This window comes from Miniopterus natalensis, chromosome 6 (assembly GCF_054644295.1).
Source record: "Miniopterus natalensis isolate mMinNat1 chromosome 6, mMinNat1.hap1, whole genome shotgun sequence".
In the NCBI taxonomy this organism is placed as follows: domain Eukaryota; kingdom Metazoa; phylum Chordata; class Mammalia; order Chiroptera; family Miniopteridae; genus Miniopterus; species Miniopterus natalensis.
Genome location: NC_142086.1, coordinates 37,479,520 through 37,767,877, shown reverse-complemented (window position 1 = coordinate 37,767,877; position 288,358 = coordinate 37,479,520). Strand labels below are relative to the sequence as shown.

Here is a 288,358-nt window from a genome sequence, read left to right as displayed (position 1 = left end):
TAACACCTCACCATTTACTTCAATTGCATATTTTTAAATTGAATTTATTGAGGTGATACTGGTTAACTTCAATTGCGTATTTTAACTCCAAAATATTTTTCGTAGTCATTAAAAATTAAACTGCATTCTAATATTTAAACGCCTTTTTATTTAGCATCTGGGTTCCTTGTTACCTAATGATTTAGAAAAGCAAAATAAAAAGGTTAAATTGCTTTTCATAAAAGTCTTCCATTTAAATAAGGCATATAATTGGGTAGTTAAGGGGAAAGGCTTTTAGTAAAATAGATTTAAAGTCTGGCTCCAGGGTTCACCAGCTATATGATTGTTTGCAAGTTTCTTTTATGCTTCTCATCTGCTTCTTTACCTGGAAAAAAGAGGAATAATAACAAAAGTAACTCTTTCTTAGAGATGTTGCCAGGTTTAAAGAATACATGATAGGTTTCCATTTCCAGTTCTGGTAGTAAGGTGGGCCACATAACTGGATGAACCTTCCTACTAAGTATAACTCAAAAAGCATATTTTTCAAAAATCTTCTGTAAATCATCAGACAGCTAACAAGATAGTAAGAATTACCAGGCCAATGTCTAAGGAACCCAGAAAAAAATGAAGTAGTGAAGCTGTTTTTGCTCTGAATCTGGCCAAACCCTAAGGTTTTATTTTCAAGGTCTGGTGAGGAGAATGACAAGACAAAATCCCAATGGGAAAGTCTAATGGGAAACCACCTTCCCGTTAAGCTGGTAGTGAACTTGAAGAAAACCCATCCCACAGTCTCACCTGCAAGAGATTAGAAGGTGGGTTGAGGAGCACATACCTGAAAAATTGTAATTATAAATCAATCATACTTCTTTGCGGACCATACTCACACTACCTAGGGGTTCCAAAGACACTTCAAGCTACGAATTTAAAGCCATCCTGGAAGTCCTTTTTATAGAAGAATCCTCACTAATAAATACAGAAGAAATGAAAACACCCAATTAGAGCAACAAAAAGAGAAAAGAATTTTTAAAAATGAGGATAGTTGAAAGGACTTTTGGGACAACATGAAACGTAACAACATCCGCATCATAGGAGAACCAGGAGGAGAGCGCGAGCAGGGGATTGAGAACCTATTTGAAGAAATGACTGAAAACTTCCCTAACCTGGTGAAGGAAAAAGACACGGAAGTACAAACAAGAGCTCAAACAGAACCCACACCAAGACTCATCATAATTAAATCTGCAACAGTTAAAGACAAAGTGAGGATATTAAAAGCAGCAAGAGAAAGACCGTTAGTTACCAACAATGGAGCTTCCATAAGACTGTCTATTGACTTCTCAACAGAAACATTTCAGCCCAGAAGGAATTGGCACAAAATTCAACGTGATGAAAAGCAAGGACCTAGAACCAAGACTACTTTCCCTGACAAGGCTACCATTTAAAATTCACAGATATTACAATTGCAAAAGGAATTTTTATTTTCCCATTTCTTGCACCCCTATGCTCATTACAGCATTATTCAGTTGTCAAGACATGGAAACCACAGAAGTGTCCTTTGACAGATGATTGGATAAAGCAGCACATGTAGGGGGCGTGCAGGAGGCAGCCGGTCAATGACTCTCTCATCATTGATGCTTCTCTCTCTCTCCCTCTCCCTGCCTCTCTCTGAAAACATTACCAAACCAGTATTACAAGAAATGTTATAAACAATAAAATGGCAATAAATATGTACCTATCAATAATCACTTTAGCCCTGGCTGGGTGGATCAGTTGGTTGGAGTGCTGTCCAGTACACCAAAAAGGTTGTGGGTTCAATTTCCAGTCAAGGCACATACCTAGGTTGCCGGTTCCGTACCAGGTAGGGGCGTGTACAGGAGGCAACTGGGGTGTGTAACAGGAGGCAACTGATTGATGTTTCTCTCTCACATCAATGTTTCTCTCTCTCCCCGTTCCTCTCTAAAACAATAAAAACATATTTTTTAAATCTCTTTAAAAAGAGATGCTCTTAAAAAAAACAAAAAACTATTTTCAAACAATGTCCTGATCCTTTTAGAGGGTGCTTCCTTATTTTGCACAATGGCTTTTCAGTTACTAATTGAATGATGTCTCCCCACCCCTCACCCGTCTTTGCTTCTTAAGGAGCCTGAAGCACTTGCTAGTAGCACCCTGTATAAATCACCTTGGCTGTGACTACCATCTCAGTGCACACCAGTTTGCACCCATTTGCAGAGGGTTTTCTGTAGCTACCAGTGCCTGACCTACTTATGTGCATGTGCTGGGCATTGATTCTCCTTGTCTTTGTGGGGACAGCCTTCCATGGATGATTGACAGGAGCTGGCTGTCAATGACTGATGGAAGTACTCTAGCTCCCTTGCACCCCAGGTGGGATAACTAAGGTGCATATTCTTCACTTGCTCCTAGAACTCCATGGCAGGATTGTACTCAATAGTCCAAAGTACTGACTTGCTTGATAATGAACACTTTTATTGGCTTCCTTCAATTCTGTTGTAATTCTCCCCTACTCTACTGGTATTTCCTATGGTCACCTCCCAAATAAACCGCCTGCACTCAAATACTTACTGTTTTAGAGTCAACTTCTGGGGAAACTCAAACTACGAGGGAGCCCTTAGAATAACTTCAGAGGCATTTTATCACACCCCACTTGGGGAAGTTGGCTCCCTTCTTTGTGCTTATATTGTAGCAATACATTAAAACTAAGAAGATATTGGGATATTACCAAATGGACTAAAAATTACCCAAACATTCTGTAATAAGCTTTCCCATGAATTTTAAAATATTTTTCTACATGAACTTGGCATTCAATAGTAATAGAATTGTTCATTCCACACTTCATTTCCTTGGAAATTGTTAAAGATACATGTAAGAAAATAAAATATGTGCCAAGTAACATGTTGCTAGACTGAATTGTAATTTGGGTTGCAAAATCTGAATTACAAGGCTTTAGTTCACTTTACCAAAAACGAGTACCACTGATCTCTTTTAATTTACAAGTGTACTTTTACAAACCATTTACTTGTTCAATTTAAAACAATATTCAGAATGGTATAAGATTCTGTGTACTACATTTCCAAATCATAGTGTATGATTATAGGACTTTTTGCAATCTATAGTGAGGGCCCCAATTCGATAAGAGAGAAATAAAAAATTAAAAGTCATACTGAAAACGTCAAGTCAAAATATAAGGTGGCATGTTTTCTAGCAGATCTTGCCCCCCCCACACATACATTAAAAAATGTTAATTTAAATCCACTTTTTATTCTTTCATAGATTTTAACAATTATACACAACTTTTCACATAAAGAGAGTGAAATCTCAAGGATGAGAAGGCAATATATATGTTCTCTTCTATGCATTCTTTAGGATGGAAGGAAATTTCCAAAGGGTACAATTTGTGAGACTTAACACTGGAAAAACACATATGAAACTTATTTAACTGGCTCCACTTAGGACCAGGCACAGCACAATAAATACAGAATTGCATCATTTTTAAAAAACTGTTGCAAGTTTAAGGAAATATGATCAGTGACCAATCTGAAATTCTGTAACATATAGGTGAAGGGACACTTAAAATAAATATCTGAGCATAGTTTCTCTAGCATTTTTACACCCATACATCAACATTCTTAAAAAGGAGTATTTAGAACTACAAAAAACAAACTTGGTCAATCTTTCTTCATCATACCATTCATAACCATCACAATCCTGGTTTGCTGGTAAATTTAAAGTAGAAATAGAAAGCTTTTGAAATTCTTTTAATTTCCACTGGTCGTAGGGCTTCTGGGTAGGAGGCCACATTGGAAGCCAACTGATTAAGCAGCACCATTAAGTCCACATCTCAACAAATCATTGCAAAATTTTTATGTTTCAGTATTCTGAAAGGTTACAAAAAGTTGTATGGAAGAATACCTCTCCTGAACTGTTAAGAACTGCAATCTGCAAGGATTTAAACAAACTACAGCTGAATTCTCTACTGACTACACCTTTCCGTATCAGACCAGAAGAAATACATTACCTAAAAATTTAAATAACATATTAAGGCATAAAATAAATACTTTATTTATGCTTATTACATCTGGGTATTTGAGACTGTTAGACATGTTCACATGCCCTTTCCTCTCCTAAAGAGAAAGCAATGGTGCCAGCACTATTGGTCAGAGTTAATGGGAAACTGTTGCTCTCAGAGCTGTTCTGTGGTGTGCCTTATTGTACAAAAACAGAAACCATTATTTTATAACAAATACTTAAAAGACAGGAAGAAATGATCTTTTTCACATGACCTAGATTCTGCTATCGGCAGATATGAAAACCAATTTCATCCCTATTAAACTGAATGGAAATTATTATGCTGCTATGGCTATAGATATTCTGAGAACTCTTTTGAGCTAATGAATCAAAACTCACACGAAAGAATTATTTTCTATAATTAGTAAACTGTTCAAAACTTCAATAAGCAAACAAACATGCAAACACGTGACATGTCATTTTCTTATAAAAACATAATGCCACTCTGGTCCCAAGAATCACTACAGCCCAGCTGGTCCTTAAATGTGCAAACAGCCTTTAACTACTACTACATATCTTCTTTGTGACATTTTACTGCCCATCACACTGCCACATGATTCTTAGCAGCTCAGCCTTCTAAGATATTTGAGGAAAAGAAAGAGGGTGTGATATGGATCAAGTTCTCAGTGATTGTTCTAAATGTGATTTTAAAAAGAATTTTCTAGTAATGCAGAATAGTTCTTGATACTAAATTTTTCCTAGTGAAACCAAATAAGCTTTAACAAAACGATGTTAATCTCAATTTGACCATCTGGCTCCTTCTTCGCTTTTTAGAGGGTACTGATTCATATATTATGCTGAAGCCCTACAAGTGCCTATTTTAAAAACAGTATAGTTCCCAACAGTTTCCCACAAATATTCCTGATTTATGCTGGGGAAGCAATGCATAATTGAAACATTAATCATTCATATGTTATTAAAAAAGCAAGTATTTCCAGCAAAGAAGTTATTTAGCAAAATGCTAAGCTACAAATAACCTTGCCATGTAGATAGATATCAAGTCATTTCACAAAGTACCTGTCAAATGTATAGAAATCTGGCCTTTCATCCCAAATCCACTGCAAAGACAGCACATGCAGTAGTCCTATTTAAATTTAATGGTAATGAGGAAAGGGCAAACCTAGGACAAGGAGAGACGTCAGCCTACATACAAATATACAGTAGTGTAGCCATTGTATATCATAGTTACTACATTCACCACTTTGGAGAAAGGATCAGGGAGGTCTTTTGAACACTGGAACAAAGGAATGTTTGTTTTGTATAATACCTACCAAATAAACAGGGAAACAACACGCATAGGCACTAGTCTCAAAGCCGCACAATAAAGAAGCAAGGGGTTTGAGATGGGAAATTTAGGAAAATATACACATATGAGAGCTTGCTGAGAAAAAGGAGGGAAGATATCACAGTTCTAATCTTCAAGGCTACGGAATGCATTCTGCATGTCTTCAAGAAGTTGTGCATAGTCAGCCTTGATCTTTGCCTCACCGTCTTTCACTGGATCCTGTAAAGAGACATTACAGAATTCAATTTACCTTTGGAAAATAATTTTTAGAACATGTAGTAAGTTACTTATGTTTAATGTATTTTTAGTATTAAATTAATTGAAGTACACTGGTAAACAACAGGAAGGAGTGAAAATTATCTTTATTTCCCTTTTTTCCTTTAAGGGTAGAAATGTATAAATGGTGTGATACCTGAACCAAACAGAAAGACAAAATTTCAATATTGTATTTGACCTACTAACTATATTCAATGACCAATGGCTTTACCCTCAACAGAAGGCAAAATACTGGAAAATTATGCAGCATCACATATTAGATACATTTCACTGCATGTATATGATAGTTGGATTAACTAAGTCAAATTAGAATTTACTATTCAACATCTGAGAGTATCACATTGAGACAGGAAAGTAAAATTTCTAAAATAATCTTCAAATGCACCACATTAAAATCCCTATGGAAAGCAACTTAATTGAGGAACATGTATAAAAGACACCTTAAAATGTTTAAGCTCTCTGACACAATCATTCCACTCCTGGGAATCTATACTAGGAAAATTAACAAAACCAACTATATGGACAAAGCTGTCCATACCACAACTGGAAATTTCCTAAGTGCCTAAAAACAGTAATTACTCTCCAGCAACAAAACAATGCTTCAGAAGGCATTTAATGATATTAAAAAACAACTGTGAGCCCCCTGTGATGTGGCCCTGGCTGGTGGGGCTCAGTTGGCTGGGCAGTATGCCATACACCGAAAAGGTCACTGGTTCAATTCCTGGTCAGGGCACATGCCCAGGCTGAGGTTCAGTCTCTGGTCAGGGTGCATACGGAAGGCAACCGACCGATGTTTCTCTCGCTCTCCCTTCCTCTCTCTCTAAAAATCAAAAACATATATTTTTTTTAAAAAGCAACTGTGATGTCAATTTGATACAATATGCATGTAAACAGAAAAAAGATATCACCTTTAATCACACTACCAGAAATCACTGCTATTACATATTTTTTATCCTATTCCTAAAAATATTTTGAAAGTAAAAATTGAATCCAATTACATATAGAATTTCTTTACAACCTGATTTCCCCCCTCATTATACCATAAGCATTTCCCCATGTCTTTGAATATTCTTGGGGAAAAAGCTATTAATGCCTTCATAATATTCTTGTCATGATGCATACACCATGTTGTACTATTCACTCTTTGGTGACATTTAAGAAGTTTAACAAACAACCTTTACAAACACTGCCTTTACAATTATTCAAAGTGTGTGTATACTTTTTTGGGATACCCTGTATACATAAAACACACATTCAGAGAACCATCAATTTTTTAATAGGTGATTAGTAAATATACTTGAATATTATGACTTAGAAATAAATAAATATAATCCAACTAAAAAAAATATTTAAAAACAATATTGAGTCTCTACTGATAATTTCATTTAATTATCTATTTATGTCTGTGTACTTCCAAAGGAATTACAGTCCACTTGAAAGTTTAAAATATTATGTAATAGGACACTTAAAAGAAGTAAACAGCAGGAGTCATTTCAAATGAGCATAAGGGTTGGATGTTAATAGGCAGGTGAGGTAAGGTAATTGCTGCTCAGCAATTTTAGCACTAAATTGCCTGGCAGTTAAGACAAACGGGAGATGTACTGGCATTTATTTTAGACATGACAGTATAATTTTTAGCACTAGAATTCCTATTTGAACGTAACTTTGAGGTCTGTCCTGGTTTTCCATAACCTGAGCATGTGTGAAAATACTAAATGTAAGTTTCATACACCAAGTTTGGGACCCAAATAGTTAAAAAATTAAAAAGAAACATTTCCTTCTAAAAAAAGTTACAGCAGAAACTAAATATACCTTAAATTTCATGGAGGAAAGTTTATAGAGGATCTCCCCCATGTGCTCACGGATAATGGACCATGTGATTTTACTGTCACTCTGGGCAGTGGTTTCAACAGCTCTACGGGCCATATCATAAAATGCAATCATGTTGGACAGCATCCCTACTGTCTTATAGAAGGGGCAGAACCTAGGGTAAAAAAAGCCAAAACAATTAACAAAAACAAAATCCAAGGCAGGGTCATACTTAATATAAAACTTTATAAAATATGACAGCATTAGCTTCTTTATTTAAATATGCAGACTACTTGTATTTATTGGATGATATATAAGGAATGAAAAAAGAATAGTGGAAAAGACCAGTTTTTCGACAAAGATGTCTCAGAATATGGAATGGATAGTAGATGAAGAAATATATTCTTTTCTTATATTAAGGGTGATGTTTATTTTTCAAGAACAATAAAACAGTACTACTATAATCTAATCTCTTTGAGGATCTGGTTTTGTACAGTGCCGTTAAAAGGGTAACCCAAACGGTAAAATAACTGAGTTGTAAAGATTCCCTGGTGATAGAGAGCAGGTTCAAGTACAATGAATAAGAGAACAGGAAACAGCAATTTCCTGAAGTTAATACTAAGCCCTTTTCCACATTAAGGAGTTCATTTTCATTTACCCACATGCTGTAATATGAAGATATGCAAGCAAATATTCAACTGTGTTCACACATATTCTTATCAACTTTCTGACACATTAAAACACATTGGCATATATAATTTCATGCATACTCTCCACCACACTCTTTCCAAAGAGTTTCCCCCTTGTTGAGTTATCTTTGTGTGGATAATTGCTTAAGTTTCTGCTATACAGTAGATTGTTGAGCCTTACAGATTATATTGTCACATTTTCTGCTTGTCCTACATTTTGGAAATCCTTCTATTTGTTCAGTTCCCTCTCCAGTCTTATATAAGGCCAAATATAATTTGAGGGGGAAAAGCCAGCCTATGGTGAATGGACCAAATTATCAAAGTTTAAAGAAAATGGAAACTTTAAATAAGCCATGTTAATAGCAGATACAAAAATTTTTAAAAAAAGCACCGAGAAGTAGTACCAGGGGCTGGCAGGGCACCTATCAGGGACTTTGGTAGAAAGAAAAGAATAGACTCTTGTGAAATAAGGCAGGAAAGTAGAACATTCTTTAGGAAAAGAGTGGAGGAGACATGGGCAGTGCTAAGATGTAGTGGGAAAAGTTTCTGAAAGAGGCAATGATCCTCAGGATCTGCATACTAAGCTACAACTTAATCTAATTAAAGATGGTTAGGTAATGAGTTTTTTGCTTACTTGTTATAACTGGACAAGTGAGCAAAATCCAGACAAGGGGACATATTAGATTATTAGATGTCTGTCATGAAAATAAAAATGATTTTTAATGTACGCAGCTCCTCCTTCAAAACTCAATAGAGCCCTGCCAAGGTTGCAGGCTCGATCCCCAGTCAGGGCACACACAAGAATCAACCAATGAATGCATAAATAAGTGGAACAACAAATTGATGTTTCTCTTTCTTTCTCTCTCAAATCAATAAATAAAATTAAAAAAAAAAAATCAAAATTAAAACTTTTTTAAAAACCTCGATAGAAAATCCTCAAATAAAAAAGCAATAGCGGTACAGCATAGGGAATACAGTCAATATTATTGTACTAATTATGTATGGTGTCAGATGGGTACTAGAATTATCAAGGTGATCACTTTGTAAGCCATAAAAATGTCTAATCACTGGCTGTATATTTGAAGCTAATATAATATTGTATGTCAACCGTAATTGAAAAATAAAAAATAATTTAATAAAAAGGAATAGCAGGATAGGTTACCTGTCATAAGGAGTATATCCATTTTGTTGTAGGAAATCATCTTTGATAAGTTTGGCTACCTCCAAAGTGATTTTATCTGTTTCTGCTAGAGAAGCCTAGAAGAAAAAAATATACATAATTTTAGAAATTTACTTCCATAATGTGGGACCACGGTAGTAATCAACAAGCAAGCAGAAGTTATCTAACACACACAATCACCCACCATTTATAAATTCACTTCATAACTATTTTTTGATTGATGTTCTTTTTTATTGTAGTAAAAAACATAATGTAAACTTTATCATCACCATTTTTAAGTGTAGTTCAGTGGCATTGTGAAACAGATTTTCTTAACTTTTCACCTTGCAAATCCGAAACTCTACACCCATTAAACAACAACTCTCTCTTTTTCCTCCCCCCGCAGCCTCCGGTAACCACCATTCTACTTTCTTCTTGCTACAAATTTCACTACTTTAGATACCTTATATAAGCGGAATCATTCAGTATGTCTTTTTGTGACAAATACTTGTGTATAAAAAGGGGATATGTACATGCTCAGTGATCAAAAGTAACCTCACAGGGTAATCTGATAATAGATTTCTATGGGCAGGTCATGGTGGGTAGAATCCAATCCTCTTAGCCTTAGTGCTCCTGAAAAAATGTATTTTAATAGATCCTACCTCTACCCCCTCTAATTTGGTTGGTGACAGGTACAGTCTATTTCAAGAAATAAAAGTAAAATCAAGCCCTGGCCGGGTGGCTCAGGTGGCTGTAGTATTGTCACGCACACCAAAAGGTTGTGGTTCAATTCCCAGTCAGGGCATATATCTAAGTTGCAGGTTAAATCCCTGGTTGGGGAGCATATGGGAGGGAAGCAATCAATGCTTCTCCCTCAAATCAATAAACATATCCTTGGGAAGGATTAAAAAAAAAAAGTAAATCAAGAGTTTCTTTCTCACCTACAGTAAAGCCAGGACCATATTAAGTGGTTGAAAAGAATATAAAGGCCCTAACAATTTAGTTACTTCTTTTAACTGACCACTCTGAAGTGAATATGGGCAAGCTCTGTAACTACTCTGACCAAAGCAATAAGACAGAAATGATATTATACTAGTTTTGGGGCCCTGGCTTAAGAGGCTGGTGGCTTCTACTTTCTTTCTTTTTTTTATACTCATTTTGAGAGCCCTGAACTGCCATGTGGACATGCCACATAGAGGGAGAAATGCCCAGCCAACTCTTAGCTGTTCCAGCCATCCCAGACCAGGTACCAGACATGTGAAGGAAGAAACTTTCAAATAACTCCAGTCTAAGCCATTATATGACTGCAACTGTAGGTGGATCCCAAACAAGAATGCCCAACTGAGCCCATCAAACCCAAAACCATGAGCACTAAAACACTTTTAAGCCACTGTCAGTGATTTGCTAGTCAATAGAAAATAAAAACAATAATCACCTTTTTACCTTTCACAACATAAAATAGGTCTCTCAAATATCTGCTAGATAAAGAAATAACTTATAATTCTATTAGTTTAAATATATTTAATAAGTACACATTTTGTTTGGCAGAATCTGCATATCCAAGGTTCTATTTGTCCTACAACACTCCAGTGGGATTTTACAACTCACCTTTCCCACAAGCTGTACAATTTCTGCCAGATCTTCTTCCTCTTGCAGAATCTCCTTAGCTTTGGTCCTCAGAGGAACAAACTCTGTGAAGTGTTTGTCATAGTACTCGTCCAAGGCACGCATATACTTGCTGTAGCTGATTAGCCAGTTGACAGAGGGGAAATGTTTACGTTGAGCTAGTTTCTTATCTAAGCCCCAGAACACCTGATTTTAAAACAAAACAAAGAAACAAGCAAACAACAATAATTTTTCTTTAAAAATAAAAATTTTTTAAAAGTATCAAGGTATATTTGTTGTCCTAAATACGCAACTCTATATATTTTTTTGGTCAAATAATATATCTTTTTAGTACATACCAAGTATAACTGAAATAGAATAAAACTTGCAATTAAAAAATATATTCCTCCCTGCCAGTGTTGCTCAGTGGTTGAGCACTGACTTAGGAACCAAGAAGTCACGATTCAATTCCTGGTCAGAGCACATGCCTGGGTTGCAGGCTCAATCCCCAGTAGGGGGTGTGCAGGAGGCAGCCGATCGATGATGTTTCTCATCAATGTTTCTATTTCTCCATCCCTCTCCTTTCCTCTCTCTCTAAAAATCAATAAAAACATTATATATATGTGTGTATATATATATATCTATATCTATCTATATATATTTCTTTCAATTTCAGGATAGACAGTATCTACAAATCAAATTCAAAATTTATCTGAATTTCCTTGTGTGTCAAATTGGATAGCAAAAAGAAAAATTGTTTTGAAGATTATTATGGTACAATACAAACAGAAGAAACAGAAAATGCCTACTGAGAGAGAATAGACACTTAATTTTGATTTTTAAAAAATCCTCTAAATGTTCTGACTAAATTCAGTTCCCTATCACAAAGGTCTAATCCAGTAAGACCTGACAGTTATTTTTCTGAGGCTAAACATTCACATTTTATATATCCCTAACTTTACCCCCTTTTTCCTACAATTTAAAACTCAAAGTTTTAGCAAAAGTTAAAGACCTTGAGAGTTATACATTTAGCCTCTGCCATTTCTTTCAATATGATGCTGACAAAAACATAAGCAAATGTTTTCCCCCCACATGAATACATATACTTATTAATGTATCTATTTTTTATTTTATTCTTTTTACCATAGTCCTATTTGTACACATCTTTCATTTAGGCTTCTTTTAATGGCTAAGTTGGCTAGCTATCCACTAACATTCAAGTCTTGTCACTAGGAAGCAGCTGCCTAGGCAGAAACTACATTTTTCCAGCTCTGCTTTCATCTGATTTGGCCAACAGAATGAGTGGAGTACAGGGTCTGAGCCAAAGGTTTAGAAAGTAGGTGTGCCTTCTCCAGTTTCCCTTTGTGCCAGCCAGATGCAGGCTAGGAGGCAGCAGAGCCACAAGATGAAAGGAGGCATGAATTACTACTGGATGGAAAAGAGCTGCCCTCTGATAGGATCATCTGCCTTGGACCAAACCATGAGGAGAAAAAAACTGCTACTGAGTTTTAATCATTACACATCTTTGGGCCCATTTGTTTCTACACCTGAAGTTACTCTAACTTTAAGGGTACTATTACTCTAATAAAACTTTGCTACCCCAGATATATTTCCTACTTATAGATACTGTTTATTATAAACCTCAGGTAAAGAGCTAAGAAAGAACAAATAGCATTAAAGGCTCTCAGTGATAAGAATGTTCATAAAACACTAAAACAGACTTTATCATTCCCTACTCTTTATAACTAAATTAAATACTTCATGATGGATTTGGATAACATTAGAACAGGTGGGGATGAGGGGAAGGTGGCAAACTCCGAAGTTGGCTACACTAGAAAAGATATACCTGAACAATACCAAGAGTAGCAGATGTAACTGGGTCAGAAAAATCACCACCAGGTGGAGAAACACTAAAATTAAAAGATAAAAATAGTTGTTAGAAATGCTTTAAAAAAAGAAATGCTTATAAAAAATAACTTGTATATGAAAGTCAATTTTAATGTGAATGACTTTTTAATATAACTTTAGTAATGGCCTTTGGAAAGAAAATTTTACATAAAAATCTTAAATAGAAACCAGGACTAATTATCAAATAAGAATGATAACAATTAAATACCTTCTAGTATGAGAAATGAGACAGACATTTATTATAAGCAGTTTCAGTAATCAAACAGATTAAGCAGGAAGGAAAGAAAAGGTCTGAGAACAAAGTATGGCTTTATGTAGTGATCATGAATCTGCACATTGTTTTTATCATGATAAAACCTTACCTTAAGGTGCTATAATTTTCTAAGTTATTCCTAGGATATTGTGACTTAAATGTAAAAAAATCAGTCAAGTCACATTTGTGGAACCAGAACATACAGAAATGACCTAAAGAGCTCCTTGGGTGACTCTGATGTGCAACTTGGGTAAGAATCACTGCCCTCAGAGGGGACTAAATATTTTCTCTTTAAAATACATGACCCCTTTTCCCTTGAAAAGTAAACAATTTAGGTGCTTACGCTCCTACAATGCTGACACTCCCTTCTCTTTCAGGATTTCCAAGACATTTCACCCTGCCTGCTCGCTCATAGAAAGAGGCCAGACGGGCACCAAGATATGCAGGATATCCACTATCTGAAAAATGAAAAAAAATGAAAAAAGAGGTTCTAGGGCAGCCCCCCAAAATCTATCAGTTTTGTTTACATAATAAGTAGTATAAAGACTTACCTGCAGGCATTTCAGCTAAGCGACCAGAGATTTCTCTAAGGGCCTCAGCCCATCTAGAGGTAGAGTCAGCCATCATACTGACATTGTAGCCCATGTCACGGAAATATTCTGACAGTGTAATTCCTAAATTGGGAAGAATACTATAAGTTATAATGCTATAGTGTATAACCCTGATTTTTTCACCCTTGAGAAAACTTTAAAGCAATAAGTACATGAGACAGACTGCTGTTTCACCAAAATCTGTTCTTTTGGGCACACAGCTGAATTCTATTTCCTAGCTTCCTCTGCATTTAGATATGGCCATGTAACTGACCTCTAGCTAATGAAATATAAGTCAAAGTAATGTGTTCCACTGCTAGGCAAGCCATACAACCTTCCATGTTCTCTCTTTTTTCTGGCTTACCAAGAGGGAGAGGGCTCTCAGGAGATCTGGAGGGCATGTGCTGAAATGAAAGTTATTTTCAGCCTCGGTCCACCCAGAGTGACAGAGTAAAGAGTCCCCTGACCACCTTAAATAAACATCTATTATTACTGAGTAACTGTATTTGGATTTATTTGTTGCCATAGCCTAGTCTACCTTAATATGATACACATTCTAAAGGGTAGAAAAAGCCCAGCTGGTGTGGCTCAGAGGTTAAGCATTGACCTATGATCCAAGAAACCGAGATTTGATTCCTAGTCAGGGCACATGCTCAGGTTGCGGGCTCTACCCCTAGCAGGGGGTATGCAGGAGGCAGGCAATCAATGACTCTCATCATTGATGTTTCTCTCTCTTCCTTCCTTTCTCTGAAATCAATAAAAACATATTTTTTAAAAAATAAAATAAAGGGTAGAAAAAGACTTTTTTCTCTGTTCTTACCCCTATTAATATAATTAAGTTTGAAATTAATTTCCAATATAGCTTTTGTCTATATATTACACACATATGCACCAAAAAAACCCTCAACAAATTAGCTTGTTTGGTTATTTTTCAAAAGTAGCATATGTTATTAACATGAGTAATGTCTTAATTATCCAGATCATTCTGCTACGCAGATCAAGTCCTGGCCCACCAATAAAATCACATATATAGTAAACCACTTAGAAGAAGCTAATATACAGAAAAGTGCTGGATTCTAGTTCCTGTACTGTCATTAACCTTAGCTAAGTAACTTCATTTCCCAGTGAAGTTTCCTAACATGTTAAAATAATAAAACTCTTGCCCTATCTACCTATATGCACTAGATTAAGTGACACACATAAATACCCTCTGAAAAGTACAAAGAACTATGGAACTCTAAGATATTAGAAATGTACCATTGTTGCTACATTATAAGAGTCTCAAAATCTATGGCTCTAATTCCTTTATTTTACTAGGAAAAAAACCAGAGATTTATAGTAGGTAAAACAAAATAGTTGCTGGAAAATTCAGCACTTAACTATTATCATAGTACTTATTTCAGAATAAAAAGTACTGATTTCCAAAAAATAGTTCCATTAACTAAATCTTTAAGAAATATTACTTATCATTATTAAGGCTTAAAAAACACAATAATTATTACATATTTCAATCTGATGATAGGATCAAATTCTGTCTTATACAAGCATGGCTATGTTTATGTTTCCATGATGGCATTCATTAACACTTGTGTGTATATATTAGAAAGACTTGGTAGAAGAGACAGATAAACATGAGTAAACCTCAAAGAAGTTTCGTAGACCTAAAGATCAGTGCCTACACGAGGAAAAAAAAAGAAAAACCTCATACAAAGCCAAAAAATGAACAAACTGGGAAAACATTTGCAACTCATGACAGATAAGACTAACTTCAAAGAGCTTTTACAAATCAGTCTGAAAAACAACTACTATCCAAAAGGAAAAGAGACAGAAGGTGGTTTTCAAATGATTAATATACACAGGAAGGGCAACAGATAATTCACCGTTAAGAAAAACCGACTAAATAGGCATTTAATAAAGCAATTTCATTTTCTAATCTACGTGTGCTGGGTACATGGGTGTTCACTGTAAGATTCTTTCAACTTTTCTATATGTTTGATAACTGTTATAAGAAAACACTGAAAAATTAGCATTGGTGAGATGTGGTGAAACAGAACTCTGGTCCATTGTTACTCCTTTTTGAAGGGCTATCAGAATCTAAAATCTGCATTAACAGTTGTATTTTAGCAATTTTGCTCCTAAGAACTTACCTTACAAAATGTACCAAGAAATGCACACACAAAACATGCAAAGAAATGTTGTAAAAAATATGCGTAAGAATGTTTTAGTGAGAGCATTTAAGATCTTACTTCCTGACATTGTCATCAATTTGGCTCAAATAAAGTCTTACATAAGTTTAACAAAAAGAAAAAAAGAAAAAGAATGTTTTAGTGATGTAAATTTTGTGATAGCAAAATAAATAAATAAAATAAAAAACTACCAATAATCCAAGAATCTACCAAAACGATGCTGGTTAAATAGATTCTGATATATCCATACAAAGGGATACTGTGGAGCCATGTATAGACTTCTTGTCTTAAAATAATAGATGAATGTCACTTTCTCCTTCTTCTCATAAAAGTAACCACTAAACAAGAACAAGGATATAGAAAAACAAACTCCATCATCAAAAATTAGGGGTCATATTTAGCTCCACACCAAAATAATGAGGAAAGCCATCTAATGAGGTAAAGAAACAAAAAAAAGATGTGGGAAGACACAAAGAATTTACCTGAGGCTGCACATCTCAGATTAAATTTCTGCAAACCAAGAGAGACCTCCTGAGGGGCAAAACCAAGAATCCTTTGTCTGAGACACTGCAAAAGGGATTAAGGAGTAGTGGTAGGTGTTCCTTGGACCCAACAGGCATCAAGGAGAAGGAAGATGGGGACAATGAAACACAGGTAGGCACTCCTACTTTTCAGTAAGTAAAAGGTGGGTGTGAGCAGGGTTGAAAGGAAAGAAATCACTGTAAGTGACCTTGTAGCTGCAAACTTCATTGGAAGGAGAGGAAAAGAGAAAAATAACTTAAACAATTCCATGCTATAACAAACTTCACAGATTACCATAAGGAATTCCTGCTATCTAGACCATAGCAAAAGCCACCCCCTCCCATCTCCTGCAAAGATAAATAATAGTATTAATAAACATCAGTATAAGAATCCCCTCCCAAAAAAATACAAGAAGAAAATAGAAGAGCAAAATACAATGATGGCAAAGGAACAGTTTTTAAACTGTGACTGCAATTAATTAATGAAAGAGAATCTTTTTTTTTTTAAAAATATATCTTTATTGATTTCAGAGAGAGGAATAGAGAGGGAGAGAGAGAGATACAAACATCAATGATGAGAGAAAGTCGTTGACTGGCTGCCTCCTGCATGCCCCAACTGGGGATTGAGCCTGCAACCCAGGCATGTGCCCTGACCAGGAATCGAACCCCGATTGCCTGGATCCTAGGTTGACGCTCAACCACTGAGCCACGCCTGGCCAGGCTAAAAGAAAATCTTAACGCATCCTGCCGCAAAGTAAAATCTCAAGGAATATATAGTAAGATCAGAAAAGATGTTTCATAAACCAGCAGAACTCAACAAAGAGGTGGAAGAAAACGAAGGTTTCATTAGAAGCAACATAAAAAATAAATGCCATTACCTTGTGAACTTATGGACAAAAGGCTAAATAAAAAGGATTGGAGAGGAAATGATACACGTGGAAAGAGATAAAGGAGATTCAGTATGTCTAGTTTGAAGAAGATAACCATAATGGAAGAGAAGTTTCAGAAACAATTCTCAAAAATTTACCAAAATTAAAAACATATTCATAGATGAAAAGGTATACTCTCTCAGGAAAAATTTATCCCAAAATTTTATACTCAAACAAACTATTGTTAAAATATAAAGACAGCAGAAAAAAAAAACAACTTATAAAGAAACGAGAATTCAGGAAATATACTTTCCATAGCCTTTCTTGAAGCAACTTCCAAAAATTTTAGCCAACCACAAAACAGATGAAGAAATTATAGCCAAAGGACTGCAGTGAACACTGACTCCATTTTGCTATAGGTCTAAGATTAATACAGATATTGGATTTATGGTCACAGAATAGAAGGTAAATATTATAAATCCTGAAAATGTAGAAATAAAAGTCCCAAAAGCTGGGATAGAAGTGGGAGCAAAGATCGAAGGTATTATATAAACACACTGATATTCTTATCTTTCATATCCAGGAGTAAAAATATAATAATTCAAAGCTGATGATTCAAATTTTAGAGATAAAGGCATATTCAGAAACAGATTGATGGTCAAAAGTATAAGGAAAAAGCACAGTAATAGAACATACATAATTTTATAGTCATTAAAAAGGTTGGGGCAGCTTATAAAAATGTCTTATACTGACATATTCTCAAGATGTAATAAGTTGCCCGGCTGGTGCTGCTCAGTGGTTAAGCATCCACCCATGCACTAAGAAGACGCTGTTTCGACTCCCAGGCAGGGCACATGGCCAAGTTGTAGGCCCCATCCCGTAGGGGGTGTGCAGGAGGCAGCCAATTGATGTGATGTTTCTCTCTCTCCCTCTCCCTTCCTCTCTCTAAAATCAGTAAGAACATTTTTTTTTTTTAAAGTTGGAAAAAAAGATATAATAAATAAAATATTTTTTTAAAAATTAGGGATATGGTTATAGGTACAGAGTATTTTAGAATGAAAGAAAAGTTCTTGGGAAAAGAAAAAGTTTGGTGCTAGTTCTAAACTGAAGAACCAATTTTAATTGCTTTTATTCCAATTCAATATACTCACCAGTATAAATAGAGGCTTCTCTGGCAGCTACAGGCATGTTGGAGGTATTGGCTACCAAAGCTGTCCTCTTCATAATTGATTCTACCTTACCATCAACTTCCATTGTAAGCTAGAGGTAAAACAATCTATTAGTGATCCTCTTCATTTCTAAATAGAACATTTGTCTCTTTTTTACAACCTGTCTATATTTAATCTCTCTTTTAATCAGTGTTGCCAAAGTAATACTCCTCATCATTCCAACCTCATCTCCCTGTCCCAACTGTGCCATAAAAATGATAGCCATTATTTCCATTTCAAAAGTGAAATCCACTATTTTATGGAAAAAGGAATATTACTACAGTAACCTAGAAAATCACATAAAGCCTATTGTCTACTTTACATTTCTCGCAATAACTGAAAACCACCAGACCACAAAAAGAAACTTTCAAGTGTCTGGCTGAGCAATTCAAATTCCTTTCTTTAAATATACAGATTGAATCATATGTATAATTAGAAAGCTCCTTAAAAGATCCTTGACAAATGAGAGCAATGCTCCAGATCTAACACAAAGCTTTATTAACTGCTAGTGAAAGTTGATTAGTATTTTCTCTAAAATATTATTTGAAACTTTATAGATACAGACCTCTGGGAAGTCACGGAGGACTTCAGACATCTCATTTCCTCTTTCACCACATCCTACATAGATGATTACATCGCTGTTGGAATACTTAGACAGAGACTGGGATATCACTGTCTTTCCACAGCCAAAAGCCCCAGGGATTGCAGTAGTTCCTCCCTGTACACATCTAAACAAGGAAAACAAAGTGTGAATTACTTTACTTGCTAATAAATACTAGTAAGTAAAATAGGTGTGAGTTAAAAAAAGCACTTTGAAATATTTTCATGTGATCTATGTACACACACACAAAGATAGACATAATTGACTGCTTCCCTAGTTTGTACTTATAATAATGTTGTTTTTTAAATCATTGATCATCTCTATCATCTTTAATAGCTAAAAAGTGAAAGTATATTCCACAAGGTACCTTAGGAAAAGGGATACACACACAAAAAAGATAAACAAAACAGAACTAATGATATTCTGAATACTTATCAAAATTAATTCATGAAAGGACAATATGTGAATTAAAGCTAAAATAAAAACATAAACAACTTTTGAAAGTTGTCTCCTGAGGCAAAAAATAAGACCTTAAATTCCTATCTTGCTGTCAACGAACAGAGACTTTTGCTAAGGTGCTAAGTCAATCTTGGATAAAACATCCAAGAACTATTTACAAAGTACTTCCTAGGCATTAATAACTGTGCTTGGAGATGCTAGAAAGACAACAGTAAATAAGATAACCATGTCTGCCCTGGCTGGGTGGCTCAGTTGGTTGAAGCATCATTCCATACACCAAAATGTTGTGGGTCCGATTTCTGTTCAGGGCACATAACTAAATTGTAGGTTCAATCCACGTTTGGGGGTGCATATGGGAGGCAACCAATCGATGTTTCTCTCTCACATTGATGTTTCTCTCTCTTCCTTCCCCTGTCTTTAAAAATCAATAAAAAACATATCCTTAGATGAAGATTAAAAAAAAAAGATAACCATGTTTCTGTATTCAGAGTGCTCACATTCAGCGGGGTTAACTGCAGTCATTTGGTGATTACAGTACTATTTAGCAGTCACTTTCAAACTTTCCCTAAAATGTGGCAGTGGAGAGTGAAATAATCTTAAGGGCAGAGGAAAGTGAATGCTGCGGTACGTGTGTGTGTGCTCACACACTGAATGTGGGTATGGGGTGGGAGGGTCTAGGCAGGAGAAATGAGATGTAACACTAAAGGAAATTTCTTTGTAATAAAATTCACTAAAACATTGCATCCTTAAAAATAATGGACCTTTTTTTCAACATAAAACTAACATGTATTAAAATCTTTCCTCTTCCAAACCTTCCAGTGACTGATAAATTCAGAAAGCATGCCCATTTTTCCTATGGCTTTATATACATCTTTCAAATCACTATTAACCTGGGGAGGCTGGCTGGGTGTGCCCCAGTTTGCAACCCAATGTGAAAAGTGCTATCACAGAAAACAACCAAGGCTTGTGGGAGTAGACAGGAAGGGGTGACAAAGTTAATGTTGGGTTGGAGTAGGGTTAGGAAAGTCTCCCTGAAAGAAGTTAAGACCTGAAAGGAAACAGAAATTAGCCAGATAAAGGAAGTAACATTTTCAGCAGAGGGAACAGCATGGCTAACGATCCAAGAGGGAGCACTGTAAGAAATTAACAGTCCTTGGTATGCCTGGAAGGTGGTATATAAGGAAGCAGTTGGGCAGTTAAGTGGCTGAGACAATACTGAAAGGTAAGCAATGGCCAGATCATGGGTGGATCTGTAAGGAGTTAAGGAGTGTGTATTTATTTTAAAAGCAATGAAGAGCACTGAAGGGTTTAAATGGATCACTATGTAATATGGACAACCATTTTGAAAGAAGGCAAGACTGGAGAGAGCAAGTCTGATTAAGTGAGGTTATTGCAGGAATTAGGGTTAAGAGCCTTAATTAGGGTCATGGAGTAGGGATGAAAGATGTAGATAAGAAATATATAGGAAAAAGAATAAAAGCACTTGTTCAGTAATGAGATGTGGTAGGGTAAGAATAATCCTTGAGAGAAGTAACAGATTTTAGATTAGGCATTCACTGGATGGACAATGATGACATTTGTTGAGAGAAGTAACAAAGAAAAATGAGAAAGTTTTAAAGGAAGTGGTAATTAAGATGATTACTTTAGCCCAGTCAGCGTGGCTCAGCGGTTGAGCATTGACCTATGATCAAGGAGATTGCAGTTCAATTCCCAGTCATGGCACATGCCCAGGTTGTGGGCTCAATCCCCAGTGGGGGCGTGCAGGAGGCAGTCAATCGATGATTCTCATCATTGTTCTATCTCTCTCTCCCTCTCCTTTCCTCTCTCTGAAGTCAATAAAAATATATTTTAAAAATAATAATAAAATAAAATAAAAAATTAAAAAAGAGGTGATTACTTTAGTTTTGAACATACTGACTTTGAGGCACCTGTAGGACATTCAAAAGGAGAGGTATATAAGCCTGGAACTCAGAAGAAATTTTGGATGAAGAAACAGATTTTGGAGTGTGTGTGTGTGTGTGTGTGTGTATGTGTGTGTATGAATATTTAAGTCATGAGAGTGGATGAGGTCATCCAGAGGGCAAGATATATAATGATGAGAAAAAAGGTCCTAGAAGAAGAAAAACTCTAAGAAACATCAAAATTTAGGGAAAATAAACCTGCAATGGAGAATAAGAACTTGTGGAGAGAAGCTAATAGGAAGAACAAAGAAAGAAGGTATTTCAAAGAGGAAGAACTGGATAGAAATATCTAAAGTTATAGGAATTAAGAAAATACGGTGGTACCTTGGTTTTTTAATGTAATCTGTTCCAGAAGACCGTTTGAGTTCTGAAAAGTTTGAAAAACTGAGGGATCAACAGCTGAGAGCTAGGCCTCAGGATCTTGCCCTCAGCAGAAGCCATGTGGCATGTTCGACTTTCTGAAGCGTGTTTGAAAACCGAAGCATTTACTTCTGGGTTTAGGCATTTGAAAATCGAAATGTTCTCGTCAACGGAGACGTTTGAAAACGGAGGTACCATTGTACTAAAACTGATCGATTGAATTATTGGTACGGGAGTTACTGATTATGTTAGTGAGACTAGTTTCCGCCGAGTGTTGGAGCCAAGGGCAGAGTAGTATGGTGAATTAGAGTGGGAAAAGTGGAAACAACTATACATTCTTTCCAGAGGTGTGGCTGTGAAAATGAGAACAGTGGAGGGTAGAAAGGGGAAAAGAGTAAGATGGCAGATGTTTTTTTCATTAGATGAGAGATAAAGGAAAGATAACTGATAGAGGGAGGTCTCAGAGGAAACAGGAGGTGGGATAAGCTCCAGAAAGAGAAAAAGAAGGGATAAACAGGAATGTCTGTTAGGTCAGCCTACTGGCAGGAAACTGAAGGAATTCCAAATCTGATGGCCTCTAACTTCTCTGTGAAGGATCTAGTACGGTCATTTGTTTAGAATGAAGGAGAAAGAAGAGTGGAACTGAAGATCTGAGGCAAGTGGAGAGGTTTCAAACAGGGGAGCAGGGGAATGATGATTAGGGAACTGCAGAAGGATTGCTACACAGTAATGAGAGACCAACTTGCACTGATTATTTTATTTTCTTAGCAGCCTGTGTGCAGACTTAGGAGGAGATAATTGAACTGATTCATGGTTGGAATTTTGCCAGGTAGGTGTGACAGAAGACAAAGGAACAAGAACATTTAGTATACTAGCAAATATTTGTAGAAGTGAAAGGCTATTAAATTTAAGCTGAATAGTGAAGGATGTAGAAATAGGAGGTGCTGACTAATAAGAATGAGAGAATTATAGAACAATTCCAAGAGCAGGTTTGAGTAAGAGGTTGAAGGGTAAGTGGGTCGTATATAGGTTTGGTGCTCAGGGGTTGAGGGAGTTACTCTATCACAGCTTGTCTTGTCTGTGAATTAAATGAAATCATTTGTTGAAAGTAAAGCAAGGTATGGTAAAGGCTGAGATTCAATGAGAAAGGAGATTTTTGTTTTTTTAAATAATTTTTTCATTAACCCATCCCCTTCCCTCTGGCAACCACCACACTGCTGTTTGTGTCCACGAGTTCCAGTTTTATATCCCACATATGAGTGAAGTCATATGGTTCTTTAGCTTTTTTTGACTGATTTACTTCACTTAGCATATTCTCAAGGTCCATCCATGTTGTTGCAAATGGCAGTATTTCATCCAGAAAGGAGTTTTTTGAGTAGTTGATTAAGAAAATGGCAAAGAGCAGACTACAAATTAAGAAAGATTGCTGGGGAGCATAGAGAGGCCAGTTTATTTTGGAAATCATCAATTTATAGTGATACCAATCTACTAATTTTAGGATAACTCAAAAAAAAAAAATAGTTATATTGTTTTGGCAAAGATTTTCTTCTGGTAATTTTTTCCCCCTGGAAGTTTTAGAAATAATGTTTTTCTTTTGCAACTGTAGAAAAAAAAGGTTGTCTTCAATGGTTTAATTCTGTAATAAACATTGGAACTATATGAACATACTTAATTAGTTCACTATTATATCTCAGGATAAAATTTATAGGATTAGCACGTAAAATCTTTATTTATGAAATGTGAAACAATAAGCACATATAATAACTCTGAGAGAAAACTGTGACACAGCTCAAACTTACGGAAAAAGGGCATCAAGGACTCTCTGGCCAGTCAACAAAGGATGATTAGCTGGCAACTTCTCAGTGACAGGCCGAACTTGACGTACAGGCCATACCTGGACCATGCTGAACTTCTCCTTTATCCCTTCAAATTCAAGCTCCAAGACAACATCCTATAAAAATACATCAGGATTTGAAGTACAAATTTATGAACATTTATTCCTATGAAATCAAAATAATCCCAGATTCTTCTTGGGGGTAGGGAGGTGTTCTGTGGAAGTGGGGAGGGAGGTTTATACTTTTTATTATAAATCTTTATATTCAGTTCTAATTTTGAAAATCAGGTGTGCTTATTATTGTTTTTATGATTTAAAAATAGCTTAGGAGTTTTTGAGAAAGAGATTATCTCAAGTAATAGAGGAATGGTTAAATGAATATGGATATACATAGGGAGAAGTCTTGAAGGATACAGAAGATACTCCTGGGACTGAGGGAGAGGAAAAATCGATGTTTCATAAATTGCTTTCCATTCTTTTTTTTATTTACTTTATTATAATGCTCCTATATTGCTTTAATGAAAAACACATCTATTAAAGAACCCTAAAATATTTAATAAGGTTAAATATTTTAAAACATTTACGAAAGCAAAAAAATGAGTAATACTCTAACATTTATGAATGAATATTGACATGATTCAGCTATTCACAAACAATCCCAAAGTCCATAGATCTATAGAAATCCATAATTCTGTTGATACATGAACCACTTCAGGGTGGTTCTTCCACATAAGAGTGAATGAGTAGCTAAGCTAGTGAGTTAAGGCTGGCTGAGTGCCCAAAATCCCAACCTTAACTCTTGTTCTCTACATCACAGATTTATTCTTGTGAAATAATTAGAAATTTATCTTTTATCACATTTGATTAGGGAAAATATGGTATGTTACAATGGTCCTCTCAACAGTTATTTTCATACCAAAAAAGACTATGGATCTAATGTATTTGATATGACGCGACTACGAAGAACATTAAAGTACTAAGGTTTATTTTGTTTTTTTAAAAATATATCTTTATTGATTTCAGAGACAGGAAAGGAGAGGGAGAGAGACAGAAACATCAGTGATGAGAGAGTCATTGATCAGCTGCCTCCTGCACGCCCCCAAAGGGGGATCGAGCCCGCAACCTGGGCATGTGCCCTGACTAGGAATCAAACCCTGATCGCCTGGATCCCAGGTCGACGCTCAACCGCTGAGCCACACCGGGCCAGGCTAAAGTACTAAGTTTTAAATGGATGACCCAAGAATTCATATAATCCATTATGTGACTATAGATTGACAATTAAAATCAAAGTTTAATCTATGTCTAAAGAATCAGGGCTTTAAATAATGTAGCATAAGTTAACAAGGTAGGGAAATGTTATACTGGATATTTCTCTCTCCAAAAAAACACTATATTCTCTTATTACCTTCACCTAATAAGCACCTGATGTAACATACAGCACAGGGAATATATCAATAAAATAATTTTGCACAATGGCAGACAATTACTAGGCTTACTGTGGTGATCACATCATAAAGTACATAAATGTCAAATCACTATGTTGTTCACCTGAACCTCATATAATACTGTATGCCAACTATACTTTAACAAAAATTTTTTTAAAAACTTAGTTTTGTATTCCCAAGCCCAAGTGAAAAAAATTTAAAAATTCAATTAAAAATTTATTATGGGAATTACTTAAACCTACACATTAAATAACAATTCTATAACTGTTTAGGGCACTAAAACTGGGCAACTCGCATATGTAAGTAGGGTCACTCTGTGAGATCAAGTTTATATAATACTTACAGAGGTATCATAATTTCCAGGTGGAGCGATGTAAGTTACAGTTCCTCTGTTTCGTGGGGGTAACATGATTTTGTGTTTGATGAGTGAATTCTCATTGACAATTCCATAAATATCTCCACCAGTGATGTGACTACCAACCTAGAGAACAAATACATTTCCTGTTTAATGTTCAAATAAACATCCAAGTAGACTCACCCTTGTTGTTATTTAAATCATTTGTCTTACTTGTCAATAAAACAAATTAGTTCTATAATCCTAGTGGATTTAAAGAAAAATGAAATCTGTGCTTCTGTGGTCTATTTTTATTTGAACTAAGAGCACAAAATATTTCACTAAATATCCATTTCACATTCTTTCACCAACTTTACAAATCCTGGTTTCAAAGACATACCCGTAGGTTTTTGCAAGGCGTAAAATCCCATTTGATGTCTCTGCTAAGAGCGGACACATTTACTCCTCGAGGAATGTAGATACTTTGGGTCTGAGTGCTGATATCCGACAAAGGTCTTTGAATACCATCAAAAATGGCTCCCATAATGCCAGGACCAAGCTCTACAGAGAGGGGTTTACCAGTGCGGAGTACAGGATCTCCAACGGACACACCAGCTAGAAACAGTAGTTAAGGAAAACTCACTATGAAAGTTTAGAAATACTATAAAAAGGAAATACCACAGTTTAACAGGAAATGATACTTAGCTAAAACAGGCTCAACCTTTCTGTTTACAACACCCTTAGTGTTTTAGTAACCTTTTCACAGAGACCTATGATAAAACTCGTATCTCGTAATTCCATTTATTAAATAGCTATGTCCAAACAACTTAATAAATATATATGTCCAAACAACTTAGTAGCACTTTGAAAGAAAAATATACATAAATAGGAAAAAATATATTTTAATTTCATTCTTAAATAACCTCAGTTCTTACAAATGGGATACATGTGCCTATCAGGCATTTTACAATTTTCAAACCTTGGAATCAGAACTGAATACCTGACCCATATTCATCTGCATGTAATACTTGCTTTTTAGCTCAGCAATCACCAAAAACTCAGCTTCGTGAATACATGACATCATCAACAAGAATATAGTGCAGCCAAGTAATGAAACTGTTTAATCCCAAGCTACTAGGTCACATGGTGTCTGACAAGATAACATTCTTATGTTAACCTCAAACATTTAAAATATCCAGGAACACCACATGGGTTTGTTAGAGTCGCCCAGAGTGCCTTGGTGCAGTTTGAGAAACCGAAGAACTAAGAACAGAGAAAAAAGCCTCTCCTTAATACACTGTTTCAACTATACTACTGAAGAACATTAGTCCCTTAAAAAGGAATTAGTACCTAACAAAAAATTAAAATCTTAAGAATTAAGTGGTTTTAAAAAGGAAAGGAATAAAATCTGCAAATAAGCACACTGACTCCTCCTTGCTCTCATTTACTTGTTCATAGGCGTAAAATAAGTATGGCTTTTATTGACAGCAATTCAGCAATATCTATCAAAATTAAAATGCATAAACCTTGACTCCCAAATGTATAGTTGCATTGTATATAATACTGTTTATAACAGTAAATAACTAGAAACAACTATGATAAAATTCTATGTAGCTGTAAAAAAGGAATAGGAGCTTCTATGAATTGCTCTAGAAAGATCTCCAAAATATATTTTCATTTCTAATATCTGACTATGAAAAATTTTAAACCTATATAGCAAGTTGAATTTTACAGTGAATTCCATCCACTATCTCTACCGGCTAGATTCTACCATTAACATTTTACTATATTCACCCTATATCTATCTATCTTACACAATACATTTATTTTTAAATGCATATAATATGCTATCTTTTAGTAAAAAAAAAGGGAAGAAAAATACATATTTACATTGGTTCATATATGCAATTAACAAACTAGAAGGAAATACAATAATAAAAGGAACTAATAAAAATGGCTACATGCAGTCTGGCCGGGCATGGCTCAGCGGTTGAGAGTCGACCTGGGATCCAGGCGATCAGTGTTCGATTCCGCGTCAGGGCACATGCCCGGGTTGCAGGCTTGATCAATGACTCGCTCATCATTGATGTTTCTATCTCTCTTTCTCCCTCTCCTTTCCTCTCTCTGAAATCAATAAAGATATATTTAAAAAAAAAAAAAAATGGCTACATGCATGTGTGTGTCTGTGTGTTCTGAAAACTTAGCCAGATACAGATTACAAAAGTGGGGAGAACTGTCATCATATACATGTTCATTTGTTTATTTTAAATCTGCAAACTATGTAAAATTGTAAATAAAAGATAATGGTAACAACAGAAAAAATCATTTGAATAGTCATGATTTCATAGCTACAAAGATTTCTCATTTTATTTAAAATTTTCAGATAACTTTGAATTAACACTCTAGTACTCACACAGACAGAATAGTAACTGGCAAGTATGTATTTTAGCATGGCAAAAGAGTTATACCAAATAAATCTTAACAGCCAAAGAATTAATGCTGATCCTGAGAACCAGTCTAAGTAAAATACACAAATGAAGCAAAAAAAAAAAAGAGAGAGAAAGAAAAAATGGTTTCTCTTCACAAGGCTTAACCCTTTATCTCTTTATTTTTTATAGAAAATTAAAAATAAATTCTATGTTTAAAAGCCAAAATTATGGTAACCAATAGTAAAGATTCCCCAGTGCTAAAGCTATAATGTAACACATCACCCAACACTATTTATTAGAATAAAGATAGAGTGGTGACTGATTTATTTATGGATTTACCATTACCAACAGAAATGATTGGAAAATTTTAACCATATAAATTGATGATGTTATTCTGTTTATGGTTTCTTCTACAATATGTCTCCCTCTAATTGACTCCCCCTAAAGTTTGTGAACTATTGAAATGTTAAGAGTAATCAAAGTTCAGAAGATAACACTATAACACTAATTTCTTAAGAAGAGCACTAATACCTAGTACCTTTCTTCAATATACTCCTGTATAAATCAGATTTCTAACACCAACATTTCATACTTCTGACACCACTGTTGCTGCTTCTACCTTTGCAATAAATCCTTAAAATATGACTTGTAGAAAGTGGCAAGAAACTGAACCAAAAAGGATACAGGTTTCTTCATACACCTGGATAGTAGCCATGTCACCTTCCAATCGGATAATCTCTCCAACCAACTCGCTGTGGCCCACTCTCACCAGCTCATACATGGCTGCACCTGCCATGTCACAGGCTGTAACCACTGAAAAGAACAAATGAATATTTTGATGACTTAAGACTCTGTGAATAGTTATAATTAAAATATCCAGTAAATCCAATAAGACAACTTTCTCATATATTCATAAAAGAAATAAAACATCCACTATGGAACATAAAAGAGTTTCACAAAAGGATGCATTTTTAGCATATGACATAGAGAAAAACAAAATAAATTTGTTAGGCTAAAGATTATCCATTTACATAATATACTCATAAAAATCCACAATAACCCATAATATAAATATAGGTTTTGATCAACCCAGTTGCTATAATACAAGAAATGATGGGTTTGGGGACAATAAAAAAAAAAACTATAGAACTAAAATTGTTATAGGAGTTTTAGCTAGTAGCAATGGTGTGAGAATGCCACACAATTATCAGTTTGCTGTGCTGTCACCATTCCTTTGAAAGATAATATCTGAAACAGCACCTTTACTCTCAAACACTTAATACCAGTGGTTCTTAAAACTTTTCTGGGACACAGACCCTTTTCATAAACGAATGATAGCTCATATACGCATCTACAAATTTTTTTTCATAGACCGCAGGGATGTTTTTAATCAGTTACCAACAGTGGGTAAAGCCCTGACTAGGAATTTCTAATTCTTATAAATACTGAACCAGAATTTGTACTTACTATTTTGAGTACAAAATAGTTTTGTTGTCTAGTAAGCAAAAATTACTTTTCTGGCAGGTTGGGAAGGTTGTACATTTTCGTAGGTATAAGAATCAATCTATTTTAACATTTAGCCTTCTGATAAAATTGGTAAGATCTATGAATTAGGGGATATTCAAGTAAAAACTATTAAAGTATTAAAATTTCATTAACTTTGTTAGAACAATGAAGATTTACTAATGTCATAAATATTTATCTCTGTAGCTACTATATAAGAATTAAGGTGCATTGAAATACCACAGATAACTAAAATTTGTAATATTTCATAAACTAAATGTATGCTATTTTCTTTATCTTATTAAGTACTTAAGAATTATAAACAGGATGACGCTCAACCAAGTGAGCCAATTGCAGGAATTTACTACAAGTTTCAGAAAAATATTTTTACCTAAACTGTTTTGATGATATTCTTTTGTCTTTTCCCTAAAAGTTCTTGTGTGTAAGACTGTCTTTCCTAAAAACCCTTATGATCATCAAGGGGAAACTGTTTCTCTGAATAGCAAAAGAGGCTGAAAACAGTGAAATTTGATTGTCTGCCAGTGAGTTAAAGCTCAAACACCAAGTGCCAGTGAGTTAAAGCTTCAACCACCAAGTGACTGAAGCTTCCTAGGAAAAAATAAGAGGCACAGTGATGGACAGTCTTTATTTGCATAAACAACAAAAAACATCATCACCTCCATTATTAGAACAACAAAAAGGCTATAGGATAAGGTTTACAAAAAGATACAAGAAAAAATGGATTTATAATCCATTAAGGATTATAAATCAATGACCAGGTTTACCTATGGAAACTGGGAATCATGGTTTGCAGCAGGGGTGTGGAATAGCAAAGTGAATACTACAATGAGATTAAAATACAGCAGTACCCCAAGTTTTGGCAAAATGAGCATAAACTTTAAAACTGCTTTCTAGCCCGGCTGGCATAGCTCAGTGGTTGAGCATTGACCTATGACCCAGGAGATCATGGTTTGATTCCTGGTCAGGGCATATGCCAGGACTGTGGGCTCAATCCCTGGGGGGGGGGGCAGGAGGCAGCTGATCAATGACTCTCTCTCTCTCTCTCTCATCATTGATGTTTCTCTCTCTCTCTCCCTCTCCCTTCCTCTTTCTGAAATCAATAAAAATATATTTAAAAAAAAACAAAATTGCTTTCCATTATCAGTGTCATGGCATAAGACTTTTTTTTTCACAGCTATCTGGTTATGTGATATCTGAAACACCCATTCAGAAGGATTTATATATGTAAAGAGCTAAGGTTGATATTGCTGAGAAATGCTCTGAAAACATTATTAAAGCTCAAACCAAATTAACGTATTTACTGAATGCTTATAATTTGCAAGTATTACATACTAAAAGCCATAAACTTTATAGCTTTTTAACCTCAGATTTAACCAAAAAAAATAGATAAAACTCTGAACAGTGATTATACATTCACACAATAAACATGACATCACAAATTAGTACCTCAATAATTATCAAATTTAGATAATGAATGCTAAATGAGCCTTTATCATGAAGGTATTACCTCAGTCTTACAGCAGTTATAAAATCTTTTGACGACAAAATTTATGTAGGTGAAGAGAAACTTGTGTGGTTTCTATCTAAAACACCTTGAAAAGACATTAATTGAAGTTGGGAATCTTGACCATTGAGATTATTATGTATTACTTACCAGGTCCTGAGACCCCATGCACATAACCAAATGAGCTTTCTTTATCTTCATCGAGTATTTTTGGTAGCTTCGAGAAATCCATGATGTTAATTTACCTATGGTAAAAAATTAAGTTATAATTACAAACCCTAAAGCAAAAGAACCAATATAGACAGTCAACTCTCATCTTTGGTGTCTTTTTTATTACCACTTCTTCGAAGTAAAATATAAAATGTGATTAAAAGTACCTCATTCCTGGATGTTCTATAATTATTAAAATTCAGAATTATATAGCCCTATGAAAAGTTTTCCATAAAAAAATACTAAGGAGTATAACAATGTGAAGTCTTCCCAATGACTTATCCAGTCCTACATCTTGCCTTCTCCCCCATTACCTTTCTGACCTTATCTCCAATTACTTATCCCCTTAATCATTCTGCATATACAAGGGTTGGCAAAATTAGGTTTACAGTTGTAATACAAATAAATAATACAATAATTAATAAATAATACAATAATAAACTCTGTATTTTGTGTACTCACAACTGTAAACCTATTTTTTGCCTACCCCTGTATACAGTGAACTCTGCCATTTCTCAAAAATACATACACATTCTGCTTCAGGGTCTTTGTAAACATGTTGTTCCCTCTGCCTGGAGTACTCTTCTCCCAGATATCTCCTATACCTCCTTCAGGTCTTTACTCAACTGTCCCCTACTCCGAGAGGCTTCTCTGCCCATCTTTTAAATCACAACATACCTCCTTTATTTTTCACCATCTAACAAATTATATCTTACATTTAATTTTTTAAATGTATTATCCATCTTTAAAATTTTTCTGAAAGCATTTTTCCTTTTCTTTTTTTTAGAACACAGAACAGTTTAAGCAACTCAGTTCAACCTCTTTTCTTTATAGATGTGCAAACTGAAAAACCTAAAGAATGAACTATCCAAATAGAAAATTGGTGGCAGATCTGAAAGTAGAAAGTTTATTTTTATTTACTTATTTGTTTGTTTTTTGAGAGAAACATCGATGTGACAGAGAAACATCAATCAGTTGCCTTCTGTATGCTCTTCGACTGGGGATCAAACCCACAACCCAGGTATGTGCCCTGACCGGAAATCGAACTGGCAACGTTTTGACGCACAGGGTGATGCTCAACCAAGTGAGCCACTCTGGCCAGGCAGAGAAAGTTTATTTTTGATCACTGGTCTAACTTAATAATTACTGATGTTTAATAATGGAGATAAAATCATGTACATATAAAAAGCTAAATAATGTCCCCCAAACAACCATAAAATAAGGGTCACAGATCAGTAAGTAATAAAGTGTCGAATAATATAACTTATCTACTAAAAGTTCAAAGTTCTGAATGTTTGGGGAACACATGTTGAAGGTCAGGTAGAATTTGGATAAAACAGAAAAAAAGGGTAGCAAAAGCATTCCGGTTGGGGAAATAACAAGAACAAAAGAATGGAGAGAAAATCTACAAGAAGTTAACAGATCGGCCTGACCAGAATGAAAGGATTATATTAGGGCAACAGTGAAAAATGAAGATGCAAAGATAGAGAGACTTATTTGTGGGTCTTGAAATGAATGCCAAGTAGACTTGATCCTACAAACAATAGGAAATAACCTAACCGCAGATTGAGGGAAAACTTTTATGGGGAAAATGATGTTTAGGGAAAATTAAAAAGCTCTAGAAATAGTTTCAACTTGAGTGTCAATGTAATTCAATTTAATAAATGTTTATTGAGCTCCTACCAAGAAAAAGGAACTGTGTTAAATGTAGGGAATAAAGATTGTGAATAAAAGGAGGCTTCACTGGCTTTAAACAACTATACATACAAATCACAGTGACTTAAGTGGTCAAAATGACCACACACTGAAAGCCGAGGAAAAACTGAATTGGATGTGGGAGAAGTGTTAACCAATGTGGATAAAGCAGTGGGAACAGGTAGCTGAAAAGTAAGTTTTGAGGCTGACTGAGTTGAGTCCAGATACAAAGAATACAAATGAGAGGAAAACCAAACTCTGAGCCTTGAGGATTAATTCCAGTGGAATGAGGATTGTTTTTCAGTCTTCCGAGAGCTACTGAAGGATCATCAGGAGAACCATATATTCCAGGGAACACAATTTGTAATCCATTAATCAAGATATCAAGGAATTGGTGAGGAAAGTAAAACAATGAAGTCATTAACAGAGGAGTTACAGTTTGATATACTAGTGTCATCAGGAGGTAGGTGGTGGACAGGGCTAGAATGGAGTGACTGAAGAAATAGGCAAGAGTGAAAACAAAGATTAAAACATATAGAGATATGGGAGACATTACTAGTGAGTTAGATATGACCTAAGGAGCAGGAAAAGTACCAAGAACTTGAAAATGACACTGATGATAAAACAGACTATCATCAAGTTGGTAGTTTACCGATAAAGATGAAGGCAGGGTGTAAGTAATCAGAAATAATGGAATTGAACTAGAAAGAAAAAATAAACCAGATATTACAGACACAAATATCACAATAAAGGTCACAAGGATTTGGGGGTTGGCAGTAGGAAAATTAACTGGAAGAAGGGCATTTGAGGGTGGAAATAAGGAAAAGGGAAACTGGTTTACCAGGATTCTCAGCTTCCTAAAGAAGGGGCTATTGATTAAGCAGGTATGGGACTGCAAAGACTGGAATATAAAGAGATGGTACAAGTTTTTCTAGAAACTACTTAGATAATGGGGGGGAAAACAAAGTTTACGGACAAACACTTACTTGGGTAATGGGTTGGGCAAAGTTTTCAAATAAGTAGTGAACAGGCAAATGAGGTCAAATTTTAAAATCAAAGATTTTCAAAGTAAAAGGAGAACTTGATAATCATAGTTTAACTTCCTCCCCAAACACGGGTTTTCCTCCAAGGCATTCATGATTCATAGTCATCTGTCTATTAAAGTGGAAATGGCACATCTTGAATTAGCGGACTCAGGACACAGGCTGATTCGGCCAGTGACATGCTACAAATCAAAATCTCTTAATATGTTCATTTGTAAAATAGGAATAATGCTACCACCCACCCCAAAGTTGCAAGTAAATTACAAATTGTTAAAGTGTTCCTTATGAAATGTAAAATGCTTATAAAAATTTCATTATTAATACTACTAATTAAACAGGGCCTCAATTTTGGGGGAAAACACACACCATTCTGTTTTTAGAAATCTCCTTTTAGAGAACTGTCTTGTATCTAATCTAAATCACCTTCCCCAGAACTTCTATCCTCTGACCCTGTTTCTTCCAAGTACTGTAACCACAGAGTAAATATGTTCTATCGCCAAGCAAATTCTCTTTAGTGCCTTCAACTGTTCCTCAAACGATAATCTTTTTTTCAGATCTTTACTCCCAAGGCTATCCTTTTCTGAAAGTATTTCATGATGTTAATGATTCTTTTAAATCAGAGCAAAGAAAATAAAAACAGTATTCTAGATGTTGTATGAGTAAGTACTGAAAAGTACCACTTCATTTGTTCTGGATGCTTCTTTATATTGAGAAACAGAGACCAAGGCTTTGAATCAGACAGACTTGAGTTTGAATTTAAAAGTTGTGTCCTTGGTCAATCAAATTTTTTCAACTTTATGAGCCTCAGTTTCACCTGTAAAATCTAATGGGGTTGTTGTTAGGCACATAACAGTAAGTCTAGTAGAAAAGTAATACTGATGAACACTAACGTTATTCTGTTAATGCAAACTAATATTGCCTAATTTCTAAAAAGTTCCTAATGTAGTCTTATCATCTTGTTATTTGAACCAAATCTAATCGTGTGGCTATTTTTTTCTTAGTTATCATGTATATTTTTACCATAACTTTATTTTCTAAAACTAAGTACATTTTTTAAAGCAGCAATGATATGCCAGGTGCTATATTATAGGCTGAAAATATAATGAAGTAAGACAATCTCACCCAAAGAACTTCTGGCCTGGTGGGCTAAAAAGACAAACATGGTAGTTACAATAAGGTGACATATGTGCTCTCATAGGAGCAGTGCAGGCTGCTTTAGAAGAGCATAAAGCAGAGGCATCTAACCCAGACTTAGGCAGGACAGGAGTGACTTAGAGGAGGCTAAGCTGAGACTTGCAAGACAAACAAGAAGGTAGTAGAGTATACAGTAGAGCTTCCTTACAAATGGTTCAAATCTCCTAGGGTTCATAAATGTGCTAGAGGGTTCATGAGGCAACAATGTTGTCTTTTCTGTTTTTTAATATAAGTATTTACATACCTTCCTTTTAAACCAACAGTGAGTACCTTCAAATGTATGAGCAATAGTTAGCAATGAGCAATGGAAATCAAATGGGTTTGTTCAGGATTCAGCTGCCTTGTGGGTTTATCACCAGCTGGATTATCCTAGTCATCATGGAAACTTATGATTCTAAAGTTTTTAACTTTTTGTTTTTAGGAATATATTGTTTAATTTATGTCAAAGACAGCAGGCATTAGGAACAGTGACATCAAACTAATAAGAGAATCAAGAACTTAAGTGATAATTCTACAGATTTAGAACTTAGAGATACTTTTCATCAGATCCACAAATTTGCATTTATCTGATTAATATACAGTTGACACTTGAACAACATGAGATGTCAGGCCCCCACACAGTTGAATATCTACATATAACTTTTGACTCCCCCAAAACTTAACTACTACTAGCCTACTACTGCCTGGAAGTATTACCGATAACATAGTCTATTAACACATATTTTGTATATTATACATAGTACATACTATTTTCTTACAATAAAGTAAGCTACAGAAAAGAAAATATTAAGAAAATCATAAGGAAGAGAAAATACATTCATATTACCTATATGTTTACTGAAAAAAATCCACATATAAATGGATGCACAGTTCAAACCTGTTCTGTTCCAGGGTCAAATGCATAAGTATATTTAATTAATGCCGAACAATTACTGTCTGTATTGCTCCATAGAATTTAAGTTTCATGAGGTGCAAAGAAAACAAGTACTCAGTGAACAGTTACTGAATAACTTCGGTTGTCCCTAAAACACTTCCGTTTAACAAACAGGGAACCTATAAGAATGGCAATTTAGGTAACCTGAACCAAGATCACAAAAGTAGCAAGCAGAAAAGGTGGGATTTGAACCCAGGCAGTCTGACTCCAGAGTCTGTAACTAGGCTGCTTTCTCTTCTCTGTACCTAAACAATTCCATAAAATACAGGGGATAACAGTCTCTGCCTCAAGGCAGAAGTTTTATCAGATTAGACATGGAGATACAGCATCCATATTCCCAGTCCTGGAAGGAAAAGGAACTATGGTCACAGGATAGCCAAGGTCAGCTGTCAGCCCTTCAGAGTAGGCTTCAGAGGCAAAGAGCTGCCTAGCCTATATTCGTACCCTTCAGAGGGCAACCTGCACCTGGTGACTGAGCAAAGTGAAGGTATAAAGGCCCAGTCATGTCAGCCCGATGTGGTATACCGTCGCAAGCAACACTTCATTCCAGGTTTCCCTACCAGTTTGGCTGAGGTTCTGTTGGACTTACATTGCATTTCAACTTTTTCCTCTGCCAACTCTGCTTTCATATAGGTTGATCCTTAACAAATATCTTATACGTCAAATTCTTTCTTGCCATATGCTTCCAGAGAACCCAAAATACTCAAATAATAAAATACTAAACAATTACTCCCAGGACAAGTGAAACTTAAGACTTACACTTAAACCACTACAATTTTTGGCCTGTTTTCTGTCTTATCTTGTAGTAATTAGTTATTTTGTAAAATGGGAAAAGAAATACAGAAGTGGGTTTAGAAAGCAAGGCATTTAGGGCGATGTTCAGGCTAAATCAAACAACTGACACAGAGGTTAAGCCTCAAAAACCAAAGCCACAGTTTCTACAAGGAACTTGCTCCTAGTCCTTCAATTCTTAGATGGAGCCTCATCACCATTAGTTACAGGAAAAGAAGTCCCAACTCATAAGAGTTTATTAAACTTCTGAAGTACTATATTCTGATAGAATTGGGAACTATGTTTTCCTAGGTCCAGCAGTTTCAGGCTACAACCTCTTAACAGTTAAAAACACTTAGAAAACAGCCCAAGGATTGGTCCTATTACAGGCCCTCAGAATATTAAAACCTGCAATTGCCACAGCACTAAAATAAGGGTTCCTATTGTACTTCTAAAGCTTTTTCACCAAAGCACCCCAATTACAGAAAATCAAGTAAGCACTGAAATGAATAAATAAACTCTCTCTACCTTTTTCCTCCCCAGAATCTTGACTGAGAATAGGATGTCATAGCAGTCTACTGTACGCAGGGAAATTTCTTTGTATGCTCTTGCATTTTTTTTTAAAGCAAAATGTAAATTTTAGTAAGTACTAGCTTTTTCTCCTACTGCCAGTGTTTCAACAGCATTCCACTGAACAAGCATTGCTTTTGGTATGTTTTGTGCTTGCCTGCATATGCTCCACTTCATCATATAATGCCTGCTTTACAAGAAAAATATGAAAGTGCCTCCTCCCCACAAATAAAATAAAAACTATTCATATTATGCTGACTTCACTACTGAATTGGGCTAAGCATACAGCAGTTTGATAAGCATAGTCATACCACATAAAAGTGAAAATAAAAATAACCCACTAAAATCTTCTGCTTCACTCTTAAATGCTTATGCCTCTATGTCAGCGATTTTCAACCTTTTCCATCTCATGGCACACATAAGCTAATTACTAAAATTCTGTAGCACACCAAAAAATATACTTTTTGCTGATCTGACAAAAAAAATAGGTATTATAATTTTGATTAATTCACACTGGACAGGTATTGTTTTTGGCTGTTGTCATTTTTTTATTTGACAAGCTAAGGGAAAAGAGGTCAGTGCCCCTGACTAAGTAGTCAGGTATTGTATGTTTTAAAATTCTAGCAGCACAACAGTTAAACATCGCTGCTGTATGTGAAAAAGCAAAGGCTTTGAAAGATATTAAGGAAGTAATTCCCAAAACATTTTAACTTGCAATGAGCAAATTATACTGGTTAGATAACATCGAAAGTTAATCTTATCCTAAATCTCCATAAGGTCTAAACTATCATGATATGATTTAATGCTAAAGTTTTACATACTATTTAATTATTCCTTCCCAATGTAATACTCAGCTATTCTTGTTGCTCTCAATCATTTAAAAAAATACAAGCATGATACCTACTTTAAAAACAGTTGCTTTCATGAAAACAGTGGGGAATACTATACTCATAGAGAAATCAACTCAATGATTACATAAAAAAAATCTGCCTTAGTTGGATTCTTACTTTGATAAAAAGTAATTCTAATTTACAACTAAGATTCCTACAGTCACAAATTGTAGGGTTCTCACCCTCATATTTGTGAAAGATTAAAAAAACACAAAAAACCCTACTGTAGAAGGGGGGAAATCCAGAAGGTTAGCACAGGCAACCATCTGATCTAATGAGTCATCAGTCTCCCCCCACACACTGCAGAACACTGCAGAACACTGCAGTGGCAAATCACAACACCACAGGCCCACTTTTATTCCTTCCATTTTACAAGGTTCACTCCAAATTGCTATTGGTTAATGCACTATACCTGGTAATCTCATCCCAGAAATAATTCTTTTTAATACCACTCTTGGACGATACGGCTGTTGGGGGCAAGAGTGAGGGTTTATATAAAAGCTAAATACCAAGGTTCTACGACAAAATTTATTTACATGCAAATTCCTGGGCACTTCATTGACACTGAAGTACTGTTTTAAGGTAACACTTGAAAAAGTACATTCTGTCCAATTGATTAAGGACTACTTTTGGAAAGAATAGCTAAAATATGAAGAAAAATCTAGTTATTACAATCAAATACTTATTTGCATACACAGTTTACCTTCTTAGAGAAAGGCATTATGAATCTGTTTAATATTCTTATGCTTGGTCAAAAAGTTATAGAATAAGTAGAATTCCAGCTAATAACATTATCGTATATATACAGAGTATAGTATTAAATCATTTTGTGAAGCACTTTTCTACTCATTTCATTTTACCTACCTACCTAAGTAACCCCATTAGACAGGTTTATGTGGCAGATTACTGACTATACAGAACTAGTTCTCCATTTTTTCCTTGTCAACAAAACCCTAACTTGGTTCAATTTTGATAAGCCCATTAAAGTAATTCCAATTCCCTTGCCAATGATTAGTCTGGAAATGAGAATAACGTTTAGACCAATAAGAGGTAAGGCAAAGTCTGTTGGGGAGCTTCTGGAAATGGTTTCTTTGCTCTCGTAAAAGATATAGGCCATGAGAAACACTCTTTCTCCCTTCAATATGGTCACCTGCATGGGATATGCAGCTATCTTGGAAGGAGCCAATCTAAGCAGACAGGTCACCTTGCTAAAGACGGCAAAACAGAAAGGAAGCATCTAGATTCCCCTGTTGCCTTTATTGGTCCACTGGATTGACCAACATAACACGAAAGGAGAGTGTTTCAAGAATAAATATTTTTATATGTATACATATTTCATACTGCTATTAAAAAAAGAATGAGCCCTGGCCAGGTGGCTCAGTTGGTTGGAGCACCACACTGTACACCAAAAAGTCATGGGTTTAATTCCCAGTCAGGGCACATACCTAGATTTTGGGTTCAATCCCCAGAGTAACCAAATACTGTATGCAGGGTAAAAGTTCTACATTATGAATTTATAGGCTAGGAGCCTGCGAGCAACGGTAAAACTGTTACATGTACAGATTCCAGTCCTCTGCCTTCAAGAAGCATATTTATCATTTTCTTAGCCCCTCGACATAGCATAGTGCTTTGCACAAGCAGTAACTCAATAAAATGTTCTAAATTAAAAATAAATAATATCAACTACTATCTGTTAAGCACATAACACACTCCAGGCATTATGTAAAAAAATAGACATATTCAATTTAACCCTTAACAAAAGTCCTATGAGGTAGATGTTGTTTGATTAGGAAAAGGTTTTGAGACTTAAGCAGCCCACTCATGACAGAGCTACACAGTGATGAAGTCCAGATTTAGTCTTATTTTAACATGTAGGTATTTAATAACAAATAATTCAAAAGACCCTATTTTAGTCAGAAGCTTTAATCTTTAATCTTTATTATCCCCTTTTAAAACAAATAAACAAACAAACAAACAACAAAGCAAGGGATGCCTCTTTTCCATTATTAACTGACTCAATGCTAGAATGACAAAGGACACTGTGTAGGCAAAAGAGAGGAGATAAAAAAAAAAAAAAGGGTGACATAACAGATCACTCACAAACTAAAGAGTAAGTAGTGGAACAACCAAGAGTTGACTATTTCTGACATAGCCACCTCCTAAAGAACTAAGACTTTTAAAGAACAATGAATAATGCTGTATTTTATTAATGCACAAACATAAATTATTATAATAAAAAAAGAAAAGAGAAATGTCAATGTAACTGCAAAGTAAATGGACATGTTTGGAACTAATACGAATATTAATGAAAACAGACCCAATACAATTTTGCTACAGGAAATAATATTGGAAAATTTCTGGCTAATAGACTGAAAAATTTGGAACAATGAAGCTACCTAAAACAGTGCCTGAATGAGAAATTCCTCTTATTTTTCTTATTCCTTAGATAAAACAATAAACTTAAGAGTAAACGTTATAGTAAAGCTAACATTAATAACCTACAAGACTTCTGAGTGAATTTTTAGAATATTTTCTTGATGTCAGGTTATAAAGAAAAAATGAGTCACTGATTTATATCTTAACTTACAAGGATATAAATAGTCAAAAAGATAGCCAAAAGATACAAACAGTAAAGAAAATAAGTATTTGTTACATACTTTTTCTTAAAATTTATTTTCAGAAGGAATATGCTTGTAATTTTAAAATACCCAAAGGAAAGTTTCACCACTTCAATATTACCGACTGTTATTATTTCCTCACAACCTATTTTTTTACATAGTTGCAACTGATAACTATAACTTATACATATTTTTTCTCATATGCATCTCCTTCAACTGTAAAATATTCCATTAATTGGATAACATTTAATAACTTTCTTTACTGGACACCTAGATGGCTTCCCATTTTTTTACACTTTGCTAGTGTACCTTTCATTCATTTTAAGTTACTGACTAGATAAAGCCAAGGTAAGGCAAACAACTAAGGAGCTATAAGGATACTCTATGCTGATGTTTCACAAGAGCAACACTTACACACATGCACACATGCACACACACACACACACACTTACTTGTACCTAGAATACCATATTTCACCTAATCTAAGATACCATCAATTATAACATACTCCTTTAATTGATGTACTACTAAGGAAAAAACCCCAAGGAATTAAACTACTGCACTCCAGAAACTGCAGGACAAACACTAATTTCAAAGCTGTTAAAATGTGAAAAAAAGTATGTCCTAGAAACAATAACATATGCTATTAGAACTAAATATAGCACAATAATTTATACACAAGTACTTATTAACCTTCATTAGAATAAAGACTTAATTAAATAAAAGAAAGAAGAAAACAAAAGATCTCTGACCCAATGAAATGATAGTCGCAGAGTTTGTGCACATTGTCAGAGACCTTTATATAGTCTTATTGACTCAAGTTGTGCACAATTAAACATTATTATCTAATATTTTAGAACATTGCAGATTTAAAGCAACAAGTCATTAGAGAGCTTATACTCTAAGAATAAACAGAAATTAAAGAAAGTGGTTATGAATTGATCAATGGTCATAAGAATGACCTATAAATTATCAAGGAAAGGTCAATTTGGGTTTATTATTTTGTAAAAAACATGGGAAGCAATTTAGCAATACACAACAAGGTCCTTAAAAATGTTCAAACCCTTTGACCTGTAAATTGTACTTCTGAAAATGAATGCTTAAGTCCAAAGACTTTTATATGGATGTTCATAACGCCTTTAGTCATAATAGCCAAAGAGTGGAAACACAACCCCAATATCCATCAACAAGTAAATGGATAAACAAATCATGGTATATCCATACAATGGAATAATACTCAGTAATAAAAATAAATCATTGAAACATGTAACAACCTGGAGTCATCTCAAAATTATTATGCTAAGTAAAAAGCAGACTGAAAAAAAAAGGTTCCATTTACATAAAATTCTAGAAAATGCAAACTAACCTGTAGTGATGAAAAACAAATCAGTGGTTGCTTGGGGATGGCCAGTGGGATGGTATGGAAGGGATTACAAAGAGGCACAAGGAAACTTCTTTTGGGGTGATGGATATGTTCACTAAATTGATTGTAGCAATGGTTTCACAGGTGTATACATATATCAAAACATCAAACTGTACACTTTAAATACGTGCATGTTAATTATACCTCAATAAACCTTTTCTGAAAAAGTGCAAAATACTGACAATACGATTCCTGAAGGGGCATAATGCTTACACAAAATACATCATATTCACTTTTGTTTTTACTTGTCAACTAACAGTTACAAGACTACATAGCTTATGAGGCTGATAAAAAGAAACTCAACCCTAGAATCATCATAGGGGAAACAGTCGAAAACAACCAAATGAGTTTGTCTGTCCAGAATGAATTTATGTGTGTTTTTTTTTAAAATCCTCATCTGAGGATATTTTTTCATTGCTTTTCAGAGAGAGTGGAAGGGTGAGAGAAACATCGATGTGAGAGAGAGACATCTATTGGTTGCTTCCCACACCTGCCCTGACCAGAGCCAGGATAAAGTTTGCAACCTAGGTATGTGCCCTTGGCTACAATTGAACCCAGGACCACTGAACTAAACCGGCTAGGGCAATTTATGTGGCTCTTGATAAGGTTATGTGGGTAACTTCTTGTCCAGTCAAGTTCAGCAAGTCCTGGGAATTTCCACAGTCCCTTAACAGCTCCAGAGTGTATGAGTCAGATATGCATTTAAAGTACTTACTCATCTATGTTTTCACAACAGGCTTAATGGCAATATCCTGGCTGAGGATTTAGGAAAACCTTAACCCTATCTTGAATAAACTTTTGAGCAACAAGGCATAGAAGAGTTTGTCTTCCAAGACTCAGGCTAATATTTTGGATATCGAAGTTGGAGTTCAATGATTCGTTTGGAGGGTGGAGGTAGTGTGAGAGTTATTATCTGCTGTTGTATATATACTGCTTTAATTTTGAGGTAGAAATAGTTCACAATAAAGCATTGATAGTCTGTTTATCTCTGCCTATTCATAGGTACTTTCTCCACCCTCCTTACTCAACAATATCTCTGGATAAGGATGAGATCATATTTAAAACATACACATACCCCACTGAACAATAGCAGGTACTATCGATCTACATTCAAGAGCTGTAGGTACACCAAGCTGGGATCTGAGCAAATTTCTGTATTTTAAGTGTCTGCTTTGGATCACATTAAAGAGGTTGGTATCAATCAGCCTGCTTTGTGGTTTAACAATAAGATATATTTTTTTCCTTTCTTCAAACAAATGAAATAGAGGACACTGAACAGAAAAACGTTATATTCAAAGGAATTTGTGGACATTATAACTCATCTGAATAAAGCCCCTCGCTGTCTAATTCTGTATTACCTAAGACTAGGACCTAGAGATGACTGAAAACCCATTTATCACAAGAAAAGATACAGTTATGCCTACATTTAGCTAGTTATCACACTCTCAATGTTTATAGTAATTGGCAATCTGATTCCCTACTTAACTGTTTAAAAGGTCTTACATAATTGTTTTGGTACATAAAATCAACAACTTTCACAATTACTAACAATTGTAGCATTTTACTCTTAATAATATACATGCATTCAAACTTCAATGGATAGAACACTTCAATGTATAAATCACAGAAAGAGCATTTCAAGTCATATAAAGAATGCTTGCCATTATTTGAAAGTAACAAGAACAAGATCTTGTTCTTATACTGACATTGTTACACTGATTAGATATGATGGTAGATCACACATAATATAGGGGTGCTAGAAATGTTAAAGGCATTCAGCTATTCGGCTTCCCAATGACTCAAGCTAAATGACAGATTTCAGCAAAACACTGGGGACAAACCTGAACCTCAGGGCATCTATAAATTAAAGAGTAATTTGGCAATATCCACCAAAATTCAAAATGTACATATCCTTTGCCCCGTACTTCCACTGGAATTTACTTTATGTGTACAAAATGTCCTCTTAATATTTATTATAGAACTGTTTCTTATAGCAAAAGACTGGAATGTCCATTAATATGGAGGCTAGTTAAATAACTTGTGGCAATATGAGAGGCTATATGCTTAGTAGCATTAAGATAGCAATTCTCTGGAAAGAGACTACCTGGGTTCAAATCCCAAAGTCCTATTACTAAATGAGCTGTGTGACTTTGTTGGACATTTAACCAACCCATGCCTAATTTGCCTCATTTGTTAAATGGAAATAAAAATAATATCTATCTCATAAGGTTGTTGCGAGGCTTCCATAAGTTAACACAACTAAAGTATTAAGCAAAGTGCCTGAATCTTTCAATAAACTCTCAATAAATGTTACATATGATGATGACAGCGCATTAGTACAACTGAATACTCAACTATTATTAAAAAGAATAAAGCATGCAGCTTTAACTGCATCAATGTGGAAAGATCTCCAAGATAACGCTGGTAAGTGAAAAATGTAAGGTCCACAACAATAGGAAGAGGTGCTACCTTTGTGAACAAATTCCCAGTGGGGCAGGGGAAAGGATAGAGAGGGAGGGAGAAAACATACATGTGTAAATATATAATTTTTACTGTATTTCTATATTATCCATTCAAATTAATTAAAAATATTGTCGAATGGTTCAATGAGTGCTAAAATAATTAAGCCAAGTAATAAAACTACTATATATACCTAGTTAACCGAGCAAAGAGCATCATAACTAAATAATGGCAAATATTTAAATAGCTCTTATGTGTGTCAGTTAATATTCTAACCACTTTTCTTGTATGATTCACTTAAACTTCACAACACTTAATGAAGTAAATACTCTTATTATACTTATTTTAAAGATGAGAAAAATGAAATACAGAAAGAAAAGTGACTTTGCCAAAGTCAAACTGCTAGGAAGTGGCAGAGCCAGGATTTGATCCAGATAGTCTGACTCCACTACTTTTGCCCTAAACCTCCTTGTTATTTTGCCTCTCAATATCCCTCTAAAATTACTTTTTATCTACATATATCCCAACTCTTTCCAAAAAGAATTTGTACAGTTTACAATAAAGAAAAAATATATAAGTTAATAAAATTGGTAGTGAAAAGGGGAAAACAAAAAATATGAACATGAGGAACAAATACAGATGCTTGAAATATGCAACAAGTCTAGCTCTAAAGCATCTGCCATTTTCTATTATGGCTTTGACTGATGTATTAACTTCAGACTCTTAAAAGGACTGAAAGCAAGTATTAAATAATTATAAACTTAATCTTGCTTCTTAACATTTTTATTTGAAGCTTTCTCAAGGAAAGTTAATCTTCTTACAGCAATTTATTTTTGTTAATCGAAACCCAAATGTGAACTTTTCCTTATAAAGTACTTTCTGTGATATGATTGTCAGGTGACAGACCCCAAACAGCATATTGTGCAATATGCTCTGTATCTCCAAGAAAGAAAGAAGTCCCAGAGGATTTAACATCCATACCAAAATAAAATGTATATTTGTAACTTTATCTGGTAATGTCTATAATTCTCCTGTATATTTTTAATGACAAATTCTTATTGGGTGCTCAAAGGTTATCATATACACAAAATTAAGGAGAATTTATGGAGTTAGGATAATTTATACACTTTCTTCTCATATACCTGAGTAACTGGGACAAAATAATTCAGACAATTGCCATTCCCGACCATTTCAAATGGTATTTTTCCTTTTGTTAATTCCTTTTTTGCCCTATCTTATTTTTTTTAAATGTAAATAGTTTGCTTTATTACAGAAACACTACATGTTGACTGTAAAAATAAAGACATGTAATATAGGACAGAGAAAAGAAGAAAGTAAAAAATTACCTATCATGCCCATCCAACCTCTCTGAGATAACCAGTAAACATTTTGGTGACTATCCTTTCCTGAAACACATTTTGTACATATGTAGTTTTACATTCATGCTATTGCAAATACCCTGCAACAACATGGATGAACCTAGAGTGAAATTAGTCAGACAGAGAAAAACAAATGTCATATAATTTCACTTACATGTGGACTCTAACAAACAAAATAAACGAAAAAGCAGAATAGAAACAGAGAACATAAAGATATAGAGAACACTTTGATGGTTGCCAGATGAATGGGGATTGAGAGGATGGGTGAAAAAGGTGAAGGGATTAAGAAATACAAATTGGTAATTAGAGAATAATCATAGGGATGTAATGTACAGCATAAGGAATATAGCCAATAGTAATGTAATAACTATGTTTGGTGTGAGATGGGTACTAGACTTATCGGGGTGAACACTTCATAAGTTATATAATGTCTAATCACTGGGTTGTACACCTGAAACTAATCTAATATTGTATGCCAACTGTAATTGAAAAATAAAAAATTATTTTTAAAAAAAGAACACATCACTGTCTATGGCACACTCTTGCCAAAAACTAGAACCTGAATATGATCAAGTCTCTAGATCAAACTATCAGTTTTGAAGACTATAGAGAACCAAGGAATGTGTTAAATGACACCTAAGGGGTGCAATTAATAAAATCCAAATTGTAAAAAACCCCATAGAACAAATTATCTGATTTAATAAATAAATTGAAACAAATTATGAGACAATCAGAGAAATGTGAACTGACTGGATGAATATTTGATAATTTTAAGGAATTATTAAAATTTTGATGTTTCTGTATAATGACAAAAACATTCCTTTATATGCTGGAGTTTATTTCTGCTTTTTAAAATTCTGCTGCACTTGCATAAACCTAAAAATATATCTGCATCTATAAAATTAAAAAACTTATTTAGTTATCTGGATAAGTCAACACATTTTCACTTAAGATATCCACGTAATTAAGAAGAAATCTTTATGTAAATGTCCTAATTTTCCATATCAAATTAAAGTTTTTCTTCTGCCCAAAGCAATGACTATTGAAGGTAGAAAATCAAATATATGCAAGGTATAGTAATAAATTTTGAATTTTTTAAATTTCCTAATCTAGAGATAATTCCTGATTTTGATGCATTTCCTTCCATCTTTTTCAATGTGTATATATACTGGATCGTAGGTCAATGCTCAACCACTGAGCTACACCCGGCTGGGCTCCATTTTACTTTTAAATAAACTCTTAAAAAAGTTAAACTAAGGAGTAACTAAAACAAAGAGTGTTTGCTTTTCATTGTTAAAGCACATCTTCTGCATCACACCATGCACTACCTATTGTATTTTCAATTAAGTAAGTTTAATTATTTTTCAGAAATGGAGCGAACCGTGGCATATTGTAGGTGTAATTTTTAAAAAGGTTTACCACCAAAAAAACAACGGTTAAGATTCAAAAGTGAAAATGTGATTGTAGTAAGCTAGGTAAATATTGATACAAAAAAACAGCAACAAAAAATATCATAGGTTAAATCTGAAAATACCTATGAAATACCATCGATTTTTAAAACTAATGGCAACTGTGAAATTAAATAGAGCAGACTTATTAAATTTGAACAAATATAAAGGGGAGTGTCAAATCAATTAAAGTAATCATTCAGTAATTTTATTCACAATAGTGACTAATTTTAAAGATGGCTTTAATAGTTTCTGGTAAAAAAGATTACCATGAAAATATACATCTACTTCAGCTATCTTTATAAATATACATGATATATATGTTTACTATGTCCAAAATATATCTGCTGTATATGTAAGAGAATACACTTATTAAACCAAAGTCACTTTCATTTCACAATATAAAAAAAAAATAGTAAAACTTTAAAAGTTTTACTAATAATCTTTTAATGAAATTTTTCCTGAAAACAAATGAGTAATGATATTTTTCAGGAGTAAAGTGAAACATAAACTCATGATAGCTATACTTCAATTATTGTTTAATTTACTGATATTTTCCAATACAAAACGACTAATCCCTGTGAATCATTTCAAGCTAGGAAGGGAAAAATTTGATTCTAGTTCATGTCTCCATTCTAGTTCAAGCTAGGAAGGGAAAAATTTGATTCTAGTTCATGTCTCCATTATGTTCTCTACATGCCTATGTCTACTTCATATGAGGATAAAGATAAGATTTAAAATAAAAGGCAAAAATTTTAATTAACATAAGCATGAAATCAAAAGTTCCTGTTCTATAGGTCTGTAAAATTTTAATGTATTTCTATAATCCGCTGTAGGGATAATAATTTAGAAATAGAAGAACTACCTCCTTAAATTGATTCCAGATACTAATGATCATATGCTTTGGAAAATCTTTTTATAGAAAATATTGCTCGACCAACTATGATCCAGGAGATCAGCATTTCGATTCCTGGTCAGGGCACATGCCTGGGCTTTGGGCTCCATCCCCAGCAGGGGGCGTGCAGAACGCAGTTGATCAATGACTCTCATCAATGTTTCTCTCCTCCCTTCCTCTCTCTGAAATCAATCAAAACATATTTTTTTAAAAGAAAAGAAAATATTAAGTCACTGGAGTTGCCAAAATAATGGGCTTTATGTTATATTTCTCAGCTCCTATTAATAAATCTGCTTTAGAATATTTGCTAAAACTACATTTTTTTCTCCTCTATTTCTTTGAATAGCCTCATTACAAATTCTAGTTTTCCTCAATACTGCCAACCTCATTTCAAATTCTACTCCTTTCTCCATACCTCAAACCTGTCACTCAATTTTATAAAATGTCTTAAGTCTTCTTTACAAAGTCTAGGGTGGGGCAAAAGTAGGTTTACAGTTATTCATATGGAAATTAATACAATCATTAATAAATAATACAAGAATAAACTGTTTCCCATACTTACAACTGTAAGTTTCCCCGAACCCTGTATGTACTGTGCCCTCTGCATTCATTATCTAATTTAATAGTACCTATGGGATAGATTTACACATGAGGAAATTTAAGCTTAGATTAAGTAAACTGTCCAAGGTCACAAAGCTTAAGTAGGGGATATAACTTGAACCCAGGTCTATGACTGGGAAATCTATTCAAGTCTGTACTATATTGCTTTATATTTAAATACCAATTAGGCATTTAATACTTTCACATAGGTTAACTACAGTTTAATCTCACTTAAACTCACAGTAACCTTGACGGGAAGGTTCCTAAGTATAAAAACCTTAATCCACCACCCCCTCCGATTTTACTTAAAAGAGCATGTAACTGAAGGGGCAGAGCTGGATGACGATCCTCTGATTTCTAGTCTACTGCTATATGATTTGTTGCCTGTACAAGCCAGTTTTTCATTAAGTACAACTCACTCCTCTTCCTTTCAACTATTATCCAAATGTGTCGGGAAAATAAACTGGTCACTGCATTAATAAAGTCCACCTGAGGTTTGTCTCTATTGTATTAACCATGACTCAGATGGTTATTATTACCGATTTATATTTGAAAGCTAATAGTGCACAACCTTATAAGGAGCTATGATCTGCAAGAGCTTTCAAAGTAGTTTAATTTCCTCATCCAGTTGTCAAACACTCATTCAATAAACAATTTACTGAGTACCTACCAGGTATATCAGCATCCTGGTGCTGAAGACACAACAATAGAGACACTGTCCTTCAACTGCTAGGAGCTTTATGGCTTACTAAGTAACAGCCCAGAAAATAGTACTTACACAATGTGCTAGAAGTGAAAATAGAGGAATAGAAAATATTGTGTAGTAGTATGTAGTTTATAGGCTCTCTGTCCACAGGGAAAGAAGCATTCTTGATGGTGGTGATAATCTATAAAAGCAATGAAATATAAAACCTCAGAGTAAGCACACAAGAGGTATCAGGGACCCTAACACAAAAATCCTTGTGTGCCATTTAATACTAGACTACAACACAATTCCCTAATACTGTATATGTTAAGATTTCTACATGTAATATTCATAAACTGATAAAGCTAATGACTTCAAAGCTTCAAATTACCTGTTTGTGTGCGTGAACTGTGTATTAAATCAAAGGTCTTTTTAAAATTCTACTTTAATAGCAATTTAGTTACTAATTCCTGCTGCTAGTTTTTCAGATTTCATTAGTGGTCTAAGTTAATTGCTTTCATAAGTTCCCTAAAATTGGGGGAATTGTGAAGTAAAACTGCAGAGTCATTCAACCTAGTACTCATTGCTTTTTAGCTGGTTTTCTCTTTCCCATTTTGGTCTTACCCAGACAGGACTGGTTTGAACCTCTAGGACACAAGGAATTTATCTAATTTGGTGGAATGTCACTGCAGGAGGGGAAGTCTTGTTAAATTGCTATTACTCTAGAATTTAACTTTTTGTTTTCCTTTACAAAATAAGACCAGTTAATTGTCAAGAATTTGTAAGATACAAAAAAAAGTAATGTCAGTCACACCCACCCCTCAACAGATGATTCCATCTTTCTCATTTTTCAGCTCTTTTTAATGGATTCTTCAATTATATTGGTTAGAAAACTAAAAGGTTTAACTGCGAATATGATTTTTCAGATTAAAAATTTACATTTTAAAATCAAAATTGTAATTTCTGTCAGGCGCTTCAACTGAAAAGAACCATGGGACTTTCTAAGTTTGCAGTATAAACAAAAGAGTTTAAACCCCAAACTGAAAAACACTCTTCCCTAAAGCACACTGTTTGAGGCCAAAACACTGGCAACTACATTGCAAATGAAATGGGAGTACACCGGGTTGGTCAAAAACCTAAGCAAAATAATTTCTGTATTTTCACAAAATACTATTCATCAAAACCTGAAGAGGTCACCTGGAGTTTTACAATGGGGAAAGCTAAGGAGGGGCACAAGTGCTACTTAAAATGAGTTTACTGCTGGTCAAGGAATTGGGAGTGGGAAGTAAGTGCGATTATTAGGGAGAAATGGCAAAAGAAAATGTCAAAGGCATAAAATACGAAGTCAGCAATATCTCGACTTAACCTTTTCTTTAAGTTTACGGGGAAAACACATTTGGTTCAATTATATTCCAGCCCAATTCGTTTCTGAAGAATTAGTTCCCTTTTAATGAAACCTAATCACTTTCCCATAAGCTAGCCAGTCTCCGCAGATCACTACACCGAAACACCATCTCTCAACGCCTCCCCATTCAATCGAGACTGTCGTATTTACCTCTCCTGTTCTGAAGCTAGCACATCTTTATTCTTGCAACTATCCTCTCCCTACTGCACCATAAAATCACAGAACAGAAAGGTAAAAGGCTTGCTGTTACCCTTCCAGTCCCATGCAAAGCATATGAACACCTATAGAACGCCTCTTGCAAGGCTATCAGCTAAAAACAGAATTACTGAGAAAGCACGTTCAGAAGCAGGCTTTACAGTCACTCCGCAGTGAGGGCCACATCAGTGTCATTCCCTCCCAAGCCAGTCTCACCGGAGACGCCTCTGCCTCCAGGGTTTTTCTTACTTCCCCGCTCCCCAGCCGCAGGTTGAAGGTAAAGACCGTGCAGGGCCTCTGACAAATAAATGGGCTTTGGGGATTGGAACCTAGAGGCTACTGCAGAGCCCCCGAGAGTGGCTGAACCAATCCCACTACCCGAAGCCCCAAAGACTCCGAATAGGGAACCATAATATTAGGCCGCACTCACTCCCAACGCCGAGAAAACTGGACGTCTCAACCCCTAGGTTACGGGGGCGAAAACAGTGGAGGAGCGGGGTCAGGAGAACTGGAGAAAGGAGCTGCTCGCCGGTGCAGGATGACAGCGGGAAGGAAGCCCCGAACAGCGGAGGTCGCCGTTCACACTCTCCCTTCCCTTCTTCCTCCCACCCCTTCTCCGAACCCCATCTGCTGCCGGTTACACGTAGCCGCTCACCTGACTGGGCGCGAGGTGCAGAAGCAGCACAGACCGCGGACCCAAAGGCTCGGTCACTGAGAGAGGGGAAGTCTCCAGCTGCAGAGGGTGGGGAGTAGGGGTGGGGGGGCCGGGTCTAGACAGTCACGTGACCTGAGCTCCGCCCTGCCGCCGCCTGCCGGGTGCCTTACATCCTAGGGACCTGTATTTTTTAAAGATTGTTTGAACATTAATTTTGCGATTACATTTTAAGAAAGGTCTAAAAACTTTCATAAAGATTATGCTGTAAAGTTCAACGTAGAAGGCGCGGGTGGAATGAGTGAAAGCCCATTGCTAAGGAAGTGACGTTAGCGTCAGGATCTACAGCCCGGAAATGGCGATGGAGTTCCGTCTCTGGGGCGCCTGACTGCAAAATCCCAGGCTCGAGAGTTAGGGCAGTCACGTGGTCTCAAAGCTTGAAACGTGCTGGACGGAAGCCAAGTTATCCGATCAATTGTTAATTACTTTTATTTGCCTATAAAAAAAACCCTCATTATACTTGAGTTTCCCACACACTTCTTTACATTTAGAAGAAACTATGAAATATTACGAGAAAGCGTTTGAAGGTCATCAGGGAGACTACCAACTGGGAAGAACAGGATGGGGGAAGACCGAGCTTACTGAAGTGGGAAAAATGAAGGTGGGGCGGAAAAATCCGGATTTTACCGCCAGGGCTCACGGGGCAAGCCTCACAGGTCGTGTCGCAAGGGATGGGAGGAGGAAGCTGACGCCGGAGGGCACAGCCCACTAGGAAGATGGAGGTCCTAAAGTGGAGGGGGAAGGGTACCCGAAGGCCAGCAGTGCGGCTGCGCGGGAGGCGGCCTACGCGCCGACGCGCCGAGGGGGCGGGGTGAAAGGTCACAACGCGGCGGCGGGTCTCGCTGGCGGCGGCGGCGGCGGGCGGGAGCTGAGCGCCCTGTGTGCACGTGTGGAGAAGCGGCGGCACCAGTGCGGTGGCGGGAGGCACTCCGCCCCCTCCCGGGACGCAGGGCTGTGCTCCACTCTCGTGGCCTCCGTCACCCGCTCAGCTCCCTGCCCTGGGCGGGGAGGCCGGCTTGTGGGGTTGAGTGGCCCGAGCTGAGGGCGCTGGGAGCTCAGGTCGGCGACGACGACGGCGTTGATATCGGTGGTAACAACGGCCTCAGCAGGCGGGGAAGATGAAAGGGTGAGGAAGGGGAGCCCGGCAGGGCTGGGCAGGCGGGGGAGGATTGCGAAGGAGAGGAGAGACTAGGCGAAGACCCGGCGGAGGGAGATTTCTCGGCCGGTCTGCTTACGGAGGGGGCGGAGGCTCGGCTCGGCTGGGCTCGGGCTGTTGGCGCGCTGAAGGGCCAACAGAGGCGAGACGCGCGCAGCCCAGGATTCCGGCCCAGAGGACGAGTGTGTTAACTGGAGAATAGCTACTGAGTGTGGGTGGTAACAGGGTAAAGCTCTCGTGAGGTGCCTGGGGTCTCCTCCCCGGAAACGGAGGGCCGAGACTCCCCCAGCCCGCCACTCCAAGTGGAGTGGTCTGGTTGTCCTCTTCGTACCTAGGCTCCACACCGGGAACCTTGGTGTTTGTCATCGTTCAGTTTTATTCGCACTTCAGAGCTTTGCGGGACCTTCTGGAGGAAGAAGGAATTGGAATAAAGAGCAGCGAGATGAGTATTAAGAGCTAGTGACTCAACTGGATTTGGGTTGGGTCAGACCGGGTGGAGGAGGGGGGAGAGAGCGTGAGCACTGTTGACTTGGGGTGCCAAAATGTTTAAGGAAGTGTTGTTGACCAGTAGGTGGAGCTGTTGCTCCAGTAGTTTAGTACTGCCCCTGTACTGTGGGGGTCCTTAGTTACTACGAAGCTTTCTTCAGGTAATTTGCAAAGTTAGTATTCTTTCATAGTTTTCCTCTTGGATAAAATTAGGGATTATTTTGGTACGACTATTTCCAAATTTAGATAAGGTGTCACCTTACTATTAAATTACATACTGTTAAAATTTTAATTACATAACACGGTGTTTTAAAATATTGGCCATTTGAGAGCTTGCCTTTACCCTCCTCAGAGGAAAAAATGGAATCTTACCAATGTTAAAAGCATTCTGAGATACCTGAGTTTTTTCTTTCTTTTTCATTAATGATTCTTTAAAAGCATAATTTTTATTGGTGTAATTTTTCTATTAATTAGAAAAATTATTTTTCTATTAATAGTTTCTATACATCAAACTATTTTCAATTTATTTAATCATGACTTTGTTATTGGACATGTGGATAGTTTTCCAGATATTCACTATATTCTTGTAAATGTATCTAAATATGTCTCTAATGATTTTCTTTTTTAACTTCAATTTTTTATTGACACTATTGCAGATGTCCCCCATTCCCCCCTACACCCTTAGCCCTCCTCCACCCCGGCCGGGGCTCGGCCCCCCCGCCACACTATTGTCTATATCCAATTCTCGCCACCCTAGCCCCTTAGACAGCTTTCGGTCAGTTCCATGTATCCCGTTCCTGGGTTTATTTTGTTCATTAGATTCCACATATTAGTGAGATCATAGGGTATTTGTCTTTCTCTGACTGGCATAATGATTGATCTCCAGGTCCATCTATGCTGTTGCAAAGGGTAAGAGTTCCTTCTTTTTCACTGCCTGAGTTTTTTCTATTATAGCAAGTCAGTTAAAGAATTGTAGCTATGTTTTTAGTTAGTGAAACCTTTCCAACTATTCAGCAACCCTTTTGAGGGTGAACGAAAAGTCAGTCTTCTAAGTAATCTCATACTGCCAAAAACAAGGGTCTAAATACTATCTTGTGTTTATGTATTTGAGGTCACAGAAGAGGTCCAAAAGTTTAATTTGGCTTCAGCTCTGTAACTTGATTCCTTACTCCGATTTTGCTTTTAATATTAGAGATTCTTTCTAATGTTAAATCGTATGTCTTGTAATTAAAATTTTGAAGTCATGAAGAAATTTTTGCTTTATTTCACATGAGATTCTAAAGAGTTCCAAATAGGATACCAATCAACTATGAGAAGTATTTGCTGTACTTTCGAATTATAATCTAGGAGGTTTGGCTATTTTATATATAATCACGTGTAATTCGGCAAGATTTTTCTTTTTTCTTGAGCATAGGTGCTGTTTTTTTAATTTATTTTTGTATTCTCTTGGGCATTCAATACCTATGTGTCTTGTTCTGTTAAAGTAATAAAAATGATGCTAAAGAAGATTTGCCATTGTTGAGACTGTGCATGGGTTTATAAAGGAGGGCCTCCAGGAAATTCTATATTTTTGGATCCAAAATCTTTGGTTTAGTACAGTCTCACTAGGGTGTAATGTTCTGGTACCTAACTTGGCAATAGAAATGGGTCAAACAGTGGTATTAAATCACAGCCTACCTTCAGTTAATATACTTACGAGGCAGTGATCTCTTACGTGTATCAACCTGATGGAGGCAAATCCCCAGAAATGAGTAAAACTTAGAGGAACTGGCTAAATTTAGAGGAAATTTTTAGTTATTGAGTCTGTACCTTATACCATCACCTATGCCTGAAATGTAGAGTCCTTAAGTCTAGTTCCTATTACTTATGATTGCTAGCTTAAAATTGTGTTCTTAAAGGTAAAGTTTTAAGATGATTTCAGCCCTAGCCAGTTTGGCTCAGTGGTTAGAGCATCGGGTGCATGGACTGAAGGGTCTGGGTTCAGTTCCTGGTCAAGGGCAGGTACCTCGGTTGCAGGCTCCATCACCAGGAGGCAACCAATCGATGTATCTCTCTCATATCGATGTTTCTATTTCTGTGTCTGTCCTCTTCCCTTCCACACTCTCTAAGAAACCAATGGGAAAAAGATGGTTTCATAGGAATAGTCCCTTTAAGTTCACACATGAACTAACTCCCAGGTAAGATGGGACTTTACTTTTTTTTCCCATTTCTGAGTCTTGTATTTAAGACACTGAACAAAGAAAGGCAGTAGACATTATTTAAAAGATATTAAGGTTCTTGAGTTCAAAGACTTCTGTCAACATGCACAATGTGATTAGTGTTAAAAGGCCTGTGATGGTTCTTGTATGAAGTTTTATTTGCTTAACTGTTTTATTGTATACTGAAGCTAGCTGATCCATAAGTTGAATAGAAATATCTAAAACTAGAAACAAATGCAGAACTTCTACTCTTAAGTCAACCTACTATTTAAATATTTTACATCATTGCCTATATTGCCTATCATTTTAAAACTTTTTAGTTACTATTTTACCTGCTTTTTCTTCCTATTTTACTTAGTTTTTATTATTAGCAGGACATTCCATTATATTGGCATGTGTTTATCTTTTATCCATAGTAGATAAATTTGCAATTAATTACTGCATTTATTTATTTAAATATTTTTTTTTTATTATTGCTATTTGGAGAGAAACATCGACGTTAGAGCAAAACATCGATTAGCTGCCTCCTGCACACCCCCTGTGGGAGATAGAACCTACAACCCAGGCATGTGTCCTAGCTGGTGTGGCTCAGTTTGTTGAGCATTGTCTTGTGAACCAAAGGGTTTATACTCTGGTTTCTCTTCAGATCTATAAATCTTTCACCTTCTACTGCCTGTATTTATATATATAGTCTAGAAATTTGAAGTATGTTAGATGCCACTTTCTTTTGTACTGAGGTTGCTTATTGTTATGAACCAGGAATGTGGTATATTGAATTCGTGGTTGGTAAGCTGATTTTTTTTTTTAATCTGTTGTTCCTCTTAGGGAAGGTGATATTCAAGCATGAAGGTATGCCATGCACAGCCATGACTGAGATGCCAATGTAATTAGTCAACATAATAGAAAATAAAACGGAATCATTTTATCTTTTATTTGTAGTAAAGAGTTGTAGTAAAAATTAGTTCTAATAAAAATGTCTAACAAGATGTGGCCCAGCTGGGCATGGCTCAGTGGTTGAGCATCTACCTGGGATCCGTGAGATCTCACTCAGTTTGATTTCCGGTCAGGGGCATGCAGGAGGCAGCCAGCTGATCGATGACCACTCTCCCATCATTGATGTTTCTGTCTCTCCCCCTCTCCCTTCCTCTATCTGAAATCAATAAAGATATATTTTTTAAAAAGAAAAGATGTGAATACATGTGCACAAAGTAAACATGGAAAAGTAAACAGCAATAATGTAAATATATATAGAACAGTGTAGCTTACTAATTGAAATGTTGAAATATAAGATTCTGAAGTCAGAAACAAATCTGTGTTGAAGAACTCAGTATAATGGTTACCTCTGTCAGCTTATTGGCTGGGAAGGGGCACGATGGAGTTTTTGAAGAGCTATAAATATTCTGTATCTTTACCTTGGATGTTATTACATAGGTATATACATACATAAAAACAGATCGGTAAGCAATAAATAAGATATACTTCAATAAAACAGTTTTTGAAAGGTTTTATTGATAATTTTGTGAGAGAAAAACACAAAGTCAGCCAGGCTGAAGTAGAATTCAGGAACTTTTATAAACGTGCAATTCATATTTCTTGCTTCTATGAAGCTGATAATTTGTGGACTGTTGATTGAGATAATTGGATTTTAACAAATACTTTGTGATATCCCCTTGCTATGTAGAAATAAATTCATATAAAATATAATCACCTGTACCACAATTTTTTTAAGTCAGTATAACGTCCTAACTAATATAAAGTGAAAGTGAACTATATTTCCATCTAAATGATCAGGTACAAGTATACCATAAATCATAAAATCAGATGTTTGCATCTGTCTGTAAATAGAATCATTGTGTAATTTGCAAAGTATATCTGCTACCAGTATAGATGTGTACATTGGTGACGGATGCTGTTTTCTTGACAGTGTTACGGTTTCTTTCCAAAATTGTAGACAACTGTTGATAAAGTTCTGAATAATCAAAATTTTCATGTTGGATTTTTTTTTTTTTAATCCTCACTGGAGGATATTTTCCCATTGGTTTTTAGAGAGAAGAGAAGAGAGAGAGGGAAACATTGATGTGAGAGACACATCAATTGGTTGCCTCCTGTACACGCCCCAATTGGGGCTGGGGATAGAGCCTGCAACCAAGGTTTGTGCCCTTGACTGGGAATCAAACCTGCAACCCTTTGGTGCCCCAGCTGACGCTCTAACCACTGAACAATACCAACAAGGGATGGAAAATATTTTTGATAGCCATTCATATGAAGCATTATTTTTCAAAGCTAGTGCTTTTGCCAGACCAAACTAATATCTATATTAAATTTCACTTTGCTGCATCCTCTATATTGATTGGCCTGTTGGAAATCCTTCTGACTCCTCATTTTCTCTCCCAGGTATGAGCTATGGCTTTCAGCTTTGTACCATCTGAAAGATACACCTTCTCAATTATATATATATTTTTAAAGCACAGCCTACAGAAACCATTAGAATACTAGTAGAGACCAACAGAAACTTCCTTTCCATCATAACAATGAGAATTGTATGGATTATAGTTTAATAACTACAAAATTATATAATTGCTCTGTCATGGAACACTGCTTTCTCTTGCTTGACCTGTTCTCTTCCATCATCTATTTACATTCACTCGGTGCGTAACTTATTGGCACAATGTTAGTCCTCTCCTGTGCAATACAGTAGTGACTAGTTATAATTGAGCAGTTGAAATGTGGCTTCTGTTACTGAGAAACTGGATTTTAAGTTTTAATAACTGATACTCAAAGTTGATTGTTGGGCAATTTTTAAGTATGTTTGAAACAACTTGGATATGTGGATCTACTGTAAATTTTGTGAAATGTAAATACAGATCAACTATTTCCAATGAAAATTAACGTGTGAATTGAGAGGAGCTAGAAATGAAATAGCTATTGGATTTTAAGACTTGTATGGAAAAAAGATTTAAGAAAACGTAAAATAGTCATTAATAATTGTTATTTTGATTACATGTTGAAATGATTTCACCTTTGTCTTTTTAGTTAATGTAGAACTAGTAAATTATAAATTATATATGAGACTCAAATTATATTTCTATTGGACAGTACTGTGCTAGACTCTGAAAAACAAATTTGTGTGAAACATGATCTCTTCCCTTAGGATCTAGTTCCCAGATGGTAAATGTTTCTAAATATTTCCACTGTGGGCCAAAAGATAGTATGTGGCTGTTTATACCTCTGTGGTGAAGGATTCTGAGGCCATTCCTGGTTTTAGATTAAAATATTGTCAGCCAGTCACTTTCTCTGTTGTGGATGGGGAAAGGATAATGGAAATATGTATTTGTCTTTCCTGATCTAGTAAAACCTATATTTCTGCCTCTGTCGTTGCTGAAGCTAATCTTGGGGAGGAGAGGCAGAGGGGTGGAAGAACAGCCCTGTTTTCAAAGTCCAAAGGCTTCTCAGTTCTCAGTAGTCCTCGATAGTGGTGAAGTGAATGCTTGTTTTTAAAACTGCTTGACACACATCCTTAATTATTTCTTTTGGATAATTCCCTGGAAATGAATTTTTTGGATCAAAAGGTGCTGGCATTTTTAAATTTCTGATATTTGTTGCCAAGTTAACTTCAGAAAGATAGTAGCAATTTATACTGCCAGAATGTATGAGAGTGCCCTTCTCTTAAGAGCTGATGGAGAAGTTGAGAGATACTTGGAAAAACAAAGACATGGAGGAAGACATTGTGGCTGCCATTTCAGCCATGGGTGGTATAAAATACCCTTATCTGGGATGAGTGGCATACATTGAGCATTTTTAAAATAATAGAAATAACTTTTTTTACTAATAGTTTCTTTACAAGTTGGTTTTGAGGACATATTCACATAAAGCCTTAACTCTAGTTTTGCTTTGCTGTTTAGGTGATAAATGTTATGTATGCATGCATGTATGTCTCGTTAAGTTGGACATTTCCCACTCGTACTCGCCATTTTTTTACCTTTTCGACTTGCCTGTTACTTGTAGAACTTAACCAGTTTTTAATTTGGATATTGATTGCTTTTTTACATCAAATTACAAAACAGAGATAATGTTCTTAAGAAAATGGGTTGAGATGTTCAAATTAGTAAATATTGTCAGAGTGGTGCCAGTTTATGACCCAGATCATTAGAAAGAAAGTTTTTTGAAAAAAATTTATTATTGAAAGTATTACAGGTGTCCCCTTCCACCCTGCTCCCGCCTCCTCCCCACACTACTTGTCCACGGGCTTTGCAAATATGCATATAAGTTCATTGGTTAATCTCTTCCTGTCTCCACCCCTTTCCCTCTGAAATACATCAGTCTGTTTCATGCTTTAGTGTCTAAATCTTTTTCGTTCGTTCATTTTTATTTTGTTCATTAGATTCCATATAAGTGAGACCTTGTGATACTTTTATTTCTCTGACTGGCTTATTTCGCTTAGCATAATACTCTCCAGGTCCCTCCATGCTGTCTCAAAGAGTAAGAGATTTTCTTTTTTTTCTTTTTTCCTTTTTTAACAGCTGCATAGTATTCCATTGTGTAAATGTACCATAGTTTTTTAACCCATTCATCTACTGATGGGCACTTGAGCTGTTTCCAGGTCTTAGCTATTGTAAATAATGCCACTCGGAACATAGGAGTGTATATAGTCAGAAAAAAAATTTTTTACAGGTAAGCAAGAAAAATATTTTGTACTTAGGAGCATTTTAAACATTAATTATTTCTCTTTCCAGAAAACTAAAGTATACTTAAAGATATATTTAGAGCCCTGGCTGGTGTGGCTCAGTTGGTTGGAGCGTCGTCCCATGCACCAAGAGGTGCACCAAGAGGTTTCCGGTTGGATTCCTGGTCAGAGCACATGCCTGGGTTGTGGGTTTGATCCCCAGCATGGGGCATGCAGAAGGCAGCTAATTGTTCTCATCCATGTTTCTCTCTCCCTTCCTCTTTCTCTCTCTTTAAAAAAAATCAATAAAAAACTTTTAAGTAACTGAAAAATATATATATATATATATATTTGGATTTTCTCCTCTCTAGTCTGTATAGTTTATTACTTGTAGCATCATTTATTTTCATAAAGGAGACTTACTATAATGCAAAAAGCATTAAACTAAAAGTAACCACATTTTGTAGTTCAATGTGGCACTAATCACTAATGATAGTTCACAGTGGGGTCACTAGTAAGTTTTTTGACCTTGACCTTGGTTTCTTTGTCTTTAAAGAGAGTAGTTTGAACCTGAACAAGAATGGCCAAACATTCTATTTCATGTGATAGTTCTAATCTATTGGTAGTATCTTATCAGCATTTAATATGTCAGTAGCTTTGATAAGTTCTCACATTGCCCCCACCAAAAAGTGATATTATTAATAACTACTGTGACTGCTGTGACATGTATGTCACGTGTTTGCCATCCCTGGTCTCTCATCTCTAACTTTCTATGATACCAAGAAACAGAACTTTGGAATCATATTTGAATTGTTATTTTTTAAGCTGCTTTCTTTATCTTGCTCATGTCTTTTTGAGATATGTTCTCCCATACCTCCCCCTCGTGGCACTTTTCCTTTTTTTAAATTGATTTTTAGAGAGAAAGAAACATCAGTTTGTTGTTCCACTCATCCATGCACCTGTTGATTCTTGTATGTGCCTTGACCAGGGATAGAACATGAAACCGTGGTGTATTGGGACAGTGCTCCAACCAACTGAGCTACTCGGCCAGGGTCATAGCTGTTGAAAATTTTTAAGCAGAGAAGTAAAGTGATTGGATTTGTGTTTTAGAAAGATGATTCTGACTGCTTGTGATGGCTTTGTCTCCTAGCCTCTAGTCTTATTCCCCTTCATTAGGCTGTAGATTTTAGATTCAAATCATGGCCTGACCCATACTGCTAAAAAGGTGTAGGAAAGGGTTATGAAGATATTTGGCAAGCAGAATTAACAGATTAAAATGGGACATAGCAGTACATCTAAAACTAAATTTTTGTATTTGATGAATGGTGGGGCTATTAATAAAGATAGCAAATAAAGGTAGGTGTTTTAATTTCCTATAGAGAGGTAGATGTTTTAATTTCCTGTAGAGAATGATGCATTCAGTTTTCAATGTGTTGAATTTGAGATTCTATAGAGATTCCTGGTAAGCAGTTAGAAATATGTTTGGATTCAGATTTCGAATTAAAAATATCATCATTCAGGTAGTAATAAGGAAAAAGAGCTGGTAAGGAGCTCTCCTAATTGAACATATGGATAGCCATGGAAATTTTTCAAAGAATTTTATTCTTTTTAGGTTATAACCTTAAGTAGATTGTGTCCTTGTGTGTTTTAGCACTTTTAGTACCCAGCCAAATAATTGCTAGTTTTACACCCTGATATAGTCACACAGCTTGGAGAGTTGATGCCTGCTAAACCTCTCTAGAACAGTGACTCTCAAGCAGGGGCACACCTCCTACTCCACCCCAGAAATCTGGGTGGTGTCTGGAGACGTTTTTTGGTTGTCACAGTGTGGTGGGATGGATAGAGGCTAGAGATGCTGCTTAATATCCTACAGTGCTCTGGAAAGCCCCTCACCCTCACAATAAAGAATTATCCAGCCCAAAATATCAATAGTACCAAGATTGGGAAGCTGCTGGTTCACATGAGCAAGAGCCCATCAGTTTTATTATGGGTCTAAGGAGTAAAGATCACTCCTCTGAGGGAAGTCATATGGTGTAGCTGACCTTGCACTATAGTGGGAATTTGTAGACATAGGCTGATCAAACACTTTGCACAAGAAGTGACCAGTTAAAATTTTGTGCCAAGGAGCCGTTAATACCTATCTAAAATATAAACAGTTAGGCTTTAACAGCTTTCTTTGTATTTCATTTTCTCTTTTTGCTATGTTACTTTAAAAGTCAGAATTTGTAGAGAAGGGCCCACATTTGTGTAGTCATATCTCCATCTTGTGGCTTTGCAGGATATTGCCGCTGAATTCTGTTTTTACAGTTATGGGCATAATTGGCATTACCTTTAATAAAAGCTAAAATTTTGAATGCTTATTATCTGATGTTGGTGTACTAAATACTTAACATGAATTATCTCATTTTATCACACTGCTCTTTTATAAGCCGAGAGTATAATCCTCCTACTACCATATTCTAAGCTCAAAGATTATATATTTGACTGAATAACAGACTTATCTTGTGCTGGCACAAAATAATACTTAATTAGTTCTATAAAGTAGGAGGCAAGTAGCTGTGTTTTCCAGATCTAAGTACTTGGTACAGAATTCTCTTTTTTTTAATCCTCACTTGAGGATATGTTTTTATTGAGTTAAGAGAGAGAGGAACATCGGTGTGAGAAACATTGATCAGTTGCCTCCTGTATGTTCCCTGATCAGGGATCGAGCCCGAAACCCGAGCATGTGCCCTGACTGGGAATCAAACTTTAGATCCTTCAGTGTATGGGACTACGCTCCAACCAGCTGAGCCATACTGACCAGGGCTTGATACACATTTCTGTGAGCACTTCTGTTGCATCAGTCTGTCTTCCCTTTTAGATCCTTAGTCTAAAAACGTTGGTATGAAAATGCATTGGGGTTTGTTAATGAATTTGAAAAACAAAAAAATGTCCTATAAATTTACTTGAGCTAAGAGAATAATTTTGTGTCTTTAATAACTACTGTCCTCAGGTTTTTATAGTTATGGTTATAAACTCTAATGCCAACAGGAACCCAGGACTGGACAGATAAGGTAAATGAGTAAAACAAGAGAAGAAATGTAAGCTTTGTATAAAATCTTATGATTTATATATTAGCTAACCAACTTAATTTTTTTTTTTTAAATGTTGAGTCAATTAGATATGACCACATGGCTGATTTAACTTTTAGGCCAAGAATTAACAGGGTTGCCTACAGCATAGAGGTCTTAAACTGATAAAATAGTCAACATTATTAAATTATATTGAAATCGTTTTCTGAAGTAAGCAGTCAGTACAGTGATTAACCTAGGTTTTGAGTCGTGGTGGTTTGAGTTTGAGTCACAGCTCCAATACTAGCCATGTCACACACATTAAAGTTATAGTATAACATACTATACTACTAATAGAGGAAATGATTAACACTTTATGTGAAATCCATTCTAATATAGCGTATTTTTTCCAATGACCTACTCCACTTCTCCATCTAAGTTTAATTATGAAAGTAAAGATTCTAAGGTGGGATGTGAGAATCTGAAGTTTTAACTGGCAGGGTGATTCTGGTGTATAGTTGGGTTTGGAATCCATTCTTAGATTTTGTGACACTGCTTCTCCAGATACTTCCCTACTCTTGTGAAAATTATTTCTCAGATATATTTATAGGTTCCCGTTCTTTTTACTCCTGAAATACAAGTGTTCCTTTTGGTAATTCTGTGTTTAGATTTTCTTCTCACTATAGACATTTCTTGGTAATATGATCTTTTCCCATAATAAGAGGATATATATTATGCATTTTTCATATTCCAGGAAAAAACTCTTAAAGTGATGGGTTACAAAAGGGAATTCTTTTCTAATGAATTAAATTAATGTAAAAGTCTAGGTACATTTCTTCAACTATCTAATTGTTTTTATGTATTTTACATTCACGTTGCTTCCAACATTAGGTAGCATTTAAAAGTCAGGACATTTAGCCATTTACACCAAAGGCAAACAGTAGGCTATCGTGAAACTGCTGAATTTAGAAGGGGAGGTCTGTACCAGAATGGAAGGCTCGTTCTCATCCAGCTCTCATTCACCTCTTCTACAAACTGAGGGTTTGGTACAGCTGGAAATTGAGAAGATGTGGTGGTTTGTTAAAGGTTTGAAGTTGTCACATCCTTTTACTTTTTCAAATAGTGAAGAATAAATGAGGCATCAGGTATTATCTACCATGAGTTTTACTACCAAAAATAACATCTTTGTTCTTTCCTAGCCAAAGTTGCTGTAAAAGTTAACATAACTTCAAAATACTCCAGCTTGTAGCGCCTTATGTAATGAGTAATATTTGCTTGTTTTGCTTTTTGTTATGAAAATTTTTAAAGATATAGAAAAGTAAATTACAGTGAGCCCCTTCATGCATCTAATTCTAGTAAGACTTCCCATGTTATTTTATCTTTGCCTGACCCATTTGTTTCTGTTTTCCCTTTTTGCTGGAGTACCTCTAAGGAAATCTTTGATATTCAGGCATACTTGGTTTTACTGTGCTTCGCAGATACTGCATTTTTACAAATTAAAGGGTTATTGCATTTTTACAAATTAAAGGTTGTGGCAACCGTGGTTGAGCAAGTCCATCAGTGCCATTTTTCCAATAGCACGTGCCCACTTTGTGTCTCTGAGTCAAATTTTTTCATTGTTATATTTGTTATGCTTTATCAGTGATCTTTTATGTTACTATTGTAATTGTTTTCGGGTGCCCTGAACTACACCACTGTAAGATGGCGAATCTAATGTTATATGCTCTGACTGCTCCACTGACTTGCCAGCCCTGTCTCTCCCCTTCTTCTCCCGCTTCCCTATTTCTTGAGACACAATATTGAAAGTAGGCTAGTGAATAACCCTACAAGGTCCTGTAAGTGTTCAAGTGAAAGGAAGATTGCATGTCTCACTCTAAATCAAAAGCTAGAAATGATTAAGCTTAGTGAGGAAGGCATGTCAAAAGCCGAGATAGGACAAAAGTTAGGCCTCTTGCACCAAGCAATTAGCCAAGTTGTGAATGAATGCAAAGGAAAAGTTCTAGAAAGAAATTAAAAGTGCTATTCTACTGAACACAGGATAAGAAAGCGGAACAGCCTTATTGCTGATAAGGGAAAATTTTAGTGATCTGGATTAAAAGAAGAGCCACAACATTTCCTTAAGCCAAAGCCTAATCCAGAGCAAGGCACTAACTCTTTAATTGTATGAAGGCTGAGAGAGGTGAGGAAGTTGCAGAAGGAAAGTTTTAAGCTAGCAGAGGTTGGTTCATGCAGTTTAAGAAAAGAAACCTCCATAACATAAAAGTGCAAAGTGAAACAGCAAATTATCCAGAAGTTCTAGTTAAGATAATAAATGAAGGTGGCTACACTGTAAACAGATTTTCAATGTAGATGAAAAAGCCTTATATTGAAAGAAGATACCATACTTTCATAGCTAGAGAGAAGTCAATTCCTGACTTCAAAGGACAGGCTGACTCTTGTTAGATGACTTGCAGTTGATGCCAGTGCTCATCTGCTATTCTGAAAACCTTAGGGCCCTTAAGAATTTTGCTAAATCTAGCCTGCCTATGCTCTATAAATGGAACAACAAAACCTGGATGACAGCACATCTGTTTGCAACATGCTTTACTGAATATTTTAAGCCCACTGTTGAGACCTACTGCTCAAAGATTTTTAAAATACTGTTCATGGACAATGCACCTGGTCACCCAAGAGCTCTGGTGGAGATGTACAACAAGATTAATGTTTTTATGCCTGCTAACACTATCCATTCTGCAGCCTGTTGATCAAGGAGTAATTTGGACATTTGAGTCTTACTATTTAAGAAATACATTTCGTAAGGCTATAGCTGCCATATAGTGATTTCTCTGATAAATCTGGGCAAAGTAAATTGAAAACCTTCTGGAAAGAATTCACCATTCTAGATGTCATTAAGAACATTTGTGATTCATGGGAATAGGTCCAAAAAAATCAACATTAACAGGAGTTTGGGGGAAGTTGATTCCAACCCTCATGGGTGACTTTGAGGGACTCAAAGACTTTTCAGTAGAGGAAGTAACTGCAGATGTGATGGAAATAGCAAGAGAACTTTGCTTATGGTTAAGCAAAGAAAGTGGTTTCTTGAGATGGAATCTATTTCTGGTTAAAATGCTGTGAAGATTTTTGTTGAAAAACAACATAGGATTTAGATTATTACATAAACTCAGTTGAGAAAGCAGCTGAAGAGTTTGAGAGAATTGACTCCAATTTTGAAAGAAGTACTACTATGTGTAAAATCCTATTGTACAGCATTGCATGCTACAAAGTAATAGTGAAAGGAAAAGTCATTCAATGCAGCAAACTTCATTGTCTCGAGAAATTGCCACAGCAACCCCGACCTTCAGCAACCACCATCCTGATCATTCAGCCACCATTAACATCAAGGCAAGACCCTCCACCAGCAAAAATCATATGTCTCAGCTCTCTGAAGGCTCAGATGATAGTTTGCATTTTTAGTAGTACTTTTTAATTCGCATATGTACATTTTTTAAGACATAACGTTATTACACACTTACTAGACTACTTATAGTGGAAACTAATATGGGAACTGTACCTCCTCCTCTAAAAACAAAACAAAACACAGGAAAAACTTTAGGATGGTTTTAAATTTAGTTTTAGAATAGTTTTAGTTACAGTTTTAGATTTACATTTGTGAAGATGATACAGAGAGGTCCCAATTTTCCCTATTAGTAAGAGCTTACATTAGTATGGTATACTGTTAAGAAAATGAAAGGCCACAAGTTAGGAGAAAGTAGTTACAGATTATACATATAAAAGTTAAATTACATGTATCCAGAATATATAAAGAATTCTTACAACTCAGTAAGAAACAATCTAATTTTAAAATGGGAATTATTTTCTTATGAATTAATGTAAAAATTACAGGTTTGTTTACAGGCCTAGACCATGGACAAAAGATTTAAATAGCCATTTCACCAGATAAAATGTACAAATGGTGAATAACCATACACAAAAATACTTGGCATCATTAAATCATTAGAGAAATGCAAATCTAATGAGATTATGACTTCACACCAGTTTTTTAGCCATAAGCAAAAAGACATTAAAAAGTGTTGGAAAGGATGTGCGGAAACTGGATTCCTAATATGTTACACATGGAAATACACCACAATTTTTTATCTAGTCATCTGATCGGCATTTGGGCTGTTTCCAGATCTTAGCTATTGTAAATAATGCTGCTATGAACATAGGGATGCATATATTCTTTCTGATTGGTGTTTGGAGATTCTTAGGATATATTCCCAGAAGTAGAATCACTGGCTCAAAGGGCAATTCCATTTTTAATTTTTTGAGGAACGTCCATATTGTTTTCCACAATGCCTGCACCAGTCTGCGTTTGCATCAGCAGTGTATTGGGGTTCTGTTTTCTCCACATCTTCACCAGCACTTGTTTGTTGATTTATTGATGGTATACATTCGGCAGGTGTAAGGTGATACCTCATTGTAGTTTTTCTTTGCATCTCTGATGATTAGTGCTGTGGAGCATTTTTTCGTATGTCTCTTGGCCATCTGTATGTCCTCTATGGAGAAGTATCTACTCAGGTCCTTTGCCCATTTTTTTTTTTTTTTTAATATATTTTTATTGATTTCAGAGAGAGGAGGGAGAGGGAGATAGAAACATCAGTGATGAGAGAGTCATTGATCAGCTGCCTCCTGTTGGGGATTGAGTCCGCAACCTGGGCATGTGCCCTGACTGGGAATTGAACGGCGATCTCCTAGATCATAGGTTGATGCTCAACTGCTGACCCACACCGGCTGGACCTTTGCCCATTTTTAGCTGGATTTTTTGTCTTCCTGTGTTGAGTTGTATTACTTCTGTAAATTTTTTTGGAAATTAACTCCTTATCAGATGTATCATTGGCAAATAAGCTCTCCCATACAGTGGGCTCCCTTTTAACTTTGTTGGTGGTTTATTTTGCAGTGTAGAAGATTTTTGGTTTGATGTAGTCCCATTTGTTTATTTTTCCTTTGTTTCTCTTGCCCTAGGAGATGTATCTGCAAAAATACCATTATGTGAGATTTCTGGGATTTTACTGCCTATGTTTTATTCTAGAATTTTTGTGGGTTTGCATCTTACCTTTAAGCCTTTTATCCATTTTGAGTTTATTCTTGTATATGGTGTAAGTTGGTGGTCTACTTTCTTTGGGGGGGCATGTACCTGTCCAATTTGCCCAACACCATTTATTGAAGAGAGTGTCTTTATTCCATTGTATGCTGTTACTTTCTTTGTCAAATAATTATTTGACTATAATGGTGTGGGTTGATTTCTGAGGTCTCCGTGTTGGTCTATATGCCTGTTCTTGTGCCACTTTCAGGCTGTTTTGATGACAATGGCTTTGTAGTATAGTTTGCTGTTTAGTATTGTGGTCCCTCCAACTTTGTTCTTCTTAAGATTTCTGAGGCTATTCGAGGTCTTCTTTGGTTCTGTATAAATTTTTGGAATAGTTGTTTTAGATCTGTGAAGTATGCCATTGGTATTTTAATAGGGAATGCATTACATTTATAGATTGCTTTGGTTAGTATGAACATTTTAATGATGTCAATCCTTCCAATCCATGAACATGGTATATACTTCCTGTTTATATTTTCCTCTGTTTCCTTTTTCAGTGTCCTATAGTTTTCTGAGTACAGATCTCACTTTCTTGGTTAAGTTTATTCCTAGGCGTCTTATTTTTGTTGTTGCAGTGGTAAATGGGACTATTTTTTTAATTTCTCTTTCTGAGAGTTCATTATTGGTGTATAAAAGTGCCATCGATTTCTGGATACTAATTATGTGTCCTGCTATTTTGCCAAATTCATTGATTAAATCTAGCAGTTTTTTGGTAGAGTCTTTAGGGGTTTTTTTATGTACAGTGTCATGTCATCTGCAAATAATGGCACTTTTTCTTCCTTCTTTCCAATTTGGATACACTAACTGAAAGAATAATTTACAGGGAATCATCAGTAGAGTAGATGAAGCCAAGAATCAGTACAGCAATTTGGAATATAAGGATGCAAAAACCACCCAATTAAAACTGCAAAAAAAAAAAAAAATGGAACCAAAAAAATGAAGATTGTGTATGGAGCCTTTGGGACACCTTCAGGTATACCAGCATTCTTGTCCTAGGGATGCCAGGAGAAGAGAGAGAGCACAAAATTTGAAAACTATTTTAAAAAATAATGACAGAAAACTTCCCTAACCTGTTGAAGGAAATAGATGTACAAGTTCAGGAAGCACAGAGAATCTCAAAGAAGATGAACCCAGACCAGCCGGCGTGGCTTAGTGGTTGAGCATTGACCTATTATCCAGGAGATTGAGGTTCTATTCCCGGTCAGGGCACATACCTGGGTTGTGGGCTCCAGTCCCAGTGGGGGGCATGCAGGAGGCAGCCGATCAATGACTCTCATCATTGGTGTCTCTATCTCTCCCTTCCTCTCTCTGAAATCAATAAGAACTTATTTAAAAAAAAAAAAAAAAAAAGATGAACCCATAGAGACCCACACCAAGACACAGCATAATTAAACTGCAAAAGGTTACAGCAAAGAGAGAACCTTAAAAGCAGCAAGAAAAAAGCAGTTAGTTACCTACAAGGGAGCTCCCATTAGACCGTCAGCTGATTTTCTCAACAGAAGCTTTGTAGGCCAGAAGGGATTGACAAGAAATACTGAAAATGATGAATAGCAGGGACCTATAACCAAGATTACCCAGCAAAGCTATCATTTAGACTGGAAGGACAAAAAAAGCTAAAGGATTTCATCACCACCAAACCTGTATTACATGAAAAATGAAAGGGTCTTCTTTAAGAAGAAAAAAATCTGAACAGTAAAATGGCAATAACTATATATCTGTCAACAATTTAATCTAAAAAAACAAAAGGAATAAGTACCAAAACAGACTCATAGATACAGAGAACGTTTTGATGTTGCCAGATGGGAGGGGAGTTGGGGTGTGTGTGAAAAGGTAAAGGGATTAAAATGTACAAATTGGTAGTAATAGGGATGTAAAGTACATCATAGGGAATATAGTCAGTAATAATTTAATAACTATATATGGTGTCAGATGGGTGTGAGATCAGGATGGTCATTTAGTAAGTTATAAGGACTAATACAGCAAAAAGTTATAAAATGATAAAAGTATCAACTTATAACAATTCTAATATTTATGCTTTTAATAACTTGAAAATACATGAAGCAAACACTGTCAGAACTAAAGAGCAAAAAGAAACACTTCTAAACTTTCTTTGAGGTAAACATAACCCTGATTGATAAGAAAGCCTATCAAGACTATTATAAGGATAGAAAAACAGGTGTGTCAGAGTATCCTTTCCTGAGTTATCATTTGAACAAAAAGACTTGAGGTTAAGGGAGTAACCTACAGCCAAGGATGCAGAGGCCTGGTAGGGAAAGCTGCAGGTCAGACATATTTCGGGGAAAGGTCAAATCTAGTTTTGCATATATTTTATGTAAGGTGTCTACTAGAGATGCTTTGGAGCTTAGGAGTTTTCTTCTAGGCTAGGGACAGAAATATTAAAATTGGCAGCATTAAAGCCATAACGCTATGAGATTGAGATCAAGATAAGTATAAATAGAAAAGACAACCAAGTACTATCTCCCCCTCCCCCAAGTACTAGCTTACAAAATTACAAAAGTATTAGCTTACAGGATTACAAAAGTATTCCATGTGCAAGGCCCTCATAAATTGGTTCTCCTTCTTCTCCAACCCATATCCACATTTATACAAAGCACACTTTGTCTTACCGTATTACATTGCTATAGTTCTGGGAATTCATTGCTATTTTGTTCATGTTCTACCCTCTCCTTAGAATGCATTTCTTGCCCTCCCACTAAACAAATTCCTAGGCATCCTTCATAACCTTTCCCAGGATCAATTCTATTTAATATTATTTTCGTACTTTGTGAGCATATGCTATTACTAGCACATGTTTGTATATACCTGTATTTCCTACTAAGTTTAAATTCCTTTGCATTCTAGGTATTAGCACATAGGTGTTTGTATATTGAAATAATTGCTTTATGCTTTGAATGAGCAACTTTGATGTTCGTGAGAACTCTAAAAAATTTTAGATCCACAAGTAGAATACTTTAAAACTCTATTCTTCAGTTTTGTAATGGAGATAGAGTTTTTTAACTTTTAATTTAGAAGTTCTTTTAACTTCTAAAAGCTTTTTGATTGTTTACAGTCAAGTGATTTCTACGTAGCCCTCTTATGTTTATGCCTTTGATACTACATGTACTTTGCTAAATCATGTTTAAAAGTTGATGATATTACTCTGATATATTTAGAATATCCACTTCTTAAAATAATTCAGAGCTAAGTGATCAGGATTCCAAAAGTATTCCATTTCAGTCAGACATGTAATGTTCACCGAGAGTTAAACTATTTGAAGGTCAATTTTGCTGGTAGTTACATTTAATAGCCACTTTAAAATTCTGTTTATAGCATATCCTGACAATCTATTAATAATCGAACTTGCTTAATTCCTTTCTTAAATAGCGATCAAACAATTTTATAGTATCCCAATTCTGGAATTTAAAATGTGTAGGTGTCTGTCTGTTTGTCCATAGAAAAATATTGAAAGATTCTGTATATCAAAGTTATTTCTGGGTGTAGTCTTAAAGGATATTTTCACTTCCTAAGTCATTTCTATGGTGATGGACTAGGTTTTTTTTCTGTTTTTGTTTTTTAATCAAGACATGTATATTTTAAAATTTTGCAAGGAAAGACTAACTTGCCTATTTCCTAATGATTCAGTATTGTGTTCTATAGTTAGACTTGATCTGTCTACCCTAATGTAAACTTTTTTTAGTAGTTAATTTCTAATAGATTCAGTCTAGCACCCTGCACTATAATCACCTTTTCCTTCTGTGTGAAGGTAAGAAATACCTGGTTTTTATCATTTTAAAAATTTTAAATATACTTGAATCCTGATAATTACCTAGAAATTATTCTTAAAATTTTTTAAATTCAAGTTCACTCACTTATAATTTAGAAGCTTGACTTCTGAGTTTTTAAGTTTTTCTTTGTTGTTGTTTAGTATTAGACTTCATAATATAATTTTTCAATCACTCTTGTGTTGTTGATCCTCACCTGAGGATATTTTTTCATTGATTTTTAGAGAAAGTGGAAGGGAAGGAGGGGTGGGAAAAGAGAGAGAAAGAAAAACATCAATGTGAGAGAGAGAGACATTGATTGGTTGCCTCCCCCACATGGCCCAGTCAGTATTGAGCATGCAACCCAGGTACATGGATTGACACTCTAAGCACTGAACCACACCGGCCAGGGCTCAGTCACTTTTAAAATACAGAGACTAACTTTTTTTTTTTTAATCCTCACCCAAGGATATGTTTTTATTGATTTTTAGAGAGAGAGGGAGGGAGGGAAATATTGATCGGTTACCTCCTGTACGCACACTGACTGAGGATTGAACCTGCCACCTATTGATGTATGGGACAATGCTCCAACCAATTGAGCCACTGGCCAGGGCCAGAGACCAAATTTTTTTTAAGTGCAATGGAGTGATTTTTAGGTAATTTGCTCTAAATATAATTAATAAAACTATATTATAAAAAAGAAATTAGTGCACCCAGTTTGTGGTGCTATACTAAGTTAAAGAGTAGCATTATGTTGCATGGTATCACTTACATATGGAATCTTAAGAAAAATCTCAGAAATAATAGAAAAGTGGTTGCCAGGGTGGGGAAATAGGGAGAGATTGGTAAAAGGGCACAAACTTTCAACTTCAAAATGAATACGGTCTGAGGCTCTAAGGTAGAAAACACTGTATTATATAACTGAAATTTGCTAAGAGAGGAGAACTTAAATGTTCCCACACACCAAGAACGGTAATTACATGAGGTGATGGGTGTGTTAATTAAATGGGAGGAATTCTTTAAAAAAATAATAGATATTTATGTAAGATGGGATCCTGTATTTTAAGGGATCCTGTATTTTATAGCTTAACAATCAGTATCTGCCAATAGAAAACCTATGAGTGATAAATGGTGGGTATGTGATGAGCCCACTAAATTTTAATCATGAAAAGGTTTTGGATAAAATGTTCAGATTTTAAGAAGACATACAAAATGTTCAAGGGTAGTTGGTCACAATTAAATAATAAAAAACAGTAGCATAAAAATGAAATAATTGAGGCAGGAAGGCTAAAGTTCCAAATGAACATAACTGTCTGTAATGGGGTGGGGGGTGTTTTTTAAGAGCTGTGATACATTCTGTTGTTTTCCAGTACCTAAATTTTAACATTTCAGAGGATACCGTTTTAAAAATTACCTACAATTTTGACCACATTCTTTAGAATATGCTTTTAATTTTTTTAATTTATTGATTGATATTAGGAAGAGAGAGAAATATCTATTTTTTCTACTTGTCTATGTATTCATTAGTTGCTGCTTGTATGTGCCTGGAGATCGAACCTGAAACCTTGGCTTGTCAGGATGATGCTCTAACCTATTGAGCTACCTAGCCAGGGCCTTTTGGAATATGCTTTTAAACGATTTTTGTATGTAATAACAGAAGTTGAATCATAATTTTTATATATATATGTAGTTGGAATATGCTTTCCGCCCCACAAAACAATATATCAACACTGCTTTTCTGTGCTAATATATATAAATATATCATGCTTTATTTAATTAGTTCCTTCTTGGTGGACACTCGGACTTTTTTCTCTTTTTTGCAGTTATAAAAGTATGTTGATTAACATTCTTGTTTAGCCATTTCTTTAACAGTTTTAAAAACCGATGTGCCTAGGCTCTGGCCAGGTAGCTCAGTTGGTTAGAATGTCGTCCTGATACGCCAGGGTTGCAGGTTCCATCCCTGGTCAGGGCACATACAAGAATCAACCAATGAATGTATAAATCAGTGCAACAACAAATCAGTATTCTCTCTCTCCCTCTCATCAATGAATAAAAATTAAAAAAAAACACACACCTGTGTTCCTATATTGCAAATGACTAATTAGGGTGTATTGTTCGTATTTCCTGCTGTTAACCAATGCCATTGTGATCTGGAACTAGCACTGAAAGAGTAGGACTTACTCTTTGTAGCTGTTTTGTTGGCATCAGATTGTTTCATTTTTGAACTCATTTTTATTTGATGTTTTCTTTTAATGTTTTTATCACCTGCTATACCCCATTGTTAAGATTTTTAAGAAGACAGTGTATAGTCCTAGCCAGTTTGGCTCAGTGGCAGAGCATGGGCCTGAGGACCGAAGGGTCTCTGGTTCAGTTCCAGCCAAGGGCATGTACCTCAGTTATAGGCTCAGTCCCCAGCTCCGATGAGGGTGCATGCAGGAGGCAGCCTGTGTGTGTCTCTCACATCAGTGTTCCTCTCTCCCTCCCCTTCCACTCTCTCTGAAAAGCAATGGAAAAAATATCTTCCAGTGAGGATTGAAAAAAAGGCAATGTATATAAGCAGCTCAACTAATGATAGTGCTATAGTGATAGTAGGCAGAAAAGATTATGTAGATGCTATTCAGATTTGTCATATTTAATCAGCCTTTATGGTAGTAAAATTGATGAGCTATTAAAAAATTTTTTTTGTTGACAGCTCTGTTGGCAAAATAGCTTTGTTACTATGAATCTGAAACTTTTTAGCTTTAATCCCTTTTCCCATGGAACAGTAGTTTTAATTACATACAGTTTCTTAGCAGGTAGTTTTCAAACTGAGGTATTTTGTTTATTTCAAAATGCGGGTTCTCTTGTTCCATTTCCAGAGATTCTGCTTCTGAAGGTGTGGGGTGGGGTCCAGGAATCTAGGTTTTGAATACCACCCCATGTGACTCTGTAGGTGGCTCCTGGCTCAATGAATAGAATTTGCATAATTTTGCATATTTGGATTATATTCTTAGAATAAATCTCTAGAGTAGAATTACTTGGACAAAGGAAATGCACTTTTTAGGCTTTTTGATACATGGTTCTAGATTGTCTTCTAAAGATACATCCATTGACATTCCCACCAGCAGAGTGTAAGGATCCCATTTGCTACCGCCTTACAAGTATAAGTATCATCATTTGTTTTGATCAATAAGAGATGTTTTTAAATTTTTTGAACTGTAGATGACAAGGAAAATGTTGGCATTTATATAGCATGTATTATTCTGGACTTCTTAGTAATTGTTTACTGTATTTATCTCTAAATGTATACAAGTCTGGGTGTAATGACTGGCAAAATCTGCTTATGAATAGATAGTAATCTTCATAAGGATATGAAGTTACTGTGGAAAGATAGGATTTTTTAATCATGTAAAAAAGATTTGGTACTCTTTCAATATGTTCATTTTAACAAATGCAGCTAATTATATTTTATTGAGTACATTTTGGTTTGTTCCAGTAGCCGGATCGAGCTGGGAGATGTAACACCACACAATATTAAGCAGCTGAAGAGATTAAACCAGGTCATCTTTCCTGTCAGCTACAATGACAAGTTCTACAAGGATGTGCTGGAGGTTGGCGAGCTAGCAAAACTTGGTATAATATGTTGTTTTTCTTCATTTGTTCATGTTCTTGACCCCTAGTTTTTAATAGTAGAACAGAAAGAGTTAACCAGTTTAATCTCCTTATTTTACAAGTGAAGAAATGGGGACGATCCAGGTTCTGAGAAAAATCTCAGAGAAATTAAGACAAAATATTTGAAATTTAAAAGGAAATGCTGCAACTTTTATTTATTGTTATGCCTGTGTGTTTTCACATATTTAGCTTTAATCTAGATGAGAATTAAATTTCTAAGAAAGTGTAGGAGGTTTTTAAAGCTGTCAGAATTCAGAGTAGCTGATAAAATTTAATACTGAAAGCAAGTTTAATCATCATAGATGGTGTTGGAAAGATTTAATGAAATGTGTTATTCTGACTGTTGAATGTTACATCTTTATGTTTTCCATGGCAGCCTATTTCAATGACATTGCAGTCGGTGCCGTATGCTGTAGGGTGGATCATTCACAGAATCAGAAGAGACTTTACATCATGACACTAGGATGTCTGGCACCATACCGAAGGCTAGGAATAGGTAAAATTATTTGTGTGTTCTTTATTTCTTCAGAGACGCATAAACACATTGTTATTGTTCCTGACCCAGTAAGTCAAAGTGTTTCTTTTAGGAATACTGGAGAATGGTTACTGAATTATATGAGATAAGGTGAAAACTACTTATTTATTAGCATAATTCAATTGGAAGTCCTATATAGATTTGTTATCCATGTCCCTTTTGCTTTTTCTGTTTTCCTTCTACCTGGAATGTTTTGTATATAAAGGTTGCTTTTCTGCTAGCATTTTTACACATGAATAGTATAGAGAGAGAACAAATATTTGGAAAATCAGGAGTTCTAGTATTTGCTTCAAATTCTGTAAGGACTCATTAAGTGTTAGGATGGTCATTAGATGTGTAATTTAAAGGTTGATCTTTATGAGATTACTAATTTGTTTGTCTTATTAATAGGAACTAAAATGTTAAATCATGTCTTAAACATCTGTGAAAAAGATGGCACTTTTGACAACATCTATCTGTAAGTAAAATTGTATTTAATACAGTTATCTAAAGAGTTTAGTAAATTGGCAATAGAAATCTTTATAGAAACTTTAAAATCTGATCACTTATTTCATTGTCTTTTTTAAAAATATATATTTCTATTGATTTCACAGATAGTAGGAAGAGAGAGGGAGAGCGAGGTAGAAACATCAATGATGAGAGAGTCATTGATTGGCTGCTTCCTCTAGGCCCTGTCCTGGGGATTGAGCCCACAATCCAGGCATGTGCCCTGACTGGGAATCGAACTGTGACCTCCTGGTTCATACGTCCACACTCAACCACTGAGCCATGCCAACTGGGCTCATTGTCTTTTGGAAACACCATGGTCGAGGGTGGTTATTAATAGTACTTTTCTTTGCCCTCAGTTTGCACTCTGCGTTTTGTTCAAGTGTCTTCCTTATGTGCTCATTAGTAGTAGTGTTTAATTATCAAAATCAGAGAGTACCTGGCAGGTATTATACTTGGATCATAAGACACCTCGGATTAAGAGCCAAGGATAGGTCGTAACAATGGATTGTTTATGATATAGATTTTATTCTCATTTTTACTTTGACAGTGGGAGAGATTAAGTTATATAATGCTATTTGAGGAGTAATTAAGAAAGCTCAAATAATTTATTTTCAAAATATAGCATGTTTTTATATCAATCACAAAGAGGATATATTCAGGCATTTGAGACTCTGGTTTTTAAATTTTTTTTTCCTGCATGTGTTAATATGGTCTTTGAATCATGCCTATGATTACTTACCCATTATTAATTACAGGAATCTTTTCTCTCCTTGCAATAGAAAATGTTATGATAGCTAGCCCTTTGTTGATTTTAAGAATAAACACTATTCCTTGTGTTGCCTAATCTTAGCCAACTGCCTTGTAAATGTAAAAGTTAGGTTAAAAGTGTAAATCTGTCATCAGAAGGTATTCTGAAATGAATACTTAATCTTTGTTTATTACTAATAATTGTAAAGAAAATCTTTAACAGATGTCTGCAGTATTCCACCTTCAACCAATTTGAAGCTATCTGTGGGAACACGTAAAAGCTAATGAGATCTTAATTTTTTTATTTTTTTTTTCCCTGATACCCTGTTTTATATCTCAGGCATGTCCAGATCAGCAATGAGTCAGCAATTGACTTCTACAGGAAGTTTGGCTTTGAGATAATTGAGACCAAGAAGAACTACTACAAGAGAATAGAGCCCGCAGATGCTCATGTGCTGCAGAAAAACCTCAAAGTCCCTTCTGGCCAGAATGCAGATGTGCAAAAGACAGACAACTGAACAAATTACACATGAACTTTCTTGCACTTGCTTGTCGCCAAATAAAAGAAAGGCCCATTGATTTTTTTCCCCCTTTTCTTTTAAGACTTTTCCCACTCCTTGTTCTTGTTTTTCCTCCTTTCTTTCCTTCCCTTTCCTCTAAAAGTTTTAATACTTTCAAAATTAATCATGTTTGGGTTGTTTTTGTTTTCTTATTTTGTGAGGTGAGGTGATTGTAGTAAGGAGAGGTATAGATCTGTTTATTTCACAGTTACGATATATGGTCCCGAAAATTTGGATGTCAGTTTCAATTTAGTTTTAGCTTTTTTTATGTCCTGCTTTCACATTGAAGGGCAGAGCCTACAAAATATTATATATTTCAAAAGACAAAGAAGCAGCAGCAATATCTTGTTCTCTAAATAGACAAGTTTAGTGTGTTTGTGGTACTTTGGGTTTTTCAAGACTGTTTGTGGGATACTAATCCCTAGACATTGCCTTCAACTCCACCTTTATACTTCTAAGTACTATCTCAGGAGTTGGACCATTGTTATCCTTGTAAAAAATACTAAGCTTATTTTGTTATTTTAAGCAATTGTTTCTTCCTTCCTCATTGGTGGCTGAGGGTGGGTGGGATAGTTTGGGTAGGTAGTGTTAGACTTGGGTCTCAATATTTGAGTTAAACTGCTTTTTAATAATGAGTTGGTTGGTTGTTAGCAGGTATATTTTTCCTGCTGTTGATTGTTATTAGTGGCATTAACTTTTAGAGTGTGAGCTGGTGAGATTGATTTTTTTAAAATATCCCAGCTAGAGATATGGCCTTTAACACTGACCTAAAGAGGTTTGTTGTGATTTTTTTTTTTCCCCTCCCTTTTCTTTGGTAAACTCACAGTAGTTAGTCTAACCTTCAAAATGGAGTTGATGTCCTTATAGGTCAATACCCCTAAAGAATCCTGAAGCAGGTGTTGTCTCTTGGACATACTAAAACATACCTAAAAGTAAGTTTAGATGGACTTGTGGCACAATAAATGCATTGAATGTCAGCTAATGCAGGCTGTTAAAAGTGTGGCCACTGAGCATTTGATTATATAGGAAAGAATATCTAGACAGTATTTTTGAGAACGACGTAGCTGTGCTATTGCTTATCTGTTGGAGAACATCCCAGATTTGCTTACATTCTGTGCCTATGATACTGAGTTTAAGGATTTGGGGGAGGGAGAATTGTTAAACATTGCTTCTATTCTTGGAAAAGTAAAAGTCTAGAAGTGTCACTAATGCAAATGTCACTGTGACCTCCTCTACTGACAGGACTGGTTTATGCCAGATCATTTTCTGGTGTATAAGGAATGGTTTTGACGGGTTGATAACTTTTTGTAAGATAGGAGACATCTGAAATTTCTTGTTTTCCTCCATAGACCCATCTCCAATATTTAAATTTTTATGATTGCCAGTATTGGTGGCCCAACAAATGATCTCATTAGACTTTAAAACAGTGCACAGAGTTTGAAGATTCTGTCGTTTGACTTTCAAAGGAAGGTTGGTTCACAATATTTATCCTCTTATGTAAATTCTGCTATGAAAGTCTCATCTCTCCAAATATGTTACATGACAAAATTATTTTACACAATGTTTATGCACACTTTATAATCTTAAGTTCTTATTTGAGAATGTGAAAGTACAGAGTACAATAGACTTCAGCAGTCTTAACTGAGTGCCAAGAATAATACAGAAAAGGAAGATAGTTGATGGATGAGTTTATATATGGTTCTAATCTTAAGATAGTAAAAATGTAGAAAGACACCATGCTTGTTTCTTGAGTATCAGTTACTTCAGCAGTCGAAATCTAAGCTTAGAATAAAAGTTTAGCATTAAGCACCTTTACCTTCATGGATAAGCTTCTGCTTGCTCTTGCCAAGAGAAGAGTGCTTGAGTTACAGAAGGCATAATTAGTTTGAAGAATTCAGCCTTTTTGTAAACTTCCAGATATCAAAATAGATTTTGATATATAAATGAGTTTTCTGAGATGACACTGCCTCTATTTCTATAACCATTTCACCTGGACTATCTAATCAGTCCTATGAATGTATCCCTAAATGTGGTTATTGAAAACCGAATAGCTGCCTCATGACAAGTACATGTTATTTAAGGAGGAAAAAATATTAAATTTTGAATTGAGTGTGTAGGCTCCCTATCATTATAGTGTTTCTTTTCCACACTAGTCCGTGACTTTACCCTAAATTGTAAATGTTTGTAAAGGGTTAATTGTCCTACATCAGACTTGTGTTAAATAATTCCATCCACTTGCGGAGGAGGACACAGGAGAGGTGGAAGCTGGGCGCTAGTTCTTACGCTTATGAGTCAGTAAAAACAAAATAATGCCCCCTGTTGAGTCGGTTATTTTGAAATGTGATGAAAACTATTATTGAAGTAAAACAATTCTATTAACTGGACAGGTGGTTTTTACTGTGGGGCAAATAGGTAAAAATTATACTGTATGGCAGTTGCATTTGGGTTCTAAAGAAAAGAATCTGCAGAGAAATCTATGCAATATATAATTTGTCCAGATTAGTTTTTATATGGGGAAAGAAGTTCTGAAATATCCCCAAAGCAGTTTACTCATCAATTGAAAGTCCTCCAAAAACAGAACTATTGGGAAACCGTGGTATGTGGGATGGAAAAGAAAAGCTCCCTCAGTTTTTTGGAGGGAATAACTTTAAAAATACTTAAATGGCTAAGTTTACTTGGTGCAGTTAAGAATTAAACTTGTTGATTTTACATTGCTGTTACATCTGAAATAAACTTATGTGATGTTCTGGTAGTAATCTGTGACGTGTTATAAATGTCAACAAAAAATCTTTGTTTTAAATTCTGAGATCAGATATAAGTAGTTATTGTTCACTGTTGCCCAGTTTGATTTTCAAATACTTTTACATATCTTTAAGATCTTACTTAAAACTAATTAAAACAGCCAAAGTCTAATCAAGAGCCTCCTAATTCAGACCTTTTGGAACTTGCTAGAAACGTTACCCAGTATCTGCAGTTCAGTCTCAATGAGAGAAAAAGATGTAAGGAGTCTTTTTCTGCTGTTATGTTTTGAATGTAATTGTTAAAGACACCTCACACTTTAGGTGTAAGATCCCACCTTACACTGTGATCTCATTAGCGGTGTGTGTTCACTATAGGTAATGTATAATGTATTCAGTTTTGCTTTGTTTTGTTAGCTGTGAGAAAGGCGTGAGTTGGGAATTGCTTTTTAAGTATTTTTACTATCAAATATGGGTTTAAATTTTTCTCTTTAACAAAATTAACTCGGTATTTAATATCTTAGTCGAAAGTGTTAGAATTTTGCTTATTCCATTCAGGAAACTGGGTGATCTTTGCCTAATGTCTTAGTTATCACTGTGTAGCACACTACCCTGCAGTTTAGCAGTTTAAAACTTGTATTATCACCCACAATTTTTGAGTCAGGAATCCAGGAGCAGCTCAGCTGGGTGGTTCTGGCTTGAGGTCACAATGAAACTGTCAGCCAGGGTGGCATCATCTTGAAAGCTTGACAGGCTGGAGGAACCATTTCAAAGATGGCTCACACATTCACTTGGCTGTTGGAGGGATTTAGTTTCTTCCTATGCTGGTGTCTCCACAAGGCTGCCTGAGCGCCAAGTGGCATCTGGCTTTCCCCAGAGCAAGTGATCCAAGAAAGCAGGAGCCATACTATCTTTAGAAGTGATACACTAGTTAACTTTGCCGTATTCCACTGGTCACAGAGACCAACCATTGTATCAACTTGGTACGATGGAGAATACACAAGGATATTAATACTGGGAGGTGGAGATCAGTGGATGTGGCTCCATACTGTGCATGGAGAAAATGTTAGGCTTTGTTGACAACCAAGGCAGGATTGGAAAGATTCTGTGACCTTTTGGAGGAGTTAGTTTCCAACATGAGGGTTAGAAAGCACTGCACTTTGTTATTCAGAGTGTAAAAGAAGTAGGGAGTGGGTCTAAAAGTTTTGTTCTTAAGAGTTTTTTGCCTGGGTGGGGATATATAGTAATCTCTCTCCCAAATAGGTGCATTTCTAGTTGTGTGAACTGAATATTCCTGGGACATTGGGTACTGTAGTAAGTATGAGTGGTGACCCTAATAATTTTTCAGGGAATAAATCATGGCAGAGGGTCCCAAATTGGATTTCCCTTATAAGGCTGTACCACAGGAATTTAGTCCTAGTTGATGATACAACCAAATAACATTGCCATATGAAAAAGAGGACTTGAGTCAGATTTTTAAATGTAGATATAGTTATCTTGATAGAACATCAAGAAATGTGAAGTCACTTTCAACAATACAGATAAAAATATATCCAAAAAAAATGTGAAGTCAGAATAATCTATTACTGGGGCAGAAATTCTCAACCTTTCCAATTCTAAATTTAGAACACTTGATTTCTTAGGTAAAATTGTTTATCTAGAATCAAAGTCTGCTCCAGAAATAGTTGGGAGCATAAAGTTAATATAAAGCAATTACTACTTAGCCTACAATTTAAAGCTCTTGAATTATGGCTTGTTTTATAATTGTGATGAAAGCTTAAATCCAGCATTTGGGAAGGTATCCTATTGGGGAATATTTTGGAATTTTTGAACTTTGAATTAGATATTTCTGATATGCTGCATAGCTGAATTTCATCTGTTTTACTCTATTTACTGTCCTGGAAACACTCAAGACATCTGCATTTATAAAGGACCTAAGTAGTATAAATTAAATCCACATGTTAAATGGCTGCAGCTTCAACAGAATATCTGACTATAAGGTTTTTCTTTGTTTCCTTGACCAAACTTCTGGAACTAATCTTAGTTCATCTTTTAGAAGTTGTATTGGCAATATCAAAAGTTCTCTATAAAGATTTGAACAATCTTAAATTCTGTTTGTCACTAGCAATCTCTTACACCAGTGATTTTCAACCGGAGTGCCGTGGTACAGTTGTGTGCCACAAGAATTTTTAAAATATGCAAGACCTGACCAGTCAGGGACAGTGACCTCTTTTCCCTTAGAATGTCAAATTAAAAATGACAACAGCAACACAATAGACGTCCCACGTGACTGAATCAAAATAAACATTTATGTTTATTTTTTTAATCCTCACCCAAGGATATTTTTTCCATTGCCTTTCAGAGTGGAAGAGAGAGAAACATCAATGTGAGAGAGACATTGCCTCCCTCACGCGCCCCAACTGGGGCCTGGGGATGGACCCTGCAACCAAGGTACATGCCCTTGTCTGGAATCGCACCCAGAACCCTTCAGTCCTTGGGCTGATGCGTTTACCACTGGTTTGAGCACCTACTGTTCATGAGCTCTAAGGATATGTCATCTAGGCAAATGTGAAACGTGGCCTTGTTTTTAAATGTGTTTTTTTTTATTTTTAGGGGGGGAGAGAGACATCAATGTGAGAATGAAACATCCATCAGCTGCCTCCTACAGGCCCTCTACTGGGGATCAAGCCTGAAATCCAGGCATGTGCCCTGACGGAACTGGCAACCTTTTGGTACACGGGACAACGCCCAACCAACTGAGCCACACCAAGCCAGGGCAATCATGACCTCTAAAGGGAAGTAAAATTCTAATTTACATAGAATGAATTCATGTCTAAGTAGAAGCCTGCTGCTTTACTAAAATAACAGCCAGAGCCTCCAAGAAACTTTAAAAATATTTTTGTGGCCTGGCCAGCGTGGCTCGGTGGTTGAGCATCAACTTATGATCCAGGAGGTTGCGGTTTGGTTCCAGGACAGAGCACATGTCCAGGTTGTGGCTCCATCCCCAGTAGGGGGTGTACAGGAAGCAGCTGATCAATGACTCATCATTGATGTTTCTCTCTCTCTCCCTCTCCCCTCCCTCTCTGAAACCAATAAAAATATATTTAAGAAATTTATTTTTTAGAGAGGAAGGGAAAGGGAGACACTGATGCAAGAGCACAAGATGGATCGGCTGCCTCCTGCATGCCCCCTACTAAGGATCAAGCCTGCAGCCTGGGCATGTGCCCTGCCGGAATCAGCCAGCATCCTTTCAGTGCAGAGAATGACAACCACCAGCTGAGCCACACCGGCCAGGGCGAGCCTCCAGGAATTTGGACTTTACTTTGGAAGGGACTTGGTGGAGAAGAATATTCTCTACACTGACTGGCTTTCTCTTAACTGGCATTTTAGCTGAAGATCATACTATCAGCCAAATTAGGAGTGACTTTCCATACAATTTGACCTTTTGCATCAGAATCCAAAGAGTATGCCTGTCTACCTCCCTAGATCTTTTCTTTCATCATTTAGTTTCTGATCTCTGACACATACTTCTTCCCCAGGTGACTGATGCTAGAAATGACCACCTGTTAGGTACTTGATTCAGTTCATTTATTTTACATAAAAGGAAATCTGTATGACCTTTGCTTACACTTATCTGTGCAGTCTTCCTCATACTTTGTCTTAATTACTTGGTTGTGGTTAAAACACTGTTAACTCCTGAAATTGTAACTAACACATTACCCCATACTAACTTCTCCTCCTCTTATCACACCCTCTCCCTACATAAAATTGTCTAGGGTCTCTTAACTTCAAACCGAAATTCACCTAATACTAAGTAACCTGGAACGGATTTAGAGTGTGATTCCTGCTTAATTGTCAGTCCTTAAAGTTAAAAAAAGAAGTGTTCCTTGTAACCTGTAGGTACACTGCCTTATATGAGATTTGGTCAAGGAGTATGCCCACGATGGGACTGGCACTAACAATACAGCAGTGAAAAAAATGGGCATGGTCTCCCCCTGATGATCCTTAACAGCCTGGTAGGAAACATTACTTCAGTTGCCATGAGGTACCATGTTGGAATGGGAGGCATAATAAATTTTACAGAATTTTGGAGAAAACATTTAAATCAATTTTAACTTTGGTTATGAATACAAAGTGAATAATTACTGTTAATATTGTGTTTCTAAAAATATTTTATTGATTTTAGAGAGAGGAAGGGAAAGGAAGAGAAACAGTGCGAGAGAAACATCAATCGGTTGCCCCCCCCCCCCCCCCAACCAGGGATCAAACCCACAACTCAGGCATGTGCCCTGACTGGGAATGAAAACAGTGGCCTCTCTTCGGTGCACAGGATGACACTCAACCAACTGAGCCACTCTAGCCAGGACAATATTGTTCTTTTTATACCTAATTGTGAAAATATGGGAGAGAATTACTAATAAGACCTTAAAATTGAAAAACCCAAGATACATCAGCAGTATTTCGATACAGAACCAAATAAGTTTCATAAAAGCTAGATACAAGTTATCAGGAACATTATGTCAGCACTCACCAGCTGGAAAATGGAAAACTAACCCATTCACACATTCTAAAGGAGGGAGTAATTTATTGAAAGAATGAGTATGCAAAGTAGCAAGTTCTTTCGGAACTTGGTGAATTAACAGAGCTAGTGATATACCACATTCATGAATGTAAAGAATATTAAATTTCTATAAAAATGTCTACAAAACTGAAATTTGACAATTCAAACATACATCCTCCAGGAAAGTTGTAAAAATCAAAAAGTTTTTAAAAGGTCTGATTTAACAAAATTAAAAATATATCTTAAAAGGGACTTCAAAAATTTTGCATTAAGAACTTAAAGCTACTCTTAAAGAGCTCATATCTAAGGGAAACAATGAAGTCTTTTGATAATTAAAGGAAAAAAATCACAAAAAAACAATGATGGGGAAAACTCTAATAAGTAGGCAATTTATAAAACTGGCTTTATTTTTGCCTAATGAGAATTTGAAAATATAAATTGAATTTTTCAATTGAAAAATTGAAAGTTTACCCCCTGTGTCAGGTACTGTGGTAGATGCTCTATACAAGTTATTTAATTCCCACAACAATCTCGTGGTAGGAACTTTGATTAGTTCTATTTTAGTTTCAGAAACAGGCTTAAAGAATGTTTCTCAAGGTCACAACTACTTAAAAGGCAGAGTTGGGACTGGTATACATGTTCTGTGACTCCAGTGCCCAAACTATAACCACTAACTACTTTGGTTTGGAAAAACAAATCCTACTAATATAATCCAAGTTGGGGAAGCCACTTATACTGTTCATAATAAATAACTGGAAGCAACCAAATGCAGAATAATGAGGGGGAGCTTAAAATACAGTGTCAATATTACCCAACTTTATTATTGTTGACAGTATTACAGATGTCTCCCATTTTCTCCCTTTTTGCCCCCCTCCCAATCCCCTCACACCAGACCTTCCCCAGCTTTCAAAAATAAACAATATAGCCCAGCCGGTTGTGGCTTAGCAGTTGAGCATAGACCTAGGATCCAGGAGATCGAGGTTCAATTCCTGGTCAGGACACATGCCGGTGTTTCAAGCTCGGTCCCTAGCAGGGGGCGTGCAGGAGGCAACTGATCAGTGACGACTCTCATCATTGATGTTCCTCCCTCTCTCTCCCCTCTCTCTGAAATCAATAAAGATATATTTTTTAAATTAAATTAAAAATAAACTAAAGTGAAAGAGGCAAGATACAAAATTGTATATAGTATATAGTAAAGGATAGATGGGACAAATAAAACACAAACAGCAAGATAGAACCTTGTCTACCATACTGATCATAAAGTTGATAGTCTAAACACACCAATTAAAAGGCAGAGGTTTTTCATACTGGATATTTTAAAGCATGCTACCTCTAAGAAACCCACCTTATGTGTAAGTGAATCAGTAGTTAAAAGAAGAAGAGTGGAAAAGAAATGCATCAAAGGAAAGCTTAATAGTCAATTCACCAAGAGAACAATCTTAAATGTATATGAATCTAATAACAGCTTCAAAATACATAAAGTGAAAACTGACAGGAGAAACAGACAATTCCACAATTGGGTGTTTTAAATTATTGGTAAATGGTAAGTAGGTAGAAAATAAGTAAGGGTATAGAAGATACAACATTTTTTTGGCCTAATAAACATGTAGAACATATCACCCACCAACATAAGACATTCTTTTCAAGTGTGTGAAGATTATTCTCCAGAGTAAACCATATCTTGGGCCGTAAATAAGTCACAATAATGTTTAAGAGAACTGATACCATGCAAATCATGTTTTTCAATCACACCAGAGCTAAATAAATTAAAACTATATAGAAAATCCCCCAAATATTTGGAAATTTAAAAACATGCTTCTAAATAACACATGTCTAAGAAGAAATCACAAGAGAAATTAGAAAAAATTGTTCTTAATTGTTTCTTAATTAGGAAAAGAACAATGTATCAGCTGTTTCTTAATTAGGAAAAGAACAATGTATCAGCTGTGGAATTAAACTGAAGTGCTTAAAGTATAGTTTATAGCATTAAATGGACACATGAGAAAAATTTTTGAATCAAGTATCTAACCTTAAGAAATTACAGAAGAGTCCATTAAACCTAAAGGAAGCTTAAAAGAAGGAAATAATAGAGCAAAATCCATAAAGTTGAAAACAATAAAAAAATCAACCAAAAGCTACTTTTGGGAAAGAATAAAATCGATAAAGCTCTCAGACCAAAAAACACATACCCCCATAAAACCACATAAACACAACAAAAAATACAAATTACCAATATCACTAATGAAAGGTGACATCACTACAGAACTTAGAATAAAATGATAATAAGGGAGTATTGCAAAAAACTTTATTCAATATTTCAACAACAGATGACATGGACACATTTTTGAAAGACAAGTCACTCAAGTTACTCAAGAAGAAATAGTCTGGCAGTTCTGCAAAAGGTTAAACCCAGTCACCTCAGACTCAGTAATTCCACTTCTAGGTATTTAGTCAAGAGAATTGAAAACACAAAAACTTATATATGAATGTTCACAGCAGTGTTATTATTCAAAAGGTGGGTATAACCCAAATGTCCATTAACTGATGAATAGATACACAAAATGTTTCATATCCATACAGTGCAATATTATTCAGCCATAACGGGTGAACTGTATGCTGTTAACCTAAAAATCGAACGCCAAAGTGAGAGGCAATAGTGTTTTGAGGGGAATCAAAAAGAATTGCAATGCAGATAACACAGATTTCAAGCAGAAACCCAAGTATTGTGCCCATTACAGGATGAGGGCAAGGGGTTTTGTTTTGTTTTATGAGAAAAGGAAGGAAATACATGAATAGAAGAAAGAAGTTTCTATTTGTTAAGCTGACTTTATATATGTCTGGTTACTGATTCTGTCTTCAGAAAGAGAGTCATAATCATCAGGCCTTGTGGCCAGGAAGTCTGCTTTCTTGTTAGTTTTGCGAACAGCTGTTCATAAGGCAGTGTTGGTTTGAGCCAGTCCAAAGGCTGTTTTGCCCAGTTCAAATATTACAAGGAGCAAGATGTACAAGGCAGTTCCTCTGGAATGGCAGCTCTATCTCCATTTTTAAATGGCTCCAGTTATGTCAACTTTTCACAATGGTATGTGAATTATATCTCAATAAAACAGCTACCCCCCCAAAAAAATCAAATATTGAAAATAAAGAATAGGTAACTTGAACAGCCTTATATTATGAAAGATATTGAATCTGTAGTTAAAATCCTTCCCATAAAGAAAATTGCAAGCCCAAATGGAAATAATAACCAATTCTATATTCTTCAAGAAAATAGTAAAGAATATTGCCTAAGTTACTTAAATGAGAATAGCGTTATACTGATACCAAAATGAGACAAAAACATTGCAAGAAAACTATAAACTGATAGCTCTCACAAAGAGAGGAAAATCCTTAAGAAAGTATTAGCAATTCAAATCCAGAAAATTTATTAAAAGGGTATATCATGCCCTGGCTGGGTGGCTCAGATTGTTGGAGTGTCGTCCTGTACACCGAAAAGGTGGTGAGTTCCATTCAGGATCAGGGCACATACCTAGTTTGCGGGTTCAATCCCTGGTCAGGGCACGTATGGGAAGCGACCGATCAATGCACTCGCTCGCTCTCTCTCTCTCTCTCTCTCCTTCCCCCCCTCCTCTCTAAAATAAATTAAAAATAACAAACATATCCTCGGGTGAGGATTTTTAAAAAAAAGAGATATATCAAGATAAAATGGGATTAGCCCCAGGATTAAAAAGTTAAATTAACCATTGAAAATTAGTTTATGGCTTGGTTGGAGCATCGGCCATGCACCAAAGGGTCTGCGGTTCATCTCCAGTCCCCACGCGTACCTAGGTTGTGGGTTGGTCCCCGGTGGTCAGAGCATGTGGGAGAGGCAGCTGATGGATGTTTCTCACATCAATGTTTCTCACTCTCCCTTCCTCTCTCTAGGATCAATAAATATGTCCTCGGTTAAGGATTAAAAAAGGGGAAAAGAAGAAACAAATCAGTTTGTGGAATTCATCATACTAGCAACAAAAGCTAATTATTAGTACACACAAAAAAGTGGATGAATATAAAAAATATATATATGCTGGATGAAATAAGATAGACCAAAAATTTTAAAAAGTACTGTATATACTGAAATATTTCATTTATATAAAATTCTAGAAAATGAAAATGAAAGTGTAGTGAAAGCAGATTAGTGGTTGCCTGGAGAACAGAATGAAGGCAGGAGGAAGGAATTAATAAGGAGCATCTGGAAATCTGAGGGCAGGATGGACATGTTCATTTTTTATTGTAGAGTATGATTTCACAGGTGTATACATATGTCAAAACTTACCACGTACATTTCAAGTATGTTCACTTTATCGTAGGTCAATCATACCTCAGGAAAGCTATTTTGATTTTGTTTTTTGACGATACAGACTGGGTGAAAACGTTTGCACAGCATATATGCGAGAAAGACCTTTTATGACTCAGTAAGACAAGCATCCTAATTTTATTTTATTTTTTAAAAATATTTTTTTATTGATTTCAGAGAGGAGAGGGAGAGAGAGAGGAACATCAATGATGAGAATCACCCATCAGCCGCCTCCTGCACGCCCCCTGCTGGGGATGGGGCCTGCGACTGGGCTTGTGTGCCGTCGGGAATCCACCCGCGACCTCCTGGTTCATGGGCCCAGGCTCAACCAAGAGCCACACCTCCAGGGGAACATTCTGATTTTAAAATGGCCAGAGATTAGGACAAACTTTACCAAAGAAGCTATGCAACTGGCCAATAAACATATGAAAATATGCTCAACACCGCTAGTAATTAGAGAAATGAAAATTACGAGATCCACTTCACACCCACTAGAAGGGCTAGAACGAAAAACACTGACAACATCAAGTTCTGACGATGATGTGGAGTATCTGGCATCCACAGATACCGCTGTGGAAAATGCGAGACATCACAACTACTTTGGAAAACTGGGAAGTTTCTCCGAGGGAGATATGTAGATTTTCAAAACGTGATCATTCGCTCGTATCGCTTCCATTCATTTCTGAAAGCTTCTAAAACCAAAACGCACTGCTGCGCCCCGCGCTCATCTTGGGGCCGGGGCTCTGTTCCGGGCCTGGCACCAGGGGGCGCGGGGCGCCCAGACGTCGGGCAGGAGCGGGGCGCCCGCAGCGCCCGCGCTCCCACCTACCTCACCAGGTTCCCTCGCACTGGTCCGCACGGAGGAGGCGTACTTTGCACAACCCTGGCCTCTAGGAGCAGGGAGCGGGTAGGTGGAGCAGAGCCCAGAGCTGCCCCACTGGTGCCATCCCCGCAACCCCGGGCCCCAGCCCAGCCCCCTTTTGTTAGCAGCTCCCCCGTCCTTGTTACCCACCCCCAGAAGAAGGAAAAAAGAGATGTCACGAAATGAAACTGGGGGTGCAAGCAAGGGGCTTGTAAGTTACGGAAAGAGTCTTTTAGAGCCATTGAAGGGTCTTAAGTATGTGAGTGACAATCAGATTCACTAGAGCCCGTGAAAAATGGACTTGGCCTGGAGGCAAGGAGACAGGTTTCACTTGGCCACCGTATTTTATCATCAGTATAAGCAGGCGCCAGTTAGCGCGAAAATGGGCCTGCAGCGATTATTGGCTGTCATCCTCTCAGATCTGTGATGCAGTTGAATGGGCATTGGGATTTGGGCTTCAGTCAGAAATGAGCATTAACGAGCTAACATTCAAACCTTTCATCAAATAAAATTTGTCTTATTCAACACTTCTAAATTGTGCCAGAAAGGTACTAATGCGTATTTAAGGGTGGTCCAAAGAAACGTTCAAGCGCTAGCCGGTTTTCTCAGTGGTTAGAGCTCCTCTCTGCAGACTGAATGGTCTCCAGGTTCCGTTCCAACCAAGGGTGCGCCTGGGTTGCAGGCTCTGCCCCATGCCCTGGTGGGGGCGCTGTGCGTGCTGGAGACAACTAATTGATGTGGGGTGTTTGTCTCTCTCTCTTTCCCTTCCACGCGCTCTCTCCGAAAAGTAATGGAAAAAACATCTTTGGGTATGGATTTAAAGAAAAAAAATCTTAAATAATCTTTTCTGAGTCATCAAAACTACTTGTGTTATTTTACTTCAGATTCCACAGAACGCAGTTGCTTAGAAAATCATTCATGACCCTAGATATGGTATTTATTAACCAGAATAGCTTTAAAACTAGAATACCTTATATTTTGATCACAATGGAATTTATTTCCTACAACTGGTCATACTATGTACTATACAATTTCTTGGAGGTGCTATTAGCATTACTATTAGACTCTGAATCCTAGGGTCTTACTCATCTGCAGCTTTGATTTGGATGTGCCAAGTTCATTCAGAGGCTAATTAGAACTTCATATGTCGAGATGCAAGAGTTAAAGAAAATTTCCAGACTGTTTATAGTGCCATAATTTATAAGCATCTTTGCAGGCCTCTGTTTTATCATAGCTTTTCATTTTTAAAAATTGATTTTAGAGAGAGCAAGAGAAACAACCACTTGTTGTTCCACTTATGCATTCATTGATTGATTCTTTTATGTGCCCTAAATTTATTAACTTCATATGGAAATGAGAGACTGCTTAAACCTATGTGTGGAATCCCACTTACAGGGATTGAACCTGCAACCTTGGCGTTATCAGGTAGGTGCTCTAACCAACGGAGCTACCCACAAGGGCTTATCGAAGCTTTTAAACTGCTGTACACACATATGGTGTGGTTACTGTTTAACTTGACACTTTTTCTCAATATAAAGTCAGCTTCCTCTGTACACAGGCTTAAGTAATTCCCTTATGCTATGCCCTGTGCGCACCTTCTGGAAGTTACCTGGTCTAGCCCATGGCCATCTAAGATCTGGGAGATTCCAAACCCGGTTGTGGAAGCACTTGGAACTCCCTGACCACCACCACCAGGCGGAGGACACCTGTTTCAGGAGGCGAGGGGTTATGAAATAAGAAGTGAAACCAGGAAACTGGTTGCGACCAAGGTTCCAGGGCTTCAAACCCATTTTGGAATTAGGAGACCTTCAGATCTTCGTTTCTATCACCCGCGGCTCTGCACCTCCTATATCTAGGTCTCTAGGACCCCAAGCTTGAGGTTCCAAACCCCATCCCCCAACGCCACACATTCGCTTCTCCCAGCACGACCCCCCCCCCCCGCGACATTTCTGAACTCGGTCGTCTCCAGTTCGCAGGAATCTGTGCTTTGTTGCAAATGAAGGATGACACGACCGCAGCCGACAGATTCGAGCAGCGTCAGGTCCGCAATGATCTTCCTGGGAAAGGGCGGGCGGTCGGAGACGTCCGGGTTCTCTTCCTTCTTTCTCACCTCCTGTTTCAGAGGTATCACCCTTCCTTCCTACCCTCTAGGCTAAGAGGAGCTCTCTAATCATTCTTGAAGCCTTCCAGGCCCTCTTACTTTTCAGTTTTTCCACTTACAAACTCCTATAGAAAGACGTGGAAAGTATAGCAGAGAACAGGATACAAAGAAGTTTCTTAAAACACCTTCTTTTAGAGGTTCTCAAGGCGGCCCCTTTAAGGAAGCAGGCCCACCTCTTTCCCATTCATCTAATGGCTTTCCTTCCTGCCCATCACTCTACCTTTAAGAATATTTCCTGTTCCTTCAACCCAACTTGCACACCTCCGCCCCACGGCCTTCCTCATTGGGCCGCCTGAGGCCCGTTCGCTCTTCGGTTTTCCCTTCACCTCCTCCCGCCCTCTACCCTAGCACAACGGCGTCCGGGGTCCTGATTGGCTAGCTTGGCAGCCTCCCCGGGGCCGGATTGGTGGGATGAGGGGCAGGGGCGGGAGAGCGGCGCACCCAGGGTAGGCTGTTTGCGTGCTGAGCGGCGGCCGCGGAGGGGCGGGGAGGGGCGCGGGGAGGGGCGGGGGGGAGGGGGGGTTGGGAAAGTTGAGGCCGCGCTCCCGCCGGGTCTCCTGCCTTGAGGGCTCGGGCTCGCGGCGGCTGCGGTGGCCGCAAGAAGAGGCGGCGGGGGCGGGGGGAGAGGAGGGCCTGGGCCCGCGCTCCCCCAGCCCCAGAGGAGCAGGCGGCGGCCGGGGAGGGAGAGATTCGCCGGGGCGGTCGGACATCCCTGCCCTACCCGCCTGGGATCATGACCCAGGCGGGGGTAGCCGCTGCCGCCGCCGCCGCGGCCGAGACCGCGCAGCCCGCTGGTGAGTGAGTGCGGGAGGGGGCCGCTGACAGCCGGAGCGGGGGGCGGGGGCCGGGGCTGCGAGGGCGGCTCCGGGGGGCGGCTCCGGGCTCTGCTCCACCCACCCCCTCCCCGTTCCCGGAGGCGAGGGCTGCGCAAAGTCTGCCTCTTTCGTGGGGACCCCTGCTCGCGGAGCCTAGTGGGGTGCGAGCGCCGGCGGTGCTCTCACCCCTCTTCTGCCCGACCTCCGGGCGCCCCGCGCCCCCTGGTGCCAGGCCCGTGGGGGGCTCCCGCTGCTCCCGGGCCTCCAGATGCGCGCGGGGTGAGAGGGGCTCCACGCTGCCCTGGGCGCATAAAGAGCTGGGCATCCAGGTCCACACCGGATGGCCTTTGCCCGCCTGCTGTACCTTTTCCTGTCTCTTTCATTCCCTCTTCTTCCCTTGCTCTCTGAATTTCCTTGGGACCCGCTGGTCAGACTCACGTGACTTGCTTTTTAACTCTCACCCCGATGTCGGAGAGTTAGGCGTGCGTGTTCTTTTCAGAAGCCATTCTTTTCCTTTCTGAGAAGGAGCGATCGATGCTAATGGCCAACTCCTGGAATCTTGTTCCATATTTCCGGAAAAATATTTCAGGACTCTTGTTCATGTTTAACATTGTGATTGTTGGGTTCTCCCATACTTACTGCCCCCTTTCCACTTTTCCCACTTACCCCCTAAGGTTGTACCGGGGGTATGGTCCCTTGAATTTATTAACTTCATATGGAAATGAGAGACTGCTTAAACCTATGTGTGGAATCCCACTTATAGGCTTCCAACTTACGTTCTCATACCATTTTTACCATTCAGTAGATATAGCGACCTAACCATACAAAACAAGACAGTTGTGGCTAACTTAAGTTTGCGTAAAGACGACAGTTGCTTACCTGTAAACAAAGTATTCTTAAATAAGCCCTTCAGTGAATAACATGGAACCTGAAGCATATTCATATCTAAGCTTTTTATTAAAAACAAACAACCCCTCCCCCCCAACCAAACAAACCAACCTGCTTTTTGAGGGTTCAACAGGCTGTCATATCTCTAATCACCTTGACGACTTTTTCCTCCCACACAGGACACTTGTTTAATGTAGTACAGAGTTGCTGTATGGGATACATTTGTTGTTTCCCTTTTTTTGTGAAGTACCCTGAAAGTAGTTGTTGCAAAATACTTTGTAATTATTGCACTGCTGAAACCAGGAACAGTGCAGTATACTGTCTCCAGGTACTACAAGAATGAATACTCAATCTTACATTTTGCTTTAGTCCAAGCAGTGTGACTTTTGTATACATAGATATAACATTCTCTCTATATTTAAAAGAGCAGTTTTATAAAATCCCAACATGGATGCAGCCTAGGACATTCTTTAATATAAAAGCACTTCATTGCAGGGATCTAAGGGCATTTTAGGATTGAAATAATTATTTTCTAAGTTAGTTGTCTATGGGACATCATGGAAATAAAATTCAAAAGTTGCAGACTGTGCAGTCAGTGAAACAGTCATGTAAGAGAAATTCATAGGTTATTTTTCTGTTTTCAGAGCTTAGCATTGTCAACAAGGAAAAAGACTCTAAAACTGAGGTCATTTTACTCAGGTTAGAAGATAAGCTTCACCCGATAACTCAAAATTGTTGCTTATAAACAGGGACTGAAATCAAGCTTGGATCTTAATCGTACCTGTCATGCATTACCTACCTACCCTTTCTATAGCCCAGTGGTTCTCAATTCAGACTACATTAGAATTAACCTGTGTACTTTTACATTTCAATGCTCAGGCCATGCCTCCCCCCCCATTCTCCTACTTTTGATATGGGGTGAGTCTCACCCATAGGTATATGTTTAAAGCTTCCCAAGTGTTTCTATTCAACAGTCAGGGTTGAAAACTACTGTGAGTCTAGAACAGTGATTTTTAACCTCTCTCACCTCTTGGCACATATAAACTAATTACTGAAATTCTACAGCATGCCAAAAAATATATTGTTGGCTGATCTGACCAAAAAAAGGTATAATTTTGATTCATTCACACCAGATGGCTATTGTTGTGTTGGCTGTTGTTTTTTAAATATTTTATTTTGCTCTTTTCCATAACTATGTTGTCATTTTTTAATTTGTTAATCTAAGGGAAAAGAGGTCAGTGCTCCTGACTAAATAGTCAGGTGTTGCATGTTTTAAAAATTCTTGCAGAACACCAGTGTGCCTCTTGTGGGACACCAGTTGAAAATCCCTGGTCTAGAGCAGTGTTCAATCTGATAGGCTTGTGTTCCAGGCTCTTCTGAATCAGACCTTCACTCATGTGTCCAACTTGCCCCCCAGTGCTTCCCAACAGGAATCTTAGGACCTCCTGTGGTCCCACAGATAGGCAGTTCAGATCCCTGCTTTTCTTAACAACATTGGTCTTTCTCAGCATACCAGCGCCCCTCCTTCTGCTCCCTCTCCCTACCAGTACTTCTAACTCTTCTTTTATGAAGGTTTTCCTGACAGCTCTCTAACTCCTAGTGATTGGCTGGCTCTCTTTGAACTTTGATGCCACCTATTGTTTAAAAGACAATATGCTTCTACCTCACGGTAGTTTAGATTCTTTTGAATATGTGTTTCATTATTCTCAAACTTAACAGCAAGGATTACTTTATTTTATTTTATTTTGGGGCCCTTCTGCAACAGTTTGCTTTGAGTTGATTGGTTTGCTTTGGAACCCTACCAACTCTGCTTACAACCATAGTTTTAGGTTTGATTCCATCCCAGATGGTTCTGTCTTGGTAGCTTCCTCACACCTTAACTCGCATCAGATTCATGTATGGATGTCAGCTTCTTTCATATCTTTTCCTGATTTCTTTAGTAGGTTGACTGTTTTCCCTTTTTTTCTTTATTGTTGAAAGTATTACAGATGTCCCGCTTTCCTCCCCATTGAGCCCCTCCACCAGGCATCCATCGCATCTGGTGTGGCCCCATAACAGCTTGTACTTATTATTTCTGTGTTAACACTGATCACACTACCTGCAGTATGTGTTTATTCACCTTCTGCATCAGAGTGCTAGCCCCATAGCATACATGTTGAGCAACTCCAGGAGATATGATTTACATTGTATCCTTAAATACTGTTGCAAATGGGAGAGCTAGAACCCCACCAACATAGGAACTGTGTTGTCTTCATCTTTGTTTTCCTGGGCCCTAATAGCACTTGTCATTAGTAGGCTCTTAATGTTTGTTGTATGAGTAAACAACTGTTGTGTTATATATTGTGCAAAGATAACCATATACATCTTTAAGATAGACTAATTTGGTGTTAATTAATTTTGCTATTAAATATTCTTATGGCTTTTACTCCTATTATGGATTTGTTAAAGGTTAGTGGAATTTAAGTAATTATGGTTGTGACAGACCCTGTAAACATGTCATCTTCCTTGCAATATGCACAGGGATGTATACCTTGAGTTTTTTCCTCTGAGCTCAAGAGGTTGACTCTTTTATCTTTAAAATATTTGTGGAATTCTTGCTAAGAGAAAAGCTGTTATCTGTCCAATTGGATACTTTTTCTTTTTCTCATTAAATTTTCCGTATGGGTACAATTGCACTACTTTAGAAGGCCAGATCTTTTAATTAGATCGGTAGGGCATGATAAGTTGCTCCTATTAATGTGCTAATACTGTGTTTTTAATTCAGTTCATCAAGTATTTATTGAGTACTTACCATGTGCCTAACACTATTAGGTGCTAAAGAGAATACAGAACTAGTAAATGGTGTGGACTCAGCTCTTAAGATTTTAGACTTATTGGGAGAATTGGGAAACACCATATCAGATAATTAAGGAACTGGACACAGTATTTATTAGATGCTAATTTAAACATAAGTACCCCAAATCTAGGATGCATTGGCCAATACCACAGAAAATTAAGAAAGACCAGATATTCTTTCAGTAGACATTTCTTACTCCCATACTGAGTACTAATTGTTGAGGATACAAATATGAAAGTTATAGTTTGTACCATTTAGAAGCTTATAGTCTCTTGGGAAAAACCAGTAAGTATATAGAGTGTATTTCATGTTAAGACATTGTAAAGTATTATGTCAGGATATTTGGGACCAGCCTCTAGGGATCAGAGAAAGTTTTAAAGAGGATAATTAGGCGTTCCGAGTTGGAAAGTTGAGAAGTAGCATTCCAGACAAAGTAACAGATACAAGGGCAGGGAAATGAGAGAGGGAATTTCTTGATTAAGGAGCTGCAAGCAGATTGATATTAGTAGAAAGTAGTATGTTAAAGAGCATGAACTCTGGACCCAGACACATGTGGTTTGCTGACTTTTATTCCTGAGAGGTCTGAGATTTTGCAGATTTTGCCTGTGTAGGGTAGCAGTAGCCTACTGGTAACTTCCCATCTAGTGTTAATACAAAGAGGTGCTCCAGGAGCCTCGCAATTCCCATCTGTGCTTCTTGTAACTTCTCTTTTATCTGTTGTCTGGTTGCGTGAGGAGCCCCTGATAGTCATACCTTCCAATTAATTAATTCATTATCGGGTCCCCCGGCAAAAGCATTCTCCCCTTAGCCACTGTAATTTCTTAAACAGCAGAAGCTACAGTAAAGGGGACAGGGAGAAGAAATTTGTAGTGTAACCATGAGAGCTATCACTTCTATCTCTACTTGCAGGACCTATTTCTCTTTGGTTATAAGCAACAGAAACTGTCTTTGGCAAATTTAAGCAGAAAAGGGGGATTTACAGATAGATGCTGGGTAAGCTTGTAGAAGCAAAGGAAGATAAAGAGTAATGAAGCCTTGGGAAGACCAGGGCACAGCAGCTTCTAGGATCACATGGGTCCATAAGACTAAATTAGTCTCAGCCAGTTTTCCTTCTTGGGCAGAGTCTTATTGGTCAGCCCTTTGCCCACCCCAGAGGTGAAGCCATGTTTTATGGTCCCATCAAACTTCTAGAATGAGGCAGAGAAGCTCCAAAGAACAAGTGAGGTGGTGTTGCCAGAAGCCCAAACACAAGATATTTCCTACAAAGTACATTGGATTTGGCAGTGTGGAGATCTTTTGGTGAGTTTGATGTAAGCAGTTTTAGGAATAAAAACTAGGTAACAGCGAGATGAAGAGGGAATGGGAAGTGAGACAGATAGGACAGTGAAGGAGCCTGATGGTTGGGAGGGAGAAAGAATGGAAACATCTAGAAGCTGTGGCAAGGTGAGAGAGAAAACATTTTTGCCTTTTTAATGGAAACAAAATAAGGATATATTTAATAGAAAAGCATTAATAGGGAAGGAGAGATTAATAATACATGAGAGAAAAATATATTTTGTAACAAGATTACTGAGAAGTAGGAGAGCTAGAGTCCAGAACAAAGGTAAAGGGTATATAGTGTTAGCTAGAAATATTAAGGAAGGTTTTATAGAGGAAGACAGACTTGCACTGGGCTTTAAAAAGTAAGTAGGATTTAGATAAGCAGAGCAGCGGGGAAAGGTCATTACAGTGAAAAAGTAGCATAGATTTTAGCCCAAAAAATGCACTAGCTGATAAGTAGCCCAGGGAAGAGCCTGTCTGAATCCGAGAGGAGGACGGAGTAGGTGACATGATTCGTTACATTACCCTGTTCCTTTGTGTATTGTACTAGGTGTAAGTGGATGGGTGAGACTGGCCAGTGAAGAAGGCAGTGTTAGGTAGAGCCATGAAAGGTAGGACCTAAAACTTTGGGTTTGAAACAATCGACGTTGGAAAACAGTACTGTGGAGTTTGGAGCAGAAGAGGTGCATGATAAAGCACAGTAAATTGGCTACATTTCTGAGACGTAGGAATATAAAACCATTGAAGAATAGGGAAAAGACTGGGAACAAAAGAGTATTAAGAGCCAGACGGGTAAGATGGGGCCTAATCTAAGGTGGTAGTGAGGAGCAGGAGAAAAAGATTGTGAAAATAACTGATAGGATTTGGTGAGAAGATTTGATTATTTTGGGGTTTAGAGCTAGGTGAAAGTTTTGATGTTATTGATAAAATGGAGAAAATATAAGTAGGGCTCTTAAGAAGCAAGGCAGATTAACATGTTGCAAACAGATTTGTTAACTGGCTTTGAAATGAAATGTTCTGAAGAGAGCTTTGCCTAACCAAAGATTTGGAGCAAGATCAGTGTTGAAAGGTAGCTTTATTTTAAAAACATAATGACTTTTACACAGAAACAATTTGAAACTTTGTTGGGAGAAAGCAAACAGAAAAAAGCATTGAGTTTGGAAGTAAACGGGAGAGAAAGACAAGGGTTCATGTTAGAGAAAGATGATGCATAATTGGGAAGAGAGAAAGACAACCTGGGAGAGAGAACTTCCAGAAAAGGGAGAGTTCAGCAGCCTCAAGTTTTGCAGAGAGAAGGAAGACCAAAGAAAAGCCCTTTGATTTGGTGAAAAATAGTCCCTGACCTCTTAGAAAGCAGTTTCTGTTGGCAGAACAAACAGAAGGCATGCTGCCATGGGCTTAGGAGGGACTGGCCAATGAAAGAAAGGCGAGAAGTTTCACAGGAATAGTAGGAGAGGAACGAATGATAGACAGAAAAAGCAGTAAATTCTTGCTTAATATGAGGAAACTTTTTATATTTTGGAAACAAAAGAAGTGGTTAAGGAGGAAATAAAGAGCTAAAGAGGAAAGAATCAAGTGGAGAGTCCCTCTCCTCCGATGGTGGAGTTAGTTTTAGGATGTTCGGGTGGGCTGAAGGGTATGGTAAATGTAGGATCCAGTGAAGGAACTCGTACCAGGTGACCTCCATTTTCCCAGTGACTTTGGGGGGAAATGGAAAAAGACGACTACGTTCATTGAACTCTTGCTATGTACCAGACACTTTGCTTGATCCATTAAATGTATTATCATGTGGCCCTGGCAGATGTGGCTCAGCAGTTAGAGCATCGGCTCGGTGCGCCAAACGGTTGCAGGTTCGATTCCCTGTCGGGCAGATACCTGGGTTGCTGGTTCATCCCTGGCCCCAGTCAAGGCTAATGCAGGAGGCAACCAATTTTTGTGTCTCTCTCACATCGATGTTTCTCCCCCCCAACTCTCTCTCTAAAAAAAGAAATGGAAACAATATCCTCCAGTGAGGGTTCACAACAACAAAAAAATGTATTATCATGTAAACTCATAACAGTCCTCTGAAGGGCTGGTGATAATCTCCCAATTTCTAAATGTGAGGATGCCAAGACTTAAAGGAATACTTATTTTTAAACCAAGTAGCTAGTAAATGTCAGCTTTGAGATTTGACCTTAGGTCTGATATCAAAGGCTGTTCCCATTCCACCACACCACTAACTCATTAATGTGAGGAAGGGATATGTAGGGACTTGAGAGGCTCTGTCAGTGATTACAGTGGCTGTGCTTCACAATCGCTATAGGAGCTTTCAAAGAATCTTGCACCCTACCCCAGTCATTCATTCCTTCATCAGCATCCTCACTGGTTCCTCACTGCGTTAGTCAGGGTTCTTCAGAAACAGCCAATAGGATATATATCACAAGATGGGCCTGGAGCATCTTATAGGGCCAAAAAGTAAGAAAGTACAAAAAAACGGGTGGGAAGGAGAAGTGGGGCCATGTCAAAAGGACAGGGAGCTAACCTGAAAGAGTGTCCAGTAGCCAAAGCTTGAACAGTTTGAATAATAAAGTAACTATAGCATTAAATCTTGACCCCAAGAATAAAATAAATATACATGAGTCCATACCAATAGAAATAAGTGATTAAATAAATGGGAAGAAGAGACAAATCTTTAAGAATTCTAAAAACTATATTTAGATATGCTCTTCTCCAAGAGATGGAGATTAATTCTTCTTGAGTGTGACCCAGACTTCCTTATCATTTACAAAGAATAGAGTATGAAATTGTAATAGCAGTAGTTATTTGAGTAGAGTTAACAGCAAATTTGAGAAAGAAAATTGGTGGGGAAGACTACTTTTTTTACAGCTTAAATCCTTCTGCATGAGCTGAGTTGTTTAATGTAAGAATGTTTATTTGTTTAATGAGAAAAACCTAGTTAAGGAACAAAAAAATAGGAAAATAACACATTTTTATTAGTGTTGAAAAGCTGGGAAGGGTGTCATTAAAAGATAAAAAACATTGAGGAACCTATGAAAAGTGCAAAGTGTATGGGGTCAAATTGATGATAAAACCTACAGTGTGGAGAAAACTGCAACCCTCAATACAGGCTTAAAGGGAAGATGCTAGTTTTTCTAACACAATTCTGAAAACCCCAAAGCTCAGAGACTTTGAAAAGTAGGAAGAGGTTGAGGTTGGCGCCTTAGTCCGTTTGGGCCACTGTAACTAAATAGCATTGACTGGGTGGCTTATAAACCACAGAAGTTTATTTCTTACAGTCTAGAAGCTGGAAGTCCAAGGTGCTAGCATGCTTGGATTCTGATGAAGACCACCCCCTGGGTTTGCAGGCTGCCAACCTCTTGTATCCTTACATGGTGGAAGGGGCAAGCAAGCAAGCTCTCTGAGCCCTTTTTTTATAATAGCACTAATCTCATTCAGATCCTAGCAATGGTCAAAAGGTAATTAATTACTAGACTTCAGAACAACTGTTCCAGGACCATTTAGAATAGCTCACAGGATAAGCTGCTAGAACATATTTATATAAGTTGGAGGTATCTCTATCATGGGCTTTAGGGCCAGAATGAGAATCAGGGTGATCATGTATTTGACCCCCTTTACCCTTTAAAGCATGGAGTTCTCTTTGAATTTAGTTATACTATCTGAGCCAGAGTATTTATAATTGGCACTGGAGAGAGCAAGGAAAAGGTCTCACAAATGCCAAACTGTTCACAGTGATTATTCCTGAAGAGTGTAGTTGAAAAGCTAAGGAACTTTTCCATTTAAATTTAAATATTTCTGTAGTTTTCAAAAATATATTTAAAATAATACTGTACTGTATATTTGAAAGTTACTAAAGAAAGTAGATGTTAAAAGTTTTCATTATAGGAAAAAAAAACTGTGCCCTGGCCACTTTTGCTCAGTGGTTAGAGCGTCGGCCTGTAGACTGAAAGGTCCCGGTTTCAGTTCCAGCCAAGGGCGAGTACCTCGGTTGCAGGCTCTATCCCCAGCCCTGGTCAGGGTGGGTGTGGGAGGCAGCCAGTCGATGTGTCTCTCTCACATTGATGTTTCTCTCTCTCTCTCTCTCCTCCTCCCTCCTGCCCCTCCCTTCCCCCTTCCCCTCCCTCTCCCCCTCCCTCTCCCTTCCACGCTCTCTGAAAAGTAATGGAAAAAATATCCTTGGGTGAGGATTAAAAAAAAACAAAACAAAAAAATTGTAGCTGTGTGGTGACGGGTGTTTAACTAGACTTTGTGGTGATCCTTTCACAGTATGTACAAATATCGAATCATTATGTTGTGCACCTGAAACTAATATAATGTATGTCAATTATGTCTCAAAAATAATTTTTTATACAAACAGGTTACTTATGTAGTTTAAAAATAAAAATTTTAACTGTATTCAGGAAATTATGCTTTTGGCTTATTTCCTATTCTTGAGATATAGTTAGACTCAGCTTCATAGTGGAAGCTCCGGTAGCAGGATTTCATTATTTCATATTCTTACATGTGTCATAGTATTTGACGGTTGGCATTACGAACCTCCATGACATTGTGCCAAGCATAAAAGGTGACATATTGACAGGAAGGAACCAACAGACATTGTTAAAGGATGTAAGATTTCTTTAATGGCAAAAGAGATTAGAACTGATAGCAGTTACACAAAATAGAACTGACAGCACAGCGTGCTCATAATCAACTCCTCAGGTTCCCACCAAGGTGGAAAGCAGCTGCTGAAACCACATACACAGAGGAAGGATTCCTTTGGGTGCTAAAAGCACCCCATGCCATCCCTGCATTATAGTACAGGTATGTCAAGATTTAATGAGTTGAACCTGGTAGGCCAGGTAATAGGACATTCTAGGTAGAGGATTATTAACTTAAAATGCTGGAGAAGAAAATGCAAATAACAGCTCCTATATCAAAATACAGAGAGCAAAGATGCCTAAAGCACGAAATAAGATGATAGAAATTAGTATATATATAGATCTGTGTATATATGTGATATTAAAACATAAATGCTGTAATCACAGTTTTGAATATTTAATGACATGGAGAAATGCACACCTTTAGTAAAAAGCAAAATACAATGCTGCTTATGGTCTAACATTTGTAAAAAATCAGGTGTGTGTAGAAAAAAATCCACAAGGAAATCCATAAAAATGTTAACATTGATTCTTGTGTACTCTAGTGCAGTGGTATGATTGAAAGTAGTTTTCATTTTTTCTTTATGCCTTCCTTTGTTTTCTAGGCCTATGTTACTTTTATTGTAAGGAAAAAACTGTTAAAGCAAGGTGATCAAAATAAGTAGAGATCTTTTTGTTACAGAGTGTAAAATGGACTGGTGGTATATCTGTAACCCAGACCAGGGATTTAAGCTTAGTTGTGTTATAATGACTGTGGACCATATTCTAGTTTAGTAGGTAAATCATTTTGATTGGAGAGGACTAAGGCTTTACTAGGGACCTCATATAAAGAGAGAGAACACATTCAAAAACTGGTCAGCGTGGCTCAGTTGGTTGAGTGTCGTCCCATGCACTTAAAGGTCAGTGGTTCAATTCCCTGTCAGGGCACATACCCAGGTTGCAGGGTCCATCCCCCGTTAGGGTGTGTGCAGGAGGCAGCCGATCAATGTTTCTCTCTCACATTGATGTTTCTCTTCCTGTTCCTTCCTCCCTTTTGTAGTCATTTCATAGAACATTTATTTATTTATTTATTTTTTTAATTTTATTTTTGATTAAAATATCACAGATGTCCCTTTTTCTCCCCAGTGACTCATTCCATCCCATCCCACCCCCGTCCCCAGTCCCTCTCCCCACCATTGTCCGTGTCCTTGGGTTGTGCATATATGCATATAAATTCTTTGGTTACTCTCATAGAACATTTTAAATAATTGTAAAATACATTGGAATATATTAAACAGCAGCCAAATAGAATTAAATATAGAGGTTGAAAAGATCTTCCTCAAACCATGGACAAAAAGTTTCTTAAGCAATGTGTCAAAAAATATTTTCAATTAAGATACTTTAATTCGCCCGGCCGGGCGTGGCTCAGTGGTTGTCGACCTAGGATCCAGGTGATCAGGGTTCGATTCCCAGTCAGGGCACATGCCCAGGTTGCAGGCTCGATCAATGACTCCCTCATCATTGATGTCTCTCTCTTTCTCTCTCCCCCTCCTTTCCTCTCTCTGAAATCAATAAAGATATGTTAAAAAAAAAAAAGATACTTTAATTCTAACTTGAAAATTTTATGATAAGGTTTAGGTTTTTCATTGTATCTAAAGATACTATTTAAATTAACCTTTACCACTAATATGCTTCCTGGTGAGAAGAAAACACAATTTACCACTGAGCAGTTAGTGTTTTACCCTAAATAAATGCCAGTGCTTATTTTTGGTGGCTTCACATTTTCTCTGTATTAGGGAAATTGGGGATGGTTGGTAACTAAATAAAAATTTGAAATTGTATGCTGAAAGAAAGCAGATGTGTAAACCGATGAAAACATGAGTGAGTAGAGAATTTCAGCTTACCCACTGAGACTTCTATCAAAGGTTTCTGTGGGCTTTTTTTAGCAGCCTGTTTGAGATATAATTCATAAACCATAATGTTTACCCATTTAAAATGTAAATCAGTGGTTTTTAGTATATTTGGGGAGTTGTGCCACCATCATCATAATCTAATTTTAGAATATTTCATCATCCCCCAAAGAACTACATGCTCTCTTCCCCACCATTAGCAGTCAGTCCCCATTCTCCTCAGCCCCAGGTAACCACTAACCTACTTTCTGCCTCTATGGATTAGCCTGTTCTAGACATTTCATATAAATGGAATAATATAATATGTGACCTTTTGTGTCAGGCTTCTTTCACTTAGCATAATATTTCCAAGGATTATCCATTCTGTGGCATGTAGCAGTATTTCATTTCTTCTTATTGCTGAATAGTATTCCATTGTGTGGATATACCACATTTTATTTTTCATTCATCATTGGATAGAAATTTGGCTTGCTTCAACTCTCTGGCTATTATTATTGATGTTACAAACACTCACATACAAGTTTTCATGTAAACATGTGTTTTCAGTTATCTTGGGTGTATATCTAGGTGGAACTGCTGGATCATAATAACTCTGTTTAACATTTTGAGGAACTGCCGAACTGTTTTCCAAAGTGACACAGCATTTTCCATTCCTCCCAGCCGTGTATGATGTAGTCACATGCTTTTGAATAGTACATATTTTTTCCAGCTATATTGAGGTATGATTGACAAATAAAAATTGTATATATTTGCCCTAGCTGGTTTGGCTCAGTGTTGGGCCGTGGACTGAAGAGTCCCAGGTTCAGTTCTGGCCAACCGCATGTGCCTCGGTTGCAGGCTGAATCTGGCCCCATCAGGGCTCATGTGGGAGGCAACCAGTTGATTGATGTGTCTCTCTCACATTGATGTTTCTCCCCCCCCCCCCCCCCCCCACTCTCTGAAAAACAATGGAAAAAATATCCTTGGGTGAGGATTTAAGAAAAAAAAATTGAATATGTTTAAGGTTACAACATGATGATTTAATATAAGTATATATGGTGAAATGCTTACCACAATCAATCTAATTAACTCATCCATCACTTCACACAATTACCTTCTATGGTGAGAACACTTAAGATCTCTCTTAGCAAGTTTCAAATATACAATACCTTATTATTATCTGTAGTCACCATGTTCTAATTAGATCTTCAGCACTTATCTTATAACCGAACATTTGTACCCTTTGGCCAGCCTTGTCCCATTCCTCCCAGTCCCTATCCCTGGTAACCACCATTCCAACCTCTGTTGCTATGAGCTTGAATTTTTCATTTTCCAAATACAGTATAAGCGAGATCATAAAGTATTTGTTTTTCTGCATTCTGACTTTGTCACTGAGCATCATGTCCTCTAGCCTGATCCATATTGTCACAAATTCCTTTTTTTTTAAAACAACAACATATCTTTATTGATTTCAGAGAGAGGACAGGAGAGGGAGAGAGAGAGAGAGAGAAACACCAATTACGAGAGTCATTGATCGAGCCTGCAACCCAGGCATGTGCCCTGACCAGGAATCGAACCCCGATTGCCTGGATCCTAGGTCGACGCTCAACTGCTGAGCCACACCTAGCAGGGCACAAATTCCTTTTTTTTTTTAATCCTCGCCAGAGGATATGTTTTCCATTGCTTTTCAGAGAAAGTGGAAGGGAGAGAGAGAGTGACATCGATGTGAGAGAGACATGTAGACTGGTTGCTTCCCACACACACCCCGACCAGGGCCGGGGATCAAGCCTGCAACTGAGGTATGGGCCCTTGAGAGGAACTGAACCTGGGACCCTTCAGTCCACAGGCCGACATTCTACTGAGCCAAACTGGCCAGGGCACAATTTCCTTTTTTAAAAGGCTTAATAATATCTCATATTTTTATCCACTTATGTAGAATATATTTTTTTATCCATATATCTGTCAATGGACACTTAGGTTATTTCTATATCTTGGCTACTGTGAATAATGCTGCAATGATGGGAGTACAGATATCTCTTTGAGATAGTGATTTTATTTCCTTTGGGTATATACCCAGAAGTGTGATTGCTAGATCATATGGTAGTTCTATTTTTTAAAATTAATTAATCAAAAAATATCTTTATTGATTTCAGAGAGAGGAAGGGAGAGGGAGAGAGAAACATCAATGATGAGAGAGTCATCATTGATCTGCTGCCTTCTGCATACACCCTGCTGGGGATTGAGCCCATATCCTGGGCATGTGCCCTGACCCAGAATCGAACTGTGACCTCCTGGATCCTAGGTCAGTGCTCAACCCCTGAGCTACACCTGACCGAGCACTGGTGACATCTTATATAGCTGTAGGACAGTATCAAAACCAGGAAGCTGGCATTCATGAACTAATTTTTTAATTCATTTTTTACTTATTTTTTCCATTCCCGTGCTCTCTAATACAGCAGCCACATGTATCAATTTAATTTAAATTACTTAAAATTATATAAAATTAAAAATTTAATTACATGGCCTCACTAGCCACATTTCAAGCACTTAAATATTACTAGTGGTGACCATGTGGATAGAACAGATACAGAGTATTTCCATTTCTCCAAGTTCCTTTGTATCGCCCTGATCTAGACTGCATTCTTCTTGAGGGCAGACCTGCCTTATTTATCTTTAGTTTTTCATCTTTTCTTTTGTTTAAAATATGTCTTTATTGTTTTTTAGAGGAAGAGGGGGAGGAGAGGGAGAGAGAGAGACATCTATGTGAGAGAGGAACTTTGATTGGTTACCTCCTGCATGCAGCCCTGGGCATGTGCCCTGACCGGGAATCAAACTGGTGACCTTTTGGTACACAGGATGGTGACACTCAGCCAACTGAGCCACACTGACTAGGACTGCCTTATTCATCTTTATATTTACCTTTCCTGGGCAGTGTGGGTACTCAATCCATGCTTGAATGATTGACTAGTCCTACTTCCTTGTTTTACATGTGCTAAAACTTAGACCCTAAGTTATAGTAAATAAAATATCTAGCTATTGAGTAGTGAAGCTAGAAAAAGAGCTCAGGTTTTTTAATTCCAAGTTCACTGCTCTGATATGGACCTTAATTTTGTGAACTCATCAATTTGTGTCAGTTTTAGAAGAAGGAGTATTAAACTAATAATACCTTTCAAACTTTAGGGTCATATGAATCAACTAGGAAGCCTGTTAGAACTTCATATTCCTGGACCTTTCCCTCCCATGAATCTTACTCAGTAGGTCTGCGGTGGGGTGTAGGAATCTATATTTTAAATATATACTTAATCAAGACTGTGTGGTAGTAGTGTAAGGATAGATCAAAAGAGAGCAACAGAATAGTGAATCTAGAAATGGAACCACACTTATGGCCATTTGATTTTACACAAAGATGCTATTAAGGAAAGGAAATCTTTTCAACCATTGGTGTTGGAACAACTAAATATCCATATGGGAAAAAAAGTACTCTGACTCCTACCTCACACCATAAGTAATATGGATTATTGACCTAAATATGATAATTATTAATTAATTATACACTTTCTAGAATATCTTTCATAGGAGAATGTCTTGGGCATGGGTAAGGTTTTTTGGATAGGACACCAAAGGGAATAATAAGAGAAAAAATTGATGTTAAGCTTTATCAAGAACTTTTGCTCACTAAAAGACACAATTAAGAAAATGCATAGGCAGGCCATATAATTGGAGAAAATATTTGCAAAATATATTTGAGACAAAGGATAGGAATCCAGAAGATATAAATAACTCAATATATAAAGACTTTCTGTAAATCAACAATAAAAAGATGAGCAATCTAATTTAAAAATTGACAAAAGTTATGAGCGGACAAAAGAAGATCTACAAATGGACTTAATAAGCACATAAAAATGTAGTATTATTAGTCATCAAGAAATTAAAATTAAACTGTACATTATATACCCACCAGAATGGCTAAAATTAATAGTCTGACAAAACCCAGTGTTAATGAGGCTATGGAGCAAACAGAAATCTACATTGTGGGTGGGAGTGTGTGTTAAATGTTCTTGTATAAGTCTTTTTGTGGATATAGTCTTTCATTTCTCTTGGGTAAATACCAAGGGGTGGAACTGCAGGGCGTGTGATAAGCAATTCTACTCCCAGATATTTGGCCAAGAGAAGTGAAAGACTATATCCACAAAAAGACTTATACAAGAATGTTCATGGATAGTAGCTTCCTTCAGAATAGCCAAAACATGGAAATAGTACATCAACAGAAAAATGCATAAACAAACTTTTAAGTTCACACAATGTTACATATTCCTACTCAGCAATAAGAAAGTTACAAACTATCAGGTGAATTTTAAAAATGTTATGCCCAGTGAGACCTTGACAAAATACAATTTTCAATTAATACATTCTGAAGTTCTACGTTTAAAAAAAGCAATGAGAACACTGGTTACCTCTGTGGGAGGAGGGGAAGGAAAGGATTAGGAAGTCATGAGAGAACTTTTCTCTGGTGATATACTTTGATAGGGTTGGATTACACAGGTGTGTGCATTTGTCAGAACACTTTAGATTTATGCATTTTATTATGTGTAAGCTTTACCTCAAGAGGAAAAAAAGTTTTAAAGATGTGATTTTAGGCCCTGGCTGGGTAGCTCAGTTGGTTAGAGCGTTGTCCTGGTATGCCAAGGTTTCAGGTTGTATCCTGGGTAGGGCATATACAAGAAACAAACTATGAATGCATAAATAAATGGAAAAACAAAATTGTCCCCCCCCCCCTTCTCCCTCTCCCTCTTCCTTCCTCCCTCCCCCTCACTCTCTCTAAAATAAATAAAATAAAGACCACACTTTGAGAACCATTGGGTATGACTAATTTTCAGAAATAATCCTTTCTTACCATGAAAAAGAATTCATGGATTACTAATGTAACATTTTGAAGTCTTTCTTTAAAAATTCATGACACTGTCAATGTAAGAATGTCCAAACCTGCAGAGAATTTTTATGAGGTCATTTGATCCACACTGAGGACATGCCAGGAAGCAAGATCACAAACACTGGATATTGATAGTTTTGCAGTTTCTTTTATATATTTGGGATTAAGGAGGGAACATCAGAACATTATGTGAAGGTGGGAAAAAGCAAGGCAGGGAACCTCTGATAAGATTACTTTATAGTGAACAGATTATGTGCTCCCTTTAGGGTGGTTACTTTTCAGAGGGGTCTGGAAGAGAGGATTGCTCATGGCATTCCCAAGGTGTGTTACTCTAGATTCCCAAGAGCAACGGACAGGCTTTGTTTAAGGCAAAGGTAAACCTTTTATAGGCCTGGGCTGTGATTGCCCACATGACCTGCACAGTTAGGAATTTATAATGAGATCACCCTGTGAAGTTCCTTTTTGTTGATTGAGTACAGAGCCCCCCCTTTGTCCACAGCACTTTAAATATTAAAAAAGAATTTTTTTTTTAATCTTTACTGGAGAATATTTTTTCCATTGCTTTTCAGAAAGAGTAGAAGGGAGAGAGAGACAGACATCCATGTGAGAGAGACACATTGATTGGTTGCCTCCCGCACACCCCTGAAAGGGGGAAGGCAGGATTGAGCCAGCAACCAAGGTACGTGCCCTTGACTGGAATTGAACCCAAGACACTTCAGTCTGTGGGCTGACTCTCTAACCACTGAGCAAAACTAGGTAGGGCTTTACCTATTTTAAAGGATATATTTTTATATAGTTATATAAATACTGTATGAAAAGTGTCACTTCCTTATTAGAAGATTAATAAGTGGACAAAGGTTTGTGACAATATTATATAGTTCCTTATGCCAACAAGTATTTTTTGCTTTTTTAAGGTGAAAGATTTATACGATCTGAAGAGAAACCAGAGTATTTTTTTTTTTTTTAAATATATCTTTATTGATTTCAGAGAGAGGAAGGGAGGGAGAGAGAGAGATAGAAACATCAATGATGAGAGAGTCATTGATCAGCTGCCTCCTGCACTGCCCGGACTGGGAATCGAACTTTGATCTCCTGGATCCCAGGTCAATGCTCAACCGCTGAGCCATGCCCGGCTGGGCCAAATGTTCTTATTTAACGTCAGGAATCCAATTTTAATATCAGTAGGATTTGGACTTGGAAATTAGTTTGTATTGAATGAGATGTAATTGAATTGGTTAAAATATTGGTTCGAGATGGATATTTATAGTAATGTTTAGTAAACTGGATGTTTTTAATTTGCAGTTATATACCTTTTTCAGCTGAGCTGCTGGCTTTCACCATAGTGCAATGAATGCGTTTAACTTATATGATAGGCCTTTAGTGTCATTTGCGTTAAATGACACTAGGTGTTTAGAAAATTAGAACTTGTACTTCATGTTTCTTAATTGTAGCATGAATCTGCAAATTTTTAAAAATGCTACTGGAGAGCAACTGGAACTTGATACTAATGATTAAATGTTGACTCACGGGTATGAGGCAAATCTGACCTTACTGGTTTGTAGATAAAATTACGTGGTCAGCTGTCGGGCCGCATTCCAAATAATCTCTCCTACAATAGGATATTAGTCAGATGCCTGAAATTTCACCAATTAAAAATATTTGCCTGTTTCTAAGTTTTATTGATGAGAATCATTTGGAGCACTTATTAAATTTTGGGAACCCCCCTCTTAGAGATTGGAATTCTTGCTTACAGACTGGTTCAGTGGGTCTGGGATGGGCTGAGAATTTATTTGTATTTTTAATGAGTACCTTCTGATAATTCTTATCAAGAATGTTTAGGAAGCATTGCCCTAGAGCTAAGTTTCTCAAACATTTTTGTTTAAAAAAAAAAATGAAGGGGCTGGGGGGAAGGAAAAAAAGAAAAAGAAAAACCACCTAGAGACCTGGTTGAAAATACAGATTCTTGGGCTCTACTCAGTGCTTCTCATTCATCTGGGATGAGCCCCCAAATCGACACGTTTTTAGAGTCGTGTTTCCTGAGAGGAAAGGTTATGTGATATGAACCTCGAGAAGGGATTGATCTGCTGAGATGGACTCCCCAGTGTCTACTGAGGGCCCAGATTTTATGAAAATAAGAGTCTAATAGCCATGAGTGAGACCTGCCCTGTTCAATCAGAACTGCACAATTTGGATACTTCATTTACATAAAATGGACCTAATGGAAACCTGGGTGGGAACTTTCGCTATAAAAAAAAACACCACGGCCTTTCCTTTATATTGGTGGTCACAATTTAGGTTGCTACCTGAATCTGTCTTCTGGGTGGCAGCTCTTTTTGCTTAAATAAATGCTTGTAATTATTTATTACAGCCCAAAATTAATTTTGGTTTACAGAGCTCATGCAATGCACAGGTCTGAGTGTGGTCTTGCTGTCTTCCTGTCTTCCTAGTGTCACTCCCTTAGTGGAAGGTCCTTGAGTAAATTTTGAGTCACTCTGACCAGAGAGAAGGGGGGATTGAAGGAAAGATAATTAAGGACAGGCCTTAGTGTAAGAGCTAGGTGGAGGACAAGGAGAACCTGGGGGATAGTGAGCATGCCTACGGGAAAGGAGAGAATCACCTGGGCTCCCACCGTCCAGTAGCTGCAGTACTACCCTCTCTGTGTGGGTGGAGCATGGGTAAGCCATAGGAAAGTGACTTTTGAAAGCAACTACATTTATTACCTTGCAAGTGAAAATCTGCCTGCATGCCATAGATCGCCAGTTCTTGTTTTACGTGCTGCTATAAACATTTATTGATTTTTCTCTTGTGTAGTAAGAAGAAAACATAACTTATAGACCATCTTCTGGCAGAAGATGATAGATTTGGATCATAAACGGGAGGCGTTAGAAGCCAGGAATCAAAAGTGAAGAAATTCTGCAAGCCCTTGCATGAGAAAGGTGACGGATTTATTTTCTCACGTGTCCCACATTATCATTATATGGTCATCTAATGTGAGTGTGTTGCTTTTAGGCGGATATGTACCTTCACAAGTGTTACGGAGAGGTGGAATAAGCTGCTGAAAGTGGGTCTTAAGCACACATTTCTCCCCATACTGCTTCTGTCAGCATTCCTGTCATCACCTTCTCTGCATTTACTTCTGCTTATTTCCCAGGACCCTTCGCCTCCTTCCCGGGCTAAGGCCTTCACCTGAAATACCTCATTAATGTTCATAGCTAACATTTATTGAATTCTTACTGCTAGGCACCTGTGCTGTTGTCCTCTCCCTGCATTCTTTCCTTCCTTTCTTGAAATGACCCAGTGATCTAGATACTGTGATTATGATCCATTTTGTAGATGAAACATGTCGAGATTACAAGAGGTTATATAACTTGCTTAGGACCCCACAGCTAGGAAATGGCAGAACCAGATTTTATGGTTGTGCTGACTTCTGAGTCCATACTTGCTGCCTTCTTTCTCTCTTAGAAAACTGGTGAACCACGCTTGTGTGTTCTCCAGTGTCCCAGAACAGGTAGGCCAACATGACAGACGACCTCTTTTGAAAGGTTGTCCATTCCTGAGATTTAAAAGCAGTTAGGTTTTCATTACAGAATATTTGAAAATCAGAAAAGAGAGAGAAATCACCTCATATTGCTGGCCTTATATGACTATGATTAATATTTTAATGTATTTGCTTTCAGGCTTTTTTTGGCACATGTGTATATTTTCTTACAGTATATACATTCTTTACTATCTTGACATTTTAAATATAAATAGAATTTTCATATTCATACTCAGAGTTTAGTGACTCTCAAATGATAACATAAGACTTCTAGTGGTTTGAAATGAAAGAAGCCTAGTAAATGAGTGAATGAATGCTTGCTTCCATGTATGGAATATTACATGCTTATCTGCTTGTCACTTTGTTTATTCTGTGTTCAGAGAGGGGGGGGGTCCATTGTTCTAGTTTAAATTTTGTGTCACAAACAAACAGTATCGTGAACAAAGAACATACTCTCCTAACTCAAGTATATTTTACCTGTCTTTCTAGGTCTTGCTCAAATCCACATCCCCTTTAAGCTTTTCTTGATTTCCAGGCCCTTAGTGGTATTTCTCTCTGCCAGACTTCTCGAGCACTTTCTGGCTACACCTCACATTTGATGTTCATCTTATTCTCTATCTGCTAGATATGATATCTTTGTCCCTTTTTCTATCCCCAACACTTAAACCAGTGCTTTTTTCATGATGTCATTTATTTTTTTAGCATTTGGTATTTGAGCCAAGTTGCTATATATATATATATTTTTTTAATATGTCTTTATTGATTTTAGAGAGAGGAAGGGAGAGAGATAGATAGAAACGTCAACAATGAGTTATTGATCGCCTGCCTCCCACATGCCCCCCACTGGGGATCAAGCCCACAACCTGGGCATGTGCCCTGACCAGGAATTATACCGCGGTCTTCTGGATCATAGGTCGATGCTCAGCCACTGAGCCATGCCAGCCGGGCTGAACCAAGTTGCTATTAATCAGTTTCCCTGAGATACTAGAATGATTTTAAACTTACTGTGTCTTTCCATGCCTTGTAGGCTCCTGTCATTGTAACCATGCCAGAAATGACAGAGAATGAGACTCCTACAAAACGGCAGCACAGGTATGTAGCCACAGTTCAAAAATAATATAGTTTCAGAAGATAAGCAGAATTAGTCCCCGCTTTGTTAAATAAGTAGTCATTACTCTTCTAAAATATGTGGATAAATAGAAAAAGGTTTATGGAAAGGGGTACATAGTTAAAATTTACCTGCCCTCATTCTATCAGCAGTGTGAAAAGTATAATACCAAATCTATTCTAAATGTTTAATTTCTCCTGAAAATTTTACTTCTATACAGGATTAGTCTTTGTAGATCCTGAGTTCACTGAGGCTGAAGTCAGTCTGAATACACAGTTTGTGACATTAGAAACCATTAATGCCAATATGCATAGCAGTTCAATATTATTTCTAGTTCTTTATATACCCCCCTTCTGGATTTCTAGCATTTTGTCCAGTGTTTCTGCTTGGAATTACATGGTCAATGCTTCCATTAGTATTAAAATCACAATTATCTTTTCTTATCCAGTAACTGTTAGAGAATGTTAATGTATTGAGAAATGGTACCTGAAAGGGAAAATCAGTGTTTTTAGTAGATTAGGTTTTAAGAAAATTTAAGCAAAAGATGACTGAAATGCCAATTGTCAGTGCAGTTGCTGGTGGCTGCCATACTTCCCTCGCTGGGGATTTCCTGGCTCCTCTCTACTGTTGCTTTACACACTCACCTCAACCTCAGCCTGGGTGCCAGGGCAAGAAGTCACCTACTTGGCACATCACTTTGAGAGTTGACTAGCTCCTTAATTACATTTTTCAAATAATTTTCAGTGATTTATTTACTTCCTGACCAGTGGCTTGTGGGTATGGAAGAATAAAGAATGGTAGTTACTTAAAAAAATTGTGGGTTCTAAATTTATATTGATGTATCTGCAGTTAAGTTTTCATACCGTAATACAGTGATACCTCAGTTTTCAAATGTCTCTGTTGACAAACATTTCAGTTTACGAACACCATAAACCTGGAAGTAAGTGCTTCGGTTTTCAAACACACCTCGGAAGTCGAACATGTCACACAGCTTCCGCTGAGTGCAAGATCTGAGGTCTAGCTGTCGGCTGTTGACCCCTCGGTTTTCCAATGTTTCAGAACTCGAATGGTCTTCTGGAACGGATTGCATTAGAAAACCGAGGTACCACTGTATATATTAAGAAAATTTTTCTTCAGATAGTTCTTATTGATACAACAAATGCAAATTCATAAAATTTATTTTTATGGTTCTCAAAATATAAATTGGTGAAAATGTTTTTCTATTATTTTCATGTTCCTTTTATCTCCACTTTTTGTTTCAGAAAGAAAAACCGGGAGACACACAATGCAGGTAGAAACAATTTAAATTTTATTTGTTAAAATTTTTGCATTCAAAATGAGATTATATTGCAGTTTATTATAATATTTTATGCTATAAGTATAAAATCATTATTCATTCATTGTAGGAAAGTATTTCTGTATTGATTGTAATTGACCAAACACCCCTGCAGCTCATGAAGATGGCTTATCATCTTCTGATTTATTGTCTATTTAGATAATTTAAGGATTACTATACCCCTGGAGCCAGTGTTTTAAGTGATTTCACTCACTCAGTGATTTTAGTATTTTGAGTGATTCTAGATATACTTTTCCCAAATAGAACAGAGAGTGTATGACTTTGCAGAAATTCCAGAGGGTCCTGGCTGCCTAGAGGAACGGGGAAGAGATGAGCAGCAGGCAGTAGATCTTAAAGCTATTTGAAATGTGAACAGTCTTTTTTTTTTTTAAATATATCTTTATTGATTTCAGAGAGAGGAAAGGAGAGAGAGAGAGAGATAGAAACATCAATGATGAGAGAGTCATTGATCGGCTGCAGCCCATAACCCGGGCATGTGCCCTGACCGGGAATCGAACCCTAATCGCCTGGATCCTAGGTCGATGCTCAACCGCTGAGCCACGCCCAGCCTGGCTGAAATGTGAACAGTCTTAAGTCAAGTTGTGGAGTCCTCAATTATAGGAAGAAGTGTAGAAAATAAATATTAAATTTTATCTCAAACATTAAAATTATAGGCCAAAGCCAGATAAACATTTATAGAAGAAATTGTGCATATATGTATAATTTTGTACATCTTATAACATTTATTTTCCATCATGGACTTCACTGAGATCTAAGAAGAATTTTTAAGTTAATCTCTATTACCTATATTATAAATGATATATTCCTTTCCTTAAGGACCCTGGGGAAAATTTTATCTATGGAGAGATGTGTTGAAAACTGGTGGAATATTGCAGTTCCCCATAAGGAAGTTGACCACCTTTGAATTCCCCTTTATCACTGTGGATAGAGTCTTACTGTTTTGGGTTTTTTTTTTACCTCTACGCATTAAAAATTCCACTCCTAGGTAACAAAAAATACTATTGTTAGAGAATTCAGAAGAAAGGTGAACTATACTTTATTGCTTTGTTTTTTGTGGGCTTTTTTTTTTTGGCCATATGAATTAAATCTAATCTGTTTTGGCTATCTGACCTAAATGTTTTAGTGGAGTTAGCTGTCACATGGTACTATAAATATGTTCTGATAGCAGTTTATTGAGAGTGATAAGATGTCATTGAAAAGGGTGTCCTTATAGTTAGATTATGAAGCAAAAAGTATATATTTTTCAAAACAAGACCTACCTATGCTACAATCTGAAAGATCATTCTTTTAGAAGCACTGGAATCTTTTGTTAGACAGGAAGGTTTTAGAAAACTTTCTAACAGTAAGTAAGCCAGACTAATGTTTCTACTAATAGTATCTTAAAGATCATCTCTTGTATCCTCTTGACCTTTCTATACAACTTTTAAAGTTGTAGCACATAAACCTGGAACATTTCTTAGTTCATTGAGAAGTTGTCAGTTACTAAGTCTCTTGGATGGGAATAATCTTATGGGCCAAAGTGAACAGCCCAGACCCCATAGAAAAGACCAAACCATTGCCATTTCTTGTCTATTTTAAGTTATAACTAATAGCTCTTTTTGTTCCACAGATGTCGTCTAGTCATCCTAAAAGGTGTTTTAAGGTTCTTTAATCTGTTTAGGAAGGTTTCATTTGTCCATCTGCTATAAAGAGGCAACTTTCTAGTAATGTAGCTTATTAGTGGTTTCTTGAAATTTGGTTATGAAAATCTCTAGTAATTACCTGAAATACAATACGATAATTGCCTAACAGTAATGTAATATTAGCAATTTCTGTTTATAATTTGAATTTAGTTATTATAGATTTCATTCTTTAAAGTGCTAATAAAAGTATTGCCTATATCAGTTTTCATAACACTAGACTTAATATATGACATTCTTAGAAATCTTATTATAGTTAGTCTCAGTAGATACTATTTGATAATATTTTCTTAGGTTTTTCTTTGCCTAAAATTTCTTTACCTAGGGAGAATGAAGCAATTTGGCTGTAGGTTTGATAAATGGATTTTTTCCCCTCTCTAGTGGAGAGGCATAGGAAGAAAAAAATCAATGCTGGGATTAACAGAATAGGAGAGCTGATCCCATGTTCCCCTGCGCTGAAGCAGGTAAGAAGTCCACTCATTTTTATTCATAACTTGTGAACAGATAATTCCCTGTTGTTTCTGTGCTCACAATGATTATTTTTGTTGCCTGTCATGAATAGTTTTTTGGAGTTAATAATTGCCTCATAATTTTTAATTTGCTTTTTTTCTGTATAGCTATGCTTAATTCTTCCCATACTCCCAACAGTCTTCTGGTATAGTTTTCTATATGATCAAATGGATCATATCATTTCTGGAGCTTTAGGATCTCAAATTACTCAGTCCCATGATTACATTTATATGTGTGCAGCTGTATTTACAAGGCATTTATTTTCTGCCAATCATGTTCTTTACTATCTTAAATTCTTACTTAGAATCTTCTAAGGATCTCTTCTTTATTTTGTTCTCAACGTCCTATCAACCTCCACTTAAATCTCAGTTTACTAAAACTGACAGTTTTCCCTAAGGAAGATAGTTTTTTGTTTCTTCTGGTAATGAGCATAAAGTATGCTCGCTGAAAACAAAACAAATTAATAGAAATGGAAACAATATGGAAAGCATAAAAAAGTTTAAAAAATAAATTGACATCCCACTCCCAAAGTTATAATCACTATTAAAAGTGTTGTTCTACACCTTTTTAGACATTGCTTTGTGAATATATCTGTGTAGCTTTATAACCTGCTTTGTATTTTCACTCAGTGGTACACAGTAGACTTGGTTGTAGATACCTCCTCATGTGTTCTCCTAACATTTTAATAGTTATATAGTATTGAAACCAGACATAGTGGGTCCGGGCTGCCTATCGCTACTTCAGCCAGTTAAGTAGAGACAAGGTTGAATCATTTGAGCATTTATTCCAATATTGCCTGCAAAATGGGAGAGCAGAGGGATTCGTTCACATAAAATCTGCTCTACCCTCCTTCCCCCATGAGCCAATTCCTTATATTGGGTAGAAGGGCAAAGATTACATGGGGAAGTGGGCAAAAAGGAGTAAGAATGGATATAATGGTTAACAAGTTATAGGAAATGCAGGCTGGAGGTTACAAAAGGTTGGGGCGCCTGCAGGTGGAGGCGATGCAGGCTGGGGGTGTGCAAAAATGGTGGAGCACCTCTGGGACCCCTATATTTCTGCAACAAGGTTGTTAATCTTTCCATAATGATAGGCAGTTAAGGAGAATGGATCACATTCCAAATGATTAATATTTCTTATAACTATAGCTAACAGTCATGATCAACGGAGCATGATCAACATTTCTGCCCCCAACAGTATTCCATTGTAATGGGATATCATAATTTGTGTTAGCCTTGTTTTTAATCTTTATTTTTATTATTGACACTATTACAGATGTCCCCGTTCCCTCCTCCCAGCCCTGTGTTAATGTTTTTTAATTTTAAAAAAAAATATATCTTGCCAGGCTGGGCGTGGCTCAGCGGTTGAGCATTGACCTAGGATCCAGGAGGTCAGGGTTCGATTCCGGGTCAGGGCACATGCCCGGGTTGTAGGCTCGATCCCCAGTCCAGGGCGTGCCGGAGGCAGCCAGTCAATGACTCTCATCACTGATGTTTCTATCTCTTTCTCTCTCCCTTCCTCTCTCTGAAATCAATAAAGAGATATTTAAAATAAAAATAAAAAATATATCTTTATTGATTTCGGAGAGAGGAGGGGAGAGGGAGAGAGAGACAGAAACATCAATGACAAGAGAGTCATCGACTGGCTGCCTCCTGCATGCCCCCCCGCTGGGAATCGAGCCCACAGCCCAGGCATGTGCCCTGATTGGGAGCCAAACCTTGACCTCCTGGATCATAGATCGATGCTCAACCACTGAGCCATGCTGTCTGGGGCCGTGTTATTAATCTTTTTAAGTTAATTTTTTTTGGTATTGCAGTATCTCATGGTTTTTATTAGCATTTCCCTGAATCTAAAGATGTTTGAAACTAGTTTGAAAAACCATTATTGTTTTATGTGTTAATTAAGTATTTTTATGTTCCCTTTTCATGTAGTACCTAGTTTTTGACCCATTTTTCTAGTGAGTTTTCTTTCTTAAAAAAATTTTTTATTGAATTTATTGGGGTGACATTGGTTAATACAATTGTATTTTTAATCAAATTGATATATGCAAAAATTAATATATACACACAGCAAATAGCACTAAAAAGCTGAAAACAACAAACATTAGTCTCCTGTCTACTGCTTCTCAATTCTAATGTAGCTCCTTAGAGACAATTATTCTCAGCTGCTTCTGGTATTTACCTTTCTATTTCAAAATAACAAGCTTATATTATTATATCTTATTTTCTGTTTTACATATATCTATTGATTTCCTATTATGCTTCTCCTTTGGCTCCCCCTTCTCTAATCCTCCCAATATAATTCTGCAGCTTTTTTTAATCTTTACCCGATGATAGGTGTATTGATTTGAGAGAGAGAGAGAGAGAAACATGGATGTGAGAGAGAAACATAGATCAGTTGCCTCCTGTACACACCCCGACCTGGGATGGACTCTGAAACCTAGGTATATGACCTGACCTGGAATGGAACCTGAAACCTTTTGGTGTGAGATGACACTCTAATCAACTAAGCCACCCAGCCAGGGCTCTACTACTACTTTTGATTAAATTGGCATTCATTTTTTATATTATTAAGATCATCTAAGTATTGTTTATAGTTGAGCCAAGAAGTGCACTATATTATGTTTCATTTTATATGTAACTTTTGTTTTTTTGGAGTCAATAATTGCCTCATTGTTTTACATTTGCTTAATTTTCTATATACCTCTCTTTAATTTTTTCCACACTACTAACAGTCTCTTAGTACAGTTTCTACATGGTCAAATGTACCATATAGTTTCCATTTTCCCTTTTTTTCCTTTGAAACACTACTTCTGGAACCCTCTCCCCTTCCTTTTCAATTTCAATTGGTGGTCTCCTCCAACTTTTCTGTTTTTAATTTCAGCTCTCATATTTTTAATTTCCAACAGTCTTTTTTCTTACTCTCTTTGCTTCTTTTCATGCCACATGTTTCATGGAGGCAATTTCATCTGATCTCTGAGAATGTTACAGGATTTTTTTAAAAAGTTTTCTTCTGTGTTCTGTGTTGATTTTTTCTTCTGATCTGCACCCCCCCCCCCCCGCCCCTTTGTCTTGATGTTTTGTCTTTTTGGAGACTTTCCTGAAATGTTTAGTAATCCTTAGTTGTTTTTCATATTTGAGAATGAGACATTAAAAAGCTGATCTACTAGGCTTGTCTGTTGGTGGCCCTGATTGTTGAGTGATTAGTTGGTGAACTAGTGTTGTTGTGAAACTCAAAAATATCAGTATTTGTAGCTTTTTTTTGTTTTGGGGGTAGCTATTAATTTTTTCATTTCCCAGAGCAGAATCCTTTAGCCCTATACCTAGATGTGGGAAGAGTATGAGGCTAGTTGCCATTGTTCTGGAAGCTGGGTCAGGGAAGTGAACCATCGAGGGTCCATGCTTTAGGAGGCAGAGTTTTACTTTACCCCCATTTTCACTCAGGAGCCTCATCGTGTTCACTTCCGTGCCAAGTATCCCTGTGGCTGAAATTCTCTGGTTACATATCACAGAAAACAAACTTGTCTCCTGTGGTTGAGGCAGAAAGAGAAGTCATCCAGCTGCATAGAATGCATGGGGGTTGGTTCTTTCTGCTGCATAAGAAGAATCTTCCCACCAGTCCCCTCATTTTTAACCTCATACCTCTCACCCCACCTCCTGTGGCAGCTGAAGAGCTTCCCAGTCCTGAACCTTCCGAGGCTTTCGGAGGCAGGGCCAGATCAACTTGCTCGCTTCTCAACACTGCCTCCCTTGGGAAGTCTTACACTTCAGTTTCTTTTCATTCTCCCCTACAACGTGGTACTTAGTCTTGCATAAATGTTTTTTAGACTTTTTAAAAGAGTACATTCTGTTTCTTTAACACAATAGCAAGCTTAAGGGCAGATACTATGTCCTCTGACTGTTTTCTTCCTCCGTATCTTAATGTACAGTAGCTGCTCAGTAAATATTTGTGTTTGCCTAGTAAAATCTTATTTTCCTGCTCTTGGCTTTCATTCCTATGAGTATCTCTGAAAGGAAACCATAATCCTTTTGCTTCCTTGGTGTCTTAGAATGTGCAATGGAAGTCAGTATTTGACTCCCAGAAGCTGAATAGATTAAGATTTTCTTTACTATTGCTACACATCCCCACCCGCATCTGTAGTAGAGAGGCAGTAAGTGGGCACAGTCAAGTTCTGCCTTTGTCTCGACTCTTGAGTTAAGAAAGGACAATATCAGTTTTCTCTCTCTAAAGTGTTTACTAGGTTACTTTGGGTCTTTTTTGCGACTCAGTCTAAGGAACCCAGAATTGTAACTTGGTGAACCAAAGCCCTAAGTCACTGGTTCCTGCGTGAAAATAATTTATGGCCTGGCCAGGTGTGGTTCAGTGGTTGAGCATCGATCTAGGATCCAGGAGATCGAGGTTCGATTCCCAGTCAGGGCACATGCCTGGGTTGTGGACTTGATCCCCAGTAGGGAGCATGCAGGAGGCAGCCAATCAATGACTCTCTCATCATTGATGCTTCTCTGTCTCTCCTTCCCTTTCCCTTTCTCTCTCTGAAATCAATAAAGACATATTTTTAAAAATATATAATTTATGTTTTTCAATTGCAGTTGGCACTGCAACATTTAGAAAAAAATTTTTTTTTAAATATATCTTGATTGATTTCAGAGAGAGGAAAGGAGAGGGAGAGAGAGATAGAAACATCAATGATGAGAGAGTCATTGATCGAGCCTGCAACCCAAGCATGTGCCCTGACCGGGAATCGAACCCCGATTGCCTGGATCCCAGGTTGACTCTAAACCACTGAGCCACGCCCAGCTGGGCAAGCAGTGCAACATTTTTAATAGCCGAAGAATAAAAAACCAAAATGCCTCTTATACAGCTTAAATGTTTATCAGTAATAGGTAAATAAAATAAATACAGCCTTTAGAAGATATGACATAGATAAAGATATCTAAACGCTGTATAGAAGTATCTCCAAGATATATTTTTTTAAAAACAGTAACTTACTTTTTATAGTATCCTATCTGGATTTAAAAGATACACACATTGGCATAGAATATTCTGGAAGGGCACACAGGTAACTTTACATTGGTTGCCTCTGGAAAGGGGTCTGGAAGGTTAAAGCCCAAAGGAATATTAGTTTTCATTATATATCCCTTCAGATTATTTATTCTTTTGCCATATGCATATATTATGTTTTCAATTTTTAAAATTATTAATTAAGAATAAAGAATAAAACAACACTTTGACATAAAATACAATCTTTTTGAAAAGCCTAGGAATGACATATACTGGGAGCATGACATGTTTTCTCAACCAATTCTTTGGAATAATTTGTAGTTTGGTTGACAGAGTAAAGAATAATACTAAAATCTAAAATCTTTAAATGGTCTTGAAGACCCTCACTGTGCCTCTTCTTTTACCTCTTCTCTTATATAATTTAGTCAGCTCACCCCCTTACTTTCCTCCAACAAGCCAAACAGGGCCCTGCCTGAGGGCCTTTACTCTTGCTGATTCTGCTACCTGAACCTTCTTCCTCCAGGTGGATACCTCCAAGGCATATACACTTCTTTGTAACTCCTTCAGGGTTGTGCATAAATGTTGCCTTACAGAGAGGCCTTCCTCAGTATCCCTAAACAAAATAGATTATAACAGAGTGTCTTAGAAATTTTGGGCTGCTATAAGACAAATAGCATAGACTGGGTGGTTTAAACAACCAAAGTTTATTTCTCACAGTTCTGGAGGCTGGGAAGTCCAAGGTCAAGGTGCTAGCCAGTTCATTTCCTGGTGTGGCCTCTCTTCCTGGTTATGTCCTCACATAACAGCGAGAGAGAGCAGTCACCTCTCTCATGTCTTTTCTTCTAAGGGCAACTCAGTTATGAGGGATCTACCCTCATGACCTAAGTATCTCCCAAAATCCCAACCTCCAGATACTATCATAGCAGGGATTAGAGTTTCAACATGAATTGTAGGGGGATACAAACATTCAGTCTATACACAAAGTAACTTCTGCCATCTCTCTGGCCCCTCCTTACTCTTCTTTATTTTTCTTCACAGTACTTACCACTTGCTTATTTACATATATATATAAAATTCCTCAAGGTCAGGAACTTTTCCTGTTTTATTATATCCCTAGTGCCTAGGACAGAGCCTGACACATAGTAGATGCTCAGTAAATACTCAGCAAATGAAAGATGAACAGTAGAAGCATTTGAATATGGTGCATTTAAAAATATTTTAAAGATACGTATCACATATGTATGATAAAACCAACACTTTAAGTTTCTTCTGACAGGTTCTTACCTTTTAGCGAAACTTTTAAATGGTTAATTTTCTTTGGCAGAGCAAGAATATGATCCTGGACCAAGCCTTTAAATATATAACAGAATTAAAAAGGCAAAACGATGAACTCCTGCTTAATGGAGGAAACAATGAACAAGGTAAATACTTTATCTTACTTTTTTTTATTTGTTGTTTTTCCCCCCCCAATGTTCAGGCCTTTGTGTCACAATGCAACTGACATTAAGATACAGAAGGCTTTTTTTCCTCCAAACATTAAGGCCATGTATTCTGTGGGTCCGGGAGAATAGTGCTGCAGATAAATTAATCTTAGTTTACCTCTTTCCCCCTTCTGTGAGCAATTCTAATCTTGCAGGCATGCATAACTTTGACTTTGGACTTTTGTGTTTTTCATGTTTGCCTAACTCATGATATAAATAATGCTGGGTCTCCTTTATTCTACATGAGGGGGGGGGATTCTGCTTAGTGTAACCTAAAAACAAGATAAAGATATGCCTTTGCCAAGACTTAACTGTGAATTTACTCAAAGGCCAAACACTCAGTTCATGAGTGTTTATATTACATGTAATATGTGCATCGGACTGCCTGATCATTTAATGATATTTGATCTTTAGATAGAGGTGAGTCTTTTTATGTTATCAAATGAGTTCCCTTTTTCCATTTGCACTGGACAATGGGTTTCCTTATAACAGCTGAAAAGAAAAATATCACAGGCAAGTATAAAGCTCAGAGTGGTAGGCCAGTGTGAATTGTCCTTTACTTGTGGCTCTGACAAGAGCAGAGAGAGAAGTTCCTGTGACAACTCAGAAGGTCACACTGCCTGGAGAGAAACAAAGGCAGAATTTGTGGAGGTGGAAACAATGCTGGGCTGTGCTTATAAGAAGCGGGAAGGATATTGGGAAGCATATCGGAAGGTCAGCCTTCAGAATTTCAGTTAGATAACAACTTATCCCCTCACCTAGGTCAGTTGTCTTTTATGGTCCAGGCCCTGTTTATGATGCTGTCAGGTAGTTAGATACGTAATGCATGTTTGGTAACCATTTTGAGGCACCCCATAAAAGGGATTCTAAGACTAGAATGATGTGTAGATTCTTCTAGTGGGAGCTTCTTTGGTTTCACAGCCAAGAGGCTGAGGCAGTCAAGTTACCTTAGGGAAAAGGGACAATATTGAAAAAAATACAAGTTGCATGGGGCTCAGGAAAAGCCGAACAACCAGGCCAGGGGTCGGAGCAGCAAAGGAGGCAGCTTCAGTGTGACTACGTGGTCATCTCTGTCAACATCCTTTCTTTGGTTCTTTTTTGTGCATTTGCTCTCTTCATTTCCCAAAAGTTTCCTCCGCATACTCACCTTCCATGTGATGGTCTAGAACAGTGGTCAGAGCAATGGCCTTGGGAGTTTGTGTCTTGGCTTCATTTATCACTCAGTACCTCTTGCCAGTTACTTCATCTCTCCAAGTCTCAGTTTCCTTGTCTTTAAGTGAGGATAATCACAGCATCTATCTGGTTGACTTTAGACAAATTATATAACTACTTTGAGCCTGTTTCTCACATCTGAAAATGGCAATGACAATAGGTAGTTCCCATCTCATGGTTGTTATGAAGATTAAAAGAGAGAACTCTGGTAAAGCACTTAAAGTCTTGGACATAGTAAATGTTTGGTAAATGTCTGTTATGATTATTGTTATTATTAAATGAGATAATGAATAAAAAGTTCCAGGCATATAGTAAGTGTACAATAAGCGAGAACAACCATTATTATTTGGTCCATAATTATTTTTAAATTTCTGATGTCCATGGCACGTTGGCATCTTTTTTCTGTGTCTCTTAGTTTAAATATCTGAGGAAGATAATCTGCAAGTCTCAGTTCATCCTTGTCAGAACAGAACTTTTCGTTTCAGGCTACCTCTTAGGGCACTGCCTTGAGGATTGACTATCTTTGGCAGAGGAAGTAGGGAGAGCACCTACCCCTATGGCAAGGCAGGTAGGGATGTATGGGGTCTCAGAGCATAAACAGCAGTAGCCCAGACTGCCCCATTAGTAGGATCCATGGGTGAGGCTGTCTCCCTTAGAAAGGAATAGAGGTGTGACAGATGTCTTCATTACTCAGTAGCATGCATACATTGGCCCTGCCAAAGAAAATGCAAGTTCCCTTGTTGATGCTTTCCTCCCTCCTCTACCACTTAACATGCTTTACTTGGTCTCTGTAGTTTCAAAGGGTAAATTAGAAACTAGGTTAAGGCCATTTATGAAAGAGACTGTCTATTACCACCATAAGTAATGTTAGCTGTTGTAGCATTTAAGTTCTGTTATATTGATAGTCAATGTTATTTTCCTAGCATGTTACCATGATATCAGTATGTCTCCCCTTGCTTTACCTTTGTAGCCACCCTATTGGGAGATTTGGAATTGGGGATATTAAGGTTTCCACATGATGAGTAATTTTTGATCTTTGAATTGTTGTTGACCTTTAAAGGTATATAGTTTTAAAATATGGGATAGAGGTTTGAGACATCATTCTAAAAAGAAGAACTTGTATTAGGAAATAGCTGAAGATTCTCAATTGAGGTATTTAGAATGCTAGAATTAGCATTTCAATAGTTTATTTATTTATTTATTTATTTATTTATTTATTTATTTTTAAAATATATCTTTATTGATTTCAGAAAGGGGAAGGGAGAGGGAGAGATAGAAACATTAGTGATGAGACAGCCATTGATAGGTTGCCTCATGCATGCCCCCCGCTGGGGGTCGAGCGCGCAACAGAGGCATGTGCCCTGACCAGGAATCAAACATCTCCTGGATCATAGGTCAATGCTCAACCACTGAGCCACACTGGCTGGGCTAGATTTTCAGTAGATTTAGTAGTTTAGTTCTTTCTTAAGTCATTGTAAATACTGATGTTTATAGGTAACTTTTTCATTTTTATTTTTAATATTTTAGCTGAAGAAATTAAGAAGCTACGTAAACAACTGGAAGAAATTCAAAAAGAAAATGGCCGATATATTGAATTACTGAAAGCGAACGACATATGCTTATATGATGATCCCACAATCCACTGGAAAGGAAATCTTAAAAACTCAAAGGTCTCTGTGGTTATTCCCAGTGACCAGGTTCAAAAAAATATTATTGTTTATTCCAATGGGAGTCAGACTGGTGGCAACAGCCAGGGAACAGCTGTTCAGGGGATAACCTTTAACGTTGGCCATAATTTACAAAAGCAAACGGCCAATGTGGTGCCAGTCCAGAGGACTTGCAATCTTGTGACTCCTGTGTCTATTTCTGGAGTTTACCCTTCTGAAAACAAGCCATGGCATCAGACCACAGTCTCGGCTCTGGCTGCCAACCAGCCTGTTCCTCTTTGTCTTCCCGCTACCATTCCTGCTCAAAATATTCTCGAGCTTGCCACCTCCGAAAGCGAACCAAGTGTTCTTGGTGCCACTAGTGGCTCCCTGGTTGCTGTTCCCATTGGGCCTGAGCCTCACCAACATCGTCCCTTGCACACAAGCCTAAATGATCCAAATTCTTCTGAAAATAAGAATGGGCAAGAGAACCCCAAATTATTGAAGAAAACGGTCCCTTGTGCCACAAGCGTGCCCTCCAGCTCTTCAGCAACTGCCACTAAAGTGAACCATGGAGGCAAGTCCTGCCCGAGCACACAGGATTTCAGAAGTGATTTTCAAACCACCTTTGTTGTTTCAGTTACCACCGCGGTCTGCTCCCAGCCTCCCAGATCTGCAGGTGATTCTTGTCCAGTGAGCATTAGCAAGGGTGCAGACTCAACAAGTGCGACTGCAGTGGTGGCCCCACCTGCCCCCGGAGGAGGGAAGACCACCACTCCTGTAAGCAGTCTTTCTGCAAACCCTGTGGATAATGGTTGGACTCTTTCTTGTTCTTTGCCTTCTTCAGCTGTTAGTGCTTCAGATTTGAAAAACATTAATAGCCTTACCCGAATTTCTGCAGCTGGAAACACGCAGACAACATGGACTACTTTGCAACTGGCAGGGAACACTATCCAGCCCTTAAGCCAGACACCATCTTCTGCTGCGACTCCAGTGTTAAGTGAGTCTGGTACCGGTCCCAGCACAACCAAGCACAGTAGACACGTGGCTACAGGCATCAACTTGAATAGTTCCTTTCCAGCAGATGGGCAGCCAGTTGAGCAAGTAGTTGTAACCTTGCCTTCTTGTCCATCATTACCTATGCAGCCACTAATTGCCCAGCCACAAGTTAAATCTCAGCCCCCCCAAAATATCCTTCCATTGAATTCAGCAATGCAAGTGATTCAGATGGCTCAGCCAGTTGGGACAGCTGTTAATGCAGCTCCAGCTAATCAAAATGTTATCATTCTTCAGCCACCCAGCACCACTCCATGCCCAACAGTGGTGAGGGCAGAGGTTCCCAACCAAACTGTAGGTCAACAGATAGTAATCATACAGGCAGCTAATCAGAATCCTTTGCCACTCCTCTCGGCTCCACCTCCTGGTTCTGTTCGACTCCCTGTCAATGGCGCTAGTGCTATAATAGGGTCTAATTCAGTGCAAAATGTTTCCACCCCACAAACTTTTGGTGGAAAGCATCTTGTCCACATATTACCAAGACCTTCGTCTTTATCAACATCTAATTCGACACAGACTTTTTCTGTTACCATGTCGAACCAACAACAGCCTCAAACCATTTCTTTAAATGGACAGCTCTTTGCTTTGCAGCCTGTGATGTCTTCATCAGGAACTACAAACCAAAACCCTATGCAAATTATTCAACCCACCACCAGCGAAGATCCAAATACCAATGTTGCCCTGAATACATTTGGCGCTTTGGCCAGCCTCAATCAAAGCATATCACAGATGGCTGGGCAAAGCTGTGTACAATTGTCTATTAGCCAGCCTGCCAATCCTCAAACTGCTGCAAATAGTCAAACCACCCCAGCTAACTGTGTTTCATTAACAGCAACTGTAGCATCTCCCATGACAACAGATAATTCAGCCACACTACCCAGTATTTATAATCTAGTGACTACGCCTTCAGTGAACACTGTAGCTTGTTTGCCTAACGTGAAGTCAAAAAGGTTGAGTAAGAAGCCAAGTGTCAAAAAACACGTAGCAGCTAACAAGTCAGCATGCCCCCTGAATCCAGTCAGGGAGGTGAATAAGGTGAACTGCCCCAGCACCGAAGGTGTAGCAGAGCCACTGTGTAATGATGGACTGCTGGAAAGCCCCCCTCTTGTGTTGCCATCTGTCGCTACTTCCCAGGCAAACAGTACTGTGAGTTTTTCTGGTTCACATTCTTTGGATGTTCTGAATTCAGAATCAGTGATACCTGAGACGGTACCCAAATCTAAGTCAGCAGAAGAGTCTAACTCACCCTCGCAGGAATCTGTAACAAGTGAACATTTTGCAATGGCCCCAGCAAAATCCAAAGATTCTGCCCCCGTGGTGCAACGAGAGACATCTCAGGATAAGCCACCAACTGTTTTGGCATTGTCAGATGCTGCCAAGTCCTGTACTTCAGCCAACGTGTTGATTCCATCTCCAAATGATCCCCACATCTTGGTTTCTCAGGTTTCTGGTTTGTCATCTACTGCGAGCACTACAAGTACTGACTGTGTTTCCGAGGTAGAAATCATTGCTGATCCTTGCAGAGTTGAGCAAGATTCATCAGATAGAATGCAAACCACAGGTCTCTTAAAGGAGCAAGGTTTAACTGCATTGCTGTCTGGGCTTGCTAAAGAAAAAGACCCCCAGAAATCATCTCTTTCAGTCCAGGTGGACCATCCTGACTTTCCTTCAGAAAATTCTAAAGTAGTTGATTCAAGTGTAGATTTACATCCCAAACAAGAGCTGTTACTGATGAACAGTGATGATAGAGATTCAGGACAGCATCATTCCTGCATCCCTGACCAGGAGGTTATTCATGGTTCTCTGCTCACCAGTAGGCAGGCTGACTCTCCCATGTCAACCAGCTCTGGCAGTAGTCGTAGTTTCTCAGTTGCATCCATGCTTCCTGAAACAACTAGAGAGGATGTCACCAGCAATGTAACAGCTAATACGTGTGACAGCTGTACCTTTGTAGAGCAAACTGATATAGTTGCTCTTGCAGCAAGAGCTATTTTTGACCAGGAGAACCTTGAGAAGGCAAGAGCTGGCACCCAGGGTGATATAAGGGAAGTCACTTCAAAGCCTTCCGAAGCATCGTCTCTAGAGGGAGACCAACCTTTCAAAACACAGATCTCTAAAGAGAATGGCCCAGGTCAGGCAGAAGCAACACCAAATGAATTTCATTCTCAGGATTCGGTCGAAACAACTGTGGATAGGCCGCTTGAAAAACCAAGTTGTTCTGTAGGAATTAAAACATCAACTGCCTCTTTGCAGGTTTCGACTTCTCAGCCACCAAGCATTACCAGTTTAAGTGTGAATAATCTTATCCATCAGAGCAGCATCAGCCATCCTCTTGTCAGCTGTGCTGGATTATCCCAAACTTCAGAGACAACAACTGTTTCTGCTACAGTTAATCTGACTGTTTCATCTAGTTCCTATGGCAGTCAGCCTCCTGGACCATCTCTGATGACTGAATATTCCCAAGAACAACTGAACACTATGACTGGTACTATACCAACTCCACAGATTCAAGAGCCACTCTTAAAGCCAAGTCACGAAAGCCGTAAAGACTCTGCTAAGCGTGCTGTCCAAGACGACCTTCTGCTGTCTTCAGCTAAACGTCAAAAGCATTGTCAGCCAGCCCCTGTCAGGCTCGATGGTATGTCCCTGATGAGCCAAACTCCAGACAGCATTTCTGATCAAACTCAAATGATGGTTAGTCAGATCCCTCCCAACTCTTCAAACTCAGTTGTGCCTATTAGCAACCCAGTACATGGAGATGGCCTTACGCGATTATTTCCACCTAGTAACAACTTTGTGGCCCCAACATTGAGGCAAACTGAAGTTCAGTGTAGTTCTCAGCCTTCAGTTGCTGAGCAGCAGCAAACCCAGGCCAGTCAACATCTGCAGGCCCTGCAACAGCATGTTCCAGCTCAAGGGGTATCTCACCTGCATAGTAACCATCTCTACTTAAAGCAGCAGCAGCAGCAAGCAGGACAGTTAAGAGAGAGACATCACTTATATCAACTGCAGCATCACATACCTCATGCAGAGAGCTCGGTCCACCCTCAGCCCCATAATGTCCATCAACAGAGAACTCTGCAACAGGAAGTTCAGATGCAGAAAAAGAGGAATCTTGTTCAGGGCACTCAGGCCTCTCAGCTTTCCTTACAACCGAAGCACCATGGGACTGACCAATCCCGACCCAAAAGTGGTCAGCCGCATCCCCACCATCAGCAGATACAGCAACAGATGCAGCAACACTTTGGAAGCTCCCAGTCAGAGAAGAGTTGTGAAAACCCTTCTACCAGCCGGAACCACCATAACCATCCCCAGAACCATCTCAATCAAGATATCATGCACCAGCAGCAGGAGGTTGGAAGCAGGCAGCAAGGCTCAGGGGTATCTTCTGAACATGTGTCTGGGCATAACCCAATGCAGAGGCTCTTGACATCAAGAGGCATAGAGCAACAGATGGTATCCCAACCAAGTATTGTGACTAGACCTTCAGACATGACCTGTACTCCTCACAGACCAGAGAGAAATAGAGTTTCAAGTTATTCTGCCGAGGCACTCATTGGAAAGACATCCTCTAACTCAGAGCAGAGAATGGGTATATCAATTCAGGGTTCTAGAGTCTCAGATCAGCTTGAAATGAGAAGTTATCTCGATGTGCCCAGAAATAAGATTTTGGCCATTCATAATATGCAGGGTCGCGTGGACCATACTGTTGCCTCAGATATCCGCCTTTCTGATTGTCAGACATTTAAACCAACTGGAACTATTCAACAGCCTCAGAGTAATTTTGAAGTACAGTCTTCAAGAAATAATGAAATAGGTAACTCTGTATCATCATTAAGGAGTATGCAGTCTCAGGCTTTTCGAATTAGTCAAAACCCTGGTCCACCACCAATTGACCGCCAAAAGAGATTACCTTATCCACCAGTTCAGAGCATCCCAACAGGAAATGCTATCCCACCAAGGGACAGTGAAAATACATGTCATCAGAGTTTCATGCAGAGTTTGCTTGCCCCTCACCTTAGTGATCAGGTCATTGGGAGCCAGAGATCACTCTCAGAACATCAGAGGAATACACAGTGTGGTCCATCCCCTGCAATTGAATACAATTGTCCCCCAACTCATGAAAGTGTCCATATTAGAAGAGAGAATGAAAATCAGAATAGGGAAAGTTGTGACATGTCCCTAGGTGCAATTAACTCCAGGAACAGCACCTTGAATATTCCTTTTTCGAGTTCTTCTTCCTCAGGAGATATTCAAGGTCGAAACACAAGTCCCAATGTTTCTGTACAGAAGTCCAACCCTATGAGGATTACTGATAGTCATGGGACCAAGGGCCACATGAACCCTCCGGTCACAACCAATATGCACGGGGTTGCAAGGCCAGCTTTGCCACATCCACCTGTGTCTCACGGAAATGCTGATCCAGGGCCTCCTGTACGTCAAACTAATTCTTCAGTTCCCCAGCGATCAAGGCACCCCTTGCAAGATGGCAGTTCCAAAATTCGTCAGCCCGAACGGAATCGTTCTGGAAACCAAAGGCATAGTAATGTCTTTGATCCAAGTCTTCCCCATCTTCCTCTGTCTGCTAGTGGCAGTATGATTCTTGGACGCCAACAACCTGCTACAGAGAAGAGAGGAAGTATTGTTCGTTTCATGCCTGATAGCCCGCAAGTACCTAATGATAATTCAGCACCTGACCAGCATACACTATCACAAAATTTTGGGTTTCCCTTTATTCCTGAGGGTGGCATGAACCCACCAATAAATGCTAATACTTCTTTCATTCCACAGGTTACTCAGCCTAGTGCCACTCGAACTCCAGCTCTCATCCCTGTAGATCCCCAAAATACTCTACCTTCCTTCTATCCCCCGTACTCTCCTGCTCACCCTACACTGTCCAATGATATCTCAATCCCCTATTTTTCAAATCAAATGTTCTCAAATCCTAGCACAGAGAAGGTAAATAGTGGAAGTTTAAATAACCGGTTTGGATCAATTTTATCTCCTCCAAGACCTGTTGGTTTTGCTCAACCAAGTTTTCCTCTTCTCCCTGATATGCCACCAATGCACATGACCAACTCGCACTTATCCAATTTTAATATGACATCTTTGTTTCCAGAAATAGCTACAGCCCTTCCTGATGGCTCAGCAATGTCACCTTTACTTACAATTGCAAACTCCGCTGCCTCTGACTCTTCCAAGCAGCCCTCAAACCGACCTGCCCACAACATAAGCCATATTTTAGGTCATGACTGCAGTTCAGCTGTTTAAATGCTGGTAGACTAAACGTAAATGTAACAGGTGAGATTACAAGTGTTTTTGTGTGTGCATGCACACATACTTGCACACGAAGAGAGAGTTTGCGCGTGTGTGTGTCTGTATAATCAACCTTCAGTTTTCTTCTGAAGATAGGGAAGCTGTGTCAGAGATGATGCAGATACCAGGTTGTCAAAAAACAAATTACTTTTCATTTTTAATTGCATGATGTGCTTTTTAAATTTTCCCAGCAGATTTGCATTTTCAAGTTTGATTTGTAATATTAATCAGCTGGAAGTTGGGGAAGATCATCTTGGCATGTGTTGGGTAGTAGGAAAGAATCTAGATTTTGAACTTGATTGTTGGAAATTCATAAATTAGTTGAAATAGTTGAGTTCTCCAAAAGTACAGACAGTTGACTATGACACAATGGCTCATAACCAAATGCTGGTTGACGTCAGCATCTAGAACAGTTTCTTACCCATGGCAGGTGTTGAATTAATATAGAATGAATGTCCACGGTTGAAGTCAAGCAGTTAGCAAACAAATGAGTTGTGGATCAGCCTTTATTCCCAAGATTTGGTTTAGGTAGAGGCTTCTTTCTTAATTATAACAATTAATAAATTATCTGAATTTCCTGTTCTTCAAATTGGGGAGCCATGTTACCCTTTAACATGCCACAATCCTTTAAAGCAAAGGTCTTCCTTAAACAGTGAGCCTTAAAATGGAAAGCTACAAAGAAAAGTACAGAGATAGTCTCCACTCTGTACTTGCATTTTTCGTCAGACCCTAAGGATAAGAGCAGCTGTATTGTGGAGTTTTGCATGTGTTCGGTTAAAGAGCGTTGTTCCATCGGTTGAGTTTTGCTTTCATGTTCTCTCTCCAATTTATTTATTGACCTTGAAATAAATTCTTTTACATTTGTTTACTCAGTAGGGACTGATCAGTAAATGGTCCATTTGGAATCTACACAATTATTTGAGCCTTACTTTTTAAATACTTCTTTGCAAAGTCTTAAGCTCTGTCCTTTTTTTCACTGACTGACATTTATATTTAAAATATAACATTGTATATTGCATTATTACCCTTCATAGTAGAATTATAAGAAGATGATGAATTTGTTTGTTATTTTTCCCAATGGTCGCTGTGAAATGGTGCTTCAAAAATTGTCTTTATATATGTCCATGTGTATGTGTGAGTATGTGTGTACACATAGATTTAAAAATATTAATTGGTCATTTAAAAATAGGACTGCCATCTGAAAATGGGAAATTGAGACCCAAGACCTGCTGAAGTATAGAAAAACTTGATGTAGGGGTTTGAAAAAGCCCCACTGAAGTGAGTAATAAATCAAAAAAATATATATGTATATACTCGTATATTGAATTTGAAACTCAAGCTAAGTCAACAACAATATATGCTCATATTCTCAAACTCACTACTTTCTCTTGTTATATTCTGCCAAAAATGGGATGGAGTGGGAGAGATGCATATAAGTTCTGTCTGCTCTGTTAACAAAGTGAACCCGAGGACCAGCATTCTTTTTTTCCTCCTTAAAAAAGCCTTCCAGGGCTTGGTTAGAGCAGTGAACTCCAGTGAATACCTCTTCTAAAGACTCAGCAAAAGGGTCAGCTGTGCCTCTTCAACTTTCTTACCAAACTTTCCCGTCCACTCCTGCTGCCAACTGAAGCAGCCTCCTGGGGGCAAGGAATATTGTAAAGGAGAAAAGCTTTTGTATTTTCTCTCTTCAAGATTGTCTGGGAGGAATAAGAGAGCTTCATGAATAAGTTATTCAACAATTCCACATATAAACTTAGTAGTTAAAACTGTTCATTGAGAAAAAATGTGAGATCTATGACTTTTTTTTTATCTTAACTGAGTTTTAAGCTTTAACATTCAAGTCTTTCTTTGTACTTGAAAGGCCCAATCTGCCAGTTTCAAGGAGGACAGTTTTCACTGTTTGTCTATTTATTCTCTGTCTCTGTCTCTCTGTCTCACACACACACACACACACACACACACACACTGGCTAGTGAGTTCTGAAGAACTGGGGACTCTGAGATATAATTGGAACTAAGGTAACAAGCTAAGGAGAAACTCAGTTTGAACGTTGCAATGGAGAGGCCTCAAAGCCAGGAACTTTCAGATACTTCTCAGTTGCATTGATTGTATTTTCCTGCTCAGCTCTGTTCAGAGGTAGCATTTACATTTCTCAGCTTTCATTCCAGGCATGTATCACTTTGATCCCGAATGAGTCTTTACCCCTAAGTGAGGCTTAATTGACAACCTGAAGAAGGATGTGGCCATCTGCAAGTAATCTGGGTCTTGCTTACATGTAGCTCTAATTATCTTACAGAAATGTGCATATGTATGTAAGAGGTCATTTTACATATAAACTCAGTTCTGAAAGTGTTCAGAGCATAGTAATCTTACTTGATCTAAAAGCACAAGTGTATGTGATTTACCAGCAGTATTAAGTATTTGATAATTAGAGCTACATGATTTTGGGGTGGAATTTATTTTAATATCTAGTGATCTCTGGATGTAATTTTTGCCAAAGGATTGGCAGGGAACAGTCAATTTTGGTTATTGTAAATTTAATGTTATTCTTGGCTTGCTTAATATATGACTATAGAATATAAAACCATTTCCACAAACAAATTTTTAAAAATATATATCTTTGTTGATTTTGGAGAGAGGAAGGGAGAGGGAGAGAGAGAGATAGAAACATCAATGATACGAGAGTTGTCATTGATCGGCTGCCTCCTGCACACCCCCCTGACGGGATCGAGCCCGCAACCCGGGCATGTGCCCTGACTGGGAATCGAACCACGATCTCTTGGATCCTAGATCAATGCTCAACCTGAGCCATGCCTGGCTGGGTACAAACAATTTTTTTAAAATGTTTTTATTGATTTCAGAAGAGAGGACGGAGAGGAAGAGAGGGATAGAAACATCAATCATGAGAAAGAATCGTCAGTCGGCTGCATCCTGCACGCCCTCTACTGGAGATCGAGCCCATAACCCAGGCATGTGGGGATCGAACCGTGACCTCCTGGTTCATGGGTTGACACTCAACCACTGAGCCATACTGGCCAGGCCAATTTTTTAATTTCTGGAAATATACAAACTTAATGTATGAGTTGTGATTGAGTCATTGATTAAATCATTTTTTTTCTTTTAGTGTTACTAATCACATGGAATTGGTTACAGAAAGTGGTTGATTCCTCTAAACATTTAACACAGTAATTTCTAATGAGGTGAAAAATTTTAGATTTCTAATCTTGTATAAACTTTTAATGTGTCAATCGTGGATAAAACAAATCAAGTTTGATGTAACTTTTTTTTCTCTTTTAGTACGAACAGGTTGTTTTGAGATGTTTTATACCTCTTCAGGAAATTTTTGTTTTTATTGTAAGACCCTTTGTGGGTACCGGAGATGGCCTCCCTTTTTCTAAGTAAGGACTGAGAATTCCAGAGTGATCATGCTGTATAAAATTCTACATATCAGAACTGTGGCGAGAGAAAAATGAGGGAATGTTCTTTTGCAGCAGTTTCAGTCAAGTGTTGGCGAACTTCAGTGAGGGTCAACTTTTAAAATCAGCCTTTTAAAATACAAAATTATTTAAAATTATTTTAAAGATAATTAATTTGCCTTGCTCTTTCCTTCCAACATTAGCCATTTCCTGGAGAGGCTGAAAGTTATACTCCAAAAAAATGCAGGAAGACATTTTAACGAGAATAAAGTTTTAAAAATTTGAGAAAGGGTCAAGCCTTACAGATATGCATCTTCTTAGCTGTATCCTTCCTTTGAGACATAGGCATTTAGGCTCTTATTTTCTTCCATCTGCTCCATGTCAGACCGGTGGCAGGGAATCTGGTCATTTTCCTTAGCACAATGATTACTCCTTTGCCTTGAAACATTTATTGGCACACCATCTATTGGGTAGTGCATGTGACAGGAGGTCACACTCCCAAATCAGTGATTCCCAGTTCCTGGTTTGGGAACCAGTGTCTCCCACTGTATTAAGTGACAATAAGAATTTCTTGAAACGAAAGTAAATCAGATTTGATGTAAAATATTTAATGTGCCATATAGCTCTGTTCCTTGTTTTAATGAGCTTCCCCTCCTCACCCCCTAGCCCAACCCCCCGCAATGAGGAGTGAAGAAAGGGCAGAGTTCCCAAAAGACAGCTTTGGGCTCCTGTCCTTAGGAGCCGGGAAGTCACTGTAATTCTGTTGTCTGTGTGAGCCCTGCCCTTGCCTGGAGATAATGGCCTTGCCTGTACACCCAGAGGGCAGTAGGAATAGCCAGGGAAACTAGTGTGATGTTCATCTGTCAGTGATGATTTTATGATACCTATGTGCACATTAAAGGCCAGAAAATAGTTTTTTGAGATACTTTTTGGGCTACCGCTTCTCCTTCAACAGAGTTCAACAGAAAAAGGTCCTTTTTTGGACTTAACCATATTTTCCCCTGCATTCTAGGCTTCCTGTGTGAGCCTGAGAGCGTTTCTGTAGAGCCTGGGGGGCATCAGGTGTAGAGTGAGGCAGCCCAGATGTGCCCGTGAGAAGTGTTGAGGACCCTCTTGGACACAGTTGATTTCTAGTTCCGCTCACATGCCTCTTCCCTGGCACTGCACTTTACCTGAAACTGTGCCTCTGGTCCCAGGACCAGCCATTGGAACATGTTACTCACCCGCTGCTCTGTTACAGCAAAGGACCAGCCAGGTTGGCACATGTCAACTAATCAGACGCCTGGAAGACAAGTACAGCTGATGTTTCTCACTGTTGCCTTATCATTCTCTGAGCCATCTTTGATTCCAATCTTGTAAAAACCTTACTAGGTAGAAGCAAAACTCCTTTTAAACTCAGAGCTTGTATGTGATGGTCATCCAACATCCTTATTTCTAGATTTGTGCTAACCCTATCAACCGTAATCTTTTTTTGTCTCATGTGTGTATTCAGATGCTACATAAACCTGAGCCACTTGCATTGAAAATATTGGGCATAATATCCAAATTGGTATTATTTTGGATGACTGCATAATATTCATTAGAGATTTCATGAGAAATAGAGATAACTCTTTGTTTGCAAATAAACCTTTAAAAATATTTTGGGGGGCTCAGTTGTGTGTTCGGTTATACGTCACACTGTGTCATAGGAACTTAATGTTTACTCCATCTAGACCCCCCTCTTCACTTTTCTGGATCTCTGTTCCCCATCCCCTAAGTCTTAAATCCATTTTTCACCTGTGAGGTCATTGAGGCACTGGACTTGACTATATTGGTAACCTTTAAGGGGAGTCGAACTGTTGATCTTCCAAGGAGAAAGGGACCAGACAGTGTTGCTTAAAATGCTGCAGTTGTGTTACTGTGAAGAAAAGATTTGCTTCCACTTTTAGCAGGCCATATATATATTCATTTTGGTAAAAGTAGGTGGAAAAATCTGAGAACACAATTACCTTCACAAATTATTTATAGATACACTGGCGAGAAGCTTACTGTAGGGCAGTCACCAGAAAAAAACCTAACTAGTGCTTTCAATAGTGTAATATTTGTATCTATTTCCATGCCAGCAACGTCCGCTGTGCACTGTGTCCTATTACTGTAAATCACCTGGTTTATAATTCTAATGGGAGCTAACTTGTTTTGTAATGGAATCCAGAGCAGATATGTATAATATAATCAGGATTGTCCTACAGTTGTAAATAAGAATAGGTCCTGTTTATTTTGACATCTTTTTACAAATGCATTGTATTAGGGTGTGAATATTCTGAACCATGCTCTTGTTTAAAGTTTTGAAATTTTTATTGGTAAATGTAACATTTTAATGGTTGTAATAATTATTTGTATAGATATGAATATAGTATTTTATTTAAGAAAATAAACTTTGCATTTTTGCATTGTGAATTCTTTCTTTTCTGATCATTCCATGTGCCTCTTCAAGCCTGGTGTCAAAATGCCTTCTCTTGCAAACTAAAGTCTTATATTCAAGTAATCTTTAAATTTTGCCCAAGTGTCTGAAAATGTGACACATTTCCCCTGGGGAGTATGTTCCTAATCAAAGAGTCAACTTCAGATAAATCATAATTATGATCAGCACTACATCCTTAGAGCAAACTGTACACCTCTGTGCTTATTGTACAATGTAAAATTAGAATTTCAGATCTGGAAGAATATTGAGAGATGACTCAGTTTACATTCTCCTCCTTGCCTGTAGTGGAGGGAACTGAAGCCCAGCACTTTGGGATAAGAGTTGGGTCTTCATTACAGCCGCACCTGCTTGGTCCCATCTCACCAGCATCAAGTTTGAGGGGAAAACATGCTGCAGAGGAACTTGTACAGGATAAAGCTATATAAAGCTGAAATGCCTGTAAATCAAACTATTGTTTTCAGGGATAGCCTACAGATGTGGTAAAAAATTATAACTTAAGGAAATGATAAAGTTCAGGAGGACAGATACTTCTTAGGAGGGGGGGAGATAGTATCAAGGAGGGTACTTCAAGAATGTTGGTAAGTTCTATTCAGTTGGATAGCAGATACTTGGGTGTTCATTTCATTTACACCTGAAGTTTTTGTCTTATGAATGTATAAAATATATCCCAAAATTAAAACAGGTAAAACAAGGACCTTAGGGATCATTTATTCTCACATGTGCTACAGGAAATTAATACAGTATTTTCCTTTTCCCAGCTTCTTGGGACATTAAAACTAGGTATTCTGACTATCAAGTATTTAGCGTTTTTTCTATTGCACACTGCCTCTCATACAGAGGTCGTGGATGTATTATATATTTTGATGACATGGGGAACCCTAATGTGCCCTTAAAGGGTATACAACCCATAAAAATGCAACCACTATGCATATATTCAACCTCCCTAAGATGAATGTGCAAGTTACAACAGCTACATAAAGTTTTGTTGGCTTCCAGTTTAGTTAAATGTTTGAGGGAAAATGATTTTAGTTACATATCTCTTTAAAAAGCCATGTAGGGGATTTTCACTGTTAGGCAGGATGTAGGAGGAGCTAGTGGCAGATCATCAGTCCCACTGCAACAACTAGAACAAAAAGGTAAGTTAGAATAATCATATTTTAGGAGATACTAAAACCCATCAACTATAGGCTAGACCAATGGATTTTAACATGACGAAACATGAAAAGTTCACTGATGTATCAAATTCCACATTGCAGCCTCGGAAACTGTCACTTGTTGAGTTCTGATATAGTATCAAGCAAGAATAGCTACTATTATCTGGAAAGTCTACTCCCTTTTCCAACTACATATCTCTATAAGGCTAGATTTTCTTCATATACTTCAAGCAAAATGCATACTGCAGCAGAGTGAAGGCAGAAACTGATCTGAAAATCCAGCTGTCTTCTATTAAGCCAGATGTTAAATAGATTTACAAAAATGTAAAACACTGCCACTGTTCTCACAATTATTTTGTTTGGAGAGATACAATTTACATAAAAAAAATCTTTGAGGTTCTCAGTAATATTTAGGAGTATAAGTGGATCCTGAGATCAAACAATTTGAGAACTAGTGTTCTAGAAAATACTACCTTAGCATAACCATAAAAGAAGAAATTGTTATATTAGACTTCATTAAAATTAAGAATCTCTTTTCAAGTCACAGACTGGCAAAGATTAAATATATCAAACAGAAAAAGACTCATAAGCTGATTTTTTAAAAACAGGCAAAGAACTTGAAAAAAATTCTTTATATAAATGGCCAAGAAGTCTATGAAAAGGTGCTCAACATCAGTAGTTGTCAGAGGAAGGCAAAATAAAATGAAATAAGATACTGTTACACTCTCACCCAGAAAGGCTAAAATGGGAACTGACAGGTGCCAAGTGTTGTCAAAGATGTGGAATGACTAGAACTCTCCTCGGTGATTGTGGAAACTTTGGAAACTTGTTGGCAGTTTCTTTAAAAAAGACTTGCACCCGGCCAGGCCTGGCTCAGCGCTTGAGCATCGACCTAAGAGCCAGGGGATCGAGGTTCGATCCTGGGTCCGGGCACATGCCCGGGTTGCGGGCTTGGTCCCCGGCGGGGGCGTGCAGGAGGCGGCCGGTGGATGACGATTCTCTCATCACTGATGTTTCTCTCTCTCCCTCTCCCTTCCGCTCTCTGAAATCAAGAAAAAGATATATTTAAAAAACAATAAAACAACAACAAAACCCCTAAAGACTTGCCCTGGCTGGCTTGGCTCAGTGGTTAGAGCATTGGCCCATGGACGTCCGGGTCCCGGGTTCGATTCTGGCCAAGGGCACATATCTGCGTGGCAGGCTCAGTCCCGGGGCCGGGTGTGTGCTCGAGCGGGAGGCAGCCGATCGACGTGTCTCACATGGATGTTCCTATCTCTCCCTCTCCCTCTTCCCCTCCCGCTCTCTCTGAAAAGCTATGGAAAAAGTATCCTCCGGTGAGAATTCAAAAAGGAAACAATTTTAAAACCGAAGACTTACCTACCCTGTAACTGAGCAATTCCTTAGGGCACCGTGTTTTACCCAGGAAAGGATGTTTGTATAAGTTCACTGAAAGATATGTGTCAGAATGTTCCTAGGAGCTTTCCTTACAGTAGCCCCGCACTGGGGCCACCCAAACATCAGCAGGAGAGTAAAGGAAAGGCCACACTCGCAAGACGAGGCTGCTGACGCGCACACAGGTGACTCTCGCAGACACCTCCCCAGTGAAAGGTGCCAGACAAGGAGTGCACCCTGTGAGTCCATGTGTGTGAAGGTCAAGAGCAGGCCAAGTTCATCGGAGGAGAAAAGTCGGAATAGTGGTGACCGTGGGCCAGGGGTTACCGTGGAACCGACACCAGGATGCTAGACATGTTTGTCTCTTAACGCGCGAGGGGGTTAAATTCACCAATCTATATAAACTGAAGTTAGTGCACATGCTGTACATTACTGAGTATATTTTATACTTAAGTAAAAAGGTTAAGAAAAACTATCTATGGAAGCCTGAACTGATGTTGGCTTTCTCTTGATACTTTATTTATTTTTAAATATATCTTTATTGATTTCAGAGAGAGGAAGGGAAAAGCAGAGAGAGATATAGAAACATCAATGATGAGAGAGTCTTTGATCGGCTGCAGCCCGCAACCCAGGCATGTGCCCTGACCGGGAATCGAACCCCGATCGCCTGGTTCCTAGGTCGATGCTCAACCGCTGAGCCATGCCCGGCCGGGCGATACTTTTTTTGTTGTTTAATCTCACCCAAGGATATTTTTTCCATTGATTTTTAGAGAGAGTGGAGGGAAAGGAGAGAGAGAGAGAGAGAAACATCGATGTGAGAGGGGCACATGGACTGGTTGCCTCCTGAATGCACCCTGACCGGGACTGGGGATTGAACCTGCAACCCAGGTACGTGCCCTTGACCAGGAATCGAACCCGAGACCCTTCAGTGCAAGGGGTGACGCTCTAATCACTGAGCCACAGTGGCCAGGGCGATCCATTCCTGAGGCAGCCAGATCTCAAAGTTATTTTGCCGTCACTCTGAGAAGAAGAAAGAGCCCGGCATCCTCTGTGCCAGGCTGCGTGGCTTGGCTGCGAGCGCGCAGGCCGCGTAACTTCTTTGCATCTCAGTCTCTCGGTTGGTACATTCTCTGTCCTTGCTCCCTTACAGGGTCGTTATGAAGGACAAAGAGGTTTTACATCGGAAGTGTTTTCACACAGCTGCAAGGGAATATTGAAATGTCAGGCGGCAATTCTTTCCCACCGCCCCACGTGAGGCTGAAAGGCAGGGCTCCGCTGGGACACCGTCTGTTGGTCGGCGTCAGCAGCTCCTCTGACCCACTTTTCTTCCTGTGAGAAACTAAGGGGATAACTGTTAATTCGCTGCCTACGTAAGTTCAGAAGTGGGGAGGTTGGTTACTGGTATTGACGTGCCGCCTGATTTTTCACAGGGGCAAGTAAGCTACGGAGCTTGGGGGCGATATGAACCCCGGCTCTTGGCTACGCCTGTGCGGCGCCCTTCTCGCTTGGTGGGGTTTTCTTACGAGGTTTAATCACATTCAGAGCTGTGGTTTGGAAAGAGGCTGGAGCCAAATTGTAGCGGCGGAGGACTGACCGCCTCAGGGAAGTTTTCTGGGAATTCACGATCCAATTAGGTTAAATCCCATTTTTTAAAATGTTGCTGAGTGGTGAACTGGCAAATTCACGTTAAATATTTTTTAAAAAGCATTAGAGACAGCTAAGGAGAAGAAAACTGGTTAGTACGTTACTGTTTCAAGCCAAGTCACATTGATTTTTTGTGTTACCTCTGGACAAATTTAGACACACTTATCACCATTATTATTGTGCCCAAATGAAGAATGATGACCTCCCAGTTCAGCGCAGGCCAGTTTCTCTGCCTCAGTTTGGCGGATGAAGCCACTCCTTCATCGGAGGGGAGGCCTGGGCCCAGCCCCATGAACAGAAGTGGGTCAGCCACCAATTGGAGGCGCAGATTCTGCCTGATCCATGGGGTCAGCGTGAATTAGTTTGGAGGCAGCTTTGGAGGACTTTTTAATCCTTGACAGTTTTTTGGTTTTTTTTTGGGTTTTTTTGGTCTCTGAATGTTTTGTAGGAAGAAAATACCCCTGCATTCCTGTGCTTTCGCTCCATTGTTAATTTTCTTTCGGAACCAACGGGTTCTCAGTGGAAACCTGACACCTTATGCAACATGTATTTTAATTTAAAATGAATCTTTGGATCTACAGCCCTTTGCCAAGTGCAATCATTGAATTTATATAAAGGACTTTGGTCTTAGCTTTACAAGCCTAGAAATTGAAGCAGCAGTCCTCATATGCATCCAGCTGTTCCAGTTTGGAGAGCCGAAATGATCCAAAGCCGTAGTTTCATCGGTTGGCTCTCCTAAAAGAGCAGTAGGTTTCCCTGTTACTCAGGTTTATATAACAGACACATATCTTCTGAATTTTGGAGAAACCTTCTCTTTTTGTTAATATGTTCAATAGTTATGTAATTTTAGGCTGTGTGTTTTACATATATAGATACATGCACAGATAGAAGTTGAATCATCACTGGACCACAATCTGTCTTTCTTTTCTCTGGTCTCGATACTTAAGCTACTAATTTTGGACTGCTAACTAGTCCAGGTTTCTGCACTATTTGCTTCATCTAGGGAACAGTGACTTTCTCTAAGTTTCAGTTTCTCCACCTGGGAAATGGGGATACTAGTAATAATACCGACTTCATGGGGGAGGTGTTTCAGGATTACACGTGGTAATGTATGTAAAACCCTTGGCAGCAGGCCTGGTGACAGGTATTGACTGTTTTAGTGATCAGTTCTGCCAACTTGAATCTTCTAGGGGTTGGAGACAGGAACTGAGGGCAACAATTTTCTACAGTAAGATTCCACTAAAAGGGCAGACCCAGCGCCTCGGTGCCACGCGTGCCCTCCAGCAGTGAGTGTGTGGGGGGGGAAGGGGAGGTTTGCAATTCCTCAGAATTAGGGAGATGGAGCCATTCTCTTCTTGCAGCTCTTTGCCCATTTGTAATGAACAAATTATAATGATTTGTTTCATGTACATCTTTCTTTTGGCCAGTAGACCCCATGATGGAAGAAACTGTGTTTTTCCCATTGCTGTGTCCAGCTCCTTACAGGGCCTGCCCAAATATTTCTTGATTGACAATTGACCGAAGCAGTATTTCTGATTCCATGTAAGTGAACATAGAAGGAGCAAGGAAGGACAGAGGGAACACAGACTCCCTAAAGAGCAGGTTACCTTACACAGTTTCCATGTTAAAAGAGCAGCCAGTGGACCCCAAGCCTGGATTTGTCCTGTTACCTGAAGGGGCCTAACCTAGAACCAGGTAGTGAGCCTTGTGAAGGCTCAGATAAGCAACGTAATAAAAATCATAAAAAGCAAATCAACTGTTTTCTCTGATGGCAATGTTATAGCACCCTAAAATATAAAGCTTTTGAATTATTTTGGATAATCTCCCATTTAAAGGACGTAAGAGTCCTTAAAAAATGCCAAGAGTTAGAGGAAATTAGGGGCCCAGGAGCTAGGCATCATGGGATTGTATGTCAGATTTCTCCCGTCCTCAGGGAGAAATCTTTCAGTGTTTAAGCCTCTTGTTTTCTAAATCATAACTACAGCGCAAGGATAAGAGATGGGACACCCAGACTTTATTTAGCACTTACTGAAATGTGATAGGACTTAAAGGCCATTCTGTGTTAAAATACGGTGATCAGCTATTCTTGATCTCCAGTGACAGGGAATTTGAGGCAATAACAAAGCAAAACAAAACAAAAAAATGTAGACTAGAGCCAAGGAATTTTTAAAAATTTAGTTTGGGGATAATTATGAAATCTAACCTAGAGATAGGTAGGAAGAGGGCAGAGCTCCATTTCCCTAGGATTTGGGGGAGTAAAGGATAATTCTATTCTGTGTGAATGATGGGAACCACGTAGTCTTCTTTGTATTTCCGTAAGAATAGAAAACCATACGAGGAGTTCCAGCCCCTTCTTGGAGCTCAGAGTAGAGGCCCCTTTGCAGGGGAGCCCTGTCCAAGTGAAAACTCTATCCCTATGGCCCTTTAGACACTCGGTGGTGAAGGCTGACCCGTGACTCCTGCCAAGCTTATTAGAATTCATTTGTGTTAAGACCTAAGGTTTAGCAGGTGTTTAACGTTGCTGACAGGGGTGCCTTAATATAGGGGAGATACTAAAACTGAGCCACACTGGTATATCTTCTCCAAACCGCATTAAAAACAAACAAAACACACACCCTACTTTTAACCGGGCAGAATTGTGGTAAGCAAGGGTTTATATCGGTCCAGGCAGGGGCAAACGGTATCTCACTTATGCTTTTCCTAATTTTCACCAGGGGACGCCAGAGTCATTTCAGAACACGAGTGACCTCCCCATGCTTCCTCTTTCTGGGACCTGTTGCCCGCAGGCTGGAGCCCTCCTTCACACAGCTGGGCACCCCGGCTTCCCCTACAGGGCGGGAAGGGCGGGGGACGTGCCCAGGCCACTCCCTGAACCTCAGCGGCAGAGAGGGTCTCTCCTCCTAGCTACCGGAGAGAGATCCAGGGAGAGGAGGCCGCGGTGAAGTGAGACGTCACGCCCAGCCCGACCTCCTACTTTTCACTTGAGTTGGAATAAGAACACTGAGGGCCAGAGGCAGTAAAATGCAGCGATCAGGGGCAAGGAGGGGGCCGGGGCTGGGAGGGTGGGGAGCTCTGGGCAGGATCTCTGAAGGTGAGGCGGCCTCGCACCCACTGCGGGCCTCCTGGAACTGAGGCCCGGGAGCAGAACAGCTGGCTGGGTGGAGGCCCCTGCAGGAGGGATCCGCTCTGGCCCTGCCTCCCGGCGCTTTGGAGCGAGGTGGTTCTGTGTCCACACTGCTCCCGTGCTCTGCCCACCTCCACCTTCGTCACCCACAGGTGGTGCCACGCAGATGGGGAAGGTGAGAGTCAGAGAGTTCCAGCAACTCGCCAAAGGTCACAGGGCGAACATATCTGGACTAAAGTCCGACTCAAGAATCCTGCCCCGACTCCTGCTCATTTATTTTTGTTTCTCCCTTTCCCCCAAGTTTTACAGGGAGACAGCTCCCAGAATGAGAAACATTTGGGCATTGTCGGATTCACTGACACATGCATTTTGCGGCCCCACGTAACATCCTGGGGGCCGCGTGGAGCTCCCGAAGCAGCAGCTGCCACTTGCTCTGCCCCAGGAGGCGGCTCGGTGACGCTCGGGCACGGAAATCCCTCAGGTAGCCTCCGCTTTCCCACCGGCGCCCGCTGCGGCGAAAGTAACCCGGCCTGAGCCCGCAACCATCCTGCACCAGCAGGCGGGGTGGCCTCGGCGGCCGTGGGAGGCGTGACGAGCTGCTTTTTCATGTGCAGTTTTGCCCCCGGCCGCCCCATCGCAGTCCTGCCCCAGCGGGGCCCTCCGCCAAGGGCCTCCTCGCAGTGGCTGTTTTTCTCCAGTTACCCTGCTGAACGCGGCCCTCCCTTCCCTTTGTAAGAGCGGAGTCGGGGAGCACAGACATCGACACGTACATGGCCCAGGGCCTCGGCGCGGAAAGGCTCCGGCGGCCCCTCGCCCGCCCGCCCGAGCACCAAGGGCCCTGAGAACAAACTGATGGAGCGGCGGCTGGGAGTTTAATCCTGCTGAGGGCAACTGCCCTCAGCACGTGAGTTTATCCACGAGGCAGGCATCAGAACACGGTCAGAAACACAGCAGCACAATGCATCCGTTTCCACAGGGCCCTCCCCGTGGCCATGGACATGCTTCCTGAGCAGCTACTGCACAGGTCACAGGTCTTACAGCTTATTCACCGCAGGCACAGGGCTGCCTGAATAGGCTTTGTTCACATTTTCCTAGTGGATCTTTTTTTGGATTTCAAACCATTAGTGCCTTAACAGAATTAGTTTGAATCAGCCATCCGATTTGATGTTAGACTAACACAACCATTTAATAGGTGGCCTTCACGTGGCCTATGGCAGCCAACAATATATATATTTTTACATTTGCACATGAGTTTTTATTGTATAGGACACTGTCACCAGTATTAACTTATTTGATCACAGCACGATCATGTCAATGAGGCAAGGATTTTGTATTCAGGGTGGGATGCCAACAATTTTTAAGGAATAAAGAGTAATAGAAGACCAGTTACAAAATGGGGGCATTTTTTTGGGGGGGGGAGTCACAAAATATTAAAAGCATCTTTGTGTTTTTAAAACCAGGGAAAGTCTGCTATTCAAACGTCCAAAAACAAGATGTTTTTGAACATTTTGCAGATATTTTAGAGAAAGGAAAATAGGTGTGTGTGTTTTTAAAGAATAGCTGATCCATTTTTTTAATGAATGATCAGGAAAGCAGAGATGAGAGGTGACTTCAGTTTCACAGGCAAATATATTTATGTGTGCACATGCGTGTGCATATTTTCTGATTACATCATACTGAGGTAACAAGGAGCCTGGTCAAAATAGGACTTTCATGGGAAGAGCTGCTGTGTGGAGGGAAGTGGGATCCTGAGCTTTCAACACCTTACCAGGGAGACAATGAGAATCAGGTGCCACCAAGGCAATCCTAAACCACCTGCGCTCTTAGCAACTGAGAGCGAGAGTAAAATGCATTCGCTCTGAGAGCTACTCCTAGAGAACTCCAGGGAGAAAGTCTGCAGGCCTTGACCTGCATAAAGTGACAGATAAGGGGCTGGGCAGTGGTAGAGGACCCTGGTGCAGTGTCCCTGGTTAAACACAGATTTCTTCCCCAAAAGTGATGTGACCACAGAATTGCACTGTTTGAACCGGAGGCACGAGGAGGTCTTTTGCCTTGACTGAATTTGCTCCAGGAGCCCAAGTCCGAAGGGTGACGACTGTTTTCTTGATGCTGATGTCACCTGTCTCTTAGCACTGTCAGTCATTTCTCTTACTCTTCTCCTGCTAGGAAAGTTTTGTCCTTTCCCCTTCCACCTGGGAGCTGGTCTGTGGACTAACGGGGCCTTCTCAAGAAGGCAGAGCCTGAGTTATGGGGTCAGCACACAGCAGTGAGATGCAGACACTGAGGAATAGGGAAGCACCCAAGCCCTGGTCCCAGGGAACTGATAGGAGGAGTGAGTGACCAGGCCCGATCCAGAGTCTCTCTAAGGAGGCCAGGAACCTGGGAAAACATACAGCATTCCTTCTGAGGAGGTGACCAGCTGGTGCTGATAAAACGTCCATCCCAGAGGTGTAGGGCATTGGGTGCACCCCTCTACCAGACTCTGAGGAGCCACGTCACTCCAGCACCTGGAGAAGCGAGCAGCAGACGCTGCAGAAGTGCAAAGGGGGCCCACCTAAAGTTTCTGGGTGTGGGGTCCACGCTGCTGGTGGGCATGGAGGCAGCTGGAGGGAAGAGTGCAACATCATTCTGCAAGTCCCAGGTGAGGGTGGGAGGGCTCTCAAGAGTTGCAACATAAGCGGGTGCAGCCTTCTCCACTCCTCAGGGCTTGCCCCTGTCCACAGCTGTGGGTCCCCTTCGGCCTCCCTTCTTGCAGGTTGGAATCTCCCCAGCTCCTCTCCTCCCCGTGTGAATGTGTACAGAGCTGACGCCACAGCCGGTGAGTGGAGCATTTGGCAGTGGTTACTTTGCTGCAGGCCCTGTATTTTTCATGGAACAGCACCAAGATCGATCACTCCCCCTCTCCCCTCTTAATGCTGGAGGCTCAGAAGACAGGGATCTTGTCCCTCGGAACCACATCCAGGTCATCATCCAGCGTTAACAAAACCTGAAAGGAGAGGGGCAGAGAAATGAAATGAACGCACAGTCACAGCACAGTAAGACATTATTTTCTCTCTGAGACTCATGCAGACCGAAACTACAAGTGCCCTTACTCGTACTCGTTTTCATGTCTTCTGCAGCTTTCTACAAGGCTGTGCTCTTAACAGGCACTTAATATAATTACACAGCTCATTTATTAATTAGTTCAAATATTTTTCAAGGCTCTATCATGTGCTTGCTAATCCAGGTGCAGGAGAGACAGCTTGCAATGACAGAGACAAAAAATCCCTACCCTCCTAGAGCTTACGTTCGAGAGAGGGCTTTGGACATGAAGCAAATACATGAGTGAAATATACATAGTATGTGAGAGAGAAATGTGTGCTAAGCATAGTATGCTAGATGGTAATATGTACTAAGGATAAAAAGTAAACTATGGAGAGAACATGGGAAGTACGGAGTGGGGAGAGGTAAAATAATATTTTGAGAGGGTGGCTGGGGAAGTCATTACTTAGAAGAGACCATTTAGGTCAAGACCTAAAGGAAATGAAGTCTTATTGCATAAAGTGTTACTATACAGAAAGTGTACCCTCCTCCTCCATATTTAGGTCCCTCTACCATCGCTCTCTCCACATGGAACCCTTCACTACACTTTTGTTGTCTCCCCCTTTCTAATGAAAGTGGGGTCAATGGGGAAAGGGGGGGCATATGTAATACTTTCAACAATAAAGATAAATTAAAAAAATAGAAGTAAAAGCCTAAGTAAGAATGATTATGCAGATTAAATTTCTGAAACTGGCCACTAGGGGGTAGCCCTGCTCCACTCGCCGGCAGAGACTTCTTAAAGCGGGCAGTGTTGGGAATCCTGGAGACCTTCTCCTATTATTTGTCAAATGAACCTGTATAGATTCCATGGACTTTTAATTTAATTTGGAAAGTCAAAATTAATATGAAAGGATGCCAGGAGTTATCATCTAAGGCTGTTATAATACACCTGGCTTCCGGAAAGGTGTTTGAGTAAAATGTGGAGGGACTACATGAAAGATCTGGATGGAACCCACTGGTTAGAAGGCAACAGAGGCCCGGATGCTATCCTGAGCTACTCCAGGAATTTGTAAATGATTTAAAAATATATATATATATCTTTATTGATTTTAGAGAGAAGAAAGAAGAGGGAGAGAGAGAGATAGAAACATTAATGATGAGTCATTGATCGAGCCCGCAACCTGGGCATGTGCCCTGACTGGGAACCGAACCCTGATCGCCTGGATCCCAGGTCGATGCTCAACCGCTGAGCCACGCTCGGCCGGGCTGTAAATGATTTTTAAGCTCTTCACTGAGACTGAAATAAGAGGAGGAATGTGAGTATAGCATAAGGAGGAATAACCTAATGCTATCAAAATTTTAGTGGATGCTAAAAGCGGTGCCTGGGGGGATTCTGGGCCTGTGAGTTCTGATAACCAATTCAGTCCAAACGTTGTGCAGCTTAAGGAAAATCATTTTGCCACTCTGTATCTTAAAATATTGAAGAGCAAATAAAAATAAAAATAAAACTCTAACCAAAAGATACAATGTGAAAAAAAAAAGAGACAATCTGTACATTGAATTACAATGAGGAACTGGAAAAGGAAATTAGAGAATACAAAAGAGGGTGAAGGAAGAGGGGGTGAGGGAAAAAGAGAGTACAGGAAGAGAGGAGAAATTAACAAAAAGGTGTTATAAACTCACCAAGAATGAGAAAAACAGGGCAGTGGCAGACAGGAAGTGCCAGATGTCATGTTCATCAAAGAAATCCAGCAGGACACATTCCCGGTTCTTCTCCCGGGACTTGGCCGGGGTTTCCTGGAGGAAGGTGAGGCAGACGTGGGCGAGCAGTCCCACAGTTCACCGGTTTAGAGCGGTTTGTGTAGCATTCAGAAAGCTACACAAATGCTACCAGATGCCAGGCTCAAAAAGTTAGCTTCCAAGAAAACATATGTTCACAAAAAAGCTTGTATATAAATGTTCACAGCAGCATCATTTGAAAGAACCCCAAAGTGGAAACAACGCAAAAGTCCACCAACTGATGAGTGACTAGATAAAATGTAGTATATCCACACAACGGAATATTATTCAGCAATAAAAGGACCTGAAGTACTGATACATGCCATAGCGTGGGTGAACCTAGGAAACATTATGCTGAGCGAAGGAAGTCAGACTCAAAAGCCACACAGTATATGATTTCACTTCTGTGAAATGTCCAGAATGCGCAGATCTATAGAGACGAAAGAGATTAGTGGCTGCCCAGGGCTAAGGGTTCAGGAGAAACGGGGAGTTTATTTCTGGAGTGATAAAATGTTCTAAAACTGACTGTGAAGATGGAGAGTGGAGACCTCCCTGTTCTGTGCGTCAGCAATACGTATTACTAATTCCCTAGGCCTCAGCTTTCCAATCTACGAAATGGATTTATAAACATCTGAGCCTGGATATTTGTTTATGGATGATGATTATGATGAGAAAGGAGGAAAAGATACACTAACCAAGGTTTCTGATTCACATTAAACATTCATTAGGAACAGGACCGGAACACAATACACAAGGAAGGTAAACGTGCAGGGTCTGGAGGGCTTACGCATTTATGAGTGCTACTCTGACAATGAGGACAACTGGACGTTCAGCGAGCATTTGTGTGTGGATATTAAAAGTTTTAGAGAAAGCTTTTGTTTTAGAGAATATATATATGTATATATATATATATATATACACACACATACATATATACATATATATACACACACATATAAACAGCAACTAGCACAGGGAGAGAGGGAGGCAGGAAGGTCAAAAGGCAGGATGGAGGGAGACGAACACCTTGGAAAAGAAAGCTGTTCTCTTACCTCCCAGCTGCTGAGATTCTGGAAGAAAAAATACAGCGAGGCAACCCACATCACAGCGGTGGCGACGATGCAGAAGAGCGGGATGGGGAGGACCCTCTCGGCGCTGCGGAGCTGCGGGTGAGAGGCGGAGGCTGCCGGGCTGCCTGCCCGCCGCCCCGAGGGCCCAGGGCCGACGGCGGGGGGCGGGGGGCGGGGGGCCGAGGCTGTGCAGCTCGGGGCGCCCCCCTTACCTTCATGATGATGTAAAAGGCCAGGTAGAGCAGCAGGTTGCCTATGAAGATGCCCAGCATGTAGGAGGCGAAGTCCCTGGGTCGGTAGATGAGCCCGAAGAGGGCGCTGAGCACATGGGGAGGAATTAGTTTCCAGCCTCGAAGGTGGATTTGTGACATTACTGACTTTTTCACTTCCTCACTCCCATGTTTGCAAGGAGGGGAATTTTAAAAATCCTCTTTAACATATTACAAGTAACTTTTAACTGGTATCTCCTTCAGCATATTCATTTTTAATGTTTGTGAGGTTCCCACAAGTGGCTGCACCGTAAAGAATCAATTTTCCTCTCTGGTTGAAATGAAGAGTTTTCCCTTCGCCCTTCAGCTTTTCACAGTTACTGAGGACGCCGCAACGAACGAGTGAATCCCTTCGGACACACTGTGCTCTTTTTCACTGAAGACTAAGTCATTAGACTAGGTTACTAGAAGTAGGATTATCTCAACAATTGGTTTGACATACATGGTCCATTTTGGATAGCTGTCTATGGTTTTAAAATTAATAATCAAATTTATTACCCTGTCTTCCAGAGTCACCAGGTCTCTGGGGTCTGCCCTAAAAGGGGGGCCCAAGAGAGCACTGCCGGCGAACACTGCCAAGAATCGCCCATCTCGACTTGCCCCCATGTAAAGCAGGGCCCTTCACGGCTATGAACCTTAACCTGAGGTCATCCCTGGGTGACAACGCTATGGGGAGTTTCTTCCAGAAGCATGTGGCACCCCAAGAAGATTCAAATTATCTTGAGTAGATTTGTCTTCCCTTGAAGATTCTTCTCTTTCTTCATTCCTTTTTTGTCTTAAAGGGCAGCAGAAGTAGAGACTCATCTTTCTATCAAAGGTCACTGCCCCAGAGGTGCTCATCAGCTAAGAACCGCAGCTAAACTTACCTATTTTTGAGGGATTAAAAATATCTCACTCATTCACATATTTTTAAAATCCTCATCTGAGGGTATGTTTGTATTGATTTTAGAGAGGGGGATGGGGTGGGAAACATCGATGTGAGAGAGAGAAACATCGACTGGTTGCCTCTGGTATGCTCCCCGACTGGGGATCAAACCCCCAATCTAGGGGATGTGCCCTGACCGGGGAATTGAACCTGCAACCCTTTTGGTGTACAGGACGACACTCCAATCAACTGAGCCACCCGGCCAGGGCTCATTCACATTGTTGAGAATAGGTTGCATAAAATAGTTACAGCTAGAAAAAATATAGGATGTCCCCTCAAAATGTACACACACACTTCAAATAATTATAAAGGCAGTGCTTATTGAAATACATTACATTTTCAAAATTGAGCTATCCGCTATTGAAGTGTGTCTACATTTTTTCAAGACACCCTGTATTCCTCTGTTGTACTGTTCTATTTTGAGGTCATTTGAGGAAAAGAAGGCCAAGGTGATAATAAGGGGAACAAAGAAGAATGGTATAGGTGGAGTAGGAAGAATGAGACCTAGAAGGAAAAAAATAAATAGGAAAGAGACGTTTACACACACACACACACACACACCCTACTGGGTAGCCTTTATGGAAAGTTCTACAAAGAAATTGAAAACTATGTTGCATTTTTGCAACTAAAGGCATAATTATCTATCTACCTATCATCCATCCATCATCTATTATTATCTATCACCTATCTATCTATCTATCTATCTATCTATCTATCTATCTATCTATCTATCATCTATCTATCTATCAACATCTATCATCTATCATCTATCGATCATCTATCTAACCTATCCAATTCGATGTTTGTCTTGTTGAGCAAATGAACTCAGTGCATTGAACTCAACGACTTAAGAGGATCCACTGTTGGTACACAAGAGCTTCCTGGTGCATTCATTGCAGGAGAAAAAATTCCTTTCTCTCAAGTCTCTAGGATGAGCTTAGTCCTACGCTCTACTTAACTTCAGATTTCTTTGTAAAAATGTTAGCCAAGGAAAGCTAAACCACAGTGTTACAGACATTAATAAAGAGAAAAAAGTGTCTTCCTAAGGTTACTTACAAGAACCAGTTAACCAGATTCCCCACGATGAGCAACACCATTCTGTCCTGAAGAGGAGGAAAGAAAACATTGAAAAACCCTCAGTTCCAATTCCCTCAATTTTCAGTGCCTACTGATCCTGTCCAAGCTCGAGGAGGCTAAGAGGTTCCCACATTCCTTTTTGTAAAAAACCCTTCTGCTTACAAACCATTAGCAGGTGCTTAGTGAGCTCCTGGGTGCCCGGCCCAAACAGCATCACTAGTCTGACCACCGCTCCGTGTAAAGGCTCAGGGGAGGTGTGTAGCTTTCTCAAGGTCACCGGCCAGTGAGCCAAGACATAGCTATGACCAGGGCTCTGATTCCTCTGCTCAGGGTAGAAATGTATAACATACCAAAAACTAAAATGGAGAAATTTTTAAAGTTGTAGTTCAACCATTAAGCAATAACCACAGTTTTGAAAAAATATCCTTGTTTATGGTAAAACAACAACAACAATGTATAAAAATCAAACAAACGTAGAATGTGGACAGTCTAAGTTCCTAATGAAAGTGATTGGAGTGGCCACAGGTCCCAGTTTGCTTGGGACAGTCTGGTTTATGCCTGCCGTCTTGGTGCAGTTATTAATTGTGCCTCCTTTCATGCAGGCAAGTGAAATAATCTTACTTCCCTCGATGATTATTTATAGGGACACTCCCACAGCAATGATCACTGTTTAAGAGTTTTATACACACACACACACACACACACACACACACACACACACACACACACTTTCTTCATATACTACAGTCTTTCATGTACAAAAATGGGACCACCCCAGCTCGTTTTTTATGAACAAGAAGAACATGTAACATGCTTCTTCCCCTTGCCTGGACCTCGGCCACCCGGGCCACGTGGCCTCTGGGCTGGAGGCTGAGGGGCCGCGGGCCTGCCCCGGCCGCTCCCCCGGGAGGCCAGGGGGTGCGGGCGCGCACGTACCATGTACAGAGGCCGGCTGCACTGCCGGATGAAGTCCGTGTAGAGCACCATCGCGGCCCGCCGGAAAATCCCCAGATCTGCCGGTGACACAGCGACGGGAGGGGCTCAGTCAGGGACAATGCAAAAGGCTCCCTTAGGGCCCAAGCTTTTGGGGCCAGGGCGATGATGCCTTCACCTCATAAAAACGGTGCTTTGTGCCTAATAGGTGCGCGATGAACGTTTGCTTTAAACAATGGCACCCTCACCGCCTGTGCTTTCATGGACGGTGTGACACATCCGTGGGTCATACTGCGGACAGGCGAGGGAGATGGACACGCGGAACCAGCAATCACAAATAACATGGGTGTCTGGCCAGTCCTGCTATGGTCTCCTTCAGCTAAGTTTCCCTTTGTTTACAATTTACTCCAGTGGTGTTTCCTTTATAGCAGAGGCTAAGGGGCCCCTCAAACCCCCCTTAAAACATCTGTTCTCGCTAGAGCAGGGGTGGGGAACATCCAGCCCACAAAATCATTTGGTCTGGCCCTGCCAAGGCAACCGCAGGGGGACTCGAAATTCAATAAATCTAGGAGATTTTTTTCATAACTAATTTTTAAGTTGATAATTTTGCATGGCCCACAAATAATGTTATAAATATCCAAATGGCCCTTGGCAGAAAAAAGGTTCCCCACCTCTGCTCTAGAAGATGGGAAATCTTAGCTTGTCAAAGTTCTAATCTGTACTTCTCAATGTGGTTATGAGTCAGTAAGAATTGAACCAAGGGATACTGGAGCTTACTGAGAGCATGCAGAAAGCCTAAACCTGTACTGAAATAATCATCAAAGGAATTTAGTTAGGATGGAGAGAAAAAGACAGGAAAGATTTTAAAAAATGCAATCCTTCAAAAGGATGGTACGAAACACAGTGAGTGTGTGCATGTTATAACTGTTACAGGAACAGAGTCGGGGTCACAGGTGGGCTGTCTTTTTCTGAGCCGTCCGCACTGTAGACATCACATGCAAGGCTGGGCAAGCATTCAGTGAGGGTGGGTCCCAGCTCTGTTGTGAATGCTACCCCTGGGGTCAATTCAACCAGCCTTGGCTGGACTCTTAGACCCACAGAAGGAGGAAGGGGACCAGGGCATATCCATGCAATAGCCCAGAAGAGGTGTGCAGGCTGGGCTGGAGTGGCCCTTGCCTCTGAGCCTCTCTCTGGCTCCCCCTCCCACCGAGCCTGCTCAACCTGGAAGGAGGTGTTCAGGGAGCAGAGCTGGCAGGACAACCAGGAGGGTGGCTTTGTTAGGAAAAGAATCTAGAACCCTGCAAAGGGCTGCTGAACATTACCTGTGTCAGACACATCTGAATCAGTGGAAAGCAGAGCAGAAATGAGGGAAAAAAAAAGATTTGTAAGAAGGTAGCCAAACAGGTAAATTACTGGTCATTTTATTTTTCCCTCTAAATGGATGACTTGAAAGTTATTTTCTGATTATAAAAGTAATGTTTGCTCATCATAAAGAACAGAGTTTTGCTGCCTGTCTCAAGCACTCAGAAGCTCACTATTCCTCCAGGAGGGAATCAGACTTCTCTGTCTGTCTCCTGTGCACCGCTTACAATTTGTAATCCACCCCCCCTCACGATCTGCGGCTCCGGCGGCACGTTGGAGGGATGCTGGCTGTGCCAATGCCAGGGCTAAATCTACTGGCCACGCCCAACGGGAGGCCTAAACTGCCAAAATAAGAAAACGTGTTTTAAAATTGATTTTATTTTAGAGAGAGAGGAAGGGAGAGGGATAGAGAGATAGAAACATTGATGAGAGAGAAAGGTCATTGATCAGGATCGAGATTGAAACCCAGGCATGTGCCCTGACCAGGAATCGATGCTCAACCACTGAGCCACACCAGCCTGACAAGAAATGTTTTATTCGGTTTTCTCTTAAATAAGCCACTTGTTTATGTAGAATTACTCCTAGACCTGGGCAAGAGAGGGTCTCCTGTTTTAGAGGCCCTCGTTCCCCACTGAGTGCGAGCCTGCAGGGCAAGGGGACTCCTCCTTCTAGACCACATTCTGAATTCCTGAACCCCAGAATTCCCTGCCCAGATGGCCTTGAGCCTGCTCTTGGAGTCTGCAGAGCCCCATTGCCTGGTCTATCTTCCTGAGGGCGGATGGCACCATTACTTTTAGGGGCAAGGAGTGGACGTTTGGACATTGAACGAGGGTGTCCATATGCATACCTGTGAGACCCCTTAAGATGAAGGACAGAGACAGAGGTGGGGAGAAAAGAGAGGCAGGGCCTGGGGACAGCTCTCCTATGTTCTGAGGAACCGAGAATTCTAAATTTGAACCTGGACCATCTAGGTTATAATGAAGGCATATTCTATTTATCAGTTTGTTGGTCTTCCTGTTTTCCTTTCCTTTCCTTCCTTCCATGTATTTAATGGTTTTTTAGTGTGCTTTATCACTTTAAAATCTTTATACGTATGGGCTTTTATTTGCAATCTTTGCCTTGGGCTCTGCAAATATTTGGAGTGGTCCTATGTTTATATATAATGTTTTTTCTTGACATGGACAAAAGAATATTTAAGTCTGACTTCATGGACCTTAAAAAGGCTGGTGAAATTTAAATGCTCTAAGATGAGTCGAATCTGCTCCCATCTGTGATGACTGACCAACAGCAGACCAGAAGCTGATTTCTCTGGAACACTTAAGTGCTCTATGTTCACATTGTCAGAGGGAGTCCAGTAGGTGTCCCACCGCTAAGATTGGCAAGCTGGTCTCAAAAAGTTCCAGTCCCAGAATTTGAAAATAATATATAATTCATTCTTGATAACCACTTATCGTGCATGGTTAAAGAAATGCTCCTTTGCCCTGGTCAGGGGATTCGGTCGGAGCATCGTCCCGTACACCAAAAGGCTGCAGGTTTGATTCCTGGTCAGGGCACATCCCTAGGTTGTGGGTTTGATCCTTGGTCGGGGAGCTTAAGGGAGGCAACTGATCAATATGTCTCTCTTATATCGGTGTTCCATTCTCTCTCTCTCTCCCATCCTCTCTCTCTCTCTAAAACCAATAAAAACATATACTCGGGTGAGGATTTAAAAAAAGAAAAGAAATGCTCCTTTTAAATGCTACAAACCGAAAATCATCCCCTGCGTAGAACTAGTGGTATGACACTCATACTGTTCTGTGAATGCACTTTCAAAGTTTGGTGGATTGCAAAGTGTGTGGGACCTGGAGCTGGAGGTACGCCTGAGCTCTCAGGTATGGCAAAGTTAGTTTCTCAGGACTAGAACTAGTGATGATAGTTCACTGCAACCCAGTAAAGGAGAGGAAGCATTGGAGAGAATATATGATATTAAACACAACACAGAATTCAGAGCACGTATTCACGTGAGCAGCAACACTTCCATTTAGAATCAGTGAAAACAATGTTTTCTCAGTGTGTTCAGTAAAGGGTAAGAGACGACTCACCTATCTTGAAACGACCCATGTAGTAGATCTGGGTGCTGAGGGCCAGAGAGGCCAGTATGTGGATCGCAGAGAAGATGACCCAGAACCACACATAATTTTCCCCAAACACCTAGAAATAGATAGAAGTTACCTTCATCTGGGATTTCCCCAGAGAACTTTCTAAAATCAGCGCTCTCTCATATCTGCATAAGGAACCCAAAACCGAGCTGTGCACGCACTTCGGTTTTTTCCCGCTTCTCTGACCTCACAGGGGTCCGTCTTACTACACTCAGGGCAGGAAAAAGAATGGCTACCTGGCCAAATGAAAACGGGTGAGGGAGGAATGGGCGAGGCAGCTGAACGGCAACGGTGAAGTGGTGATAGGTTTAAAGTTGAGCTCCTGCCCTTCAAATACCTGCAGACAGCTAAGGCCTGTCCACGCACAGTTAGGAAGTGGTGTCTAAGGGTTTCTGAGTGTCTCCAGTCTTGTACATCCCTGTTTCAGTCTCACAGGACTCAAGCCCCAGCTTTCTGAGGGGGGCCGAAGGCTGCGGGGAGGGGCTCACCACTCCGAGGACGGTGAGCGAGATGACCAAGGCGAAGGAGGCGTAGGCGGCGTAGGCGCTGGCGTTGATGTCCGGGTGCCGGGTCTGATAGAGCTTCAGCATGCAGAGGCCGGCGATCATGTACATGAAGGAGGTGTCTGAGGGCGCAGAGGAGCCGAGGCCGTCAGGATCCAGCAGGGAACAGATTTCTCCTGCGCCCAGGAAAGCCCCCTCCCCTCGGCCTGTGTGGAGACCTCCAGCATGCCCGCCTCCAGGCACGTTCTCCGGGCAAGCCACACATACTCCACTTCTGAGCCCCTTCAGAGCCGTTTCAAGTTCACAAGACTATCCGATGATATGGTAAATCATTGACTATTCCTGCTTGCAGGGGTATTTGGGTTTAAATGCTGGTGTTCAACAACAATAAAAAAGCAGCCCTAATGGTGACAGTTAAGGCACTGTGACAATAAACTGAATCCTAGGTGGACGTGGGAGGTCTTCCTCAGCATGCTGAGGAAGCTGAGGATTTGGAAAGCAGTTCAGAAAAGGACTTCAACTTTACACAATATTTTATTTCTTAAAAAGTAGATTTAAGGCAAATATTTTAAATATTGGCATTTGTTCATTCTGAGTGGTGAATGATATTGTTCTCTATAGCCACACTGATGACTGCCCCTGTTTAGCTTTATAGCCTAGAGGTGGAAAACAGCTAGAAATTAAATGTGGCTTAGCTGCATAAGAGTTATGGAAATGCATATTAAAACAATAATGCAGTATTCTGTGTTACTCAAAAACCTAATAAAGAATTTAACTATCTGACAATAACACACTAGCTAGTGATGATGTGGGGGAAATGGGAACTCTCACACTGCTAGCAGGAGTGGGAATTAACGCTCTGGAGAGAAACTTGGCAGTTTTTGGTAAAACGGAAGATGCATATCGTTTATTGCAGGTGACCCCAAAATTCTACTTCTGGGTACCCCAGAGAACCTCTCTCACATGTACACAGAGCTGAACATAGGGGTGTTCATTGTAGCACTGTCTATAACAGCAAAACACTGGTAACCTCTGAAGGTTGTTTGATAGAGGAATTGATAAATGTGGTACATTTTTAGTGCAGAATATGACAATCCTTAAAAATGAAAGAACTAGTTATCCTTGATTCAATATTGATAGATCTTGAAAACATATTGTTGGATGAAAAAAGAGGGCTGCAGAACAATGTGTGGTAAATTAATGTCAATTTACTATAAATGTAGTAAAACTATAAAAACCAACTGGAAGAATAACTACCAGAGTATCACAGTTGTTGCCTCTGGGGAAGGAAAGAGGAGGATTTGGAAAGCAGTTCAGAAAAGGACTTCAACTTTACACAATATTTTATTTCTTAAAAAGTAGATTTAAGGCAAATATTTTAAATATTGGCATTTGTTCATTCTGAGTGGTGAATGATATTGTTCTCTATCGTTTACCCTCCTAAAAATGTTTTCTAATTTTAAAAAATGAAAATGTGACAGAATTTCTGTGGTGTTCTAAGTTAACAGCCAGAAGCTGGAGCACAAACATAAAAACGACTGCTTTAAAAATCCTTACTCTTGAGTGTGGATGACATTGTTAATTGCATCAGCTCTTCCCTCCTCCTTCCTGGCTGCATCTCAGTTCTCACTCATTTTTCTTAGACCCATTTTCAATTCAAAAATGCGTACCCTTCCAGCCAATTTGCTTCAGAAAGGCTAACCCCACCCCTGCTCCCAGGGTCGGGCCTCCTTTGCCGTGGTGATTAGTGTGGCAACCCAGGCATGAGCTAACCAGCACTTAGAGAACGATCCTGGAATGGGCTCATGACTCTCTAAGCTATTGAGGTGTGAGAGGGCGTTATCTGGGGGGTTTTAGAAAGGAAGTTTCCTTGCTCTTAAATGTAGGCTCCTGAAGCCAGCTTGCTGTACCCTCCAGATATCGTGGGGTGGAGACAGGAAGCCAGAACCTGCTGTAGTTACATTTGCCACTATGAGTTCCCTGATAGATTGAGAATAAAAGCAACCTGTGAGAAGTGGAGCCAGAGCCATTAGCCCTCTCCACGTTTGGAGTTTCAAATGGTGACTGATAAATGTCTTTATTATTCAACTCAATTTGAATTGGCTTTTCTATTACGTTCACCCCAAAGCAGCCTAACTGCTAAATTAGGCCAAGTTAGACTGAAGGACCTTTCCAGACACTTGTTGGTGAGTTCTACCTGACCTGCTGCCTAATGCTTAGCCCACTCCCCACCTGCAGATCTGGCCATGGGATCAACATTCAGTGCTGAGAGTTTTCTAGTCTAAAAGGTGGTCAGAGAGAAAAAAATGGTACAATATGTGGAAACCATGCCCTGTGGTGAGGTGCCCTCAGAACATTTTAGCTCATGTGAAATGTCATTTAATGCTTGCAAGTTTGGGGAGGGTCCCAGGATAAGATTCCAATAACTCAAATCTGTGTAGTTATGTAAATTCTAATTACCAAATTGGAAGTTGGAGTAATTAGGGCAGATGTGGTAACAAGCACTGAGCACTCCTTCCATCATCAATGCGATGCCCATAGCATAGAAGAGACCAAAGTGTTTGGGAATCCCATACTCCTGAAAACGGAGAAAGATACCAGTGAGTGACATAGCCATAGGATCTGGAAGCCCGAGGTTCTGGCCTCAAGCATCAGAATCCATCATCACCACCCAGTCAGATGTCCTTCCTCTTTGCAGATCCTGTTTGAAATCATAACCCTTCTTGGCTCCCACTTCCGATGTACCCACCCTCTTCTCACCATGGCAAAAATGTCCTTGGCTTCCAGGGCTTTTCGATGGAGAACGTCCCGGCGCAAGACTATCAGCAGGAAGAGGAAGCCCAGGAGCACATGCCCCAAGTTACTGAGAATATTGTTGAAGGCACTAAAGGGATGAGAGAGAAACCGTGAGAGAGTCAGGCAATCAAAGAGACTTAGAGAAGGAATGCAAGAATTAGCCAGGGAACTCGGCATTCGTGTTTTCCACCGCTAACCCTTCCATAACATTCCAGGACTGGAAAATCATCAGAGATCATCTTTAACTTTTTATTTTAGGATGCTTAGCCTGTAAAATATGTCCGTTTTTTTGTGTTTTTTTTTTCAGGGGTGCCCACTCTGCTTTCCTCACACCTTCCCAATCCTCTCTGGTCCCAATGTCATTGGTATGGAATGAATCCTGGGAAAGAGAGATGCTCCAAAGGTGGACAGCCTGGCCAAGTGTTTTGGCTGCACTGTAAGAGGGAATTCTCATAGATGGACCCACGTTATGTGTCAACTCCCAGCTCTGTAGATGTGAATTTCAGGATAAGTGTTAGTTGGTCACAACTAGTGGCTTTAATTCAGAAAACTGAGGCTAGCTCTCAATTCCCAGGTTTAGTCTCTTTCCACTTCTGGATGCTACAGCATGGTCTTGGAGGCAGCAAGTGTGGGTTCAAGCTCCTATATCACTAACAGCTAAGGGGCCTTCAGCAAGTCTTTACCTTTCTAAGCCTTAGCACCTTCATCTAAAAAGGATGATGATGATACTAACACGGTCTTTCTCATGAGGTTCTTTAATGCATTGAATGTACTAGCAGCTCATGCCCATGGAAGTGTGTCATCACAGCTAGGGACCTGATGTCTTCAAAAACATCCCTGCCCTGGCCTCAGCAGATCATTCTTAAGAATGTTTCCTGAGGCCTCATACAGGAATAAGAGAAGCATATTGGTCTCAACTTCTTTATTTCATTCTTCTTTATCCATGACTGGGGGTAGTTTTCTGCAGATGTTTTTAGTACTTTTATTTTTATTTATTTATTTTTTAATCCTCACCAGAGGATATTTTTTCCATTGCTTTTCAGAGAGAGTGGAAGGGAGGGAGAGAGAGAAGCATCGATGTGAGAGAGAGACATCAATTGGTTGCCTCCCACCCCAACCAGGGCTGGAGATTGAGCCTGCAACAGAGGTATGTGCACTTGGCTGGAATTGAACCCGGGACTCTTAAGTCCGTGGGCCAATGCTCTAACCACTGAGCCAAACTGTTCAGGGCTGTTTTTAGTATTTCTAAAAACTGAGATCACAACATTACATAGAAAGGCATTTCTGAAAACCTCATGGGCAACCAGTGGACTGGGCTTACCTCAGGAAACCCAAAGGGTGAGCACAGAGGAAGTTGTAGTAACAGATGTCCTGGTTTCCAGTGATATTTACCACCTGCAAAATCAAGAGCGAGAAGAGGAGATGCAGTTTTTCTGGGTCCCCCGAGCCAAGCCTGAAATCACAAAAAGCAGGCTCTGCTCACAGTGATGCACTTTCAGTGACTCGAAGTGTAACCAGTGCTCCTTCTCATCAGGGCTGGGTCATGATCTGCCACCTTTACATCTTTATACAGCACAGGCACGTTTCCTTTAAATGCTACCATCTTACTTGGAATTAGTAAAATTTCCTGTCTTCCCCATTATACGGCCTCAAGGTGGAATTCAACTGAGTATGCTTCCTTTGTTCTCATGATAAAAGGAGTATTAAAGGAGGCTAACATTGGGACACTCCTATGAGGACTGCCATGGTACATCCTAGTTTCTAGAGGAACGCTGGGAGGATACGAAGCTGTCCCATCCCCTGAAAATAACCACACTGCAGGTAGACGTGAGGACATGGATGTTGGGTTTTCCATATTTATCACTATCGCTATCATCAAGAACCTTCCCAGACCACAGCACATCTGTCTTCTAAACAGGGCCCCAAAGTATTCAGAGAATATTTAGTTTATAAACTGTGGTATTCAAACCTCATAAAGTCCTTGTCCTCATCATGTAGTAAGTACAAAATCGGCTAAATATCATTAGACCATTGGCTCTCAAAACACACTGGCATCACTGGGAGTTTAATCAATGCTGATGCCTAGTTCCACCTTGAGAGACTCTAATCAAATTGCTGTGGGATACAGCTTGGACACGAGGATGTTTAAAAGTTCCCCAGAGGATTTTAATACACAACAAAAGTTTGAGAGCCATTGTGTTAGAAACACGTTCAGCCTCATGCTATTCTGAACAGCCTTTCTCATGTAGAATAAATCCTAGAGAAGATCATTCAAGTGACCTGGACCCTTGGGTTTTATGAAGGAGTGGTAGGGATTCTCAAGTTTTAATTATTATTTTAGTTTTTATTTTGTTTTCTTTTAATATTTTATTAGTTTGATGAAGCTGTTTTTACTTTTACAAAAAAAAAAAAAAAAAAATTCCCCTTAGTGAGAGGGCACAGGCTAAATGGAGACATCAGGTTTCTCTGTTTTGGTCTGGAACTTTATTCACTCATTATTTCATGATGGTCAAAAGTTCAGACTGGTAAATCATAGACACAATTGATAGACACTGTGACTAAATGAGTGCAAGGTAATAACTGCGGATTGGTAGACAAAATAATACAAGTGGTCCCAGGTCCCCTGTGATAAAACAATTGGGAATTAGATTTAAAGGCCAGTCAAAGATGAAGCATTGGAGAAGTCCAATTAGAACCCTAATGGGAAATTAAGTTTTGGACTGATCCCAAGTTAAACCTTTCTCTGTATATCACAGCAAAGCTCCCTCCCTGCAGTATGAAAGCTTGGGTTCCAGGGTTCAGGACAGCACTTACTGTCTGGTAGGTGACGACCAGCTGGATCACAGGTAGTACATAGAACACAGCGATAGTGACGATATTCCTATGCGGGCAGAAAGAACCGGAAATAGCTACTTCCAAATTAACAATGGAATCTTTGTTCAATTTTTTTTAAAAAGAATGCTTTCACCCCATAACTCCCTAGTCAACTCACAAAAGCAATTAGAAACTGATAATGTGGCTCTCATTTCTCCAGTCATTTGTAAAACTGTAAATAATACTTGCTTCTGGTTTTACCAAATTACTAAGGTGAACCTCTCTCTCAAGGATGTTGTTAGAGGGCAAGTGGTCAGAATGTAAGTCATGGGAGATGGATCACACGAAGGGATGTGGCCCTCTTAGATTCCTCTTAGTTCCAAAATGAAAGTCCCACTATATGAAATTCCATGTGGCTCCCATTGTCCTTTGTTTTCCTCTAATATCTGTATACAATTAAAGGGAAAATAATTGGGAAGGAAAGGAATGGGAAGATCCGTCACAGTGTCAGCCTGGGGTTTCTGAGGGGAGGAGTCCCTGCCAGGCAGCTCAGCCTCTCATCTTGGGAGGCTGCATCTGTGTGTTTGGCCATCACAGAGCTAGTTTTCCTTGGCTGGTATCATCTCCTCCCAGGGTAGTTTCCAGCTACTCTGAGATGCTCTAGGCATCTAGTCCCTGAAACCCTTGGTTCATCCAAGAGCAAGGCCTGGTGAAAAGAAGGGATGGCTGCAGCTTAGCATGTCTCATGCAAGGTAGTGACATTAATGTTAGTGTTACATCAGCCTTCTCGAAGAGGATTTAGTGTGCTCCCTACACATATGGGAATCTACTACCATTCTTATTTTTCCTTTGTATTTATTTAATTTAGGGCTGGTTGCCTTTTGTAGTTTATTTTTGTTTTTTTCTTGTGGAATGTGGCATGGATCCTCGAAACACTTGTATCTGTGCCCCATTAAACCTGTGATATAAGTGACTGTACCTTATACAAAGAAAACTTAAATTTTAGTAAAGGTAACGATGGTCCTCCTGGTCATCTACTCACCAAAAATAAATCTTATATTTTTTGCTGATGATTCTCCGGTCCTTCCTGGACAGATCTGACAGGTAAAGGAACATCTGGGAAGCCAAATAAAAAGAGAACACATTACTGTACTTGTTTTTTTGTGTGTTTTTTTTTTGCACAAGATACAATGTAGAGCTTTACAAATTTCAGTTCAATTCTTTACTAGGGACTTCAAATGATCTAACAAGATTTTTCTTTTAATTTTGTTTATACCAGAATACCTTGATAAAAATCATAGTTTTTCTCCTGGAATATTAAGAATTGGCTGATGTGGGAAAACTATTGGGAGTCAAATGTTTCTTATATCTCAAGAATTGATTTCCCAGTTTTCCGAGATTTTCAGTGTGGTCCTTGAATTGTAGGATTGAAACTGTGCAATTCATCTTCATATCCCTTCCTGGATACAACACAATATAATAAATATATACCAGAGGGAAGTGAGCGTTACTCCTGGAGGATGATATGTACAGAACCAGGGAGTTTCCAGCTACACCCCTCAATGAACCTGCTCTTCCATCTGGTTTGGTCCCTTCTTCCTTTATCTCCCACAAGTTGTCCTTCAGACCCTGGGGGTGTTTTAATGCTCTATTCTCTTTAATGTTCTCATTTCCTTCCTCCAGAAAGAAGTGCTAATTAGAGTATTGCTTTTAATCTATAGTTACATTTTATCTAAAAAGCCCTCTGGGAAATTTGATTTCTCCTGAAAGGGAAAAATAAAGGAAACTAAGGCATTGCTGAAGTTGTACTCAATTGCTCTCTCAGAGAGGACAGCCAGGCAGAGGTACCTTGGTCCGGATGACGTTCTTATCACTCTCAATGTCTGGCATGGTGTCAAAGTCGCTTTCCTCCACGGAGCTGTCCGAGTCTGAGTGGCATGGCTGTGGGCCATCAGAGGAGGACTCCTGCCTGTGGGGACTGGAGCTGGACTCATCTGAAACAGAGAGTGCTCACCTGCCTTCCAAAGCCCAGAACCACCCAGGGAGCCCATTCTCTGCAGAAAGCACAGTGCTGACTCATTCTTGAAAATGTTAGTCAAAACTAACACCTTACCCATGACACATGATCTTTCCTTTCAATTCCTTTTCAACGAATTTTTAATTTTCCTCTTTTCCTATTTTTATGTTTAAATTGTCTATTTCTAGGGTTGAATACATATTAAGAGTATAAAGACATCTGCTCTTTTAACTACTGGATGCAAAGTTAATATGCTACATTTCATGTTTCATATTTAAAATATGAACATAAATATATAAACATACACATGCACAGTTATGTGTAGCATCTACCACTCACATGTGAGCACACACATATCCAGCAGCTATACATGGCTTGCGCATCAAGTATTTGCACACAGGCCCCCACGTGCCGCATCTAGGGTTACATAACCTAAACAACGTTCTCAGGGAGAAGAATCCTTGTGTCCCTGTGCGCGTTTCCCAGAGCAGATGGGAATTTGTGCAGCTTGATGAACACATGAGCCGAGCAGCCTACCTTCTGCTTTATTTTTTCTGTTCAGATGGTTAAAAAAAGCCTGTTCCGGCAGAGCCAGAAATAAGTTGCCTGTGCTGAGCCCACACGCTTCTCAAAGTTACAGAACAATAGGGCAGGAATGCAGGATCCCAGTCTCTCCACACTGACATTTGCACCATTCATAGGCCCATGAGAGTCATGGAAGTGCATGGAAGCACTGAAGCACTCCTACTCCAAGACAGGGCTAGGGACTCTGTTTCTTTCAGGCCACTTAATGAACACTGGGGGTTGCCATGTAAATGACTGGGTGACAGTGAGCAGGTTTAGTTATGAAGTTAGCCTAAATGAAAGACTTAGGCTTCAGCCATGTTCACCTACAGCTCAGCCTTAGTCTTCTGATCACCCTTCCTCCACTGAAACCTGAGAATGAAACAACTGGTCAGTTGAGGTCGGGCTCCCTAATGTCAGACTCTGATCTTTCAAGTCTTAAAGTCAGACTGGGTATGAAAAATTCCTCATGGGGGCCTTGGGAGTTGATGGCAACCATTGTAGGGAATTCTGCTCAAGTGTGGCTAGCAGATCTAAGAACCAGAATAATAGAACTGGAGAAAGAACTGGAGGGAACCTTCCAGATCATCCAACCACTTCATCTTATAAAGACAATACAGTTTTATGGGATGACTGCATTTGACACTCTCATAGTCATTAGTGGCTGGAGGACCTTTGGAGAGTTAGGAAACACTTTCATGAGTGGACTAGAAGGAAATACCTATTGCCCCATAGTTGCTCCCTTCTGGGGTGCTGGCAGCAATGGGATGTGACACCGCCATACTTCCAGAGCCTATTAAAAAGAAAAGCAAAGAGGCAAACACTTTATGTCCAGTTGCTAAAACAAAAGGACATGACACAATTCTAAATAGTCTGAATTCTCAGGACACAATATTTGATATTCTTTTCACGCTAATACAGGAGTCACCAAACTATGGCCTGCAGGCCAAATCTAGCCTGCCACCTGTTTTTGTATGGCTCTTGAGCTAAGAATGATTTTTAAATTACTGGAGGGAAACATCAAAAGAAAAATAATATTTCATGACAAGTAAAAATTTTAGGAAATTAAAATTTCAGTATTCATATATAAAGTTTAATTGAGATATAGTCACACTCATTTGGGTATGTCCGTGGCTGGTTTTGGCTACAATGGCAGAGTTGAGCAGTTGCGACAGAGGCTATGTGGCTGGCCAAACTGAAAATAGCTACTATTTGGTGCTTTACAGAAAAGTTGCTGATTATCGCCTGACTATTGCAGAATCACAAGGACAAAGGAACGTGGGTCCTGAAATCACTGTGAGGAAGGCCAAAAACATCAGGAATAAACATCTGTGATTAAGGCACTGTGTTTGGAGGTTTCCTTGTTATAGCGGTTAGCGGTACCCTCGCGATAGGCAGAAAAAGCCCAGATAGGAAAAGAAATTGCTGCATTCCTTGGAGCAGTAAACGATGGCAACATGAACTAAGGATGTGGCTGAACATCAGTTATTTTGAGGGATATTTAGGAGGTAGAATGGGCATATCTATTGCCAAGTGGTTGTTGTCAGTGAGAGAAAAATAAATAAATGCTTCTTGAACTTTTCCAGTAAAGTACTTCTTGCAAGAAGGAAAGTGAACTCACTTCTCTGAGTGTCGATGGTCATCTGGAGCCATCTCACCCCAAGCATCTGAGAAAAATATCTCCCAACTTTTGCGTTGGTTATTAGGCAAGATACTATCCCACTGAGTTTACCAGAGTTAGTTGGAGCTGAACAAAGAATAGAAACTGTATCTAAGCAGCTATCTTGGCAGTTTCTGACTCTGACTTAGTGCCCCGACGTTTCCAGGAGTCACACTCATCTGTGGAGATGCATAAGAATGTTTCTTCCCTGCCTCCCGAGCTTTGCCAAGGCTCTGGGATATTGTCAGGCTGGTGGGGATTTCTTACTGAAATCTCCTTTTTGAGAGATCAGATTGCTTGTGTCACAATACAGGCAAAGGAGTCTCTGGGTAACTTGTTAGTCTCTTGTATTATTCAAGGGAAATATATTTTCAGTGCAGACAAGTGAGAATATTCTTTCATATCCTCACTGTAAATACATTTCCATTTCTTCATTGAAAACATGGTTCATTATAGTTTACATTAATGCTACAGAGTGTAACACATGTAAAAGGACCAAAAGCTTCAAATAATTCATCATCATTTGTCATAGTCAACTCTTCATGCAGCTCTCAAACTTCATTTCCACGGGTAGGCAGGAAAAATAGTTTTGTAAGCCAATTTGGTAGGCTTTAAACTTTTTTTACTCTGTGTGTGCCCATTCATTTCCTCCATGAAGAAAAACAATTAAATCCCAAGTTCAAAATATTTAGCCAGATTGATGAGAGACAAATCTGATGGCCTTGGACACCCAATTTCCTTCCTCACTCTGATGGCTCAGCAGCCAGACAGCAACATCTTGGGGCTAATGCAGCATTCCTGCAGGCAAGGCTGTTCCCAGGGCCCCCAGAATGCAGACTCCCTGGCACTCTTCCTGGGCTTGGCGGTCCCTTGATATATTATGATTTAAAGAAAGATGTTTCCTGGCCTTTCTTGGGCTTACCCATAATACCATGGTATCAACACCATCTCTACTTTTCATCCAACTTCAAGGCACTGAAACAGGTTACTTTCAGACTCTTAAGTATGAGAGATTAAATCTTTTGAGCACACTAACAGGTATGGGAAGATGGTGTCTATAATTTGACTGGCTTTTTTTGACCTAGGACAGATTTGGTCCTAGTGATAGCATAAAGCTCTGCTGCTGTTTCTGCTGCTGCTACTACTGACTCTAACAAGTACTAATATTATTACCACCACCACTGCTACTACACTAATGCTTCTGTTACTATGACTACTGCTGCGGTGCAGCTGCTGCTACTACTAGCACTGCTACTGGCCAATGGCTATTGAAAACTTACTGTGTGTCAGACACTCTTTTGATTTCTTTACAAGAATTTTAATTTTTCAACAACCCTAGGAGGTGGGCACTATTGTTATCACTATTTTAAAGACAACAAAAGGGAGGTGGTGAGATATCAAGTAATTTTCCCAGAGCCACTCAGATATTGGATGGATACTGGTTTATCATAGTGGTCTCAGTTAAAATTTATCATCTTAATTTAAAAAACACACAAAGGTTTTCCTTCAAAATATGAATAACTGGCAGTAAGTATATTACTTTGGTGGAGTGCTCAAGAATATCTTTCAAAAGAGACAAGGAGGTTGAGACTCATATACATCTCCACTACCATAAACTCATATTTTAAAGAAGTATCCCAGCACAATCTTTGCTCTTTAGATTGGCTGCTGGCTTGCTAATGATTCCCTATTGGGCCATGCTCGTGTCTTCTTTCTGTCTAGTTCATTGTGGGAAGTCTCACAAAAATCACTGTATTGATCTTATCCCTAGGTGCTATATATGGTCTTTCACATTTCTATTTCCCTCGGTCTCTTTCACATATTTTTTCTTTTCAAGCTTAAGCTCCCTATTTTTAACCATTAACGTCCGTCTATCATTCGAGATTTAATTTTTAAAAATTTCAAATGTACAAACAGTAAGTAAAGAATGACATTAAAATAATAAAACCCAGAATTTTGGGCATTTTGGTGTTACCAGGAAGCCCTCTGATGAGTTAAGTAGAAGTGTGCATAGGAAAATGCTTGGGGTCAGTTGTGACAGGAGGTTGAAATGGTTTGTGGGAGCCAATGGTTTGTGTGTGTGTGTGTGTGTAATCAAAAGAGAAAAACACACACACAAAAACTAAAATCAAAGCAAAGAGAGAGCAAAACAACCCCTGTTTTGTGAGGTGGCAACTTCATTAAAAAGGAAAAGCCAGCTATGTAGGTCTGCTCAGACTTGGATGTATCCCTGATGTCTGCACTCTGCTCTGGCTCATAACTGAGCCTGGTCTGGTTTCGATGTAGCCACCAGCCCTATTCATTCTGAGCCAGCACCAGGGGTTCTGTGAGATTAAGAGTATCAAGATTTTCACGTTCAATACAATTGACAGCACATGAAATGTTTTAACTCTGTGGGTTTTTATAGGCACAATTTAAATATAAGGTTGGCCAACATCAGATAATTTTTCTTATGTCTGAGACTTCCTGAATACAAAACCCAAAGCATTTCCTCACAAATTCCAAGTATGATCAATGATCCCAGGTAGCAAGCTATCTTCATACTTAACTGTACAGTATTGAGAAAGCAGAATTAAATAAAAAAATATTAGTTCATAAGACAGACCAAGATGTTCTGGCTAGAAATAAGCAAACATGTAAGGTTGTGAATGAGCTTATCTAATTGAGGAAACTTGTTCTGCTGTGTTTTTCTCTGAGCACAAACCCCCTGCCATCTGTCTACTTTCTACTTAACATAGAAAAGGATATGCTTGCATGCTTGCTTTTTATGTTGAATGCTCCGTGTGAGGGGAAAAACTTCATTTCATTTTGAGTATATTTGGAACTTTCAGGAACTTCATATTTATAACTGACCTGCCTCTTTCTTTCTATTTCTGTTGGAAGCGGAAGAGGGAGTCAGAAATGATGTGAACTAGCTGCCATGAAATTCCATTTTTATGCCAACTGGCTATCAACCCCAACTAATTTCATGTTTTGTTTCAAAAGTTGAGGAGAAAATGAAGAAAACCACTAATCTCTGCAGAGGGATATAAAAGTCCTCTTATAGAAAAAAACCAGCAAGAAAAGTTAAGGAAATCTGGAAAAAGAAGAGTAGAGAGTCACGACGAGTGGTTGGAGACCCATTGCCCCAGAGTCTGGTGATGGCCTGTGCTCCTTGACTCTTCCAGACTCAACACACTGCTTGTCGAATTCCCCCTGGACCCTGCTGTTTGCTCAGAGGCTGATTCAATAATGGCTCTATCCACAGAAGGATTTGATTGGCCATGTGGTTCTTAAATCTACTAACCTGGCAGGTTTGTTAAGCTCTCTCACTTGAAAAGGTGACCTTCTCTTATGCTGTACCCCAGGTTCATGGTGACAGCTCAGATGGCCCCTAGGCCTATGAGGTATGCTTCATTCATCTCTCTTCCCAGCTGGTAACTGAATTTCTGTACAGACTCTCTAACCCAGTGAAAATGTGGGTTTCTCCACTGATAGAGTCAGTGGAGGAAATTTTTTTAGAGCACAGAGCCTTTTCTAATACTCCTCAGATTACCACACAGGACCCTGTTTCATTTTGTTTTTGTTAATCCTCACTGGTTTTTCCCATTGATTTTTAGACAGTGTGGAAAGGAGGGAGAGAGGATGAGAGGGAGAGAAACTTTGATGTGAGAAAGGCACATTGATTGGTTGCCTCCTGCACGTGCCCCTCTGGGGGGCCAGGGATTGAACCTGCAACCCAGCTACCTGCCCTTGACCGAGAATCAAACCCAAGACCCTTTGGTCTCCAGCTAATGCTCTAACCACCGAGCCAAACCAGCCAGAGCACAGAAGACCCTGTTTTCAGTACTTAATGATGAATGGAGAATACACTGCCCATCCATTCATACCACAGGGAAACTGTTCCGTCAAGGACGCTCTTTCCACTTCACCTGGCTCTAGGGTCTCATCCCCTTGTTCATCCCATGATGTATGAAGTAAATTCTTTCTCTTTTTAGTATAATTGGAACCATTCTTGACATTTTTCTAATAATGCAACTTAAAGAACTGCAGACAAATCAAACACAAATGCAGAGGAGTTGACAGGTTTTCCAAATGCAGCCTTCCTGTCGTGACCTAACCGAAACAGAGCTGCTGCCAGTCCCAAGGCATTTCCTGTACCTCTGGGCTCCATGAACTACCCACAGCCCCACAGGCACACTGCTCTTGGCCCCTGGGAGAGACAGACATTTCTGAATCCTGGTCCTCTCCAAAGGCTCCTCCCTAAAGTGAGTGTTTCACTTTAGCTTTCAGATAAGGTCCCTCACTCAGGATGGCTTATCGGTGCTCTGTTTGATAGGCTTAAAAGAGTCACTAACTGGTTTTTCTCTTGGGTGAAGCTTGTCTTCTCTGCTCTTGTTTTAAAACACCAAAGTCTTGTCTCACTAGCGGTCATCTGACTTCTGAGTTGTGTTACCTTTTATCTTTCCCTGGCAGCCTCTCTGCTACAAAGATTCTTTATTTCCTCCCTATTTCAAAGCCCTTCATCATGGACTTTCTTAGTCTCTACTTCCTAACTGAGCTGGGATTTTGTTCAGGTGTCCTCACCTGGGCCTGGCAGCCCATGTGTTTAAGTCAGTGATTCTCAACTGGGGTGGGGGAACTGTTTGGCCCCCAAGATGACATTTGGCAATGTCTGGAGACATTTTAGTTGTCACAGGGACGAAGTGTACTACTGGATTCTAGTTGCTAGAGGTGAGGGATGCAGTTAAATGTTGAATGCCCTGCAACACGCAGGACAGTCCCCAACAGCAAAGAATTATCTGGCCTGTGTCAATTTATGTTGAATTTGAGAAACCCTGGTCTTAGTGAAAGATGACCTCACCCTAATTCTATAAGTAGGCTTGATGGATCTGTGGGTAAATATATTTCTTTGTAGTGGCTGGTTTAACAAGAAGTATACAATTCACTCTAGGCCAATAAAATGGAAATAAGTTGCCGGGTGCTTCTGAAAAAGTCCTTCCCTCTGGACATTGTCAGGTGAGGCTACAAACCCAATCCATTTCACCACCAGCACTGTGAGCAAAGCAGAGCCAAGGCAATGGCAGGGAGAGGACCAGAGCCACCTGACTCAGCCAGTCCTGAAGCCCACCCTTCTCTTCAACTTCCAGGGAGAGGAGCTTCATTATGGTTTAGGCATGTTTGAGATATATTTTTGTGTTACTTGCAGCCACATAAAACCTAACTGATGCATCTTTATCCTTTCCTTTTCTTTTGATCACTCATTCATTTCTTCTTGCCGTTTGAAGGGCACCTCTAGCTCTTAGCTAATTTTCAGAGCCTTCTTGATCTTGGACAATCATCGGGATCAAGTCCCAGCTCTGTCCACCTATGTTTCACTGTGCCCGAGAGTCTTCTGAACATGGCGTTCCTTTAACTAGCATTATAATAATAACATAACTTCACTCATCCGATAAAAAGAACAGAGTATCCATTCACAGAGCACCCAATGGGATCCAACCAATCAGTAAAATAAAAGCAAAACCTGCAGAGCACTGGAGAGAAAAAGGTGAGATCCAAAGAGAAGACAAATTTACTTAAACATCTTATGAGTAAAAGGACAAGTAGTATTTAGCATTTTAATGACAGTAGAGCAGGTGTTCTTTCACAGTCTTTTATATTGGCTGTTGAATGTTATTAAAACAAATTGCCTGGCTGGCTGGAAAAATAGACACGCTGACAGTAAGGAAGACAAAAGTCAAAGGAAGGCAAGAGAAGCAGTAGGGAGTTCAAGTCCCTTCTTAGGGGAGGCGGGGGAATAAATGTGTGTCTTTCTAAGATTCTGTGGGTTCATTTAAGTGTTGAAAACACGAAACTAAACATCTGCTGCTTGTGACTTAAAAATCAAGTCTCACTTCATCATTTGTTTTCCAAATAATCACTCTCTGCCAATGGCTTATGAGCGCCGCGTAACTTACGATGATTTAGGCTTTTCAAAAATAAGGACTTATGCAAAAGGGAAAGACTTCCAGTTATAATAAGTGCTGAGGATGTAATTAATGTACAGCATGGTGACTATACTTAATAATACTGTATTATATCTTTGAAAGTTTCTGAGAGAGTAGATCTTAAAAGTTCTCATCACAAGAAAAAAATGTGTATGTGTGGTAACTAACACTAACAAGCCTTACTGCGGTGATCATTTTACACAACATACAAATATTGAATCATTACGCTGTATACCTGAAACTTATACGTTATATATTTCAATTTAAAAAAATGAAGACATTTAGTTTTTTAAAAAAGTTTTGATTAAAAGATCAGGCAATTTAATTCCTTTGTTCAAATTCTCAAAGTGGAGGAAAGGGCATATTGCGATGGTTGGGTAATCAATCACTCTGGATTTCTCAAAGTTGTTATACTTATAATATTTGTTAGTCTCAAATATTTCAGTTTCCTAGGTACTTGAACAAGAAAGCCTCTATCTCAATTTGGGGAAAGTAAACACTGTATTAGAGTTAACACAATAAAATTTTAATATTGTTCACAAACCAACTTTGGTATAAGATACGTATAAACAATTTATATCCTAGAAAAGATTAAGGTTTTTAAAAAGAGGAATGGCTGACACAGGGACTGTGGATAATTACAAGGGACACTCCAAGCAACGGCTTTCAGTGTGAGTCCATGTCTCAGCAATTATGAACTATAAAAATTGATTCTCACTGAGTTCCATTTTCTGTAGAAAGGCTGCAGATCATACTACTCTGTGGGTTAGGAATCAAGGGAGGGTCTGGAAATTACAAAGGACAGAGGGACAAAAGAAGTACCAAATGGGAGCGTTATCATATACATGACATCAATTGGATTTGAAACCAGGGATTTTTCTTACCATCATCGGAACCAAGGCTTCCACCAGTGGAGTTTCTCTGATACCTGCAAAAAAAAAGCACACATACACATACGCCTAAGGCAGCAAAAATCTCAGCATTTCACATTTGTCCCCTATAGACTTTATTGCTGAGGCAAGAGCCCTTCTTCACACTGTCGGTATTTTCTAATAACTCCTTTCCCTAATGTGTGCCTGTTTTAGTAACTTTGTTGAATTCACTGGATATATATCTGCAGGTATTTAAGCTGTTCCTCCTTCCCTCCATCTTTTTCTTTATCAATAGGGATTCACGAATTTCTGTTTTCCCAGTGATTTATAATTCATTATTTTCCTTAATTGTTTTGGTGCTGAGATTGTTCCAGGTATGACCAGTGATAATCCCAGGGTTTTGGAAGTCAGTTTAACTGAAAAGCTTCAAAAAGGTCACAAAAAGGTCTTTTCAGTCAGAGATAGGCCTGTATCACTGAGATGATTGTATCACTGTAGTAGCTATGTGGTTTTTCTATAGATGGGAGTTTGCCCAATAATCTGAAAACTCTGTGCTGGTTTTATCTTCTTTACACGTTTGAGAGGAGAAAGAACATTTGTTTAATGTAAACCTCCTGCTATTCTTTTGTAGTTGTTTCAGAGACCACAGCAACTACGGAATTCTCAAGGTTCAGGCCTGCTAAGGAGGCAAGGAAAGACCAGAGCTCCTCGTTTTATTATGGGCTCCAAACTCTTTGAAAGGGCGTTTCCTTGGTCAAATTATAGCACAGTTATCTCCTTTTTTCTTTCTCTCTCTCTTAAGGTACATTTTACTAGAAAATTGATGCTGCCACAGTAAGAAAGCATGTGGCAATGTAATCAAAGCATATTACCCCTGCTATTAATAATTAACTCCCGCTAAAATAACGCTTTACCAGCACTTACTCTGTTCAGAACATTGACATCAACACTGCAGTTACACTATTCTCTGAAGTAAATCATTATCTCATTTTACGGATGAGGAAAGTGAAATACAGAGAGGTTAAGTAACTTGTTCAAGGTCACAGTTAGTGGCTGAGGTAGATCTAAATCCAGTCAATATGGCTCTAAAGCCTCAGGCTCTCATTACTAAGCAGAGACAGGCAACGGGATTAACATTTCTTGAAGCTCTTGACCTACCTTAAATGATGAAAACACGCAATCAGCAGACATACCAAATAGAAGGAGAAGAAGCTGAGGGAGCTGAAAAGAATGGATTTCACAAACACGGATTCTGAGGGAAGAGAAACAACTTTAGTTAGGAGAAAAGAGGACAGTGTTTGGGACAGAGCAGCTTCAAAGGCCTGTCTTCGTCATATTCATTCTTCAGTCCTGAAAGGCCCCCATTGAAAGCAGCGAAGCTACTGGAGGGCACCCAGGCATTAGCCGCAAGCGGCTGCCTTTCAGGGCGATGACTCCCAGTGGGGGCTGTGAGGGACTTCCTGCCCACACCTTCCTAATCGAGTTCCCTTTCTTTCTGGAAGGAATTTAACAAAATGCTTTGATTCTCTCTTCTAAGGTAAACATTAGCTTTCTTATAATGGTTCCCTGGAAGGATGATGTCAGCACTATATGACCAGAATTATATGATCGACAGGAATCTGTCCACTGAACCCTAGAGCCAATTCTGACCTTTAACAGAAGGAACAATGGTCACTTTAAGGTTCTTTGCTCGTTGTAGATTCCAGGTATGGTTCTCCTTTTCTGGTAAAAAAAAGAACAAGGCAAAATGGATCAGATACTAGGCTCTTGGCCTCTTCTCGGAACAGTTGTTAAAAAACCGCCCAAAATTAACTCGCTGAATTTTCTCTTAGCCAGAGCTAAAGGAAAACCTAACTTCCAAACCTTCAAACCACCTAATATCCCTTTTGGTTAAACTTTCAATTTGGCCTTTGCTTGGGGGCATTTGGTAGCACTAACTGATGCAGATGAGACTTCAGCCTCCCTGCTTGAATGGAGAAGGTGAGACGCCTTTCCTGATATCGAGGTGGCTCAACATGCTACAGACATATGAAGAAAATAGCTACAAAAATAGGAAGCTACCTATCTTTTGGTTTGCATTTTCTAGCCAGTGAGAACTAGTTTTTTCTTATATAGTCATCAAAAGCTTGTAGTTTAACAAAGAACAGTATACATTAGCAAAACTCTATAGAGCTATGTAATTAGGAGATTAAAGAATACAGGAACAGAAATTTCACCTAAATACCGAGGGAACCATGTTACACTCAACAGTAAACACCCTCTGTATGGATCACATATCACATCAGCTGCTGGGGGACCTGTGTTTTCAATCAACAGCCTGTTCCCTTCCCACGGTGGTTACTGGGTAACTGGATAGTTATCCATAACCATTTGTACTGTACCTCAGAGCTCACAGAACCCCTGTCATTGGGACAAGTGTCCCATGTTGCTATCTTGCAAGGTACAATTTTGGCAACTGAAATTGAGAACTCAATTTTCCTTGCACATCCTTGTGGAAATGATGACTACTGAATAATATAAGTGGCTCCATTACTGCTAGCTACCAAACTGATTTTAGAAAATAGACCTTGGTCTGCAGCATGCAAATCATTACTTCCTAGTAGCAAATATTTGTTGAGTGAAGAGCCAACTTCACGTGGTCTAAGGGATCACAGGATTTTGAAATGATGCAATGCACTAAGTGACATTTTGTAACATCACTAATACCTTTAGATCTATCACTTTCTTCCCTTTATTTTTTCTCAAGTATCTCTCAGACTGCTTTACCAAGTCACTGCTGATGGCCCTAATTTAGAGGGAACTAGAATTGGTTGTAAAAGGCCAAAGTGAGCTTTTGACCTCCCTTCCACTCTCCTCGGTCGGGTTTTTCTAAGTAGTCAGGTCAGGTATTCCTCTCTGTCTCTTACCCTGGATGAAGAAAGATCCTCCGCAAGCATAATCTTCAGGCTTTATCACAAATACCACGAAGAACTGCCCGCCTGGAAAATCCTTCTTCTGCATAAGACATAACAATCTCAGGATGTGTTCTTGTGATAAGAAAGATAGAAGGGACAAAGTCCATGGCAGTGGGGTGGGGACAGAAAGAAAGAGGAAAAGGAAGACAAAGTTCCCCCTCGCCTCCTAACTTCTTAGAAAGGGCATTCACATATCCATGATCTACTCCAGTTTATCCACAGTAAAGTAATTGCTACATCCAAGAAATTAAGGTAAGCAGATGCACTACTCTAGTTTCAATCTATCTTGTGCCCACTTGAGTGTTTAAAACTACAATCGGCACCATATAAATAATACATCAATAGTCTATGTTTAATAATTAATACTTGCGTATTATTTTAAAAATTAACAAACTTTATTTTTAAAGCAGTTTTAAATTCACTATATTAAGTCATTATTATTTTAAAATATAATGATAAATGACTTTCCTAAAAGTCATACAGTTAGCAGTTAAATAAATGGTTTAGTTTAGGGGAGCCAACACAATCCAGGATCCCCGACTTAGTCCTGGCTTTGACTTTCTCTGAGTGTGCCTCTTTCTGTCCCAGTTTCCTTACCCATGAGTGAAGCATGGTTGGCAAGATGACCTATTCTATTTCTACAGCTCCGTTTTCTTTTAACATCCTCAAATTTCTGGTATCAAGTTTTCTGGTGTCACTGAGAAAATGGCCCAAGATGGAATCATGGGCCCAAAAGAGAAGTAACAATTTATTGCCAAATATATTCAAAGTAAAGATGTACTGGTATGCTGTGTACTTCTTTAATTTAGTGTCCTGCCTGATGTAAAATATGAGTTCCCTACTATGGTTATTTTTCTGTCCTTTTATATTTGGGACCATACAATGCTGGGATGCTAAGGAAGAAATAGATGTTAAAAACAAGAGCAGATATTTGGGATATCAAATCTGAGGCACTAGAAAATTGAAGCCGGACTGATAGGAATTTTTAGGTTTAATTAACCTCTCTTCATTCTTTGCTGTTACTCAACAAACAGCATCACCTTACTGCAGAGAACAGATGAAGTTACAGATCCCTCAGGTAATTACCACCCCAAAGTCAGGAACAGAATCTCTAAGAAAAAATACTGGCATGTGTGTATATTTTTGCTATACAATTACCATTAAAATAAAAATTTAATTACAAATGCCAAAAGGGCAAACTGCTGCACAAATATGGTCTATATTCCTTTTTAAAATATTTTAAAATTTAAATTTATTGGAGTGACATTGGGTAATATGATCATATAGGTTTCAAGTGTACATTTCTTTTTTTTTTTAAATTTAAATTTTATTTTATTTTAAATATATCTTTATTGATTTCAGAGAGAGGAAAGGAGAGGGAGAGAGAGACAGACAGAAACATCAATGATGAGAGTCATTGGAGATGCAGCCCGCAGCCCGGGCATGTGCCCTGACCGGGAATAGAACCTCGATCTCCTGGATCCCAGGTCAACCCTCAACCACTGAGCCACGCCCGGCCGGGCTTCAAGTGTACATTTCTATGATACATGATCTGTATATTGCATTGTGTGCCTACCACCCAAAGTCAAATCATCTGTCACAAAATATTTGGCCTTCTTTACCCCCCACCATCCCATCCCATATTCCTTGAAGCTGTCCATTCTGTCCAGAGTTGAAGCTCTCTTTTGCTTACTATTACTGGTACAAATTATTATTCAACTATGTTTAATTGCTTTAAATGGATGAGATAAATTGTACCCTAAATTGGCATCCCCCATTGAGTAGATTGAAATATTCTGCTTTTACCTTTCTGAGCAATCTGTCAGATATGTACCACTGTATCATGGGTTCACAAGATCCCCCAGGAGGAATAAGGCACCTGACAGAGTAGCATTGCCCACCATTGCCCAAGCTTTGATTTCAGGCACATCAATCTTTCTTTTTAAAACCAATCATAAAGGGAAGAGATCCAAGGCACACAGTGAATGGCAATCCCTTCTGGATGCTGCTCCAGTAGGTAAACTGACACACTGTCATTAACGATAGTGACCACAGAAGCGATGTCTCACCTGTAACGTGATGGCAGCTTTCTTGGTCATGGACTGAAAGACACCATTAAATTCCACATTGTGGTCAAGATCATACACTGGGCACTGTAATGCACATGAGAGATAAAAAAAAAAAGCATCGCTAATGTCACATAGTGTTGTGCTGTTGCAGGAGGTTTCTTACCAAGCCATAAACCATACAAAGTTTTCCCCCAGAACAGTCATGAAACAGTCTCCTAAAACTTGGTGCCTTGTTCTCTAAAGTCAAGGTCATTTTACATCAAAAAGAATTGAAAGGTTGTCCTAAGATTTATAATACCTTTCCTTTTTTTTTTTTTTAACACTCTAAGAGACAGAAAGGGCCTAATGGTACAATAAAAAAAAATTAAATTATATTTATTGAGGTAACATTGGTTAAAAACATTGTATAAATTTCAGGTGTACAACATTATAATTTGCTGTCTGCATACTCTATAGTATGCTCACCGTCAAAAGTCTAGTTCTTTCGTTAGCATATAGTAGACCCTCTTTCCCCAATTCACCCTTTTCCCCACCCCCCTTCCCATTCTGTTGTCTGTATCTATGAATTTGCTTTTATTTTGTTTTGTTAGTTTGTTACCTTTTTGTTTTCTATCCACGTATGAGTGAAATCATACCGTTTTTGTCATTTTGAAAACTTAGAACAAGTGGCAGGTTTCTATATTTCCTCCTGGAGGCCGCAACTTCACCTTCTTTGTACTTCGTCATGATCACCCCTCCCTCCCTGCCTCCTTCCCTTCATTTATTCTGGTGAGGAGTCAACTATTTTCTGTTGCCCCAAACCAATGTCTCCAAACACTGACTGCCCAAGACATTGTTCTTAGTACTCGGCAGTGTCGCAGGAGATACCTAGACATGTTCTCCACCCTTCTCTTTCACTTGAACTGGGAAAGATAATGCTCCATATGGGACGGTGGACAAGTTACTGACTCACCATGATGTTCTGGACGGAAACAACAGAACATGGATAAGCCACTTCAGACACAACTTTAATGATTACTGAGTCCACATCTTCAGGAAATTTGTATAGAAAATACTGAGAATAAGAAAAAGAAAGACATGATTGTTAATATTCAGAAACGCTTACAATCATGAATTCAAACTATTTTCACATGAGTAGGATCATTTTCTCTAATATTAGGCACAAAGTTCAGGTGCACATCTCAGTAAACCTCCATAAATTCATTCAGCCATTCATCTCATGGGTGCTGAGCAACTGCTCTCGTGAGGGCTCTTTGCCAGACATTAGCATTTTATCAGTGAGTAAAACAAAGCAGCCATTTCATACAATATTGGCATCTAATTTTCTATGGTTTTTCTTTCTCACCTATACTTGGCTACACTTCCTTTCAGTTTTTACTTAAGAAGATCCCTGCAACCTTTGAATTAGGGATATGTGGGATGTAATAGGAGAAAATATTTACTTCTGTATGGGCATTTTGAAATATGAAGTTCCATTTTGAAAAGCAGATAAGCCTGTTCTTCAAGAATCTTAACCGCCTTTCTCTAGGCAAGAATTAGCACAAGACCCACCCTTCTCCTAGACTTTTTGCTAAATAATTTATTTCCTAGCTGGAATACAGTGAGATGACATTTAGATTCAAAGACCAAACTTTACATCTAGGCCCCTGAAATATATGCTCACAATTTGGGTCAAGTTAAGATATCTCTAAAAGTATTTCTCATATATCATCAGAATCAGGAAACATAACAGAAAGAGGTCATACTATTTACCTACTTAGATTATAAATCCCCTGGGAAAAAAATTATTAACTCTATAACTTTTAAAGACATTGCTAACAATAAAGAAAGGGATTTCTGCCCAATAATTATAAATATGGTAACTGGTTGAGAAACTTGACACAAAATACATGATTAAGATTTTGAGGGAACCAACCAAAACAACTCCCATATTTTAGGACTGTAATAAATCTATCACTTTAATGGAGAGGAAAAACATGTCAAAACTTAACTTTGCATTCCAACATCCTCTTTATTAACCTTATTCTGAGAACCAGAGCAATAAAAATAGAACGCTTTTCAATAATCCAAAGCCTTCTGATGGGAGGGAAAATCTCAAGATTAAGGATTGTCATTAACACTGCTATTCGGAAGTCTGTTCACGCTTTGAAACAGATGGCAACGTTCCCGAGAACCCACCTCATTTTGTGCTTTCATTTTGGAGCTTGATTCAAATTTATATAATACAGGGTTCTTCCAAAGGCAAATGCTCTAGAATTACCAAGAGGTGCTCTTAGTTCTTAGGGAAACTAACCTTTGTAACTCACAAACATTACTATGATTAATGTTAGCAATAATGAGCAGCATATATACCTATATATTACAGGAGTTTGTTTTGTGCAGGTAGTAGACACCTACTGAAGTGTTATCTATATGCCAAAATACTATCAATTTTCTTTATCTCTAAATCACCATAAACTCTATATAAATGTTTTTGACCCTTGCCTTGATAACCTACTTTTTATCAGAAATAAGCAAATAACAAGAACCCAAAGCAATGGCTGGAATTTAGGCCAGAAATCATTCTCTTGGGTCCTGAATACCTGCCCAGTTTCTGTAACTTGCTTCTGTCTACAAGAACAGAGCCAGACAGTGATGATGAAGGCTGTCTGAGAATGTGTAATAGTTTGAGTGAGTTTATAGGAATGGAAAATCTTTTCTACAGTTGAAGGGGATATAAAATTCAGGCCCAAATGGGAACAATTAACAATAAAGTAAGGCTTTTATAGATATCAAAGAGTTTCTATTTTGTTTTATCAGTTTGTTTTGAGCACATTTTATTCTAATTTGGGGTTTATAGACAAACTACTTAGGCTTTAGTATTTACATACCTTTTTAAAAGTAAAGGAAGCCATAATATATAACCATCACTGATTTTCAGTCTACAAACTCAAAGTGTGTTACAACATTCATATATCGTATTTACCGAGGCTCTGAACAGGACTATGAGACCCTACTCCTTCTGCAGTTGAGGTGCAGGTTTTCCCCTCCCTTTCTAGATATCACCCATTGCACCTGGCAACAAGTGCTTTCAAATATTTCATAAGTTAACTAGCCAATAAATGTCGAGAGCAGTGGTTTGAGAGCCTGTAGTCTTCTTCTATCACTGGGTGGCAGTATATAGGCACTGTGGAGGCTTTCACCGCAGAGAAATTGATAAAAAAATGTGTGGGAGCTGGCTCATACAGATTTGGGGAGCTGACTGTACACATCTCTTCCCAACCCTGTGTTCAATGACATCACGTTGGTTGCTGGAAATTGACCATGGCGTAGGTATTTATGCTACAGAAATGGGCAAATGCTACAAATTAGGGTTTTCTCTCTGAAAACTAGTTGCTAAATAAATATTTATTATCACACAAGTGGTTGTAATAGATTTACAACAGTTTCCATATAACATGTTAATCCCAGTTTTAGTATATACAAAACAAAAATTAAGTAGCCGTTTATAACCAAAACTGTATTACAACCTGCAGATTTACAATAAATATCAGGATATTAAATCTCTTTTAAACTACTGCATAAACTTTACTCTTTCAAAAGCCATAAAAGAAAAATAGGAAGGTAGCTAGAAGTGTCACCAGAAGCACAGCCTGAATAATGAAAGTTTTCACCTATTTATTCTGTATATGAAAATGGCTTAATGGAGAGCAGAGCACAAATATCTAATTCTTATTATAAATTTTTTCAACATCCCTGTTCTCTTTCTACACAGGAGAAACTCATTTTATTCCATCCACAACACTATAGAAATTAAAATCTGTTTAATTTTATTGTATCTCCAGGTCAGTTAAGTATTTGTGTATCTGTTTAGTGTTGGCCTTCCACTTCCTGTCCCCTCACTCCCATCGTGATTATAAAGGGTCCATGAGGACAGGAGTTGCATCTTTCCCTCCTTCATTCTACTATTCCCAGCACCCAGTACAGTCTAACACTGCTTGGTATATAGTAGGCACATGATTTGCTGAATGACAGTTGAGCCAAGAAACCTACAAACAAATATCAAGCTTCCCACTCCACACCAATTCAAGTGTTAAAATTAAATGTTGTGTCCAAAATTGTAGTAACATGAATAACATTCCAAAAATACAAATATATCTTAAGTTGTGAAAATACGAAGGGCAACACCACATACTGATTCTACGTGTTACCATAGTTTCTTTGGGTAACATTAATAGTAGAATCATAACCTTGACACCCTTCACTTACCTGAGGTTGAGAGGGGCTGGCAGTGAAGTGAAAGGCAACATTTGTCCTGAAAATGTGAGTGGGAGAAGGGAAAGTGAGAAGAAAAAAAAAAGTTAGCATGCAAAAATTATTTATTTAAAAGAAAACCATCTTAAACTAGCTGCAAGGAAAGTCTTAGCCTTTGTAAAGCGAAGTCTGTTCTCATCAAACTTACAAAGTAAACTGCATGGAAATGTGCTGATTTCAGCTCTCAGGAATGACCACATTGGGGAGGGAGTCAACTTTATGTCTTTAAATACCCATGCAGTCATACCTATACAAGTAAGTACTTTTGTAGACACTTTAGCCTTTGGATTCTCTTAAGATTTTATAATCAAGCACAGGGTTTAGGTGTTGGAAGTGGGCTGAAAGAGGAAAGGAAGATTCGATGTCCTTCTGAACAATGAAGATAGCACCTCAAAATAATTTTGACTATCCATGGCAGAAGATCACTTTAAAAAAAAAAAGTGGTGAATAGCTAATCACAATGGGAAAGGAGTATGCTCTTCCTGCCCCTAAGCACTTCCCCAACTGTCTGCCTCGCTGGCTGAAATTCTCCAAGATTTCATCCTACTTGGGTTAAGCCTTGCCTTCAGGATCTCTTTTACTATTGATTATAAAATCTTAAGAGAACCCCAAGGCACAAGTGTCTATGAAAGTAAATAAATAGCACCAAAAGGATATAATGGAGTTATTTTCTCTCCAGTTAGTAATTTACTGGGAATTATTTTATTAGGTGCTTTCACTCTTCTGTGAAAGACAGCAACGGTCCAGCGCTGCGGGAAGGAGAGGCTGAGGAGCGCGCGGGAAGCAGACATTTGTAGCACAGAGAGCTGCCTGGAATGAACGTATGTGAAACAGTCCAAGAGGCTAGAAAATGCAGAGATGAGTTTGGTCCTCACTACAGTTTTGTAACGGCTGGTTTAGCCTTTTATTCTTTCTGGGCTTCGCCTCGTCTTCAGACATGAAGATCACTCATACAAACTCACTGCACACTCTCAACGTCCACTCCTGGGGAACGACATGCCCCCACCCCAGCAAGGCGGCCTGTATTTCTGGGGATCTGAACCCGAACTTCTGGGAATTTTAACCTGAACTTCTTCTGGGGTCTCTCCCCAGATTCATAGCCTTTTGCTGTCTAAAGAATCTTTCTCGCCACACCTAATTTTCGTTTTATAAGAATTCGTTTAAACAATTTTATTAAAGATTCCTTTAGAAAAGGCACATGGGAACATTTAAGTAAGAAGTATATCATTGGAAGTGGTGTTTAAAAGTCATAAAGTTTGAGCACTATTTCTAGAGGTAACGACCAACGATTTAGGTTGTTGGCAGACTGGGCTCAGAATTTAGCAATGGATGCAATTTTTATATATCTACTCTCAACAGAAATCATCTTCAGTGTCAAGGATTGGTTCTGCTGAAGCACGGTTGATAGGCTTGTGGCCTTAAGTCACCTAAAAAAGAGCCAAAGGCAGTGTCAAATACAGTGGTGTATGTGCTCCTGAGATGCTCCAGGCCAGGGTGAGAACCTGCAGTGCTGCGTGTGGCTAGGTAGCGCTCTCTTAGTGTGGGGAGTGCCACCTGCTGTTACCAGGGCAACAATTCTGCTTATTACCAGGTCAGGGGAACAAAAAAGACCCTGCTTTTCTTAGCTAGCAACAGACAGCATGAGATTTCCAGCAGCACCCAGTTTTCTTTGGCCAGAAGTTTGTTTATTTTTAATTCTCCCCTATCACTTGAATTCCAGTTGTAACGGAATGAATGGACATCAATATGAATTTTCTGAGTTTTTTTCCTGAGTTATTTATTTTTCTTTACTAGTACAGCACATACAAACACTTAAAGACACAATGTTGTCTTTAAGACTGTCACATTTAAGTCCTCTCTTTCTCATGGAGTCAACAGCGTGTGCAAAATAAACATCGTGTCTCTTACACACGAGAAGTTCTGCTTCCTTACCCACAGGCCCTGACAGAGGTGCGGAAGGTTTATTTGATCAAGGGCCATTAACCAACAGAACAAAGCCAGCTGAGACTCAAGTGCACCTTTAATTTTAGAGAGAGAAATAGAAAACTTCATCTTATTTGTTTTAAACCCAGGAAACAAATGTTTATTCAATAAATATAAGAAAAACTGACGTAGTTTCCTTGTGTTGGCTAGTTTGAGGAGGAGGGGAAGAGAAAAGGAACAGACGGAGTGGCGAGAGATGGGCGTGCAGATAAGACAGGGGGAAGACAGAATTATATACAGGAGAGTAATCAAACGGAAGAAAAGGGGGGGGTGTGGGGAAAAAGGCAAGTGGAAAGAGAGGCAAGGACGAAAGCTAAGTGGGCTTTGAGGTAAGGACCAGAGAGGACCGTGAGATTCGCGGCATATGATCCACCTTATGATAGCAAGCCCCTATCACAGGGCAGAGAGGGCCGCTCAACTCCCACGTCGTTGAAGGAAATGACACCCTATCATTCACTTGAACTCTGGACTTCAGCATCTCTTCCTGTTGCCGACTGACTGCCATCTGTCACGAGCTCCCTGCGCTCCCCCGGGTCCCTCCCAGGCTCTGCTCCTCGGGAACCCGCCCGGCGCTCTGGTCTAGGTGCAGCCTCTGCAAGCCCTCTGCAAGCCTGGCTGATCCTGCCCCTTCTTCCCTTCTTGGGGCTTGGCTTCTGCGAAATCCAGCTCTCCTATACATTTTACCTGCCTTTCTACCCCTCGGTTTATAAATATACTCTAGCCTCAACCACTTTCAAAATAAATAACAAACAAAAACGCCCCAACAAATGTCCTCCCTTTTCCCTGAATTTCCCTCCTTCAATGTCATTCTATACCCTCCCTCTCCCTCACAAACCAGCTCCTAAGAGCGGTCTGCTCTCACCTTCCATTCATTCTTTCCTCTTCCCACTGCTGCCAGGATCCTTTTCTGCCTTAAAACATATCAGAATCCTTTTCTCACCATTTCCCTGAAGCTGCCTTTGCTCGGGGTAACAGTCACCTCCTAACTGCTAAATCCAGTGACTTCACCTGTGACATCTGACACTGACAACCACTCCCTGTCCTGAAACTCTTTCCTGCCTTGGGTTGTGTGACACCTGCTTTCCTGGGTTTTCTTCCACACATCTGGCTGTGCCTCCTCAGCTCCTTTCCATAATACCTGTTTCTCAGACAATCCCTTACATGAGAATGCTATCCACAGTCCTGTTTTTATCTCCTTATTTGCCTTAGCCACATACATTTTCACATATACAGGGTGTCCCAAAAAATGTATATACACCTTAACAGCTGATAGTTCAATTTTGAAAATAAAATGTATTTTAATAAGCACTGCCGTTATAATTATTCAAAGTGTGTGTATACATTTTTGGGGGATACCCCAAATATATTTATTTTTATTCTGCCACATATATTTGTTAAATTTGTGAATTATCCCCATATATATTACTTGATTCTTTTTTCCCTTTTAAAACATTGTTGCTGCCATAATATGTTCAGGCTCTAATAATTTTTTATTCTTATTTATTTATTCCTCCCCTTTTTTTCTGCGAAGTTTCTTCTCTATTTAAATAACTTTTCAATGTCCTATTTGCCTCTATCCCCTCCTCTCTCCAGGTCATCTTCCACTCTGACACTACAATCATTTCTAAAATCTGATCTGTTCATATTATTCTGTTGCTTAAAATACTTTAGTGGCTTCCATAAGCTGAAAGGTGAAGTCTAAACTCCCTAATGCTTCAGACAAGACCTCAAACACCAAGGACTGGGTTCTGCCTGTGTGTCCAGCCCTGATTCCTGTAACTCCGCGGGAGGCCTCGTGTGGTGGTTCTACTCAGTGCGCTCTCTGTAACTCAGACCTCTCTCCTGAGCATCATGATGGTGTCCTCAACACTCTGCTGGACACCTATACTTCAAGTTTAACATGTACCAAAGTGAACTTGCCATCAATTCCTTCCCACCTCAAAATCCTCATTTTCTCAGCGGCACCACCATCTACAAGTTAGAAGGTCATCTTTGACTCCCCCATTTCACTTACTCTTAATATCCAATAAAGCTTTGTCAATTTTACCTGCAAATTCTTCAGTTCATCTTTTTATAATTTATTTATCTTGATCACTGCATCTGTGTTCTAATTTTTCTGCATCCAGTCTTGTTCTCTTCAAATCCATTTTCTAAACAACCATCACAATTTAGACAACTGCTTAAATTCCTTACCACGCCTTCCAATCTCCTCCCACCACAGGATCAGGTGCCTGCCTGCTCCTACAGCCTCCTTCTGCTGGTCCCTGTCTGCAGCTTCACACTCAGCAATGCACCAGGGCACTAGAGTTTGAGAAAATGAGTGGTGGCAAAGCTGTGTGGATGTGTCTGTGTAGAAGTGGGTGGGGGATAGTTAGATGGCAGGGAGTAATGGTTTCAGGCAGAATTTTACTTTTAAAGGTGGTTTTAAATAAATGAATGTTTCGTGGACTTGAGAAACATATTTAGGGTAACATAAAAATTGTGCAGATAGTTTTAAACAGAAAGTAGAAATAGAATGTTATAGTGGGAAGAGCTTAGAAGTAGAATCTAGTATTGATTTTGCCTTTCTTAGCTTATATGAATTTGGATAAGTCACTTAACCTCTCTGAGCATCAGTTTGCTCATCTGTAAAAATGAAGTGAGTAGATTAGATCCCCCAAAGTTCTTCCATTTTTAAAACTTATGATTCTGGAAAAACAAAATCCTGGAATGTGTTTCATATACCTTTTAGTCTGCCACTCAAAAACATACAACAGAAATTACAATGTTAGAAAATTTGAGTTAATTCTTCAGTGTTTCTCTCAATACCTAGAGTCCAGATCTCACCACAATCCTCAGCTCTTGCCCTTTACCATTACCTCCTGGGTTTCTAGGTCAGCAGCAAGGTTTGTGTGGGACAATACAGAACCAGGGAGGAAGAGACACACATATCTCAGTTACCATCTCTTCTTGGGTTTACCTTATTCTCATAAAAGCCCTAGCAACTGTGTGCATTTTGAAATGGTCTGAACATCTGATTCCTGAGGTCAAGTCACATTACAAGAGGTGGAAGCAGAAAACAAAGTGGGGGAATAGATTTGCGGTTTTGCGAGCATGCATATCATTCGTTAACACTTGCACAGAGCTGTGATCTTATGACTTCAGTTTCACAGAATTCAGTTCTCCAAATGGTCTAATTAACCTCACAGAAAACTGGCCCCAGAATTTAAGTACACTGCCTCCAGGTGACAGTGACAGGTCAAAGACACAGAAACCAATTAGTAAAGGCAAGGCTGAAAGTTGGAACGGAGCTTTGTTCAAGTAATATGCTGCCACCTCCTTCAAATGTATAACCATGAATTCTCATGTTGTTTAACATCATAAATAGGTTTAATTATTAAAAGCAATTAAACATAAGCGCAATATTTAAAAATTGCTTCAAGGTAGTGGTTCTCACTTCCAGCTGCACATTAGAATCACCTAGGAAACTAAGAAAATATATACTAATGCTCAAACCTCCCTCATAGAGACTCTGAGTTAACTGATCTGGGTGGATCTTATCCAACAGAAAATCTTTTCTTGTCTTTTTTGGGGTGGTGGTGGGTAGGAGGGTAGTTCTTTGCTCTTGAATTATCATGTCGTCTTTTTCTTTGCCAAAATAAATGGAGGACTTGGAAAAAATGCTATGACTAATTCTCCACCCTTCTGACCATTCATTCATCCATCTGTTCATCTGTCTCTCTGGGTATATACTGTTAAGGGGTATAGAGAAGACCAAAATAAACATTTGATTCCTCTTAGCACCTCTGTGGGCTACAGACTTCTTTATAAATTGCTTTCAAAAATTTATACAAAAGGAGCACTTTGTAATAATAGAACAAAATATTCTGATCAGAGAATAAGCTGCAAAAAAGTAGTATATACTATGTTTAAATATTCTGATTTTAAAAATGCATTGAAGTATAACACACATAGGAAAGTGCACAAATCATAAGCATATATCTGAATGAATTATCACCAGGCGAACATAACCATGCACTTCCTCTTTCCTTCCTAGAGATATCACTCTCTTGGCTTCTAAATTACAGGATAGCTTTGCCTGTTTTTACATTTTATATAAAAGGAATCAACAGTATGGATTCCTTTTGTCTGGCTTCTTTAGCTCAACACTGTTTGTGAGATTTTTTTCCATGTTGGTGGGTATAGCAATGGTTTGTTCATTTTTATTGCTGTGTGATATTCTAGTAAATAAATACCACAATCATATATCTAGGAGTTGGGTATATTACTAGGAGTAGAACTGCATTGTCAATCCTTTCAAATTATAGCAATTTGGTAGCTGTAGTGAAATCTTGCTATCATTTTAATTTGTATTGCTGATAGCTAATGAGGTTGTGTTTTTGGATCATTTGAATAGCTTCTTTGGTTAAGTATCTATTCAACTCTATTGCTAAATTTTTTTTAATGGGCTTGCCTGTCATTTTTATTTATTAAAAAACAGGTATAAAAAATACTAGCCATTTCAAATAATTGACTTGTGGTTTGGTTCATTTTGTCCATGGTGGATTTATTTTCGATTTCATTTTTTGTGCTTTTATTTTATCACTTCCTTTTATTTTATTTGAGTTTTATTTTCAGTTCCTTTTCCAACTTTGTGAAATGAATACTTAACACACTGATTTTCAGCCATTTTTCTTTTCTAACATATACATTTGAAGCTATATATTTTCCTCAAGCAATGATTAGTTGCATCCCAGAAGTTTAAATATCTCATATTTTCATTATTATTTGTTCATAATATTTTCTAATTTTCATTGTGATTTCTTCTTTGACTCATAAGTTATTTAGAAGTAGACTACTTAATTTCTAAACATTTGTGATTTTTTATATGTCATCTTGTGGTTTATTTCTCTCTCAATTCCATATAAAGGATTTCAGTCCTTTGAAATTTATCAAGATATGCATTATAGAACTTGGCAATTTTGGTAAATGTTGCACGTGCACGTGAAAAGGTTTAGGCATTCTGCCATTTTGGGATGCAGTTCTCTAAAAACATTACTTAATTCAAATTTGTTAATCATGTGTCTGTTCTTTTATATTAGGAGTTGGCAAACTTTTTCTTAAAGGTCAGAGAGCAAATATTTTAGGCTTGCAGGCCATAATGTCCCTGTCCCAGCTACTCAGCTTTGCCATTATAGCATGAAAGCAACCATAGACAATATGTAAATGAATGGACAGGGCTGTGTTCTAGTAAAACTTTATTTACAAAAACCAGCGGCCAGCCTGTGAGCCATAGCTTGCCAATGCCTGTTCCATCTAATTACTGTATATATGTATATACAAATTATATATATATATATTTAACATTTTTGTTCTGCTTATTTTGTCAGCTGTAGACAAGTCTCCCACAAAGAATGTGCATTTGTCCAGCTCTTTTTATTCTGTAATTTTTGTTTTGTATATTGAACTTATGTTACTGGATGCATACAAATATAGAGTTTAAATTTAAGTCTTCCTAGTGAATTATTCTTTTAGAAATATGAAATGTCCCTCTATTTCTAATAATGTTTCTTGCATTAAGAACTATCTTGTATAATATTGATATACTACACTAACTTTCTTTTGGTTAGTGTCAGTGTGGTGGTTTCTTTTTCTTTCTGTTTTTTTTATCTACAACATTTATATGTTTTTTAATTTAAGGTTATACTTCTGTAAGCAACAAATATTTAGTTTCTTGTTTTAGAAAAAATCCCACTTGGCATTCTATTCCTTTCTTGGCATATTTGAGTCCATTTATATTATACATACGTATCCCCCCCACTGGGTAATTATAAACACTGATTATCCTTCTGAGACTCTTCTTTCTCTAGGTCACGGAATTGTTTTCTCAAGTATAGTTTCTGCTCCTGAGATCACCTCATTTTTGCCTAAGAAAACCTATTTGTTCCAGTGAAGCTGAGTCTGAGACCTGTGTCTGACATACACCCAGAGCAGTGTCCAGACTCATAGGCTCCAAGGTTCTTGCCTACTAGCAGCCAGAACCACAGAAAGGTAGGTGGTAAATGGGTACAGCAGCCAGGAGTTGGCCTGTTTTTTCTTATTGATTTGTAGGGATTCTTTATATATTCTGCATATGAGCTCTTTGTCATTATGCGTGTTGGAAATATATTCTCCTAGTCTGTGGCTTATCTTTTTGTTCTCCTAATGATGCTTTAGATGAGTACAAATTCTAAGTTTTATATAACCAATTTAACAATACAGGGTGGGGCAAAATTAGGTTTGCAGTGCTTATGGAAAGTAATACAACAATTAACATATAATACAAGAATAAAGTCTGTGTTTCATGTACTTACAAATATAAACCTACTTTTGCCCCACCCTGTATTTTCATTTAAAACTTATTTTAAAACCTATGTACATTCCTAACCTGGAAGGAAAAAACTGGAATAGCAATAAAGATAGAAAAAAATAATTTAAGGTCTTCCTTAAAACAAAAACAAAATTTCCTTCAGGAGAGTGGCGCTGGTGAGTAATACCCAGTCACCAGTGACTCCTGCCTGGACTGCAGACAGGACAGGGCCCTCACCCAGACCCCAAGAACAGACATCTATGATGTCAGCCACCCTTCCTCCTGCACCAGTCTCCTACTGCCTCCCTATTGCACAGAACACATAAGGCTCTGCTGCCCAGCTGTGAGCAGGAGAGGTCAAGAAGCGCTAAGATAATATGCCAATGACATAATTTCTTTCTAGAGAGGGGATCTGTAAGGCAGGAAGCTGGACGGAGCATGCACACGCACAGGAAGAACAGATGAGTGAACAGAGAAAGGCCTCAGAGAGTCTGCTTACTGTAGCTGGAAGTGCTTGATCTTGGTAACAAGCAGTTTGTACTGGGCACCCAGGGGTGCCATTGATGCTATATCTACAAATATCAGTTGCTTCAGCGGTCCTGTTTCATTGGTGGCTTCTGAGGGACATAAGGTGCGGCTCACTTCCTGGTAGTTGTAGGTCCTCTGGTATCTGTAGCGGCCAATGGAGGGAAAAACCAGCCAGAATGAGAGAGAGACTAAATGAACAAGCAGGGAAAGAATCTTACTACAATTCACTTCTCCCCGAATTTGTTTCAAGCCCTTATATTTTAAATTTCAGACCGGACCTATTGACAGTGATTTTAGAAGCAGTGTTTTTGTGTAGGGCTCTGACATAGTAACAGGGATGTAGGTCTGCTTAGTGCCGACCTGTTCACTCAGGCAGTGCCTACATTGTACTAAACCATCCTCCTAATTCAATGAAGAAAAATTTCAAATTATAAAAGGGAAACTGTCCGATAAAACAACCAGGTGATTCCATTTTCCATCCTTCAAGCTTTTGCTAAATGGAACATAAAGAAAGCCCCAGAGCCCAAGTCAGTATTTTAATTCTCAAATTTCTAACTTTTACAAACAATTTAACACACACTCCATGTCCATCTGTGAGTGGCCTCTGGTTTTTTTCTTATAGTCCTATAGTGCCTGTGAAAATATAAACCCATAAAGGCAGGGAACTTTGTTGTTTTCCCCCACCCCACCCCCATTGTATCTCCAGCACCCATCACCTAATTGTGCTCAATAAATATTATGGAATGAAGAGTGCACACTCGGGGGGCATTTTGAAAGATGAAAGAAGGCCCGGCTGGGCGTGGCTCAGCGGTTGAGCGTCGACCTGGGACCCAGGCGATCGGGGTTCGATTCCTGGTCAGGGCACATGCCCGGTTGCGGGCTCGATCAATGACTCTCTCATCATTGATGTTTCTACCTCTCTCTCTCCCTCTCCTTTCCTCTCTCGAAAATCAATAAAGATATATTTTAAAAAAAAAAGAAAGAAAGATGAAAGAAGTGCCTCTCACTGAAGTTGACTGCTGGGCCTAGCCCTGTCCTCAGAGGATGACCCACTAACCAATCAAGAGCTATAGAACATTTATTTAATTCTGAATAGAATTACAATGGTAAATGTTCTTCCAGGTGCTACACATCTAGGCAGAGTCCTTGTGTGAACTTCAACGGGAATGGACATTGACCAGAGTTGAACACAACAGGGTATGCACCACGACTGGCATTTGCACTGAGCATGCATAATATGTCAACACTGCAAATGTCAGTTCTCATTTCACTAGGGCAAAGACCAATAAGATCTAGGCCACTGAAAGAAACTGATGTAGTGAAGCTGTCTGGGGAAAACCCCACTTACAGTCCTTGGAAGAGCAGAGGCACCTGCCAGGACAGCACCTCTTTCTGCTGGCGAACCACAACCAGGACCGGGTAGTCGAGGTTCTCTGAAGAGCTGTTCACGTACACCCGCACGGCACTGACCTGCAGCCGGGCAGAGAGAAGTAAGGCACATCCCTCAGGCACATACACGCACACACACGCATCCTCGCTGCCACCCGAAGCTCTGAAAAACTCTAGTCTCACATTTACTTCTGACCATGGATAATCCACACTCCTCAGCTGTATTTTCCCCACTTATATTGTAACCACAGTGGATCTCAACATCAATTGCAGAGCTCGTATGTGAACTTTAAAGGGGAAGGTTTTTTAAAGAACTGATGCCTGGGTCCGATCTGTCCAAATTCTGATCTAAGTAGTCTTGGGTGAAGCTAAATTATGGAGGCTTCATAGGGCAAGCTGAGGAGTTTGAATTGGGCAGTCAACACAAGATTTTGAGAATAAGCCCAGAGCAGAAAAAGAAAGATATTAATGTCCTTTACTTTTTATTTGAATATAAATGCTAAAGATAAAAATATATTAAAAAAAAAAAAAGACCTGCAAGAGCCTCAGTTGCTGACAAACTTTATTTTCACTTTGGAAAATCATTCTGTGCTTCAAACCAAAATGTTATTGTCATCTTTTATTAGAGCCTGGCAGATGGCCTGATGCTTCCCCAGCAACAAATGCCATAGGGGCTGAGTTTTCTTCTCTTTGTCCTGCTCCAAGGCATAAATCAATCCCTGACACAAACTGCTTTTTTGTATCAGTGGCTCCGTGGCTCCTTCTGACAAGAATTTACCGCTATCATGGCTGTTTTAAAGACAGGAAATTGAACTGCGGCCCTAGAGACCTAGATGGTTTGGGTGTTTTTCTTTAGTTTTTATAATATCATAGTCAACATGGAAAGAGCAAAATAGAAGAAAGGCAAGGTAAAAAAGCAAAAGCACAATTTGATCTTTCACATGAGACCCCCTCCACTGTATTAAAGCCTGTATTCTCTTGAAAACTCATTATTGGGGGAGAGAAAGTGAAACAAGACAATCCTGCAATTAAACCTTCAAGATCTGTCACATACTCAAAATGGAAATTGAGAGGAAACAGAATAGCCTGGATGTCATATACTACTATTTGGTTTTTTTATATTTTTCTTCTTGATTAAGCCACTTTGATTTTTTGATGTTTAAACAGTCCAATAGTAATTTATTAATTTGATAAGTGCTTGCACATGAAGGGAGCATTTTCTTGTGCCTACACTTTACATGTTTCCATGGAAATTATGTTGCAGCTGATAACTGCCAAAAACCCATCTCCAGTGCAGGCCTCTTTCCTGAGCTCTTATATTCCATAGGCACCTCAAATGCAACTGTCAGAAATCAAATCTATCACTCCTTTTACCCTTAACTTTAATCCCTTCTGAATTCCTTTGCTTGGTGAATGGCCCCACCATGCAGCCATCTAAGCCTGAAACCTGAGAGTCATTCCTGATTCCCATTTATTTAGCTTTCTCAACCAATAGGTCAAGTTATACTGTTCTCTTTCACACTGTCCATATCCAGGCCCTCCCCTCCACCCCCAAGGACACTTTCAGAGTTTAGTCCTTTGACGCTGTTAACCTCCCTGGCAGCACCCTATATAGTCTTCTTAGTCCCAGGGCTACACCTCCTCAGGTGCCAATTTTATCTTGGCATTCTCCTGCCAAAAAGGGCTCAGTGGTTCTGGGAATTTTCAGATTTACCCCAAAGTGACCAGAATAGTATAATAAATCTTCACATACTTGTCATGTACTGGCTTTAATAATTATTAAGAAATGTGCCATTTTATTTCATTTATACCTCCTATTTGCCCCCCCCACATACCCTTACTGCATTATTTTAAAGTAGATTCCAAAGATCTGACCATTTCATCTGTAAAAAGTTCTATCTTTCTCTCTAAGAGACAGGGCCTCTTCTTTTTAACATAAACATATTTCCATTATTGCACTTAATAAAATTAATAATTCTTTAAAATTATCCAATATCCACACAGGGTTTGAATTTCTTCATTTGTTTTAAAAATTGCTTTTTAAAGTTTTTTTTTTTTTAATTGGGTACAAATAAGATCCACATATTGCATTTGGTTGATGTGTCTGTCCTTCGAGTCTCTTTTAATCTAAAAGTACCCCTTCCTCCTTTGGGGTACCTTTGGAGGGAGAGAGTGTAGGGTGGGGCATTTATTTGTTAAAGAAAGCTGGTCACAAAGCAGTAGAACAAATCTGAGGTAACCACATTCTAGATTTGCTGATTGTACCCTGTGGTGCCTGTTGTTGAACAGATTCCTTTATCTCCTATATTTCCTGTAAGCTGATTGTTAAAACTAGAGGCTTGACTAAATGCCAACAGCCAAATTTCTTGATCTTCCTTGGAAGAAGATTTTTACCACTCCAGGTTACTGAGGCCTATATTTTCTTCTAGTATTTTATGGTTTCATTTTTGTAAATAATAGTATATAATATCAAAAGTGATTTCAATTTTATCTTTTTTCATATGGACTTCAGTCAAACCAACACCACTTATTAACAAGTCCACCTTTTCTGCACTGATTTGCAACCAAGATACGTGCCCTTGGTCTCAATTGAACCCGGGACCCTTCGGATAGCAGGCCGGCGATCTAACCACTGGGCAAAACCAGCTGGGGCAAGCATCTTTTGTTCTAATATTTGAACTTTGACTCTGGTTCTTGACAGACCTCCTAAATCCCTTGGAATTTCCTGGCTGATAGCAGTCTCTTTTGTTCTAAGGAGGACTCTTGGTGGGCTCCTGGATAGCTTCGGGATGAGAGCTGGTCACCAGAAAGACAAACCGAGGCATGATTATTAGGAGGTTGGAACTTTTAGCTCCACTCCCCAATCCTCCAAGAAGTGGAGGGGGCTGGAGATTGAATTAATGATTGATCATGCCCATGTGATGAAACTTCCATAAAATTTCTCAAAACACAGGGTTTGGAGAACTCCTGGGTAGTGAACATATCCACGTGCCCGGAGGGTGGTGCACTAAACTCAACAGCGACAGAAGCTACTACACTTGGGACCCTTCTGGACCTCACCCTGTGCATCTCTTTCCTATGGCTGTTCCTCAGTTATATCCTTTTATAATGGACCAGTAATCTGGTAAATAAACTGTTTTCTTGAGTTCTGTGAGCTGCTCTAGCAAATAATTGCACCTGAGAAAGGGGGTCATGGGAACCCCTGATTTATAGCTAGTTGGTCAGAAGTGACAGTGACAACCTGGACTTACCACAGTTGACATTCTAAAGTGGGGAACAGGCTTGTGGGACTGAATCTTAAACCTATGCGATATTATGCTAACATCATGTAGTTAGAGTCAGAACTGAACTGAATTATAGAACACTCAGCTGGTGTCACAGAATTGCTTGACGTGGTGTCAGAAGTGTTATGAGTGTGAGTAGAAGAGAACAGAAGTGAGTTTTTCCTATAAGTAATCACAACGCATTTTTTTTTTTTTTTTTATGTAGTCAAATTTACTACTTTTTTCTTGGACATTTCTTTCACCATTTTTTCAAATTGAGATATAATTCACACATACACAACTCACTCTTAAAGTGTACAATTCAGTAGTTTTAGTATAGTCACAGAACTGTGCAATCTATCTAATTCCACTACTAATTCCAGAATATTTTCATCACCTCCAAAAGGAGCCCTGGTAACTACTAATATAATTTCTGTCTCTATGGACTTGACTATTCTGAATGTTTCATATAAATGGAATAATATAGATGTTCTTTGGTACCTGGCTTATTTCACCTAGCATAATGTTTTCAGGGTTCTTCCATGTTGTAGCATGTATCAATACTTCATTTACTTTTATTGCTAAATAATAGTCCATTATATGAATATACCATATTTGTTTACCTATTCTTCAATTGATGGACATTTTGGTTGTTTCTACTTTTTGGCTATTACAATGTTGCTATCAACATTTGTGTACAAGTTTTATGTGAAGATGTGTTTTCAATTCTTTTGAGTGTATACCTAGGAGTAGAATTGCTGGATGACATAGTAACTCTATGTTTAACTTTCTGAGGAACTGCCAAAATGTGTTCCAAAGAGGTGCAGCATTTTACATTCCAGCAATTTACATTACCAGCAATGTATAAGAGTTCCAAGTTCTCCACATCCTTGCCAACACTTGTTATTGTCTGTCTTTATTATAACCATCCTAGCAGGGAGTCAAGTGGTATCTCACTGTGGACCCTCCGTATGTTGACTCTTAGTTTACCTGCCTGGCTCGTTTAGGAAGCTGCAGGCTTCATCTTTGGCATCCCTGGCACTGACAGAATTGACTTAGAAGCAGTCTCACTTTTGAGGTTTGTAACACAGTCACCAGTATTATGCAGCACATGTTTGTAGAGCACACTTTAGTCTGGCTTAAATCCACACTAGTCAGAACTGTGGTAAAACCTAAGGCAAGCTGTGAACGAGGCAAGCTCGCTTACTTCCTTTTTCTTTACCAAGAATTCAGACTCCTTCTTCCTTCTTAGATACTTGGTGCCAGAAGGGATTTCCCTCCATTTTTTTCACACATTACTCGAAGGCAGTGATTCTCAAATTTTAATGTGCTTTTTAGCATTCAGATCCCTCAAGCCCACAGCCAGCATTTAGGATTTAGCCGATCTTAACAGAACTTTAAACTATGCATTTTCAATAAGCATGCGGGGGATTCTGATGTAAATGGATTGGAGCCCACACTTTGGGAAGTAGTGTTTCAAAGAAACCATGCAGTGGATGTGCCCCCATCCGTCAGCAACACATCAACATGTGCGAGCGGGTGCCTGGTAGGACTGCGTCTGGGCCGCAGGAAGGAGACCTGCTGGGGGAAGAGCGGGACAGACGTATCCCTGCCACGCTTACGCCAAACCCACTGCTCGTCTCCACCCCCTAATCTTATTCCTGGTCTGGCTCTGGTAACCACTTACTTTTTTATTATTATTTAATAGTGATCTTACTAATTATAATTAAACACAAACTCAGAGAGATACTATTACAATAACTGCAAAAAGAGTATATTAAAGTAAGAGACGGAAGGCACTGGTTAGTTTTTCAAGATGAACAGATAAGGCACTACCCCCAGGAAAGGATACAGAGCCCTGTTCAAAATCTGCTCTGCCTTTCCAGAAGCTTATGTGCAACTGAGAAAACTGGATTACATCGTACAGTGAAGTAAGCTGCGTAAAGACAGAACTAAATGAAGACCAGCTTACTGACCATGCACAATGGACCCTGACACCTTGCAACACACCATTCCCAAGAGCCGAGATTTCCCTTCTGGTGCTTCTTCCTGTTGTCATGACAACAGACCACTTTTATTACGTAGATTTTGTTTCCTTCCTATGTTTATTCCAAGCACAGAATTATGTTACAGCTGAGGGAGGAGAATTATTTAAGTACTCTCATCCCTGGTGTTATATAGATCATGATGATGAAAGGTCTTAATGCTCAGAGGCTCCCTTTTTAATCTTTGAAAACATGTCAGTAGGGGAAAGTTCAGAATTATAAGTAACACAGTTCTATTGAATAAAAAGAATGAAAATAAGTTTAATTCCAAATCTAGTTTGGTTTTGTTAGAGTAACGAGTTTGTAGGCTCTATTAATTGAAACATCAGATTATGAATCAGAGGTTATTGGTTTCTATTATTAAGCAGCCCACTGTGTTTTCCCGTGTGATTGTGAAAAACTGACTCCACTTATAAAATAGCTACAATAGTATTTGCAAATGGTTCCTTTTCCTAATGTATAATTGTTTTAGTAACTCTGTTCTATTCACTGGGTGTATACCTCGGGGGGTGTTTAGGTTCTCTGGTCCTTCCTTCCTTCCTTCCTTCCTTCCTTCCTTCCTTCCTTCCTTCCTTCCTTCCTTCCTTCCTTCCTTCCTTCCTTCCTTCCTCCTTCCCTCTTTCTATACTTTCTTCTAATCCTCCCATGCTCCCTCTATCATACATCAAACATTTCACTGAGTCAGGGGCTATGGGAGGCTCTGGGGATATAGTAAAGGCAGCCCTGTCCTTGAGGAGCTCATGACCCAGTCAGAGAGACAAGTGGTGTTATCACCAACAGTACAATGTGTTGATAGCACAGTAGCAACGTGAGCAGGCACCGTGGGCACATGGAGAACAAAGTGGCTACCATGTGGGGGAGTCAGGGAAAAACAACACAGAAGCTGGTCAGTCACTTTCCAAGTTGTAGTGAAGTTGGGCTCACCCACATGGGTCCTGCTGTTGCCTGCCTGGTGCATGGGACCTTGACGCAGTGATAGAGAACCTTAAATCTGGGGAAATACTCAGGGAGATCATCTAGTCCAACAGTTTCATTTAAGGAGAGGTGATATGACTTTCCCAAGGATATTCAGCTGTGGATGAATCATGTCTACAACCCAGGCTGCTTGTGTCACAGCCTCCACGTGATGCTTGGTCAGATCATGCTATCATCGCTGTTTTGAATCCCTGGCTTCACTGTTGATACTACAATTCCACTGTGAAGTCTTTAAACTTCTCCTGCTATCCTGCTGTGAAGCTATATATATAAACTCCATACATGAAGGGAAGAGACAAGCCACAGACTAGGAGATGTTATTTCTACAAATATAAAAACGAAAATATCAGTATCTTAAATATTTAAAGAACATTTTATGCTCATAATATAAACAAACAACCAATAGAAACATATGTAAAGGATATAAACAGCAACTGAAGAGAAAAATGACGAAAGAACATGTGAAAAGATGTCCAGCACTTTATAAGCATTAGAAAGATAAAGCCTCAAACATATGACAATACCACGTTTGGAGAATGTAGAGAAACAGGAACTCTTGCATACTGTTTATGAAAATGTTATTTGATACAACCTCCTCAGAGAGCAAGTTGGCAATATCCACTAAAGCTGAAGACAAGTTCACATTACGTTCCAGCATTCCCACTTCTGAGTTTATACACATGAAATTCTCTCTTACATATGCACAAGGAATCATGAACTAGAATGTTTATTTTGCAATAACAAAATTCGGAAACAACTTAGATAGCAACAAAAGTAAGCTAAATAACAAGTGTATGAATAAATAAATTTTATTCATACAATAAAATGCTATGCGGTGGTTAAAAAAATGAATGAACAAAAATATGAATCAGTATGGATCACTCAAGAAGATGAAGTGAGAGAAAGAGCAGGTCGCAGAAGGATGCATACTGCATGATTCCATTTATGTAAACTTTGTAAACAAGCAAAACAATACTATATTTTTATATAAACATCTTTAGTAAAATTTACAACATGGAAATGATAAACATTAAATTTAAAAGAATGGTTTTCAAAAATCTTTGAAGGATCTGAGAATTTACCCCCCTTGCCATAGTTCCATCAATACTGAGAGAAGAAACAGACTTCTGGGTTGGAGACAAAGGGCTCTATTACTCTTGTTACAGTAACCACCATGAGCATCATCATATCTCAGAAGTTCCTCTTGCCCCCAACTACCATGAAGTTGATGTGAATGGGACCAGATGGATGCCTACACACATGCAGTGGGTTGCACTATAGGAGAGAAACCATGAGCTTAGGGAACCTGTATCTTTTATAATGGGCAGTAAGCCTGCCAGACCTTTGCTCCAGAGAGGGACACTGTCTCTGTCTTCTGAAGCTGTTTGCTATACTAATATCCTTGAAATGACAGTATAGAAAACATTCCAGTCAGTGCCTTCCTGTAAGATATGCAGAAATCAAAATACCTACGGAGAATTCTCTCCCCCAGATGGTTACTTTTGGGAATGAAGGAAGAGGAGAGGTGGGAGTAAACAGGGAATTCTAATTGTCCTTTTGTTTCTTAAGTTGAGTTGTGGGTACATAGGTGTTTGTTACATTATTTTCTATACTTGTTTATATGTCTAAAATATTTCATAATAATAATAAAAAGGAAGCCATGATGTGGCCTTTGTGTTTGCTCAATTCTGTGTGTCAATCCTCATTTTATAAAGGCTGTCTATTATTTGAGGATGTGACAAACACTCAGTCCCCAAACCCATCTTATTGTTTTTTGGGAAAGAAAAATTGCCAGGGGACCCAGGTCTAGATTTTGTGTTACAAGATATATTTGTTTCCTAGGTTTGCCGTAACAAAGTACCATAAATCGGGTAGCTTAAAACAACAGACATTTATTATTTCACAGCTCTGGAGGCTAGCAGTCTGAAATCAAGGTGTCATCAGGGCCACATTCTCTGAGAGGCTCTGGGGAGAATCCTTTCTTGTCTCTTCCTAGCTTCTGGTGGTGGCTGTCAATCCCTGGAGCTCCCTGGCTTGTAGCTGCAGCACCCCCATCTCTGCCTCTCTGGTCACATGGTATTCTGCGTGCCTCTGTCTTCACATGCTGTTTTCCTCTGTGCATGTCTGTGTTCAAATTTCCCACTTCTTACAAGGGTTTCAGTCACATTGGATTAGGGCCCACTTAAAAAATTGTTGTTGTTGTTGTTGTTTACTGATTTTAGAGAGAGCAAGAGTAAATGAGAGTGAGAGATTTGTTGTTTCACTTACTGATTTTAGAGAGAGAGAGGGAGTGAGATTGAGGGAGAGATTTGTTGTTCCACCTATTTATGCGTTCATTGATTGATTCTTGTATGAGCCCTGACGGAGGATCGAAACCTCAACCTTGGTGTATAGGGATGACACTTTAACCAACAGAACTACCCGGCCAGGGCAGATTAAGGTCCACTTTAATGACCTCATCTTAATTGATTAGATCAACAGAAATGCATAAGGTCACAGTCACAGGTCCCAGTGGTTAGGACTTCAACATATATTTGGGGGGGATGTAAATCAACCCATAACAATATATTTGTAGGATTTTAAAGCCATAAAGTCATTCTCTAAGACTCTGTGCCTTTCCCTGACCACCAGCTTATCCTCAGTTTGTACCCACATGCCAAGGCCCTTCATGCAGAGTGAAGGCGGGCCTGCTAGGAGAGTCCATTACGTGGCTGTTGTATGAAAACAGCTGCCCTTGAGCAAAGTGGCATTGCTGTTCTGAATCCCTTTCTTATCAGATGTTATAAAGTCCCATTAAATGAAGCATTCCATCCCAAGCTTTTCATAACTACTGTAGGGAACTATGCTGCTACAGTCACAGGTTATACTTTTTTTTTTAAATGTAAAAAAGATAAACATTAAAGTAATTGCTATAGTTAGTGATGTGACTGTTTAAAATTCCTCCTACCTGATTCAGCCTTGGAAAATCATCTTTGTAAACTTAGGCTGTAATGAAGAAAGATACGTAGACCTGGATTTTATTTCTGGCACTCACATCTACTATCTGGGTGACCTTGGAGAAATCACTTAACCTCTCTGGGCCTCAGTTTACTCAACTATAGAATGGGAACAGTAACACTCAGACTATTCACCTCCCTAGCCTGTGAGTGACAGTGTTCTGTGACCTGCAGAGCAGCAGGCAGAGCAGAAGGCAGAGCTGTCCCATCTGGGCCTTGGAGCTGTCCACTCCCAAACATTCATCAATCAGTCAGTATTGACTGTATGTTTTCCATGTGTGGAAACACACTTGGAGGCCCAATTGCCCCAGGCAAAGAAAAGGTTATACTGTCCATCTCAGGTAGGGTATTAATTTTCTTTCACAACTTGGCTTCCAGCTTTCCTGGAACAGCTCATCCATCTCATTGAAAAGAGCAGTTTATCTCTTGGGAGCTATTTATTCACTATACTTTTAGATTCTCAGCATTTTGTATTCAGAGAGCTTTTCTAAGAAGCATACTTTGCAGAACTCATCTTACCAATTTTATTATGACAATAACAAAGATACAAATATATTTACATAAGCTTTCCTCTTTGGGTTTATGATTTAAATTTTATATTGAAAATTCCAATTCCAATAAAAACATGGGAAATATTGAAGGGAGATATAATAACTGGCAGGCCATGAATACATAATGATATCCAGTCTAGATTCTAGGTACTTTAGGATGAACTTTGTTCATTCAACAAATATTTGTCTGCCCCTCCTATGCCAGGCATTGTTCTGGGCACAGGAGATGTGTCACCAGGCAGTGTAGACATAGGCACTGCCCTCACTGAGGTCACAGGTTTGCACATGGAATGCCAAGTAAACAAGCCACTGCATTAACATTCGAGTTCCCGTGGAAGTGCAAGGCATAGACTTTCAGGAGGACTATTTTCCTAAAGTATAAATAGGAATTAACCCCCTAAAAATGTGGGACAGAGAAACAGAAATGTCCAAACAAAGGGAACAGTGTAGTAGACGTAAGGAAGGAGGGAGGGAGGAGAAGAGAGAGGAGGAGGAGGGAGGGGAGAAGACAGAGAAAAAGCTGAGGAATATTTGAAGGATTAAGGGAAAAGCAGTCTGTCTGGAGCATGAGGTGCGTGAAGGGCCATTATAGTCTTGAAGAGTCTTATAAGTCACACTAGGGAGGTTGTGGTTTACTCTAAGGGCAATAGGAAGCCTCTGGAAGGTTTAAGGTGCTGCCACCTCATTGCCATGGCCATCCCTGGAAACCAATGTTGCCTCTGTTGCTGCTGAACAGTTGCTCCCCTGCATCATTGGGTCCCCAAGTCAATTTTCCCCACATCTGGGGAGAGCAAATGTGATTGGCAGTGCTGAGACCACACACCCGCCTGAGCTTGGGCTTTGGGGTGGGGAGAGGGTAAGAAAACAGATGCTGCTTCGCTTCATAGTGGAAGTGGCTCTACCTCCAGTGGGGACCCATGAAATGGGGAATTCCCCCAAACACGGAAGAATGGGGTTCCTCTACACATGGAAGGGCTACATGTGGAGCCCCTTTACCTGCAACACCAAGACTATCCTACACAACAAGTGTTCCATGGAACACACTTTGGGAAATGCTGTCTTAAGACAGTTTTCACAAGAACTGATGCAAAGTCAGGCATGTCCTGAAGACACTAAGTCACCCTGACCTTACCACTTTATACTCATAAAACTTATGGACTGTGCAACCCAACTTAGCACTCAATGACATATTTTCATGATTTGTGATACTTGCTAATTGTTCCATATATTTGTTTTGTCTCTCATTGAGGGTTTTATCTGTGACATATTTGAAATCAAGCATGTATTGAACACTTAATACATACACCACAAAATTTACTGTTTCTCTATGAGTGGAGGTAGTCCAGCTAAATTTGTAGCTTTCAACAAGTCCTAACAAACACCCCCAAGATGTCAGGGAAGTGGCTGTTCTGAATTCTTCAGCATTATTTCTACAAAAACTTTTCTCTCTCTTCATTTGTTTTCTTCTTATGGGACCCGTTTTATGTAGATGTTAACACTCCTCCTTCAGCCCTCCCAATTTCTTAGTTTTTTGTTTCTATTCTACATCTTTTTAGGTAGATCCTCTAGTTCCCTAATCTGTTGTTTGTGCTAATGTTCAACCCTCTGCTGAGGTCTTTACGTAAACAGTATTATTTTTTAAATCTGGGATTTCCTGTAGTTCATCTTTATAACTGTAGCCTGCTTCATTTAAACAATGTCCTTCTGCCCCGCCAGGCGTGGCTCAGTGGTTGAGCGATGACCTAGGATCCAGGCGATCGGGGTTCGATTCTCGGTCAGGGCACATGCCTGGGTTGCGGGCTCGATCCCCAGCTGGGGGCGTGCAGGAGGCAGCCGATCAATGACTCTCATCATTGATGTTTCTATCTCTCCCTCTCCTTTCCTCTCTCTGAAATCAACAAAGGCATATTTAAAAAAACACACAAAACAATGTCCTTCTAGCCATATCTCCTTGAGGATACTCTGCTTATTTTAAAGTCTTACTCTTTCTGTTTATTAATTCTGCTACATCTGGTAAAGGTCATTCAGTTGGACATCCCTCATATAGCTTCCTTCTGCAGATCTGTTGCTATTTCTTCCTGTGAGCTCTGGGGGTGTCAGCGATCTAGGGTAGTACTGAGAAGCCCCAAGGAGAGGGGCTCAAGGTGAGGAGAGTTCAGGGTAGAAGGGAGGTTAGAACAGAAACCCCCATAGGATAGAGGGCCTCTGAGTTGGCGAAGCCATTTTCAGCCCCTTCAGCAGCTCAGTGTGCCTCCTCCCATCTAATTTAACCCATACCTCACCCCCTCCCTGCTTCCGTTGTTATCTCCTGGCCCTGACTCCTCAAGGGACGGTGGGGATGATGGGGAAGGACAGAATGCTCGGGGTCTGCAAGTCAGCGCACAGCGGTCATCCTTCTGCACTCCAGCAGCCCTCCGCAGACCTTACCCCGCGGAGCCCAGCAGCCCCGCACAGCAGTGATGAAGCAGGGCCGGTGGCATCCACCTAGGCCCAACTGGGGGAGGCAAAAAAGCACAGAGGGAAAGCTCTCACCCAGCCGAGTTCTTCCCCATGACTTCTCAAATTACGGGCTGCCGTTTGCCTCGCTCCAATGGCTAACCATCTTCTGGGGAGCCAGAGGTCCTTAGTTTTGCATTGGTCCCTCCGTGCCACTGACTCCCGCAGTCTTTAGGCCTCTCCAGGCGTGGTTCCTGGGAGAGAGCCAGGGGCCGGTGCTGAGTCTCCTATGTGTGATTTCTTTTCTCCTCTTTACCTTTCCTGTCCTTTTCTATCTCCTACTTACACTTTTTCTCCCATGGAAGGGTTGAAGAAAGAAAAATAATTATTTTGTGGTTTGAGGCAGAAGTGAGGATCCACTCCCTGGATTTTATTTATATGCTGAGTGATTGCTTCAGGCACATCTCTTTCAGAGCCATTCTGAGGCCTCCTTAATTAAGGAGCTGAAGACGGAAGAGCACTAGAAAATTACTGTTATGACTGTTAGAGTTGTGATCTGACACTTATCAACTATTTATTTCTGCAATGGTATTTATTGCCAGACTGGTGCCACTTATAATTTCAAGTATTTGTCAGGATACAAATATTACCTAAAGGAAACTGCTTTCTAAACGAGTCAAAACATTGTCTGCAAACATCTTCCTTTTCAAAATCTTCAAGAAAAATTCTTGAGACAGCAGGAGAGACCTCGGGTAAAGTCATGTTTACAGACGAAACCATTACTAATCACGGAGTGAACATTGAGGCAGAGATGACATATATTATTTTAATTCTTTTCTCACGCTCAGATTGGATGCTCCTTTTTTTTTTTTTTTTTTTTTAATGTACTATACTTAGCTAAATTTTTTTCAAGTACAATCTACTTCCAATATTATTTTTATTGTTTTCAGGTGTGCACCATAGGGAATAGACAATCATATGCTTTGCAAAGTATTCCCCCCAACATTTCCAGTACATACCCGGCACCATATTTATTGCAATATTATTGACTATTCCATATGTTGTACTTACATCCCTGTGACTATTTTGTAACTTCCAATTTGTACTTAATCCCTTCACCTTTTTTACCTAGCCACATAACCCTTCTCTCCCTTGGCAACCACCAGTCCGTTCTCTGTGTCTATGAGTGTTTCAATATTGTTTGTTCCTTTATTTTGTCTTTTAGATTCCACATGTAAGTGAAATTATATGGTATTTTTCTTTATAACTGAATTATTTCACTTCACATAATACCCTCTGGGTCCAGACATGGTGTCACAAATGGTAAATTTTCATTCTTTTTTATGGCTGAGTAATATTCCTATGTACTGCCACTTTTTTGTTCAGCTGTATATTGATGGGCATATGGGACCCTTCCATAGCTTGGCTATTGTAAATAACACTGCAATGAACATAGAGGTGCATTTATTCTTTTGAATTAGTGTTTTGGGTTTCTTTGGATAAATACCCAGAAGTGAAATCCCTGAGTTATAGGGCTGTTCCTTTTTTTTTGTGTTTTGTTTTGTTAATATGTCTTTATTGATTTCAGAGAGAGGAAAGGAGAGGGAGAGAGAGAAAGAGATAGAAACATCAATGATGAGAGAGTTGCTGATGGGCTGCCTCCTGCACGCCCCCGACTGGGAATCGAGCCTGCAACCCAGGCATGTGTCCTGACTGGGAATCAAACCCCGATTGCCTGGATCCTAGGTCGATGCTCAACCGCTGAGCTATGCCCGGCTGGGCTGGGCTGTTCCATTTTTAAATTTTTTAGGAACCTCCATACTGTTTCCCATTGTGGCTACACCACAATGATCTGCATTCCTACCAACAATGCACAAGGGGGGTTCCCTTTTCTCTACATTCTCACCAACACTTTTCATTTGTGGATTTACTGATGATAGCCATTCTGACAGTGTGAGGTGATATCTCATTGTGATTGCAATTTGCATTTTTCATTTATCAGTTCTAGTAGTTTTTTGGTGGAATTTGTAGGGTTCTCTATATACAGTATCATGTCATTTGCAAATAATGATAGTTTTACTTCCTCCTTTCCAATTCGGATGCCTTTTGTTTCTTCTTGTCTGATCGCTGTGGCTAGGACTTCTCTGTTGAATAAGAGGGAAAATGAACATCCTTGTCTTGTTCCTAATCTTAAGAGAAACACTTTTAGTTTTTCCTAATTGATTATAGTGTTGGCTATGGGTTTGTAATATATGACCTTTATTATGTTGAGGTATGTTTGCTCTGTTCTCACTTTGCTGAGAGTTTTTATCACAAATGGGTTCCGAATTTTGTCAAATGCTTTTTGGGTATCTATTGGTATCATATGATTTTTATCCTATATTTTGTTTATGTGGTGTATCATGTTAATTGATTTGCAGATACTGTACCAACCTTGAATCACAGGAATAAATCCCACTTAATTATGGTGTATGATCTGTTTAATGTATTGCTGGATTTGGTTTGCCAATACTCTGCTGAAGATTTTAGCATCTATGTTCATCAGGTATATTGACCTACAATTTTCTTTCTTTGCAGTGTCTTTATCTGGTTTTGGAATTAAGATAATGCTGGCCTCATAAAAAGAGCTTGGAAGTTTTCCTTCCTCTTGAATTTTTTGGAATCGTTTGAGGAAGATAGGTGTTAGTTCTTTGAATGTTTGGTAAAATTCGCTTGTGAAGCCATCTGATCCAGGACTTTTGCTTCTGGGAGTTTTTGTTTTTTTAAATACTGCTTTGATTTCACTAGCTGTAATCAGTCTGTTCAGATTTCCTTTTTCTTCTTTATTCATTTTGGGAAGATTGTATGTTTCTAGGAATTTATCCATTTCTTCCAGATTGTCCAATTGGCTGGCATATAGTTTTTTGTAAAATATTCTTATAATCCTTTGTATTTTTGTGGTGTCAGTTGTCACTGCTTTTTTGTTTCTGATATTATTTTAGGTCTTCTCTCTTTTTTTCTTGATGAGCCTGGTTAAAGGTTTACCCATCTTGTTTATTTTTTCTAAGAACCAACTCTTGGTTTCAATGATATTTTGTACTTTTCTTAGACTTGATTTCATTCATTTCCACTCTGATCTTTATTATTTCCTTACTTCTACTCGCTTTGGGCTTTTGTTGTTGTGCTTTTCTAGTTCCTTTATGTGTAAGCTTAATTTTTTATTTGAATTTTTTTTTGCTTCTTAAGATAGGCCTGTATTGCTATGAATTTCCTTCTTACGACTGCTTTTGCTGTGTCCCATTGATTTTGGGTAGTTGTGTGTTCATTTTCCATTTGCCTCTAGGTAACTATTGATGTCTTCCTTGAGCTCATTGTTAACCTACTCATTGTTCAGTAAGATGTTATTTAGCCTCCGCTTGTCCGTGTGTCTTTCAGTTTGTGTGTTTGTGTGTGTTCATGTGTTATTGTTACGAGTTTCATACCATTGTGGTCAGAGAAGATGCTTGATATTATTTCAATCTTCTTGAATTTATTGAGACTTGTGTCTTAACATGGTTCCATGCTCACTTGAAAATAACGTATATTCTTCTGCTTTGGGGTGAAATGCTCTGAAAATATCAGTTAAATCTATGTGATCTAGTGTGTAAATTTAAGGCCACTGTTTCCTTGTTGATTTTCTGTTTGAAAAATCTATCTATTGATGTCAATGGGGGTGTTTAAATCCCCTACTATGACTGTATTACTGTTGATCTCCCCCTTTATGTTCGTTAGGATTTGCTTTATATATTAGGTGCTCCTATGCTAGGTGCATAAATGTTTACAAGGGTTATATCCTCTTGCTGGATTGCTCCCTTTATCATCATGTAATGTCCTTCTTTGTCTCTTATAGCCTTTGTTTTAAAGTTTATTTTGTCTGATATAAGTATTGTTACTCCAGCTTTTTTTGGTTTCCATTTGCATGAAATATCTTTTTACAACCTTTTACTTTCAGTCTGTGTATAACTTTTGTTCTAAAGTGGGTTTCTTTAGACAGCATATATAGCATATATACAAGTCTTTTTTCCCCTTATCCATTCTAAACTTTTGATTGGAGCACTTAAGCCATTTACATTTAAATTGATTATTGATGGGTACATATTTATTGCCATTTTCTTTCTTTCTTTTTTTAAAAAAATATATCTTTATTGATTTTAGAGAGAGGAAAGGAGGGAGAGAGAGAGAGATAGAAACATCAATGATGAGAGAGTCATTGATCGGCTGCCCAGTCCGCAACCCGGGCATGTGCCCTGATGGGGAATTGAACCCCGATCACCTGGATCTTAAGTGATGCTCAACCGCTGAGCCACGCCTGGCCGGGCGCCATTTTATTTCTTATAACTATGTTCCACTTTTCTTTCTTTCTTCTTCTTAAAGAAGACCCTTTAACATTTCTTGTAATACTTGTTTGGGTGGTAATGAACTCCTTTACCTTTTCTTGTCTGGGAAGCTCTTTATTTCTCCTTCAATAAATGATAGCTTTGTTGGGTAAACTAGTCTTGGTTACAGGTGTTTGCTTTTCATCACTTTGAATATTTCGTGCCAGTGCCTTCTGGCCTGCAAAGTTTCTGTTGAGAAATCAGCTGACTGTCTTATGGGAACTCCCTTGTATGAGATTACCCTTTGATTCCTTTTTATTGCTGAATGATATTCCATTGTACATTCACATACCACATTTTTATCCATTCATCTGTTGATGAACACATAGGCTGCTTACATATCTTGGCTATTGCAAATAATGCTGCAATGAATACAGGGGTGCATTATCTTTTTAAATTAGTGTTTTTGTTTTCTTTGGATAAATACCCAGAAGTGGTATTGCTGGGTATTATGGCAGCTCTATTTTTAATTTTGAGGACTCTCCATACCGTTTCCCAACTGTTGCTATAATTCCCTGCAGTTTAGTTTCCCTTGGTTCTCAATTGTAGTCTGAGCCTGGTAACTCAGATTTGTGCGATACTTAAATCCTACTAATAAATTACTCTTCTGCTTCAATTAGTCTGTTGATTTCTGTTACTTGCAGCTAAAGATCTTGCCAGACCTCACATTGTCTTTTCTTCTCTGTCTACTTCACTCATCTCACAGCTGTCCATAGATCTCTTCAAACCAGCTCTGAACACCCAGACTTCATCTGCTGCCTCCCTCCTTATCCTCACTTCTTATCTCTTTATTACCCAGGTAAACATTGTCTTTCTCTTAGAAAGCTGTAATTCCTCCATTCTGGTCAAGGTGGCATAGAGAGATGTGTGTGTGTGTGTGTGTGTGGTGGGCGACAAATACGGGATTCATTTTTGCAAATATTGGAGGGGTTAAGATAAAACTGTGGGCATTTACATGTTAATTTTTTGGGAGCATAACACATGCTTCCAGTTAGATTAATTAAAAACGTGTGAGTCACTTTGTCCACAAAGGCAGTTAAATATAGAGGGAGAGAAAGTCAGTTATTCCTGTTTGTGATGGCTTATCTTCATGAATGTTTAGTGGGGATCTAGAAATACCAGTTCTCAGGATTAATACTGTCCTGGAGTAACATATAGGCTAGCTGCTGGGGTCTCCAAGCTGCCCTGTGTCTGGCACAAAGAAGGAACCCAGCATTGATGAAAACAAGGCACAAAAGAGATGAAGATTGACATTTTTCATCCACAGGGAGTCAGACTAAGATCATGGTTGGTGGGTGGCTGTGAATCCGCGAAACACTGAAGAAAATCGGCCAGCTTCTCAGTTTTACTTAAGTGTTAACCCTGCTTGCCTGACTTGTGCAGACAAATGGAGTCCTGGGCAATTCATGAGGGAAAACGGAAATGAAAAACCTCTTGCTTCAATTTTCAGTAATTGTAGGGAGTCATATATGAATCTCTTAAATGACCTGGCTGGGAAAGTATGACTATGAGATTTTAAAATTATTTTTATTGTTGTTGATTAAAAGAGGTGCTCGGTGGGAGGCAGAATGGTTTAGTAGAAATACCCTGAGGAAACATCCTCAGGAGCTTGAGTTAGGTTCCTGGCTTTGCTTCAAACTAGATACATAATTTTGGAGAAGTAGTTTATTTCACTGGTTCTCAGTTTTCCCTCCTGTTAAGTGAGAAGAGATTGGGTGATTTAACAGATCCTGTTGGCTCTTAAATTTAAATACAGTCCCCTTTCTTGTGGTTTCGAGGGATAGTTTAAATGTTTCTTTTAGTGATGGAAAAACAACAGGAAAAGGCTCAGATGCAGGCCCGGTCACACTCTTTAGCTAAGCAGACTTGACAAACAACATCCTTCATCTCCCATCATTGGTATTATTAAGATTCGGCACCAAAACCTTGAAAATAGGGAGACTAGATCCCTAGTAACTGAGATTACCCAGCGCGGCTCTGAATCGGGCAGTAAGGAACGAAACATACCACCCGAGATGCAGAAGAAGGGATGTCTGCCAGGAGCAAAGCCTCAAGCAACCTGAGGAGACCAACTAGAGAAGAGAAAGAACCCTGATGGGCTGGCAGTGTTCCTGAAAGATGTGAAAGACAAAAAGGATGGGAGAAGCAGAGACGTAAGGTTCACGGACAAAAAGGGCAACAAGAGAATGCTCGAAGTTAGAGGCGGCGGCCGCAGCGGGGAAGGCTGAGGACAACGGGCCCCAGGTAAGAAGCTGCTTCAAACTCTTCGGTTCAATCAGTCTATAAATGCACACACGATACTGTAATACTAAAAATATAGGGTGACCTTTTCAACAGATGGTGCTGGAACAATTGGACATCATAACGCCAAAACAAACATCTAGACAGAGACCTTATACCTTTCACAAAAATTAACCCCAAATGGATCATAAACCTTAATGTAAAATTCAAACCTATAAAACTTCCAGAAGATAACACAGGGGGAAATCTAGGTGACCTTAGATTTGTTGGCAGCTTTTTAGATACAGTATCAAAGGCATGCTCCATGAAAAAAATCTTAAGTGGTACTTCATTAAATTTTAAAATGTCTCCTTGTGGGGGGAACACTATTAAGAAAATGAAAAGACAAACCACGACAAATAAACCAGGAGAAAATATTTGCAAAACTTGTACCTGATAAAGGGCTGATATCCAAAATCTATAAAGAACTCTTAAAACTCAACAATAAGGAAACAAACAACGCAATTTAAAAATGTACAAAAAATCTGAACAGACGCCTCACCAAAGAAGCAAATAAGCACAAGAAAAGATGCTCAACGGCATATGCCATCAGGAAATTGCAGACTAAAACAATGAGCTATCACTCTACACCTATCAGAATGGCTAAAATCTAAAGCACTGACAATACCAGATGCGGAGCAACAGGGACACTCATTCACTGCTGGTGAGAATGCAAATGGTCCAGTCAATCTGGAAGAGAAGTTTGACAGTTCTTTATAAAACTAAACATACTCTTACCGTATGACCCAGGAATTAAGCTCCTTGGTATTTACCCAAATGAATTGAAAACTTAAATCCACATAAAAATCTGCACACGTTTATAGCAGCTTTATCTCCATTCTTTCTGCCTATCCAAGTTCTGCTTATCTGTTATTACCTTTTCAAACCTCATTACCTCCAATGAAGCTATCTGTGGGATGAATGACTTCTCTAAAGTCTTGTAGTACCTGGAGAAGTGCTGTCTAATAAAAATATAATATGAGCCAGGCAGATGTTTTTAAATTTTCTAGTAGCTAAATTAAAAAAGTAAAAGAAACAGGTGAACTTTATTAAATATTTATTTAACCTAACATATCCATTATATAATACATCAATAAAAAAATTAATGATACATTTTATGTTATTTTTTTCATACTGTCTTAAAAATTAAGTGTGTTTTCTACACTGACAGTACACCTCATTGAGACTAGCCACATTTCAAGTGCTCCACAGCAACATGTGGACAGTGGCTACCGTATTCGACAGCACATACTTACAGAAGCAATTACGCAATTCAGCACAAGATTATCAGGTCTAGACAGGCAGAAGATGGGTCCTCCATAAAAATCAGACCCATAAGTGGAGAATGGTCAGCCCTTGACATCCCTATGACATCCATGCTCCATTTTCAGAGCCACAGAGAAAAATGTGGGAGGTGACTGCTATGAACTGAATGTTTGTATTCCCCTCACCCTAGTTCATAAATTGAAGCCTAATCCCCAGTGTGACAGTATTTGGAGACAGGGCCTTTGGAAGGTAATGAGATCAAAAGGTTGGAGCACTCATGATGGGATTAGTGCCCTAATAAGAAGAAACAGAAGAGAGCTTGCTTCTGTTCTCTGTGGGCCAAGTGTGGACACAGATAGAAGGCACTGTCTATAAGCCAGGAAGCCAGTTCTCACCAGATGCCAAATCTGCTGACACTTTGATCTTGGACTTCCCAGCATCTAGAACTGTGAGAAATATTTTTTAAGGCACCCAGACTATATGGTATTCTGTTATCGCAGCCTGAGCTGGCAGAGACAGTAACCAGTCACCCAGGTAATGTGCTAATGAGATGATTCTCTCCTCACAAACAAGAGCCAGTCAGTTCAGTGAGAGGACAGCAGAGGAGGCTTCTCTGTCTTAGTACAGAGAGAACACAGGGAGAGTGCACACGAGAACGGGACAGCTGACGCTAGCACATCAAAGTCTTAAATTAGGCATAACTAGTCATGTACGGAGCTAGAAGTTACCATTGTTCATGAGAACTGGATAGGATTTTTGAATCTGGATCCAAGAGACTGGTATAACTGGTATAACATAATGCTGGTTGATCATACTAAGCCAAGGATTGTTCCTTGGATATAGAAAAGTGTATGTCATTAAAAGACAAATGCCTCAGTTTAGTAAACAAAATAATTATTTCCAGGGAAACATTTCAAATTCAAAAATCTATGGCAAGCAGTGAATTCTGTCACTGAAAGTCTCAGAAAAGACTTACATTTGCATGGTGGGTAGATTTTTACTTAAAAGCGCCTTATCACCCTCTAGCTCAAATATAAACATCTGGTTATTGCCGCCACCTGTCTGTACAAAATATTCTCATTTCCAATAAACCTGCTTTTGTGCCCTCTGTTCTAGTCAAACATATCCCTGGTGACTTTCTCAACAAGGTGATTTCCTGCCAGTTTTGCACCAGCCCTGTGGCTTTAGAACACCTTGTGTGCCACAGTGAAACCCTACTCCTCTGAAAAGGGAAAGGAAATGAGCCATGATCTTGCTTAACCTGCATCTTCAATCATTATATTTCATCTTCTTTAAACCAATCCCTCCATTCTTTCAGTGATACTTTTTTTTTTTTTTTTAATGAGAACTTCTTATTTACATTACTCTCTGCCTGGAAGGCATGTGAGACTTGGTGCTGAGCTCAGCTAATTAGCATGACACGCTTGGCTAAACAGTTCTCCAGAAAAGCAGCTTGGCTATGGGAGATGCAGAGGCTGACAGGGAAGATTAGGAGGGAAGGCTCCCATGGTAGCTTCCTCTCTTTACCAAAGCTTAAATTTGGAATAGCCTTTCTCCTCCAAGCTTAGGGGAACAATAATGGCAAATACAATAATGTTTCAAAAGGAAAAAAAGATTGAAACTCAAAAAATTAGAATTTCTTTTTCTAAACCCAATTCTTCGCTGCATTGAAGAGGGGCAGGTGGGAAATGACCCCTTCAGGGGAGGGAGCCCTGACCAGGGCTTGCTGGGGTTAAAGGAAACTGGTCACAGCCAAGCTTCTACTCTTGGGTTCATAGACTTTTACTTAGCAGAGCCCTTTAGTGAGTTTGGGTTTGGAGACCGAGGCAAAGCTGTTTGATATGAGACAGTAACAAAGATGTAGAGAGCAGGAAGCTAGCATTTGGGGTGGGGGGTGGCCAAGAAGATGGTGATAAGCCAGGGCCCCCAAAATAGGGCCACCATCTTGAAATTTCCCCTGGCAGGGGGAGGGGAATAGCTGGTAAATTGTCATGACAATGTTGCCTGGATTTCTGATTTAATCTATCACCTATCCTACGGTGTCCTGCAATTTCCTTATGTTATTCCACATCTTCAGTGAAATTCTGCTACATCCAACAGCATCTTATTTATGGTATTGGAAGGAGGGGCTGCTAGTATTCAACGTGGGGCAAAAGGGACCAAGAAGAGAGGAGGCTACCAGTAGAAACTGAGTAATGGTTTGGATGAATAGATCAGAAAAATGCCATCACTGAAGAAATCAACAGAAGTACTGACTGGAGGGAGAGGAGGGGAACTTCCCAAAGTAAGTGGGTTGAGAGTTCCACTGTCTTATTTGGATATTAAAGAGAGGTCTCAGAAAACTGTAAGATTTGAGAACATCTGGTTCCCATAATTGCTTGCCGGCATTAAAATACTTCAGTAATCTATCAGTTCCATGGTCTCCAACTGTATTTCTCGGAGTAGTAAAATTGTAGGGACTGCTGGGATAACCACCCTTTTATTGTACTATGCAGAGATTTTAACAACCAATCTTCCCATTGTTTCATATAATAAATGATATTTTAACACACACATAGGCAAAATGGAAAGGGTATAATCTCTGAAATTTAAAAAAAAAATTTTGTTTTTTATAAAAATTTTTTCATGAAAAAGTTTAGTTTTTATCTGAAATAATCTCATACTTTCGACCTAGTAGAACTATGTAGTTTACTTTATTTAGCATCAGCTTATAGAGTCCTTAAATCTTTCTTCACTTATTCATTCCCCCCACACCCCCAAACATTGGTAAACCTCTATGGGCCAAGCACCGTGCTAGACACTGGGGTACAGAGATGAACATGACTCTGCCCTTATCCTCAATATCTCGTGGTTTTCTAGCAAAGTCAAGCAGATTATCCCAGCTGCAAACAGCATAACCTGCGCTGCAGTGCAGTAGAGGAACTGGCATTATACTAAGGGCAGAAAGGCCAAAACAGTAGTTAAAACGCAGTCAGCCTAGCTCTAAGCAGAAGTGCAAGACACACTAAAGCCTGACGATAGGACTGACTTTGCACAGGTTGCTTGTTCTCTTATCAATAACTTAGGAGGAAATTGACAGTACACCCCAGAGGTCGTGGAGTTTTTTAGACTTTTATTTGTTCTGAGTCAGTCGCAGGGCTGGGAACACACCTCATATGTGACAGGTCAGCTGGTCCATACCACACGTTGGGCAGAAAGAGGTCCCTTAGATGGGGTTGGGAGAATAAAAACTGCCCCCTGCCGCTTGTCTATAATGGGGTGGCTCTGCACACAGACACTCCGCTCACTTCAGGACACAGGGCCTGAAAGTCATAGGACAGGACAGGGTGAGCGCTGTGCGGCCATGGCCACAGCCCCTTAGGATGCAGTGCCAGGGTGGAGATGGAGCACCTGCTCAGTACAGAGCTGGGAGATGTCTGGGAGGGCGGTAGGCACATGGGTCCCTCCAGCTCAGTACTGCCCCAAGATGCCAGGTCTCTGAGTTCCGATCCTCAGTGAGAGTAAGAGAGGGAGGCATATCATGGCACCCCAACGACCTGTTCCTGAAGCTCCGGGGAGCAGGGAACCCTGGCGCAGCCGTACATACACACACGTTCATACGGGAAGTCGAACCCGAGACAGGTACAGTGGTGAGTTTTCTCTTTTCTCTGTGCCCCAGAGGGAACCATATGAAAGGGAAAAAATCGAACTATGTTTTTCTCGCATTATATAATCACAGAGTATAGGTGTCAAAGGGATAGTTGCTGGAAGTCAGTCCCCCCCCTTGCCTCACCTCACTTCTTGTCAGAAGTAGGTCTAAAATTGTCACACGGTTATCCATCCTAACTTAAAATCAACATCTCAATAGATGAGGGGGTGGCCGCCGCTCCAACGTCTTTGGCCAGGTCTTCTGGCTGCTCGGGAGCACAGACGTGTGACAGGGGCACAGACACGCAGGAAGCGGCTGTGAACGCGGAGGACCCGCAGCCCGCGGCGCCCGCACACCTTCCCGCGTCCGCTCCCCCGCCGCGCCCCCCTCCCGGCGCGCTGCGGCGCTGGAGGCTCCGCCGGGTCCCAACGAAATGTGTCCTTCCCCGCAGCGGGTTAGCAACAGAGTTGCGGTCCTTGCCCTCCGTGACCCTAGAAATCACGACTTTCCTCGACAGAGGCCCAGGAGGTGGCCAGGACGCGCAGACCGCGCGGGGAGCCAGCGCCTCGGGAAAGCCCAGAAAGGCCGGCAGCCGGGCGCGGGGAGGCGCGGGATGGAGTCGGAGCGCTTCCCAAGACGGGCTGCGGACGACGCGGCGCTCGGGCTGCGCGGGGATCGCTCGCAACCAGAAGCGGAGCCAGGGGCCCCCGGCGCCTGAGGTCTCCCGAGGCCGACCGCCAAACGACCCAAAGCCGCCGCGGGGCCCGGAGACCCGGCAAGTTCCCGGGAGCCGAGGGGGCGAGCGCGTGTCTTACCTGGCCGGGCTGGCTGGTGTAGGTGAAGGAGTAGATGTCCTCGGTGCCCACGTCCACCACCCCGCTGTAGACGCGATCGAAATCGGCGTCCCTGGCAGGGTGCTGGGGGTCGGGGGGCTGCGCGGGGCTGCGGGGGGCCGCCGCCCGCAGGAGCCAGGGCAGCGCGCAGAGCAGCGCGAGCCGCGGGCCGCCGCGCATGGTGGGCGCGCGGCCGGGCGCGCAGCCGGCGCTTCCGAAGCCCCCCGCGGGCGGGCGGGCGGGCGCGGGCTTCAGCGCGGGGCGGGCGATGCCGGGCAAGCCCCGCGGGCCAGAGCCCCGAGCGTGACCGGTTTCCGAAAGGTCGATCAAACACTGCTGCGGCGCCGGAGGGTCTCCCTGGGAGGTCGCGGGCGGGGGCCAGGGGAGCCGGGGGTGCGGCGGCCCGGAGCTGCAGCTTCGCTCTCGGGCTTCTAAGTCCGTTTCCTTCCCCCTCCCCGTCTCATTTCTCAGAAGCTCCCCCTCACCTAGCCAGAGCGCTTCCCCTTCAGCCTCAAAAAAAAAAAAAAAAAGGCGTTGGAGACATTAAAAAGAAATACCCACTAGTCTCGAAGAGTCTACCTGACGAGCCATTGAGCAGGAAACTCAATCCGTTTCCAATAAACGTGCACCCCGGCTGCAAGAGAGGAAACAGAAAGCGGCGGAGCCCAGCCCGGAGAGGGCGCGCGGGCCGCCCGCAGCCGGCTACCTGCGGCGCTCCCCCCGCGGGCGGCTGCGGGCCGCGCGTCCCCGTCCGGGCGCCCGCCCTGCCTCCGCGCCACCTCCCGTTCTCCAGGGACAGCCTCTCCTCCTCACCTCTCTCTCTAACCATCTGTGTATGCAAATATGTACAGTCATTAAAAAAAATAAATAGGTCTGGGTAAGCGGCCGATTTCGACACCGCCGCAGCCGGTCCGGAAGTCGTCTAAGGGGCGGGAGTGCCGGGTTCGTGCGGGAGGCACGTCTTTTCGCCCAGTCCCTGGGCTGTTTTTACACCCGGGAACGACTTATCGGGTTCTGAAAGATTCCCTAGGATTCTGTATTTATTTATTTATTCCCCCCCCCCCCAAAAGAGAGAAACCCAGCCTACCATGAAAAGAATGCTTTTCTGGCAAAAAATAGGGGATTCCATGGAAGCAGTTACAAAGCCAGGTAAAGGGCGTGGTGAAAAGAGCATCGCTTGAAAATCCTTGGAGAACATGGAACAGTCAGAGTTCAGGTGTGGAAGAGAACTCTCTGTTTTATTTCAGTTTTAAGTTATTTGTAAACTAGAAAAGTTATAGTTGCGCCCAACCTGAAGGAATATTTAAAAAGCCACCGAGAAGAAATAGGTCTTTTTCAAACAGTGAAGATTAGAGGTTAAAATCCTAGCACTTACCATTCAAAGGCAGGATTTTTTTGTTGTTTGTTTTTTTGGTTTTTGGTGTTTTTTTTTTTTTTTACTTCGTTGGATTCCTACAATTTATTAAAACTTCAAAAATTAGTGCAATACATCTGGTATAAAGTTTTATAACTGCACAGTCAGAAAACAATGCTGATGGAACATGGAGTTCGACAACTTCTTATTAGGATAATTTTTACTTTTTAAAAAATGTTCTTGAAAATATGTGGCATAAAGACAAAAATCACTAATTCAATGAAGAGTCGAGTGGTAAAGGTTAAAATAGAGCTCACTGATTTTAAAAAACATAACATTGTAACTTCATTCAGAATTTGAATAATTTCAAAGTGCTGTATTTAAAATGTCTATGTCTCCTTTTAGAATTTAACAAAATGTCATAAACTTGAAGTCTACGACGCCCTTCAAGGTCAGCTGGCCTGGCCAGTTCAAGCACTCACTTGAGTGGCAGTATGCTGGAGTCTTACTCAACACTAGGAGAGATGAGCAACGGGCTCTTTCACAAGGCGACCCCTTCTTTTGGGAACAAATGTCTCATTAGAAAGAAATTGTCACATTCTAATTGAAATGTGCCTCTCTTTCACTTACAGGCATGAGTTCTGCCCACTGGAGCCATAGGAATAAAGCTAATCCTTCTTCCACATAACAGCCTCAGTAGATATTTGAAGAGAGCTGTGACCCTCAAGGCTGGGAGAGGCAGCTGGGCTTTGGAGGAAATAAATGCCAGACGTGACAAACTGAAAATAGACCGTGGAGGTGGAAGGCTCCTATGTGAACGGAAAGATTCAGAGCCCCTCCAGGATGTGGTCTAACTGGTGACATAACACATAGGTTAAGGAACCTCATAACTTAAAGATACCTTCTTTTTTGAGAGAAGGAAGGGGTGACTTGCTCTTTGCCTAGGGGTGTTCCAGAGTAGGGGTATAAATCCTCCGAACTCCCAAATATTGGCCGAGTTGCCTGCTCAGGTTCCATCTGAGTGTATTGCTTTCCTACAAATTAATCATAGCCTGCTTTTGCTATTATTGGTTGTCTCTTGTTTGAATTCATTCCTGCAAGCAACACAAAAAACTGAGAGTGCATCGTACTGTCTCTGGCCAGGGGTTGTCTCTGGCCAGAGACCCCTTGACCATTCCTACAAGCAAGACAAGAACTGGGAGTGCAGTACTGTCTCTGGCCAGAGACCCCCTGACACTACCTTTAAACAATGAAATTAGAAGCAATTGGAATAGATTATCACAGCACAGAACCCAAAATATTTATTTTAAAGCCATTATAGAGGATATCTATACCAGACAATTTGAGTGCTATATTACAAATCATTCTATACTATGATATAATCCTAATTCTAGTTCAAATCCACTGAATAACTTTAGGTAATTAACCTCCCAGGATCACAAGATTGCTGTAAGGATAAAAGAGGGAAAGGATGCACCGGAAAGTGTATTAGTTTAAAATGTTACACAACTAAATATTATTATTGTAGGACTCCTAGTTCAATAGCTAAAGAGTAAAATATGATCTGTCAGCCAGGTCTCTAAAATATCCACAATGCAAAGCTTCCACTGTGAGAGACCATATATGACAATAGACCTTTGATTCACCTCATGAGGAAATGGCCCAGAACAGTTAGGACTTGATCAGTGACTGCCAACTTCCCCAATTTTTGCCCCTACTTTCAACTCAAGATAAATCAGAGAAAGCCAAATATGCTCCCCAAACCATACAATACCCTGCTTCAAGTTAGCAGGTCTCCTGCTTCCCATGTCACCAAGATCTAATCAGAGCATTTCTGATACCTTCGCTTTCCCCCCACTACTTCTCAAATGGAACTGTATTATTCAATGCATACCAGAGGGACTATTTCTTCATGTGTGGGCCAATGCTCCAACCACTGAACCACACTGACCGTGGCTAAATTTAACTTTATTGTTGAGAGTATTACAGATGTCCCGCATTTTTCCCCACATTGGCCTCCTCTACCCAGCTCCCGCCCCACCACAGGCCTTCACTGCACTATTGTCTGTGTCCACGAGCTACACATATGTACCTTATAAGTTCTTTGGCTAATCTCTTCTCACTCCTCTCTCCCCCCTTCCCTCTGAGATTCGTCTGTTCCATGCTTCCATGTCTCTGGACCCAATTTGTTCGTCAATTTATTTTGTTCATTAGATTCTGCAGATAAGTGAGATCATGGGATATTTGTCTTTCTCTGACTGGCTTATTTCGCGTAGCATAATATTCTCCAGGTCCCTCCATGCTCTCTCAAAGGGTAAGACAGCCTTCTTTTTTATAGCTGTATAGTATTCCATTGTGTAAATGTACCGCATCTTCTTTATCCACTCATCTACTGATGGGCACTTGGGCTGCTTCCAGATCTTAGCTATTGTAAATTGTGCTGTTATGAACATAGGGGTGCATAAGTTCTTTGTGATTGGTGTTTCAGGATTCCTAGGATATATTCCTAGAAGTGGGATCACTGGGTCAAATGGCAGCTCCATTTTTAATTTTTTGAGGAAACTCCACACTGTTTTCCATAGTGGCTGCACCAGTCTGCACTCCCACTAGGGTTCCTTTTTCTCCACACCCTGGCCAGCGCTTGTTGTTTGTTGATGGAGCCATTCTGACAGGTGTGAAGTGATACCTCATTGTAGTTTTAATTTGCATCTCTCTGATGATTAGTGACATTGAGCATTTTTTCATATGTCTTTTGGCCATCTGTATGTCCTCTTTGGAGAAGTGTGTATTTAGGTCCTTTGTCCATTTTTTAATTGGATTGTTTGTCTTCCTGGTGTTGAGTCGTATGAGTTCTTTATATATTTTGAAAATTAACCCCTTACCAGATATATCATTGTCAAATATGTTCTTCCATATAGTGGGTTCTCTTTTCATTTTGAGGATGGTTTCTTTTGCTGTGCAGATTTTTAGTTTGAAGTCCCATTTGTTTATTTTCTCCTTTGTTTCTCTTGCGCTACAAGATGTATCTATGAAAATTCTGCTACATAAGATGTCTGAGATTTTGCTGCCTATGTTTTCTTCTAAGACTTTTATGGTTTCATGACTTACATTTAAATCTTTTATCCATTTTGAGTTTATTCTTGTGTATGGCGTAAGTTGGTGGCCTAGTTTCATTTTTTGCATATACTTGTCCAATTTTCCAAACACCGCTTATTGAAGAGACGGTCTTTGCTCCATTGTATGCTCTTGCCTCCTCTGTCAAATATTAATTGAGTGTAGTGGCTTGGGTCAATTTCTGGGTTCTCTGTTCTGTTACATTGATCTATATGCCTGTTCTGTGCCAGTACCAGGCTGTTTTGATTACAGTGGCTTTGTAGTATAATTTGATATCTGGTATTGTTATCCCTCCAACTTTGTTCTACTTTCTCAAGATTTCTGTGGCTATTTGGGGTCTCTTTTGGTTCCATATAAATATTTGGAGGATTTGTTCTAGATCTGTAAAATATGGTGTTGGTATCAAGGCCTTTTTTTAAAAAAAGCACAATTTCTATTTATTTTTTTCCAGAGAACTTTTCTTCAGTCCTTAAGGACTTCGCTCCTTACATGGGCTTTGGTGGAGGTCATGGGACAGCACCTGCAGGTCTAAATCGGGGTGCGGGTGTTCAGTCCTTCTAGGCTTCACAAGAATGATTCCTGTCTACCTTGCTGTGAATGGCACAGCTCACACAGTGATGTAGTTTCACATACAGCTTGGGAAGCATATAGGCATCAAAGACACTCGCTTCAGAAATGTTCCTAACCGCTGAGGTCTCAACTATATTTCGAATAACAAACTTCTTAATGGCCTTGTCCTTGGGCACACATTGGGCGCAGTTGGTACAACGAATAGGCTGCACATGGCTGTGGCCTTTTTTGGCACAACAATTGCTCCTTCTTTTCTTGGTCATCTTGGAAGCGAGGGCCAGAGAGAGAGTATACCAAGGCCATTTCATAACCTACACTAACCCTTATAATATTCCTGCCTTGCCAGTAAAGAAACCAAATTGACAAGAATATTGATTTGTTCAAGATCTCAGGGACATCAATACAATTTTTATTCCTCCCTTTCCATTAGGATCTAATACTAAACACTGTCCTGTCAACAGTTCTTCCCCAAACCACCTGCTTCACTGCAGTGGATTATTGCTCTGCCTTTCTCTGAGTGTCCCTACAGCAGAATAATTCAACATCTTTTTGCCTCATTGGAGAGGACAATACCCTACATGGACACCTAAGCCCAAAGGGTTCACTGAAGCCCCTCCTGTTTTCTTAGGTTTGTAATCAAGAATTAAAGGGTCCAAATTTCCCTTGTGATCCAGTGGCGTTTTTTTTGTTGTTGTTGTTCAAAATGTTACAGATGTCCCTTTTTCTCCCCAATGACCCATTTCACCCCGTTCCACCCCCCTCCCCAGTCCCTCTCCACACCATTGTTCGTGTCATTGGGCTGTGCATATATGCATATAAGTTTTTTGGTTAACCTCTCTCCCTCCACCCACCTGCCCCCCTCCATCCCTCTGAGATTCCTCAGTCTGATCCATGCTTCTATGTCACTGGATCTATTTTGTTCATAAGTTTATTTTGTTCTTTAGATTCCACATATAAGTGAGATCATGTGATGTTTGTCTTTCTCTGCCTGGATTATTTCGCTTAGCATAATATTCTCCAGGTCCCTCCATGTTGTCCCAAAGGGTACGAGATCCTTCTTCCTTACAGCTGCGTAGTATTCCATAGTATAAATGTCCCACACCTTTTTCTATTCACTTATCTATTGATTCAGCTTTTATATAAAATATAGATGATTTCCTACTTTATTCAGAGAAGCCTGGAAAAAGGATTCCACTTACTTGTTCTCAGCCTCAGCAGGAAAGGAAAATATAATTTCAAAAAAGGTGAATTAAAATTTTGCCAAAATACAGTCCATAATTTATTATTTATTTTAAAAAAAATATATCTTTATTGATTTCAGAGAGAGGAAAGGAGAGGGAGAGAGAGAGATAGAAACATCAATGATGAGAAAGTCATTGATCAAGCCCACAACCTGGGCATGTGCCCTGACCGGGAATCGAACCCTGATTACCTGGATCCCAGGTCGACGCTCAACCGCTGAGCCACGCCCAGCCAGGCTACAGTCCATAATTTAAGGCATGGCCTATTTAAGGAGTGGAAAACGTTCTCTCATGACAGGCTAGAGACTATTCAGACTTACCCTAGACTCCTTGCAAAACTACGAATTGAGATAATGTCTTGGGCTAAGTGAACAGCTCAGAAAGTGGGTGCAAATTTTTCTGAGATTGTGATATCGTTTTATGAAATGGCTGTCTTCAGTAAGAACCACTCTCTTTGGGGAGCCCAAGTATTAAACAAACCTTCTATAATCCAAAGAAGGTCTGCAATAGTGTGCTTCCTTAGACATCCCCTAACAACAACAAAAACCCGTTTGTCTATTTGAATGTTCTTGGCAAACCTTGGGGTTTTAATTCAACTTCATGGGAACCATCAAAAACCCATCACTATTGTAGCCTCATCCTCAATCCAGTTGCAAAGGCTGACACCCCTCGTCTTAGGGCAATCCTGCCACTGCAAAACATGCCAATGCTTCTGCTGAATTTATTCTAGGCTCCCTACTTGACCTTATGGTTCCTTAGGCAGATTTTACTACTGACTGAAAACACACAGCTCTTCAGTCAGTTGATTGACCTCTTATGGATTTCTGTTGCTCTTTCCCTCTCACATTTCTGTTAATTGCTGCAAGACCCTGTACCCTGCTACTCTCCTGCCCTTACTATAAGAAGGGGAAACCTCACGATTATCTTACTTCAGTTAGGGAAGTTTCTGTACCTGCTCAGCTTTATTAGAGACTCCCACTGAGAATTCTGGCCTAATGTTTGTTGATGGGTCATACTTCAAAATGGAAACTGGAGATTATCAAGCTACCACTAACACTATCACTAACCTAAACTCTCCTTTAAAAGATAGTCCTCTACCTACGGTAAAATCAGTCCAGATAGATGGTAGAATTTACCATACCATAGCTTGTCAACTAGCCAAAGACCAGAGACCAAAGACCAAACACGCAGGTATGCTCTGGAGTAGTACATGATGCTTTGGAAACAAAAAGGTTTTCTCACCTCTGCAGGAACCCCCATCAAAAGCGGACAACAAGTTCAGGAATTTTTAGATGCACTGCTACTTCCCAGTGAGATGGCTGTTATAAAGACTGGGGCGCATGCTAACAGAGATAATGTGGAAGCTAAAGGAAATGCTGTGCCAGGTCGTTTTGCCAAGCAAGCAGCCTCCACCAAGGTTTTGATACTAACCAGCGTCCAGAGGATGAATCTCTGGACTGAGTCAAGGAGGCTATTATTAAATATCCACACTTAGCCCTTGATCTGGAGAAGGAGGAATGGGGAAAAACGTGGTGTATCCTTCACTCAGGTGATCCTTGGCCATTTGGTGGCACCAGATGATTTCAAGTGGATGTTAGCTGAATTTCTCCACGAAACTACTTGTCACGGCAAAGACAAATTGCTTACTGTCCTTTAAAAAGACTTTTATTGAATTTATCGGGGTGGCATTGGTTAATGGGTTTCAAGTGTACAGTTCTATAATATGTCATCTGTATATTGTATTGTGTGCTCACCAGCCAAGGTCAAGTCTCCTTCAAATTTTCTACATAGTTAATCATGTCATCTGCAAGTAAAGACAGTTTAATTTCTTTATTTTTTAATTGAATTCATTGGGGGTGACATTGGTTAATAAAATTACATAGGTTTCAGGTGTACAATTCTATAATACATCAGCTGTATATTGTAGTGTGCTCACCACCCCGAGTTGTCTTCTTCCATCATCATTTATCCCCCTTGTGCCCTCTTCTAGCTCCCCCACCCTCTTTCCCCTCTGGTAATCACCATGCTGTTGTCTGTCTGAGGTTTTTGTGGTTTTGTTTTTGCTTAATCCCTTCACCAATCACCCAGCCCCACGACTCCCCTCCCCTCTGACAGCTGTCAGTCTGTTCTCGATGAGTCTGTTTCTATTTTGTTTGTTTATTTTGTTCATTAGATTCCACATATGAGTGAAATCATATGGAACTTGAAAGACAAATTGCTTACCAGCTTAAATCAACATTGGTGGGGAAACTTTAAAAATACAGCTGAGATTATTTTGGGGTCATGTATTACTTTTGAACAACATAATCCTGGAAAAACTAAAGATGAGGCATGGACAGGAACAAAAGCCTCAAGGACCCTTTGGACACCTTCAGGTAGATTTTTCAAAAATCCTCACCTGAGGATATGTTTTAGAGAGAGAAAAAAAAAGGAACATTGATGTGAGAGAAACATTGATCAGTTGCCTCCCATATGTGCCCCAACCGAGGATCGAACCTGCAACCTAAGTATGTTCCCTGACTGGGAATGGAACCCATAACCTTTTGTTGTACGAGACAACCCTCCAACCACCTGAGCCGCCTGGCCAGGCCTTCAGGTGGATTTATCCAGCTCCCACTCTCTGTGGGTTGTGTTTATTTTCAGGATGGGTTAAAGTACTTCTTTGCTGAAAATCTTCTTTGCTGAAAATTCTTTTCAGTCTCTAAAAAAACTGCTTGATGTTGTGTTTCCAACCTGGGGTATACCAACTTTTACATCAATTGACTAAGGCACACAATTTACAAGAACTACCAAAATAGAACTTTGTAAAACACTATCACTTCTCAAAAACTTGTGGGTGATGCTTCCCTTCTCACCCACAAACTTCTAGAAAGATCAAAGTAACTAACGGCTTTCTTAACTAAAATTATAAAAACTTTTAGGAATTGCCCTAGTTGGTTTGGTTGAGTGGTTAGCACTCTGGCCTGTGGACCAGGTTCCATTCTGGTCAAGGGCACATACCTTGGTTGTAGGTTCGATCCCTGGCCCCGGTCGGGCACATGCAGGATGTAACCAATCGATGTGTCTCTTTCACATTGATGTTTCTCTCTCTCCCTCTCACCACCCTCCACTCTCCCTGAAAAGCAATGGCAAAAATATCCTTGGGTGAGGATTTAAAAAACAACAAAACAAAACAAAACTTCCAGAAATCCTTGAACTCCAGTGGCTAGAGGCGCTCGCTCTAGCCCGCATGGCAATTTGATGCTTTGTCTCAGAGACACATTGGCTATAGCCTTAGGAACTGTTAACAGGAAGACCCATACATTTAGAAAATTTACCCCTGATATTAGACTCTCTTTTGCTGCATGCAGGTGTGGCAAAATATTGCAAGGGAGTCATGTACTATACCCAGTCCCATCATGAACAAGTTCAGGTCAGCTTCCCCAAAACACTTCTTAAATAGGCGCTTCATAATCATCAACCAGGAAATTTCATCTGTTGGAAGAGATGTTGGATAAAAAAAATACTCTTTAAACTCACTGGAAGGTACCTTATCAGGTACAATTAACAAGAAATACATTAGTGAAACTTCAGAAAGTCAATCTTTGATTTCATATTTCACAACTGAAGAAACAACTCCGGATTGTGTACGACTGGAAGGCTACTCCGATATGGTACTTCAAGCTGAGGATTCTCGGAGATCCTCTAGAAGCAGCCTACCTTTGGAAGTAGCCAGTGACCCAAGACCTCAGATAATGGGCCGCTCCCACGTAAGACTTTAGGCCAAGACCCCTGTCAGATTTCTGTTTTGTTTTTGACCTGCTTATTGATAATCATTATCCTTCTCATTGACTACAGACCACTAGTGTTTTCCACCCAAAAGGGCTTATTTTTCTCCCCTCCACCTCTTTATTATAGATGTTAGATCAGAACATGCTCATTCTTACACCATTCACAGGTTATCCCGAATAGTAGCCTCTACTCTCAATCTTACTATTGGCTGTGTCACCCATCATTGGACCTTCATTATATAAATCTCTAGACTATTCCAGTCTCATCAATTTAAGTCACAGAGAATTACAACCAATGGTGGTTCCACTTGAACCTACATGGACAAATGACCTTAAACACATTAACCTATGATTTTGTTCATTTTCCTTCGCCCAGAAAAAAATTATTACGGTCTATTTATCAGACCCCAGATAATTCTAAACTTGAATTCAACAAACTTTGTAGGTGAAGGGCCAAATCGTCGCCACCTGGAACAGACTAATAGAGATCCAACTATGTAAGGCTTTGGTGCTGACTTCATGTTGTGATCATCTGTTTAGTGGATCTCTATGTGCCCCTATAGGTTACTACTTCCCTTGCAGCCATGACACATGGTCTTGTTTCCCTCAGACTAACACTTCATGCATTTCAGTAATAGTCTTCCAAGACTTGTTTATACCTAGCGACTCTAATTCTATAAGCCAGCAAGGATGGACTTTCTGACTGAGACACAAGCTTCGAAAGGAGGCCACCCTTGATTGTTCAGGCGCTCTACCTGGAGGAATTACTGACTCTGTTTATTCTAATAATCACAGCAGTCTTCCCAATAGTGAAAATTATACAAATAGAAAAGGCTGTAAGGAATGTATCATTAAATTTGGCAGGAGTTATTAATGATACCCCCTCAGCTCTAGGTGGAATACAGATGAGTCTTAACTCATTGCCCTGGGCAGTGGTAGACGATTACATCGCTCTTCCTTTCTTGTTTGCTAGTCATGGCGGTGTCTGTGCCACGGCCAGTACTTCTTGGATTAATTAAACAGGCGTAAAATAAGCTGCACGGTGTCTCAAGGATAAGGCTACTGGACTCTCTAAATTTGATCTCCATGACCTATGAATTTATTCTCTTGGCTTGGGTTGGGCAATTGGGGTTCCTGATTCTGAAGCATCTTATAGGGACTATTAGTTGTTATTGTTTTCATTATAATGGCCATGATGTTGTCCATTGCATTCTATCCAGAATCTTAAGTGTTTTTGTGCACCTGTTCTCTTGTCGTATGATTGTCATGAAAATGCAACAATAAAAAGGTCAAGAAGATCTCACACTACAGTTGACTATGGAGACAACTGGATAATCCCAAATGGTGAAGATGTGGATCTCTAGCTTTCCTTGAATTGATAAAATTCTTGTAATTGAGAAAATGACCAAAAGGAGGGACTGAGAGACTGAATATTCAAATAGACAATGGCCAGACCATATATAAGAAAAGAACTTGACCCACAGTCTCTGCAGCAATCAGTCCAGGAAGCCAAACCATAATCTCTGCAAAAATCAGCCCAGAATGGTCATGATTTGGTCATGACTGGCAGATTCCCTATTTTTTGTTTCTTACAACTGACCAGAGATCCATATGATTTATATCCAAGTTTAGGTATTTTTACATTTTAAAAATCAGAAAATACAAAAAGAATGATTCATCTCATAGTAGTACTCAAGGCAAATCTTCCCAATATTAAAAAAATCAATGTCATAAAAATATAAGTAGTTGTGGCAACTAAAACGACTAACATGAGAATAAATAGAGACTATTTATTCAGAGCTTTATGTAAGAAGGGTTTCAGCCATCACACTTGCATTTGGCAGAGACTCAAACACAGGAGAAATGTGGAAAAGATTTATAGTAAAATAAAGGGAAGACTTCAAAAATACTCTTATTAGAAGTTAGAATGGGGAAGATGAAGCAGCAGGAAATTTACGTTTTGGAGAGCATATCTAGCTCATGTTTGAACACTCTGAGAAGGCGAAATAAACAGCTTTCCTGAGGCATAACTGACACATAACAAACCCCACGTATTTAAAACACACGTATCACCTGTGTCATATATATATACCATGAAACCATTACCTGTGTACCCATTACCCTCTAAAGTTCCCTTCCTGCTTTAACTCTCTCTCTCACTTCCTCCCTGCGTCCTTTCCAGTCCCAAGCAACCACTGGTCTGTTTTCTGTCATTATATTAGTTTTCATTTTCTAGAGTGTTACATAAACGGACTCACACAGTATCTCTCTCTCCTCTCTCTCTGGCTTCTTCCACTCAACATAAGTATTTTGGTAGGTGAATTTTGTTGAAATTTTGCTAAGAATTTTTGCATCTATATTCATGTGAGCTATTGCTCTGTAGTTTTCTTTGTTGGCAAAGCCTCTCTCTGGTTGATCTGTCAGGGTGACTTTGGCCTCATAGGGTGAGTTGAGAAGTATTCCCTCTCCTTCAATTTTTAAAGTGTTTGTGTAGAATTGGTGATCTTTCCTCCCCAAATGTTTGGTACAATTCACCAGTGAAGTCATCTGGGTCTCTAGTTTTTGTTTTTTAACTGCAATTTTAATTTCTTTAATAGATACAGGGCTATTCAGGTTATCTTTTTTTTTTTTTTTAAGAGAGAGAGTTTGGTAATTTATGTCTTTCAAGAAATTTGTCCATTTTATCTATGTTGTCAAGTTTATTGACATACAGTTGTTTAAAATATTTTATTATTCTTTTGGTACCTCTTGAATCTGTCACCTGTTATTTCTGATATTGGTAATTTATATGCAATTTTCTCCTGATCAATTTGTTTAGAAGTTTATCAATTTAATTAATGCTCTCAGAGTTCAGCTATTAGTTTTATAGTTTCTCTCTATTATTTTTTTCTTTTCTATTTTATTGATTCAGCTTTAATCTTCATTAATTCTTTTTTCCTTCTTGCCTGGGATTTAACTTGCTCTTCTTTATCTAATTTCTAAAAGTAGAAACTGAGGTCATTGCCTTAAGGCCTTTTCTGATTAGCTGTTTAGTACTATAAGTTTCTCTTGGAGTATTATTCTCAGTTACATTCCACACATTTTGATATACTGTATTTCATTTTCATTCAGGTCAAAATATATTCTTCTTTCCGTTTTGATCTCTATTTTGATTAATGGCTTATTTAGAAGTGTATAATTTCCCCCCAAAATTTGAGGTCTTTGCCAAGAATCATTATGCTATTGATTTCTAACTTAATTTCACTGTGGTCAGAGAACATATGTAGTATGAATTGAATCCTTTTGAATTCAATTCCTGATGCCCGCAATGTCCTGACTTCAGCAACCCTGCTCAGCTCCTGTAGACTCATGCCTATGGCTTCTTTTATGGAGTCAATCCATCTCATATTTGGTCTCCCTCTTTTCCCGCTGCCTTCTAGATTATTATATACCTTGATGTAATGTTCTTCATGTTTCTTGTGTTTGGATTTTGTTGAGCTTCTAGAAGGCAGGTTTGTGGGTAAAGATGCTGTTAGGAGGATTGAATTAGTGATGGGAGCTTATGGAACTTCTCTTCCCATTGCTTCAGTGCTGTCAGTGAAGTAGGAAGCAGGGTCACTGGCTGAGACTGAATACAGAGGAAGAGATTTGGGGCATGAGAAAAGGTAGAGAGCTGTCATTTAGGAGGTTAGGAGAATCAATGGAGCAGGGAACTGTAATATAGTCTTCAGGCATCTTTAAGGGCCGAACTAAAATTAATGACCCTATACATAAAGTAGGCTTGGTCAGTTGTTTTTTTCTTTCCAGTTTCAGATGCAAGGGTGCAGGCACTTAGTAAGTACAGTGCTGGGAGGGCTAAGGTTGTGGCTTTGCCAAGTGTTAACAGCAGCTCAGAGAGGGCAAGGAGTTGAGGATATATGCAGGGAATGATTATATTGATTGATCACTGGATATATCCACATCAAACTTCCTTAATTAGAGTGGAAGCTATTAGAAGGCAGGTGTTTTGTTGTTGTTTTGTTTTGCATCTGGGTGCTGAATATGTATTTGCTGATCCATGTATGGGTGTGTCTTAGTGGAAAACCAGGGGCTAAAGGAAGTTGCCTTATTGGAGCCACTTAACTGTTTTTGATGACTGCTGTGTAAAATCCTTCACATGCCCACGCAGCCTCCCTCACGCCGGGCTCCCACTGCTCCCGGAGCTCCAAGCGTCCTGGACTTTCCCATCCTTGGCACTTGCCACATGTTCGCATATATGGCTCCCTTTGCTTTCCAGCTTTCTGAGTAGTTAAAATATTCCTAGAAGCTTAGTACCTATTTAGTAGCCTACTTCTCAGCACTCAGCAGCTTTACTTTTACATTTGTGTCCTTGACAGCTGCTTCCGACTCTGCTGTGAGCGTCCTGTGGACAGGAACCGAGGCCGTTTTCAGACCCGCTGAACCGAGCATAGTCTCTGGCACATCGGTAATAAATACTTATAAATAAATAGCGGTGAGAGCAAGTGAGTGTGAAATGTGAATCTTTTGGAGAATTCACAAGAAACTGGCTAACGCCACGCGCCAACCTCCAAAGCTCTGCGCGGAGCCCTGCGGAGGGTCCGCGGCGCGACAGCGGGACACGCCGGGACGCTGCGACCCACAGTCCGCGCCGGGCTGCGGGGGGCGCCTGCGCACTGGCCTCGCCGGATATGCGCAAGGGAGTGGGGGCGGGGCTCCCGTAACCTAGGCAACATCCCGGAAGCGACGGGCCGCATTTACCCGCGGGTGGCCGGGCGGTTCTGGCGCCTGAAGTTGTTGCTCGTGGAAAGCTGCGGTCGGGACACGGCCAGGCAGGTTGTGAGGACGGGGCGGCCTCCTGCAGCTTCAGCCCCACCGAGCCTCAGGGCCCGGCTACAGGGCGGCGGCGGCGGTGGCGTCTTTCAGAGCCCCGGGGACCCAGGCCCCTGGGTAGAGGATCCTGACCACGGAAAGCGCCCCCGCGCCTCCGCGTGTTTTGAGAGTGCGTGTGCGCCCCGGGGTGCGTGTCTGGGAGTGTTTGTGTGTAGCGCGCGCCCTCTTAGAGCACCCTGGGTGTTCGCGTGCTCGCCGCTCTCGCTGGGCCTTTTTGCACAGACCTAGAAATTGGGGGGACCCTGTTGTAGCTTTCAAGGAGTTTGCAGTCTAGCAGGAGAAACAGTACCCAGCGTTTCGGGGCCCCGGAGGGTTATTGAAGTCGACTGGATGGTCAGGAAAGGGTTTTTCAGGAGGGGCCCCTTGAATGGGTTTTGAGGAGTGAGTAGGAGTTAACCCCCTGGAGAAGGGAGTGAAAGTCTGCAGGGTGTTCCAAACAGCGTAAAGAACGGTTAGAACTTTATGTGAAAGCGAGAGCTTTGTTTTAGGTTGTGTGGGAGATTTGAGGGAAAAAAACACACAACAAAAACTAGAAAGGTCAGCCTGGCCACACGAGGAGGAAGGGACAGGGGTAGGGGAGAGGATCTGAGCGTCAAGCCGAGTTGGATTCCTCTTTGCAGGGGGGGAGCCACTAAAATATTTTGAGATGCACCCTGTAGTCCTTTATCTGGGTAGTATCGATTGAGGGAGGGGACAGTGTTTGGAAAGAAGTCTTGTTTCCCATGGATCAGTTTTCCACCATCCAGAGTGGATTTGCTAAATCCCATCATAACTGCTAAAAATCCTTAAGTGGCTTAATGTAGGTCATTAGGACAGAGCTCGAGCGTCTCACAAGTCTGTGGTCTTGTCTCTCAGCCTTTCACTCTCCTTGTAGCCTTTCATCATCGGAAATCTTTGTTAGCCAAACTGAACTCCTCACAGCCTTTGTAAATGCCCTCCCCCCACTCCCTCTAGCACACTTTCTTTCTCCCTCTTCTAACTTATATTCATATTTTGGCTTTCAGTTTAAACATTTTGGGGGGAATTCCAGGCTTTTCTTATTGTGTAGAGTGAGGTATTTCCATGACACTAAATTTACTTCATACATTTTTATTGCAATTACTCATTTAATTGTGGTCCAATGAACTCTAAGCTCTGTGAGGGTGCAGACCACTCTACTTTCCTGCTGTATCTGGTGCCTGGCTCTTGGCATGTGCTTTCAAAATATTTGTTGAAATAACATGTGGATGATGAAGTGAGTGAGGGAATGAGCGAAAGGAAGGTCAATTAGGAGAAATAGAGCAGGGACAAAAACATTTGTGGTAGAGATGATGAGGAGGGGACAAATAAGGTAGATATTTCAGGGAAAGAATAAATCCTGGTGTCTGATTGACTGTGATACAAGAAAGAAGAGAAGGTGATGCTAAGGTTTTAAACTGGAGCAACTAGAAGGATGGGAATTCTGTAGGTTGAGCTGAATTCAGCAGACATTTACTGAGCAAGTCACTCATATCAAAAACTAGAGGCTGGCAGTGAGGGGGGCGTGGGGAATAAGTTGTATTTTGACTCTTGTATTGAGCTATTTGGGAGATGTGCACAGAAGGCGGTTGTAAATGAACATTTGATGTTTTAAGGAAAGGTGTAAATTCTTGATTTGTGACTTTTCATTTCACAGTTTGTTTGTGTGCCCGATGCATTCATAACTCTGCTGAAGGGAGTGGGTGAGATCAGTTAGGGAAGATGTGAACTCTCCCTTGGTGATCTAGAAACTAAGCTCCATGGGGGCTGGCACCATATTAGACTTGTTTACTTTTGTATCTTCAGTGTCTAGCCAGTATCTGGTATGTGGTAGACTCACAAAAACATTTACAGGTTGAAGAGAGATGGGCTCCAGTGGGAAGTTAAGAGGACTGGGATAGCCCGGCTGGGCGTGGCTCAGCGGTTGAGCATCGACCTAGGATCCAGGTGATCGGGGTTCGATTCCCGGGTTGCGGGATGCAGCCGATCAATGACTGTCTCATTATTGATGTTTCTATCTCTCCCGCTCCTTTCCTCTCTCTGAAATCAATAAAGATATATATATATTTAAAAAAAAAAAGAGGACTGGGATAGAACTGGGTGAAGATCTTGATTATGTGGTATGTGAGGAGGGGCCAACAGAGCCTGCAAAGAAATGGAGAAAATAGGAGAGAAACCAGGAGAAAGTGTGGAAGCCAAGGAAGGGAAGACTTCCACAAGTGGGAGTCTGTAGAGCTGGAAAGGCCTGGGAAATAAGAAGGGACCAATTTTCAGTAATTAGGAGGCTATTGGTATTTTAGATTTTCTAGGCTGTGCTAATTATTTTACTCCTTAGCACTGTAAAACATCAGAGTATCTCCACAGTCTCACATGTCAGCATGTAAACTATAGCTCTTTTATGATACCTGGTTTCAGTAAGTGGCACAAAACCCCTTTGTTAGAAGACCACAGAGTCTGATCTTTGGTTAAGAAAATGTGGTTGCCATTTATTAGTGATGTTCAAGAGGACACTTTTCAGTGCAAATATATGGTCCCTGTGTTGCAAAAGTTTGAAGTGTAACTGGGGCCTAGTAAATAGAAGTGCTGAAATATGCCTCTCTTTCATGAAGGTTGGTGAGAGGAAATCCAGAGGGTGGACAGCAGCTTGGTTACACACACCTTTGTGATTTTACCATACGCAGGCTGGAATTTAGAGTTGGCCAGTTTATTAGTTTCCTATGCTATATAACAAATGACCACAAACTTAGTGGCTTAAAACAGTATTTATTTTTTAAATATGTTTTTATTGACTTTAGAGGGAAGAAGGGAGAGGGAGAGATAGAAACATTGATGAGAGAGAAACATTGATTGTCTGCCTCCTGCACACCCCTCACCAGGGATCGATCCCTCAACCTGGGAATGTGCCCTGACCAGGAATGGTGCACAGGAGGACACCCAACTAACTGGGCCACACACACCAGGCAACAGTATTCATTTATTATCACACAACTTCTGTGGGTCAGGAGTTTGGACCTGGATTAACTGGAGACTGTGTCAGGTGTCACACAGTTGTGATTAAAGTGTTGGTGGTCTGCATTCTCCTCTGGAAGCTCAAATTGGGAAAAACCTGCTGCCAGGTTCATGTCCCTCAGGTTGTTGGCAGAATTCATTTCCCTGTGGCTGTATGACCCAGGGGTCTTGGCTTCTTACTGACTTTGTGCTGGAAGCTGCCCACAGTTCTTTGAGTTTCCTGCCACGTGGCCCTTTTCATAGGCAGTCACAACATGGCAGTTTGAGTTTTCAAGGCCAGCAGGAAAGAATCTTTTGCTCTTTTTCTTAAGACAGAGTATGTAATACATATGGGAATTCCAGTTTCTCTACATTCTTGCCAATGCTTGTTATTTCCATCTTTTTGGAAACCATTTTATAACCATTCTACTGGGTGTGAGGTCTCGTTATGGTTCTGATTTCCATTTTCCTAATGACTAACTATGTTGAGCATCTTTTCACATGCATAGTGACCATTTGAAATATCATTTTTGGAGAAATGTCTATTCAGATCCCTTAGCCATTTAAAAAATGGATTATTTATGTTTTTATTGTTGAGTTTTAAGAGTTCTTTATATATTCTGGGTACATGTTCTTTTGGTTGTCTTTTCACTCCCTTGATGATGTCCTTTGAAGCACAAAAGTGTTTGATTTTTTAAAAATGTTTTTATTGACTTCAGAGAGAGGGAGACATAGAAACATCAATAATGAGTCATTGATTGGCTTCCTCCTGCATGCCCCCTACTGAGGATTGAGCCCTTAACCTGGCATGTACCTTGACCAGAAATAGAACTGTGACCTCCTGGTTCATAGGTCCATGCTCAATCACTGAGCCACGCCAGGCGGGCCAAAAATTTTTAATTTTGATGTAGTCCAATTTATTTTTTTCTTGGTTGCTTGTGCTTTTAGTGTCAAATCTAAGAAACCATCCTGTAACCCAAGGTTCATGAAGATATGCACTTACGTTTTCTTCTAGGTGTTTTGTACTTTTAGCTCTGACATTTAAGTCTGTGGTGCATTTAAGTAATTTTTATATATGTTGTGAGGTATGAATCCTACTTCATTTTGTTTTCATAAAGATATCCAGTTGTTCCAGCACTGTTTATTAAAAAGACTGCTCTTTCCCCAGTGGATTGTTTCTTGGCACCCTTGTTGAATATAAACTGATAATAAATGTTTTATGGGTTTGTTTGGACTTCTGTTTCATTCAGTATCTTTTTAAATGGTATCTTTTTAAATGGTATTTATGGCTCTGGCACTTATCATGTCACCTTCATAGTTGGTTAACTCTTTGTCCCTTAGTTTTCTCATCTTTAAAATGAGTGATAAATAGTAAATACTTCATGGGATTATTGTGGGAAGAGCTTAGAACAGTACCTATTTGTAGAAAGCACTCAATATGTGTTAGCTCTTGCCAGCATTACTGCCATCACTGTCAACATGATCACCATCATCACCATCATCACTAGCGCCATCATAAAACTTAAATGTTATTTTTTAAGTTGTATGTGATTTACCTCTTTTGCTGGATTGTAAATGCTGAAATTAGATACCATGTTCAAAGAGTGAATGTGATTGATAAGAGTGAGATAGGACAGAGAGCTAAGAGGACTGAAGGCAAACTCTTGAGAAATACTTGCGTTTAGTTATCTTTATTACAGTGGACTAAGTGATTTTAAAAAAATGTACTTAAGGAAAATACTAGAGTCTTTGTTTTAGGATAGTTTTGGAGTAATGAGTCAGGTGGGAAGTTATGTAATTATTTAGGTTTATAAAGAAGTTCTAGAATAGGAGCCAAGTGTATGTGTTATATATAAATCCTAGTGTTCAGGAACTATGAGTCTTAAAAATTTTGTATAATGTTTAGTCCAGTGCCGCTAGCACTTGCTATTTTAAGAGTGCTGAACAAATGTTGGCCATTTCCAAATTCTACTTTAGTAATACCCTCATTTAGTATTATGGAGAAAATATACTAGAAATGGTATCAGAACTCATTTGTTCTCTAAAATTTCACCACCTTTATTTACAGTAAGTACACATGTAACCAATAGTGAGCGTTAGAGTGCTTGAAAAAGAACGCCCTCTCTCTTTTGCCCCTTCCTCTTGCATTCATACTGTTAGCATGTGACTGACATTTTCTATTTTAACTGTGAATTTATGTAACTGATGACAACCCTTATGACTACTGTCCTAGCCCTCTACTTTAGGTGATAATATATGCATTCCTACAGTTTTTTATTAAGCAAATATACATAATTTATTACCTTGAAACCCCTTTTATCATAGTTCTCAGTTAACTATCACAATTTTCTATTAATTGTGAAGTGAAAGAACCGAGTATTTTGGGAGTTTGTTCCTTTCATTATGCTTAAAGTTTTCTTCTGATTTTTTAAAATTTATTTTCCTAGATCTGTTTTCCTCTTTCTGGTGATGCCTAATGACTAGTTTTCTTATATTTTAAAATTTCGATGTGATTCTTACTCCTAGATGTCGTTTGTCAGAGTGAACCGTTACAGCCCCCGAGGAGGAGGAAGGAAAGCACTGAAAGTCAAGAAGAAAGCGGCAGTGAGGCAAGACTGGGATGTAAGTGTGGGTGGGAGGAGCAGGAGCCCATGTGCTGAGGCCCCTGCCGCTCTGAACTGCGCTCCTAACAGGGTGGGCTGGGTTTCCCGGCGTGGTGCATCCTCGGTCTCAGAGGGAAGAGCAGAATCCTTTAGGGAGGTTTCGGTTGTTTTTTTTTTAAAGAATGCAGGAGTCGAGGCTATACCCTCTACTTCTTTTGAAGAACTGGAATCTTAAGGAGTTGGCGAGTGTGTTTTTACAAGGTTCCCCCACCTCCACTTAAAGAATTCACTCTTTTAAGGCCACTCTAGCTAACCTGTGTCACTAACGTCTGAATTTTTGGGGTCGGTTTTTAGATTTCCCCATAGCAACCAGTGATGCCGTAATCACACGAGTGGCATTTTTGGCTGAAAAAGTGGGTGATCCGTGCTCTCTTATGCCTCCAATTGTTTGTTGCTCACCTCCTGAGGTGGGTCACTTGCAGTACAAAGGTTCTCTTAAGATAAAAGACAAGTTTCAAGTACCTGGGACATGATCCATGGTTCTTACCCTGAATACTGGCTGGTGTTACCATGGGGATTTTTATCTTTTGCAGCCTGGTACTTGGATTTGGACCGTGAGACTTCAGGTGCCTTTGCTTTCTGTAGTGGAGAGTAGCTAGTCAGGGACTAGTTTGGAACTCAGATTCTTTTAGACTAGGCATCTTCTGGGTTGTGACCAACCATCTTAGCCAGTTATCCTGGGCAAACTGACAGCCTTTGGAAGTGGGACAGAGGGATCTCTGTGTTTACATTGCTTTGTTGCCATCTGGTTGGCTGTAAAATACTTTTTATAAGGGTGTGACTCTAAGGTAGTGAAACTGATGAGAAGGGGGAAAAAGCATACTTTAACATAAATATTGTCCTCTTTGGGGTGGTTACTTTGAAAAGTTCAATTTTTATTTTGATATGCTGCTATTGCTAAAAACATAATTGAAACCCATCATTTGAAATTGCATCAGAACCTTTCTCATTTGCTGTTTATTATCTCCAGTGCTGGAAAAATACGTTTTTTGAAGGTAGACTGAACTTGAAAGTAGTTATAAGTCATTTGGAGTAAATGTTAAATGAAGGAGGAGAGATAAATTGAATAAACGGTTTTGATAAAAACAGATGTTTTTTGAAATGCCTTAGAGATTAGATTTAAAGGCAGTTTTAGAAGAAAATTGTTTTAAACAGCAGTAGTATTAATGAAATTATATTTTCTCCCATGAGTACTAATTCCAAGCATATCACTTACTTATGTGCCTGAATTCTATTATGATTATTAAAAATAATTTTTATGATTTTTTAAAAAAAATCTTCACCCAAGGATATTTTTTTCATTGCTTTTCAGAGAGAGTGGGAGGGAGGAGGGGAGAGAAACACTGATATGAGAGAGACGCATCAACTGGTTGCCTCACATGCACCCCAACTGGGGCGAATTGAACCTGGGACCCCTCAGTCTGCAACTCTAACCACTAAGCCGAACTGGCTAGGGCAATTTTTATGATCTTATAGTTGTATCTTGTACTTTTCTAAGTCAATATGAAAGGAATAATAGTTTTAGCATAGAAAAACCTTGAGCTAAATATAAACTACAGCTGAAAAGTTAAGCCTTTGAATACATTAACAGCTACGTCACGAGACTCCGTTGTCTCTATGTCTCTTAGGAGTAAAACTCTAACTTGTTGGTTTCCTGCCTTGCCAAGTCTGTGTAACAAGATGCTGAAGCCACGTTGGAAAGGCCACATTGCAGGACTGCTGTTCAGAGCTGTCCAGGCTGTGCACTGCGCAGTTCCGCGGGGGTGCTGTGTGCATGGGCTAGGGTGTTAAGTTCCTCCCCGAGCTGAGCCCTGCCATATTGGTTTTGTGCCTTTTTACTTAAGTGACTATTTTCACATTTTATGAAATTATGCAAAGTTCGTCTTTTATTATGATAGATTCCATGCTTGTGGTATTTGCATGGTCACAAATTGAACCTCTCTATGGAGATCACAATTTATCTTTCAGGAATTTTTACAAGTGCCTCATTCTGTGAAATACAGTTTGAAAACTACAGCTTTAGCTTATACTTATTTGAATTATATACTACCCTGTTTTATTTATTATTTTAGTATAATGTATACCTGCTTGGTGAGTTTAGTCATCATTTTCTGTAAGACACTTGATAGTCTGTTACTTTCTACAAAACACCTAAAAGTTATCCATATTAATATTTAAGCTGAGAATACTGGTTCCTGGAAAGAAAGACTTTTTGGTCCCAGGAATTTGAATTTGTTTTCAGCCATTAAAATTCAGTACATACTCACATCTAAAGACATACAAACGAACAGTATCTATTAATAGGTATGCTATAACTTTCTGAAGAATGCGAAAAAAAAATATGATAAGGAGCTTGAATAACAAAACTAGCATTTTATTTAAATTTAAAATAAAAATTTTATCTTGCTAAAATGTGATGATGAAACCCCTTGACTCTTCAAAGAAAGGTTTCTTGGGGAGTAGCATGCTTAATTAAATACAGTCTTTTAACTGAGATCCATGTGGCATGTAAAAGGAAAAAAGGAAGATCAATGTCATAAAAAATAAACTAAAACTGATTTCAAATAGTTTTTTAACCTAATCTAAAGATAATTTTTCCTGTAAGAAAATTGCCCAAAGACAGTGAATAAACTTTAAAATCCTATTTTTAAAAATTCAGTATTTTGTAAGAAACCTTTTATTTTCTTTAAAGAAAGTTCATCTTTTTTTGCAGAATACTGTGAATGATCTAACAGTTCATCGGGCAACTCCTGAAGATCTGGTAAGTTTAATATCAAAAGTTAAGATTTGTTCAGTGTTTTATTTGATATTTAATTTCTAACCTTCAGAATGGAAGCCAGAGGTACTTCCTGGAAGTTGTAATATTTAATCTTGCTTATGTCTATATAAAATCAAAAAGCTTATCTCCTTGACTTCCTGATTTTACCTAAGAATATCAATTCGCATGTATTAGAATTTCACTAGATAGGTTTGATTTATGGTTCAAATTTCTCTAGTCCAGTATTGCCCTGTATACATCTATCATCTTTTCCCATCTATAAATATCTTCAGCATTATTTACTATTTCATGTACAAACATACTGGTCTCGTCAGTGCAGTAATTTATCCCTCGAACAGGCCATGTATATTTCCATATTTGAGCCCCAATTCTATTTTCCTCACTTGGAACAGTTTCCCTACTTTTTCTCTACCTGTCCAAATCTTACTTTGCTTCTTTACTCTAATTCAAGTCTCACTTTTTAAAAGTTTCTACTATATATATGTATATAGTTTTAGAAAAATAAACAGCTTTATTGAGATATAATTCACATTCCATAAAATCCAACCTCTTAAAATATATAGTTTATTGATTTTATAGTATATTCATACAGTTATGCAACCATTACTACTTTTTGAAGAAAAAATTTATCTTTACTGTTGAAAGTATTACAGATATCCCCCGTTCACCCCCTTTCCTCCTTCCCCCCTCCCATCCCCTCCCCCAGACTTCACCACACTATTACTTTCTAATTATAGAACATTTTTATCACCCACCCAAAGAAACTCTGTACCCATTAACAGTCATTTGCTGTGTGTCCCCGACCCCTTCTCGCCAAATCCCTGGCAACAATTAATCTACTTTATGTCTCTATGAATTTCACTATTCTGGACATTCGGGTTGTTTCCACTTTTTGACTTATGAATAATGCTGCTATGAACATTTGTGTACAAGTTTTTGTGTGAAAATATGTTCTCAGTTTTCTTGGGTTTATATACCTGGGAGTGGAATTCTGTGTCCTATGGTATCTCTATTACTTTACTTCCTGAGGAACTGCCAAACTTTTCCAAAGTGGCTGTAACATTTACATTCTTACTAGCATATGTGAAGGTTCCAATTTCTTTACTTCATTTGTCAACACTTGTTATTGTCATCTTTTTGGTTTTAGTTCTACTAGTGGGTATAAAGTAGAATCTCATTGTGGTTTTGATTTGCATTTCCCTTATGATTAATGATGTCAAACAGTTGAACATCTTTTCATGTGCTTATTGGTCATTATTGGCCATAGTGTCTTCTTTGGAGGAATGGCTATTCAAATCTTTTAGTCATTTAAAAATGGAATTATTTGTGTTTTTATTGTTGAATTGTAAGAGTTTGTTTTTTTTTTAATATATTCTGGATACAAGTTCCTTCGGAGATAAATGATTTCAAATTTTTTTTTCACTCTTTTTGTTATCTTTTCACTTTCTTCATGATGTCCTTTCAAGCACAAAAGTTTTTAATTTTAATGGAGTGTAGTTTATCTAATTTTTCTTTTGTTACTTATGCTTTTAGTGTCATATCTAAGAAACCTATCTAACCCAAAGTTCACAAAGATTTATTCCTCTATTTTTTAAAAATTTTTATTGAATTTATTGGGGTGACATTTGTTAATAAAAGTATATGGGTTTCAAGTTTACAATTCTGTAACACACCATCTGTATATCGTATGGTGTGTTCACCATCCAAAGTTGTCTCTTTTCATCACCATTTATCCCCCCTTTACCCTCTTCTACCTGCCCCTGGTAATTATCACTGTTTTTTTTAAGAGTTTTATAGTTTTAGCTGTTATGTTAGGTGTTTGATCCATTTTGAGTTACATTTTGTATATAGTGTGAGGCAGAGGTCCAGCTTCATTCTTTTGCAAATGGATCTCCAGTTTTCTAAGCACCGTTGGTTAAAAAGACTGCTTTCTCCTCATTGAATTTTCTTGGCACCCTTTTTGATAATCAGTCCATAATATAAGGGCTTAGTTTGGACACCCAATTCTATTTCAGTGATCTATATGTCTGTCTTTATGCCAGTACTACACTCTCTTGATTATTACAGCTTTGTAGTGAGTTTGAAGTCCTAATTTTGAAGCTGCCCAACATTTGATATCTCTTCTGAACTATTGTACTTACTACCTTCATAAGGCATTGAGTGTATTCCAGCTAATGCATATCATTGATCTTTGTAACCAGTTTCCCTGGGCAGATAATTAGTGCTTTTGAGAGATAGGAACCATATCTTCCGCATCTTTCTGGATGTAGGAATCTTAATCCTGGTAGCTCATTAAATGCTTATTGAGGATAGGAATGATGCTCAACTGACTAAAATTTTTTTAATTATGAAAAATTTCAAACTCATGTGAAAGTGCAGACAAAATCATAAAGAACTGCCATCTACTGTTCACCCAGATATAATGTTATTAAAATTTTACATCATGGCTTCATTTATCATACCCTTTTCTAACTATGCCGAAGCATTTCAAAGCAAGTCTCAGAGAACATGTCACGTTGTGCCTAATGCATTTAGTTTGTATTTTAAAACATAAAGACATTTGCTTACATAACCACAATGCCATTTTCACACCTAATAATATTTTTTTGGCATTACCTAATTCCCAGTCCACATACAAATTTCCTTGGTTGTCTTAAAAATGGCATCTTCATTTGGTTTTTTGAGAATCAGAATCCCAACGTAGTATTTGGTTGTTAGCCTCTTAGAGAACTGATTTCTTATTTACAATGTGAAAACTCAGCAGTACATTTTATCAGATGCCATACAGGTTTTGTTCATATTTATAGTCCTAAATACTAGAGTAATTGTCATCAATACCTGCTTTTATTCCTTAGCCCCCTCAGTGAACACCTCCCTTCTAACTCTTAAGCTTTGGCTCAATATCTCTGATTCCACTTCAGGAATTCCACTTCCCTGGAGTCCTGCATTTCCAGTGACCCACTCCACATGCAGCCATCTCAGGGCTATAAAAACACTGCATTCTTAGTTCTTGGTAGTGACGTATGAGTATCATGAAATGGATGTGTCTTTGCCAAAGATGACTCAGTGGGTTTAAGCCTTTTATGTTGTGCTCAGTATGTGTGTATGTGTGTGTGTGTAATTATACATGTACACACGTATGTAACTGAAAAATTTAATAAAACAGGTCTTTATTATGTGCGATGTGTCTTAATATTTTCTATTCTGTATTCTATTTTATTTTAAATATGTTGGTTTTGACCCATTAATTTATTTTTACCGCCCATAAAATGAGTCCTAGCATGCAGTTTGAAAAACACTAGTTTGTTGGATAGTTCTGTACAAAGGAAGTAGAAATTAATAAACCTTTTGTTTTGTCCTTTTAGGTAGATCTAGTAGTTCTAGTTACAGAAGACTGAAAATTTTAGTTGTGAATATGTATGAATATACATATGCTGAATCAGAAAAAATTAAAAAAGATGAAATATATTAGGTAGTCGACTTCTTTGTTCCTGAAACATTCCTTTATATGCTTTTTTCTATATAGATACGTCGCCATGAAATACACAAATCGAAGAATAGAGCGTTAGTACACTGGGAGCTCCAAGAAAAAGCTTTGAAGAAAAAATGGAAGAAGCAAAAACCAGAAATTTCTAATCTTGAGAAAAGGAGATTGTCTATCATGAAGGAGGTAATGCTAAACTGCAAGGGCTTAGATTTAGAAAGAGAAGAAAGAAGTAGATGGGTTTCTCTCTTTCCCCTCAAATTTGATTCACATTGGAGAGACCCTAGTAATTACTGTGTGGACTTTGAAGAAAGCTGCAGTGACCGTTCTGGCTCTATAACTTAGACTCTCAGTGTGAATCACAGTTAGCACATTATTAACTTCTGAGCCTAAATTTTCTCATCTTTAAAATGGGAATAGCACTACTTGTCTGATTGTATTGTTATGAGATTTCTATAGTGGTCAGCACTGTCCTTGGCAAATAATTAGTGCCTTATAGTATATATAAGCTGCTATAATTATTTTTCTCGGTTCATATGCAGAGCTGCTGGATTGCTTTGCAAAAAATGTGTGCTTGTCCAACAAGTTAGTTAGTAAGCCACTTGTCTTTGGCTTAATTTTTTTGTCAGATGTAGGGTGTTTGGATAAGTAATCAGATGTGTCAGAATAAACAGTATGAGAAATAAGAGGAAACTACAGCAAAAAATCCTTCTTTTACTTGGGCTGAAATCATTGTAAAAGGAATGTGCTTTGTCTATAGTGTTGCCTCTTGTTCGGTGTTGAAGCTTATGGCGCTTGGCTCTCTGGGTGACCTTTCACTGTAGCTTTAAACCACACTCTGTCTTTTGAGGAATTCATTCATTAGGCTTCTTAGCAAAATATGAAAGTATTGATTTTATAAATCATCAGGAAGAATTATATCTCCCAAGTAAATTCTTACATGAGTTTGTAAAAAGAACAGTAGGTTAAGACAGACTGGTTTCTAAGTATCTTTTGGTGATGTTAGACAGGTCATGTACATTTAAATGTTGTGTGGTAGTTCTAAGTGAGAGGCCTAAGGACACACATTGGGCCAGGAAAAAGGGCAGCCCCTTTGCGGTGACTCTAGGCTTTTGTTTCTCCTCCATAGTTGCTCCTGCTTATTTCCTGAATTTATTTTCTTTTTTTTTAATACAGGGCGTCCCAAAAAATGTATATACACTTTAACAGCTGATAGCTCAATTTTGAAAATGAAATGTATTTTAATAAACACTGCCTTTATAATTATTTAAAGTGTGTGTATACATTTGTTGGGACACCCTATAGATGTGGTAGAAGTAGGGGTTGAAAGAAGAATGGTGAGAGAGGATGAGTGAAGTTTCTCTGCCTCTTTCTGTAGTGCTGTGTCCTCAGGCTCTAGTCTGGTGTTTCTCAACCCTGACTCACATTAGAAGCAGTCAGGGTTGAGAACTTCCATTTAAAAAATAACTATATCTGGACCCAGATATATCTATACTCAGATATTATAATACCATGTAGGTATTTTTTAGACAGTTTCTGTATAATTTTAATATGTTGCAAGGGTTGAGAACTTCTGCAGTTAGTGGGATTTAGGTATTATGCCTTGGAGGTTATTCCGTGTCGGTACTGAGAAATCTACCTTTTGTTTTTCATGGCCAGCTAGTATACAGATGTACCACAATTTATTTACCCAGTGCTTTATTGGTGGAAATTTAGGTTGTGTGTTAGAGTATACTTATTTTAAGCTTCTGGAAAAACAAAAGACCCAAAAATAGAGTGGTTTAAACAAAATAGAAATCTGTTTCTCTCATTAAACTATTCAGAGGTGAATGGTGGTTTGGGAGGGGGCTCTGCCTGCATTTTACATGTCCTTCATCTCATGACTTCCATCTCTGAGTACAGAGTGGCTGTTCGAGTTTCCTTCAGCTGTATCTCAGCCAGTAGGAAGCAGGAAAGAGGGTGCATGCTACTCCTTTCACATACTAGCCAGAAGTTCTGGCTTATACACCATTGGCCAGAAATTCATCACATGATCATTCCCACCTACAAGAATGATTGGGAAATCTAGCTATGTACTAAGCTAAAACTTGGGAGTTCTGCCATTAAAGGGAAAATGGAAAGAAAGAATATTAATACATAAGTAGCAGTGCCTACCACCTGTAGATTGTTTCCAGTCTTGCCAGTATAAATAATATAATGAATATCCTTGAATATGTTTTTGGGTTCATAAATTCTTAAAAATAGAATTGCTGGGTCAAAAGATATGCTCATCCATTATTTCAGTGTCAAGTTTGTAACGTCTCTGTTATGGGATGTGATGGGACCAAAGGAAGAAGCCTCCGTGGGCATGTCCACCAAGGCTTAATCATTATGTATTAGAGCTACCAGGACCCATCCTCTAGAAGCTGGGCTCCTAGATTAATTTAAATTCAGAGAAAAGCTCTTTGGCCAATATAGTCTTAGATTCATTCTCTGTGTGATACACTCATGTCATGGGAATCAAGAAGATAATGTTTCAAATCCAAATCAGAGGGAGGGAGGCTTTGATAGAGACTTTATAAATTCCAAAGGTATAAGAAATTCCCAAGCCTCTTTGTAATTTCCCAATTCCGTCTGTTTTTTATTACCAGAGAACAAAAGTGCTAGGATGAGAGGTTTCCGATAATGTTTTTGAAGGGATCTTGACTGATCCTTTGAAAATGCAAGACATGTACCACTACTCATAAGTTTGGCTTTGTGATCTGCAAACCTATCTGGGGAAGTAATATACACAGGTGGGCAAAAGTAGGTTTATAGTTGTTAATATGGAAAATAATACAATAATTAATAAATAATAATACAAGAATAAACTGTTTTGTGTACTTAAAACTGTAAACCTACTTTTGCCCACTCCTGTATATACAGATGGGCTCTCAGAGATTGGTTTACCTATCAAGAGGATGAATTTTATCAGGGAGAGTGATAAAGAAATCTAGAAAGAGCAAAGGAAAGCCAGTACATTGATCCCTGGCCACTCAGCCCTTCTGCCCCAAGGAGCCTGGGCAGGAACTAGCAGAGGGCAGCAGGGTGATGGCTTTACTGGAGACCTCATTATAATTGATGTCAGGTCTTGATATGATAAAATTATTCCTTCACAATCTGCTTCTGTCAATTATATCTCTTTATTTTAATAAGAGGTCAAAATGTTTTTTTAAAAATAGTAAATTCTTAAAACTGCCATTAGAAAATATTCTTTGTGTAATTTTTCTAGTATATGTGATACATTATAATGTTCCATTTACTCCCTTTCCTAAGCTCTAAATGCACATACTTGCAAGATGGCTAATTAAGGATAGAAATTTAGTGCATGGGATAATATAATTTAAGTTGTAGCCACATTCTCAAATATTTTTAGCATGGTATGCAGGCCTGGAGCAGGTCTGCCTCAGGCCGGCCTGTAGTGTGTGGGTTCTTGACTTCATGCAGGAAAGATTTCACGATACAAGTCCAGGTGATTTTGAGAGAACATTTATTAAAGCTGGGGACAGTGAAACAAAGGCAGTACTTAGGTTAGAAGATGCAACAGGAGAGAGCCTAGGCAGTGCTGTGCTTTAGCTCCCTAGAAACATTATAGGAAAGAAGTGAGCCAAAGCTGGGCTGCTGTTAGCTCACTGGAAAGTCAAAGAAAAAGGGGGTCTTGGAGACAGGTTCAGGGGGTAAGCCCAGGACGACCTGCCGCTGCCAGCTGCTCCCATGGTTGCAAGTCTTGTGGGGACCCTAGAGTTTAGAAGAAAGTAAGTAAAAAGTTCATGCCTGTGCCTGGCCAGGCTTGACTTAGCGGTTGATCATCGACCTAGGATCCAGGAGGTCGTGGTTCGATTCCCAGTCAGGGCACATGCCCGGGTTGCAAGCTCGACCCCCAGTCTGGGGTGTGTGGGAGGCAGCTGATCAATGATGACTCTCTCATCATTGATGTTTCTCTCTCTTTCTCTCTCTCTCTTCCTCTGTATGAAATCAATAAAGGTATATTAAAAAAAAAGTTCATGCCTGTGATCAGGCATGGGTGGGCCCTAGAGAGAGCCCCTGCTGGTATCCTTTGTTGTGAGGGTTTTGTCTCTCTTTTGTGGTCGAGAATCTTAGGGGAGGGTTTCAGCAGACTATTCATTGTCTTTTCAGGTGCATTTTTAATATATTGATGCATCAAAAATGTGCGTATAGGGGAATTTGGGATTACTCTTTGGTTGGCTTCACTGTTTTACTTTTATCTTAGGTCTGTCTGGCTTTAATGGGGTTTTTGTTATTTGTTCCCCTGACTTCATGCATCCTTGGGCTTGACTGGCACAAATCACATTAATTGGGTCTCTGTCCTCTATCTCCCTGCCCAGGGTGATTTATTCTCTGGTTAGGGAGGAGAAGTATAAACCATTTGCTTTCAGATGTCCTTGGTTAGGGAAGATAAGAGTTTGGGATTCACTACCTGGCTGTAAGTTGTTCAAATTGTTTGGCCTTGTTTAATTATCTTGTCTCAGTTTCCTCGTTGCACTTGCCCAGGAATTTTCCTCGCTTCTTACTATCCTGCCTCAATATCTTCATTGACACATCAAGAAACTAAGGTTAAAGAGGTCAGCTTTTGCTTAGTATCTTTTGACCAGGGTCCCAGTCTCCTGGTTCAAAATATGCTGTTTGTCTTATACCATTGCAAGGCTTACTCTTGTGGAAAGAACAAATTCAGTACTTTGTTTTCACCAACTGAGCCAGCCGACCTGCTTGGCCATAGCAAGGGAAGAAGGGAAAAAAGAAAGAATGTCTCTTGTGTTATTTTTCTCTGTGTCCTCAAATAGTAACTGAGGTCATAGTATATACTTGTGTTCATGGTCTAGAGAAATTCCAGTAAGAGCATTTTTTACTAGAGTCCTATTGATTTGAGCCAGTGTTGGAAACTGGACAGTTTCCAATTTTGACACTCCTTTTAACTTAAGAATGCCCTCTAATGGTTATGGGTCAAGTTGACTTGCTTTTACTCTAGCCTGTGTCCTCGCTTATAATTATATGGAAAGTGCATAATTAGAGGCATTACTTTAAGGATATTTTTAAAGTTCTCACCTCTCCAGGATGAAAACCTGAATTGTTAAAATAGAGAAAGAAGGACATATTTGTTTAATGCTTCAAAACTCATATTTTACATCATGTTTTTTAAGTTATGGGTTTTGAAATCACGTTATTGGTTGAACCTCTGAGTTTATGGTTCAGAGATTCACACCTTTAAGATTATGGCTCAAAGATTTCAAACTGTGGATTACAACTTGTTAATAGATTATGAAATCAAATTAGTGGATTATAACCATCATTTAAAAAAGTTAGAACAGAGACTACAAAGAAAATATCAAATTGGTTTCCAAAGACTAAGGTTTAATAAAACTTTTGTTATATATTTACATTTACATTGATGTGTGCGTATTGGGTTACAGTTTAATAGTGTATTTCTCAGGATTTCAGCCAAGCATTTGAAATCCACTAATTATTGCAGTAGCCCCATCTACTGGTACTTAAGGATAGTGCCACTGGAAGATTTTAGTAAGGTAGTGACCTGTGGTCATTTTTATGCTTCATGCCTTTATATGGCCTTCCCCTTTGTGATTTGATAAGTATATATATTTTTTCTGAATAATAATATTTATTATTAACACATGTGTAGATTCTTTCTGATCAATACCAGATGCAGGATGCATTGGAAAAATCTGATCATTTGATGGCTGCAGCCAAAGATCTCTTTGTTGATTTTCCTCGTAGGCGCACAGGTAAAGTGTTCATTTCAAACAAAAGCTCCTTTTTCTTATTAACCATAGCCACAGATAGCTATTTGGAAGAATTTAAAGTATTTTTCCAGGCATTATATTGTTTATATCATAAGTATTCTAGAGCAGATAGCGCATGAGCGTTGTTGGGCATACGTTCATTATAATTTGTTCGCTTTACACTGAGAGTCTTAACTATTACAGGTTACTCAGTTAAGGAAAGGTAAAGTGTTATTATCTACTAAAATATTTTATGCCTGGCCAGGCGTGACTCAGCGGTTGAGCTTCGACCTAGGATCCAGGCGATCGGGGTTCGATTCCCGGTCAGGGCACATGCCCGGGTTGTGGGCTCAACCAATGACTCTCTCATCATTGGTGTTTCTATCTCTCTCTCTCCCTCTCCCTTCCTCTCTCTGAAACCAATAAAGATATATTTAAAAAATAAAAAAATAAAAATAAATAAAATATTTTATGGTGCAGTGTATAAGATTTTATAATTTAAAATATGACTTGATTATTAGTTTATTAATATTAAATTACCATATGATTGAAGTATCTGTTTATTGAGTAAAGCATAATTTGAAATCTAAAGCAACTTAAATTTTTCTCCAAAAGGAACTTCCCTCCTTCTCAGATACACAATATTGTTCATAATGTATATATAATCCATTATTTTAATCCCTAAAAAGAGACCATTAGTTTTTTAGCTTAAGGTGTGAATCCTGGCTTAGCTACTTATCAGTGCGACTCTGGGCCAGTTGCTTCAGGTCTCTGAGTTTCAGTTTACTGATCTGTAAAATAATAATAGTATAACAACATCATAGGATTTTGTCAGGGTAAATAACTTAATATATGTAAAAGCATTTAGAACTGTGCCTGGCATGTAGTAAGTACTGTATAAGTGTGAGCTGTTATTATCATTAAAGATTTTCATGTGATGGTACAAACTTATGGCAGTGTATAGTGCTTGCAAAATCACTTTAATGAAATGAAACAAAATCATGATGACATTTTCCTTCTGCAGGGTTTCCGAATGTAACAGTGGCTCCTGATTCCTCTCAAGGTCCCATTGTGGTAAATCAAGACCCAGTCACCCAGGCCGTCCTCGGTGAATCTATCTTGGAACCTCAGGTAATGTGCTCTGCTTACAGCCAAAATGCTCACGCTGAAATTAAGTTTAAGGTGATATAGGCATTGTGGTAAACATTTCAAACGCTTAAATATCAACAGATACCAAGTTGTGGTTGCTAGAATTCTTCTTAATCATATTGCACTTTCTGTGAGTAGTGTTTGTACTAAACAAGATATGACTGGATAATAACTGACACATATTGAGTACTTACCTAGGAGATAGGCACTATTATCCTCATTTAGCAGATAAAAAATGAGACTCAGAAAATTTAAGTGACTTGCGCAGGATCATATAGCTAGTTAGTATCAGATGATATTCAAATCTAGGCTGCCTGGCTCCATAAGGCTGCTCCCACCATCTGCCAGTATGGAAACAGAAGGAGTCTTTCCACTTCTACTTTGGAGTCAGGTGGATCTGCATTCATATTCTGATATTTACTAGGTATTTGATCTTGAGTTGATTTCTTAAGGTATCTGAGTTGGCTCAGAGTGATTTTTGTTAAACGAGAATAGAACATACCTGCTATGGTGGTCGTGAGGATCTGCTGAGATGTGTTATATAAATTGCCTAGCATAATACCAGGTAGTAGTTCTTCATTAAATGTTAGTTTCTTCTAATGTATTAGTATGTTTAAAAAGTAGCCCCCAGGAGATTGGGCATTTATTGACTAGTTACATGGGAAAATTCTATTATAGCAGTAAAACATTAACTGGCTATACACCAATCTAATTAGAACTCTTAATTAATCAACAAGTTTAGAATTTTGAGATAGTAAACATTTTTTGAAAGCCCTTGAAGAACTTAATACTAAAATAAAACTTCTTATGAATGATTGGGACTCAGTACCTGTTTAATGCAATTTCCTAGTTATTTATGTCTTCTATGAAAAAAGAAGAATCATCAATTAGAGGGATGATCCTAGGGAATTACAAGGTCCAGAATAATTAAGGACTTATAAAGTATACTGTTTTCTTACAAAGGCAATTAAGTAGAATGTTACATGTATTTTAAATAGCCAAAACCCATTAGTTATATCCCTAGGTAAAAAACTACTGATGTTTTGGCACTTATTAAAATGGTAGCTCTCAGATAATGATGGTCTCTGTTGTGGGGATGGGGAAATGACAAGAGCTGAGGTTAGAGAGACAGGGAGGAGCTAGGTTATGAAAGGCGAAGGAAGTGGGAAGTCAAAGTAGAGCCACTAAAGGATTTTGAGAACCGAGCCATGATGAAATTGACTGTAGTGTGGAAGATGGATTAAGAGGGACAAGACTGGTGAGAGGATCTGGTTAGAAGACTTAGATTGGGATCTTCGAAGTGATGAGGACCTGATCCAGTGCAGGGGCAGCAGGGAAGGAGATGGAGAAGAGGGAGAGATTGAGAGACTAAAAAGGGGTAGAACTGACAGGATTGGGTAGTTGGTTGGATGTGACAGATGAGAAAGAAAAACAATTCCCAGGTGCTTGCTTCACCATCTGAGCAGATGGTGATGCTGTTTATGGTTTTAACTAATAGAGCAGGAATGATAGGAGAGGCTTAGGAGGATGATCAGTTTTGGATACTTTGAGTATGTGTGTGTAGGATGTTTTGCCACGGACATCTTTCAGGCAGTTAGGCAGTTGGATGTAAATGTCTAGGGCTCAAGAAAGATCTGGGTGAAGATAGAGATTTGGAAATTAATAGCATTTGCCTTGTAATTGCAGCTTTGAAATTAAATAGTTATTCAGAAAGTGAGTCAGATGAAAGGAGAAAAAAGGTCCAAAGGAAGGACCTTGAGTCCTATCAGATATAAGGAAGGGGTAGAAAAAGAAGACCAATACAGGAGACTGGGAGGGAGCAGCCAGAAGAATAGGAGAAAATACAGTATAATGGAAGTTAAAAGGAAGAGTGTCAAGAAGATTTTGAAGGAAGAAATGAGTGGTTATTGATATATGATGAGTCAGAGAACTAAGGGAAGGCAAAGACTGAAAAATCCCCATTAGATTTAGGAACTAGCCTGTTGGTGTTGACCTTGTAGAGAGCAGTCTGAGTGGAGTGGTAGAGCTGAAGCAAATGGCAGGGCATAGATGGCGAATGAGAAGTAGGGGACAGCTCCTCCGAGAAGTTTGGTGGCGAAAGAGAGAAGATAGGTAGTAGCTTGAGGAGGGGATATAGGGTCAGGATGAGATGGGAGAGACCTGCTCCTATTTAAATGTGGCTGAGCCGAAGCCAATACAGAGAGAGGTTGAAGGTGCCGGTGAGAGAAAGGGCGATCGATGGGGTAGAGGAGGTGAGAGGGTTTGGGTTTAAAACACATGGAGGGACCTTACAAAGAGGGACCTCTCTCCTGTTATGACAGAAGGAAAGGAAGGATAAGTGTGTATATAACCAACTTGTATTGTTTTTCTTGTTTTTGTGTTGAGGAAGGCTCTTAATGAAGTAAATGATGATGAGGAAGAAACTGTTAACAGCCAGTCAGAGGAAAGTGAGAATGAGTTGGATAACTCTCTAAGCTCCCGGTCTAACATGAATGCAGAGAAGTACGTGTATATGGCATAAATATCTACAACGCTTTTCTTTTCTCCAAGGACATTTTTTTTCAGCTTTATTGAGATGTCACTGACATGTAATATTGTGTAAGTTTAAGGTGCACAACCTGTTAATTTGATACATTTATGTATGCAAACTGATCACTATAGCATTATCTAATACCTCCATCACATCTCGTAATTACCATCTCTTTTTAAAAATTATTTATTTTTATTTTTAAATACACATTTGGTTTATTTTAAAGTTAGTTAACAAATACTTATTTTAAAATTTTGTTAGTTTTTACTTATTTTCTTTTAAAAATTTATCTTTATTGTTGAAAGTATTACAGATTAATTACCATTTCTTTTTTGTGGTGAGAACATTTAAGATCTAGACACTTAGCAGCTTTGAAGTGTATAATACAACATTATTAGCTATAATCACTATGCTGCGCATTAGTTCTCTACAAGTTATTCATCTTGTTACTGGAGGTCTTTATCCTTTTATTATCTCCCAATTTCCCCTACCCCCTGCCCCTGTTAACCACCATTCTACTTTGTTTCTGTGAATTCACATTGTCACAAATGATTGGATTTCCTTTTTTCTCATGACTGGATAATATTTCACTATATGTGTGTGTGTATCTATCTGTCTATCTATCTAACCATCCATCCGTCCATCTCACATCTTTATTCATTCATTTGTTGACAGACGCTTAGGTTGTTTCCATATCTTGGCAATTGTGAACAATGCTGCAGTCAACATGGGAATGCAGATATCTCTTTGGGGTCCCGTTTTCATTTCCTTTGGCTATATCCTCAGAAGTGGGCTTGCTGGATCATATGATAGTTCCATTTTTAACTTTTTGAGGAACCACTGTACTGCTTTTCATAGTGGCTGTACCAATTTATATTCCCATCAACAGTGTATGAGGGTTCCCTTTTCTCCACATCCTCCCCAACACTTATTATCTTTTGACTTTTTTATAGCCATTCTAATGAGTATGAAGTGATATCTCACTGTGGTTTTGATTTGCATTTACCTGATGATTAGTGACGTTAAGTACCTTTTATGTACCTATTGGCTATTTGTATATATTTGGAAAAATGTCTGCTTAGTTCTTCTTCCTTTTTTTTTTTTTTTTTGCAGGAAACTGAATTGTTTCATTTATTCCAGGGCAAAGGGGTTCTTGTGTTTTGTGTTTCAGTAAATCCCAGCACATTTAAAAAAAATTTATCTTTATTGTTGAAAGTATTACAGATGTCCCCCATTACCCCCCTATTGACCTCTTCCACCCCACTCTTGCCCCCTCCCCCGGCCTTCCCCGAACTGTCTGTCCATGGGCTGTGCATATATGCACATAAGTGCATTGGTTAATGTGCCCCCATCCCCCCCAGCACATTATTAACAACAACAACAAAAAACCTAAAACAAAAAACAGAACCCAACCTGGGGGTGTGGGGACCATGCTTGTGGACACAGTGCTGACAGCATAATTTTGGTGGTTGATATTTTTCAGAACATTTCTTTTTTCATTTCCAAAGATCATTGTTAGCAAAGTCCTTTGGGATTCTACAGAGTTCTTATGTGTTGTTCTTTAATGTGTAATACTATGCTTGATAAATAAAGGGTGCATCTGCGTATTTTTTAAATTGGATTTTTTTTTTGCTATTGTTGTATGAGTTCTTTATATATTGTGGATATTAACTGCTTATCAGATATATGATTTACAAATATTTTCTCCCATTCTGTAAGTTGCCTTTTCATTTTGTTGACTGTTTCTTTTGCTATGCAGAAGCTTTTTGGTTTGATGTAGTCCCACATTCATTTTTGCTTTTGTTGCGTATGTTTTTGGTGTCATATACAAAAAATTGTTACCAGACTAATGTCAAGGAGCTTTTACCTATTTTTTTTCCTAGGAATTCTACCATTTCAGGTCTTATATTTAAGTCTTTAATCCATTTCAAGTTCATTTTTGTGAGTGGTATAAGATAGGGGTCCAATTTTATTCTTCTGTACTTGTTTATCCAGTTTTCCCAATACTGTTTATTGAAGACCCAATACTGTTTATTGAAGAAACTATCCTTCCCACTTGTCAAAGATTAGTTGACTGCTTATGTGAGGGTTTTTTCCTGGCTCTTGATTCTGTTCTATTGGTGTCCGTGTCTGTTTTTATTCTAGTCTATTTTTTGCTGATAACAAATTAATTTTGATTGTATACTCTCTATCCTTCTATCCCTTTTTATACTTTGTATCCATGAACAGTGTGTTGTAGCTATAGCTATTTTAATACCTTTGTTCTTTAACATTTATCTTAGAGTTAAGTAGTTAACATATCATCATGTTACAGTATTAGGGTAGTCTGAATCTGACTGTATTCTTATTTTTACCAGTGTGTTGTATATTTTCAAATGCTTTCATGTTACTAATTAGTGCCCTTTCATTTCAACTTGAAAAACTATCAGCATTTTTTGTCAGGCAGGTTTAGTGGTGATGAATTCCCTTAGCTTCTATTTACTAGGGAAAGTCTTGCCTTCATTTCTGAAGGACAGCTTTGCTGGGCAAAGTGTTCCTGGTTGGCAGTTTCTTTCTTTTTGCACTTTGAATATATTATTCCATTTTCTTCTTGCCTGCAAGTCCTCTGTTGAGAAATTCAAGGCCATTTACTATATTTTATATCATCTTTTTTTATTAGTTGAAAGTATATTCTTAATTTAAGAAAGTTTCTATTTTGATATAATTTGAAAAAAACATTGTAAGAATGGTAAAAAAATTCCTGTATACTTTTCACCTAGATTCACTAATTGTTAAACATTGCCTGTATTTGCTCTATCGTTTTTCTCTCTGTATTTATACATACATCTTAGACACACATATTTGGAAATGAGTTTCATATTTCATGTTCTTTTGTCCTTCAATATGTGAGGAGATATTTCCTAAGAACAAAATCATTCATTTACACAGTCTCAGTACAGTGATCCCAATGGATAGATTACATTAATTCAATACTGTTATCTAATCCATAGATCTTATTTAGGTGTCTTCAATTGCCCCTTTAGTATTACTTATGGTCACTCTTTTTTAGTACTTTCAGAACCAATCATGATCACTTATTACATTTAGTTTTCATGTTTCTTTCATCTCCTTTAATCTGGAAACTTCTTTAAGTGTTTCCTTCTCTTTCATAACATTTACAGTTTTGAAGACGTACAGGTCAGTTATTTTATAGAATGTCCTCTAATTTGACTTTGATATTTCTTTGTGATTGGACTCAGGTTATACATTTTGCACAGGAATACTTTTGAAGTGATGCTAAGTCCTTAGTGCATTACATCATGACGCAGTGACATTGGTTCCATTATTGGTGCTATTAACTTTTTTTTTTTTTAAATATATATTTATTGATTTCAGACAGAGGGAAGGAGAGGGAGAGAGAGAGACAGAAACATCAATGATGAGAGAGTCATCGATTGGCTGCCTCCTGCACGCCCCCGACTGGGGATCGAGCCCGCAACCCAGGCATGTGCCCCGACCGGGAATCGAACCCCGACCGCCTGGATCCGAGGTTGATGCTAAACCACTGAGCCATGACCGGCGGCACAAGTGCTATTAACTGATTACTTTGTTAAAGTGATGTCTGCTACATTTCTACAGTGGATTATAATTTATTCCTTCTATTTATTTTGATGTTCATTTGCCATAGATTTGGCCAATAGGAGCTTCTTTAAGTCATTCCCATGTCCTTTTGACTTATCCCCATCATTTTTTTAAGCACTTAATTGTGACAGTATAATGTTACAGACTAATACTGTTCTTTTTCTGCCCTTGCCCTGGAATCAGTCACTTATTCAAAAAGCCCTTCCTTATTTTTATTGAAGAGTATTTAGAAACTAAGGTCTAGTTATTAATGTGCTCAATCCTCTGGACATGTCATTGCTTTTAAACCTTTCAGCATACACACACACACACACACACACACTTATAGTTGTATCCATATCCATATTAATATCTATTTACCTATAAGTCATGACCTTACACTGATATCTCAGAGTTTAATTGAACACTATTGGATTTTTCTTAGCCTTTGCCCATATCATATTTGTAGCTCTCTTTAATACTGAAAAACATCTCTCGAAACATTACACGATATATTTGATCATAAGAAATTCTGCAAACATAGAAGGTAGCTTTGGAATTGCTGCTTTCATACCACCACAGAAGTAAACCTAAGTGGAGTTCAGGATTATTTGCAGATGTTTTAAAGGTTATTCTTTTCATTTGGAATAAACTAGGTTTATTTGTTTCTATTTGTATTTAATTTTACTTTTTCCACTCTATCATTTTGAAAAAACTACACAAAAAGATAGTAACCCAGGTTAGTGTTACCCATTCCCTATCCCTTACTTTGTAGGTAATCAATTTTATTAGTTTCTTTTTCTTTTTGAAATTGTAAGCCAATACATATATATTCTGTTATTTTCAATTTTTTTCTTATAAAAGAGATAGTGTACCATATTTACTTTTATAACTTAAAAATATATCCTGGAAATCACCCCTAAGCAGTTTATAAGTTCTTAGAGATCTCTTCTTTTCCCTCCTTCCCCTTCTCCCTCCCCTCCCCTTCTCCCTCCCCTCCCCTCCCCTCCCCTCCCCTCCCCTCCCCTCCCCTCCCCTCCCCTCCCCTCCCCTCCCCTCCCCTCCCCTCCCCTCCCCTCCCCTCCCCTCCCCTCCCCTCCTCCCCCTTCCCCTCTCCCTCCACCTTCTTTTAATAGCTGCATATTACTAAATTGTGTGAATGTACCATGGTTTATTTGGCCACTCTCTTATACATATGTGAGCATTTAGGTTGTTTCCAATTCTTAGATTGTTTCAGTGACAAAAATGCTCCAGTAAATAACTTGTGAATATGCATTTTTGTATTATTGGAGGCCCATATTTAGAGTAAATTGCTAGAAGTGGGATTTTGGGGTTAAAGGTAAATGCTATGTAATTTTGTTTAAAAATTACTGAATTCTGCTTTATGAGGGTTGTAGCATTTTGCATTCCCACTGGCAATAATATGAGTGCCTGCACCAGAGTGTGTTGTCAGACTTTGTTATTCCCTGATTTTGTAGGTGAGAAATGGTATCATAGTATAGTTTTACCTTCTCCTCTGAGTAAAATAGAAGATATTTTTGTATATATAAGGAACATTACAGTGAGTTGTCTGTTAAGGTCTTTTGCTCATTTTTTCTTTAAGGATATTGGTCCTTTTTTAAAATTAGTAATCATTTTTTTACATATTGAGGATATTAGTATTTTACCAGTGTAATAATATATATATGTGTGTGTGTGTGTGTGTGTGTGTGTGTGTGTATATGTATATATATATATATATAGTTTAAATTTATTTATTTTTTTGCATGTGAATCTTGAATCATACTCTGAAATTCTTTCCTAAAACTGGTTTTAGAGGAATTCACTTATGTTTTCTTCTAATACTTGTATGGTTTTATTTTTTACATTTAGATCTCTGATCCATTTATAGTTGATTTTGGTATATAATGTGAGGTATGGATCCAAGTTTTATCTTCTTTTAAATGGGTATTCAATGGTCCCAACTCCATTTATTAAAACCACTTCCTTTGCCCCAGGGATTTGAGATGCTACATGTACACGTAAATTACTGTATGTACTTGGATCTGTTTCTGACTTTCTAGTCTACTGGCTTTGTTTCTCTAGTTGTGCTTCGATACTATAGTGTTTTAAGTAGATAGAGTTGTTAGTGTTTTAATAGGCATTCCTTATAGCCTTATTCAGGGTTTTCTTAATGATTCTAATATGTTTATTTTTTCATATGAACTGTAGTATCAACTTATGTAGTTTCATAAAAAAGGTTATTTATATTAAATACTATTAATATAGTATTTATATTAAGTACTAATATAAATAATAGTATTTTTTATATTAATAAATTAACTAGAGAGAACGGGCATCTTTATTATGTTGCTTTATTATTCAAGAACAAAGAATGTTTTTCCATTTGTTAGTCTACTTTTTTGTTTTTGAAGAGTATTTTAATGAATTTTTCTCATAGGTTTTGCTCATTTCTTGTTAAGTTCATTCCTAGGTATCTTATGATTTTTTTTGTTACTCTTAAATGGGGCTTTGTCTTCCATTATACTTTCTGACTAGTTATTGTGTTTGTTTACAAAAGCTATTGATTTCAGTGTATTTGATATTCTGCTATCCTATTGACTCTTGGTTGAGTTAGGTTTGCAGTGATTTTCTAGGTTTCTTTTCTTTAGGTATTGTATCAAGGCATCTGCAGATGACATAGTTTTACTTGTTTCCTAAGTCTTATGCCTCTAGTTGACTTTCTTTTTTATATTGCAGTAGCAATATACAAATAATAGTGGAGATAGTAGGCATTCTTGTGTTGTTCCTGATCTGTGAAAATGACTATTGTTTCCTTTTAAGTGAGATGCTGGCTTCAACACTGAGTTGTTGGGTGTTTTTTTAAAACAATGCTAAGGAAATATCTATCAATTCCTGTTTTCTTGAATATTATTTTTAAAAATCAAGATTGAGCACTGAATTTTGTAAAAGACTTTTCAACATTTATAGAGATAATCATATGATTTTTCTGCTTAGATCTATTAATATGATACATTATATTATGGCTTTCCTAATGTTGAACTATCCTTGCTTTCCTGAAATAAATTACACTTGGCCATGATGTATTATTTTCATTATTGTGGTATTGGATGTTGTTTGTTAATATTTTATTTAGTATTTTTTGCATTAATATTCGTAAGTGATATTGTCTATAATTTTTGAAATATAGAATATCAGATTGAAGTAACAGTGTTATACTTGATTTCATAAGAAGCATCTAGAAGGTTCTAATTTTTAAGTACTAGAGCAGTTTATGTAGCATTAGGACTATCCTTTGAAGATCTGGTAGAATTCCTCTGTGATACTATTTGAGCCTGGTGCTTTTGGTGTGAAAATGCCATAACAACTTTATTTCTTCTATGGAGATGGGATTATTTAAACTTTGTATTTCTACTCAAATCAATTTTGGTAAATTACATTTTCTTAGGAACGAATCCATTTTATTTAGGTTTATCAATATATCACCATAGAGGCGTGCAAATCTCTATACTGCTAAAAATATTTTTTGTTCAGTGCTTATCTCTCCCTCATCATTTCTTCTCTTTCTCACCGCCCCTCCCCCCTTTTAAAATTAGTTAGTGGTTTGTCTACTTTGTTAAATTTTCAAAGAACCAGAATTTTGATTTATTAATTAGAGCTACTATTTTTCTGATTTCTTTCTTACCAGTTTTTGCTTTTGTCTTTATTTTCTTTCTTGCCCTTTTTTTTTGTTTACTTTTTTTCCTGGTATTTTTAGTTGGGAATTGATTTTCATTCTTTTATCCTAATTGACAAACATATTTCAGGTTCTGAATTTTCCTCTGATCACTGCTTTAAACGTGTAGCGTAAATTCTGATATATAGTGTTTTGTTATTTTAGAAATTTGGTAATTTAAGTTTATATTTTCCCCCTTTACCTAAGGGTTGTTTAATAGGTTTTAAAAAATGTTTCCAGATAGAAGAGGCTCTTTGTTTTTTGTTTTATTAGTTCTAGTTTTATTTGATTACATTCAGAGTGTGGTTTGTAATATTTTTACGTGTGGAACTTAATGATGTTTTCTTTGTGACCTAATATAGATCAAATTTTTATGAATGTTCCATGTGTGTTCTTGAGAAGAAGGTATATTCTCTATTTACAAGGTATAAAGTTCTAAATGTACATCCACAAGATCTGCCTCATTTATTATGTCGTTAACTTCTTCTGTATCCCTATTTATTTTTACTCTATCTTATATTGAGAGTAATGGATTAAAGTCCCTTGCTGTTTATTATTGTGTTTCTATTTTTCTTTGTAGTTGATGTTTATATTTCTTTTTTGAGTCAAATACCTCCATCCTTATAAAGGTGCTTGTTGTGTGTTTTGGTACATGGATATCCATAAATATTGTATCTTCTTTGTGAATTATGGGTTTTAGCATTAAAAAGTGTCCTTTGTCACACTGAATGCTTTTGGGCTTCAATTCTACTTTGTTTGATATCAGGAATTAAACCTCTGCCTTCTTATTTCTAAATTGCCTGGTTCATCTTTGCTCATCCTCTTATTTTAGCCTTTATGAATTATTGTGCACTAGGTGTGTCTCTTGTATTCAACATAGAATTGGGCCTTGTCTTGTTAGCCAGTATGACAATCTTTATTTTTTTTAAATTGGTGAAGTGACCTGTAACATTTATTGATACAGTTATGTTTGATGTCAACTTTGTCATACTATTTTAGAGTACTATGTGTTATACTGTAATTATAGTTTTCCTTCTCTATGTTTTTTTAAAAATTTCTGTTGGTATTTAGAAAGTTTGTAATTTTGTTCTAGTTGGTTGTCTTTGCGTATGCACCTTTTATATAGCCTTTAGTCCCCTGTTTTCTTATTTAACATTTCGCTGTCAGGTGTGTTGGCTTTAAGTGGTGTTTTTTGCGTCAGCCATTGCCTATTCGACAAATGGGTTATTCTGATTCCTGTTATTCTCCTTCTTTTCTCTTCATCTGTCTCTCCGTTTGTAGATGCTTTTTTTGCTTTCACAAACATAGAGCACTTACATATTATTCTTCCTAGTATATTTCCATTTTGGTTTTAATCTGAGAGCTACAATAAAATATGTTAAATGCCCATCTTAGTCTTTTTATATTTCTCTAGTTAACTCTTGGTTGGATCTCTCGGATAAAGTTTATTATAGAGTTTTTTTGTTTTTTTTAAATTTTATTTATTTATTATTTATTTATTTTTAAATATACCTTTATTGATTTCAGAGAGAGGAAAGGAAAGGGATAGAGAGATAGAAACATCAATGATGAGAGTCATTGATCAGCTACCTCCTGCCCGCCCCCGACTGGGGACCGACTAGGGATGGAGCCTGTAGCCCGGGCATGTGCCCTGACCAGGAATCGAACCCTGATCGCCTGGATCCTGGGTCGACGCTCAACTGCTGAGCCACGCCAGGCTGGGCTATTATAGAGTTGTTGAATATAGTATTCCCTGAGTTCTTGAAAGCTTAAACATTTTTCCATAGCGCTGATATTTGATAGGCAATTTAGCTGGATATAAAATCTTTGGTTCATATGTTTTTTCCCCCCTTAACTTTCTTGAAAATGCTACTCTACTCTTGGTTTGCTTTGAGTGTTCCCTTTGAGAAGTCTGATGCTAGGATAATTTTCTTGCCCTTTTAAATAATTTGACACTTTTGTATAGTGACTTGACATTTAAATTTATATATATTTAATTTTTTTAGCATTTATATTTTATTGTTTTATATTTAAATTTAAATTTTATTTCCTTTATCTTTAAAATTTAAATATTGCTAAGTTATGTCTTGGAGCTTACCTTTCCAGGTCAATTTTTCCTTATTCAGGACAATTAGCCCTTTCATGTATGGATTCAGTTTTTTTTTAAAGTTTTGGGTTATAGTTTTAAATTAGTTCTATATCACTGGTTTTTCTTCTTCAGAGACTCCATATATATAGTCTTTCATGTCTTCCATTTCAAGTACTTTCTCTCTAACCATTTTCATTTTTCTTAATCTTATTTTTAATCTTTTTGTTGTTTTCCTGTAATTCTTCAATGTTCCTTATTAAATGTTTATTTAACAGTTCTTCATTGAACACATTATAATTTAATCTTTATTTCTGAGGTAGTTTTCTTTTTCTTGGATTTATTTCCTGAGTTCAGTCAATTCTTGTTTTATTTCTTCCTGGTTTTTATCCATTTTAGGTCTTAGTTTTGGATTTTCTGGTTCAAGATTTATATATAGAGAGCTCCAAACATATTTCATTTTGTTTAAATATATTTTATTTCACTTAAATGTTGTGTTATAGTTTTTTTGTTTGTTTGTTTGGTGGGGATGGATTTTCATGAGCTAAAATCTTTCAATTTAAATTTTCTGTTTCTACTCAAGTCAGTTTTGGTAAATTATATTTCCTTAGGAACTTACCCATTTAACTTAGGCTTATCAACATATTGCCTTTGTTTTGTCTTTGTATGGAGGTACACAACTGCTCAGTCCCTTTTTAGATAGGATAACACAGGCTCCAGGGATTAGGTTGTAGTAACTTTGGGGGATTATCCTTAAGCCTGCTATGGATAGTATTATACTTTTTTTCTTGTTATCATTTTACATAACCTTACTCTTAAAAGTATAAACATTAAAGATAGAAATGTGAGTTCATACTGGTTTGGATTTTCCCAATTTGTACAGAAATCTCATTCCAACTTTTTCTTAGGATTTGTCCTAAATTTAGACTTAGAGCTAGCACTGTCTTACAGAGGAGTCTTTCTGATGCTTTGATAACTAACGCCCTGTGAATAGACTATATTACAGACCTTTTACTTAGTATACTTTATAGCAACTAATGTTCAGTGTACTGCCCATAGTTTTCTTGAAAGCGACTCCATTAGGTTGAGGTTTGTGGAGCCACTAAAGAAGATTTTACTTTTCCTGGTTTGTTTGTTTTTTGGTAAAGCCTTTATTTATTTATAGTTCACACACCATACAGTCCACCCATTTAAAGTGTAATATTTGATGATTTTTAGTATATTCACAGATGTGTACAATTTACAATCAATTTTAAAACATTTGCATTACCCCTGAAAGAAACCCCATACTCTTTAACCCCAAACTCTTGAGCCTTATCTAATCTATTAGTTTAGCCTATTTTCTATCCCTGTAGATTTGCCATTTTGGTACATTTTGTATATATAGAATCATGCAATCAATATGTGGTCTTTTGTGTCTGGTGTCTTTTACTTAGTATGTTTTCAAGATTCATCCATGTTGTAGATATATCAGTTCTTTGTTCATTTTTATGGCTTCATAATGTTCCATTGTGTGGATATATCACATCCATCAGCTAGTGGATGTTTGGGTTGTTTCTGCTTTTGGCCCCCTAGCTCTTTTAAGTCTCAGTCCAATTCAGAAATAGACAACTGGAGATTAAAATATCAGCTTTATCAATGATGAAGATGATTACAGTAAAACGCTTAGCTCTCTAATTTTTTACACTACATCTCTTCTTCCCAGCTCCTCACCACACAGGGCAGAGACTGCCCAGGCAATAGTCACTTGACTTCTGAGATGAGCAGAGGGCAGGCTTCTTAGGAGAGAGAAATCAAAAGGGACCAAGTTGTGTACTTTCTCTAGAGAAAGAGAGAGGAGGATGGAACCATACCATAAAACTTCAGAAAGGGCAAAATGGCCCTGCTTTAGGAGCCAACATAGTCTGGACACTGGAAAAGAGATGGAATGATTCCTTCTAAAACTAAGAAGACTGGCATTTTAGCTCTCTGTCTTATAAGTTAAAGCAAAACATATTTTTTTCTTTGATTATGATTTATGAAAAGTTCCTTCAAGTCAAACATGTAAACAGTTAAATAGTGTAAATAATAGCACTTATTAATTGTAATATAACTTGTCCATAATTTATAGGTTTCTTCACCAACTAAAGGAAGATAATTCTGAGTTAATTAATAAACTGTGGACTGATATTCAGCAAAAAATAGCAACACAGTCACAAATAAGTCCTTCAGGAACTCCATCATCTTCCTCTCCATCAGAGGAAAAGAAAGGTTTGTTTTCTCATTGTATTATTTCTCACAGAGTAATCTTTGTTTTATTATGTTCTTTCTTGAATGCAGTAATTTTTAAAGGAGTTACTTGAGTTTTGACTATCTTAGCCTAATTGAATAGAATACTGATTGATCTGTCAGTTGAAATGCTTTAAACAGTTTTTCCCCCCACCTGAGATACTTTTGGAAATATTCTTTGTTTTAGCTGCTCTGAATGCTACCAATGCTGTCAAGAGAATCCACACCAGGCTTCAGCCTGAAGAATCTTCTGAGTCTCTAGACTCGAGCTATGTTGTGAGACAAGTGCTGAACTCAAGGAAGCAAAAGCAGCTGCTAAATAAAGGTTCAGTCCCTTAATTTACAAAGATGAATTATTAAATGTGTAACTTGATACAGCTATCTTAATGTCTTAGTAAATGTTTTTTCCTTTAAACTCATTCAGTTGGATCTAGCTAAGTAAGAATTTACTGAGTGGTAGCTAAGAAATGCCTCCTTTTATCCCATGTAACTCTGTAGAGAGATGGTTCTAGTACATTCCTTATAGATTGTAAACCTGGTTTAAACTGAATAGATTTTTGTGAGAAAATGGTGATAACTTCTATAAAAACCTTTTATAAATTGTGAACAACAGCCAAAGGTTTTTCTAGTAATTTTCTAGTGTTATTTTCCTGATCTTAAAATAGAATGATTTCTGTCATTATCAGTGAAAAGAAAACCAGAGTTGGGTGCTCCTTCCAAGCAGAAGAAAAACATGTTGTCAAGTAGCACAGCCTCCACAGACTTATCAAGTAGCACCAATCCCAGCCTGGATGTCCTCAAACACATGATGCATGAGGTGGAACATGAAATGGAAGAGTATGAGCGGTCGACAGGACGCGAGGTCAAGGAACCGCAGAGCAGTCAGGGCCTTACGGGCTTCACCCTGTCGCTGGTGAGCTCCCTCTGCCGCCTGGTTCGGTACCTTAAAGAGGTAAGAGTGTGGGGTTATTAGAGTCTCCTTTTCAGAGTGCTGGCGGAAAGGTTGTGGGTTTCTTCCTCTACACTTAATTGGTTGCAACTTCCAAATAAAGTGTAGTCAAGTTTGAATAGCTTTGTTTAAAATACCTCAGTTTTAGATTATCTGCAGTGAAGGTTTACCCTCTTAATATCCCTCTACGTGCTGATTCGTTTATCATCGAGCATGTTGATACATGCTCAAGTAAGTGGTATTGATTTTAATATGAGCCTTAGTGAAATATAATTAGGAAAGTAAATCTGCTATAAGGAAAGTGTCTTGTGCTAATATTGAATGTTACTGTTTGGCAGTTAAAGAGTAAATAGAACTAGTAATATGTCCTCATGCTACTGCATTCGTCCTCTTCCTGTTCCCACTTCAGTTCAGTTTGGAGAGTCATAAAATCCCTCATTTTATCTGCGTGACTGTTAACCTGGGCTTTGCTTCAGCATCTTTGTGGCAGATATTTTATTGTTGTGAAGTCATTTATAACACAAGCAAGAATTGTTTCTTTAGTTCATTTGTGAATAATAACCAGTCCTCAGAATGCTGAGGAATTAGAGTTTGCTATGAAGTTCATCTTTTAAAAAAATCTATTTAAACTATTTTTATGTATTTAAATTTGCTGAACATAAACTATGATAAAATATTTGAGGAAATTTTATTATTAAAGAAGTTGATTCACCTCTCTAATTCAGAGGTTTCAATTTCTCCAGAGCTGTCTTCATAAAATTGCTTTTTAGTGCAAGATTTATTGTAGTGTCAGACTTATGAAAGTCTTAACATTCTTTCACCTTCATGTCAGGAATCTCTAGGACTGTAGTTTCGGCTCTGAAAGTGTTATAGGCTTAGAAGCATGTACTTTTTAGCTAATCACTTGCTTTATAAAGCTCAGTTATTGAAACCTGTTGTCATTTATTTTAAATTGTATTTTAATAGACTTAATTTTCAAATTCGTGATATATTCACAAGCTATGAAATTCAAAGACACAGAAGGGTGTATGATGAAAAATCTAATTCTCACCCTTTATTTCCATTTAACCTGTTTGCTTCCTTGTAGCCAACTCTCATTACCAGACACCAGTGTATCCTAGAGGTGGTCAAGCAATATGTATATGTACTTCCCTCCACTTTCTTCTACAGAATTGTAGCTATTTAGTTCTTTATACCATTCTGTTTATTGTGTTCTAGTTAAAGAAGGGAAGAGAATAAAGCAGCATATTTTAATGAAATGTAAACCTTTTAATAAAAATATTTAACTCTCATTACTGTCACATAATATATACTTTGTAAGTATTCTTTTCTCTTTGACAGTTTTGAGCAGAAACTTTTAGTTTTCAAAGTGTGATGCTATGGATGGGGTTTATTTATTTGTTTATTGTTGTAGAGTGAACTCCAACTGCGTAAAGAAGTAGAGACAAGACAGAAACTGGAACAGGTATTAGGTGATCATCGAGAGCTCATTGATGCTCTGACAGCTGAAATTCTGCTTCTTAGAGAAGAAAATACTGCTACCCAGGTACTCAGATGAGATCCAAACTTCCGTGTTTACTAGTATAAAACATCTTTAAGAATGTATGAGATTCCTACTAGTTACCTTTGGTTTAGTTGTGCCGATGTTATTACTTATGCTTCTTTATTATCATCAGTGGTAATTTTTATTGAACATCTATTATACTGGAGGTACTGTTGGAGAAACTTGGACAATAACTAGTGCATAGAGTAAGTCTACTGTCTTTCAGAAACTTACTAAATAATGGGGAAGACAGAATCTACATTTAAATATTACTACCAATATTATAGTAGTTTTTTAAAATGTTTGATGAGTGTTATGATAGCTACTTTAAAAAAATTATCTTTATTGTTGAAAATATTATAGATATCCCTCTTTTTCCTCCATTGATCCCCTTCACCCTGCATCTGGCCCCCCCCCCCCAGGCCTTCACCACACTATTGTCTGTGTTTGTGGGGTATGCATATAAGTTCTTTGATTAATCTCTCCTCACCTACTCCCCAACCCCCGCCTTCCTACTGAGATCCATCAGTCTGTTCCATGCTTCTATGTCTCTGGATCTATTTTGTTCTTCAGTCTGTTTTGTTCATTAGAGTCCACATATGAGTGAGATCATGTAAAACTGAATCAGGAAAAATCAGAAAACCTGAATAGGCTACTAACAACTGATAAAGTTGAAGCAGCAATGAAAACACTCAGATAGTTTACTAAAAATTTTTTCTTGCTTTTTGAGGTATGCCTGCAGTGCTATGAACTTCGCCCTTAGGACTGCTTTTGCTGTGTCCCATAGATTTTGGGTTGTTGTGTGTTTGTTTTCATTTGTTTCCAGGAAGGTTTTGATTTCTTTCTTGATCTTATTGGTAACCCATTCATTGTTTAATAACATGCTATGTAGCCTCCATGTGTTTGAATGTTTTTGAGTGTTTTTACTATAGTTGATTTCTAATTTCATGCCATTGTGATCTGAGATGATGACAGCTACTTTTAATTTCAAAACAGTAGAGGATACCATTGGAGGAACCCTCCTGCAATCATATGTCCTTTAAGTTGTTTATAGTACCTTCATGTTTATTAGATGAGTCCTCTTTGCACTTGTTTGGCCAATCACTCTGTTTTTAAAAGACATACAGTATTTTTTCTAGAAAACCTTGCCTTCATGCTGCATTAAATATGCTTCCTTTGTGCACTTTTGTTTTGTTAATCCTCACCTTTGTTTTCCATTGATTTTTTAGAGAGAGTGGAAGGGAGGGATATGGGGGGAAACAGAGAGAGAAACATCGATGTGAGAGAGGCACATTGATTGGTTGCATTCCGCATGTGCCGCTGACAGGGACCAGGGATTGAATCTGCAACCCAGGTAACATGCCCTTGACTGGGAATCGAACCCACAACGCTTTGGTGCGTGGGCTGGTGCTCTAACCACCGAACCACGCTGGCCAGGGCCCTCTGTGCACTTTTGCTACTCTGGATATTGCTCTCGTATTTAACAAATTGTGTTACACATACATGTGTACCTGTCATCAATACTGGGAGCTACCTGAGGACAGAGACATTTTTATTCATCTGTTTGTTCTCAAATGGTGGTTATTACAACTTTTATTTATCAGCCAAAAGAGACTAGAAAAGCAATAGTTAGTAGATAAGTTGTGATTGTGTAAATGGACAGTAGACATAAATCATGAAATTTTTTTAATTGATGTATATAGTTCACACACTATTTAATTCACCCTTTTAAAGTGTACAGTTTGGTGGGTTTTAGTATATTCACAGAGTTGTGCACCATTGTAAAATTTCAGAACATTTTTATCACTCCAAAGAGGAACCCCAATGGCAGTCACCCTCTGTTTTTTCCTTCCTTCAGCCCCTGGCAACCACAGGTCCACTTTATGCTTCTATAGATTTACCTAATTGAGATATTTCATATAAATAGAATCATGCAATATGTGGTCTTTTGTGTCTGCCTTCTTTCACTTAGCATAATGTTTTCAAGGTTCATCTATGTTGTAGCATGTGTCAGTATTTCTTTTCTTTTTATCACCCAATAATATATATATATTTTTAATCCTTACCCAAGGATATATTTTTATTGATTTTAGAGAAAGAGTACGTGTGGGGAGAGAGAGAAACATCAGTGTGAGAGAGAAACATTGATCGGTTGCCTTCCATATGTGCCCTGATGGGGGCTTGGACCTGTGACCTTTTGGTATACGGGACTGCTCCCAACCAGCTGAGCCACACTGGCCAGGGCCAATAATATTCTATTATATGATGATACCATATTTTGCTTATTCATCTTTCAGTTAATGGACATTTGAATTGTTTCCACTTTTTGTGTATTATGAATGAATAATTTTGCTATGAACATTCACGGACAAGTATTTGAGTGTACATATGTTTTCAATTCTCCTGGAAAGGTAGGAAGTTTTAAAATGTACTAATTTGTCCAACAAATTCTTATTGAGTACCTACTGTAGGCCTGGCACTGTTCTAGGTACAAGAAATACAGTAGTGAACAAAAAAGAAATTTTTGCCTTCATGGAGCTTATGTTCTAAATAAATCTTAAAAAACAAGAAAAAGTGAAGGATATTGTAAGTTAAATGGTGATGGTGATATGTACTATAAAGAAAAAGCAGGTAAGAGGCATAGGAAGTGTCTCTGAGGGGAAGTTGTAAATGGGATGGGCCATGCCTACCTGAGGAGGTGAGGGAGCGAGCATGCAGGTAGCTGAGAGATGAGCTGTCGAGCAGAGGAACAACAACTGCAGAGGTCTGAGGTAGGAGTGTGGCTGTTGAGCTCAGAAACATCAAGGAGACCAGTGTGGTAGAAATAGAATGTGGGAAAGAGAGAGTAAGTAGTAGGAGACAAGAGCAGATAAGCCTAATCATGCGGGGCATTTTAGGCTGGGTAAGGACTTGGGATGTTATGCTGAGTGAGATGAGAGACCACTGAAGGGTTTTGAGTAGAGAAGAGACATGGTCTTATGTAGGTTTTAAGAGGATCATTTTGGGCTAGTATGAGAGATCATACTAGATCAGAGATTACCGCTCTTTCTTGGTTTATGGTGCCCTTTGTGTCTCAAGACACCCCTAGGCCAAAAGAAATACCCAACAGTTTCATATATTAAGTGTTAGGTTCAAACAACTTAATTAGTATTTATATCTCAATAACTTAGATGCTGTTTGGAAAAAAATGATACATGGAAATTGATAGAAAAAGTCATATTTTTATTCATGATTAAATAACCACAATTATTTACTGATGGAATATGTATACTGTTGGGCACTGAACAGCTTCTGAAAGCTTGGAATTGTATTGGACACCATAACTCTTATTTTCTGTTCTACAATAATTTTTATGCAGTATTGCTTTTTAGCATAGCAACCACTAAAACCCAGCTTTGTGAAGATGCGACATCGTCAAAGGGAATATATCTTCATCTAATGTGGAATCTGTGAGCTGCCTCAAGCTAGTAGTTCACTGGTACCTGACAGATGTTGAACATTTGTGTTTCCCTTGAAAATTTAAAATGTCCTGTGGTGCCCCTGTGAGTTCACTCTGTTGCCCCAAGGTGCCTCAGCCTTGTTCGGGAACAGTATAGGACTAGACTATAGGTGGTTAAATACAGAAGCACTGTATTACAGAAAGGAGTTCTTGGAAAAATTCAGGTGCGACATGGCAGCATTGTCTAGGTTGGAAGTGGAATAGGTTGTGAAAAGTGACCAAATTCTGAATATATTTTGAAGGCAACCAGTAGGATTTGCTGATGGCTTGGATATGGAATAAAGGGCAAGATGTAAGAGAAGAAGAGCTCAGGGTGATTCCAAAGTTTGACCTGGGCAATCAGATGTTATTGATGAGGTGGGAATGTTCATGAGGAGTTTGGTTTTGTACATTTTAAGATTGAGGAGCCTCTGTCAGTTCTAGATGGAGATGTTAAGTAGGCCATTGGATATATGAGTGGAATCTGGAAAAATTTAGACTGATATAAAAATGTTTAATATACTTCATTCAGTAGTCCTATTAATAGTATTTTTGATTTCTGATCACATTTGATTTTTATCAAATGTCTATACATCTTGGAGATATATATATGTAAATTTTTTCTCCTAACATTATTTTCTATATATGACCATAAATGTTTATGGTGCTCGTGTTTATCACTTTAAATGCCTGTGTAATATTCTGTTTAGTTTTCCCCATCTGATACAACTGTCTCTTGGGGTAGCTTGAGAGTCTGTCAATATCATCTATATAAAAGGTTCTGTAAGTTGAAAGCCTTATAAAAAAGTTAATTTCTATTGTTGTAACAGTGTATTTATCAACTAATAATAATAGTCCATGATTTATTTAACAATTCCTCTATCATGAGACTTTAAAAATATTTATAATTATATATTCTTTTTAAAAATATATATATCTTTATTGATTTCAGAGAGAGGAAGAGAGAGGGAAAGAGAGAGAGAGAAATATCATTGATGAGAGAGTTGTCATTGATCAGCTGCCTCCTGCCCACCCCCTACTGGGGATCGAACCTGCAACCTGGGTATGTGCCCTAACTGGGAATCGAACCTCCATCTCCTGGATTATAAGTTGATGCTCAACTGCTGAGCCACTCCTGGCCGGGCTAATTATGTATTCTTATGAATGTATTGTTTTATTATTTGAATGAAAGTCAGAAATTCCTAGAATATGTAAAATGATAATATAGTTATACAAATCTAGGTGATGCTTTGATGTCTGATATGTTAATGATGTTATTTCATACTTTTTCCTCTAGGCGAGACTTCAGCAGTATATGGTCACAACAGATGAGCAACTTATATCACTCACACATGCCATTAAGAGCTGTCCTGTGATAAATAACAACAAAGAAAGTCTGGCAGCAGAAAGGGGAGCCACGAGTAGTAGAATTATGGACAATCCAGGTGAGTGGGTCTTATTATCCCAGATTGACGTTAAAATATTTGTAAACAAAGGAACAAAACCGTAAACTTCTATGGGGTTATTGGCTGTTTATGCATATACAGCATTGTCACTGCTATAATTGCTGCTAATATTTATTGGATACCTGTTCTATGCCAGATGCTTTAAAAGTTTTTTACATGTGTTATCTCATTTAATCCTCATAATAGTCTTATGAGGTAGATGTTATTGTTATCCCCATTTTTTAGATGAGAAAACTAAGGCTTAGCGAGGGTTGGTAACTTAGCAAAGTCATACAAATAGAAAGTAGCAGAACTAGGTTCCTAGGCTCGTGGGAAGTACTTAATGGCAGTACTTTTAATCATGGTGCCTTAGGCTCAGGCTGAGAAGAAATAGCCTTGGAAAGGAAAAAAACAAACCACTGAGCTTTAGAAATTCATAACTTTTGTTTATTTTGGATAATGTTTTGAAAGCCTTTTTCACCTCCTGTGCCATAGGTTGAGTAGAACATTTAGACTTTTTCATTTTTTAATTTCCGAGTAATACTTTGATGAGTATCTCTGTGTGGAAAGTGTTTTATGTATTTAGGAGTGTTTTCTAGGGAAGGATTCTAAGACGTGGCTGACTCAGATTTAACTTCCATGAGATGAACTCCATGGCTAGGATGGGTCTTGAGGGCTAGAGGTCGTCAGCACCTTCTCAAAACCAGCTACTTCTTCCCAGCGCTGGCCCCACAGGAACCTTGCCTGTGAGTTTCTGCTAAGGAGGATGTGGCCTGAAGGCTGAAGGCTCTAGAGGCCATGTGATTTTGCCCTCTACAGAAGTACACTTAGTATATATACCTGAAATGTGCCCATAGCTCCTTTAAGTACTAATAGCCTCTCCTCTTCTTCAGAGGGTTCGGTTGTAAATGCTAATGTCTCCGTGCCATTGATGTTCAGAGGGGAAGAAGTGCTTGAATTCCCACAGGAAGACTTGCCTGTTAAGCTGACACAGGTGCCAAACCCCCCAGACAGTGTGAAGCTGGCCAACAATTTTCCAGCACACATATTTGAGCCAGCTGTGTTGTTAACACCACCCAGGCAGAAGAGCAACTCAGAATTCTCTCCTCTGCAGGATGGTAAGCAGGCTTCTTCTAAAGTTATATGCTAGTTGTTTTTTATGCTTCATATATGTAATCTACTGTGTCCATCATTACCTGATAAACAGAATTAAAAAGATACTGATTACCATACATAACCTTCAAGCCAAAGGAAGATTGGGTGGTTTACATCATGTATGTTATACCTGCGGTGAAATGTGACATTGAATTCCATTAGAAAGTATAAATATTAAGCTCAAATCAAGGGATCAGAGCCCTCAGCATTAAAACATGGAGCAAGGGGAATCCCATTTGTCCCTATGGTCCAGGGCATAGAGGGGAGTAAGAAACAAGAGGAGACGATTCTCTAAAGAGTAATGAAAGTTAACCAAGGAAAAGTGAGAACTGTGACCTTAAGGATTTTGTAAGTCAGATCTCTACTTTCCTTTAATGCCACACTTGAAAGACTAGTATAAATATGCTGTTTTCATTTTCTCTCTAGATAATCTCACTCATTCCCATGGCACTTTCAGTACTTTCTATATGCCAGAGACTTCCAGTTTTGGATTACAGTCTAGATGTCTCTCAAGTTTCCAACCCATACATCCTTCTGCTTGGATAGATATATGGATGAGTCATAAGGCACCTTAAACTTAGCATGTTCAGAACTGAATTCTTGATAATCAGCCGTCCCCCAAATATGTTCTTATTACCTTCTCCATCTCTGGGAATGGCGTCACCATCCATTCAGTTGTGCATGCTGTCTTGATCTGTGTGTTTCTCTTACTCCCCACTTCCAGTTCATCATTTCAGTTCTATTGCCAAAATACTTCTCAAATTTATCTACTTTTCTCCATCTTTGTAGCAACATACCTTAGACCTACCATCATCTTTTTTCTAGATTACCACAGTTGCTTACTGGTCTCTTCCATTCCTGGACCTTACAATTATCCACAACATTTAAGAAATGTAAATTCAGTCATTACCAAACCTCCTCTAGGTCTTACTGCTCTTGGATTAAATTGGAAAATTCTAAACATGGCTTAAAAAGCTCAGCAAGAAATGGCCTCAGCACACCTCTCCAGTCTCGTATTGTCCCACCGTTGCTGTGCTATAGCTACAGCGGCCTCCTCTTTGCTCTTTCTTACTTTGAGGCCTTCACATATGTTGTTCTCTGCCTGTAATGCTCTACTTTCTGACACATATGTAATTATTTTAAAATTTTACTTCTTTAGAGATGCCTTTTCTGACCATCCTCAGTTTACATTATTATTTATACTGCCCCCACCCCCAAGATTCCCAGATATGAGTTAATATACATGTTAAAATGTGAACTTGGAGATGGTTTTTCACAAGCATACTGGTAAAGCTTTAAGGTATATCAGAGTCTTTGTACTTGATTGTCAGAGGTGGCGTTGCAGGTATATTTTCTGCTAAAATGATTTAGACCTTCAGAAGCCAAATTCTTCTGTTGAAAGACTTCTCTAACTACCATGATGAACTGGTGAGATGATTATAGTGCCAATGTATGGCTAAATAATACATGTTTGTCGCTTTTAAATTTTATTCACAGCATTGAGGAGGACTGTTCAAACTCGCCCTGCTCCACGAATTCCTCCAACTGTGGAAGTAATTGAGAAGGAACAAAATTGGGAAAAGAAGACCTTACCAACTAGCACAGACATTCAGAATTCAAGTGAAGAGAGTCATCTCTTCACTCAGAGGTGGAGGGTCTCTCACATGGGAGAAGATTTGGAGACCAAAACCCAGGCTCCTTTTGTTAACCTGTCACAGCCCCTGTGTAATTCCCTCTCAAACACTCACCAAACCAGAAACCCCACATTCTCAGAAGAGTCCCCAGTATTGGGGGATGGGCAACAGCTCAGAACAAATGAGCCATTAGTACAAAGAAAGGACATCCTGGCTCGAATTGCTGAGTTGACACTGCAGAATTCAGCTATCAAGGCTCATCTGAATAATATTATTGGGCCAGGAGGAGAACAAGGGGATGGACTTTGGGAGTTAAACAAACAGGAGACAAGTCATACGAGCAACATGTCTGCTGTGAGTACCAGTTAAGGACTCACTACGAACATATGAGAATTTGGGTGCATTGCTGGAGCATCCTAAGGGACTTCTTTCCAGAAGTGATCCTGGATATCTCTGAGGTTACTTCCAGATGCTTATTTTTTGTCATGTCCTCATCACAAAACAAGTATAAGTTATTTGTCAGTTTATATCTCACATACAGTAAGAGAGGACAACATAAAATAAAAAAGAGGAATAAATGAGGAAAATAGGATAAAGGTAAAAGTTGTAACAAAGCTAAAATTAAGCTAGGAATGAAGTTTTAAATATAACATGCAGGATTAATGTGACTTAAAAATTTGCCATACAACTACATTTTAATTGAGAGCATTTTTACTCTTTAAGGGGCTCATAAAAAATTATGTGTAGTTGGCCCTCAACTCATGAGTAGTTAATTTTTTGGGACACAGAATGTATTTTGCTATAGAAATGGTTTTAAGGTCAGACTTTAATGATACATATGAATCGATTGGGGATCTTGTTCAAATGCTTTTTCTGATTGAGTAGGTCTGAGGCAGTCCCCGTGCATTCCTAGTAGGTTCCTAAATGGTGCTGGTCCAAGAATTACACTTTGAGTAGCAAAAATCTGCATATTATAGTGCAGGAATTTTGTAAGTTAAATAAACCATGGGCTAACCTGGTAACTTAAACTTTCATTTCCTTCTTCATGGGGAGAAAAGGGGTCCTAAGTTCCAACTTAGGGGAGTTTATAACCTACATCCTCATGCTGGTCCCAGTGATGGGAGAGGCTTCCTTATACTTCTTTATAAGCCAGAGTGGCTCCTGTCAGGCTTCTGATAGGGACAGGACAGTGTTTGAGCAGTTGGAAGGAGCAGGCACACATCATGGATTAGGGGTTCCAGGGGGTGATTGCTTCCATAAGGACTTTACCAGTGGTGGTAGATGCTTCCATGAGGAAGGTTAGGAGATGGGAGATAGTATAGTTAGGGGATAAGGGCCACGTCGGTCAGCACTGGCTCGTGGACAGTCAGGGGGGTAAGATGGCTATTGAGTCACAGAAATAGGAGTCAGAAGGGAGTGGCAGAAGGAGCCAGGAAGGAGTACTAGGAGTGGGCAGGAGCCTCGGTACAGGTGTATAAGTGTGAACCGCCTCAAATCTTGAGTCATGGAGACATTTCTATGTTTGTAGAGTTTTGAAGGTTATTTGAATCGGCCAACTTTTTAGTTTAAAAAAGGCAGCAGAGTTAAAAATTGAGTTTGCCTCTTTTTGTAATTAGTATATAGATCAGGCTAGAGAGGACAATTTATTACTGCCCTTTTTGTTAGAATCACAGAATGATCTTTAAAAAGAAAATATATTTATATATATATTATGATTTCAGAGAGGAAGGGAGAGGGAGAAAGAGATAGAAACATCAGTGATGAGAGAGAATCATTGATCGGCTGCCTCCTGCATATGCCCTGACCAGGAATCAAACCATGACCTCCTGCTTCGTGGGTTGACACTCAAACACTGAGCCACACCTGCTGGGCTCAGAATTATCTTTAATTCATCTATTTTGCTTATCTCTTTTTAAACTAATGCGCATAGGCTACAAATTACTGATTTCTATTAGGGATTATTTTTCCCCCAAAGGGACATAGTTAGCTAAATGAAATAATTAAGAATGACACATGTATTTCAGGAATTTTCAAGTTAAATTTATGTTATATTCCTTGGGTGACTTTTTATTTTATTTTTATGTTTTATATTTCTTTCCAGTCGCCAACTGTCTTGAGTGAGATATCTTGGGCCAAAAGATGCCTGGGGAGGCTGACAGATGGTCAGAAGGAGTAATAAGGGTCCTAGAAATCTGCCAAATAATTCATGGTACATGAATGAAGATTATGATTATAGAATCCCCTCTTTCAGCTACAGCAGATCCTTTTGTATATTGTGATTCAGACTCCAGATCTGGCATTCATATGTGTGTTACTTAGAAGACAGATCTCTAGAAATAGTCTTTGCTTGTGTGATCTTCTGTGCAGTTCAGCAAACACTGAGGGATGTAGGAAAGCTTAGTCTCACAGACACTCTCCATGGACAGAGGGACTAGAGGGCTTACGTGGCATCAGCATTGGAAGGCTTAGTATCCCTTTGTTTTAGCCCTCACTTTTCAGTTAAGCGACTTGTAAATTCTATTGTTCGTTCACTATTCAAGTTTGCACATAGCAAGGGCTATGTATTTTTACAAAAATCAAAATTGTTTGGATTATTTTTAATATGGAATTTGTGCCTCTGTTCTTTAAAGACTTTTCCAGGAGCACGGCCTCTAACCCCAGGTAGCATGGAGGAGCGGATTGCAGAACTAAACCGGCAGAGTCTGGAGGCTCGCGGAAAACTCTTGCGGCTAATAGAGCAGCAGAAGCTCGTTGGTATGAATCTTTCCCCGCCACCGGTGTCGCCTCTTCAGTCGCCTTTCAGACCTTGGGCTGATTGGTCACAAATTCCTGATTTAAAAGGTAGACAGTTTAAAAGCTAGAAAGTTTTCACTTTCTTGATTTTGCTAGTATATATTGAACTGAAAGAAATCTTGGAGAGCATATATTTCACTGCCTTCAATTTTATGTAGAAAGAAACAGACTAAGTCACAGAGAAAGTAACAGAGAGAAGTGGAAGGCCAGTCTCCCGTTAGAAAATCGTCCCACAGTGCCTGCAGTAACCTTGGGTGTCTGGGTTACTAGGTTGCTCTGCATGGAAATGGGACTCATTACAGCATATGATTTACTTAGGACATATAATGTAACTAATTATAAAACACAAGCATCAAAATTATAATTTAGAATTTCATCAGCAAGAAATTACAAGTTATTCTGTTGAAATCATGAAAACATTTTAATTTGTAAATTAAACTTTTAAATCTGTTTTTACATTTAGGAATGTGAAAAGCTAGAGGGGATTCTAAATATTAGGGCAGTAACTGGAAAATTAGTTGTCATAATATTCACATTCAGAAAGGTACTCAGGTTCCTCTGAGCCACAAATTGAATTACTCAGATCCTCAAGGGGTAGAGAGCTACACGAAGGCTATAAAGAGACTGATTTTGGCTCAGTATAGGAGAGGGTTCTAATTGTTAGGGATAGAAAAAGCTCTGCATCAGTGAGTAGTGTATCCCCTCAGGTGTCTAGGCATTTGGGTTTTAGAAAGATTCATGTGTCCTCTGGCTGATCGCAGTAGGTTTCCTTTAAGGTATCTGCCAATAAGACTTTTTCTCTCTGAAGTTACTCCCTTTTTGAAACTACATGCCCAGAAAGCAGATTTTTTTAGAAATTACTGGAAAATGGTGGATAATGCATTTCCCCTGGGCCCTTCCTCCTTATTTTAATTCTTCAGATTACAACTTTGTCTGCTGTTCTTCATAGTCACGAAGTCTAAATGCAACTACTAATAAGAATAAATAAATTAAACTATTCGATATGTATGAACACCTGCTACGTGCCTGCCATGTTCTGGACACTGGGGATACCACATTGAACAGGACAAGTCCCTGCCCAACTTGACTGCTTTAGTAGTCAAGTTGGGGAGCAGGACATAAACAAATAAGCAAATAAATAAACGAGATAATGTCAGTTCTAAGTACAATGAAGAAAAATAAAGCAGATTACTCTTAAGAATGACTTTGTGATTAAATAAGACATCTTCTGTTTCAGTAGTTCTTTAAGGTAAAAATATTTTCATTTATGTTATCTCATTTAGTCCCCAGCACACCTTGAGAGTAGACAGAGCCGTTACCGTACTTGTTTGATAAATAAGTAAACTGAGGTGTAAACAGGTTATGCGATTTGTCTGAAGTGCTGAAGCAGATTGGTAGATACGCACCTGTATTCTTGACATTCCAGTGATTATATCTCTTAAGATACTCTTTTCTTAAGTAAAATTCTTGGTTTCACAGGAACCATTGTGGGTTGTAATGATAGAATAAAAATAAGCTGTATGCCATAGAACCTCTTGTTTTCTAGGGTAACCGAGGATTATGTAAATAGGGTTTCATTACCCCCTAAAGCCCAGAGATCATTGGTTTTAAGCAGTGATTCATAGGAGCCTTTGTGAAACGACTGGGATGGACATAAAGTCTTTCATTAGTAGATACTGAGTAATACCTGTTGACTGACAACCTACTTCTGAAATATTGAAAATGTACATAATTATTGCCATTGGCCATGTGAACTCTTCAGACAACTTTCCCCACCGATTTAAAGTTTTCAGTGACAGTAATGTAATAGGTTTAAAAGATTTAAAGTTTTACTGAATGACTTCAAAAAATTCTTTTCTTTTTTTGAAAACTTTAGGTAAGCTGCTTTTGACAAAAATCTCAAGGGCTAGCTCTTAACTTTTTCACTTGTCTGAAGATTCTAGCTCTATGACTGGCATGCTACTGAATGACACTAGTAACTAAAGTTTTTGTCTCACAGTTGATTGTTTTAAAAATCCTTCCAGTGTATCTGTGGACCACAATGATAAAAATATAGGAAAAACTCCCAAATTTATAATGTGAAATTTGCAGTAAGATGAATCAGGTTAGATTTAAAAATTTTTTTATTTTAATGAAAGGTAATGAACTAATACTTATTTTTGTATTTTAGAAGGAGGAAAGAGGACAATTGAGGTATCTGTTCCAGGAGCAGAAGCCCCAGAAGACTCAAAATGCAGTACTGTCTCTCCTACCAGTGGAATAAATACAAGAAGGTAGAGTTACAATGTGAATAATTACTTAAAAAAGAAAAGAAAAATCAAGAATATGGTATGTGTTTTATTCTGTTTATGAAAAAAGGAAGTGTATCATATCTGATTTAGGTTCAGGCAGACTCACTTTTGTAAAGAAAATAAAGTAGTCAGGAAAATTTTGGGGGGAAAAGAAGAGGTGTGAGGAACAGTCCTTTATTAAGTAGAAAGCATGGGTTGACTATTGAAAACAAAAACGGGATAACAGCACGTATATAGAATGCTTTATGGGTTACAAAATTAGGAGGTAAAATACGACAGGGTGGGTAAATAGACCACTAGTATTTTCCTCCTTTCTAATAATGAAACTGAAGTTCAGAGCTAATTGTGCAGTTTGCTCGTATGGGTCATATGTTGGTAAATGGTGACACTGGGCGTGTCCTTGCCGGGCTTTCTGTCTCCAGTGCATGCCTGCTATTGCACGGCACTCTCCAGGTCTTGTTACTCTTCCACTACCTGGGCCTTCTTCACTCCTGCACATTCTTTTCTCCCCTTTAACATTAAAAACTTATTAGGTGTGACACTGTAGCAGTGGGTACATGTCATTATACATTTGTCAAAACCTATAGAATGTATAACAGTACAGTGCAGGTACCCTATGCAAACAGTAGGTTTAGTTAATAATAATGTGTCAATATTATCCCATCAGTTATAACAAATGTAGCACACTGATACGAGGTGTTAATACAGAGGAAACTGGGAGGGGGAGGAGGGGTTGAGGAGTATATTGGAACTCTTGGTGCTTTACACTTAATCTTTGTGTAAATCTAAAATAACTCTAAAAAAAGGAAAGCCTATTAATTTAAAAAAAAAAAAAAAGACAGGTTGGTGAAAATATGTTGCCAATAACTTACCTTATTTGGACCTAAGTCAGTCATACTTTTTCAAGCTTTTGCCAGTCTTGAGAATTGTCAGTCTTTCATACCCTTTGAAGGTTAATAATGATAGATTACTCTCTCTCTTTTATTCCTCACAAATAGATCTTCAGGGGCTACTAGTAATTCTTGTTCTTCATTAAATGCCACCTCAGGAAGTGGGCGATTCACACCTGTTAATTCAAGAGCAAAGGTATATGATAAAATGTAATTGTGAAATGTGTATAGGGGCAGGAGGATGAGGTGGGAGGTGCCTGTTTCAGTGAATTCCATTCTTAATTTTTATTTCTGTTATCTTAAAGATGATACAAAATTTTCAGATGGAAAGATATGTTAATTTACCTTCATTAGAAAACAAATAAACCATATACTTCTTTTGTTTTTTAGGGTAACTAAGGAATAAGATAAAATTCAATGGGATTTTAACAATCTTTAAAGACTAAAAATTACTAGTTTTAGGCAGAGCTTCCCAAATAGTGTGGCAGGACACGGAGGTGTGCTATAAATGTGTTGTAGGTATACTGAGATACTGGTCTGCCCAGTCCTTGCTGTGGCTGGTGGGTGGGGCTTGGGATAGTGAGAGCCCTGGGGCCAGTCGCTTTCCATGTCATTTTACCACAGTGTTCCATATCTGAGGTGCCACTGGTTATAGAGTTATGGCACAAAGAGTAAAAAAATGTCTTACACTTATTTTTAAAAGTTGTACCTATGATTTGCATAAAATACTGGATTTATTTATTTTTTTAAAATATGTTTGTATTGATTTCAGAGACAGGAGGGGAAAGGGAGAGAGAGACAGAAACATCAGTGATGAGGGAGAGTCATTGATCAGCTGCCTCCTGCACGCCCCACACTGGGGATCGAGCCAGGCATGCGCCCTGACCGGGAAACGAACCACGATCTCCTGGATCATAGGTCGATGCTCAACCACTGAGCCATGCTGGTCGGGCTGGATTTATCATTTTTTTAAAAATTAGGTCTCCTGAATCAACAAGGATACCTGTTGACCAGGGCATCAGTTATTTGGGAGTATCTCTGTTAGAGAATAAATGCCAGTAGCAATTTAATTGTCAGTACCATTCAGTGGCATAGGATAACTTTGATTCTATGTACTGAATAGTCTCATGTTTATGATTCCTTTCTAAATTCTTTTTGCATCTTTGTTCAACAGATTGAGAAACAAAATGAAGAAGGCTGGTTTGCTCTTTCTACCCATGTGTCATAAGTGAAGCCAGGTTTTACAGTTTGTTCTCAGTGGTATATTCTTGAGCTTCCATTTCCCTTTCCCTGCTCCTGCTTTCAAGTTTTTGTCGTTTCAGATAAGGCCTACAAAGATCTTGGGACTTAGTACTAATAGAACAGAGAAATAAAGTTATTTTATTTTTGACCTTTCAAATAGATTTCCAGCAACGAACCAACCTGCAGCCTCCTGTAAATAAAAATTTGACTATAGGGAAATTAAAGTTTCATATTCTAATAATTTCATAAGTATTTCAAGGTTTTTTTGAGTAATATATTATTACCTTTATCATCTTTATTCAGTTTTTTTTGTCTAGTATATTTTAAATGTTGATGTATTTTATTTTTATTTTCTGAAGAACTTAGTTGCTTTGCATATTACTTACAATAAAATGTCTTTGTGTGATTAAAGTCTGGCTTTCAGAAAAATTTAACACCCCCTTGGTTTTTTATTTTGGGAAGTCACTGTGGTCTATTACTTTTTCCATCAAGTAGAACATACAGCTTTAGAAAGTAGGTGTGGAAGTATTTGTGTATATTTGCTTCAGCAGGTAAGAGTGGCCATATATATTGTGAAATTCTTATGTAGTCTTTAAGTGTAAGAGTGTCACCAATAATGGTAATGTACATAAAACAAGAAATGATCATAGAGCTCAAATGTCTAAATGCAGTAACATTGATTGATTGGTATATTTAGTGTTTGAAACAGAATTGATACAAAAAGTTGCTATCAATTTTCCCAGCCCTGAATCTGCTAAGCATTCTGGGAAAGGCTTTCTTCAAGGCACCTGTTTGCTTCTCAGACATTGGTTTCTATTTTAAACTTGGTATTTGAATTACCTCTGCCCCTTGACTGTATAATAGGAATTGTCAACCTAAGTGAGGTGGCTGTGGGGAGGGGGGGGGAGCACACTGAGACTGTGTACTTGGGAAGCTTTCTCAGATAGCACCTTCCCTTCTGCAGTTGCAGTCACTGTTCGAGGAAGGGTCCTATGTAGCTTTTGTTTGGACCTCTTCATTGTTGTGGTGGCCAAAAATAATATTAGTTTCTTCTGGTGTCACTGATTTTATTTATGTAACGTTACCTGTGTTCATTTGCATTACTACAGATTCTTCCATCCGTATTGCACTTCTTGAACTTGGTATTTAATAAGTACTATCCCTGTCTGGGATACAAACCATTTTAGTGTTATTCCATATATTACTGAAATGTCAAATTACCTGCTTGGTTTGTGAATGCATTTTTTAAAAAATTTATCTTTATTGTTGAAAGTATTCCAGATGTCCCCGTTTTTTCCCCCATTGACCCCCTTCCCCTAGGCCTTCACCACACTATTTCTGTGTCCATGGGTTATGCATATAAGCATATAAGTTCTTAGGTTAATCTCTCCCCACCTGCTCAGCCCTGCCTTCCCTCTGAGATCCCTCAGTCTGTTCCTTGCTTCTGTATCTCTGGATCTATTTTGTTCACCAGTGTATTTTGTTCAGTGAGTGCATTCTTCTGATGTGTATTTTCCTTACTGTTCTCTAGCTGGTTGGCTCTTTATTTT

At 38.8% G+C, this 288,358-nt stretch overlaps 5 protein-coding genes and 1 pseudogene across 13 annotated transcripts; 3 read left to right on the top strand and 3 right to left on the bottom strand.

The window, feature by feature from the left end:
• Positions 1–3,469: 3,469 nt before the first annotated feature.
• ATP6V1A (ATPase H+ transporting V1 subunit A) lies at positions 3,470–52,031 on the bottom strand. Of its 2 annotated transcripts, none has more exons than XM_016200230.2 (15): positions 51,939–52,031; positions 31,019–31,113; positions 28,525–28,653; positions 25,812–26,026; positions 25,421–25,558; positions 23,598–23,749; positions 18,983–19,145; positions 18,361–18,469; positions 13,595–13,717; positions 13,387–13,501; positions 12,729–12,792; positions 10,886–11,089; positions 9,281–9,375; positions 7,433–7,604; positions 3,470–5,563 (listed from the first exon to the last, which is right to left on the bottom strand). In XM_016200230.2, exons 2-15 carry the CDS (start codon positions 31,098–31,100, stop codon positions 5,471–5,473), a joined length of 1,854 nt encoding a protein of 617 aa, XP_016055716.1. In that variant the 5' UTR covers positions 31,101–31,113; positions 51,939–52,031; the 3' UTR covers positions 3,470–5,470. The 2 variants fall into 2 exon arrangements, with proteins under 2 accessions (XP_016055716.1, XP_016055717.1); XM_016200231.2 differs by lacking the exon at positions 51,939–52,031 and adding an exon at positions 49,777–50,405.
• Positions 52,032–52,867: 836 nt separating this feature from the next.
• Positions 52,868–83,266, top strand: NAA50 (N-alpha-acetyltransferase 50, NatE catalytic subunit). Of its 2 annotated transcripts, none has more exons than XM_016200229.2 (5): positions 52,868–53,121; positions 75,916–76,049; positions 76,465–76,584; positions 77,014–77,080; positions 78,200–83,266. In XM_016200229.2, the coding sequence occupies exons 1-5, from the start codon at positions 53,114–53,116 to the stop codon at positions 78,375–78,377; spliced, it is 507 nt and encodes a 168-aa protein (XP_016055715.1). In that variant the 5' UTR covers positions 52,868–53,113; the 3' UTR covers positions 78,378–83,266. The 2 variants fall into 2 exon arrangements, with proteins under 2 accessions (XP_016055715.1, XP_016055714.1); XM_016200228.2 differs by having other exon boundaries at positions 75,913–76,049.
• Positions 83,267–93,726: 10,460 nt separating this feature from the next.
• USF3 (upstream transcription factor family member 3) lies at positions 93,727–140,121 on the top strand. Its single transcript, XM_087818168.1, has 7 exons — positions 93,727–93,865; positions 113,177–113,301; positions 114,931–114,995; positions 116,274–116,302; positions 118,429–118,511; positions 124,883–124,979; positions 127,779–140,121. The coding sequence occupies exons 2-7, from the start codon at positions 113,293–113,295 to the stop codon at positions 134,222–134,224; spliced, it is 6,729 nt and encodes a 2,242-aa protein (XP_087674294.1). The 5' UTR covers positions 93,727–93,865; positions 113,177–113,292; the 3' UTR covers positions 134,225–140,121.
• Positions 140,122–150,374: 10,253 nt separating this feature from the next.
• SIDT1 (SID1 transmembrane family member 1) lies at positions 150,375–221,617 on the bottom strand. Of its 4 annotated transcripts, XM_016200144.2 has the most exons (26): positions 221,420–221,617; positions 196,730–196,851; positions 195,353–195,523; positions 186,498–186,543; positions 183,202–183,303; positions 182,250–182,333; positions 180,133–180,220; positions 178,877–178,948; positions 178,385–178,478; positions 177,239–177,282; positions 169,450–169,521; positions 167,996–168,141; positions 167,190–167,263; positions 166,148–166,214; positions 164,655–164,728; positions 163,298–163,421; positions 162,998–163,115; positions 160,523–160,659; positions 159,978–160,086; positions 157,857–157,871; positions 156,538–156,614; positions 155,581–155,627; positions 153,543–153,648; positions 153,313–153,423; positions 152,165–152,278; positions 150,375–150,446 (listed from the first exon to the last, which is right to left on the bottom strand). In XM_016200144.2, exons 1-26 carry the CDS (start codon positions 221,615–221,617, stop codon positions 150,384–150,386), a joined length of 2,475 nt encoding a protein of 824 aa, XP_016055630.2. In that variant the 3' UTR covers positions 150,375–150,383. The 4 variants fall into 4 exon arrangements, with proteins under 4 accessions (XP_016055630.2, XP_087673995.1, XP_087673996.1 ...); XM_087817869.1 differs by lacking the exon at positions 157,857–157,871; XM_087817870.1 differs by lacking the exon at positions 182,250–182,333.
• Positions 221,618–226,453: 4,836 nt separating this feature from the next.
• On the bottom strand, positions 226,454–226,738 carry LOC107527383 (small ribosomal subunit protein eS26 pseudogene; annotated as a pseudogene).
• A 9,690-nt stretch (positions 226,739–236,428) lies between these two features.
• On the top strand, positions 236,429–287,556 carry SPICE1 (spindle and centriole associated protein 1). 4 transcript variants are annotated; one of them, XM_016200224.2, is made up of 18 exons: positions 236,429–236,464; positions 241,867–241,962; positions 244,717–244,764; positions 248,309–248,452; positions 253,941–254,043; positions 255,065–255,171; positions 257,579–257,691; positions 269,231–269,370; positions 269,576–269,713; positions 270,075–270,340; positions 271,752–271,883; positions 276,656–276,803; positions 277,697–277,921; positions 279,456–279,946; positions 282,223–282,433; positions 284,556–284,658; positions 285,675–285,762; positions 286,741–287,555. In XM_016200224.2, exons 2-18 carry the CDS (start codon positions 241,867–241,869, stop codon positions 286,792–286,794), a joined length of 2,607 nt encoding a protein of 868 aa, XP_016055710.2. In that variant the 5' UTR covers positions 236,429–236,464; the 3' UTR covers positions 286,795–287,555. The 4 variants fall into 4 exon arrangements, 3 of the variants coding, with proteins under 3 accessions (XP_016055710.2, XP_016055712.2, XP_016055711.2); XM_016200226.2 differs by lacking the exon at positions 236,429–236,464 and having other exon boundaries at positions 238,362–241,962; positions 282,223–282,346; positions 286,741–287,556; XM_016200225.2 differs by lacking the exon at positions 236,429–236,464 and having other exon boundaries at positions 238,363–241,962; positions 253,962–254,043.
• The last annotated feature ends 802 nt before the right edge of the window (positions 287,557–288,358 follow it).

Excerpts from the sequence above, each read along its gene's own strand:
- SPICE1 (XM_016200224.2), top strand. The coding sequence starts at position 241,867 with ATGTCGTTTGTCAGAGTGAACCGTTACAGCCCCCGAGGAGGAGGAAGG. Across the intron at positions 241,963-244,716 it reads CAGTGAGGCAAGACTGGGAT|AATACTGTGAATGATCTAAC; the intron begins GTAAGTGTGGGT and ends CTTTTTTTGCAG. Across the intron at positions 254,044-255,064 it reads TTTTCCTCGTAGGCGCACAG|GGTTTCCGAATGTAACAGTG; the intron begins GTAAAGTGTTCA and ends TTCCTTCTGCAG.
- ATP6V1A (XM_016200230.2), bottom strand. The coding sequence starts at position 31,100 with ATGGATTTCTCGAAGCTACCAAAAATACTCGATGAAGATAAAGAAAGC. Across the intron at positions 18,470-18,982 it reads TCCTCCGTGACTTCCCAGAG|CTTACAATGGAAGTTGATGG; the intron begins GTCTGTATCTAT and ends TTTTACCTCTAG. Across the intron at positions 11,090-12,728 it reads CTACTCTTGGTATTGTTCAG|GTGTTCTGGGGCTTAGATAA; the intron begins GTATATCTTTTC and ends TTTTAAAATCAG.
- USF3 (XM_087818168.1), top strand. Across the intron at positions 116,303-118,428 it reads CCGGGAGACACACAATGCAG|TGGAGAGGCATAGGAAGAAA; the intron begins GTAGAAACAATT and ends TCCCCTCTCTAG. Across the intron at positions 118,512-124,882 it reads GTTCCCCTGCGCTGAAGCAG|AGCAAGAATATGATCCTGGA; the intron begins GTAAGAAGTCCA and ends TTTCTTTGGCAG.
- SIDT1 (XM_016200144.2), bottom strand. The coding sequence starts at position 221,617 with ATGCGCGGCGGCCCGCGGCTCGCGCTGCTCTGCGCGCTGCCCTGGCTC. Across the intron at positions 167,264-167,995 it reads AGAACGTCATCCGGACCAAG|ATGTTCCTTTACCTGTCAGA; the intron begins GTACCTCTGCCT and ends TTGGCTTCCCAG. Across the intron at positions 163,422-164,654 it reads CACCCTTTGGGTTTCCTGAG|TGCCTTCAACAATATTCTCA; the intron begins GTAAGCCCAGTC and ends TCATCCCTTTAG.
- NAA50 (XM_016200228.2), top strand. Across the intron at positions 76,585-77,013 it reads ATACCGAAGGCTAGGAATAG|GAACTAAAATGTTAAATCAT; the intron begins GTAAAATTATTT and ends TCTTATTAATAG. Across the intron at positions 77,081-78,199 it reads ACTTTTGACAACATCTATCT|GCATGTCCAGATCAGCAATG; the intron begins GTAAGTAAAATT and ends TTTATATCTCAG.